Raw genomic sequence first — 204,612 nt, 5'->3', positions numbered from 1 at the left:
AACTTGCTGGATTTTTTTTACATCAGGATCCATGAATTATTCTCTGAGAAATCAAGGAATTCTCTGAAAAATCTTGCAATGCTAAAGAAAGTGAAAAGAAAATTCCTGGATGCACCAACATTTAATGGGTTCTTTCTTGACCCCTACTGCATCCTTTTCCTAAGTTGTGTGGTGATCCTTCCAGTAGTTTTCGTGTAATCATGCTAATTTATAGTCATACAAACACATACATGAAACACAACTTCCTTGGTGGAGGTAAAACAAATTTCATTTTGAATGTCCTCACAAAGGTCCATCTCCAAAGTGCCACGTGTTATTGTTTGGTTTCAGAATCTCCCGGCTGGTGACATGGGGGTATCTCTGACCAAGGCAGCCCAGTGGACCAGCTCTGGTTCTGGCAAACTGGAGCTGACGCCAATGAATGAGTCCCTGCTGAAAGAAGTGCTGCGCTCTGTGGAGCAGCTAGTCTCCAGACACCCACAGGAGGCCGAGCATGTGTTCCAGGAGCCCCTCCAGTGGAGTACCACTTTAGTGGCATCTGATTTCAAAACAGACTATGACATCAGGTCAGTCTAATCATGAGGCTTGCAGCTGGCTGGCCACTGCTTTCAGTATTACGTGTCTGTGCAGGATATGCTGTCACCATGGTGTCCAAATGGATTTTACCTTTGCTATACTCAAAGCAGTAGGCTATAATTAATGTGTTTTTCAGCTTCAGTAAGACTGAGGACATTCCATTTGATTTCATCAGAAATCCTGGCCTCCTTTCAGTGTGTGGTTAGCTTTATATCCTGTAGCTGGAAAGTAGAGAAGTACAAAAACACTAATACAGACTCTGATGTGCCTTAATTATGTTGGCATTTATAATCTAATATAAAACACATGATGGTAGCGATAAACTTTAGGGATATACATTTTTGTTTTCTTCTCCCCCTAGTGAATTCAATGTACAGTCCCATGAGAAAGACAGTGAGGGGCAACCACTGCTCCGGCTGTCTCCTCCGACTGTTTATGTGCGGACCTTCAGCCAGCTCTCTAAACTGGTTCATCTGGCAGCTGATAAGAAGCTGGAGGAAGCTCAAACGTGTCTAGAAGGTAAGCACAATGACCACAAGATGAGCTTTGAGTAGGTTTTGCATCCTAAGCAGTCTAGCCACGAGCATACCTCACACAACCCACATACTTCATTTGTTTGTCCTACTTGTTATTCTCTACAACCATCTGATATAGTGCCATAGGTAATTCCTTACAGATATGTATTTACTTTAAGACCACTGCTAACTGGAGATATCGGTATATTTGTCCCTACAGGGGAATACATGATTAATATTTGTAAAGTGCATTTTCAATGCTTAATAGAGAGTGAATGTTGAAAAGTGATTTGTTACTGAACCGGATGACGTTTTAAGAAACGCTGAACAGAATCTGGTACTGAAAATTTCTGAAGTTATAACAAATCTGTTATTGTTCAGAAAACAGAGACGCCGTGGTTAAAATTCTTGGTCCACGCTTTGCTGAATTCTTGGAGAGAGAAGACACCCAAACCGATCCGGTAGATGAAGACACAGCAAAGGACTCAGAGGTCAAGGTCAAGCTGTTTCGTTTGCTCCAAAATATGGACCAACAGCTCCTCAGCCGGCTGCTTGAAGAAATATCAGAGTAGGTTCTCTCACTCCTTTAGAATTCATTCAGATTTCCAACCCATCCTTAACAGCTATCCTCTGTCTGTTAGATCCATTCAGATATGTGGTCGTTTCTGATTGGAAGAAGCAACAGGTTTATATAACTAACCATGAATGAATGCGATGAATCAAATTATTGTTTTGTTTTTCTACATTTTTGTCACAGACAAGTCAGGCCCGACCCGGCCGCAGCCAACAGTGGCGTAGAGTCGCTGAAACGATTCTGCCGTGGAGGGGACAAGAGGGTGTTGAAGTCGGTTCGATACACATCAGGTTGGAATTATCTACATATGTCACTGGGTTGCAGAGCAAAGCATTTGCCATTAACACTCATGCTGGATATTCCAAAGCATGGAAAGCCTGTGTTCTGCCGCCACGAAGGACATGGAAGTCATTATATCTGTCAGATTACAGTTTACTAAGTCATTAGTCAGGACAGGTTTTTTTGCCTAATTGCAGTGTATTTATCATTCTCCAACAAAGCATTCACTGGCATATGCACAGTAAGTGATAAATGCTGCCTGTGTCCCCTGTTTCCCAGCTTGAAGGACACATTCCTTAAAAATACTCTTAAAACCAGATTTGAAATATGACGGTGGCTGTTTGCTAAGTGGTTTTTAGTGGTTGAACTTAATTGCAAGTTAAACCGTTGCTCTTCTGGGAAAATGCTGCTCGAGTGCTGTCATCCTCTTTGTGATTGTGACTTGATGCCATGATACGATACATATTATAAAGTCTGGCGCAGTTTTGGGATTTTCACATTCCTTTCATCCTTGTTTTTTTTTCTAGATTATGAATTTTCTAATGGCTGCCGCGCCCCCCCTTGGAGACAGGTGCATGGTGAGATTTGTTACCTCATAATTGAGCCTTGTGACACTGAGGAACTCAACATCACCTGCAGCACCGCTGGAGTTTATCTCAACGCGGTAAGACAAGCACTGTGACCTGCAACAGTCTATGTGATGCTGTTTCCTTTTTCTGTGTTAGAGAATTTTCACATATCAAGAGGTAAACCAACTTTAATAATAATAATAATTTCCTAATAGACCAAAAACTACTGCACTGTCATTAAATCGGTCTCGATGGTTTTGGTGCTCCTGCCATTCTGAGAAGAGCGTGTACATGTTGTTCACCATGAGCAATTGCTTGTGACAATATAAGGTCCCCTGTACATTCTTCCATTTGGAAGGAGCAGCACATTTTAATTAAATTTAAGTCTTTATTTAATCAGTCAGTCTCAGTGAGATTAAGATCTCTTTTCCAAGAGAGCCCCGAGAACATTAAAAAGCTTTTTTTGTGCCCAACTTTGTCCCAACCCGAAGAGATGACATCTGTTTCCAGGCATTAATGCTGTTCCCAGGTGAAAACTCTACCTAAAGTGACCAGTGGTAAATAGTTAGCAAGTAAGGTAATATGAAAGCTGTGGACACATTTAAATTTAGATGATTAACTTTTGACCTTGTTACAATAGTTAATTAAAAATTGTCAGAGAGCTGTGGATTCAACTTTGTGCTAGCGGCAGAAGAAAGCAACACAAAATGTGAAAATGTTTAAACAACATATCGGCTGCAGCTGACAAACACAGACAGGTTTTGATGCTCTCCACTCTACACTGAGTTAGAGCATCAGTTGCATTCAACCTTTTTGTTTTTAATCTCGGCAGACGTTACGCAAATTTGAACCAATGACACATAATGACACCGTCGCCGACAGCATTCATTTTATATTCTCTGTTCACATACAAACATAACTTGTGCTCCCAGCCCAGCACTGATTGGCTGTGGTGAATGTTATGCTGCCTCTAACATCATTATCATAGTGAGGCTTATCCTTCGAGGGTCGCACAGATCTCCATATCATAGCCTGACTGCTGTTCGGTACCAGGATGAAACCCTCAGAGCGATGGTCAGACCTCACGCTGCTGCAGTGGGCCCTGGGTTCCTCCTGGTGCAGGACAATGCTCGGCCCTCACATTCCCCTGACCTATGGGACGTGATGTATCAGTGTATCAGACGCCATCAAGTATCACTGCAGACTGTCCATCAGCTGGCCATACACAGTACTGAGTAACATTATGAGTTACAGTGATGAAGAACGTTGGATCAGCCTGTCTTCAATTTTTTTTATTTCTTATTTTCGGTGTGGTTTTTAATCCTGCCCTCAATGGGTTGATGATGTTGGTTTCCATTGACCTTTGTTATGTCATGATGTCACAATTAAATGAATTAAATGCATAGTAAAAGGAGAATGTATGCAAGTAAGAGTGAGAATATTTGTGTGTAGGTTTGGAATATATTATGTCCTGTGTGGCCCCTCCGAGTATCAAACAGGTGTGTGGTGATAAAGAGCAAATTGACATTATTATTATCAAAAAGGTCATAAAAATAGCCAGTGATACTTAAGAACATGTGAACTGTCAAGAGACAGTTCAAGTTTTTAATATATTGTTAATATACCCTTATTAATATTGGTATCAACAGTATAACATTAAGATGTATCCACATTTAAACAAACAGGTTGTCCCTTCAAACATTCCAAACATGTCAGTAATCTTTCTTCAAGTGTGTGCAATCATTTCATCACATGAGGTTGTACACGTTTCAACACCTTTCACTTTTCACTGACTTTGCTGACAAGCCTTCGGTTTCCTGTCTCTGTTTCTCCACCTGGAAATAGTTCGTCCAAGTAAAAAAAAAACACACAACCTAAAACCGAAATGGGGACATTGATGCAAGAGACACCTCAAAGAGCAGTAGTGTCTTAAACTTAATTTAGCGGTTTACATGGGTTTACACTTCCTCTCTGAGGTCGGCTGGCATGTGGGTCACATTATGATTGTGGTTTTTGGAAATAATGAGGCTGTTTTTCACTTTGTTTTCACAGGGCATAAAACAGGAGGGGGCGGAGAGTGGCTACAAGCGAACAAGTGATACGTACACAGACCTGCTAACACTCCTGAAGAGCAGATCTCCATATTTCGCTGAGCACATAAACAAGCAGGTACAGCAGAATACAGGCAGATGCAATTATCATCATCAACACATTAAAACCTTTTTCTTGTGGCGTTGAATTTCAACAATGTGTGGGCGTTGAAGAGCCTCTTTGTCCTATGAAACGGGTCAGTCTGTCACGGGTATGGTGAGGACCCAAATGCAGCACAGGCAGACGAGATCTTAATTGGTAATGAACTTTATTTGTCACTGCAGTCTTAAACAGTTCTTAACAGTGGCAGGGTGAAAAGTCTTTGTTCCCAGTGATCTTCAGCGAGATCTGGCAAGGAGTGAGTCTGGTGTTGCTGAGTGGAGGCAAGGTCCACAGCAGGAGGATTACCTAGATGCAGACAGGATCAGTGGTGAGCTGTGTAGCAGGCCGGAGCAGGTAGCAAGCAGGTAGCAAGCAGGTAGCAGGCAGATAGCAGGCAGATAGCAGGTAGCAGGCCGGAGCAGGTAGCAGGCAGGTAGCAGGCAGATAACAGGTAGCAGGCCGGAGCAGGTAGCAGGCAGGTAGCAGGCAGGTAGCAGGCAGATAACAGGTAGCAGGCCGGAGAGAGAAATGCTGGAGGTCAGGCATTTACGCAAGACAATCTGGCACTGAAGCAGAGACAGGAGCAGGCTTATATGCAGCCAGGGCTGTCACAGGTGTGGAGAGTTGGCCTGATGAGGGGGCGTGGCTAACAGGTAGAGTGGAGCAGAGACAGAGGAGTGGAAAAATACCAGCAGACAGGAGATGAGCAGACTGTGACAGAACCCCCCCCTCAAGGGACGGCTCTCGACGTCCCAAGACGAATGGACCAAACCGGGTGGGAGGCGGGGGCCTGGAGGAGGGCTAATACTCGTCCGAGAGCCCAGCGTCCATCTCCAAGACCCTGGTCCCGGGGAGACTGTCGTCGCTGTCGTTTGGGGACTCCGACGGAGGATGTGGTCTGGGAGGTGGCCTGGTTCTGGACGTCTGGGTGGGGTTGCGTCGATGGAAATCCCTGATGATGGTGCGGTCCAAGATGTTCCTCCCAGGAACCCAGAACCTTTCTTCAGGGCCGTAACCCTCCCAGTCCACCAAGTACTGGAATCCCCTCCCACGCCGGCGAGACTGCAGGATACGACGGACAGTGTAGGCGGGACCTCCATCGATGAGGCGAGGAGGCGGTGGAGGTGGTGTGGCAGGAACCAGGGCGCTCTCTTGGACCGGTTTAACCTTGGAGACATGAAACGTGGGATGAACCCGCATGGATCTAGGGAGTTTGAGCCTCACTGCCACTGGGTTGACGATCTCCTGGATCTCGAATGGGCCGATGAAGCGAGGAGCCAGTTTCTTGGATTCCACCCGGAGGGGAAGATCACGGGTGGAAAGCCAAACTTTCTGACCCGGCTGGTAGTCTGGGGCCTTGGAGCGGTGGCGATTGGCGGCCGCGGTGTAGCGGTCAGCGGCCCGGAGTAGAGCCGCCCTGGCTCGGGTCCAAGTCCTGCGACAACGGCGGATGAAGTCCTGGACAGAGGGGCAGGATGTTTCTTTCTCAAGTGCCGGAAAAAGCGGTGGTTGGAACCCATAGGTGCACTCAAAGGGGGAGAGACCGGTGGCGGAGCTGGTCAAGGTGTTGTGGGCGTATTCTACCCATAGGAGCTGTTCGGACCAAGAAGTAGGGTCTTGAGAAGTCATGCAACGTAGTGCCGTTTCCATCTCCTGATTCTTGCGTTCGGTCTGGCCGTTGGACTGGGGGTGGTACCCCGAGGACAGGCTGACGGTGGCTCCCAGGAGCGAGCAGAACTCCCTCCAGAATACTGAGGCGAACTGGGGACCCCGATCAGAGACCACGTCCACTGGGATGCCATGGAGACGGACGACGTGGAGGAGGAGTAGTTTAGCCGTCTCTTTGGCAGATGGGAGTTTGGGCAGGGGCACGAAATGTGCCATCTTGCTGAACCTATCTACCACCGTCAGGATAGTAGTGTTGCCGCTGGATGGTGGTAGACCGGTGACAAAGTCCAAAGAAATGTGCGACCAGGGACGATGAGGCACAGGCAGAGGATGTAGAAGACCGGCAGGGGCATGATGAGCCGGCTTGTGCTGGTTGCAGGTGGGACAGGCATTGACGAACCCCCGAATGTCCTCATCCAGTGACGTCCACCAGAACCGGCGCCGCACCACGTCCTTGGTCCGTTGGATCCCTGGATGACAGGTAAGTTGAGTGCTGTGGGCCCATTGTAGAACCTCAGACCGGAGGTCAGGCGGGACGAACAGACAGTTGGGAGGGCAAGCACTAGGTCCGGGCTGGTCTTGGGCGGCGACCCTGACCTTCTCCTCTATCTCCCAGGTGAGTGTGGCCACCAGACGGGAAGAAGGCAGGATAGTGTCTGGGTCGGTCCTGTCCCCCTCCTTTTCCGAGAACTGACGGGACAGGGCATCGGGCTTGACGTTGCGGGACCCCGGTCGATAGGAGAGGGAAAAGTTGAAGCGGGTCAGGAAGAGTGCCCATCGAGCCTGGCGGGAGTTCAGTCTTTTGGCGGACTGGAGGTACTCAAGGTTTTTATGGTCAGTCCATACCAGAAACGGCAGTTTAGTCCCCTCGAGCCAGTGTCGCCACTCTTCTAAAGCCAACTTGACGGCGAGGAGCTCTCGGTTTCCAATGTCATAATTCCTCTCTGCCGGGGTCAAACGTCGGGAATAGAATGCGCAGGGGTGCAACCTCTGGTCGGAGGCTGCTCTCTGGGACAAGACAGCCCCCACTCCCGAGTCGGAAGCGTCCACCTCGACCACGAACTGCCGTTCAGGGTCCGGTATTTGGAGGATGGGGGCCGAGGTGAATCGTGTCTTCAGGGCCAGAAAAGAGTCATTGGCGGCCGTGGACCAGAGAAACGGAACCTTGGAGGAGGTAAGAGCTGTGAGGGGGGCCGCCACCGAACTGTAGCCCCTGATGAACTTCCGGTAGAAGTTGGCGAAGCCCAGGAAACGTTGCAGCTGCTTGCGGGAATCAGGGGCGGGCCAAGTGGTGACGGCAGAAACCTTGGCTGAGTCCATCTCCACGGTCCCTCTCCCTACGACGTACCCCAGGAAGGAGACAGACGAGACGTGAAACTCACACTTCTCGGCCTTGATGAACAGCGAGTTTTCCAGCAGACGTTGGAGGACCTTCTGGACGTGATGTACATGTTCCTCTCTGGAGCGGGAGAAGATCAGAATGTCATCAAGGTACACAAAGACGACCCTGTTGAGCATGTCTCTGAGCACGTCGTTGACCAGAGCCTGGAAGACAGCAGGAGCGTTGGTGAGGCCGAAGGGCATCACCAGGTACTCGTAGTGACCAGTGGGGGTATTGAACGCCGTCTTCCACTCGTCCCCCTCGCGGATCCGGACCAGGTGGTAGGCGTTGCGCAGGTCAAGCTTGGTAAATATGGTGGCCCCCTCTAGGAGCTCGAAAGCTGAGGAGATGAGAGGCAGGGGGTACCGGTTCTTGATGGTAATGTCATTCAATCCACGATAATCAATGCAGGGGCGGAGTGTCTTGTCTTTCTTCTCCACGAAGAAGAAACCTGCTCCAGCCGGAGACGAGGAAGGGCGGATGATGCCTGCCGCTAGACCGTCATTGATATATGTCTCCATCGCCCCCCTCTCAGGAACGGACAGGGAATACAGGCGTCCTCTGGGGGGCGTGGCACCGGGCTGGAGGTTGATGGCGCAGTCATAGGGCCGATGTGGGGGCAGGGAGGTTGCCTTGGCCTTACTGAAGACCTCCCTGAAGTCCAGATACTCAGCCGGGACCCCCAGCACATCGGTAGAAGAACTGGTCGTGGCAGAAGGTCGTGGTGTGGCGGCTTGCTTGAGGCAGACCTGGTGACACGATGAACTCCACCCCAGGATCGCCCCTGTGGTCCAATCAAGGTGTGGATTGTGACGTCGGAGCCATGGGAACCCCAGAAGGAGAGGATGACGAGGAGAGTGCAGGATGTGAAACTGGAGTGTTTCATGGTGGTTCCCGGAAATTAACATCTGTATAGGCACTGTCAGGTGGGTCACAGTTCCCAGAAGTCGGCCATCCAGAGCGTTGGTGGAAACTGGAGCTGGCAGGGGAATCTGACCGACACCCAGCTGCAGAGCTAGGTTAGAGTCCATAATGTTGGCATCAGAGCCAGAGTCAATGAGGGTGGCGAGGGTCTGGGATCCCTCAGGCAGTAGCAGGCGGACCTGGCACAGGGATCGTGGGCTGGAGGAGGAGCTAGATGTATGACTCACCAGGAACTCCTTCCTTCCTGATGAGCCCGACCTTTTAGCGGGCACCTGGAAATAAAGTGTCCCGCTTGGCCACAATACAGGCAGAGGCTCCCCTCGCGGCGTCTCCTCCTCTCTTCTGGCGTTAGACTGGCCCGACCCACCTGCATGGGTTCAGGCTCCCCTGAATACCGGCAGCCAGAAAGCATCGATACGTCGGAAGCCGCTGGTGAAGGGGCGGGCTGGCGTCGTCCTGCGAGGCCCTGATGTTTCTCCCGCTGTCTCGCTTGAATGCGACGGTCAATGCGGGACGCCAGCTCGATGATGCCGTCGACAGTGGTGGGAAGGTCGTACGAAATCAGTTCGTCTTTAATGTAGTCAGCGAGCCCCATCAGGAATGCGTCGCACTGGGCAGCCTGGTTCCACTCACTGGAGCTAGCCTGGGTGCGGAAGTGGATGGAGTAATCGGCCACTGAACGAGACCCTTGCTTCAGACCTAGAAGCCCTCCAGAAGCGTCCGGACCTCGGGAAGCTTCTCCGAACACTTTGCGGAGCTCAGCGGCGAAGGCTTGGAAAGTGGAGCACGCTGGAGTGCGACGCTCCCACTCGGCTGTTCCCCACAGCCGAGCGCGCCCCGTCAGATGATTCACGGTGAACGCCACCCTGGCGTCTTCCGAAGCGAAGGTGTGGGGCTGGAGGGCAAACAGGATGGAACAGTTTGTGAGGAACGGGCGGCAGCCCTCCGCGTCCCCGGCGTAGCGTTCAGGAACCCCCACACGAGGCTCCGAGGCGGAAGCAGAGGCAGCCGGGACTGGTAGAGGCTGGACTGGTTCTGGAGGCAGAGGGACAGCTTGAGCAAAAGCTGCGGCGAGTTGTTGGACCTGCGAGGCTAGCAAGGTAACCGCCTGCTCCTGCTTAGTCACCGCCAGTTGAACATCTGCTGAGTTCGAAAGCAGCAGCGCCTCGTGGTGCTGGAGCATCGCCTCTACCTTCTCCAGGCGATCCATCGGCGTGTGCGCTGGGTCCATGTCTGGCCAGATTGTACTGTCACGGGTATGGTGAGGACCCAAATGCAGCACAGGCAGACGAGATCTTAATTGGTAATGAACTTTATTTGTCACTGCAGTCTTAAACAGTTCTTAACAGTGGCAGGGTGAAAAGTCTTTGTTCCCAGTGATCTTCAGCGAGATCTGGCAAGGAGTGAGTCTGGTGTTGCTGAGTGGAGGCAAGGTCCACAGCAGGAGGATTACCTAGATGCAGACAGGATCAGTGGTGAGCTGTGTAGCAGGCCGGAGCAGGTAGCAAGCAGGTAGCAAGCAGGTAGCAGGCAGATAGCAGGCAGATAGCAGGTAGCAGGCCGGAGCAGGTAGCAGGCAGGTAGCAGGCAGATAACAGGTAGCAGGCCGGAGCAGGTAGCAGGCAGGTAGCAGGCAGGTAGCAGGCAGATAACAGGTAGCAGGCCGGAGAGAGAAATGCTGGAGGTCAGGCATTTACGCAAGACAATCTGGCACTGAAGCAGAGACAGGAGCAGGCTTATATGCAGCCAGGGCTGTCACAGGTGTGGAGAGTTGGCCTGATGAGGGGGCGTGGCTAACAGGTAGAGTGGAGCAGAGACAGAGGAGTGGAAAAATACCAGCAGACAGGAGATGAGCAGACTGTGACACAGTCCCTCTAAACCTCTGATTTGATCACTGATGCCGTGTGACTCACGTTCATAAACAGAGTAAGGATTGTGTAATCAGTGTCTGTGCTGTTCCACGCTAGTGAGCTAGTGTCTGGTTGTCACTATGTTGAAAAATGTCTGAGTCAACCTCCTCTTTGTTCCAACATCAAAAAGATTGAGCCCCTATACCACCCACCCCCTCTACAGACACGCACACATAGACATTGAAATCCTTTATATATAGTGTATGGTCCAGCTTTACAGTATATAGAGTCTATGATTGAAATATGCGTGATTTAATATGTCTGCCTGAAACATACTATTCGGCATACTTATTATCATTATGTGTGCCTGGTGAACATAGTCAAACAGTTTGCTTGAAAATCGCAAAGAAATGCGACAAAATTGACCATGCATTTTATATGGGACGCAATCATTACAGCATGAGCAGGTCTGAAATTCTTCTAAAACGTTTTTCTTAAAATTGTTCTCAAACTCACAAATGTAGTTCTTCATACAGTATTTGTATTGTTGTACAATGTACTCTTCTGCAACTGCTGCAGCACTTCGGCCCAAGACAAATTTCCCTGTATGTTAACAGGACACCTGCTCTGATGGCAGTCCTTTGATGTCAGTCATTTTACAAATTTCCTTCAAACGCTTTTTCTCCTTCTTATTTTTCTTCTTCTAATACGATTTATTAGCAGGTGGTAACCAAGGTACATTACCACCATCTGCTGTGTTTTTCTTCTTCTTTGTGGTTTATTGGCTGGTGGCAACCAACGCCAAGGTGCATTTACACCACCTACTGAGTTGGTGCACCATTCCTAGAGGTACTGCAGTTGCCCTCAAAGGCATTCCTTTACATTCCATTTGTCCTTTACTTTGAAGCCATTATTATTATTTTTATGTTTTTGATGTAGACACATCGGATGGTGGTAATATACCTTGAGTTGGATTCCACTCAGCAATAACCCACCAATAAACCAAACGAAGAAGAAGAAGAAGAAGTATAGTATAACGTTTCTATACGGTTTTGTTACAAGGTTTTTGACCCACAAATTGTTTCCAAGATGCCAAAAACAGACAGCACCACGAAATCTGTTCAAATTAAGGACCAAGGCCCATCCGTGAAGTCTCAACCTGGCGAGAAGAATTATGAACCATCTTCAAGATGGGGTAATCAAGGTCTCGGCTCTCCAAGTGGGTAAGTTATAGTTCCCATCCTGAAATATTTGCAGGCTCCCTCTTGCTGAAGAGAGGAGCTTCAGATGGAGTTGATTCCAGGTCTTTGCCACATGTGTTCACTGTGCCAGCAGCCACATATCATAAAGACCTGCTTATATGTTTTGTAAATTTTAGGACAAGTGAAAATATTTCCACTTACAATAATCAGAGTTAATAAATACGTTCACAGTGGGGATCCCTACTTGCCCCATTACAGAGAGAAAGCTTGGAAAACGGTCTTTGAAAAAATCCCCAGAGGATCCATCACATATGGTCTTTGATTGATAAATAGATCTAGCCAGGACTGAGCTGTTGCAGCTGTATCTTGTGATATCCGTACCCATTTGAGAAGAAACTGGCTCAAGATAAAAGTACCTCAGTTGCTTAAAATGAAACCTGTAGAACTCTAGTCTCAAGTTGTTATATAATGATTGTATCAGAAAAATATCAATTTTCAAAATAAGAGCCGGCATAATGGTATCTTATTTCACATCGTTACAGAAAAGCGGAGGAAAACAGCCCTGGACGGGAGAAGTCTGGAAAGAAAAAGCAGTCACCTGGACGCATGACTCCCCAGAAAAGGTATCCTGAGTTAGTTCTGCTTTGTTTTAATCTATAAGGGTTCTTTCTTTCTCTGTAGATGGAGGTACATAAAGATTAACTAAAAACTGTTTTACTAGTGGTTAAAGTTCTGAAATGTATGTATACGTACAAGCATTTTCCTTCTCCAGCTCTTTTGTCATTTGTCGGACAATCTATACTCTTTATCAGAAATTGATGCAGCGGATTCTAGCCTCTGTCACCATTTATTTCTTGCATGCAAAAAATGACCTCAGGGTGCATTTCCTCAGTTTTCCCCATTCACCACGCAGGGCCATGTGTAGGCCTGGCAAATCCATGAAGCTCTTGTTCAGGGTTTATCGTGTTGCTTCCTGGAAAACACTCCCTCATATCAGCTGGCTCCGTCCAATAATGTGCTCCCCTGGAAATTCTATTTCGATGTACACAGGAACTGTCCCTCAGTGGCCCCATATGAACGTGTACCAAATTTCATTACTCCGCAGTGCCCAGTTTTCATGATACTGTTATCCAAGCGGCCGGAGCAGCTTTAAAAAGCCATCTGCATTTCTGTTTGCATCAACAGCCGAGCAAGAGTCTTTTGTCTGTATATGAGGACGAGTCCAGTTTTCACATAACATTATTCCACTCTTTATTTTCCTGCTGCTTAGATTTTGAGGAAGTTCAAATTTGACACTTAAATTTAATAATCCTTAATCGGTCTTCTTGTGTGGGATGAACAAGCTGTTTTTACATTTAAACAAAGCCAGACAGAAGGATAGAATATAATAACATGATTTTCCGTTGTGTTATCCAGTTATTACACTATCCCACACCTTGTAGATCGTTATCTGTGTTAAAAATTGCATTGTTATCTGTTGGTCAGTAGGGCAGGAGCCATGGATCTGTCCAGTGACAGTTCAACTGAGGATGAGGATGACGAGGAGCTGTCAGAACGTCGTCTACAGATCCAGATAGAACAGTCCCCTGACTACTGGCTTATCTACAAACTAGTAAAGTTCTTAAAGGTATGAGATTGTCACCCTCAGTACTTTTTTCTACTATTTCTAATGGATTCAAAGCCCCAAAATCCGATGTGTACAGACTGGAGGTAAAGGGGGGGCCACAACTGATAGGAAAGTCCAAGCACCTTTCCTGAGAATTTCGATGCAAACCTAAATCAATCTTTACATTTCAAAACCCTCGTGTGAACTGCAGACTGGGAAAATAATATTTAGTCATGGACGTGTGGAGGAACTTAGAATTTATGGTATGACAAAAAGTTATGTTCCAATCACATAATCCCACCTGTCTCTTTTACCTCAGTCATACCAAGGTGCCACTCATTAAAAAAAGACGTTAAGTTCGATGAAATTAAGTATTCGTTCCTCCAATTTAAAGTGGTGCTTTGCAGGAAGATGCCTATTGAAGTGGTTGGCTTGGCTCGGAGATTCTGGGTTTCTGACACAAGCCTGTTTGGTTACACATGAGCCAAGGCACAGGGGAAAGTAATGTCTGACGGCAGCAGCTGTACGCGCTGTTTGCCCACACCGCAAAAAGCATAAAAATGATGCACGCCTGTGATAGGTCTGACAGGACATATGGTGAATATTAATGTGTCAAAACATGGGAAGGAAAGAAAGGAGGAGAGAAAGGAGGACAGAAATGCCACTAACCCAGACTGGCTGGGAATACCTATGACCTGCCTCACTCAGTGGTCCTTATTATCTGTTAATCTGGACAATATCATTGAGGCAGATTATATTAGAACAAACAGCTTTTACTTTATTTTGACAGGAATCTGTTTTGTTGCAAGTTGCACATCCATCCCTTGTGTACAGCAGTAAAATACCTTAAATGCTGCCTCAGTTTATAGGCATTTAAATGGTGTTTTTAATGTATAGCTATGGTGAACGTAACATATTTTCATAAAGTATAGGATTTCTCTACTTTAAGAACAGATTTGTGCTCTGACTTATGTGGCTTGCTGCTAAATACAATTGTTCGCAGTGCAACGGAGTAAATCTTTTATAGAAAATGCTGCTGTAAAGCTCCATTTAAGGCAGATATTTTTAGCAAAGCTAAACAGAATATAATGGAAGGAAATTCCCATTCTAAAACCAGGCTGCTGCTCTTTTCCAGAAAAGCAAAAAGGATGATGTAAACGATATGAAAGAGGCAAATTTAGTTGGAAAAGAAAACATCACTGGTTTGTATGTTTTATAGTTTTTTAGCAGGATTGTGAGCTTTAGGCTTGTGTGTATTCCTGCTTCAGCTCAACGCAGCACTGCAGCAACCAACATGTCCCGGCTTTCTATCTCTTTGGAAACCACACAGTTCAGTTATTTATGGGGTTTGTCCAGTAGTCATTTTATAATATCATTACCATCAGACGCTGAAACTTACCATGAGCCAAGTTAAATATCTGTTTTATTTTAGGAGGAGATCTTTTTTTCCCCCTTCTCCCTTGCGCTATAGACAGCTGTTTGTACTCTAGGAAGTTTAACACTTTCAGAAAGCGACACATGGATGTTCTGTTTTGTGTTTTAATGATATTTATGCAGGAGTATTTGCCCAGGGTTCCGACATGTTTGTTTTAATGCCTGTGTGACTGGAGATCTGCGACTATGAAATGGTTACATGGTCTCTCGCAAAATCCAGCATGCAGATTTAAGTCTATGGGTTTATGTTCGCGTGATTGTGTGGGTGTAGTGTATGTGTTTTAGGAGAGAAACTGAAATGAATGGGTTTAAACATAACTCACCCTTCTTATTCTAGCGTTTAATGCATCATTGCCACAGTATAAGCAGGCATTTTATCATACTCCCTTTTTAAGCATTTATTTTTATAGTCCGAGTTCTGTATATATGATATAAGTACAGCATATAGATCCGAGAAAATCAATCTAATAACTTTACGAAGAGATCGGTTAAAATGAGAATGAGGGTCGTTTACTGAGTACGTCAGAGCCAAAAATCATAATTTGAATGTTTTGTCTCAGTTTAAATAAAAAACAAAACTCCCCAGCTGCTATCAGTTAGGTTGGCTGCTGGCTTTCCCAACACCAAACAATTTTCATATTTTCAAAAAATATATAAATATTGTGTCTGATATACAATATGTTTCCAGTTAACAGGTAAACATCTCAATATTGGCTCTTGTTAACATTTTCATTACTGATCTCTTTTTAATTTATATAATTTATTTGTTCTTTCTGAGCAGATGGTTTTTTGATTATCTCCTCTTTTTTTAAATAGTTACAGCAAAAGAAAGAATTATGAAACAGCTTTCAAAAGAGGGCAGTATCTCTCAATGCATTTTAAAATGATGCTTCTGTTGCCATCAATAAAAATCATAGAGATTAAAAGGGGTGATCTGGGTCCTGACACGTTGTTGTGTTCCGGCCTCCCTAAGGTTGCTCCCCCTCTGCTGGGCAGTCACAGTACTGCTGCCCCTCTCTTCTCAAATGAGAAACTTTCTACTGGTCGCGACTCAAAATCCTGTCTCCAGTACCAGCAGCCAATATCAGCTCATTTTCTCAAAATAATTTTATTTCTAGATATTTATGCTCAAAAATACTGAGCAGTCAGTTGATACATTTGATTTAAACAGTTTATAATCCATTTACTACCTTCCTAATCTGGAGGATTTACTCACAGGAATAATTAAATCATTTAATTCCTAAATTAAGCACATTTTTCAACTAAAAAAAGTTGAGTAGACATTTTCTCAGGATGCACTATGCTCATTTTTTAGGATAAGGCCTATTAAGTGATCAAGTAATAGGATATCTAATGTCAAATATGAAGTAATAAAACAGAAGTAATCAATCATTTTTTGTGTTCAGTACCTCTCCTGAGTGGAGCAGGAGGTTGGGTTTGTTCTTGTCGTTAGCGGCCTTCCCTCTGCTGTCTGCTGTAGACTGCAGAAACCTCATGCATCCTCTGTGGCTCAACCTCTGCCAAGACCCAGTTCAATGAAGCACTGGCAGTGGCGCGAGTCTACACTGTTAGGTATCTGAACACTATTGCTCAATATACACGTCCACCCCCTGTTGACAGGACATCCAAGCCAACAATGTGCAAAATACACACAGCACCACTTTATTAAAAAAGAGGCCTAAGGTCAACAGGGTATCATTTTACAGCCCTATTAACCTTATCCCTGCTCCCATCTGCTTAGTGCGGTGATTTATAGGCGTGGAGTAGCTCAGGCAGGGCAATCCGTGTCTGGAGAATCTAGTCTGTTGCTGCAGACGAACCAAACTAGAGTAAGACCTCCATTCATACAGCTCAGTCCGAGACACCTGCAGCAAAGGGAGATAAAAAATGCGTGAAGCGTCTTTGAGTGGCTGTTGTAGAGTTCAGGGGGTCTTTTTTCCTTTTCTCCCACTCTTGCCTCTCATATTCATTCATTGATCTTTGGCATTATTTTTTTCAGAGAGGCGACCAGACCGCCACCGTGCTCTGCCTGTGTGCCATGTTGGACTTAAATCTGATGCAGGAGGGCTGCCAACTGGACATCTGGGACATAGGTGGCGTTGAAGTCCTCCTTAACTTGCTGGATTCAGATGAAGTCAAATGCCAAGTAAGTAGCTGTGCCAAAAGCTGGACCTGGATGGCGTGCAGGCATGAACAGAGCCCTGTGTGTGTGCCAGCCTGTGTTTTAGTGACAGAAACACTAGTACTGGGCAGAGAACGTTCCTGTAAAGACACAGGGTAACAATTTCTCTCCAGTATGCCTAATGACATGTGTTCTTGTTTTTTAACCTGATTTTACTCCTATTATTTTTTACTATTGGATTGAGGCCTCCGGTTGGCATAGTCACAACAGTTTCCATCAAACTAAGGTATTGGTCTTACTGTTAATGTTTGCTGTGTGTGTGTTTTTGATTAGATTGGATCTCTGAAAGTCCTACGAAAGATTAGTCACAGTATGCTAATCTGTCAGACCATTCTTGACATGGACGGTCTGCAGAGCATCGTGAAAATTCTGGACAGACCATACAAGGATCTCAAGGCCTTAGCTGCTGAGACAATCGCCAACGTGGCCAGGTTCCGCAAGGCGAGGACAACCGTCAGGCGATGTGGTGGAATCAAGAAACTGGTGAGTATTAGAACAGAAAAATGTAAATTCAGGTTTGTGAAACATGATTCTTGTACAGCAGAGAAAACTACAAACCAGAACCTGATCTTTCTTTATTGGCATTATTGGAAAAACATTCTGTCCCACATTGGCAGTTTTTCCATTAACACACTTGTCAGTGTATGTCTGTGTCAGCTAGTATGTGATTTAACTGAAACACTTTGTACTGAACCACAGACATCTTGGAAACTGTGGACGCACGGGATGGTGATCCACACATTATGATTACTATTTGCTTTTAATTCCGAGTGTAAAACACATATCCAAACTAGGCTGAACTATTTTGATGCACAGAAAATCAATCATCCTCTCCTTCCGTTTTCACTCTGTACAGCAGATGCCAGGTAGTGCGCCATCCATTTAAAAAAACAACCCAGAATGGGTGTTGTGGTAAAACAGATAGAATGTCCCTCACATCCTCTGACCTGTATTCATGTTTGTTGACAAAGGGACCTGTGATTAAAGCCTGCATGCCTTGTATATTTTCCTCAGCCCCAGATCGGATGTTCTCCTGTGCGAGTCACTCATGTAGGCAGATTAATTTCATGCTTTGCTATGGGACCACCTTTGAACTGTGCTGTGGGTAATAGCTTTGCCTACTCTGTCTCACTGGTCAGGAACGATGGATTAGCACATTGAATGACGGCCATAAACCGTCACACTGGGCTTTTCGGTTTTCCACTGCTAAAATCTCTGGCTTTTTCGTCCTTGCAGACTCAGTAGTAATATAATTTTAATCACACCCTTAATCACAGCCAAAAAGTTGCTATTCCCATCTGACACCGTCCATTATCCCCCCCAATCCTGCAAGCAAACTTTTCAGAGTCTTCGAATTTATGTCAAGTTCACCAAGTTTGTGTAAATGTGTGTATGGAGGTTTGTCTGCCTAAACATGTGTGGTCGGCCTGCATGTCTGCACACGTTTCTGTGTTTGTGTTTATCCACATGTGCGTCTGTGTACCTTGTCTCTGTGCTCAGGTAAAGCTGCTGGACTGTTTGCCGACTTTAGCCAACTTGACTCCAAACCAGAAGAGGGATGTGGAGGTGGCCCACTGCGGGGTTTTAGCGCTCTGGAGCTGCAGCAAGTGCAACAGGAATAAGGAGGCCATCCGCGTGGCCGGCGGCATCCCGCTGCTGGGACGACTGCTCAAGTCGCCGGATGTGAACATGCTCATCCCTGTGGTGGGCACCCTGCAGGAGTGTGCAACACAGGTGTGAGAGGGGGGGCGTAGGATTATACATTCTGTGGCCCAAGGTTGCCTGTTTTAACCCCATACATTGTCCATTAAACTATGATTGATAAATAAGAAATATTGTAGAAGGTTTTGTAGAATAACACAAGATAAAAATATGTATATATATATAAGGGGGAAAATTGATTTTGATTTAGGTAACTCGTGTTTACGTGGATGTTAAATTTGTGTATCTACACAGGAATGCTACAGGATTGCCATTAAGAATGAGGACATGATCAAGGATTTGGTCGAAAACCTGAACAGTGACAACAATGAGCTACAAATGCATTGTGCAAATGCCATCTTCAAGGTACCTGTTTTCCCCACTTCTACACTGTGAAATATTATAATGAACTGGAAGAAAGGACAAAAATAATGATCTGCTAAGTATTTTTCCTCCTACTGTTTAGGAACTGTTAAAGCTCTTGACATCGTTATTCTTTTGCGTTGCAGTGTGCAGAGGACAAGGAGACCAGGGAACTGGTGCGTAAGTACAATGGTCTGGAGCCACTGGTCTTGCTGCTGGGCAAGGCCGACGACAAGAAGCTCCTGGCTGCCGCCACTGGGGCCATCTGGAAGTGTTCCATCTGCAAGAAGAACGTGGCTAAGTATGACTTGACTCACTCTCTCACCATATTACCTCTCAGTAAAACACATGCACTCTCTCTCTCTCTCAAACACATGCACAGTAAGATGCACCCGGACTTAACGTACCACAGATACAGAAACCAATTCTAGCCATACCTTTTTTTAATGTATGCCTCTGTGTTCGGAATTAGTAGCAACAGATTAGTGTGACTTTGACAGATGACTTACTGTAAGTACAGCAATCTCATGAGGCTTGATGTAGACATGGGGTTAATAGTGATTCGGCATTTCAGCAGCCTGTTAGTGTTTGGAAGCATTAATGGCAGCAGTGGATATAGAACTGACGGGGTTCAGCGTTTCTCTTTTATTAAGCAGAATGATATGAAAAACTACTGGACAGATAACCACACATTTTGGTGAATGGATGCGGTATCGGTTTGGAAAGACCCCATAACAATCTGGTGCGGATACAGGACTCTTTTTTCTTTTTCTTAAAAATTGTGAGATTTTAGATTAATTCATGGATCTTGATTAAATGTATCAGGCCTGTTTATGGGACTAATAGTTATGATTGTGCAGCAGTTCCAAATAAGAAATTTGAATGAAGTGAAAGTGGTGAAAATGTGGTTTCATAAGGGGACTGTTGATGTCATGTCCTTCTTTCCTACACGTCTGTGTGAAGGGATTATTTGAATGAACTGGATTTTGTTAGGTTCCTTATTAGCTCTGATGTTTAATGAGTTTTTGCCTTTAGAGTTAAATCCCTTTCACCACTAACAAAGGTTGATTTTGTAAAATGATATGTGAGTCCAGGGCTGTTAGCACTGAACCAATCAGGCATGCTGACAGTCGGCCTTGATATGACAGACTCTTTTAATAATTTGTCATGTAAAACAGAAGTTTATTTAAGTGTCATTTAGCCTGGTTATTCTGTAGTGACATTTCTGGAGAGTTTCTGAGTTGCACTTTTAAGTGTTTAAATGCTAGACAAGTCCGTAATTTTCCCTTTAAAATTAATAATGCCCTGAGACTGTGCCCTGGCAGCCCCATACATTTCCTCCATACATCCTCCAGTTTGCTCTTGAAAGAATGATTTGCTGTGTTTATTTTCTTATTCACTGTGAGGCTGGGGACATAATGTAGAAAGCACATGCAGTTATTTTATACCTTGGTAAGACATTTATTCGACTCAAACGGTTTCTCTCCACTGGAGCCAAGACAGTGATAAGACATTGTGTTTTAAATTTGCATGATGAAGAATTTAAGAACTTTTGCTGAGGTGAGAGTGTGTAAATGCTTCTCTTCTGACTCAGAAACTCTGTACAGTTTAAACTGCAGTGGACCTCTAAAAATAACAAGAAAAACGGCTTAGCAGCACTCACACAGATCTTTCTGCACTTCATATATCACAAACGACAGAATGATATCCTGCATTTAAAGTCTAAGTTAAGTCCTCCCAACTGGAGCGGAGTGTCTGCTGCCACATCCAGTTAAGTGAGGATTCCTTTGCAGAGGCAGAAACATGACGGTAACATTCTTTTAAAGCAAGACGGACAGATCGCTGTCCATTCAACCATGAAAGAAAATAATTTGGGGGAATTCATTTAGACGATTATTTAAAGGTAATAGCAGCATCTGCTTAGACAGACAGTTCTATTTTTCTAATTTCATGGTTCAAAACAGAGCTTTTCAGATGGCTTTCTAATAAATATTTTACCCCCAAAACAAACGTTGGCACAGTTTGGGAGCCCTTCTGACTTCAGCTTGGCATGACGATGAAACAAGTTAACTGCACTGGCCATGAGTAATGTGGCAGTTTAATACACTTGCTGCCAGTGCAGGCCTTGTGCCATACGTAATGACTTGTCACACTGCAGCGATGTAAAACAGTTCTACTACTACTGAATATAACAATAATAGAAATAATTATAATCACATGTGAACCACATTTAGTGACATTAACCAACACGAGATATCAGAGCCTTCACTCCAAATTTAGCACGTCACAGAGTTGCCTTAGCGAGCTTACCACAGGCGGTGAGGTGACTAGGGCTCCACTTTTGTGTTTCTGTGTGTGTGTTATGTTTTATTTTGTACTTTTGGATGATGTGGCCAGTTGGGTGTGAGTGAAGGTGAAATGTGGCCTCCTCCTCAGCAGGAAACTAGCGTGATGCACAGAGAAATGATTTAATGCACACTTGAATGCGTAAGTGGATCTGTTTTTTCATAGTCCTTCGGGCTTATTTGAATCACTTAAATTGTCTGGGTCGGGGCAAAAGCTTGGAATGGAGTGACCGAGCCATTACTGTCAAAAAGGAAACGCTGCTAATGGTGACAGGGTTTTCGGGGCATGCGCTCATTTCAGAATCAATCATAAGCTGAGTGGTGTACTGAAATGAAAATCATTTTGGAATGTAGCTTGCTCGCAGAAATAGACAGAGATTTGGATTTCCCCTACCCTCTTTTCTTTCAATAAGTATACGCTCAAATGAAACCAGAGCAACAACATGATTTTTACTTTTATGTGACTGATGATTTGCATGGTGCATGGACAGTATACTGGCTAGGGGGCAACCTCCAGTGAAGACAAGTAGCAGCCATGTGTTATCCATTTTCCTGATTAATGATGCATCAAAATGAAAGATGATTGATGCCCTAAAATATAATTACATTGATAACTTCAGTGTCTTTGTTAAAACACCACATAAGCTTGTGGTTATCGTTTCCATTTCGTGCCAGTGCTGCAGAGATGGCTACACCTGAACCAAGGTTATTTGCACTAGGAAAATCCTTTTGTAAAAGTCTTGCTGGGAAACACTGAAACATAATTTTGTGCAGATTTATGGATGCATCAATATGTGGCCATGAGAGCCTCTGTATAATAGGTGTTATGGACACAGACAAATGCTGTAAAAAGCCTTAACAAAAGGGTGACGGAATAACTTTGCAATGGAAAGTCACAACTGCCAAGTTTTAGACTGTATTTGCCAGTGCAGTAATGTTTGGGGTCAAGATTGTGGGGTTCGCTTCCAATTACCAACTACCCCTCCATCTTACCTCTGTTCTAGCCCTGTGATGAGCAGACCATAATTACCATTCCGAATGATTCTTCTCCTTCCCTCACAGAACTTCTCTGCTCACCCGAGTTATTCTGATCTGTTGCTTTCTTTCACGTAGATCCAGCTGTCTGATACATTTCAGCTTCTTATCTTCCTTTGTGATTGATAAGCGACTCGGTCTCCCTGAAATGTCTCACTTTCACTTGGGCCCGGCATTAAAAAACCCTTGTTAGTATTTAAGCGTTCTGCACTTATAGTTGAATGTATGACTGGTGCAGATGAATGAGGAAAGGAAAAGGCAGACATTCAATCATAAAAGTCTGCTGCACAGAAGCCCCACTGTGGTTCCTGTGTCTTCGCACAGGCCTTAAGAGAGCTCCCGGTTGCGTGGAGCCCAGTGTTTCCAGTGGAAGCTGCTCCGGGCTTCTTTGTGTAATGTTACTCTTGCCATCACGTAATTACTTCAGTTGGGACTGGCCTAACAAAACAGACATGACTTACTGTTCATTTATCAAAAGTTATGTCTGTGATTACAAGATAATTCTACTGTAGTCAGCTGCAGATGACACTTCAGTGATGGCATAGGGAAACCATTGTTTTTCTTATGGTGAACTTCACTAAAGTTAACATTGGCAGCTCCTCTGTTCATTAGCAGTGTTTTCACTTGCAAGAATAGGCTGTCTGTCGGTGGACCCTGACCAAAACCAAATGACCTTGGCCATCTACAATAGCTACGGTCCATGATGCCAGCAACCGTAACTGTGAATAAAAACAGTCATAGAACTTAACTGTACATCAGAGGTTTGTTGAGGTTTTTCGCGACCACATTATATCCCTTTTAAATGTTTACTATAGTTTACCACTCTATAGCACTGGCAAACAAGGCAAAATCACAGCAAAAGAGGGAGGGAGAGTTTCCAAGCCGCAGCAAAACTTGGGTTATGCAAAATACATACAAGGGACAACTGTGAGCAGTCGTGGGAAAACGGTCTGTGCCACTGGGTTGCAGTAAGCACTGCAGCTACTGTTTGTCACTTGGACTATCGGTCCCATAACAGTTGTGTTGCTCCCGTGATATCAATAATAATCTGTCTGCTGATCGCAACATGATAAACGGTCCAATATGGAGACATTATCATAAAATCTGTGGTCCACAAGGGGTTAAATCATAATGAGTTTGATCATCCCCTGGCTTAAAGTTTAGTTCAAAATTTGGGACCTGCATTCATGGTCTACCAGGTGATGTATGTGCTGAAACTGCAGCTGTGCAAAAGCCCTCCGTCTCGGGGCCTGTAGATTCTTCAATTTGTAATTAATCAATGTTATCTCTCCCTCCTTTTCCTTGGAAGGTTTCAGGAACACAAAGCCCTGGAGTCCCTGATTAGCCTGCTGACTGATCAGCCTATAGATGTGCTGATAAACGTTGTTGGAGCAATGGGAGAATTTGCCAAGGCGGCTGCTAACAGGGGAATCATCCGCAAGTGTAAAGGCATCAATCCACTAATTAATCTGCTCACTGAGACAAACCAGGCAAGTTCAATCTTCTTTTGCATAAAAGGTCCTCTCATATTTAAAGTTGAATATTTCTATACTGATTCATACATGCACATTCTATTTTTGTCATTTGCTCATGTACATGTTATTTTTGTCATTTACCCATGTACATGTTATTTGTGTAATTTCCCCATGTACATGTTATTTTTGCCATTTACCCGTGTACATGTTGTTTGTGTGATTTACCCCTGTACATTCTGTTTGTGTCGCAGGCGCTGCTCGTGAATGTGACAAAGACAGTTGGTGCTTGTGCCATAGACAAGGAAAACATGGCGTAAGTCTCTGTCTCTTCCAGTGTCTTCAACAAGCTAACATGGTCTTTATTGGAATTTGCATTACTGTTTACACAAGGCAAACAGCCCTGTGTGAGGTGTCTCCTACAATGTGATCAGTGGCGTAGTCACTGACATGTCTGCATTAGCTTCAAACACGTATTTTTCGGACATGTATTGATGTCATATGTTTAAAGAAGGGAATGACACACACACACACACACAACTCCTGTATAATTAACCTGTCACGGGCTGATGCTTGAAGACATTTAATTTGTTATTACCCTGGTAGGTTTCTCCTTCATCCCAAGCCTAATCACAGATGTTAAAAGCTTTGTTTATTGTACCTGCTGTGTTAAATACGGTTGTGGTTTAATTCCCGGTGTTTTACTATAGCTCTGCGGTCACTGTCAAGACTTGAGCTGGTCAGACGAACATACCTAAAGCCCCGCCCTGTCCAAGACTACATTGCTGGGAAAACACCGCGAACCACAGTCCAGCAAAGTCTTTGTTCTGTGCTCATTTAACCTCACCCTCAACACTGCACAGCATTGTCTTTCATCTGTGCCTAGTGGTTTTACAAGGCTGTTATGAAATACAAGACCCTCCTTAGTTAGCACTGGACACAAATACAACCTCGTGTCTGAACTCACATTGTTCGTTAGCTGTTAATGCTATAAAACGAGCCTGTTAGATTTGTTGGGAGGCGAAAACCAAGAGTTCATTAAAAAGTGAAGCATGTCAAATGAAAGCCACCAACTGTGGTAAACTTCACACAAGAGGAGACGTGTTTTGCATAGGTTCATCATGTTCTCCATATTTTCTCACGGCATATATATTTAGGCCAGACCTTGTAAACTCTCAGGCTTAACACGTGGCTGTAAACAGAGAGGTCTTATTTCGATGGCAGATTTCTGTATGTTTTGTGGTGATGGCTTATTTTGGGGAATGTATGTGTACAGTCATGAGCTGAGCAATCAACGAAGCTCACATTTGATTATCCTGTGCTCCAACCTGGCATGGCTGTAGCAGTATTCCTGGAGATGCCCAGTGATTAGACAGTGTACAGCCTGCTAGCAAATATTATGATGACGTATATGCATGATACCACACAGTCAGCTAGTGTTAATTTCACCTTATTTTTACCATCAAAAACTTCTGGTGATCAGTGCAATCATTCTCTCATCATAATTGTGACTCAGGCCGTCCGTGACTACTGAAAGCCCCAAAAAAAGCATCGATCACTTTCAGGCTTTCCATGAAATTCTCAACCAGTAAGCGGTGTGTGCTTAATGACGTAGCGCTTCCTCCAGTAAATCCTGTGTAGCTACAAGAGTGAACACACGTCGTTTAATGCCTCCAGGGTTTGTGGTGCCCTCCTCTAATCCATCACTGTCAGATGCCGTTTCATTGCTAATCTGTTTCATACCTGCTTCATGCTAAGACAGAGCTGTTTTGGCGGATGATATGACGCTTCACTTTTGTCTTTGGTCCGGATTTAAGGGGCCCCGCCGACTGGATCTGATGCTATGATCCCTCTAGACTGATTTATGTGCAAACGGAAGACAGATGGTGTAAGGGACGTCCCTGATGAGTGTTCGCTCGTTGCCAGTCACGGAGATACTGTGATTAGGGAGTGTTTAAGTAATTATGACAGCATTCAATGTCGGCCTTGTTGGTGGAAGCACACATGGGGAACACGTTACATGTTATTTATACCAGACAACGGTTGCACTGTGGCGTAATTCTTCGGGTTCCCAGACCCCAGACTACAGTCATGTATATGACAAGAAATATAGCTCATGCTTAAGTAAACTTCACTCAAAATCCTATGAAATACAGAGTGGCCTGTCTCTGTTTGATTTGGAAAGAGGTCCTCTTTTTGGCTCGGCTTGAAAAACAAGTCACCAACATAAAGTGTAAGGTTGTTTCACAATCTATTTATAGATGCATGTATGAAGCACTATACCCAGGTTGGAGCGGGTTAACCTCTGTCCATAGCATAGCCAAGCTTTCCACGGAGAGTGATCCTAGCAAGCAGACAGTGGGTGGGTTCTGGGCCTGGAGAGGAAATGAGCAGGACCGAAGGTAAGTTTGCGATGAAAGCCAATGCTGAAATCGATCGATGCTCTAATCCTGCTTGGCTGTAGTGGTGTTAAGGCTGATGCAGCAGGAGCTATTACTTCTTAGTTGTGCACAGAAATTTCAAGCATGAATCAGTCTTTATTGATTTAATATAGCTCTTATCCTTAAAAAAATTATTTTTGTTTTGCTCATCCTGTTTGTTAATCCCTTTCTCTCTCACACTGTTTCTCCGTCTCTGCAGAGTCATTAGCCAGCTTGACGGGGTCCGCTTCGTGTGGTCCTTACTGAAAAACTCCAGCACAGAGGTTCAGTCCAGCGCTGCCTGGGCCCTTTGTCCATGCATTGAGAATGCCAAGGTACCGTACAGTGAGGCACAATATCTTTTCCCTTCGCCCACAACAGTTTTGTCCTCTTCTTCTTTTCTATGTCTGCACACGTGAAGCACACAATGTGCACATATGCTGCCTGTAAATCAAAGACTTCTGCAGAGTTTGTGCTGTTTCAGAGTGAAGAGTTATCCCACACTCGCTAAACAAGCTCATATGCTGCCGCTGCTGCTGCTTGGAAGTGAGCAGGGGTAGAGCTGTATCAGCGGAGGCTTACATGAACCTTAGGCTAATATGAAGCAGAGAGGACTCCTTCGCACACAGGGATTGGTGAATTGGGAAGAACGCAGTGAGACTGAGTAATATCCTGTGACATGGCTTCTGATTTCCTAGCTGAAAATCTTCTCTCAACGTGCTAATAGTTACGGAGGCATTGGATCCACGGATAGAGCACAGGGTAGCTGGTGGTTTCTGTAAACCCAACTCTCTATTGAAAACAGTGCACAAATGGCTTCCAAAAGAATTCACAACCTACCTTTGAATTCTGCTTACCTCATCAACTCAAATATTTTGATACACAATTGGCAGATTTGCTCTGTAGCCCGCTGCTTAAAACTCTGGGATAAATTCGCACTACTTTTATAACACATCCAAATCACCCACCGAACTGTTGGCAATCCAGTTACATTATGAGGGTTTGACACTGGAGAAGGATATGTGGAAAAACATATATTTTTTTAAATGTCCATTCTGCGTCTGACATTATTATAGGTGCAATTCCAACTCAGTGGTGGGCTCTTTTAAAAAAAGACTTGAGCTTTGGCATGCCATCATCACAGACCTTTCGCCTTTTAATCGAAGCTCTGTTGTCAACCAACTCTAATTTCAGTTACACATCGGCAGCTCTTTGATCTCCACGGCACTTGTATGGCTTCCAACCACACACGTAATGTTGTTCTATTAGATTATCGCTGTGATTAAGGTAAACAGCTTGTCAGTGGGACAATCTGGTTAAGTTTAAACCTATATTGAGCCCGGGCAGGTGTCTTGGGGGTGAAGCCCTTTTGCTGGCTGGAATTTCTCTGGCCCAGAAGTGTAGCAAAAGTGATGCATGGCAACCATATGGAGGGAGCAGGGGGGGACTGCGGACCCACTATTGAGCTCTAACAAAGTTTGACAATGTTTGTCTGGACGTCAGCACACCAATTTAGTGGGAAATTCATGGACATGCTCTTTGGGTGATTTTTTTTTTTGAGTTGGGGCAACGAAAAGAGCTAAATAGTGCTCTTTACCCATTGAATTGAGGAACCTGATACAGCTGCTTCGGTGCAGTCGTTATTTAGATAAAAAATCCATGTGCTTTGAGTTACCAGTTCCATAGTGGATTTATGAAAGAGCTGTGGTATATATGCATCTGGTGGATGCTCCATACCGTGAGGCTGCCTCTCCACAGACAGACACTGTGCCCTATGCCCACAGGTCCACAACCTAAACTCCCTCCGTATCATACACGTGGACTTAGTAGTGAATCATTCAATTATCTTTGTTCTCCAATCAAGGAAGTACAGGCGCAAGTAATGGGGTGTATCATTAATTCACCTGGATGCAGAGGCAGAGTGAGATGCTTGATTTATTTTTCCTATACATAGCAGTCATGTATGTCACAGAAGCCTGATTGCTCCAGAGAAAGGGTCAGAGCATGCTTCTACCATTCTGAGCTTGGCTTGCTCCCCTCAGCCTTAAATCACGCACAGCAGATAATGTGGTTTCTATTTCATTTCATCCTGGGCAAGAGGATGGGGGAGAGAGAGAGAGAGAGTAGTGAGAAAGGCCTTTCCGTGTGCAGCCTCATAATGCTGCAGTTTTCAGATGTGGGGGCCCGTCCAGGCCATGAAAGAGATCTGGCTAGTCTATCGCAGCTGGTGGCTTGAGAGAGCTTCCTCTGTCGCAGGGACTCCCGGCCAGGCATCATCAGTATTCCTGAGGAAGGGCTTCCTGTGTGTCGGGGGGTCAGCTCCTGGCCCCGGCACAGCCCTCCCTGCCTTGCACTGCACACGTTGCTCATCCTCTGGCACAGCATCACAGGCTCCTTGCAACGCACCCTGACCTGATCTTAGCTGTGAGCTCTGAGTTAGAGAGGAGAACACAGCAGTACATCACCCATCTCCCCCGATATAAATTGAATACTCCAACTATAAATCAGCTTACTACTGAATTTGGTGAATAACTTTAAAATGCACATAATGAATCCTGTGATTAATGTACTCTATGTTTCTGTGACATACATCGGCTCTGGACATTGGATTTGAAATGGACTCAAATTAAGCATGCTTTGTGACTTGCATCCAGGGATCCATGATTGTAAGCTTTTTGGGGAAAATTCGGTTCTATTTTCAAAGCACTGAACATTACAGACTCCGCCACCTTGATCTATTCTTCTGTGGCCAGCAATACGGTGAGTTGTGATTTTAAACAGCGGCCTGATGTGCCAAGCCATACTAAGGCCAGTGTCTCTGCCCGCTCTTCCGCTGTGGTTCACTCAGCACTCCCTACCAGCCTCTTGGTTTGGTAGGCATTGCCCCATAAGTGGCTCAGAGGCCTGTGGTACCAGCTGGTGCCGTGAATTCAAACCATGAACTATTGAGTCTACACTGTGTTAGCCCCAGGCGAAAGGTTTAAATGTTACTTCTGAGCTCTAAATTCTATGTTTCGTCTTCATTTTGACATGCTAGGGTGAGAGGAGAGGTTTACAACAATGTCAGATTTATTGCTTGCTCATGCAAAACACAGATGTACCGTAGAAGAGGGTGTTTTTATTTTGAAAGCACAGACAAAGATAGTCCTTCCAGTTTGGTTTGCACTGATGGGACCATGATTGTGATGCCTGACCTGCCAAAAATACTTTGTTTGTCCTCATGTAGTTTTCTTTGTTTTGTCTGCCTTGCTTAAATGTCCCTGCTTGCCTCCCCTCTTTCCCCATCCATTAACTCCCTCCTTGTTCATTTTAGAGAACCAACTAATAACAGACTCTTTCACTATAGGATGCAGGGGAAATTGTGCGCTCTCTTGTCGGTGGATTGGAACTGATTGTTAATTTGCTGAGGTCAACAAACAACGAAGTGCTGGCCAGCATTTGCGCCGCCATCTCCAAAATAGCCAAAAACAAGGAGAACCTGGCAGTCCTCACTGATCACGATGTTGTCCCGCTGCTGGCCAAGTTGACTAACACAGTAAGTACAGCTCACCGCTGGAGACAAACAACATGGTTTTACTATTCAAGAACACTGCAGTGATTGTAAATGTACAAATAACTGTCTTTACAGTGGATTTGAGTTAGTGTTTTCCTACTCAATGGAGAATAAGTCCAACTAATGAGAAGAACATTTGTAGATATTGCCAAGACTCTCCTGCAGAGCTTGTTGTTCTCTGCATCGTAAAGACTGGGACTATTCACAAAGGACCAATAGCATCTTGTTCTCTTCTCCACAGACTGACGAAAGACTCCGTCTGCACCTGGCCGAGGCCATCAGCCACTGCTGTATGTGGGACGGCAACAAGGCATCCTTCGGTGAAGCTGGTGTCGTGGCCCCCTTGGTAGACTACCTCAATTTCGGCAACAGCTCAATCCAATATCACACAACCATGGCCTTGTATCAGCTGTCCAAAGACCCCACTAACTGCATCGCCATGAATGAGAGGGGAGTGGTCAAGGTGAGTTGCAGAACTATTGTGGCTGGATTTCTGAATGCTCACATCTTTTTCTCTGTAGATGATTAACACCCTTAATTATTCATCTAGTTATTTGTTGCTTTGAGACTAAATCTGGCATAAACACATTGAGGAGAATGTGCTTCGGCCTCCCACTGCTGCTGTTTTAGTGATGTGTGAAAAGCTCTGAGTAATTAACTTTGAAAAGCTGTGACTGTATTCAGAGCCTTTGACCGATGGAGCAGAAACAAAGTGGGTTTTATTTGGTGGCGGAAACATGAGTCCACTTTCTAGCTGTCATGGGAATTCAGAAAAGCAAACAGCTCAGTGTGTGCAAAGTGCCTTTTCTCCGGTAGACCCTAGATGCCATCACAGCACAAGTCAAAGGGCTGTAACTGGGGGTAACTGTTGCTAAGGGCTGTTCCTGGACATCAGGGTAGAATGCAACAGCGATATGGCTCAGGCTAGGGAGCAGGGTAAGAGCTGGTCAAGTTTTTTTTCTTCTACATCCGCCAGCTTTCTTTATCGTGGTGGTTGTGCAGCACTCTTCCAAAGAGAAAGGAGTCTTGCTTTGCTGCACGTTGTCGCCTCACGCTGTTTCCACGTTCCACTCAAGAGACTGTTTATGTTTGTCACTCACAGTGATGAAGAGATTTTATGTTCAGATTGGGCTGTAATTGATGTCTTGTCACAGATGGTCCTGTCCCCATATTTCAGAATTTGGGGAAAACATTGCTATCACTCCTTAATTCAATCATGTTTCACAAAGAGAGATTTTCTCATGAGAAATCTTTTTGCGGCCACTGTGACTTTAAATGTTTTTTTCCCTCTAAATAACAACTGCAGTATAAATTATGAAGTGGTTATGCTTTTGCAGCCAGATATTTTTTTCCCATGTTCGTAAAATGGCATACTTTAGCTTGATCTCTTGCTACAGTGAATGTGGTTCAGCACTTGCCATAGCTGGACTGAACATTGGGTGTTCTGAAAGAGTTATGAAAGAGTTATGTCCACTTTGCAGAAGTCATTTAGATAATTGTACAACTTCTACTTTTTGTAGTTAGAACCAAAAAACTTGACAACTCTTACTGTTTCTTAGTGTGTGTGTGCGTTTGTGCAAATGCAAGACATACCACCCTTTTTAATCTGTCTGTGTTTGCCCTTATTAATGTACCAGTTAAGGGTTGCAACACTACTCCATAATGTATTTTTAGACTTTTAAAGAGCTTAATCACCAAAGGCCACGTAACTGCACCAGCGTTGCGTTTGTTCGTAATCTCAGACATGGAAACAACACAGGCAGCCTCATTGTTCGGTTTGGTCTGAGTCTCAGTCAGTCTGGACAGGGAGGCTGATATACTTACCTGCCTGACCCGGAGGAAGCATTACAGTGTGGGAGCTGCCTTTTCTCCACCAATTTGTGTGCACTACAGTGCTCAGCTACATGATATACAAGCAGCTGGTGGGGAGAATGTGTTAGAACAATGTCCAATAGTTCTGAATGGGTTGGACGGTTATCGAGTATTGATACCAGGCCCTGTGTCTTATTTATGACCCTCTGCAAAGTTTTGGACCGCTCCTTGTATTATTACAACCATATTTCAAAGAGTTTTTGGAGGTGCCGTTGAGAAACTCTCAAAACATGCTCGGCCACATGTAGTGTATGATTACGAATGAGCTCTCTTACTCTGACGTTCCTTTAGCACACATAAGGGTGTCTGACCCAGTCCCGTACATCAGGAATTGAAAATAACCAATATTTGTTTTATTTTTATCTCTACTTTCAAAAACCTATTAAAAAAAACAGTTTAAGTTCATGTTTTGGGATAAAGCCTTCTGTGGAATGTTTTGGATCATATCAGGCCTTGTTCGAGAAAAGGAACTTTCTTGCTCACTCTCACAGGAAATGCATACCGGGGATAAGAGAATTGTTAAGCTTAGAGATTAATCGTCCCGGCAATTTGATTTGACGTTAACTCTTGGTATCTCGCAGTTTTATACGGATGTGCTTCATTCTGTGTCACGTACAAAATAAAAATTCCTTCCCTCTGTGCTTTACATTGCTTCCAAAGGACTGGGGATTGTTTGCTGAAACCATAAATCCTTGTAGACAGCTTTCGGCCAGCTATTTGTATTTAAGAGGCTCTTTCATAAGAAGCTTTGTGAAGTAAATTGATGAAAATTGCAAAATACGAATGGTAATTATTGGTAATTTTCCACTGAGGGTATTCCAGAGCGTGGCTTTTGCCAGGTCCTGGTATGTATTTTGGGCTTTAACTAATCTCAAAGAGAAAAAAATGTTTGCTGCCTTTGTTGCCACAAGCACACGTCTGCTGCAGCGCGATCAGTGTTTGTTTTAATGTCTTTCTCTCTTACACGCTCAGGCTGCAGCAGCGAAAGTGCAGCGACACTGTGGGGGGCAATAATTACACAAACGTAAAGGGAGGGAATAAAAACCAACCAGAACATCATAGGTTTACATCTGAAGGTTTGTGTGTAACATGACTTCAGGTTGTGTGCGGTGAGAAGAGGATACAGCCGTTGTGCGTTGTTCCGCTATAACTAACGTGTTATTGAGATCCCTGGACCGTAATGTTTTAGAGCCTTTAACTTAAGCCTCTCTCCCTCGCACCCTGACCAGAAATACCGAGCCATATTCCTCAGGTTGAACAGGCTCAGGGTTCAGACTGAACTGCCTTCCCTTCCTCTTCCTCTAAAGAGACACAGAAAAAGCAGCAACTCTCCTGCTCACTGGAGGCTGCAGGGAATGTTGTTTACCTTGACTTCCCTCGCCAACTTCCCCTCGGCCCAGCTAAACACTGCTGTCTGTTTGTGCTGTTTGCCTCGACAGTGAAGTCTTGAACATGGGAACTCTGGGATTAGGGGGGGGGCCACGGGGTGGTGGAGCCATAAAGGCTGTCAGACCCGGCACTGGGGAATTTCAGCTTGAACTCCTGCGAGCAGAAGCGGTCCAACAGAGCGCACTTAACACCATGACACCTCCATGTGCAATAAGATGTGTGTGCACGTGTGTGTGTGTGTGTGTGGGTGTACACATGCAACAATAATGTGCAGCCCTCCCAGACTCTTCCTCCCTCCCCCCCATTGGCTGGGGAGGGAGGGGGGCTTGCTCGCCGTCTCCCTTCTCGGAGGTCAGTTCTCTCTGGAGCTCTCTGAAGTGCAGAAACCTCAAAAACTCACGATCCAGTTTTCAAACGTGGGGCAAGTGTTCATGTTACCACAGTCAGGGAATATCCAACAAGCGGCGTATTATATTCATTCGAGCTCCCAGCTGGGAGGGAAAGAGCAACCTTGAAAAAAAGCTAGCATAGAAAGACACGCTTATCGTAGCCTAGCTGTGCGCTTCGGGAGACCTTATTTGGCGACGCCTGAATAACATGCTATGAGGTTGGCAAAAAAATGCTGCCCCTGGCACTTCTCAGGCATCCTCTCTTTTCACAAAAGAGACTTGTCTAGCGAGCTGCATGTATTCTGCAGCCTGAGGATGTGAGTTTGCTTTTGGAGGTGTTTTGGAGGCTATTTAAAAATCATATAAAACCTGAGGGCGAACGCTTCATATAGCCTCCTCCACACTGGCGCATTGAGAGGAGCTAACATCTTGCACTGCTGCGTGCCTTATCCCCACAAAATGATGTGATTGTAATCAGCAGGAAGGATATTATTTTCTCAGTTTTCTGACTGGACTTATACTGCAGCTTCACAGAGATTCCGTGCCCGTGCACAAGCCGGCTCAGCCCGTCTTTCATCTGTTTTCCTTTCACTGTTTATCTTTGTGCTGAAAACCCTGGGAATGTCCTCTCACCGGCTGTTTGCTAACCACACAAATGTGCAGGGCGAAGTTTTAAGTTTGCATGTAACACGGAGAGGGGTCGGGGTCAACCTCAGCGCAGACATGCATCACGATCGCAGTGATAACCTGAGACAGAGGCAGACTCTGCTTTGCTTTGAGAGCTGATCAGCTGGACAGACGCTGGGGAAATGCAGATGATGTTGAATCTTATCGACAGTGACATTTCATTTGTGTGAAACAGACAAAGGAATCTCATCACTTCCTATGTTGATATTTGGAGCCTGTGCTGAGCAGGATGACAGTTTTGAATAATGAGACAGGACAGACGTTTCGAAAAATGGAGATTCACAAGAAGTTGTCAGAGTCAATCTGCCGCCGTGAACTAAATCTAAATTAGCAGATGGATGTAAGTTTTGAAGAGGCTTAGTCACTAAGTCTTTTTGACGGCGACGGTGTAGATATTGCCATTTGGGTTGCTCAGCAGGATCAACAGAGATGTGACATTGCTGCAGTGAAACCAGGGAAACCATCCAGATGGTGTTCCAACACCACATGTAAGCCTGCTGCAGCATGCTCATCATTAGGGAGATCTTTCTCAAAAATCCCCTCTCATTCAGCAGGGAACAAAGCCCTTATACACATACTGGGGCTTAAAAGTGCCTCAGACGTCTCGGCGGTGACTGTATTTATCAAAGCTTCATTATGTGCAGGAGCGGGGAGCCCTTGTGTGCTGAGCTGAAGGATGTGATGTTGCTGTTGCAGCTTCATTATGGATGTAAACAAGCCTCCCCTAAATAATTGAAAGTGTGGCTTGGGAACCCTCAGTGGCGCACCATTGTGATTTTACCACACGGCACACATTGAACAAATTTAGATTCATCCCTTGCACCAGGGTATTTATGCTTACATTTAGTTTTATTTTGATTCAGCCCCTTAAACCGCCCACAAACATAACGTAGTGATTTTGCTTCAGATAAAACAGAGGGGGGAAAAAGCTCACTTTATAAAAACACATGCCACTCAGCAGTAATTCCATTTATCCAGCGTGTTCCCTTTTACATCACTCAAAGCTCTTTGAACGTTAGAAAATCTTTTTTTAATGTTCAATTTTATGTAACCAAAAAATAAACTTGCAGAGCTTGAGATTTCTGGAAAGCAAAAGGCCCTGTTCTGCAATAAGATCTAACGAGATCCATTACACCAGCCACTAATAGACGGATACAATCTGACCTTTGGAGCAGCGGAAAGGCTGTCGAGTGGTGTGGTTCATGCTCAGGTTTTTAATGTTGAGCTCGCCCTGCATGCCTTTCATCTGAACAAACTTACAGAAGCATGTGTGCTCGCAGCTGTAACCCGTTTGCTGAGGCACGGTTTGGAAGTCGGACGCACACACATGCGCGCACACAGAGGGGTCACGTGACTGCGCAGCTTGAAACTGTCACCGCACAGCCACTGTGTATCTTTGCAGCCATCGACCAGTGGTGCCGTGCAGTGGCTGAAGCTGCAAGGCTGTACAGTGGCCTACTCATTCAGGCGCTGGATGTTTTCCCCCTAAAGTTGTGTTTGTCCACTGTCGGAAAATAATAATTTAGTTGGAATCTGTTCCTCCTGCCGACTGTGACCTTTGTCTCTTTCTCCCGCAGCCCCTCATCCTCATCATGGGCTCTGAAGACCAGACGCTCCAGGAAGCAGCTGCTGGCTGTGTGCGCAACATCCGACTCCAGGCTCTGGCAGGGAAGATCACAGCACCCCAGAAAGTTTCGATTGGGACTACAAAATGTTGTTTGAAACTCTGAGCTTTATTTTTGACTTGTTAAAATAGTGCACCCCCCGCGGGTTATTAAAATTTGCTTTTGGACCCTCCCCTTGACTTGAAAACATTTCGACAGCTCAACTCAATTCCACACATTAGGAACGGAATCAGCATTCGCCAAAATAATCGTAAACATACCAAATGCTGCAAATTTCCTGCATCCGAGGGTTTTTCCTGGGGGTGTTACTGTTTCTTCAAACGATACAGATAATCCTAGAATTTAAAGGGAAAGGTAAAGTGGGTGTATGATAAGGACGATATCGCTCTCTCTCCCTACACTGGTTGCCTGTTCATTTTCGTATTGATGTTAATGTCCTGTTGAGTCTGGCTTTCATGTAGTGCTTTATAATTTTCTGGCTTTTTAAAATTTCAATTTGATTTGTTATCAATTATTATTTGTATTTTTTTCTATTCTCTACTTTTCTACTGTTTTATTATCATTTACTTTATCTTTTTCAATACATGAGCTCAATCCTTTTTCTTAACATTGCTTGTAAAGCACTTTGAACTGCAATTGATTTGTTTCAAAGGTGCTATATAAATAAAGTTTGACTGATTGATTGATTGACTATTTTATATCATATTACTGATCACGGTGACCTTACGTTATCTCAAGGACATTGCTGAAATCTTCCCCAGACTCAGGCCATGACCCATAGTTGTTTGGGACTTCCAACACGCAGCTGTGTTGTTTGTTTTGTTTGCTATTAACATGCATGTTATACATGTAATACATGCATGTTTATACAAACATATATACATACATGTTTATAGCTAATTGACATCTTTTCACAAGAAAAGGTGATCATGAAAAGTTTGTTATAAAAATGACTATGTTCAATTCTATGCATGTATGTGCACATGCATGTGTAGACTAAGGCTCAATCCCATTTCACCCCTCCTACCTCTTAGCCCTACCCCTCCGCTTTGTGTGTTCTTGTTGGGATGGAGGGGTAGGGGCAAGTTGCACATTTCCCATAATGTCTTTTGAATCACACTCACATGTAGTATTTTCTCCATTAAGAATATATATATATATATATATATAAATATTTATATATTTAAAGTTACTATAATTATAATATCTTAGTTTAATATCGTTTCAATGTATTATGGTCATTGGTTTTAACAACAACCCTAAAAGAAATCACTACCATTACACCTGCCAATGTCTCGGTTTGCTGATTTATGCACAATAACTTCTGTATATTGACATAATTTCACGTCGCATGTTGTATTAGCAACAAAAGTATCGGTGTATTTAAGATCTATAATGTTATAACAATGACATCCCCGGCAAAACTTTTTGTCTGTTTACATTGACAACTTCTGACGACGTGTCGGGTTCCTGCGACGACCACTAATGACATAACAGTTTTTTGCAACGACTCTTGATGATGTAACGGCTTCTTGAAGGGCTGTCCCAGTTCATGGGGGAAGATTTCAACCACTACCTCTTGTAAATCCATTTAAATGGGCAAGATAAACCTTGAAAACAAGGGGTAGGGAGATGGGAGGGAGCCTTGGTGACTTCACTTGGTTTATTTGGTGGATAGCAGATGGATGAAATGGGGGCTATGACGGACTAGCCCAATTTAAAGAATTTCAACATGTTTTGAATACTTTATGGCGTGTTTACTGAGGCATGATGCATGCACACGGAACCCACCAAAACAATTGGAAACTCTAAATGGTCTGACACTTTGTTGAGAAAGCTAAGCTGCTTCTCTGCTAGCCTCAAACTGAAACTGTTGGGTTCGAGTGAGCTCACTAACTTCGACCTCACACGATTAAAAAACTGAAAAGTCCGTTGCAGAATACAATACAATGTCAAATCTATATAATATTAGATCTATATCACTAATAATCTATTATATCAAATCTAAAACTGTATTTACGAGGCGGATGCTCTGGCCTCCCTGGAGAAGGACCTTGACGCTCAGTGTACAAATCTGTGGGCACAGATTACAAAACTGTGGGCAGAGTTTTGTAATGCGTGGACACAGTATACTTTCTTTTCTTCCACCTGACACTGGGGAGGCTCCTTACTTTTCTGCCCCTTCCCAAAAAACATTTTTTGTACAGTCCCCTGCCAGTACAAAGGGGCAGCCTGTGACAGCCCAATATTTACATCAGCATCAATCTTGGTCTACTCTCACTGAATGTGTTTCAAATCAAATGTATGAGAAAAGTGCAGAACCGCAAGCGTTTCTAACATGCTGTATCAAAATATGTCTGAGGTTTCAAATAAAAATGTTTTGTCTTGATTGATGAGTGTGTATTTATTTGCCCCCTTGCTTCCGTTTCGTCCTGAGCTCCTAATTTACATCAATTACCTCATCAAGGGTTCGTCCAAACATTGTAGGAAGCCTTCTTCTCGCTCCCTGACTTAGAAAGCGTGTTGATAAAAATAAATGCGTCTTTCTCCAGTTTGTTCTTTTGCCAAATGCCCCATACGTTGATCGGTGTGAGACAGCATGAAGCTGCGTCCTCTGCAGGAATATTCCTTGAGTAATCCACACGTGACCACAATATGTAAACAAGACCCACATCTGTTTAGGTTGCTCAACCTCTTCTTATACAGTTTGAAAAATCTGTAGTTGTAACACGTCCAAACTCAGAAAACACACCATCTAGAAAAATACAATAACCTACTGTTCGCACCAGTGTGGAATACAGAGCATCTACACAAATCTGTATAAATGTCACATGATATTATGAACACAAAAATTCCAGGTCTGGTGTTTTAAGGAGCAATTTGGAATACAACAGTGTCTTCATCCCAGATATGTATAAGAATTAATTTTAATTGTGATTTTACACATTACTACCAGTTTGGTCAGTGGCTTCACATTTTGTAGGGGTATTTATGATAAATGATAAAAACTTTACTTTATAAACAAGCTCATTATTTTTGTCAGTAAAAACTAAAATGTTGTATTTATTTGTCCAGTTGTAAATATCTGGGGAGCCAAACACTCGCATGGCCTTCAGTCAACACCAACTATAAAACAATCGAAATAAGGAGTTTTGAAATGATATTCCCCCGATGAGGATCCTGTCTTTTTCTTTACAGATTCAGACCCAGCAGTAGTAAGTGAAAGCAGCCCTCTGCTGCTGATCGTGGATTGTCTGATCCCTTTGTCTTCTGTTCTTGTTTATGATAAACAGGCCATGTCAGGGTTGACAGCCTGTTGCACAGCACATTTCAGTGAAAGCCTCCACCGCCCCCCCTCTGCATGTCTGTGGGCCTATCTGCTTCTGATCCCACTGTCCTGGTCCCAGTTAGCTGAGATGCTCAGCACTAACCACAGACGCTGCCACAAGATCTCATGGGACTTTCATCATTACTATTGGCCACGTGCTAAAATCAAAAATTAGCAAAACACTGAAAATATGTGGTTGAAAATCTTCGTCACTCTTTGAAGTTTAAACACTACCAGCTGCACGTGGGGGTCACTAGAGGAGCACGGACGGAGGAGAGTACGCTGGTGAACTTATTACTCCGGAGAAGCAACTTCCTCCAAAAAAAACGAACGGGGAGCTGAAGGAAGCCACTGTCTCCAAACTATTCAGAGCAAATAAATTCACTATGATTAATGGCTCCCTAATTCCAAGCAGCACTCTTTATGGCCTCTGCAGCATGCCCAATGTCAAAACTGATTCTGAAGAAATGTTAAAAAGGAAAAACATTTAGTCAGTTGAACAAATAAAGAAGGAAACATATTGTTTTCTTCTTGTGCGGCTGCTTATAGGCTTTCCTTTTTTACACTTTCAAATCTGACTCTCTAATTTCTTTTAATTTTGGCTTCTGGTTTGACTTTTACAACTTAGAGCAATAGTTTAACATCTTGGGGACTAGATCATTTGTTTTCTTTCGAAAATTTAGGTAAGAAGATTGTATCAATGTCATGCCTGTGTGTAAAGTCGAGAGCTGGAGTCAGGATGTGGTTAGCTTAGCTTAACATGAAGACTAAAAGCAGAGGGGAAACAACGAGTCTGGCTCCTTCTCTGCCTGGCTTCCTAATAAAGCATTTACAAAAGTTCTAAATACTTGCACTGTTTACATCCATGTTCCCTTACTGACAGGTTTCTTTTTCTTTGCCTGCAGTGGCACATCTCCTGTACAGCCATGAACTGTTGATCTGTGGCTCAAACAAACGCTTAGACAGCACTTTCTTGTATGCCTACAGAAATGGGAACACAAAAACAAAAACTTGGGAACCCTATCAAAATAGTAAAGAAAAGGTGGTTCACTCTCCTCTCCGTGCCAAATGTTGAACCTTGCACAGCCCAGAGCAGGGGCCGAGAGGAAGTAGTAAGTCGCTTTCAGGATCTTGGCCCTCGGGCCCATTGGTCATAAAGCCACAGTTGAGTGTATTAGTTGAGCCACAAACCCTCTGAGAAAAGAAACTGCCACTTTCTTTGGCTTGCCGTCTGACACAGGGACATTATTCACAGGAAATTAGAGGTTCTGCCTCCACGCCTCGGCAGAGGCAGCAATTACGTCCGGCTCTGGCCTTTCTGTTTACCATGCAAGATCCAATGCTTCTCATTTCTTCACGAAGGGGATTGAAATAGTGCAGGGATATCCCTGATGTTGTTTCCCCTGTTTTGAGGTACATGTGGGCCCGGCATCTGCCACACCCCTGCATGTCAACTGGTATGTCTCACCAATGGCCTGACCTTCACCCTGTCCAGACTGAGCCAGACATTTCCCATAGGTCGGGTTGATGGATGCAACCACACTTGAGGACTTTATTACATATTGCACGAGACTGTTGCGTCGGAATATCCTTCCTGCAGTCGTGACATTAGTCTGTCCACATTTTGAGTGGATGGAGTAATAAATATATATCGCTTATTTTTACGGTCAGGCCGGCCCTCAGAGCGTGAGCTGTGTGTTGTGATATTAGCACAGTTGTTGGAACTAACCTTTTGAAGTCCTTTTAAAGATCCCACATCTCCCCAGGCGTCCTGCAGCAATATTTCATAAAAGTAACTAATGAACAGTAAAAGTCCTTTCCAAATATTAGAAGTGGCTTTTCGTCCCCTTCAGTGTCTAAGGGCCAGTTTTTATATAAAATGACAAACTGTTGCACAGCAGTGGCAGCAGCGTGGTGTGCTTGTGCCGCAGCCATTAAAAACATGCATGTACACAACGGCCTCTCAGAGCTCCGTCCAAACACGGAGCAGCGCTCTCTGAAGGCCGAGGGACCAGGGCGAGAACACTTCCTCTGTTCTCAGTCTGTAAATTAGCTTTTATATCATTACAGCATGCTCCCACCACCAGCTCTTCTAGTTCGAGCTACGCTTGTTGCGCTCACTCGCTGTTTGCTCTGCCTGCATCTCTGCATCCGTGGTTCCATTCCTCACAATATCTCAGGATTCTATACTCTCTGGCTACTTAAAGTGCTGTCCTGTGATGCACATGCATTTCCCAGTGGACTTCCTTTTCAAAAAACATTTTTAGGAGAGTTTTCACGGCACTAATGAATCCTTCCATAAAGAGTAAATAACAAGCTGGCATGACAATAAATAAACAGAGAAATGAGTGGGTAAATACCACAGCGTCTGGGTCACATTTCAAGGCTGCAAGACTAACGCCTCCATAAAGGTCTCAGAGAGATTCATAATACCTTCATTGGTCATGACAGCTGTGGGTTTTAGTAATATATGTTAATTACAAGTATTAGGCTTTTTAAGTCTCAGTGCGCGTATGAACCATGTATAGATGCATAAAGTTTTACGTCTGTTCTGAATGGCCACACTTTAGGACTGTGTCACACTTCGTGTTATGTAACAGGACATTTTTATGACAAAACATTTTCTTGCAGTGTCATATGTACTGCTTGAAAACATTAAGGGAACACTTGATCGTAACAGTATTACACCAAGTCATATAAAAGGATTCAGGGGTATCAATCTGTACATTTAAGAAGCACAACTGCTCTCTCATTTTCCTTCCTTCCTGACTGACTCATCTCTAGTTTTGTGTTCCACTAGTGTCCTTGTCACTTCTGGTAGCATGTGAGTGTACCTGCAGCCCAATCAGGTTGCACCTCCAAGCTGGCTCATTTATACTTGCGGTCGCCAAAGGGTTTGCTATGTCTAATTTTTTCCGTGGTAATTATTTCTCCACAAAATTAATGTGCTGGCAAAAGTGCTTAACGCCACAGACATGGCATCACAGGCAAGAAGTGAAATCGTGGTAGCTTTAGTCAGTCTATGATTTATGGCATATGTAGCAAAAGTACTTCCATTCCTTACTCAAGTAGAAGTACAGGTACTTGTGTCAAAAAGTCTTTTAATACTTTAACTTGAGTACAGAGGTTGACTCAATACATTGAATTCTACTTGGGTCATTTTTGAAAATGTATTGATTCAACCTCTTTACTCAAGTTAAAGTATAAAAGCACAGGCTCTAAAATGAACCCAAAGTATGACATGCCACATTAATAGAGTTTGAAGACTATATAACTTAAATCACTCTTAGTTCAAATAAAATATAAAAAAAACCAATATACTACAAACTTTGACTGGCAAATCTCTGCTGATGGCCATGAAATAGGAAACCATCTCCCTATAGATATACTTTGAGGAAACAGAAAAGTGAATTGGAGCTGTGTTGCACCATAGGGCTTCATTATTAAAGTGCAAGGTGTTCCATGAAAGATAATGGGTTGCAGACCATTAGTAGGCAATGTTGCAAATAAACATTTAAAGAAACTGTTCTAACTCATTCTACCATGAACCTTTTTGCTCCTTTCGGTATCTCTCTTAAATCAAATGGTCAGTAAGCCAGGGAACAGCATCAGTACCCAGCAGTCCAAACGTTCTACCAAGTTTCTATTTCACAAAGAAATATTGAATGCAGCCACAGACATCTGTGAGAATTGCCAGTCAGACTTTGTCTTTAAAAACACTGACGTTTTTATCCCATGAATATAAGAGGCAGATTGGTGGAGGCACTAGGCAGGATTTATGTTAGATTCGTCATCCTGGCTCATCCCGAACTGCTACGGCACTCAACATCTAATGAAAGCGTCTACTGACCGGATCTGTTGTCTGTTGTAGTCAGTGTACGGTGGAAGAGGGAGGGGGGCCCGGGGTTTAGGATATGCTTGTAAACCGCATTAACAGATCTGAGCTTTTTTTCTGTGCCTGACCTTGAAATTGAGGAAATTGTGAAATTTTAGACACCACTACTGATTTGATGAAACTTGGAAGGTACGACTTATAAAAAGAGAATCCCACTGATTAGCCTCCAAAAGGTACGTGCATCTGTTTTAAGCAACAACATGTTTGTGGTTAATTTTTCTTTTCACACTGATTTACTGTCTTTTACATTCCACAGCTTTCCTTGTAATGTGAAACGTGGTAGTTCACTGTACTTTTAAGCTTTGTGTTCACAGAATGTTTTTTTTGCGTGACCTACCGCCTGTCTGCACATTTTCGTTTTGCGTTTACACCAAACTAGAAAGGAGAGGATGCTGATAGCCAACAGGCAGTTTTATTCTCCTGCAGACAAAGGATAATGTCTGGTAAAGATGCTCAGAAAGGCCAAGATCCTCACACAGCAGACAGTGATGAATTGGCACGCACTCCCAGCTGCACAGCTGTGAACCATAAGTCCAGCCAGGTTTCCCCCACTGGATCCTGAACCAACCTGAGAGCTGCATATGGCACCGCACCAACAATTATATTATCCCTGAGTTTCATCAGAATCTTTTCATCAAGCTATCACAACTCTGGACCTGAGGGGAAGACATGCAACTGAGGGGAATAGCACCAAATCAACAAATCATCGGCAAGGCATTATGGAACATCCTATTTAAATCTGTGACTGATTGCACACTTTGAGACATGAGCACAAAGCGCAAACCTGTAGTGGATGCTGTCAGCTTGAGTTCCTTCACAGAATTAAGAATAATATTTGTTAAAGTGGTCAATTAGGCTCACGTTCAAAAGTGCATTTTTCTGCTCTGGTGTGGTGTTGCATCTCTTTTATGTGACATTCTCGTCTTTGACCTCAGAACTCCAATGGTTTCTTTCTTTCTTTCTCTTCTCTACTTGATTTAATTCTGACATTAATAAATGTCCTTTCCCTCTGTGCGATGCATAAATAACCTTGTGTTCCAGACGAGCTCGCTGCTGTCTGTCAGGTTGCCCAAGAACTCCCCAAAATATTTCAGAGCTTTGCAACCATCTGCTCACAAAGAAAAATACCTGGAGACTCAACAATCAAAGATAGTACAACCAGAGCTGTTGAGGCGCTGACACGGGGATAACTGAAAGGCTTCACTGAAGTTTCCGTGCTGGCATTATTAATGACCAAGTCCAATATGCCTTTTTGTTATTCTAGCATGAGTGAGTAGTTTTGGCAAGGCGTAGGTGAGCAAAAAGCACGCTTTGTTTGACTTAATTCTACTTGGATCGACAATACAAGAAAATCAGAGGGTCCAGTTCACAGTGAAGGCACATTACTGGACAGATGTATCCATCGCCTCCTCTACACTGGACACTGAACTGGAATATCCTCCCCTGTGAAGCAGCATGTTCCTATTTAGTAGCCATTTGTGTGTTCTTGGAAAGCCATATTTAGAAAGACAACAGAGGATGGGAAGCTTAAAAGAGCATCGGGTGTTCCAAGTTGCAATTATTCTCCACTGTAATTTTAAGGACCTATCCCAGTGACTAATGGCATTTGGTTTTGACTCCTGATTCCTTTTAGAAGACATGTACAGAGCGCCACACGTTGCAGCTTCCTGATTAGAGTCCTGGATGTTTAAAACCTCCCTGAAAACTGTAATTGGGTCATTTTGAACAACCTGCAAATTTACTCCTCTGTCACATTTTCCACCAAAGCCGGGAAACTATCAAACAAATATGTCTGTGGCTTTACAAGTAGTCTGTGCACCACAGTATATAATTCCAACTTGGTTTACATGACGAAATTAAGTCCCGGCCTGGAGTGAAAACATCACCCTAAATGAGGGCAAGATTATGGGTGGTTTTAAAAAATAATTTCGATTGTAATGGCGTAAGGTGTTGACGTTTAGCTAACACTGATTTCAAGTAATGGCCACCTTTTGTAGCCAGATCCTTTAATACATATTGAATGATGAAGTACCTCAAGGCCAAAAAACAGAGTGTGCCCTGCTGGATCCATGATGTTTAATGAACGTCTGCTTTCACTTTTACTTTCACTGCTTCAAACCAGACGAGCCAGTCCTATATTTGAGGATGTGTTGTGGATCTTTATCCATCAATACAACATTTAATTTATCAAAAGATCAAAAGCTATTTACTTACTTTTGTGTTTTCTGTAGGGATCAGAGTTCATTTGGAAATTTAAGGAGTAAAACAAATGTTTCGAGTGAAAGAAAGTCAAACTTTCACTACAACCGCCCCTCCGATGGCCCAGACCCAAAGCCACATACAAATGAACTGCAGTACACGTGATATAAAACAATGCTATAGTGAGTGACACATGTATATAAAACATGTACGAACGGGGCTACATGATCCCAAAATGACGCTGACATTTAAATTTAATTGGCTTGGATAGAAGAGGTAGGATGACGTTGAACTACGCTTTCCTTCCTCGCCTTAATGAAAAGAAAACCTCAGATGTTGGGATACAGACCATATTATACAAATCAGTATAGAGATATATTGGAATTTGGGTCTTTATCAAAAAGGTTACTCAGTGGTTTATTATTACACTACACAAACATTGGGAAATAGAAAGAGACAGATTCAAAAGAAAAGATTGGTCATAATCGCAGAAGAGGTATTCTGATTTTATAGCCCCACTTTATATCAGATGAATTGAAACAATCAGCGGATTATATTACAGATAAGAGCAGATAGACACAAATCTGTCTCTCAATCCAACTATCTAGTTATTTAAAATATGTGTTTTCCCAACTTGCAGTCTAGGGAACAAAATGTAAATATTCAAATGTGTTAACTCATTCTGCAGCTAGCAACTAAGCTAACAAGCTCCATGACGGAGAATTCTGTTGTTTTGAATGAATGAAACCACACTTTTATTAGCTGCAGGGTCGTGTTTGGGGTTGATGGTGCATGGGCAGTCAGACGTGCATGACTGTCACACCAGCGACTGAGGTTCAAGTCCACAGTCCTGTCTGTGTTTAGGTTTAAGGAAAAGCACACGTTGGGGGAGGATTGTGGTTTTGGTTAAGCCTTAACCAAGAGTCATAAGAGTCTAAACCTAATGCTAGAGTCCCTACAAGTTAATATTGAACTGCAGGATAGGCTATTTTGGTGGTATAAACAAATGTGTTTCTAATTTTTTTGAAGGTTCAGTTTCAAGATATTTGCAATTTGTCAAATATATAAATTAACAACATATTACTATGATTACAACAAAACGTGATCCAGACACAAATCTGCTTCCTACAATATATATTTGCTTTTGCACTTTAGTTGTGTATAAATGCCATATTGTGACTGACTTGTGTGTCAACGAAACTCTAACACCACCTATTTCATGATGAACTCAGCTGTGTAATTTCTTGGTGTGAACAGCCCTTGTGAGGCCTTACTATGGACAACACTTGGTATGGGTTAAAAATTACTGGATCCCTCACTTCCCATAATGATATTCAATAGCATCTTTCATCAGACACATGTTGCCTGTAAACACCAGTTTGTTCAAACTCCACTCACCTAATTTGTGTTAGAATTTGTAGTCAATTGACTTTGGTCTGTAAAATGTGCGTTGTGTCCCCATAAGTAAAATCTTTTTTATATGAATAATCATGGTTTTACTATTCATTTATTTATGGTTTAACTTATTTTATGGATTTTACTTCTATTGTATCCCTGGAAATAGAGTAGGAGCCTCGGGTGTCACGGGAAAGTTTTTAAACTAATACATGAATCACTTACTAAGCTCCTGTATCATTTGAGCCCAACAATTGCCAGTATCTGCACAATGTCTCAGCTGTGTCTTACTTAATCTAAAATACAAGTGTTGGTGCCAGGCCTCTGAAAACCATTATTAGTCAAATGCAAATGACCAGTGGAGCTACAGAGATTAGAGGACAACGAAAACAGATGCCAGTTTAATTCATGAACTCCAGCCTGAGATGAAACAGAGCCGTGCACAGGGTTTTCCTAAAGAGTCCCTGCCACCAACCCCGACCAAGCAGGACATCATGATTAATGTGGTGCTCCTACCTGTTGAATCATTTCATACGCCCATACTAGACAACAAGCAGGAGTCTGAAACACAGATATGTTGAGTTATAGCAGAGGCTCTGGAAGAGGTGCATTAAGATTAAAGAGATGCTCATGACGAGCTTATGTATTTTCACATCCCTAGAGAAGCTTGTTGTGACCCGCAGGTTCAAATAACACAGACGAGGTCATGAGAGGTAACATAAGTTCACTTCAGGCGAGAAGGAAAACTTACATATTGTGTATAACCAGAGCAAATAAACCCTCTGTGACCTTAATTTACGTGATTACATGAAAGGGCCATTCATTGCATGTTTGCACGAACTGTTAGTAAAAGTTAGTGTAGCGGCTCTTGTCTCAAGCGGTGGGAACAACTGAGATGTTAACATCTACCCAGGTTTAGAGGTTCAGTTTGCCTTCAACAACCCACTAGAGGAGTTTATTTGATGCTGAACAGCTGACAGTTTTATTGCTTGACACCAACAGCTTAACAGGCCGAGCGCTGTAAGTTTTATACAAAAGGGTAGAAAACTAAAATAGAGCCCTTTTGAAAAGGTCATCAAAATAAAATAAAGTAATTAATTAAACAACAAAAGGAGTCCCCTTGGAGCTAACCTCCAACTTCCGTCCTCCAAGTCAAGGAGAGTGAGATCAAATAGTTCAGTGTTTGTCCTTGTGAATATGTTCAATGTTTTTCTGCCTGGGTAGATATAATAGTGTACACTTCTCTGCTAGATGAATCAAGCAGGTCGGGTGTCTTATATGGGCTTGTCTAACGGTAACATAAAACACAGTCAATATATTGCACGTAACATGAACTATCACAACCTAAAACATTTTTATAGCATTAAAATAATACAACAAGCACCAAATTAAGTTGAAAACATTAGAAAACATTCTCATTAACTCTGATTGTTTTTTCATGGGAAGTATCTGACTTAACTAGCAAGTTTAGTGTATTCTTTCTCCACAGTAACTATAGCAACAAGCTAACAGAGACATGAGTGCTTTAGCTCACAGCAGTTCCAACGGCTAACACCACAAAAGATGTCTACCTCTTGTTCTCGGTTAAGTTTCTGATGAATGAACAACTTATTAGCATTGACACATAGAATAATCAAGATTTTTAATTACTTGCTGATATAATTTATCTTTAATTATTCACCTACATCATGTTTTAAGTGCTTTCATGCGGGGGTCTCAAACCTTAGGTGCAAAGACTGCCCCCTGCACTTTTTGCAGAACCTGTACAACAGTGTTTCACACTCCTTTTGGGGGCAGCACAAACTATCTCTCTAAATTACATGAATAGTTTTAGTAACCATATGTTTCACATGGGTTACATTGACTTCCCCTGTTAGGTTAAAATAAGTACAAATAAACAATAATTACACAGACCTAACCGTGCATATGGCTCTTGCTGCTTAGTCACGTCCTTCGAATCACTACCTTGAATAAACCCCAGCTGAGCACCACAGGACCTATGACTCATGAGCTCATACTGTGACAGCTTTTATAATGGTATAAAGTCAATGACAGGGTACATCAGGAGTAATGAACAGTGGCACGGCTAAATAGTACGATCCTTTTTCTCGATGTCACTAGAACGAGCCTGGATTATGTTGGGTTTTATTCTGATGAAATAGTTGTTGTTGCAACAAAAGCAGTGGGTCTGTGTTTGATGCCCATGTCCGATTCAGACAACTTGAAGATAATGTTCCACTGGACAGAGGATGGACGGTTTGCTCAGGTGAGGAATGCAAAGGAATTTAAGGTGTACAAGGAAAAATGTGATAAGACCACAGGACCAATTAAGACCAATGTTTGGTCTCACTGTTTAGGTTCCTGTACATTCGTAGGGTTTTGAATTCGATTTCATTTAAATCCAATACCACTTCTTCAAACTCTCATGTGATGTCATCCAAATGATCGTAAGCCCCGATATTTAAATTGAACTCGAAGCGACGTCATTTACACAATGTGTTTGGCCTAAACGTCCTCTGATATCTTCCTACTACTGCAGTTATCGCAAGTTATCGTAATACTCATGTACGTATAAACAACAATTTTATACAACTCATCAAGTGGGTTTTGATACCAGCTGTTAACGGCTAAGCTAAACCAACCGTGAACTAACCAAAATACAACCGTGGTATTGACCTGCTTATCTAATCCATATATCGTGTTTTATGCAATGGTTTGTAACTGATCTAGATGAGTTACTACTTTGAGTTACTACTTTGCTAACTATTAATAACCCATTAATTCCAGACTCATTAAACTAATAATGTGTTATTAAGAAGTGGTAATGAGACCTTTAGGCATAGAGAATAAAAGTTGTGTCAAGAGGCTGAATGAAGAAAAGTTCTCTCAAGTCAGTTTGATGAACTTGTTTTAAAGGTTCAGTGTGTAGAATTTAGTGACATCTAGTGGTAAAGTTGCATGTTGCAGCTGAATAACCCTCACCTCCCCATCTCCTTTCAAACATGAAAGAGAACCTGTGGTAGCCTTCAGTTTAGTTTGTCCAGTCTGGGCTACTGTAAAAAATATGGCAGCCTCCTTAGAAAGGACCCGCTATTTAAATAGTATTTAAATATAAAGGGCCAATTTTAGGGTAAAGAAAACAACAATTTGTAGAATTTAGATGAAACACACTAGTGAAAACAAAACTATGATTATTTTATATTCAATTTCAGCCAAAAGATCCCTTTCACCTAAGTCTTACACACTGAACCTTTAAGAAAAGCAAGATATTCAAAGTAGCCTGGCTTCAGTGATCTCAGACAGCCCACTTTGTGCAGCGTGCTGTCCTCCCTCCCTCCCTCCCTCTCCGCCCCTGTGCTGGCCTCGGCCCCAGAACCGGCGTAAACCATCAACAATATGTTCGCAGGCTCGGCCTGTGTGCGAGGAAACATGAGCAGGGTGGGATATTCAGAGTCCCGGGCGGGGAGGCGCAGGCCGCTGGATAAAGCGGAGGAGGAGACGGCGGTCCGTGTGGTTTGAGCTCCGGATCTCAGGACAGGAACATGTGAGCAGGGAATGGGCGACTGGGAACAGGATTATTGTTACACACAGCAGAGAGACGCAGGAGGGGCCCGGGACAGGTACCTGACACACACTCTCACACACACCGAGTATTGATCAGCAAAGGACCGATACATTCTTATTTTTATTTTCAGGTTATTTATTGCAGCGAGGATGTAGTGGAGGATAAACTGATCTAAAGTCAGTTTAACAGACTTTGAATGGAATGAGATTACACTGCGTTCTATCCGGACACTAGTCTGTATGACTTTCATATAGATGCATATACAATATAATATAGATAGAGATACTAAATAGGAGGTTTTTATTTGTTTCATTGGACATCATGGTGCTCCACATGTTTGGCATCAGGCTGCTGCCCAGTGGCACCACATCACGGTGCCGCACCGTTTGCACAGATTCAATATTTTACATTTTACAGATAAATTAAAAAGGCAAAAACAAAAGGAGCAAGTTTCTGCTCCTGCAGGTTTGTTCGTGGTGCATTTAAAAAAACCGGAGCGCACCAACCAAAATAAACCATTCAGGGTTTATAGCGATGCGCGACGGCGATGGAGAGGAGGAGACGCAGGGATATTCACTCCTGAATTTAACACAACTTTTATTTTTGTATCCAAGTCAAGTGTTTAGTGTCCAAACCACCGACACTGTTCTGCAGATTGGAGTAAATTCTCCTCCGGGCAGGGAAATAAATCAATGTGTTTTATTCTCATTGGAATTATGTCACTTAGATTTTATTCAGCCTCAAACCTGATTTTTCTCCTGACTTGTGAATGAGCTTCTGCTGCAGCGCGGAATCCTTTGCGCACGACCAAAGTTAAACGCATTTACCCCAAATTACACATAATGGATTTAATGGACCTGCGCCGATTCTTCTGGGCTTTAATCTGCGTTGGTTTCCAAAAATGTCTATTTGACGAAACAAGTAGAAACCTTTAAACGCGACTCTTTTTTTGGAGGTGGAAACGTAGATGCAAATGTTGCACAAAGAGCCACCTTCTACTGACACATCACAGCAGCGCAGTTACGCGTGGTCCGCTTTCACTGGAGATGGTCTGCAGACAGTTTAATGCGGTGTAGTATTATTGTAGCAGCAGGTAGAGTGACAAGTACCCTAGTCAGACACATCGGAGTGAAGGTATCTAATAAGAATTAATGCTTAACGTGTGTTTTGTCAGGGACTAATATAAATTCTGTTCTGTTTATTATTTCCCTGATATCAAAGTTTTATTTCCCTATAATCATTTAGTTCACGACCACTTACACGTCTTGTAAAATATCTTCCCTTGTTCCACAGGAGAGACGCGGGGCCACTGTGACAAAACCTAGGAGATCTGTATTTTTTTTCTTCCTTTTTTAAAACATTTTTGCGCACCAGAGAAATCGGGTGGACTATCTGACCCAAGATGAACACCATTGTGTTTAACAAGCTGAGCAGCCAGGTCCTGTTCGAGGAGAAGGCGAAGGAGGTGGAGATGAGCAGCAGAAATTATCTCGAAGTCATCGACGGCCAGCATCCAGACCTGCTGTCCAGCAACCAGAGCATCAGAGACAACCAGGCCATCCGACACAGACGGAGCGGGTATGTGTGCGCGCCCCTGCGCTGCTGTGTTTAACGCTGCTGCTGCCCGGCATGTGTGTGGCTTGTATTAACATGAGGATTAACTGGAGTGCCGGAAGCCCCGCGAGGAATACCTCTATTTCACGGTTGTTTCGCTCAGCACAAAGTTGTGTGAACAAAAGCGCTGGCTTCGCTTGGAGAGCTCTGAGATCGTATCTCCACCCAGTGCGCGTGATAAGACAGATTCAGAAATATCAAGCTCACGCCGGGCGTCGTGCGTCATATCACTGTAAAGATGTATCGCTGATATTTATATGAGCACAAGCCCCATTGGGTTTTGTAACAATTCTTTACATTTCAAACAGATCAATTCGTTTCTGTGGCTGCGTAAAAAGTAACCGTTTACCCCAGAAATCCAACGATTACGCACAGATAAAATAACCACATTGGATGAGATTTACATGTGGAAAACCACTCATGCTTTACCTTAAGACTTAAACACTAATCTGATGTTCCAGTCTGTTTTTTCCCACTTGGCTTTAGTGCAATAAGAGATCAGGAAATTATACCCTTCGTCTTCATTTGGGTGTTAATGTGGACACCTAATCTTAAAATTAATAAGTAGGTCAACCTTGTTCGGTAGCGTGTCTCATAGAAGTCTCCATCTGTGTCTAATAAAGAAGTTCGTCCTTCAACTCGCTGTGTGGTCTAGTCGACCACATCTTAAGTTTATATTTTATTTTGTTTTGTTTTTCAGTGACAGGGAGCAGGTGTAAGTGAAGGTCATGTCCTGATATTACATGTTTGTTTGAATGTGCAGTGGCCAAGATAGGAGACAACTGAGGGGAAGCAGTGCCCTTAAGACGCCTATGAACCTGTAATCATAAAGTGTGACGTCTCACCTCAGGGGACACATCAGGACTAATGAGAAAAATTAAATTATTTTTAAAAAGAAGTGTGTGAGAGTTTGTGTGGGTGTTTATGTGCACGAGAAGTTCAGAACACCGAGTAAAATGTCCTTTAGGATGTTCATACCGATCTAGATTACAAGGAAAATATTTGTAGAACATGGACCTCGGGCAGACTTGAGGTTAGACTAAAATATGTTACATCTGCAGTCAGTGGAGCTTTTTTTTTCTGGTGAGATAAAAGAAGAAGCAGAGCACAGCACCACACTGACATCTACAGGTTCATAAAACCTGGAGCTACAGGTGAGGATCCCTCACAGCTCGGGAAAGACGATGGACGGCTTTAGATACAGTTTAAATGTTCCTTTAGGGACTCAGTAATGAATTTCAGGTTAGTTTGTGGTGGTTTTTTTTGCAACCCCACTACAGACTTCTTCTAACAGCTGAACCCTAAAAGCCCACTGGCTGTATTTCCAACCCACGGCAGATTTCTGATGTGATGTTTTTTGTGTATGCATCCTCTGGACATGTGTCACAGCTCTTTTCTTCAGAAGTATAATTTTTGTTTTTGGGTCACTCCCCTGTGTGATGGCTTGGCTGCGTTCGTGACCCAGCTACATTGTTCTTGATCCACTTCGCCCACGTGTAAAATGTTAATCTGGCAAAAAATGTTTTTGTTTGTTTCATTGCAACGTGTTGGTGGTTTGTGGGACCCACAATGAAAAGAAAACTGCGAGCAGCCGTCTGCTTCTCTCTCTCTCTCTGCCTGCTTCAGTCTCTCTCCCTCTCTGTCTCCCCTCCTCCAATGTGTCCTTGCTTAATTTGCAGTGCTTTGGGTGAGAAAATTGCACACTGTATAGAGAGTGTTCACTTTACGTGTCATGACTGGCCAGCTCAGACTACATGCAGAGTACTTGCAGCTGTGTTACATTGTTTGGTTCACTTCGATAAACAACACTGGTTCTGGTTGATGAGTTTAAGGCCACATTTTAATTTCCATTTGAAAAAGGAGAAATAAATTTAAATTCTGTCATGAAGTGTAGTATGCATAAAGCAAACTTGTCAAAATGTTTATCTTGGACACAAAGAACAACCACATCCTGCACGTGCTTTAGGCTGACGTGTCTGATTGTTAGTTTAAAAAGAGAAATCAATACTACTTAATATAATAACTGAACAACAAGGAATGATTTAGCCTTATACTGTATATTCTATCTAATATCTGGCTAAATACTAAGCCAACTTATTTTCCACAGGGGTCGTCCCGGTGGCGGCAAAGTCCGACACAAGCGCCAGGCCCTGCAGGACATGGCGCGGCCGCTCAAGCAGTGGCTCTACAAGCACAGAGACAACCCCTACCCCACCAAGACGGAGAAAATCCTGCTGGCCCTCGGCTCACAAATGACCCTGGTCCAGGTGAGTCTATTGTTGTCGACTCTGTCAAGCTGCCAGACAGCTAATAATAATGATAGTAATCACAAAAATGTAATGCTGCATAAGTGAAAAAAGTGAGAGGGAGTTTATGGACCATTCATGAGTGTGATCGGTGAGGGGGGAGAAGGGAGATTTGATCCCTTTGGTTTAGTGTCTGTCTAATTAGGTCTGAAAAGCTGGATTTGAACTTGCATTTGCAATTAGGAGCGTTTGGGTCCAAAGTGTTTTTACATCTTGAACTGTTTATTTTACAGCTCTCATGCAGCGGTGAATTGTTAATTCAGCTTTTCTTCCAAATGCTACGGTTGGCAGTTACATTGGTTCCTTCTTATTCCAAAGCAGTGTGAAGCTTGTAGTCATAAATTCAAATTGTAGTCGTGTTCTGTGTCTTTGGCTGTGACCTTTGTAGAATTATGACCCATTAAGAAAGTAATTTAGACTTATCAACTCTTGTCACATTGCATTATAAGCAAAAAGTCATTTTATTTTCTCATCTCATTCAAATCTAATACATTTCGGAGGTCGTTAGGTCTGCACTATGTTGTATTGTAGTTCTGTTGCACCGTTGATGTTTATTTCTATTTCTTCCTAATGCTACAGTTCTATTATCTTCATTCATTTGTAATTTCACACTTATTGGTAAAAGCTGCTGTCGTCCTAAATGAAAGTTGGAGTTGTCTAAGTCAGTGATTCTTGATTTAAAATCGCTCAAACAAACTGCTCAGTTTCTTATTTCTTTTGGTTGTTTTTAAAATTTTTATTTTAAATCTTGAAAAATAGCTTTACATAAGTATTTCCTTATTTCTCGTTCTTTTATTTCTTACATGATCCATTTTATTTCTCAGCAGACCCCAAAAAGCCCCTGACCCACACTGCTGATCCACACTGGATACACTGCATTAATGAATACAGGATTTTCTTTATGCCTTAAGTTCTATTGCACCCTCTACTGATAATACCAGAGCAACGTGGAAGAGCTGACAAACACACCACTTAGAGGAAAACCCAGTGGTGAATACGAGTGTATATTGTGTCTGGTGCATCCAGCTGTGTATGTACAGTATCATCTGGTTGACAAGGTCACTGATACGGCCTCAGAACGTCTGCAGCAGTTTTTTCGGGCCGCCGGCCACGTCGCTTAATCTGGTTCTCATTTTGGGGGCCTGATGGAGCTGTTTGTTTTGGTGAGCGCGAGCAGAGTGCAGAGGAATGCTTTGTGTTGGACAGTGGGATGCCGTGCTGTGAACACACACACACACACACACACACACACACACACACACACACACACACACACACACACACACACACACACACGAGCAATCCCAAACACGCATTCATTTAAGCTGACACCTAAATAGCAGCAGCGGTGGTGTCAAAGGTCAGTGGAAGATTTTGTGAATCTGAGCGAGAGAGGTGACACGAAGGTAAATTATTTCCATCACATTTTCCACCATGAAAGAGGTCCTCAGGGGGATCTGTGGATTATCTAAGCAAGTTATTATTTGTCGTCGTCTTTTTTAATTTGTGGCGCTGAGCTGATCAAGAGAAAATCAATTGCCAATAATTGTTGCAATCAATTAATCATTGTCATTCATCAGGTTTAAATATCTGATATCTGTTTCTACTTTCTTAGCTGTAAAAACATGCAGCTTGTGTCCGTTTTTTCTTCGTTGATGACAAAAGAATTAGATTATTTTTGGTTTTACGACTTCCGTTTGGCCACAACAAGCAACTTTAAGATGTCCCCTTGAGATCTGGGAACATGTGACAGATGTTTTTCACTCTTGTCTCTCTTTCTCTAACAATGAATCAATTATTCTAAAAAAAACATTTTTTATTTTTATTGAATATTAAAATAGCTGCAGCCCTAAGGTGGCAGCTCTTTTTCCCTCCCCATCCGTTCATGGAGGCTAAGAACGACCCACTTCTTCCACTATTTGGTCCAAAGGTCTCCGCTGCCAGTATTGTAGAACGCATCACTCCCTGTGCAGTTTTCCCAGCGTGCTCCCACCTGGTGTCCGAAGCAACTAAATCTGTCACGTCGGAGCGTAACAGCTCCTTTTTTCCATGTAAATGTTGTGAACTGTTTCTTCACAAGCCGGTGCCATCTCTCCACCACCGCTGAAATCCCTCGCCGTGCCTGCATGCCGTCTCCTCCACGGTTCACCCAGTGCAGACAGGCCGTGGGGGAAAGAGCTGGTTTGGCTGCTCAGTCCCACCCCCCCCCCCCCCGTTCTCTCTGCCGGTGTCATTTGAGCAAGTGTGGCATCATCCTCCTCCTCCTCCCCCCCTCTCTGTTTTCTCTCACCCCCAGTGACAGCCATCTTTCCTCCAGTCCTCATTAGCGAGCAGGCCCGTGCCTTGCCTGGTCTCACCTCGCCTCCCCTCAGCCCGAGCCACATGTACTGGATGCCGCCTTCCCCGTGGAGTGCCACAGCGCTGCAGGGCTCGAGACAAAGGGATGTGGGATGGTCCTAGTTAACGAGAAACACGAAACTGAATGAGAGGATCAGAAAAAATAAGTACTCTAGCATAAGGCCCCTGTCCCAGCCCCTTCATAAGCTGCTTGAAATCTATTGAGCATGAAAAGTTATTCTAGTATAACATCTAATGGTCTCCCTTCCCAGTGAAAGGACGGGTGCCAGCTCAAGTGTCTTTTTTATTGCCTCTTGAAGACAGTGTTGGGAAAAATTTGTGCGAGTCCAGAATAAGCATGGGGGTGGGGGGTGGGGGGGGGGAGACGTACATCTCGGTCGGAACATTGGTTAATGAAACGTTGCGTTCACTGTCTGTCCGGTACTTGGAGTGTGTCAAATGTTTCTGAATGGTGTTGATACAGAAAAGATGCGTCTCTCCGGAGCGTCTGGGATGTTTCTCAAAGCTCAGTTTCAGAGAGCTGCACCGCAACCTGACTCTGATCCTCTCCTCAGCCTCAGCCCCTCTCGGCTCGTCTGAATCAGACCGGTGGCGGGCCGAGAGCAGACATTTTCATAAAGTATAGTCTTTGTTTTGATACGGATGTGGAAGTGTTTGGAATCCAAACAATAATGCTCCTATTTGCCGTTTGCTCCCACTTTCTCCTATCCTTCTCTCTCTCTCAGGTGTCCAACTGGTTTGCTAATGCCAGGAGGCGGCTGAAGAACACGGTGAGGCAGCCAGACCTCAGCTGGGCGCTCAGGATCAAACTCTACAACAAATACGTTCAGGGCAACGCAGAGAGGCTCAGCGTCAGCAGTGACGACAGCTGCTCGGAAGGTACGTCCTCTTACAACAATACAGCGTCAGTTTCACTCTTACGGTCCAAGTTACACAAGGTGTGTGTTGCAAAAGTGGAGAATTCACCGATATCACAGCTTGACTGCTGAGATGTAGGCAGCTGCCCCCGAGGTCTGAGGACCCCAGGTTCACAGTGTAACAGGAGGTTTATAGGTTATTTAATCAAACATTTCACAGGGAATTGCACCAACTGACAGAGGTTACACTGTATGAATTTACTGTGTGATGGATGGGCTATAGCCTGTGATGCATAGGAATAATCACGGAACATTAATCTCAAAGGGGACTCCAGGGTACACCCTCTTGCCGATGAAATGCCACATGTAGTCATACTGAAAAATAGTCTTTTAATAATCCTGATGTCACTTTCCCCATTTTAAATATCATGTTCCCTAATATAATTCTTTAAATATCATATAATATAGTCGTTGGACTGAGGTTAGCGCAGTGGTGCCAACTAACATCTAGTTAAACAGGAATTAATATGTTTCACAAGGCCGGGCAAGTTTTAAAGTTCTGCAACTGGCGGAGGAAGAAATGTTATTGATTGTTCTCAAATCTTGAACATGCCCTGCTGCCTGCTGCAGAATATTACTGAATAATACTTTACTCGTATGGACTTCTACTCAGTTGTAAAAGCACTTGTATAATATGCTCTGTGGCTCTCGAGGAGCTCTGTCAAGTCTGAGAAAACAGCCCTTACGTCAGAAGGGTATCATGAAAGATGCTCTACAGTTGCAGAAGGAGAGTTGGATCCAGTGGTTTAGGACACAAGAGATTCAAAGTCATAAAATCAAATGTGATCTGTCCCTCGACACAGGAGCTGTAACTTTATGATTTATAATTGATGGAGATAACATTACGGAGCACTCTTCTCTCTCTCTCTCGCTTTCCCTCTCTCTCTCACTCTCTCTCTCTCTCTCTCGCTCTCTCTCTCTCTTTCTCTCTCATTTTCCTCAATGCTGCAGTCTTTTCTACAATTTAATATTAAACTTACACCATTCTGCATCCAATGATGATGCTCTCTTTAATTTGTAACTTTCCTCTTACTGTATACTGGGACCTATGGTATCAGATTAATCCACAGTTGTAGAGCTGGCTGTTGTCCTTCTCTTTCTATGACTATGACTGGCTCTGAGGTGTGATGCAGATTCAGGGCAACAGAAAACGTTAAAAAGTATCCAAGACAATTGGGTCTTTAATATTTCAGTTACAGTTACACTTTAGATATTACCTATGTCTGCATACATTTACGTCAGTTTATTTTTTTCTTATGGCCGGGGTATGTTTTCCATCTTTACTTAATCTATATAACTGAAAATAATGTTAAAATCATTATATATTTTGCAATTCCCCCTCACAGCTGTGTTAGTCATCAGAATTGTGTCCGTGACACTTTATCTCCTTGGTTATGGTTCCATGTTATGATGACCAAGCAAGTTTGGGGTTATTCTACAGTTCACTTCTATAAATACCTGCACTATACGAATGCTAAATCTAAAGTAATATTCTAGAATGTCAAATTTGAAAATCATTGAATTTCTTTGATTGGCATATACAGCGTATTAAAGTAATGCGGAAAACTTTTCCATTTGCGTAACTGCTCCATCCATCAAAGTGATGGATGATCATTTCAAAGATAAGACGTCCTAATGCCTCAGACGTCCATTATAAATTGGCCCCACTCTGTTGTGAACCTGGTGCTCTTTGTACAGAATGACCAGTGAAGGCTCCTTACATCATACTTGTTTTGCCCCCAAAATTCAAATCTAGCATTATGACATGAAACAAGGCCTAAGGCCAGACCATCTTCCTGTGCGCCTGGGTTAAAGTGGGCTGATGCTATGCAGAGTCATGTTCTGGGTGTATATAAATGGCGAGCGTGTGACCGGGCCAAGAGGCGCCGAGGCCAGCGGGCTGCACCACGCTGTCATTAAGACACCCCGCTGAGCCAACCCCTGTCTCCCAGCCTGCAATTGGAAACGAGCGGCTCGCTGTCAACCGTGTATTTATGGCAGACACATGCTGATTTCCAACGGAGCGGGTGGCGTTCTCAACTCACTTGACAGCTTAGAAAACATGGTTCAGGAAACATTTAAAAAAAAAAAAATGAAAGAATAAATGAAACGTACATGCTCACGCAGCTTAAAGAATTTACAGAAAGGAAGAGCGCTGTGGTGTCGGTGATCTCTAATTAGATTTTTGGAGGAGTGGAGGCTGAGCGTGCGGCCGACAGAGGAATGTGTGCATGGTGTTTGCATTGTGTGCGCCACAGGCCACCGTACCACCGGAGGCTCGGTATATCTCCCTGACTCTTCTCCCTGTCACGTTATGGTTATGAAGCTCTCCGCAGCTTGCTCCTACTTCGGACCCATGCACTGAAAAGCCCTACATTATGTTTTTTATGCCTATGCTTTTGTTCCAGAGGCTATTTTCGGGGCCAGACCTGACCCCACTGACCCGCTATACATTCCTCTTACTGTCCTGAAATGGTCTGGCTTGTTTTGTACAGTAGCAAGTCCAAGAGAGGAACTGTTATTTTCTGCAATGGATATGTAGAGAACGTGCTGTCATGGAGGTGTGAAAAGAGACTTTTTTCTTTTAAAGATGGCAGACATAAATTGTTAAGGACCCTGTCATGGGATTATAATGACAATTCCATTATGGCTCATGTGGTTTCAGAGGAGACTGCTGAGCGTTCACCAAGTTCTACCTCAGTCAGCGCAGGGGAAGAAGGGCAAGTACGATACCTCCATGTGTTTCTGATATGTGGGAGCTATAATTTTCATTTGGCCCGCACTGAATCGAATGTCCAACCTGCCCAAATTACTAAATTACAGTCTTGGCAGGGACAGTATCTACAGTGAACTTCTCCCTGATTTCACTGTTGCCAGAGGATATCTGGTTTTTCAGTGCAGTGTTTTATCTTTCTCCCCCCCCTCTCAGTTTCTTTTCATCGGGAAGGGACCCGTGCTCTAATTCAATCACTTCAGCTGCAGATCGTCCTGGAAATTATTTATTTCTGCAGGGGAACAGCGGGGCTACGAGCTTCTGACGTGGAGGAAGTCTCGGCTATAGGCTTTCTGCTCTTGAGACAATGCCAACAAGAGGGGCAGGGGCGCCGGGTTGAAATCCCCCGGCTCCCGCACTTAGAGTGAGGGGACGTCAAACTAATCTTGAATCTGACTCAGTGGGGGTGAACATGCGATGCACAGAAGTTACACAATGTAAATCAGTGAAACATTTATTAAAGAAAATGTTGATGCTGGGAGCATTGATACTGATAATGTTTTGAAGTAATATTTTTATATTTGAATAGAGAATGTTACATAAATCATGATATGAAATAGAAAGTTTGTTGTTAGTATTGTGTTTATGTGTGGGGGGAGCTATTAATGAAACTTACAAAAAAACATTATAAACAAGATAAATCATACACTTATATCAAATCTCGTGAAGGTCTTTGCAGATATCGGTGACAATTGTTGTTGTGGCATTAAATCTGTAAGAGGAGAGAAATCAAAAGTGTGAAGAAATTGAAAACTAATGACAAACTAAACTACATGTTTAATTTATTTAAATTTGACAAGGCAGGAATAAACAGCATCATAGAACGTTTTTAGCTGTGAATCCTGAACTGCATCAAAACTAACAGAACTCCTAATAATTACCAAAAAATTAACATTTAATCCAAAACTAAAACCTTATACAACAACTGATAATAGTGATAAGAAGGAGGATAGATTCAGTATGCAGGAAACTATATAAATTACTACTATACGTAGTATAAATGCTTTTCAGTTGCAGGTGAAAGAAAAATACATTAAAACAACAATAAAATAATAGTATTAGTATTAGTAAAAAATACTGGAAAAATATGCCCTTTGCTTTGGAGATGATAAGTATACTATTTTTTTTTCTGCACGAGTGAAAAAACTAAAAATCTGAATCTTTTTTTGTCTGATTTTCCCTTTGTTATTGTAGATGGTGACAACCCTCAGAGGACACAGAGCGGCCCAGAGGAGCTCACCAAGCCCATGTACCAGAGTGTCATCAAGAAGGAGGGCTCCTCCATGGTGGGCATGGGCATGGCCATGGGCATGGGCATGAGTATGGGCATGGGCATGAGTATGGGCATGGGCATGGGCATGGGCATGGGCATGGGTATGGGCGCAGGGCTGCGCTCAGCCGCCGAAGCCGCCTCACTGGCCGAGGACTACGTGTCTCCACCCAAGTACAAGAGCAGCCTGTTGCACCGCTACCTGAACGACTCCCTGCGCCACGTCATGGTGGCCAACGCCGTCATGGACGCTCGCAAGAGGAACCACTCCGGCTCCTTCAGCTCCAACGAGTATGACGACGAGCTGCTCTCGCCGTCCTCCTCCGAGGCCGAGGCGAACTTTGTTTATCGGGCTGGTAAGGAGCCACATTTCTCACATTCTTTCCCCTTCAAGAGTCTCCCTCTCACACACGACATCCTTCACTTTTGTTCTCTTTCTGTCCCCCACCATCTGCACATTTTGTTTTAATTCCTGCAGCTGCTCCATTATTTCCAAACGCCTGCCTTCTCTCTGTATCACACTGCGGCTCCATTATCACACCTCCATACTTTTATTCAAAACAGGCCTTATGCAGCTCAAGGTGATTATTGTCACTACTGACTAAAGATGCTGTTAAAAAGGACCCTGAGCCTTAAAAATAGTGCTCCTTCATGTGTCAAACACACATACACACACTCATGTATTGCCACTTTTAACACACGCACACAATTTAGCACAGTGGCCCTTTCTCCCCCTCCTCACTCCAGCCGAGCATAGAAGGAATTCCTCCCATCCAGCTCTCCTGACCAGGCTCTAACAGGCCAGACACAACAGAGCCATATGGAACATGCTCACCCTCAGACTACTGTTTGGCATGTCTTTGATCCTACTCGAGGTCCTGCTGAGAGAGCAGCGACTAGGAAGTCAAGCTGGGTTTGTGTGTCAGCAGCATGTGATACGGAAAGATTTTTACATTTCACCTCGGCTTTAAAAAAAACAACATGAAGTTACGCAGAACTGTCCACATTTTTTTTGATTAAAATGATTGATGAGTGTTTCCTGCAAATGCATTATAACATTAAAAAGTCCCATTTGCATTAGATTATTATTGCAGATAATATTATCGCAGATGTTCAACAGAGCTGAGGGTATCAGCTTAGTTTTCCATCCAGAGGGAGGTGAAGCCTGAGGTTTTATTCTTTTCTTTCTGGCCGTTTTCATATTGTTTTCATGAAGGTAACACAAAACAAATGTGGAGAAATTAGTGACTAAAAGGCAATAATCCCATAAACCTTGCACACTATGTTACTTCCATGTGTTTAATAGGACATCTTTGCTAGGCAGCTCTTCAGTTTAGCACATTTTAACACATTATTTTCAAATTGAATTAAAAAAAACAAATGTGAATAGAGAAGTAAAGAAACTAAATATAAATCAAGCATTCATTGCAAAATGTATATCTATCTATAATCTATAATCACGGTAAAAATTCCTACAGGAATTAAACATAATCCACATATAATTTATCATTAACATAATGTAATTAACTTTTGTTAAAGTTTCATATTAAAATGTATAATTTTCTGTTTTAAATATCATTCAATTTCAGAATATTAAAATAGAAGTTTTGTGACTTTGGAACAATTTGTTTGGTGAATGATCTACAGTGTTCACTTTAAAAAATAATTTTCTAAAGAAAGAAAATTTGCAGAATTCTTGCTGCTGACTTCATATGACAGATTTGTAGTTTTTTTTAAAATGTTACATTAAACCTTCCATTGGTCTCACTTTGAGCCAATTACTAATGTTGAGTTTGGCTAACTCATGTATTCAGGGCAGCAGGGAAACTTAGTTTAACTTAATTGAGGTGAAAAAATCTCAGAGTGTTTCTCATTGACGCTCATGTTCTGCTGTGAATCTGCGAATCTGCTGTCAGGCTCTTGCCAATCACAAAACTCAGGCTTTATCAACGTGTCGGTTCACAGCTCAGCTGAGCCGTGAACAATCACGGTCAGATCTTTCTTCTTCATTGTGAGAACACTGCCCCTTTGTTCAGACAGACTTCATAGCCGACCGACAGTGATGTTTTCGTTCTCTGTTGAGTGAGGTCGGGGCCCAGAGGGGGCGGATCTGAAGGTGGAGGTGATGGAGTGACGGAGGACGTGGGCTTTGTGTGGAGAAGAGCAGGTTTTATTGTGCTTCATTCAAAGCTCCTCTTATGGACAAATGTGTTTTAGATTATCGGAGCATGATGCAGGGTGGAGTGTGTGTCTATGTGTGTGTGTGTGTGTGTGTGTGTGTGTGTGTGTGTGTGTGTGTGTGTGTGTGTGTGTGAGCAGACTTTGTATAAAATGCATCAGCGACTGCGACTGCTACAGTCCTCCTGATCAAAAAAACTCAAAACCCTGTGACCTGAACGAACATCAGGCTTTTTCACAGCAAAGCACCTGCTGGGACTCACAGATGGAGAAGGAAGAAAAAGATGGATAGACCAAGTGAGACTTATAACGCCCTCTCTACCAGATTTTAATAAGAGAAATCCCAGAAAGAGGATTAATTCACCTGGCCGGCCTGCTGTTTTTAATAGAGAATAACTATTTTATCTCTATGGTTAATATAATTTCTTGGCCCTGGCGTCTCCCTCTTGGATTTCTCATGCTTTGGCACATTCACAGAAGTGTTACTCTGTTACATGCAAGAGAAGCTTTTTGAGTCCGCACATGGAAAATTCTCTGAAGCAGTGTTGACTCATGGGATCGAACACCTGCTGGGGCCCTCGTGGTCCGATCGCCCAGCTGAAGACATGAAACAAAGAAAAGTCGAGAGAATGAAATTTTAGTTCCACATCTGATCTCGCCGACGCAGACAGAGCAATTGAAAGCGGGAGTCAGAGAAATAATTTTAAGCTCGGGTTTGCATCATTTCCTCTGCCGTGTTTTTTTTTTCCCCTGTGGTTTGCACATTCCAGATATTTTTGTAGTGAACACATTTCTCTTTGCAAATTGTTTTATTGTGTTTTCATAATAGGAGAAAAATCCTTCCCTGAGCTGCGGATTTCACATAAATCTGTACTTACAGCAGGTAAACTGAGGAAAAACAGACAGAATAAATAAGACTTAAGCTCTCTGAATGTTCCCCTGGTTTCTTTTTGACAGTGACAAAATGTCGCTCAGGCAGCAAGGAGGAAAAGAATTTGAACTTGAAAGAAAGAGCTCGAACGATGTCTCTTGGCACATTCTTTTGCTGAATTCCATGCCTGTAAAACAATTGTGATTGGTCCAAGCAGAAGTGGCGTGCCTGGCAACCATCATACCATTGGCCAAAAGTCCATTAGCGGGCCAGTTGGCTGTTGTGGCCGCGGCCTGAGCCCACAGTGTTATCTGTGACTACAGAGGGCAGTCAGACGTGGCAGGAGATGGAGAGTGTAGATTTACCCCAGTGGAAAACTAAACTTCTGCTGGCTTGAAAGGACACACACACACACACACACACTCGTGTTCAATTCACGGGCCTCATACAAGCACAGGCGCACACATCCAGTATAAACACCCACATGCACATACACCTACAGGCAAAAGCCTTTGGGGAATTTCATTGAACACAAGGAGCAGTAGAATTCCATCACACATGCCAGGGGTTTCATGCCAAATTACCCTTTAATGGGATATTAAATGGCAGGAATCTGGCTGAATGTTTTTCTTCTTGCTCAGTACCAGATTGCGCCCCGTCCGATATCATATGGATCATTATACGCCAAATAACTCCCAACGTTTCTGCGGACGGGGACCCAGCGATCTCGGTCAGACATTTTACACAAGGCTGACAGTGGTACATTTTCTCAGGTTCTCTCCTTTATGGTCTCTGATTTCAGCCGAGCACAGTAGCCTGATGGTGAATGTGCCAATGTCTCTATTGATGTGGAAAAGTACATATAGTTGAAAGCAAGGCAGTGGCCTCTAATGAGTTTCCAAAAATTCAATTTTAATGTGCATCTTTCAAAAGCGCATGTAATAAATTAAGATAATGAAAAAAAAATAAGATTTTCTGATGAGGGATCTTCTTAATGGTACAGCCATAAAACTGCTGATGTGTTGAGGGGGCTATTTGCCCCCTCAGTTTAAAGTGTAAGAATGATCGTATTTGTTAATTAGACCTAAAAACACAAAGTACGGAGGAAACAGAAGGGAGCGTCTCGAGGTCTTTGCTTGTCGTAGTGTTGGAACTTCTTTGATCCCATGATGGTTTCTTTTATTTATGAAGCACATAAATACACAATTTCATGGCAGTCCATCCAAAAGTCACAACCACAAATGTCAAGTGTCAGGGCATCACCAAAGTTGTTTGAGTTCATCCTGAAAGCACTAATGATTTTTGCACAAATTTCTTTGTCAGTTTCTTTGAAACAGATATTTCAATCAACTACTGGCATGAAGAAAAAAAATAGTTCAGCAAGCATCTTTATTATTTGTCTGAATACTCTCCATTTCCCTGCTACTTTCCTTCTAGAATAAGTCTACCCTTTTTCATAGCCCTACACCTATAGTGGTACTAATCAAATGTGTGTAAAAACACACATTAATCTGTTCAATGAAAACAGTTCGGCAGCAGCTGAGATCCCAGGGGCCTTTCATATTAGGCCACAGTGTGACTGCCAGACAGTTATTGAATCCTGGAGAGTTTAGTGTCACAGGACGCGTCCAGGTGAATGGAAGAAATGTCGTCTTAATGTGGAAAAGTTCAAGAATGTTTGGATTTCTTTTCTTGAGGTATAAAAGGCAGGAAGATGTGATGGTTGTTCGTGATAGAAAGAGATTATCATCTTGGCTGTTTTAATATTTTGACTAACAGGATATAATTAACTGGGTTTTCTCCACTGTTATTGTCTCTCTTGTTTCCTCTGAGAAGCCCAACTGTGATGATTTATACAGCAGCGTTGTTGAGCGTTTGTGGCTGTTGTGGCTGATTTAAGAGTCGTCAGTGTTTGCTGGTGAGCGGTGGTGTAATTCAAAGTGGGCCACAGAGCAACAGACAGACAATGCTCAGCACGCGGCCGCTCGGAGACAATGAGCCACTCCCGGACAGTGATGGCTCAGGACTCCTCATCTGGAATCCAAAGATGTGGATAAACTGGCTTCAACTTGCTCTTTCCACAGTTTCATAGGAAAGGAGAGAGCGAGAGTGACAGAGAGAAGGAGAGAGAGAGAGAGAGAGAGAGAGAGAGAGAGAGAGAGAGAGAGAGAGAGAGAGAGAGAGAGAGAGAGAGAGAGAGAGAGAGAGAGAGAGAGAGAGAGAGAGGCGAGGATGTTGGGGATGTTGTTCCAAGACAGAAGTTTTTGCCAAGAGTCACTGGATTCAGGTTGGGCTTTAGGACTCAGTGTGGAAGGGATGAGAAGAGGAGAGGGAGGTACTTGTTCCATCAAGATGGAGAGTGGAGCTTTTTTTTAAGCATTGGCCTGTCAGGAGAAGAAAGACAGGATGATGAGATACAGAGAATGGTTGCTGGTTCAGGCATTGAACTTGGATTTGGGAATAAGGTGACACATACAATTAAACCACAGTGAAGGTTAAGTTCCCCAAAACAAAAAACAGAGCTTTTCTTGCACTTATTCCTTGTGTTGTCTGGACATGAAGATAGTTTAAAAAACCTCTCACTGAAACACCTGCCAGTGCAGTGGAGATAATGATAATGTTTTTATTATAGACTATTGAAAAAATTTCCCTTTTAAAAGCAAGACGTGTCTGGAGAATCCTTGTCCAATGGTTAGTGCTGGATGGTGGGAGGAAGAGGAAAAGGATAGGTGTCCATATTTATATACAATATCTGGAATCTTTCAGTCCTTGTTGATCTGGTGATACTTACTGGTGGCTGAGGGCAGCAACACAAACTAATGTACTTTTATTTAAGGAGTCAGGCAATGATTTGCATTCTCTGTAAGCGACCATGGTCTGATTTAATGTTGGAGGATGAAATGTACAGTCTGTTGTCTGCAGCTCGTCTGTGGCGGCTCCTAACTCTTATTCTTGTGATATTTTTTTTGTAATCCATCATCAGAAAGGAACCAAAATAATCGTTGTCATGTTTTGCTGATGCATTTGATGCACTTTGTTTGCATCTCCACAGAAACCCAGTTCCACATACCGCAAATAGCCCGCAAAAAAACTGCAAAATGTTCCCCTGTGAGCCATAGACACAATCACAGATAGTGACTTAAATGCCAATGAAACATGGCCTCTTTTTTTATTAGGTGAACGTTATTTAAAATGTATCAAATGGAAGAAACAGAAACCAATGTGTCAGTTTTCACAAAGTTGTGGGGTTTGGGTGGATTGACACTTTAATGTCAGTTTAGAGGACTTGGATGAGGATAGTGGTGGTGTACTTTACTGTATGTGTCAGAGTAAGAGCTTTATTCCTCATTTATACAAATAGAAGGACTATCGTTGTACAATCATATGAAAAAATGTGTTCTTGAAATCCAACTGAAGCTCCTGTGACGCAGAATTTAAACAAGAGTCACTGACCTCTATGTTCAGAGTTATGCTCTTGTACTCCACCATTAGCTTTAGAAAAAGGCAGCGTTCATTGTTTTCCTTTTTACTGGATGGATGGATGATTATATAAAAGGAAAATAAACTATTCGTAGAGCTTGGGAAGGGAGATTTCTTAAATTTACTTTTTACAGCTGCAACAATAGCTGGTGTCATATAATCCCATGTGAGCTGGGTGCTTGTATGTGCATGACACAATAGATAATATAACTAACTTTATAACATAAGCTATTTTTCACACTCTACGCACAATGACGAGTCTTCAGAGATGGACAGGATATGAAAACGTGTGAGGTGTCCTTCATGGTGTGTCTGGTCTGATGGTGGGAACGACTGGGAGTTGGCAGAGGTGAGGTATAATCCTGGCATTAAACTGGGATGCAGCTCCATGCCAATGGAAAGGTGGATAGAAGATACAGAGATAGTGAAAGAGCATTGAGAGAAAAAAAACCTGATGGGGAATCTCTGTCACTGGAAGATGGGATATTGGCTTCAGACCAGTGAGTGGAGGCTGGGTGTGAGGTAAACAGAGGAGACACCAGCAGACTGAGGCGGCGTTCATTGTGGCCGTCATCCTGTGGGGAAGTGTTCACAGACAAACATCGACGCAGACACTGTTTATGTGCAACTCCCTAACATAGAACTGGAAAAGTGCAGAATAATGAGCCCTCACAATCTGATCGCTTTAAAATCAGCAGCAGGCTAAAGCTTTCGGGGACGTACGCACACACACACACACACACACATAATAAGGTCATCAGATACAGAGAGCACAGCTGCCTGCCTAGTCAGGGAAACCGAGCCGCACTGCCCTGGTCTGTATAAAACACAAATTGTTTCCATTTTAAAAACTGAGCCATGTCTAGAACAATAGTCTTCCATTGTGTTCCCACGGGACGGAGCGGAGCAGAGAGTAGAGGGCGAGGTTTAATGAGAGAGCAGAGGTGTGACCTAGCAGGGACACAGAACACACACACACACAGAAATCCCCCAAGAGTGTGAGAGGGCAATTCAATCTACCACTGAGAAGAATTGCAACATAATGATGCAGTGAGTGCTGGCCAAACATATCATTTGGCCTCAGGCGCCCGAAAAAAGGATATTTTGGGGCACATGAAAACACTTAAAAATCTAAATAATGTTTACGCGTGGTTTTAGTTTTTTTTCTGATGCATCCTGTGTGTGAGTGTGTGAGTGTGTCTTCTGTGCACCGCAAACAACGCTGAGGAGATGAGTCGACCCTGTTGTGTCAGCTTTGTACCTGTCCTATCAAAGCGATGAACAGTCTCATCTGTTTGTCATCAGCGATGAGTTGAAGTCAGTCATTTAAGTACGAACCCTCTGATTCACACGCTACATCAATACTACCTTTTAGTTTGAAAAAGTTGCTTTTAAACCTTCTTCCAGACAAGGTTTTGTTCCCCTAATCAGTTTTAATCTCCGTACGTACTAACATGTCTGACAATGCATATCATGTGACCACTGACGTACAGTTGGCATGCGCATGTGTCAACATGAAAGCATTCACGTCCAGCTTGACACAGGAATTGACCCCGGATTGCTTAAATAATAGCTCCTCTTGTACATATGTAGACAGTTGTATTATTGTAAAATGCAGAATTCACCAACAACAACAGCTGTTGGCAATGACAACATGGTAAACTACGCTTGTAATTGATTATCCGCGTCGTGCTCTTATATGGAAGCCGAGGCTAACACTAGTTGTTATCTTCTGAATAGGTCTGTGTGATAGGTGCTTGAGGAATTAGCGATGGCTACATCCTGATGAAAAGACCCAATCAGCAAGTGGTTTTAAGTGGTTATCATAATTTGTAAGAATCTCAGTTTCTCCCCGTCCGGACTCAAACGGGGCCAGCAGCAATTCCAAACCTCTCAGTCTTAGCAGCTCTAGATCTCATGACTAGTGTGGACGGAAAGTGTATCTGTTGCAAGATTGATGCATTTTCAAATGAAAACGTTCTAGTGTGGATGTCGCTTCAGTCACTTCACTGTCTCCTCTTCAGTGCTTCTGTGATGTTGATTTTCATGCGGTCATCCGCTGTCGTGCCATAACCCAAACCCTGACCTTTTCTTGATGCCACCCTTGATTTTTGTGTTTGTTTATCTGTTTGTTTGTCCATGACACCCTCGCGGTCCACACGCACGCATCCACACAAGCACATAAAGGAGACGCTTTCACACACTTGCCATGACAACGTATTTACTTCTCTGTCGAGACGCTCCTCTCATTTTGGCTGATTTACTGGGGCCCTGATTACACTCTGTTTACTGGCACTCGTAAACACAATGACGACCTGGCAGCATTTAGACTTCTGAAACACTGTTATTATTTCTCCATCTAGCGAGAACACACAAGGCAATCCTCGTTGCTGGATCCGGGTTATCTGTCCCGGCCGCAGCCACACCAGTGTGTCATCTGCCGCACAGACACGGAAAAAGAGCAACACAGAAAAAGAAATGCCGCGGATGGGGGGAGTTTTTTTGGGCAGCGGCTCAGTTTCTGTCTGGCTGTGTCACCGTGTGTATGTTCGATTTAATAGTGTAAGAGCTAATTATTCAATATGATTTTTTAAGTGATGAAGGCATTGTCGGGGCAAACGGAGAAGGTATTAAATTCATGCCGTGTATGATGTCTTTGGCTAACTGAATGGAATTGACAGTTTGGTTCCTTGGAGTCTCAGACTTGGACTTTTTCACCACCCGTAGAGACAGACACTGGGAGGGGTGATATAAAAGTAACGTTGGCAGAACGCAAGGCAGCACAGCGCCAAGGCATCTCTAACTTCATTTACAGACCCTCCTTCACTTTATAAAAAGCACAGATCATTAAAGAAACCTATAAAGGATGAATAAGGAAGCCCAAAAATGTGAAGGACCGCGCAGCATCGCACCTCACGCTGAGGACTGTGGCTTGGGTTAGTGTCAAATCAAAGATAGCATCGATAGACGTCGCCATGTATCGCCTGAGGCGCTAGTCATTTCCTTTTTGGTCAGAGGATTTGGCTAAAAGTAGCCTAACTGGTCCATGCAATCACATGTCTGCACATTCACTCACTTGAATGAGACGGTACATTCAGTATAATCTCGATGACACACACGATAAGGCATTTTAAGTCCAGAGTGGCGTTATGACTCACTTCGTGGTGACAGTAACTGCTGACTCATCCGCAGACCTTGACCATCTGTGTTATATAACCAAGAGGCTGCATAATGACGCTGACCTGTGCTGCGGCTTCACAGGTCAGCGGCGAGCAGATCGTCAAGTCTGCAAGACCACTCTGGTTCTCATCAGGTGCTTAAGAGGAAATCAGCTGAGATCATTTCCTTGCTTTAGCAATTGAGATTTGGATTTGTGCGTGTGAGTGTGTGTGTGTGTGAGTGTGTGTGTGTGTTTGAATCTAACTTTAAGTCTTTTTCAGAGATAGAATAATGTGCTCATTACTGTCAAAGTAAACTCATATCATCATCTGTCTGGTATCATTCAGGGGTTTTAACCCCAAAAAGCGTATAAAGGGTCCATTTGTTAACATGAATGTGTTGGCTTATTGACAGATCGCTTGTTTAAGATATTTCTGATAATGACTATTTGCCACGTTGTTATGAAAACCCTCCCAAGGTTGTTTATCCTCCTCCAGCTCTAGAATTTCAATTTTTTTTTACACTGCTTTCTAGTGTTTACGTACAATAACATCCGCAGACTTGTCGTATTTTATCAACGGCCTTTTAACATTTATGATGGTTGATGACTATTAAAGTTTTTCTTACGTTGTTTTAGAAGCTGAGAAACTTTCAGACCTGATATTCTCTTTACTAATGACTTATTAACAGGTTGTAAACTTGATGGTTTGATAGAAATAATAATAAAACAAATGATTCACAACCTGGCAACCCATAAGTCATTAGAACTCATCTACACAGCATAAATAAAGGATTAGCCTAATGAACTATTAATGAAGCCATATGTTAAAACTTATAAAATCATTAAAGGGTATGGTACGAAAAAGACATTTTCATCTTTATTCTTATAAAGAAGTGTTCTGAAAGTGGTAAAACTTAGGGAAAAAACTGGTTAGTGTGTTTTTATTCATTTTACAGGAAGTTATGCGCCTAAACCTCTAAATGTAGCTGTGCCGTTAGGAAAATAGAGCCAGGTTAGCTAGCATCATGCTACGCTAAGGAAATTAACTCCGTACATTCTAAATGCACAGACATGACAGTGGTATCTTCTCATCTAACTCTCAGTAAGAAAGTACATTTTAGACTATTTACCTAACAATACCTCTTACCTGTTTTCTCCGTTGTCTTTTATGGACGTGCAGATATTTCGTTTGACAGCTAGAATCGACAATTATCAGTCACTTTGGATAAAAACACCAAATAGAAGCCTGCAATGTAAATCTCATATAAAACGTGTGAATGTGTGTTTATTTGTCGGCCTAATTCAGCCCAGCCCTTGGTTTTTGTAGCGGGGCCGGCCTTGTTTATTGTTGTATGTTGCTAACAACAGCACCAGATGGTAATGATGATAGTCGACCGCTCTCCTCCTCAGTCGTCTTAACAGGTGTAACCTCACTCCCTCTCTAATTTGTCAGCCCCTGCTTGTTTTCCCTCATTCTTACCAAGTTTTGTTAAAGCTTGTCAGTTTTTTTCTTCTTCTTTTTTTGCCCCCTTCTTGCTCTCCCTCCATTACCCCGCGGTGATGCTAAGTGAGCGAGTATTTTGGGATTTCCAGCGCGACGCCAGAAACCATCAGACTTCTTAGCTTTCCCCTTTGGCGGTCCGTGAAACCCTACTGTTGGTGAAGCCCAAAGGCAACAGCAAAGTGGACCTGAGTGCTCAGTAGCAGAGTAGTAAAGATAGAAAAAAGAAAAAAATAACAGAGAGGGAAGAATGAGAGAATAATAAAATGTCCTGTGTGATTTATTGGGGATTTATTGAGTCTTTGGCACTGCGCTTGTTTTAAAAAATCTGAGTTTTAGATGTTTTAGGCACAGGGCTTTGGAAACAGAGTTTTTGAATGCTGTGGTGCATTTTCAGATCCTGGTATCGGGGGTTCCCGTGGGCACAGACTGATACTCAGTTTAAGAAGGGTTGGGGGGGTTGGCATAATTCAACTTTGCATTCACAACCTCTCCATGCGGTCTTTTAAAAACACGGTCTGTATGTTCTGAATGCAGCATCTGGACAGTGCCTGCCTCACACACACACCGACACTGACACTGGAAACACTTAACGCTGTGGATGGAAAGACTCACACACTGCACTTCACAGCCCAAAGTGACTTCACAACACACAAAAAGGCACTTTCGTCTTTCTTCTGCTTATCGTTTTGCCTTTGATGTCACTGAGATTACCTTTTTGGTGCTGTCACCCGACAATTTATACACATGAGCAGTAAACACTGAGCTAATATTTCTTGGGAACATGAACAACACATGAAAATAGTGTAATTGGCCCTGCAATTACAGCGCTGTGATTATGGGGAATTGTGCACATTTTTAATCAGGAGCTATCTGCTTCGGAGCACTGGCAACAATCAAGAGAGTAGATGGAGATAGAGTGCAGAAAGGATACCTTTTGCTTCCTGATATTCACAATTTGGGCTAAGATAATAAGTGGCTGAAAAATGGTTGAAATAGAGCCTCAGAAAAAATAGGAGATTAAGAAGAGAATGGATAAAATCAAAGGCTTTCCAAAACAGCTTTTGAAAATGTGGAAGACGTGCTTATTCTTGACATAGCACAGTCACCCGTTATTAAAACACAGACGGGAAATATTGCATTTGTTTTGGCTGGACTGCACGGGCATGGTCAGTCTTGAGCACCTGGATCAGAGGGGTGTTACAGCAAATCACTGCAGCAAGAGTTGAAATAGATGAGGACAGAGGATGAAGGAAAAAGAGGAATATCAATAAAAAAGGGAAAAGGACTCGCTGCTAAAGCAAGATAAAGACCGAGGGAATGATAGGACCACGGGGAATTGTGGCCAGACGAGTATGTGTGAGGATTTTGTTGGAACTCTAAAACCTAAAATCTCATTCTGTGGTTTGGACTTCTGGGTTATCCTGTCCTCATCTCTGTCTCACACGTGCGCACACATTTCTCTCTTCTTTCTGTCTAAGAACGGTCAACGGAAGAAAACTGCAGAGAGCGAAGTCTATCTCGCTCTCTGTGGAATACACCTATTACAGAAGAAACAGGAAAACTGCAGGAAATTTCATAATCAGGCCCACATCAGCCAGGGACCTTACAAACACGGTACTGTCAGTGTTGGGTCACGCTTCACGGGAACGCTCTTGGAAAACAAGGGAGGAACAGAGGAAGGCTTTGGGAATAATTAGGCACTTATGGCAGCTTGCAAAATCCTGAACACCGGATCCAAATCTTTGGGAAGTCCATGGAGGGCTCTGGTTAGGTTAGAGGTGACAAAGCAGAACAGTAAAATCTTTTGTGTGCATTCTCCCCGAGCCCAGAGGAGTTTTGTCTCTCCGTCTTTGGCCGTCTGCGACAACGCTAAATCCTTAACAGTGTCCTCGTGCAAACCCTTCAATCTCGTCTAACAATCATAGGAATGAAATCCAAGCTCAGGAACAGCGGTCCACTGTTGTGTAGTGGTTGATGGTGGTGTGTTGAAATGTCTGCTCAGGTTTAGACATTTCCTTTGTGCAAAAGACTGAGCGTACCTGGAACGTGTGTTGGACATGTTATGGGATGAATGGTAATTGGTGTGAATTTACATGGTGCTTTTCTAGCCTTGTGACCACTCAAAGCAGAGCAGTTTTGCTATTCAACCATTCTCATACACATTCAAAGAAGTGCATCTACATTTATCTGCTGGACTTTCTCCATCATACATCATTATTACCACAGCCACCCCAAAAGAGTCACATTCAAGAGAGCAAGAAGTCATTGTTGAGACAAGGACCTGTAGATATAACAAAGACTTTGCTTGCACTAAATGGAGATTGGAAGGGAATTTTCCCTCTTTTGAACATTCTTTAGTCAGTCAGTCAGCTCTACCTGATCAAGACTAAACTTCTTAAAAGCTCACAGGAGCCTTAGCTGCGTGTTTAGTTGACTTTAGGAGAGCGCCTGCAGGCAGCCCAGCTAGGAAATCCAGATGCTCTGTTCTCTTTTAATGCCTCATGAAATGCCAAGGCACTGTCATTGTATTCATTGCTGGGCAAAACCTACCTGGACCCAAAAGAGGAGACAGGTTCAGAGCAGACACACACAGACGTGCACACGATCTGAGTGAGCATCACTGAAATAAACACACTCTGTTGCCCCGAAGAAAATTTCAGTTTCATTGTTTAATGACTTTGCTATTCCCTGCTAATGCTTTACATATGAGATAGAAAAAGGAGGTAAGGCCTCCATCTTTCTCTCACTGACTCATTTGCTGCTGCTCATTCCCACTCAAATCGTCTACGCTCAGTCATTTTCAATCTGATTTCCTCAGACAACTCAATTACACTGGCTTGGGCCCATTTGTTTTTGAACAAAATATTAGCGAATGGAGTTTATGAGTCATAAGAAACATCTTTCAACTTGATTCTATTAGTCACCTTGTTTCCTGACGGCTTCTTGCAAAAAGGTCATTTTTGTCCGAGATCTAAGTAGAGAGAGAGAGAAAACAGAGCAACACATGTTTGCACAGGCCAGGGTGTACGCATGCAGACCTCACACACACACACACACACAACTCCTGAACCAGTATTTTTCCCTAAATTTCAATAAATCTTCATTGACCCCAAAGAACTCTGCAAAATTAACCATTTTTTTCTTCTTTTTGTGCTTTCAGAAACCACAGACCATGGATTAAGTAAATATGACAAGTGAGTTGACTTTCTTTTCCCCTGACCTCAAGTTTAAATCCTTTTTTATGTCATTCATCACAAGCTCAACTTGACCTCTAATGCTCTACCCTGTTTTGTTCTTCTGTGCTTGTGTTGTACCGATCATCAGTGTCAGCGGTGGTGTTGGAGCTGTGCAGAAGGAAAAGGTGAAGGGCAAAGACGAGACGTACTGGAAGGAGATCAACGCCGCCATGGCCTTGACCAACTTGGCGCAGGGGAAGGACAGCGCCTCTGGGACCACCAGCTGCATCATCCAGAAGTCGTCTCATATAGCAGAGATCAAGACTGTTAAAGTGCCGCTGCTGCAGAAATATTAGCCCCGACGTCATGCTCTCATCTCTCTATGCAAACCAGCAAACATTTCTGTGTCAGCAAACTCGCCAGAGTCTAAATAAACTCTCCCTGACATGAATAGAGGACTGTTGTTTGAGGAAAGGGGGTTTTTGAGGCAAGGAAGTGTGGAACAAAAAGAGAACTTTCAATCTTTTTGGGTTGTTATCGGTGTCCAAAAAAGTGCAAAAGAGGCTTTTACCATCCTTTCCATTGCTTGGTTAAAGTGTGACAGACAAGTATTGGTGATAGTTTCGATCCAGTATTTCCTAAAACAAGACACTTTTGTAATGTTAACTTATTTTTGGAAGAGTCAGATTTTTTTTTTACGTTAAAAAATGTGTATTTTTGCCAAAAGTGCCTTTGTTATTCAGACAAATAACTCACCGACTGTGGTCAATGCAAAGAACAGCTCCTGAGGTGCCTGTTGAGAATTTGTGAAGAATTTTTTTTATACTTTAGTCGTGATTGTGAATGGAAACGCACCATAACAGCATGTGCCTTAAGTGAATGAGCTCACCAACTGAGGCGCTGATGAACTCAAATAATACACGCACACACGCTCTCCCAGTTAATGCCCAGCATCAATTCTCTGTTCTTGTTTAGACTGGAGTCTTCATTTTGACTGTAAACTGAACCCTGTTTTGTCTCCGTCAGCCTCTTGTTTCTGGCACGCCAACAATACTGTTGGATACATACAGTAGATAAGTTGCTCGAACGTGAGCAGGGCGTCGATAAGCAGCCAACATTCTCTACCCTGTCCACATCTCAGCCTTGGGTTTCATTAACCAGCAAAGCCAGCCTTTCTTATCTGAGGCTTTAAATTGCTGAAATGTGCACAAATGACACGCATGGACCCAAGTGACATCACAATCACCGTGCAGTGACACAGTTCTACGTAGATCCACGGACATGCTCTGTACAGTATTTGTACTAAATGGAAGAAGGCCATGACCTAAAAGGGATGTTTTTGCCTTGGCATATCAGTGTTATTTGTCGACAGTGTGGCCTTTTCACTTTTTTTGTGTGTGCTAGGAACACGATAGTCCGGAGTGAATAAACAAAAAAAGAATCCTTCACCAGCTCCCCCAGCCTTCTGAACCTCAGCCCTCTCAGCTGTTAAGCATTACATTCAAATTGCAGTTTACAAGAAGCCTGAGGACTTAAAAGTTTGACTTTCTCCCCCTCGCTTTTCTTTTTCTTGTCAAAAATACACATCAGTATTATCTTTGTCGCCCAGGCAAGTGTGCAAAGTATTTCTTTTGTCTGTATATGAGTGGTCATTTTGTTTTCAATCAAACTTTGTACCTTTTCTTAACGATATAACAATCAGATCTGTTTAGTCATCTGATGGAAAGAATCTTTTTTATTTTTTATAGAAAGTACTTATGTACGGTGCATATGGTATACACGTTTGCGGCGAGGGATGCCAAGTTCACTAACTGTTGGGCTTATGGGAGAAACTGAAGTTGGCTCTCTATGCTGACTTTTTAATTTTATGTATATCTTCAAGGTACTGTTTATGCGTGTCAAAATGTACACTCCTTCATAATTTGTGCAGGTTCCATATTTTATTTTCGACAACCCAGACTGTGCTTATGGTCAAGGACTTTTGGGGAGAGGGAGTTAAACTGCACAGTGACATTTTGACCTTTTTTATGTGTCTTGAATGTGCAAACTGTTTTTTTTTTTTAAAAGGTGCACTTCCATTTTTCTGGTTGGTTGGCTCGTGGATGGATGTGATTTTACATGAAGGTGATGAGAAGTAAAAGAAATAAAAGGACAATGGCATATTATTCCTGTTAGTGTGCCTATGGAATAATAGTGAAATGAATCGCACTAGCCAATCCCCAGGCATTATTTGCTTATGCAGTGGGGGTTGTGGGCTCCCACATGTGTTTTTTATCCAGGAAGGGTAGCTGCGGGGTAGTGCCGGGCCCACTCCGTGTGTTTCTAATCGCACCTCTGAACCTCTGGACCACTTGCGACCCTCACACCTCACACGATACTCGCTCACTGGGAAGAGACAGAGCAAGAGAAAGGAGGCTCCAGAGACGACAGAGGAGCCTTTGTTGTTCCTATACCTGCAGTCGCTCAGCAACAAAGACACTATGAGCACCAACAAATTGGTTCCTACAGGCAAACTTCTGTACAATGCATTTCTACAGCACAAACCCTGCTTTCACAACCAGGCTAACAAATTGAAAGCGACGGTGTGTAATAAAGCCTATAAATTATTATTACAGACTTTGTAAAAACAAAGAAAGTGGTGACCACAGTTTGTTTTTTATTGTTAAGTTATATAAATTCAGATTTTTTTTTTGTTTGTTTTGATAGAGACTGGATTTTCGATCCAATGACCAAATGCATATCTCCTTGTATTGTCCAATTTGCTCTCATGTAAAGTTTCTTTTATAAAAAGTTGTTACTTGGTCAAGGCAATGAATAAACCTTGAAATTAAATGAAAGGCATCTCATTTTTTTCTTGTTCATTTTAATTGTCAAAAGGCTAAGGCTTGCAAAACACACTTATTTGCCAATAGGGGTCAGTGACAGAACCATATAAATGGCAAATGTGTTCTCAAATGTATTCCTTATTTTTATACATCCAGTAGATATAAAAACAACCATTTATGTGGAGTTGTTTAATAACATTTACTCCTTACCTCTGCCAAGAACATTGCTTTCCCCTGTGTTTGTTTTTTAGTTTGTTTTTTAAGCAAAATTACACACACAAAAAAAAAGAATGGGTATGGGTCACAGAATAACCCATTCAATTAAGCATTGGATCCAGAATTTAATTTCAGGACGATTTTAAAATGTTCACCCTTTTTCCCGGGAAATAATTCACGCATCTTGATGAAAAAAATCTGGCCTATTTAGGAGAGTCTGGGACTGGTACCTATAAGTAGTGCAGCTTGATTGAATTTAAAAGGCTATTGGGCCTTGGCGTAGGTATGTCCTCTAATGCGTGCCATTTTATTTTTAGGTATGTTTTTGTCTCCGTGTCTGGCTCTTTTTTGCTATTGCTACATAGCATTAGCATTACCAGCTGTTACTGATCTAGCAGAAATGTTGTGAGTTCCGCATCCAACTTCATTCCATTATTTTCCAAGAGCAGTCTCCAAAAGTGTGAAGCTTTGCTTTTATTTCTGTCACTACTTTCCTTCTCCCGAAATTAGTATGCTAACCGGCTAGCCCTGGCCCAGCTGGCCCATCCTATATCGTTGTAGTGTACGATAACGTCTTGTGTAGCAAACACAGTGATGGATGAGGCTCCTATAGCAAACAACACCACGACCTGCTCCCAGCAAGAAACCATGTTCTGCAGCAGAGAAAACTAACTTAGGTTGTAACACTTTTAAGCTGCTAAAGTTACAAATTTTCTAGAGCGAAGTGGAACTACGCACTTTGGCAATAAATCTATTTTTAATCACTTTGAATAATTCCCTCTCAATTAACACTAGTTTTTGGTTCAATTGTAATACAAAAATATAAAATATTGCAACTTGAAAGATGCCTGTAGATAATTAATCTACTCTAAATAGCCACAGATTACATGTTTGTCTCAGTGTTTTTTTGTGTGTTTATCATTTGAAAGCCGCATTTTTTTTCTGAGGAAAAAACAAATCAAACACAAATTGTAGCCTGTAAACTGCTACTTTAGGCAATTTTAGGTTTCTTTTGTTGATGTCACCAGGCAAAAGTCTTAATTCTAACCATGGGCCACGGCTCGACACTGAACGCAATGTGGGAGATGTTTGTTTATGACACACAAGTCGGCGTGGTTTTTAAGAGCTAAACAAACTAATCATGACAAACCATTGGAAGAGCTGAATGTATACAGCAGTGAGCTGCTTCAACCACATACAACACATTAGTGGTTCTGGCCCCATCGTTTGCTGTCTCTTGTGTATTTTTGCTACCTTTAGAAGGATGTTGGGCATTTCACTTTATTTGCCTGACCTGGGATCAGATCAAAATCTGTCTCTCAGGAGTTCTAGAGGGCAGGAGAAGAAATATATAAATGTCTTTAAATAAAGATTTTATGAAGTTGGGTTTTTTAGTGTTCCGTGATGTGGATACCTTAGGAAGTCCCTACGTATGATTCGAAAGCTTGTGGTATTGTGCATCCTGTATGATAGCGTCAATAGACAACTGAGCCTTTGTGCAGTGTCTGGCATCTCTGGGAGGCCAGGGGAAGACTGCATTTATGTCTTGCACTTCCTAGGTGTGTCTTTTTCCTCAGGGCTCAGTCTCACATGTCTTTCCTGTATATTAATGGCTCTACCATGCCACCGCCTGAACCTGTGCAGTGCCATGGAGCTGAGGCCAATACCACTCTCACGTCAGGGAAGCCAGAATGAGAGAGATACTGAAGAAGAAAATAAAAATACAAGAAGCAATTCTAGAGACTGGAATAAAGTTGATGACAGCAGCTGCTCCCAAGCCAGTCGCAGCAAATGCCACAATCTGCGAATGCTGCCCAGTTTTGGACAGTACTGTATCCTGTGGTTCCATTGTCAGTCAGAACCAATCAGGGAACAGCCCATAAAGAAGCCAAAACACCCAACAAGTTGCCCCATTTGTTTTCCTGTGGATCAGCTGCCTGGAGACCTCAGCGTGGCCCCGTGAGATGGCTCACCCCGAAACTTCCTCAAATAATCCTATCAAGTTTTCTGACCTCTCATCTCTCACTGCACTGAGCCGGCCAAACCCCGCCTCCCCTGAGCCACATTTTCCATTGAAAAACTAAGTGATATTCCATGCTGCCTATAGCTTCTCCCTTCGTTTCTTTTTTTCATCCGTGCCTCTTCTCTGTGCTGCTGAAAGATTTGAAGGGAGTCGTGGAACTGCATGGTTATCTCGGCACACGAGACAGACAAGTGGAGATTCTCGCTTGGCTCTCCCCACGACTTGACAGACTCCAGACTTCACCTTGGCCATTTAGTCCGCCAGAGACTCGACTTCACCGGCAGCGGGCGAAACCACACGGAATGAAATCCAAGAACACAGACGTTCTGAAAATCATTTCCCATTTGATGAGGAAATATGACTCCCGTGGCATGCTGAAATAATTAGTTACCTTGCTGTGAAGGATGCTCCGAGGAGCCCCTGTTCATTAGAGCCAGAACTTTGTCTTTTGCTTGCTCCTGGACCTTGGACACAAATATGAGAGAAATTGCTGCCTAATTGTCAGATTCCTGAAAGAATTGACTGATTAAAAACTTGTTCCAGCCTCGCAATCACTTCAGGACCGGGGCTGTTTTGGATCAGCTCAAACTTCATGGGTGTTTGAGGAGGTGATGCACGCAGGCCACTGCTCAGATCCTGCACACTGTGTGAACCAGACATAATCACACAGGAGACAAAAGGGTCAGGTACTTTACAAATTAGCATTTTTCCCCAAAGGGCACGTCTGTTAATGAGTGCAGTCTGAGCTTGCATGATACTGGCAACTTCCACTGGATGATACAAGGAAACATTAACAGGGAAGAGGAATTAGACGGCGCAGTGCTTACATAGATTACTGACTAACTTAATTACTTCCGTGAAGGCCGTATGCATTGGATCAGTATGTTTCTTTCCCGAATGAATTCTGATTTTTGGATGTCCTGCAAAAAACATTTTAATTACTCCCTAAAGCATTTGTTCAGAATGAAGAAATCCTTTTTGTTCCAAGCTGTTCACACCCAAGTGGATTCCTTTGTCCTGGATTATAATTTTTGACGAGACAATTTTCATTCATGTCCAACTAATTGATATTTCGTGTGCTTGTCCATAACTGTATCAAAGCCATATTTTTCCAGGTCTTCTACTAGATTCAGCTTTTCAAGGCGGTTTCTGAGTCTTCTCCTTGTTGAGCTAACCTAAGGCAGTTGAAAAATATTTCCTGTCTTCATTTCTCATAATAAACTTCTTTAAAAACCACGAGAAACGAGAGGGAGAGGGCTGTGCTTACATGGAACCGCAAGCAAACGCTGTGTTTTGGCCAATTGAGGACATGTGTTATTCCAGGTGGACATCATCTCCTTTTTTTGTTTTGTGAGAGGGTCTCGGTTTGAAACGGGGGGAAAAAGTGACACTGCCAGTTTCAAACAAAAAGGGTCAATTGCCTTTGTAAGAGCAGACTGTGGCGGCAGTGCACGTTGTTCTGACCCGAGTACACTAGGAAATGGATAAATGTAGGTGGTTGAGTTGCCAGAGTAAACTGCTCTCAGAGAAAGGGAGACACACTTTTCATGAAATGGAACAGGAATGGGTCTTTGGGGGGGCGAGGGAATGCAGGAAATCTCTGCTTTGATACCTGGTGTCGAGTTTTCATTCACACGATTTCGCCGACCGCAGTTGCTCGTACATGCACCGTGCTGTGTTGTCGGTGAAACAACGCTTACACCAACTCCAACCACGCAAAACATTTCTTCCGCTTTGCTGTAAACTCACATAATCCCAGTTATAGTCTCACCGCAAAGCCCTGGTCTCATGTTCAGAGCTAGTGTTCAAAGGTTAGTCTGACCCATTTCCATTTTCCTCCTGCTTCCAAACAGGCCCACCATGCACACACAGCCACATGCACTGGTTCTCCCTGTTTTGTTTATTGGAGGATAATGCCTGTGAATTTCCTCCCAGGATCCCACAACTCAGTCCATCAAGAGTCACTTGCACTCACACGATAACAGTAACAGGGCTCGACAAGCTGGCGGTTTAGCTGCCTGCACCTCAGCTGTTTCCTAACAGCCTAAATCCTGGTAATTGGCCATCGTCTGAGCTCCTGAGAGAGGCCGACTAAACAGCTGCTACAAACAATGAGACCCAATCCACGGGTGCTGTGGGCCCGAGCAGGCACATGTCTGCCAACATGGGATCAAGGAGAAGCAGAGCAACCTGTGGAGAGCAGAATGACATACAAGCTAGGGGTGAGAACTGGTACTTCCACTTCTGATGGTGCAAACAAATGCCAAGATGATTCATCTAAATTCATACACATGAGATTTCCCAGTGATCGCATCTCAGTTATATGATTTCACTGCTGTTTTTTGGATCTTGCAAACCACATGTAGACTCTGAAATAGAATCCCACTGACGTTAAACTTCAAAGTTTGTTTAAAGGTGTTGGGGAGATTCTCCTTAATATGTGAGAAAACGCTGTATAAAAACCACAAGGCTACAAGTTTGATGAAAAGTTTTGAGTAAGTCAAATAAAACCTACAAGACTACAAGTTAATAAAAGAAAAAAGAAAAATCTGGTGTTGTGGAGAAGTGAGTTCACCGGACCTGTCTCCTTCTCTCTGCTTGAGGCCAGATGTTTCAGGCTACAGTAACTGTTGCCATAGGCTGTTACCAGCATAACACAACCGAATGACAAAAATGTTAGTGGTCAAGTTGCATATTGGGTAACGTAGTAGCCAGAAGAATGTTTGAATGTTCTGAAGCATGGACTTCAATCCTTTTCAAAGTTTGTTCATTGTGAGTCTGACATCAAAGGAGTCCACTGCTAAAGCTTGGCGGAGTAGCATCCCCAGCAAGTAAATAATTTCTTAGCAAGAAATACAATACAATTCTGATCTGTGAACAGCAATTTGACAAAACAAAGAATTTCATGGTCCACTTTTTAGCTTTTTTTGACATTTCTGTCTTTGATCACAGGCATTTCAGGGGTTTTTTCAGACTTGTGATATAATGGATTCACAAACTCTTGTGGGTTTCTAACTATTTCCACACTAATGGTGCAAGTAGACAATGCTTTGTTTGAAGGTGTAACAAGCCAAAAAGCTTGGGAGCCACTGGTCTGGGCGTTAGCATCGCTCAGGTCAGGATCTACTCTGGTAGAAGGTTTGGTGCACAGTCAAAAGTCGCAGTAATGATGTTTAGAATATTTCAGTACAAAGAGTCATTATTTTGTGTTAGAAGAAACCTCTCATTGCAGTCTAATTTCAGCTCCTGTGAACACTATGGGTGCTGTTTGTCGCTGGGGCAGCAACATTCAGAAATAACTGTCATGGCAGCACCATATGCCATGATTGCATGATTGCTATTTTCGCATTCTGTGGTGTCACCAGCAGGGCCACTTTACTCTTCAAGTGTTCATCCTCCAGAGCAAATAAGACTGCCTGGTTCTCTGTGGGGTTTTGCCCTCAACAAGGCACTGAAATGTTGGTTTTAGCCTGATGGATTGCCCTTTTTAAGAAAAGTAGTATCTTTGCGAGGTCAGGGTTAGACAGTGACTCACAGAGGTGGGTGCATCATACTTCAATGTAGAAGGACAAGTTTCTTTAACATCCCTATATGAGGCATTAAAATTGTAAAACACAGACAGACACACACACACACACACAAACACGTAAATAATACATACTAGACATGATGTGAAGTGCTTTGAGTGGTCAACAAGACCATTTTTCATTTCCCGTCAATGTGCAGCACTATAATTCATAATGGGGTAGATTGGGATCAAATCGCCCTATAAGTGATGTATCACCAGTCAATGATTACTTTATAACACCAGGAACATACCTGAGAATAGAAACTCGTTTTTTTCATCCTCAGCTAACATGTGTAAGAAAACCATCCATATGAATAATAACACCTGATAATGTCAATGTTATCCCTTGAGAGGCTGTGAAAACATTGATAAATGACTGTTAAGTCTAAATTATATTAAAAAGCTAAATATTTTAGAATATTTATTTAATGTAAATAATCGGGTAGACATACACGAAGGAGGATTTACCTATTACAATATTAAAATTCAATACCAATTTGAAAAAAATGTTTTACTTGTTTTTCTTTAAAATACATTCGTTATTTTGCTCACTTGGGAGCATCATAAAATGCTGTTAACCCAACTGACAGTTTATCACCATATCTACTATAATGGCAAATGCAAACATTTATTCATCCAGCAGCCACAGAGCAGCTTTCGCCTTCATTTGGAGTCGTGTTTCTGGCTCCCTGACCAATGTGGGTTCAATACAACACAACTCCTGAAAAAGCAATCTGTTTTTCAGCTTCCACATCCTACACTACTGTTTGTTCACTGTATAGCTTCATTGCAGCGGTTTTATCGGAGCTTTTTGGCTGAACAGCTCTCTAGAGCTGAGGGGAAGTGAAGAGTTGAGCAATCAGTCTCTGTAGGATCATTGTTAGGAATGAACCACGTTCACGTTCCACATCATCGTTTCTTTCCACTGTTATTACCTCTGCCAAGGAGGGTATGTTTTCCTCTGTGCTCTTTTGTTGGTTTGCAGGATTACGCAAAAACAAATCAACTGATTTCCATAAAATGTTGTGGAGGGGTGTTGAATGACCCAAGAAAGATCCCATCACATTTTGTGTGGCTTTCTTTAACATTGTGAAATAGGATGTTTTCAAACATTTTCATTGATTTTCCAGAGATTTAATGGATCTTAATGAAAAGGAACTGATATTTAGGGAACTGATATTTACGATTGTGAGCAATTTGGTACATGTCCAATCAAAAATGTCATAAGGTGACTGTCGGCCTTAGCGAAGGTAAATGCTCTTTGTGCAGGTTTGACCGTTTTTGCTATTTTGCCTTTCTTTGTTTCTCTTATCACTCCCCCACCTCTTTGACAAAGTATTTTATTGGGATTTTTCTTCTTTCTGACGGACTGCTTTTAAATTCTGTTTATCCACCTGTAAATGCCGAGGGTAGAGGTTAAAGTGTACAGTTTCATTTTTCTCGGGCCTTCCTGATTTATCTACTTTCAGTATTAAGGACCCTGACATCCACATTACGATGTTTGAGCCCTGTGAGGGCAGAGCGTGTTTCCACCACATGCTGGGAGTTTTAGCAGCAGCAGCAACAGCGCCGGGCAAATGCGGAGTAAAACAGAAGCCACAACCACTCACAACATAACGACAGCCGGGGGATCACAAATAAGACGTAGTGGAGAGCAGGGCCTGGTGTCTCTGTGTAATATTTCATCACAGAAAAGCTAAATAAATTCCTCACTACAGTCAAGTGAAACCACGTCAATGCAGCAGATGTAAGAAATGGCAGCCGACGGTGGAATGTGGTTTGGCAGCGAGCGAGGCCTGGAGAGAGACTGAAAGGTCCTCTCACGTTAACACTTTGTGTTTGGGAGCAAAAAGATACATTGTTGATGGACTGCAGCGGGATTCAAACACACGTCTGCTGGGTGACGTGCGTGAGTTACTGTGTGAAAAAGGAACAGGGTGGTGGGTCAAACCTTCTTGATTGTCACATGGATAAATCCCTCACTAAGCAGGCCTCCATGTGACCAGTGAAACGCCCAGGACATATTTTTACAAGGATGGTATTACAGAACAGTCTGAATGTAAAAAAAAAAGAAGGTATTAAACACAGATGTACACACACGCACACATTTGACCATTTCATAAGAGCATATTGTGATATTGAAACACACAGGGAGGTGGAGGCAGAAAGACCCGGAGTGAGAGGCTGGACCTGGCAAGCAGCGTGGCATGAGTGTGGCAGCCAGTTTTGAAGGCGAGCAAATAAATAGGCCCGCGTTGCTTTTGCAAAGCCGGAGCCAAAACTGTAATGTTACCATAAATCTGGAATCGAATGGGCGCACTCTGCCAATGCAGGAGCCCACTACTCCAGATGTTACTTATGGAACCCTTATTTTTATTTTTCACCCTCCTCCCCCTGGTCAGATAAATATATACACATGTTTGGTGTAAAACTGCAGAGCTGTCTGGATTCACGATCTCGTCACGGGTGATTCGTGATTTGATGAAGCCCAATTACGACTTCACTCACCGCAACCATTTTTGCTTTAGTGGGCCAAAAAAAAACTACATCTAATCCTGTCCAGGGAGTGTGGGTACGTGTGTTGTGTGGTCGGGTTGACGACCTGCTGCATCAAACACTCATTAATCTTTCAACACATTTAGCCCAATAATGTTAGCTTGTCTCAGATTATGCTTCTTCTGGAATTGAACATTTAAAATATGATCAGCATTTGTTTCCTGCATGTTTATGATGCTGTCATACAAACTATTAGTTGTTATTCTCTGGCTATCATTGCAAAAAGTGTTATTCAGTCAGTTGGTACTTCATTTCTTACACTTCACTTTTAAATTCAATTAGTAAGGCCGTCTGGAACAAGAGCAGTTCTGTATTTTTATGGCATAGAAAACATAATGGAAAAAAAAAAGTGAATATCTAATGACGACCAGAGTAGAGACGTCCTGCTGGACTGTTTGCGGCTGCGGATGTTCATGCTGTCCACTCTCATGTTCCCAGATCGGATTTGGGCACTTGAACATGTATCATTATTCACAAAAAGCTACAGTGACTCAGTGAGTATGATTAGACCCGCCCTCTCCCTTGGCATCTAAAGATCATAACTTGCTTCACAACACCCTGATCTGAAGTCTGATTCTAATGAGGTTTGATTCAGAGTCTAAATACTCAATGTAATTGTGACAATGAGAAGTTTGTAAACTTCTTTAAATTATGTAATTTTACCATTTATGCAAGTTAATAGTTGTTTATCCTTTTTGAAAAAATACTTCATAATACCCGGTCTTTCTAAGAAGACATATTTTGTCCATATTCATAGATTATGTTACTTGAAGAGGTTCACACTCTCATGATCAAAAAACATCACTTTCCAGATACTGTCTATTACTGCAGCTCCTCTTTTCAGCCTCTGTCTGAAATGCTTGGTTTTACTGTCCCCCCCCCCCCCCCATGAAGCTATACTGTTGGCCTATATGCTTTCGCTTTAACTGGCTCAGTTAGGGGGCATGCCAGACTAGGTGCTAGTTGTGCTAAATGTGGGAAATCATGATGTCATATGGTAACTATTGGGTGGAATTATTGGTTATTGACAGCGTTTTCTTTTGGTGAGAGGAGCTACCGTTATCGTGGACTTCGGGCTTTTTAACTTTGCGGAGCTTTTACATATGCACACACACAAAAAAAGCACCTAACACACTAGAGGAAAAAGACTAAAAAAAGCATAATATGTCTCCTTTAATGTAACTGGAATTTACTTTGAGAGCTAAAATCCAAAACACAGAAAGTTAACGGTGCGTAAAATCACACTAAAGGGGGGCTGGAAAATGAGGGAAGTGGAAAGTGAGACCTACAATAACTAGAATTTTAATACTTTAATGTTTTTATTAACATAAATTGAAGTCAGAGTGCACAAATCCTAGGTATACACTGGAAGGAAAACCAGACTAGGAATTATTGACACTGTCGTTACAGGTCTCTTGATTTATCTGGACTTAAGTTTCATTTTTTATTTGATGTTTTGCGGTGAAATTGAATCAGTTCGTGCCATATGCTGAAACTAAATGATGCCCATAGATGGATGCCTGCACTGGCTAGAGCGGACACATCAATTCTATTCTGTGTACAGTAGCCGTTTAGAGTGAACTGTGTGATATAAGTCCCCCCATGGCCTTTGGCAAATATGGCCTTTTCATTGCCTACAGAGCGCACGCTGTGCAACACTCTGAATTCTTCCTCTAAGCTCATTCATTACGCCTTATCCCATTTCTTGGTGTAGATGGCTACACTCTCGTGACAGTAGCAGGTTAATGAAGCATCCAAATCAAAACTTGTCAGTGTTGTCATGACAAAGTATTTTCTCTAGCTTGAGCTTCATTTCTAGTTGCTCTAAGCCCAAATCGCTAACAGGATCAATGCCACCCTCCTCGGTATCTGTCTCTTCACCCACACTTTCTGATTTAGCCTCAGAACCATAGATGAGGATCTGTTTTCAAACAACAGTGACTAAAACCAGTTTCATTGAATCTTTTCTGCTACCTGATGCCACAGTAATGCCAAACTGGTGATCACTTTGCATGAAGTATTCCTTTTTGCATTAATTCAATGCCTCCCAAGTCATATTCTCCATAAATGCCCCCAAATGAACTCTTTCACTTAAGAGTGACCAATAAAATACATGCAAATACAGGTTTATTTCATTCATATCCCGGACGAGCCCCCCCACAAAACGGGTCCTTGGGTTCTGAAAGGTAACACTGGGAATACAGTCCCCAACCATCACCCACTAAATGTAGTAAACAGATAGGATATAAAAGAACAATTTAACCTAGGCCCAAAAATGCTGGGTGGTGGAAATAAAAATGAAAAATTCTTAGGACAAGCAAAACCACAGACTAGGAGAACCAACTGAAGGTGTTAACCCTCCTACAACAAAACAACCAACTGAACAAGGAAACCAAACCTCCTGATAAACCCTCCCAGCCTCAGCTGATGTCACCGGGAGAGGGAGGTTCCAGGTGCATGTCATTGCTCCGGATGAGCTGGGGAACCTGTGACCTGGATTCTGATCCATAGGACCTCTATGGTCATGACACTAGTTTAGCTTGAAAATGACAATAGTCTCTATCTTCTCATCAAAAACTCATCAAATGGTAAATTCTGTCTTTATCTTAAGCAATGTTAGTTTCGGACACGGGAAGAAGACACAGATAACGGCGAGAAACATCCATCCATCTAGCCTAGTCCTTCACTGTGGAGGTGGTAATGGATGGCAGCACATGACATCACTGAAACAAATATGTGCTACTGTCTGCTGCTTGATGGGATGAATGTAAATATTTGAGCTCGGCACCGCTGCCTGCTGGGAAGCCGAGCCCAGGCATCCAACACCATAAGTGAATTTTGGGAGCCACTCCGGGCCCCACGAACATGAAGCCAAGGTTTGAACTGTGTGGAAGCAGAACCATGCTACACACACACACTGTTGTTACACTATCTGTTCACAGCCCCAGGAGGGCACGAGGCAAAAGCACGGTGGAGGAAGGGGGAGTTGGTCTTTCATTACAAGCCTGCTCTGGGCACGATGTTTGTGAAAACTGGCGTAAAGAGAGAAAAGGGAGAAGAGAGCTCTGCAGCGTTTAGACAAGCTGTAGCTCAGCAGGGTAATAATGTGAGCCATATTGCAACTGGAGGTGGTGAGGTGTAGACAAAATAGCCGCCCCCAGTACTGTAGCTACCATTACACCCCACACACAAACACGGTCAAAGTCAATGCATGCAGGACGGCATTAAAAGAATGACCACATGCATGCACAGCTGGTTAGCAAGTCTACGGCATCTGAAGGTATCAGTTTCCTCATTCTGAAACAAACAATAAAAACAGTGCTTCTCTGAATTCCATGAACAGCATTGGCCTACAAAAAACAAAATGTAGTAAGATTTAGATTTACCTCACCGCAGATTTAGCGGTGAGGTAAGGTGAGTTGAGCCCAGAATCGTTTTTCTTCTACCAAATGAAAAATCTATATACATTAACAAACAAAATAAGTGATACATATGTCAACCACACTTTACCTTGAGAGGCAGCTGGTTACTCACAAGCGAGAATCCATCTTTCCAGACTCCAGAAGTTATTTGCTCACGGCCGTACAACAGTGCTTTAAATCAATCAGCGTCCTGGCAGCTGGCAGCCACAGACATATCTTAGGTGTGACAAGAAGTGAATGTTCGCCAACAACAATGACGTCTCCTGAAGAGGTTATCAGATAGGATCAGTTATATCAGAACTGAAGAGTATTAATTCATTTAAAGAAAAGCAAAGAATGGAGGTTTTTCTCATTGGGAAACATGTTTTCACTCTTCTTCACTGGCTTCGCCAACCGTAGTAGATGTTGATAGTCAGATAGTTCTTGTGATCACTTGCCAAATATCGGCATTTGATTGAAAGGCACTTTACCAAACCGTTTCCAATGACGTCTCCCCTGACGTTTCTGAGTTACAAACCATCTGGTATGTCAACTTAACACTTGCCACACTCAGTTCTTAACAGACACGCTACAAGTGAACAACTGTAGTAGGTTAAAGGGATGGTTCACCCAAAAATGAAAATTCACTCCATATCTACTCACCACTGTGCCAATTGAGGGGTGGGTGAAGTGTTTGAGTCCACAAAACAGTGTTGCAGCCAAATCCAACACACTTGAAGTAAATGGTGACCCATTCTTCAAACGTAAAAAACGCTTCTATGGCGTAAGCCAAGCTCCGACATTCAATTTTGACTCGAAACAAGCTAATTTACACCATGTTTTGAGCTAATTGTCCACTGATATCCGGAGCTACCTTCGCCATGGATCACAGTGAACATTAAGTTTAAGTTGTATGTTTTCTATTCATCCATTAGGCCATATTTGTAGTTTATTTGTGATTGAACCATTTGTATTTTGCTCTCAAGGCCTTCCCTGACAAATCACTTCATAAAGACCTACTTCCTAATTTCTTGATCCGTGAGTAGCTTTGAGATCAAACATCGTCTTCTCCCATGTCATAAGACAGACAGAAGTACCTGTGGGTGAACCCCACTAAATGACTCCTGCAAGCTATGTGGTTACAAAACACTTGTCACGCCTCTGTTATTCCTCATAATCTGATTGAAAGGAAATCCTGCGACAAAGTGGATAGAGGATACGCACAGACTGAATTAAAAGAACCTAATGTACATATGAAGTGTCTTGTGTTTTTGTGACCTGGGTACGATTTCCTTGGAGAGTGCTTTATTTGACTTTTGCTTGCTAGTGGGAGGGTGGGAGAGGTAGAGGTTGGCTTTGTGTTTTCAAATTCAATTGTCCACTATACAATCAGAGAGTCTGAGTTTCCTGTGGTTTGCAGTAATAAACCTTAACTTGGGTTACATCCAAGGCACAAAGGACTGAAAATGGTCAGGAAAGAAAACAGTGATGGGGAGCTGTAACTAGGTTGACGCCTCAAGCAACAAGACCCCACAAGACATGAGGAAAATGGCAAAAAGTTAAACCTATGAACCCGGTCCCTAAACTCTGCACGGCTCAGGTCTGACCTGGTGGAAAAAACAGCTTCCATGGCCTTGCAGACCTCCTTGTCTCTTCAAAGACAGTGAAATGGGGAGTCTTTTAGTCTTGGTGGTTTACAACAAATTCTCTGGTCCGACCCCAAAAATCCAGATCAGCTTGGCAAAGAAAAATAAGCAGTGCAATTACAACATAGGGGCCAGATTATTTATACAAAATAATGAATTTGTTTCTATACATGCCAATCATCTCACCCAAAAGGGAGTTTATTAACGTGGATTTTTTTTCACTAGGAACAAAGCTCTTCAGTAGAAGCATGTGTCTATTCCATGAAAATGTTTGACGCATGTGGAAAGCTTACACCCGACCCTTGTTGATACAAAGTGATTAGTTTATTATAGAAGCCGATGGCCTGAGTACATGCGTATTTGCTTCCATGTTGTAGCGGTAGCATGAGTAAGATCCGGACTGGTGTCCTGATACACCGGATGACGACACGGTCACAGAATCAGTGTGTGGCCAGAGGTATGCCACACGGGACAGGAGCACCATGGACAAGGGGAATTATGGGTTGTGGAATGATGAATGAAATTACTCATCCTTCTATTTTGTTTCTACAAGGCAGCTGTGCCCCTGCTGCCTGCCTGTCCTGAGCCTGTTTGCTTATTTCCCCAGTAACCTGAGGCCGGGATGAAAGCAACCCCCACGGCGAGAGGAGTTTTCTCTTCAAGGATGAGGCGTCCCCTTCTCCTGCTTTCTTTAGGGCCTGTGCACAGGGTGCCGTGTTTTTGAAAATAACACGTGTGGGTTACAATACAATCATTTAGGTTTAAATTAGATTGACAGAGTATCAAATATGATGAAACTCAATTACAGCCCTGTTATAGCTGAATTGACTTACATGGATCCAATGCCAGAGGTTCACACCAAACAAGTGCAGAGGTTTTCCTGTCCGTTCTTATTAAGTTATGGGAGGCCCCGTGTGATTGATGGGTACACATACAGGCGTGCTGCTTCTGAGGATGTGGCTAAGCCTCTGTGTTGACAGAACCCATGGCATTTCCTGATGGGACTTCTTCCTTAAAATGGTTTTACTCTGACCGTTCATGTAGTCACATCAGCTGAAATATTAAATATATTATTTCTATTTGGCCATATTGGTAGTTTATTTGCTCTCAAGGCCTTCCCTGACATATCCCCTCTTAAAGACCTACTTCCTAATTGCTTGATCTGTGAGTTGCTTTGAGTAACCAGAGATCAAATACTTGTTTAAGGCTACACAAGATTCAAGATTTGATATCGGGCACTCTATCTCAGAAAGTGGAGGGAGTCGTCCATCGGAGGGTAAGTCCTCATGTCAAGACACTGGACTACAAATTGACCCAGGTGTACCATTGGTTTCTGTGTGTGTGTGTTCGTGAAGAGCTGTGTTCAAAAGACAAGCGCTGTATGAATGTGTGTGGATGAGACCTGTAAGAGCTTTGGGTGGTCAATAAGAAGGAGGTCGACTGGCTTTTCTCCTACCAAGAGGACACTGAGCCCCACAGCAGGTCACACAGCTCAAAACAGATCAGGGCTCTGAAACGGGACGCTCCCGTTGCTTGATGAAATGTCAAAGGGTCTAAATGTAAACGGGTGCAACAATGTAAACACAAGGTCTCACATAATCAAAGTGTTTCCACCTGCAGTGACAGAGCCATCAGTTCTGGGCATGCCGGTCATTACCTCACGGTCCTCTGGTGCGCAGAGGGTAACCTAAGAGAGGCCAGAGCTCGACTTTGGCTGATTCTAGAAAGGAAAGTGCAGGAGCAAAGGGGTATTTTCCTCTACCTCAACTCTGAACGTAAACAGTCAAACAGTCCGCAGACCTACAGGTGCCTTCGAGTCTTTTTGTTCAGAACAAGGAAAGTTGTCTGAAGAAAACAAATGGACTGGTCTTGTTTATAAAATGATTTACACCCAAAACCGTAAGGCCCTGAACTCTTGTTCAGCGCCTTAAGGTTGCACCTGGCCGCCCTACAACGAAGCAAAGCCGACCTTATGGCGAACATATTAGTTCCTCGAAACAATTCAGAATTCAGGTTGTGGCGAAGGATGATCTTTCCAATGATCCTCTCACTCTTCCTTACTCTTAAAAGTCACTATGGCAAAACAATTACCTGATAGCAAACCGTGAATGAGCCTGACAAACTGAGTGACGTCTTGGAACCCAACACCTTATGAAACAATGCCCGACGTCTCGTAACATTTTTACACATGACAGCATGACTGCTCTCATGAGGGGCTCATCTGAGTGCTAATCCATACAGCCCGCCGCCACGGCAGGCGGAGGAAGAGCAGAGAGACAAGACTGTGTTAACGAGAGCCAGATCCGCTCTGTTAGCTTAGCGCCTGGCTGCATGCTCGGGACAGACAGCAGAGCAGAAAGCAGTCCATCAAACCCTCCCTGCAGGTCTGCTCTCAGACTTCTGGGGCAACAAGGTGGAGCAGGACAAGATGGTTCTGGGGGTCTGGCATGTTACTAAGTGTGGATGTGCCAAAGAAAGTAAGGCTCTCCACCTCCACAACGGCCTCACTTCGTTGAAGTCTTTTCGAGTTGCTGTGCAACAATGAAAGTCTATGGCCCAGAAAGCACGGGTCAGTGAAGCACACCGAGCTGGTGATCTCTGACTTTTCACCATGACGTTTGAGGTTCTCATCTGGGCAGCTATTGAATGGATTTTCATTGCATCTGGTGACTTTTATAATGTCCCCTGAATTGCAATGATATTGCAATCACTTTCGATCACATTTCCATTGGCCTCATCTGTGCTGTGGGTGTATTGATAATCAGCAAACGGCAACTGTCTGTTATTGTCATTGTAGGCATGGTAGCATCCAGATATGAGATTATGTGCTTTACTTTAAAAAATAAAATAATTAATCTGAAACTACTTTACACAACATTTCAATTAATCATCTAACTTGATTAAATAACATTTCCAATGTAATGTTATAAGCTTTGTTGAGTTTTCAGTAGTGAGGTATTACTATACAGGGATAAGAGAAAGTCTTCTCCACACTGCACTACTTCTATCATGATGTGACAATGAAAGGAATGTGGAGCAACCACCTCTATAAGTTATTCTCAAAAAATATATAAACTGTCAGCTCAGCCTCTAGGATATCTGATGTTTTTCCAGTGAAGGCACGAGGAAACAGCAGCGCTACAGCTCAGCACATGGTTGGACCACATGAAGGCATTATTATGCTGTATGCCTCCAATGTTGTTTGACTGAGACATATTTCCAGACGGCTGCCTGGACTGTGGCAACAGATGAGGGATATGCTACAAGGGGAGAGTCCTCGCTCCGGCTGCCAGGCCCGACCCTTTCATAATCGCCCAGGAATTATGCACATCTCAGTTAAAGCATTGCTAGTGTGAGTTATGGCAGTGGTGGTGTTTCCTGAGAAGACTGCCAAAAAGATGATTTAGATAGATCACACGTCTGGGGTCTGGTGGTTCCTCGGACACTGTTTAAACACAAGTCTTTATTCTGAGGACAGAGGAATGTGAAGGGCGTTGAGTGAAAAACCCATCACCTAACAGTGACATTTCCAACATGGCAACAGAGTTATTGGTGATTCTGTCATGAAAAACTTGGACATTAAAGCAATTACTAGAAAAGAGAAATCCCTCATTGTTAGTCAAAGAGCCCATTCAAGTTGTACACATCTCTGGCTTCACAGCAAAACTCAGTATGCAACACATCCATTTTGAATTAAAAAAGATTTTTTTTTTTTTTTTAATACACAGGGCGGTTTGTAGTGACATTTGCATACATTCAGCTTTACAATTCATACAGGAATTATCCCACCAAATTCCTAAAATACACACAATTTATAACTTTACATATTTAAATGTGTTTTCGAACACAAAAAAGACAGCGATAGCAGTTTAATAAGTAAAAGCTTACTTCAGTTTTTGTCCGATATTATTGTACCATTAAATCTAAATGGTAAACCTGTATGCAAAGTTATATTTTCAGCTAAATATAAGTTAAGGTATTTGTAGCAAACAGCATTTGAAGGTCATACACTGGACAAACAAACGTAAAAAATATGGCACACAGAATTTCCCATGCAATTAAAAACATTTAAAAAATAAGTTCCAAAGTGTGATAAGACATATTCTCCATGTCTTTTTCACCATCCCTGTTGCACCATTTAACTCTCTGAACTAAATTTCCCAGCCTGTATACCAGCACTCAAATACCACAAACATAATCAGAGGTACAGTACATTTATAACTGCTGCTCAGATACAAACACAGAGATAGGAGTACTGTGAAATCCATTAGCAATGTGGAGCGCATGGCTCTTTCTTTGATTTTCCAACTTCTATGGAAACACCCCCATGACTCACTGCCCTGTTTAATATTGAACACTTTTCCTTTGTCTCTGTACAGACAAAGGAATCCATATCAAAGACTGCTGCAATGCCAGTGATATTACTGATATTATCTGTCTGAGTGAGGGGTGCCAGTCGGTCACACTCCATTAAAGCAACTCATTACAAAAAAGCTGTGCAATTTTAAGTGGTTCCCTCGTATTCTGCACCCAGTGGAACGCTCGCTGGTGCCAATCTATTTGATTTACGCACTCTTCAAAACAGACCAATGGTTTTGAAGTGCAAGTCAATAAAAGCAGTGAAACGTCATTCCCAACACTGGGTAACTCTATTATATTCTGAAGAAATGAGGCAGTTGTGTGGACAACAGAGACAGCTGATCCGAGCTTTCAACTGAGAGTGGTGAGATGGAACACAAGATCGGTTGGCTTGATGAGTTTCACTATACGAAGCATTAAGTTCATAGAGTCTGTGCTGGGAGGGGGTTGGGATCAAGCACAGGACAGAGCAGGGGAAAGACAAACACTGGAGAAAAGTCAGGTCAGTCCTGCACTTATACAGATGTGCTTGCTAAGGCAAGATGCTCTGAGAACAAAAAGCATGCTGAGATGAGAAAGGACCTCGGTCAAATACGTTTTTCTTCTATTCTCATAATGCCATCCAGACATTTAATCTTTTGTCTGACAAACTTTGGTTTACACGTTTGGAGCCGAGTGTCCTGTTAAATTTAACCCCAAAGCAGAATGAGAAACTGAAAAGTATTTGTATTTTTGACCGAGGTCCTTAAACTGCACAAAATTGTAACACAAAAAAAAAAAACAGAGGCGGTCAACTCACTCAATTCCGTTGAGAGGAAGGCTGAGCTGCATATTGCATTTTTAGCGCAGCATTGTTATTATAAAGTGTGCAAAAAGTAGTGTCTGTGTGGACACAGGTAGAGTGTGTGGACGGTCGACCACGAGCTCAGCGGAGCAGAGACAGTCAGACCTCCACTGCCTTCATGTCAGAGCAGGGAGCTCAACTCAGGGCAGCACACAGCGGGAAGAAGAGTGTTCTTTCAAGTGTGTTTATGTTATTGTTCAGAGTGTTGTATTCACACGTGTATGTCTGTACATGTGTGTGTGTGTGTGTGAGAGAGAGAATGTGTTTGTGTTCTTTATGTATGTGCTGTCTAGACTAGGGAGCAGTAGCCGCCGCAGCTTCCTCCTCCTGCGTCCTCGTCGGTGAGCTGCACTCCTCGGCCGTGGATCTCGCTCTGCCACAGGCCGGGAGTCTGGATGATCTTCTCCACCAGCTCTTCAAACGCACACTGAACACCGTCCCTGGTCTTGGCACTAGCCTCTGGAAGCACAGAGTGTAAGGAGGAGGGGGAGAAGTGGAGTGGCAGGAGCAGACAGAGAAAAAAGTAGTGAGACAACAAAAAATAACCAGGGCGGGAAAAATGAGAAATGGGCGTGTGGAGAATGGAAATGGTGCAGAAGGGAAGATGAGATACAGATACAACAACTATTAATGTCTGCATCTTGATGTCATCATCTGGTGGTGGAAGGAAAATGTCTCAACAATAACTGTCACCTCCAGACACTAATTTAAGGGATAAAGTCAACACAAGCTCCACAGTATGATTATATCCAGACACATAATAGTTACAACCAGAGAATAAGGACATCAATCGCATTTAGAAAGCCACACACAATATATAAAGAATTGCCTTTGACAGAGGAGATTGAAATCTTTCCATTTCACCACACGTTTTTAAAACGACATTCTTCAGTACTTACTGGAGATAAAAGTGTAATTTCAACTCTTCTACGTAGTCCTTTACTGACAAATGTGAAAAGTAAAATGCACAGGGGAAAAAACAAGAACACATGGAAGATGATATACGAATCCTGTTTTATAAATAGAACCACGCAAGCATTTCTCAGCAAGTATGGGAGTTATTTGTAAAGCTGCTTCCCCTGTGCAACGGTCAGCTGTAACTCATGCCCAGCAGGTCTTTGCGGAGCAGGGAATCCTCCTGACTTACCTATAAAAAGCATGGAATGTTTTCTCGCAAACTTCAGCCCTTCAGCCCGGTCTAGCTCATGGTTTTCCTAAAACAAAAGAGAGGTAATGGCTTATTTGAGGTCTGCCGGGCGAAGCTGACAGCTACTGTGGTCTTCGCCGGGCAGAGAGGAAAAGCGATTTTCACGGACAAAGAACAGGACACAATAAATTCATAATGCTCTACTTAGTGGGCATGTTTATCCCCACTGACTGGTTCTGGTGTCCTGGTAAAGCACCAGCTGACAGAAATATCAGCCATGGTCATTTAGTTCTGTCATTTGTCAAATGGGAGTAAGCTGATGGTTTTTTTTTTTAAAGATTGTTATTTCTGTATGAGAAATATGAAAATTAAGGAGAAACAGGATGAAAATGCATCCATCTACAGGGCAAAAAGGGTCACAGCATGGTCTGATAAAATATAAATGAGGTCACTCATAAAATATGGCCTCTGCAGTCCCCAGATTTCAACCCAATCATCAGCTGTGGGAGAGTTTGGACTGACATTGCTCTTCACCATCATCAAAACACTACAATTTGAGTATTTGTGGTCCTCGATGTTCTAGTCAAGTCCATAGTAGGGTTTGGCAATACAAAATTATTAATAAATATTGTTATTTAAGTTTCATCAAAAGTAAAAAGTCTAATATATCGATATAATGCTTATGCAAGGTGTAAGCTCAGTGAGGAGGTATTACACATTGTTTATCTACATCAGATTTGTAAAATGTTTTTGTGTTGATGAAGTGTGTCAGTTTCATTTTCTGCCCATACTCAGGAGCCAAAATCAGTCTTAGAACTATTTTTGTGATAATTAGTCATTCCTTTTCTTTATATAATTTTTCACTGTATCACCCAGCCCTCGTCAAGAGACTTGTAGAATAGATGCTGCCGTCTTCAGACCTTACGACACTTGATCATGTTTTTCTTAATTTCTTAAATGTGTCACCCGTCCGTGTGTTTGTACAACGTCAGCAAATATCAATTGTTTTCCATCTCATGATGCAAAAGGTACTGAAGATGAATTCAAAAGTCTTGATGAGATGCTGATATCTAATCAAAGAACCTTGTGAGACAGAGCAGGAACACAGACACTTGATGCTCATCCATTCACAAACCCAATCACCTTATCAATCTTGTTTCCAACAAGCATTTTCACGAGGTCATTCCTTGTACAGTACGTCTCCAGCTCGTTGAGCCAGTTATCGAGCTTGGCAAAGGTTTCTCGTCGTGTGACATCATACACTGTGAAGGAGACATGCTCAGAGTGAAGTCATTCATATACACACACGTCGTACATGACAAGTTGACCACGCTCTAGGTCATAGAAAAAAGGACTTTATTTAATCTTGAAATACTTGATACAGCAACAGAACAATACGGCAGATTGGGAATGTATTGAATATCAATGTGGTGCTGTTTATCTAATGGAATTATGTAGGTGTTTACAGGGAGAATGCATCACATTTAAAACGTTTCCTTTATGAGTTATTAAATCTAACAGACCGTGAATTTTAAATGATGTTTTCCTGTTATTTTAACTGAAAAGCCGAGACTTTGTTAAGTCTAACTCAAGTTATTTCAACTTTTGAAAAACAAGCAAAACCTGATTGAACAAAAAAATAATAAAACTACAATAATAGAGTGTTAACTAAAAACAGATGGTTAATAAAAACTAAAAGGGATGGAAGTTTTTACACAGCATCACGTGGGGAGCTCTCACAATCCCAGTTCTATAGCAAGGCACCTTCCGTTTCTGAAGTTGTCATTAGAATGGTTAGAAACCGCAGGTTGTGGAGGAAGTCTGTTTAAGAGGTTGAACTAAAGATCCTGTGTGTGAGTATTCATGCTGTACATGCATGTCCATATGAGGAGGGTATAAACTAACTTCCAGAGAGACAGGCAGGAGGGTGTGCGTGTGTGTGGGTCACAGGATGGAAAGACATCACTCTTTTTACAACCAGCAGTCCGACTCTGGAGTAAAGAGGGCGACAATCTCCCTGTACACACACATACACACACACCCACACTAAGCTTACCCAAGATGACTCCCTGGGCACCACGGTAGTAACTAGGCGTCAGGGTTCGGAAGCGCTCCTGTCCTGCAGTGTCCTGCGAAACACGACCAGGTCAGCCCAACTGGACACAGTCACCAGAAAAATAACTGGTGGCTCAAACAGAAGGGAAACCAGGGCAGACGGACATAAACAACAAGTCGGACTCTGACTCTGAGTCCCTGGCAGAGCGTGGAGGCAGAAATGGTGTTACAAAACCGCCATCTACTGGGAAATTGAGAGAATAGCCTGACCGCAGCCATGGAGGAGCTTTAAAAATGAGCCTCTGCTCTTTAACTGACAAAAGCCACATGTTTGCTGTTATTGAAGTACGTCTGTCACTTACCCATATGGCCAGCTTTGCCTTGTTGCCGTCCACAGAAATGGTCTTCACTTTAAAGTCAACACCTAGACAATGAGAGGAGAGTCGATCATTCATACTTTCATGATTACCTCATCCTGCCTCAGTACTAATATGATGACTCTTACAGGTTCGGCAAATTACTGCCAAGAATATTACAATGGCGACAGACTGTGATTATCAATGATGAATTGTCAAAACACACTCACCACACTCACTGAACTTCTGTTAACCCCGGCTTTTTCAGACTGGCATTATGCCCATCCCATGTTCTGTATTTAAATTATGGCGTGACTTTGTATTCATATAAACCATGAGTGGATGGTGTGGTTTAATGTCCTAGAACGAAATCAATACAGGTCTGTATGAAAAAATGAAAAAAATAAAAATCCACCACCTGTGAAATGGCTCAGACAGCAATGATTCAACCCTAAATCCCTGCCAGGTCCCAGAGGAGCAGACATTTACATGAAAATAACAATGCTGTCCCCTTTCCCCTCAACAAGTAAATCTCCTCAATTGCCTTTGTGCAGTGTCTGGGTGAGCAGAGCGTGCAGTGTCTGGATGACAAATGGGCCAGAGTTTTAGCATCCAGTGACAGATTTACCAGGGAAATGTACACTTGTGATGGGCTTGTTTTTACATCTGGGACGGGGGGAGGAAGTTCAGCCCAGAGCCAAAGAAGGGACACAGAGACAAGGCGAGGATATATGACACACGGTGTGTGTACCACACACACACGCACATTCACACAGTCAATCACAACAACTTGCTCCCCCCTCAGGTCCTGCAGGGTTGCTCAGATACTGTTGCCAGATGCACGTTGAGAGGAGTTTACACTAAACATTTCCCTAAACCTGGACCAGTAGATCTCCTGCTTATGCTAATTTACTACAAATTCAGACAGGCCATTCCCAGAGAGAGTGTACACTCAAGCATCTGTTGGTAATATCACAATACAACAAGATGCCACTACCACTACAAGTCAAGGCCGGGCTGAACCCTGCAGGCCAAGTCGTTCACAGTGGACTTTTGAACAGCCCATTGTCGTATCTTGTAAATGCAGTGACAACATCACAACACATCCTATCATATTCAAAGCAATTAGTGCTGATGTCAGCAGATGACTTCCCCTGCAAGTGTACCCAGAAACTACTACATTTAAAATTTCAATACAAGCGCCATGACAGCTGCTTATCTGTCTGCTGCTCATCTTCAGTTTCATTAACACCAAATGATGACTGGGTGTTACAGTGATTATATTCTGCTTAAGAAGTATCTCAATCCAATATGAAATGGGATGATTTACCATGAAAACTTTATCTGAAGGGAGAAAAGCAACCTCATAGAAAGTGGTTTGTATGATGACGATGGAAACACTTAAATTAAGATGGAGTGACACTGGATTAAAAGTGATTTTTGTTTGAACCTGAAGAGATTCTAGTCAGTGATAGAAAGTTTATGTCCAATGAAGACATCTGTTTGGAAAGAGTCACAGCTGGCAAAGTAACACAGAAGCCATTCATGCTGTGACCTTGAAGAAAATATGCTTTTACTGTTTCAAACAATTGTTTGAACAAAGACAGTGCTTTGAGCAACTCGTTTTTCAAAAAGAAAAACTAATTTAATATCCAAACTTATCAAAACAGGATGACAAACCTTGAGTTGTTTAATGCTTTCATGAAAATAAACCCATTAAGGTAGTAGGAAGCCTTAAAACCACTTATAGCAGGTGTCTCTTAAACTCATTGAAAGATTCATACCATTAAACGAAGCTATCATTTGCAGATCCACCAGAATTAAAAATCTGCTTGAAAAAAAAATTGTCTGCAGATAATCCAGAGCCTCTCACTCTGACTTTTACATTCACACATGCACCTCCTCTGGAGAAGAATTCAGTGAATGTCTGAAAGCAGCTCAAATGGAAGACGGAAAATATTACAAATAACTCCTTAAACCAGTTCAACACCAGTGCATAGTACAACCTCAACCTTGGCTGTGTGTTTATTGCAGTTAAAGATTTTGGCTGATGACCGTCTTGCAGTTGCCACCATCAAACATTATTTTCATTTTTCTCTGGTGTTACTCACCTATTGTGGCCGACTGTTCTGGATCAAACATGTCATCTGTGAATCTTAAGAGGAGACTGTTGAAAGGAAGAAGGAAACAAGAGCATTAAGACTCTGATTATTAATCAACAAACACAACAGCTGGATGGCATTTTGCAGTAATTCTATTCAACAAAGGGTGAGCAAAGCTTTTGGTCTGTGATCATGTTTCCATTAGCCTGGCTCACCCAACATAGCCCCGAGGCTCCAGACTTATCTAATTCTGTATCTCTTTCTATTGATCACTTGGTCCATCACTGGCATTACACACACAAGGTCTGGATGACATCACCACTAGAGTGTAGTCAGCAGGACAGGGTTCATTCCTCAACTATGACTAATCAAGTGCAAATGGCTTAATCACAGCACTGATGATGGGGATAAGCTCACGCTTTCCCTTTGACCCGAACATAATTTTCGTATTTTCTCCGAATGGGTCATCAGGAAGGATGCAAGGAGTGTTTAATATTTAAGTTCCATACAGCCAATGAGCTGTGCTTGTAGAAAGGGAAGATATAAATATAGTCTGTAGAAGTCATTTGTTCAGGTAAAATGAAACATGTGTGTATTCTTTGCCAGGCAAACATCTCTTTGTTGATTAGAAGATCTCTATAGATTGCAGAGAAACTATTTAAATATATGTATGCTATTCAAAAGTCAGTTCCTTTTTACAGACCCTGGCCTTTAGGGCCTTCAGGGCCTTGCTTAAATTGTGGGAATCTATGGAACAGCGTAATGAGCGTATAGAGAGGTCGGGCTCTGCCTTTTTGACAAAAGCATAACTGGTTCATAGGGATTCCAACAATGAAATTGGAACCTAATCATAGTCTAATTTAGTTTAGCAAAATCCTATTTAATAATTAAACAAAATTGCTCTCTGGAAACCCTGCCCTTGGCTGGATTGTTGCACACGCAGGAAGCGTACAGTACAGCTGGACAGGTCTATGTTATAGTGTTGACATAAACTCTGTCCCCTTCACTCCAGAGCTGTCATCACAGTAAGAAAACCAGCAGCACAAGTGAATAAAATGTAAGAGAAAACTAAAAAGGAAAAAGCAAAGCACATTAATACAGGAAGAACAAACTGTCTGCGTTGTTTTGATTGCTACCACCACTGTGATCTAAACAGCATGATTTAGTACAAACACTTGAGACCTTCTGGGCTAATGTGTGGCTCATCCCAAAATAAAGATATTCCCCATTTCCCTTTTATTGACAGCCGCTTGCTGATCATGCTACAGATCGTGGTCCTGGAGATCTGTGACAACAGCTTGTTACTGACACAACTTTTAAGATCACTTGTTAGAAGGCTTACATCAGCTCTGAGCAGCTCATCATCTATGTAGCATGCGATGGCTCTGCTGTGTGCACTCAATACCATAGTTTGCAATGTGATGGTTGATGGCTCGGGCTGCCTATCCGGATTCTTTCATGCAGTCTGGACCACAGTCATGGAGACCAGAGGACCTGAGCGAGCTCCCTGTTGGCACACTGCGCTGAATAACCTGCCAGACTAATGTTACTCAAAGAAAAACCTGCTGTGTAGTCTGCTCTGAATAATAAGCTGATTTGCGGTGGCTAACGACCTGTGATTAGAATGTAATCGCTAAATCAACCGTGTGGTTTAAAACAGAGGGCAAGCTTTAAAATGAGCAAATCCGTGTAGAGATCTGCTGTTAATAATGATGCGAGGTATTTACATCTTGAAGATGCTACTGCTACAAATACAGTCTAACTAAATACAGGGAAAAGCCATTACATGATCTATAACTAAACAATGATTCTGACTATGCATCATATCTGTGGTGGCTCATATTATGCATATCTATGTCATGTGTCAGCGAAGATGATGTCACTCACAGGACCTGAGGCTAGCTTGAAAGCTAACACACTGGTAGCCTTATGTAAGCGTCACACAACCAAACACTGTGACCTATTGTCTATTTAAACAAAGAACACACACACAGCTCAGTGTTCTACAGACTGTTCAAACCCTGCGGAACCCCCGGAGCATCGCATTGTTTTGATCCAGCTGCTAAGCTAGCCCCAGCAGCTAGCTGACGTTACCACAGAGCCACGCCATCGCTTTTCTGGGGAGATAACTTGATGTTACCTGGACTTCCCAACGCCACTTTCTCCTATAATCAGTATCTTCAGCGTGGTCACGACGTCGTCCTCCATCGTGTGGTCACGCTGAGCCGTGTCACCCTCGGTAATCTGCCGCGACCCGGTTTTTAACGCCGTGTCTGAGAGTGTCTTGTTTACAGCTTCTCAGCAGAGATGGTTCGTCTTCGTAAAGACGCCTCACTCCAACCATTTCCGGTGGAACCTACTGGAACTTCCGGTTGACTTTATACTTTTGTTTATTGTGATTAGATAACCATAGACTGTGCATTATAAGGACATCATAAAACAGACAGTATGTAGAAAGTTAAATATAAGTTTTGATATTACACATGATTGTTTAAGTCAAATGTTTGTTTTGGCCTATGTAACATAATATCTGTGCAGTACACATGACTGGCATTGCTCCATTTACATTTTTTTTGTAAAATAAGTTTTCAATTACGTATTTTCCCTGATTATAAGCTCACTTATTCATTTAATTTTCCCTATTTATTTATCTATTCACCTATTTATTCCTTCACTTGAGGAATGCCCGTTTTAATTTAGGTGCTTTCATTGAAAACCTAATTTGAACTGTCTTCGTTTATGATCTATGTAAAACAATAATAAGTACTGTTAAAATGCCTTTTATTTTTTCTAGGACATATTAGTTATAATTGTTATCAGATAATGACAGTAAATAATGATTGATGTGACTATAATTACTTGTGTCTTGTTACGATTCTATTTGAAAACAAATATTAAATACTTACTCAAAAGGACAAGTGTTTACACCTCCTCACTGTGTTGACAAAATTCTTTGAACAGGATGTGGACAGCCCAGCTCAACACTCAGGCCCTGAATAAATATTTTGTTGAGAAATTGGAGATCCACACCTGAAAATAGACCCCAAAAAAATACATGTACATTTTCAGAATACAATGATATTTTAGCTATACAGAAAAAGGCACACAGCTTTTGTACTTTATTTTAATAAATAAGTAATTAACAGCAGAGAGAGAGAACGTGGTATTGAAATAAAAGGCACTTTGAAAAGAATACTGTGAAGGCCTGTGGGCCGTACCTCAGAGGCATTTGGGTGTAAAAGCATTTCAGAGGTGATTCATGTGACAGCTGAACAAATACTCGAGATTAATGCTTACAATTTTCAGATACATAACTAATAAAACTGACCAACACAAGTTCACCAGTTCACCGGACGAGCGGACAGAAAACATACTTTTGGCGTTCTAGACAAGAACACAGGAGGGGACCTGAGAGTGGCTAATTACTGCAGTTAGCAAATAAAAGAATACTATATTCGCTTATTGCAACTTGTATCATAACTTTACAAAATCCTTTGATTGTTCAACGTCGCCACAATTTTATAATTTCACCAAGTGGTATACAATCCCTTTGTGATAGTATATCAACAATACAAATAACAATAGCTGATATTGATATTCATCTTGTGTATTTAGTCTTTCAAGACAGACAACAGAACACAATAAGAGCGCAACAGACCTTTTAACATTGGATGTTTTTCATCTGCAGTTTAAAACTACATTTACAACAGTTGTTTTTTTTATTATGATTCAATGCAATTGTCTGGTCTGTATATATATATATGTATATGAATATTGCATGTTGTAGTCGTTTTCTATATATATATATATATTCACACACACTCACACACACTGACATAATGTGCTACTATGGCTGACAACTTACGTATGAAACCAAGGTCTTGTCTTGAACACACAGAAACACACAGGAAGTCAGTGCACAGAGAAAGACAACAGACAGACTGTAAGGAACTGAGGAATCATTGTACATATACTGTTTTGTATTGTCAATGTATTTTTTAAAAAAAAGCTAAATTGTCTGCCCATACCAGTCCTGTGGCAGGAAAAACACACAACCATCATATCATCCACCTCTGCAGCTTTAAAGTATATACACATTGTTTACTGTACACCTAAAATAAAAACCAATGCAGATGAAGTGTTAGTAAAAATAAAGATGCAGTGGCTGAATGGTACAAAATAAATGATAAGGTGACAAGAAGAAGGGACATAAGTTCTGCTCAGAACACAAACAAACTGAATACTGCAGATTTAAAATACTCGATAAAAGAGTTCATTGAAAACACGACGCCATCTTCATTTCCCCTCATATTTGGGGTTGACCACAGTCGTGACAGCACTTTTGTAGATGGGATTTTCACCCTGGAAACAAACATAAAAAGGATCAGTTACAACATTGTACTCAAAATATAAGATAGCTTTATTAGTTCATGGCATTTTCTGTACAACTCACCAAACCACACAGGGAAAAACACAGGGTTGTCATTAAACAGACAAATAGAACATTTTATTTTTACTTATAATTTGCCATCATTCATTTAGATCACACTCAGCACACAAACATGCCTTTTTTATATAACATACACCAAATACTCACCTTTACAAATCTTGCCTAATGTCTTTAAATTGTATCACTTATCAGAAAGGGTATTTGTAATTGTAGCCTTAGGAAGTTTTATATCTTCAAACATTGAACATGTTTTGTGCACACTCATGCAGTTTTTCCCAACTATAAAGGCAACATTACTGTTCTTATTCTCAACCTAAGACGGGTGTACAATAAAGAGAATGTTATAAAAACAACAACCTGAGACTGTGTGAAAGCAAGGAAGTGCAGACAATAACAGTCCATGCAGGGAAATCAGGTGGAAAGGAAAATAAATACAAACTCAAAGGGCAGCAGCTTTACGTCCATAGCTCGGATTCTGGAACTGATTGATAGGACTCTTGTAAATTGGGTTTTCTTGCTACAGGCAGAGGATGAGGACAGAATACAGAGTTGAGCGGGGAAAAAGTACAACAGCACAGATAAAAAGAATAAGAGGAAAAATAAAGCACAAAGTTGGAATGGTAGAGGCAAGAAGATGTGAATAACAGTGGAAAAGAGACAATGATAAAATAAATAGAATATGGTATGATCTATGGAACAGGGTAGGTCTCTCAATAGAAGATTTAAATCAATTTATCCTCATTAGTTTCATCACTTCTGGTATGCTCAACCTTACACAGGTGGTATGAATTTGACTACTTATTTGCCTTAAAATGTTTAATCTTGAAAGGAAGAAATTCTTTGTTTAGCTTTGTTCAGAAATATATTTATTCAGGATCAAGTTATTGAAATGTGGATCTTTATGCCCTTTTCTGCACTTTGTAATTATTATCTTTTCCTATTGGGAGCTCATGGACAGATTACATGACAGAAGAGCTCATGTTAAGGCCCACCCCACATTTTCTATCCTGACTGTGGATCTGTATAATGTCATTATTATTTTGCTGATAAAACTGAAAACTTGAGTTCTGCTGAAAGGTTCCCCACAGATAAAGTACAATGTGTAAATATAAAACACATGAACCAAGTAAACCATATATGTAGGTTATAGTATATTTTGTTAGGCAGTAGTAAAATATTTGTCAAATATATCCAAAAATGCTGAACTCATTTCCACTTTTACTGAAACCAAAGTAGCTGCTGTTGCTTATGAAGAGGAATATGAAGAAGAATGAATATGAAATGGTAAGTGAGTTACCCGATTGGAACATTGCTCCTCATGAATGAGCTCTGTAATAACAATAAATTCAAACAGAAGCTGTGGTTTTAGGATCCCATGAATGTTTGGTCTGATCCATCTTTGTAATCCATTCATTCATGGAGACCCTACACTCATGCAGAAAGTTTGAAGTATAACTTGTTGTATAGTCTCTGCTCTGCGAAGAACTGTGGATATAGAAATACTCACCTTTCTTATGAGAGATAAAGAATTATTGCTGCACTTAATTAAACAAGGGTCAACTCGCCCCAAATGTCTGAAATCCTAATCTATATTTATTTAAATTCACTAATAACAATATTTCCATTGCGGCTAAAGATAAAGAAGGGATGGCTGCAGCAGTAAGTGAGGATAGAAAGGAGCTCATGGAGGGGGAAATCCCTTATGGTTGCTTCGCCCTGTTATCTTGTCAGCCACCCCTGGTCCGTCTGATTTTAAAAAGCAGCTTCTAATTTCTCAAAATGAAAGTGAGTAGGAACCACAGACTGCCCTGCCCATGGTAGTAAGAAAGAATCCAACATGCGCAGTGATCAGAAACATCTGCATCACCATGGCAAAATACACTGAGGGTATGACACAGTTCCACCACTAGGTGGAGGCACATGACAGCACACTAGGTCCTGCTGACATGACGCTTTCTGTCATATCGATGTTGGCTGGAGGATGCTACAGAGGGGAGGAAGTATGGAGGGGAGGAGCTGTGGCCACTCCTCAGAAAAATCCAGCTCCGCATAACATTCCCAAAAAAGTCCACAGGGTTTCAGACATTTTCCCATTTTATTCTGAGCGTCATTCATTCTGTTGCCGCTGCTGAGAGACGGCACAAAGTGTCAGTGAGACGCTTCGTAATCATAACAATAAGTCTGTGAATCTCATCTGCTGCTAGGAACAACATCTAATCCTCACAACTTAATTCCCCAACGCCGACTGGCTTTGCAGGTTCGGCCAAACAACACCTGCTTTCCACATTTAAATGATTCAAACAAAGACATCAGCCAAAACTCAAAAATATTTATCGGGCTCATCTTTCACAGAGCGGCTTATGGTTCCAGGCACTCACCGTGTCCCATTTGGCGTTCATCTTCTCCTTCTCAAACTTGGCGAACTCTCTCCTGTCATGGATGATCATCAGCAGCTTCCAGATGAGCAGCAGGGCTAAGCCAATCAGGACGATGCCGGCGACCACACCCGCCACGATCGGGATGATGTCAGGGCCGGCGGGGCAGTCTGGACAACATGGCAGACTGTTTAGGCATTTTAAATCAACAGTGCAAAAATAACAATACCATGGCAAAAACACGTCATCACACGACTATCCAAGAATAAACAAATGATCTATTTTTACAACCCAAGCACCACAACCCCTGTAATTAGCTTCCTCTGTAACAGAAACCCTCCACACCCTGGTGCAGCCCGGCCTTCTGCTTACCCAGCGAGTCGACCACATGGACCTCCTTCTCGGTGTTGTTGTTGACAGCGTAGGTGTAGTAGAACCAGCAGTCGTTGGCGTCCCTCTCCTTGCAGTGCATCACGGGGTAGGAGGCGTCGTTGGGCTGGGGCAGCTTGTCCCTGTCTTTCACTTTAAACAGGTTGAAGTAGGTGCAGTCGCGCTCGCATGTGTCCTTCTTCTCACCGGTGCCGAACGCCCGGCACTGGATACACTCTCTGGAGGGAACAGAGTTATTACTCATTATGGACACTGACTTATTCAATCTGCTGTCTCACTTGTGTCTAGTTGTGTGCGATCATTTGTTTTTTTACGGTCTTGGTCTTTCTACATAAATTGTACGCACCCACAATCTATACAACCACATATGCCTTTTCAGAATGGTAGACACAGTAGAGCAGGATCTCTGTATCTTAACCCTTTGCAACAAAAGCATGATAGTCTTTGCCAATTTCCAGGCCAAGACACTTGTACTGTTAAAAAGGAAATAAAAAGACTTCCTCCAACTTTGAATGAATGGATTAGAGATTGTATGTGTCATCTGAGCAAAAGGAAAATTCGATAAGGACTGTGACTGTTCGCTTTAACACTATTTGGCAGCCCGTCAGCTTTAGATCAGGTATTTCAGACATAATATATTTTTAATACACGCCCTTCCTTCTTTCCTCCTTTATTTCTTTCTAAGAACTCTCTTGCTTTCTCTCTTTCACTTGTGTTCTTTGCGTCTCTAAAATCACATGTCATACTCAACATTGATTCAATTCTCTGAAATGTCATTTACTAATTGCTAATGGTAAAGTAGCTATATAGTTTTTACTTTGTGAGTATTTTGCTAAAGTTATCAAACCATACATCAAACTGTATATATAAACAGATAAAAAAATACAAGTCTAATGATAATAATAAGCGTATATTCCATTTAGTATATGGTATGAAAGCATAAAGTGTATCATAATAGAACAACTGTAAAATGTTGTTGTTGAAAGCATTGAAGTCTCCATAATGACCAAGAAGTGATACCATCATATGGATGATGACACCACTAGAGATAAGGGGAGATACTCTGCACTCCTAGTTCTGTAAAAATACATTCTAAAGTTCAGTCCAAGCTAATATGAGGCTCCAGCTGTCCAGAATTAGCCAAACCTGGCAGTCATGTGTAGCTTTTATTACTGGTATTGTGTCCTGGCATCGGACCGACTGTTCATATGACTGCAGGGAAATAATCCCTCTAGGCCAGGAGGAATCAGTGTCCAGGGAAACAATATATGAAAATGAAAGACATAATTTACCAATTGGGTCAATTCAGAATTCTGCAGCTTTATATTATTCTATATATTCTATTTTCCCCTCCATTTTAGCTGCCCAATGAGATGTATCACCCCCTGGCCATTAAAGAGAGGAGGAGCAATTTGATCTAGCCATAACTTTCCCATCATATATGTACAGTGACCCCTCATCCTTCCGGACTTACTTGTGTTCAGTACAGACTCCTGGACAGGTAGGGCAGGTCTCACAAGTGGGACCCTGGAATTTGGGGTCAGTGCACTTACAGGTGCCACATTCACACGTTCCCCTGCCGTTACAGATCTGCTTGTTGCTGGCCATGCATGTGCTGTTGTCCAGAGAGCAGTCACAGGCGCTGCCCGTCCACATGGGGTCACAGACACACACTCTGCACTCACAGCGACCATGCCCTAAAGAAAAACATTAGCAGGAAAGCTTTAATTTACTTAATTTGCTTTAATTAACTCGATAAAACATCATCCTAGTTCCTTTAAACAGCCTTAACCGCTCTATGTAAAGCTTTCTCTGTTGTACTGACAAACTTACCTCCACACAGTTTGTTTCCAGAGCGGTCACAGTTGAAGTTGTCGCACTCGCAGTACTGTCCGCTGTACCTCTCCTCTGGGTTTTCTCTCGTCTTGCACTCACATGTGCCGCACACACATTCTCCGTTGTTGCTGCAGATGTCCGTGCCGTTGTCTTTACGGCAGGTCCGGTCCATGTCCTCCGTGGCCACGTCGTTACTGCTGCATTCGCACTTTCTGCCCACTCGCCCTTCATTACACCTGTGGAAAAAGGACAGGTTGGCATTCGAAATCGTTCATTTAACACTAAAACAAAACAGAAATCTACAGACTGATTATAAGTCTATTTTTCTGTTTGATGTGTCAAGTGCAAGTTGACAGACTTACTTGCAGGCTCCACACTCGTAGGTCCCGTTACCAAAGTGGCAGCTTGGACTGTTCTTAATGGCGTCCTTGTGGCAGTCACATTCACAGATGAAGTTCAGGGTAATCTCCACTTCCTCTGTGAAGCCCAGGGGCTTTATCTTAATGGTCTCAGGCTTGCCTTGTTTCGGACAGCCCTTTGAAGTCACACTAATGCTGAACATGACCTGTCAACGCAGCAGTGAAGGAAAAATTTAAACCTTTTAAGGCTGCTGCAAAGTAACCTGGAACTTATTTCATGACAAATGTAAAAAACTAAATAATTAAAAAAAAAAAAATTAAGCAGCAAACCGTGATATATGATTTAACTTAAGTTTAACATTTTTAAAGGTCAGTAAAAACAAGGCTGCTTGACTTTGACTGAATAGTGTTCAAAGAGAACAAGCTGTGCTTAACAATCTAAGTTTGTCAATATTAGTTTACAGTAGCTTACATAACTTTCCTGTTTTTACAGACTTAGTAAGACTGTAGCAGCAAAAACTTTGAGAATATTGAATGTTGAGTTTGTTTTATCGTACTATAGACGTCTGCCAAGCTAATTATTAGCTACTCATCTGACTAATAAAAAAAAAGTTATTGTCTCACGCTCACCTGATCTCCGATGGAGATATTGGAGCACTTGCGTCCATTTTCGCCCTCACTGACCACGCCGTTCTTACAGCGGGATGTGTAGGCTATGGTCACTCCCTCTGGAAGTTTGCTGTTCTCCAGAATAACCTCTGACGAGAGAGACTGCCAAAACCAAAAGATAACGACAGGAATGTTGTTTTTTTTTCACTGTAAATTCATCAGATAGATTTGTTTGGACTGCGTGCATTAAACAAGGGCTTGGCTGAGTGATAAATGAATACGTGTTTGGACAAAACTTCTGACTGCTCCAACTCAGTCAAAATACTCAACACTTTAATGTAGTTCATATGGATAAATGATCATTTGACCAAAGTTTTCTAAAAGTCAACAATCTCAGTGTACTTACATTGTAAGCGTCTATAATAAGGTTGATTACATTGCTGGAGTTGGCAGACAGAGTGCCCACTGCAGACTTTGGTATCAGATTTTTCAGTTCCTGAGGAGAGAAGAGAAGTTTAGAGTAAAGCTCTGTTAATCTTGTTCATGTTCTTAATCTCAATTAGCAATGACAAAAGATCAAGAATACCATACTGTTCACGTTTTGATGTAAAACACAAATGCATCGTACTGGAATCCAAAAATAAACCTTTACTTACCATTTCATTCCATATTAAGATGGAATCAAATTTATTTAATCTGCCTACATGAGATTATTATACATTAGCTCTAGAGCATTGAAGCTACTGTGTGCACACATAATAAAAGAGCTTTGATCAGACTCAGATGGAACTGGGTTGAACTGGCCTGAAAAACAACACTGAGGCACAAGGAAATACTCAGAGATTGAATGAGTTGCTGCAGCTTAACTCACAGCAGATGTAGTGCATCAACCAAGGTGGATATTTATACGCACTGGGCATCTTCCAAAAACAACTCGAAAAGAATGGGACAGCTTAGGAGGTATGCATAACAAATACATTATCAGAATGAGACTCAAAATGGGGACTAACTTGATAAACGGGCTGGAACTCCTCAGTGACTGCAAAGATAGTCTGAATGTTGTTGTCGCTCAGTTTTTGCACCAGGTGAGCAATGGAGGGATAGTCCTGGAGAAAGATGGAGGAGAAAAGTCACATTTACTACACAGAGTCAGAAATCTCTAAAAATCAGTCACAACAACATTGCTCTACTCACATAGTAGTGGCTCATTGTGTAAACGCCGTTCTCCATGTGACATTTTCCGTCATTCGGCAGCACGATGCCGCCCAGTTTACCATCTCCAGCAAAGTGGAAGCCAGCGTCCGTGGAGAAGACCAGCAGACGAGTCACGTTCCTCCAGCCAATCAGCTCCTAATAAACCAGGAAGAAATGCATTATTAGTCAAAGTGTGTAATTCCTCTCTAATAACTAAGCAGGTATGTGAGCAGCTCAGAATGGGACACATTAACTTTTGATTATCGCTGCATCAAAATATCCCCTTGTTAACACAGAGAAGCCATAAAATACTTCTACTTTCACTCATCATCACATAAACACATTTATTGGTGCAGTGTGCCTCCGAGCAAGTGGTATAATTGTGGGAAAATTGCATTAAATAGTGAACCTGAGCGTAATTATTTCTACAGGATCACTGAATGGCAACAGAGCTGTTGTTTTGTTGTTGTTGTGGCTTACCCCACACACAGCCACTTGCATGATGGCATCGAAGCCCCCCTCCGGTGAGTCCAGGTTTCCAGAGATGTGTTGCTTGCCCACCAGGTCGTTGAACTTCTTGCCGTTGCTGGTCAGCTTCAGGACGTTCTTGTAGCTGAAGGGGCTGGTGCAGTTCTGATCGCCCGTGCATGGGTTCAGCAGCTTGGCCGGGGTGGTGCTGATGTACGGCATCACTGTTTTCTCCACAAAGGAACCGAAACCTTTTGGAGGACAAGATGGATACAGGATTTAGCACTGGCTGAAAGGTTTAAAGGTTAGTTGTTTATGAAACACTTTTTATCTTATTTGTTGAAATCGTTGTAACTTCTTGATAGCAAACAAATAAAGATGTGAGAGGGAAAAAAAAGAAAAATGTCTGGGGCCCTGGCAGAAATGTAGTAAACATGACCATATTATTAAATTTGGACAGACTGGAGTTGTATTTTGCATTTTGTAGCCTGCTCTTGCTTTTAACTTTTCCAGGATTACCAACTCTAGCTTTAACCAGATGCTTGGTTTGGGAGCAGAAGTGTAATCTGACACCGGATGAATTTCGTAGCAGGTCAACAAAATCTCAAATGTTTACTTCTTTGGTTTGTTTATGCAGGTCACACCAAGGTCCTTCAAACCTGGGTGGCACTAAATATCTACAATGGGACACCTGAAAATACAAGTCAGTCAATCCACCGTCTGAAGAGTTTTTGAAGGCTGAGATGACATCCCCCCCAGACAATAGTGTCAAAACTGCATCCAGACTGCAAACTGCCAAACCCCACCCACCACTCACCACCTGACTGCCAATCTTCACCACCCCCCGTGTATTTTGTTCTGTTTGTACCCATGGTTTTCAACATAAATATCTGAGACTGAGAAATTATAAAACTAAAATGGCTCTTAGTAAAGTGCATACCTCCACCAAGACACAACTGTCCCTTACATTCCATCAAGCAGCACTAAATTGCAGTCACTCATAAATATCAGTCCCTTATAGATGAATGTTTTTTTTCATCAAGATCTCTGAATCATTTTGATGAAGATCCTCACCTATCCGGAAGTCAGAGGTGATCTTTGACATCTCCACCATCAGACTGGTTCCCAGGTTCTTGACGTTCTCCAGATCGTCCTTCATGGAGTAGGACAGGTCCATCAAGTAGTACATATCGATGGGATAATCCTCGGCTCGTTTGAACTTCAAGTCAAACGACTGGGGCTCACCTACAGGAAGTAAACATAATTGAAAAACCCTGGAGTGTCTTTGTGGTAAATATCTAATAAAAAACAAATGAGGGTAAGAGCTAATAGAAAATGTGTCCTCACCGGATCGGAGGGTGAGGCTGAGTTTCTGGGGCTGAATCTGAGTGATGTCCTCCGGCTTCAGCTTATCTTCTCCCTTTCTGCGATGTGTCACTGCTTTGTTTTTCAGGATCCTCTGCACGCCATGCGGGTTCTCAATCATCGCCTCATCGCAGCCCCTTTTCAACAGAGACTGCAGCTCGTCACAGCGGGTCGACACAGTTTCTCCCTGTTTCAGGAAGTCCTGAGAGCGGCAGCACAGGGGGAATTAAAGGGGAAATCCATCAGTTTATCATGAAGAGTAATACTGTGTCTGTGAAAGCTGTAATAATGTATTTTGTAACTCTAAAGGAGCCTTTTTCACTCTGAGGTCTTGACTTACATTTAGAACAAAAGTTCAACTCAAAGTACAACATTTCAATGAAAAAACGTAAATTTTACTACTTTTTAAGCTATAAAACAAGGTAAAACGTCATGATTGACAGCTGAGACTGACTCTTGATTGGTTGAGCACATGTGAAGGTGACTAGATCTGCCTGAAATAACTATGACATTTTACTGTTTTACTGTTCCGTAGGCTAGTTCTGAAAGAATTATCCAATTTATCAATTACTCCAACCTCGTAAAATTAATTGACAGCAATTGGACCTAATATTTAATTGATTCAGCCTCTAAAATGTGAAAAGGTTTTGGGTTTATTTCTCTCCTCAGTTTTATAGTTATGGAGGGAGCGAACAAAAAATGTTGGGCTGTTAGTCAGACAAAATGACCTAATCTGAAGATCTCTGCTTTAGGAAATTATAATGTTTCTTTATTTGTCTCTGATACTTCAAATATGATTAGCTTATTCTAAAAAAATAAGGTTAATAAATAATTGTAAAAGCTACATAAAGCACGATTCCACACCACTTGCTCCCTATCGCTATAATCTTAATGGCGTCAGCAATACTGTAGCGAATAGAGCTGACAGCTCTGATTCACGTACTGGGTCTTTACACCAGCCACATTTGGCTCCGGCCTGGATGCAGTCCCCGCAGTATTTGGCATTGGCATTGATGCACTCGTTCCCCTCTGGATGGAAACAAAGGGAGAGAAGGCAGAGTCAGAGTGAGCAGTCGTACATCACAGTCCCTGCAAAGTAAGCAGGCTGTTAAACCCCGTAGTGTTTACGCATTAGATCATGTGGAACACTGTGTGGCTCTACAGTAATAGGAGACTGAGACAGAATATTCAGTCTTTTCCATTATCCTCTACGCTCCGTGATGCTGGGGTGCAGCTCTACTGCTCAGGGACATCATTTAGCTAAAGTAGCTGCTCTCGCTCTCTAGGGAAGGAGCCGTCATTATGAGTAATATGTGAAAATATATCATTTGACAGAACAATGATGTAACAGCAATACGCAGGGTAATACCGATTCATAAAATGAGATCTGACAGAGGAATCTTACCTTTCTGAGCATCACTGTAACAAATGACTCCTAACAATGTGGATATCAAGAGTAGCTTCAGGTCCATCTGAAAACACACACAAAGAAGAGATTATTTGAACATGCTGTGGTATGAAAACTAAAAGAGCAGCTGTCTATGTGTCCGTGTCTCTAACAATAACCGTCAGCAGAGGGCTTGGTGGCCTGAACACTTTAAATCCAAATTTCCTGGACACCAGAGCAAGAGAGAGGAGAGATTGTATCCGAAAATGGCTTGGTTATAATTGGAGGTCATAAATAATCCAGCAACGGGGGGGTTTGGCTATTCTCAGTAGGCTAATTCAATTCAGACCACTCTCACACACACACATGTACGCTCAGACACTCACACACACACACGGTCACATCAACTTGCCCCTAGCTTAGGCTGCAGGCTCCTTTTTCCCACAACCCCTTTTATTGTAAATAGCACTGTCTCCCTTGAGTCCCTCCCCCTCTTATGTCCTGTATATTGATCCCAGGCCTCTGCTCAGCCATATCGATGCATCTTGTCCTGCAGCTAATGCAGCACTCATGACTTACTAATGATGAGGGGACTGAAGGACATTACTCTGAACTTAACAACTGAATTGGGAACAGTGAAGATCCAATGCTGACTGCTCTGAGACTATACTTTTACAGAGTAGTGTATATACATGTCATATATATATATAATGTTTATTATAATCAACAATCTTAAGCTAACATTTGCTATTTACCACCGAACCTAAAATACAATTTGAAGGTGGATTTATTTGACCATAAACCAATCAAAAGGACAAAAGAATAGTAGCCTTTAACTCTGAGATTTGTGTTCACACATGCACCTCTTGAGAAAATACAGAGGATCTGTTGAGTTCAGTGCATGTCTGAAAACAGTATAATAGTTTTGTCCGAGACCAAAGTTGCAGACCAACCACCCATCTTGTTCAAGTGATTCACTCAAAACTACAGAACAAGTATGGTGATCAAACTCTGGGAGCCCTGAATGTAGCAAATCATTCCAAATATTTTGCAAGAGAAACAAAAACTTGGACCTGCAAGTGCTGCTAGATAAAACCCACTACCTCAACCTCATTATACTATTTGGAGCTACTGAGGGTTAATTTCCAATCTATTTCATTTCATTGAACAGTTCCAGAGAGAGTTGAGTTGACCAAAGGCCGACCAACCGAGCACACTGCCAGCATGGCTTAAACATGCCTGAGAAGAGGATGAGGTTACAGCTTTATCCGCAATAAATAATCATAGCTAAAGAGCTATGTTTATATTTACACTACGTCCTACAAGTGTAAATTACCACTGCTGCCTTCATTAAGTGAGCACTGAGGTGCTTGTGGGATTCTCACCACCTCTTACTGACAGATCTAATGAGTTGCAGCTCAGATGGCTACTACACAGTAGTTAATCTCTTAATAATATAATGTTCAACAGTATAAAGCTTCACTGTCCATCAAGGGCTCATCTAATTATCGTGTGGAATGTAGAGCCAATAACCCACCTGACCATAAGCCACAAAGTGGATCTCCACAGTAGCCAACAACACTGGATCTCAAAGCTTCAGGTTCCAATTAGAAGCAGACAGTGATAAAGTGACAAAAAACCTTTCCCTTCTGTTCTTACTTTTTTAGGCCGGCGGCTGTGGCTTCTCATAGAGGTCACATTAAAAGACTGCGTTCCCTTACACTGGGGTAGAGGACGCTCTGACGTTCAGTGTGCACGGTGTTGAGTGAGGCATTCCTGAGTGTGTGTGTGTGTGTGTGTGTGTGTGTGTGTGTGTGTGTGTGTGTGTGTGTGTGTGTGGCAGTGTCTGTTTATATAGACAGAGAGGGGTAGACGGCCTGTCTGCAGTCTACCCCCCCCCAGATTAGATCAGCTGGCTTGAATCTCCACTGCTCTACATGGATGCGGTGTGTCAGTGTGTGTTGGTGGTGATTTCCAGTGAGACGGATACCTCATCTAACCTTGATCTGCCTCATCACCGCTGCCTCACTGAAGCCAATGCGACTTTAACAATAAATCTGTCAAAAAATGTTTATATGATGACCTAAAATGAAAGGAAGATATTTTGAGTTTGATGTATGTGAAGCAGGTGTAAGTATTGTGAAAGAGTATGATAAAGTACAGTCGGTATGCGAGTGACTTAAGTGAACACAGAGCCTGAAATAAAGGAATTCAGGTTCACATTCCTCTTTTAAGAAAAACCACAGAGATATTTTCCTTTTCTCTCTTGCTGAGGTTTTTGACTTCAGCTCTATTTTGCAGTTCCAAAGAATCATTCAAATGCAAACTACGTCTATAAAGTCCAGCGAGGTGTCGGGTTAGAAAAACAACCATGTTGCCTTTACACCGTGGAGCTTAGCAGCTGCAAAGAGGAATGAGAGAAAAAAGGTCGACGGTGAATTATGGAGCTGAGGACAGAGAGCAGGCTGAGAGAGGTCAGGACCAGGATGTTAAATTGCCTCCAAGAGCACCTTTAAATCTCAGACTAAGAAAGTCGTAAATACAATATGGAATGGTTGACACAGACAATATAACACGGGCACTTTTTCTATTCTAGCAGTTTAGTAGAAGGAAGAAGATAAAAAATGTGGGTTTGGCCTAAACTATTATTGTGTTTTACTTGCTTTGATTTGTCTATAATTTATTTTCGGCACATGCTGTAACTTCAGCTCTTCACCTCATACAAATGTGCAGGAGTCGTGTTTAGTGTTACACAATCTCACCAGAAGCTTAATGACTTTCAGTACAACTTTGCGTCCTCCCATCTGCACATGTTTTCTGATGGATGCAGTTATGGGATGTGTCAGCGCAGGAGGCCGAGACTTGGTGGAACGCTATGTGGCGTGGGAATAACATCTGCTCTTGAATGAGGGCACAACCATGAAGACAGTTGTGAACTTCAGTAGAACCATGTTAAATTCCATTTCCATTCTTGGAGAGGAGGTGGTGGAGGTGGAGGTAGTACAGATACCTTGGAGTCCATCTCTACTTTAATGTCATGAGTACATGATAGTTTAACAGTGGGGAAAAAAGGTTGCTTCAGTAGGAGCATTATTCAAATTTGTCATACTCGGTTTCTTAATCTGATATGGGTATGTTTAGGGCGTAAAATGCATTATATTCCATTATATTCCATGTTTCAAAACAAAAATATATCATCAGGTTAAAAGGAAGCTACTAATCCTCACGTGTAGTGAGTACAAAAACAGGTGTGATTTAGTTAATTACTACCTTGATCAATTTTGTGAGGAAAAAATTATTCAGCCACATCTTTGCTACAATGTGCTCATGATTAGAGAGAAAATGTCTAATCGTGCACCTAATGATGCTTTCTATCAGATGTTATCAGCCTTATGTTGTAGGTTGAAGTTTTATGGACACTTTTATGCAGTGAATTTAGACGATGCAGATGTAAGATGTTTCCAGGCAGATAAACATGGTTTGAAACAGGGTTTTTATTGTCTGATAATGATGTGGATGGTTATCTAGCTCCTTAAAAGGCCATTCATTCAGGTTTTTAAAGGCTTTTGTGATTTCTCAAGTAAATCTGTAAATGTATCCGTCATGACCACAACATGCGATTTGAATTATGGTGCTATAATCCACTCCGGTTTAATGTACTGCTAAAAGTGAAATAAAACGGTCCACTAAGACTTTAAACTAAAAGAAAATATATTAAATACCCTGAGCAGTGGCATTGACCATGTTTTAAGTTTTTCCATTGGAGCTTAGCTGGGAAGACGAGATCTTGCAAAACTCCCTGACACCAGTCTTAAGCTTCACTCCCCCATAAAAAAGCCTCAACAAACCATGGTGCTCAGAAATCAAACCCACATACCATTGTGAACAAGCAAGATAAAGCCAAGAAGGCACTATCTTGTATGACTGCGTGACGTCTGGAATGAATCTACGTGCTCAACAAGGTGAACTTTTATACACAACCTTTTGATAAAGATAAATTCCAGGTGGTTTACTGTGAACAGCAGGACAGAGCTGTGCTGCTCATTCTCTTACAGGAAAGTTGTTTATTCAGCTCCCATGCTCTTACTATGTCTCTCTGCCAGACACCAGCATGCATGTCCACTTGTCACACACACACAAACAGACACACACACCTGAGGTGTGACTGATAGCAGCCCAGTGTTTTATGGGCTTTGCGACGCTCTATCAGTTGGCAGGCGAAAGCGATGCGTGACTAAAATGGGCCAAGCCTCTCAGGCATTCCTGAGGGGCTGAACGCTGCCTGACCAGGATAGTAACCTGCAATACTGTTACAGCACTTTGGGGAAATGTGAGCCATGATACAAGGATGCTGTATTTATACCACCCTGGTTGATTCCCACATCCTTTTTCCTCCAGCTTTTTGCTATTTAGTCAGCACCAGTTTGGAATCATTTGTTTGTCCTGTGGTAATGCTGGTTGCAGCTTTCACTCTGAAACTGTGAAAGTGACCTGCAGACATTGAACCTCTGACCCGCTGCTGTACTTGATAATTCAATGTTTGGTGGAGAATCAGTTGTTGTTGCCACTGTCATGAACGCACTGGGATCGTGATCAAAAACCTCACTTTCATTGATTAGTTGAAGCTGCTACAGAGCGCTGGTCGCCTGTTTATTCAAAGTTTATTAATATTGAACATATTGTCTGTGAAATCTCACCAAATTTGACACCGTTCTTCCTTGGGCTGTTAACAATACACACTTCTCAAGATATGTGTTCAACATGCAGACAGAAAAAGATTTCTGGAATAAAATAGATTTAAATAGAGCTAGTCAATCAAACACAAAATGCAAAAATGCCAAGATTCAGATGTGTATGCATTTGCTGTCTTTAAATGTTTAATTTAAACCATTTATAAATAATTAAGTCAGTATAAAAGGAACAACAGCAACAGAACCAACACAAACCAGGAACTCGGATCAGTCTGCCATTGTTGTCGATTTGAACATTACATTTACGACAAACTAGCCAACTGCATTTGCAAGTGCTTAGGATTGACTTACTAACTTCCAAGCACAGTCATGAATAATGACCAGCAGAGTCAGGAGCAAGGCAGCGAGGGAAACAGTTCAACACAGCAGAGCGTACACTGCAGCAGTGGAGAACCGGTGCTGCATCAGAGTCACAGTGCTCTTTGTGGAAGGAAAGCCTGGACTTCCCTCCCTCCGAATGGCTGTGTTCTTCAGCCGCGAAACGAAGGAATGGAAAAGAAGGGAAAACAGGAAAGGGCGGTGCAGAACTCCGAGAGAAAGGAGTTGCCTCGTGTCCAAAGGAAAGGATCTTACAGACTCTCCTTGCTTCTGCTGAGTTAGCCTTCTTACTCTGTTCTTATTCTCCGCCTCCATTCGAACAGTATTTTGTAATTTCAGCCAAATATTCATGTGTTAACTTTGAAAAAGAACAGCGTCAGTATGGCTAAAGTATCTAAGAATTAAAAAATGTCGGTCTTGAGTTTAATACATATTTCCTTAAAAGTGCCAAGATGCATTCAGTCAGTCTCCGTGGCATATCTCTGGCATCCTATACTCCCATCCTCCCTCTCTCTTTCACCCATTTCCTTTCTCTCTCTTCCCTTCCCTCGTTTCCCTCAAACCACCCACACAACTGCTCAGTTAACTCCCTCCACAGCGAGCTGAGCTGAACCAGCGGCCCCTTGACTTCACATACCCTTCAAACCACGCAGAGAGGAGAACATGTCTGGGCTCCGAGACGTACAAGCCGCCCCACGGAACAGAAGCGGAATACCAAACAGTGTCCGTCTGTGTCTCGTTCCACTGCCGGCCCCCCTCCCACCACCACCACCCAGAGGACCCTCTCACAAGAGACAAAAGCAATGAATCAGGCTGCCCGCTGAGACCATGACAGACGGTCTGATCTTTAAAGTGTTCCCACTCACCGTCCCCTCCTTCCCAAAAGAGCCACTAGAAGATAAATAATCTTAATGAGAAACATGGCGATGTCTTTCAATACAGGCAGGGAATCCAAAGTGGTTTCCAATGTGATCTTTATACAGAGGAAAAAACATAAAACTACTTCTAAATGAGAGGGATGAACGCCCGAAATGAGGAGAAATTTCATCACAGTTTCCACATTACATGAGCAGTCCAGGAGTCAAACTATTCCTCAATAGAAGATACTTTGTCCGATAGAAAAAAAGGAGAGTGGAAGTAACTTTGAACGTGTGGAAAATTGTGATCGAGCAAAAGCAGAGCCAATGATTTTCCATCACGTCTGATTCAGCCTGTGTTTCTTATTGTTGGCCTCAAGAAATAAAATGAGAAGAGGTTCAGTGGGCAGAAGAATGTTACAAAATACCCTGAACACCTTAAGCACACTCTATGGACCCAAGTTATATTCCCAAGGTAGCCTTAACTGGTATTTACATTCCTTTCCAACTGAAACTGGCTTTGCTGCAAACACATGCCAACACAGGCAATTACAGGATAAGAGCAAAGTGGATTTCAATAAGTCTATTTGATAAATTGAATAAGTGAATTTAAATGATTATCGGTATGTTGTTTTCACTACAGCTTTGCAACTTGATGAACAGAAAACCAAATGCTCTTCATGTATATAATATTTTTTAAATATTAGATTAAAAGTACAACTTTTAATTGAATTTAAATTATTTGATTACGTCATTGCCTCTGTAGTGTTTACAAGGAGGATGAAAATACATACAGAAAGGCATGTGGGCGGATTCCACCACCTTCCTCAAAAAGATGAAATGATGATTTGCACTTATAAGGTGTGAAAAGTTGTTCCAAAAAGAGAAAGTTTATCAACAGAACTTGTCACAAAGGGAACACATCCCCTCACTTAGCAACACAGAGCAAACGTACAAAAGTCTGTTTCAGTTGTACTGTAAAGATAAAAAGTCCATCTCATCAAGCTATTTATCTCAGTGGCTAACAAATCAAGAATGGTACTTAGAGCACATACCTCCACCCAACAGTCCCCTTATGAACCAGATTTAAATTCAAAAGATCTGGATTTTGATTTGATTCAGACCATATTGCACAAACACGGCAGTCAGAGGTCATGCCTGAAAACGCCTTAGGTGATAGTCACAAATCTTTGTCTATCAGGTATCTGAGAGCAGTTCCAGGGATAGTCGAGTAAATCCGAAGTGAGAGCCTCTTCAGCACTCTAATGGTTTATTGAAACAATTCATCAGAGGTTTGCTGCTGGTCTTGAAAAATGTGCTCTGCTATTCAAACAAAACACTTAGCCACATATGTTGGCCTGACGCCTGCCAACATTCCCCTTGTGTGACAGGGGCTAAAGATATACCGTACTTCTGAGGCAGATACTGCTTGGAAGGACTGTCCAACTTTTCCAGTCAGTGAATCAATAACACTTGGGCAGATCTGGGTTGTATTCTGTGAACCAAAACACATTAATATTGAATTGGTTTGACATCTCATCATATCTTGTCTTGCGGAAACAGTCAGGGCAAAACCACAACCTTTGGGGGAAGGCCAAGTCCGTGTCCTTATTCACGGCTCCATCTCTGTGTTGAAAATAGCTGTGCAGTTATTTCTGACTTGTCTTCCCCCACCTGGCCTCTGCAATCACTCCAAAAGGTGGACTATCAACCCCATGGAGACACACAACTAACCCCGTTTGACAGAATTCACATCTCATACAACCAACGTACAGTGAATCACATAAATTAATTCATTTTCCTGTGTTCCAAAGTTCTGCTGCTGTTATACAGTTGCATTTATTAGGAAAGAAAAAGTGACCTGACAGAAACATGGTTTGCGCAAGCATCTGTAAAATAAGACATTTGCAGGGCGCCATCTGTTTTACCATTTATGGAGATCCTCAAAAAGCAGATCTAGAGAGGGGAAGAGTATCTGATTCTCACCACCAACAACCAGGCGAAAATGAGGCTACATTTGAGGGTCTTGTGGGGTTTGCCTGGCTGTGACAGTGTGATCCTAGGGCTCAGCCATGTGGAGCTGGGATCTGCTGTACAGAAAACCTCACCAAACGCCCTGTGTTTGCTGAGTCGGCTCTTCCTTTGCTGAAACACAGGAAGCTCAACTGGATCACGCAGGAAGCCTGCATCACTGTGGCTGGAAACGAGCCACATCTCCCTCTTGAAGCCACGCAGATAACCCAGTTGGCACTCAACCGAGTACGGAAGGAAATGCCGGGAGAGAGGGGACCAGACTGCCTCATTACAGAGTTGAAAATGTTGCGAGCTGCCAAACAGCAGCACATTGTCTTTGAGCGTGTGTGATTTCTAAACCTAAACCAGGCCATCACAGTAATCTAAACTCTCTCAAAAACCAAACAAGCAGGCAAACTGATTCAGATAGTCTGAGGACTTCACTGCTAATCAACAAACAACCGCCGTGTATTAATTCTCCGGGACAATCTACAAACATCAGAGCAGCATCTGTGTTGCAGAGGCAGCGAGAGGAATAAATCAGAAACATGACAGCAGGCTGAAGTCTCCCACAAATATTTACAGCAGTGAAATGGGATGAGTGAATAGTGTGTTAGGATGGAGAGAAAAATAGAAAAAATGTCTCCAGATCTGAAAAGACACAGTGAAAGTTTGTTTAAACAAACGTAAACAGCTACACTAACAGCTCTAAAAGCTGGTTTATACTCACAGATCACGTCCTTGTGAGGACAACTGATGTCATGTTCACTGACGCGTGCTGTTGCACGGCATCGTTCCGGCTGGTCGCACACATCCCCACAGTTTTAACATGGGGCCCTAAACACACTAGCCAATTCACATGGAGATTCTCAGATGGCTCCTGGAGAACTTTGGGTTAAGTTTACTGTTGGTCAAGATGAGACATTCTGGAGGAAACTATGAAAAAACCCCTCTGGAACTGGTTTGTCAAAGCAAATAAGTGAGAAGGAGCTTTAGGCAAGCCGGTCCCCAAACTGTTTTGTTTCCTCCTCTTCTTCTTCTTTGCCATTTTCTGGTAGTGGCATAACAACAGCTTAAGAGGCTGTACCTCGCCAGTTCTTCAAGTGAAATACTAACATGCTCACAATGACAAAGCTAACAGATGTATGCTTTGAAGATCTTTACAATTATTCACCTTTAGAATGCCACCATTTACTAATTAGCCCCACATGCAGAAAACTGCTGAGGTCAAGTATTCTGCTGAAAAACGAAGGGATCAACGAGTTATTCAAATTCATCCTGAGAAGAAGATGAATGACTGCAGCACACATCATGCCAAGACATTCAAAGTTTGTTCGAGATATTTCATGCAAGACTACAAATGTCAACCTCACAGTGACTCTAAAGGCAAAGTCAGGACAAAGCAGCCACACAACTGTTCATGAGAACAGTAGCACACGTGCAAGCTGCTCAACAGAAGCTGAAAGTCACAGCGACTACGTGGAAACTACATTAAATCCGAGACAGTTCTGCTTTCGCTGGATAGATCTGTCAATGCCTGGTCCTTTAATTGGATTTTCACTCTGCAGCGGGCTGGCTGTAGACACCTTTACAGCACTGCTTTTAGCTGAGGCCCTAATGCTCCGGGACTGGCACATTAATGACACTCAGATGTCTTTCATTAGGCCCCAGACTTGACACTTGAACCAGAGGGCCTCCATTTCCGCTACCACGGGAGAGTGAGACTCTGCAGAGCTAGACAGTGAGCGCTGCGTGGCTTGGATTCCCTCCTGGGAGCACTGGAGAGAAATCTGTAATGTTCAATTCTTAAGACTTTCTCAGGGGCCTGTGACTGGACATCATGTTCTATAACTATGTGAGACTGACTCTGCTAAATCCAAACGAAAGACTGTGAGGAAAAAAATGTGTACTCTGGAGAATCTTCCCTGCTACACAGCTTCCAGACAAGATGTCCCTGATCCAACAAACTTAAATACATGAACAGATCTGAATAGTTTTGAGTTTGACCGACTTAAGCTAGCATTTTCTTAAGTTGACACAAGAGATACAAACGCAAATCTCAGAGCTCCAGAGTTTCTGTGGAATTTCTCCGCCTGGCCCCCTAGTATTTAGTCTGCAGAGAGTCCACAGAGGTTGATATGAGCCTATTCCCCACTGGATTCACTGCGAGCGAGTCTGGGAGCTGATGACACTTCTAACACGCGACACACACAAATATCCCCGGGTTAAAAAGCAGCGCCACACACGTAGAAGACACGTAAAATGCTGATGCTGGTGTCGATGTGCTGTTAATAAAATCACGTGCTCACCGCAGCAGAATTAATAGGCTACTTCCTGCCTCAGCTTTGCTGCTGTTGTGAACGTGTCTGAGTGGAGAATCTCGCACTGCGTTGTATCTGATAGGCAGACTGCTGAGAAAGTCCAGATTCAATTCTCTGAAGTTCCTCCACAGGACATGTCTGAAAACTGCTAAGGTTACTTGTAAGCTGTAATCAGGTAATTCGATTACTTTACTCATAACTCAGCAGCGAAAGTTACATTACTCTGCTCTTTACTTTTATTACTCAGCTGTCCGCCTCTCAAAAGTGTCTTTAAAACAAACCCAAAGCCGAGACACGAGACACTTTAACACGCACGCAAACCTATATTTACTGACCACACGCAGTTCTCCAGTCCTGACCTCAGAGGTGCTGACCATCCGACTCCAAAACAGAGAGGACTCTCCTGAATGTGTAGCTGAGGATGAGATCTTCCCCATCAATGAGCCAAAAACACAAGCAAGACCACCTGGGAATTACCTGAAGATGCAATCGGCCCCTGCCCAGCACCTGCACCCTCCGTCAAACTCCCAGTGATGTAGTGAAAAAGTCTCATAAATTCCAAAATGATAAAAGCAACTATAATGTAATTACTGCATTTCCAATTTCAATCTCTTAAGCCCCTTTTCCACTGCTCAAAAAACCCACCAACACCCACTAACGTCTGGCTTTTGTCTGCACGCTTCTAAACTCTGACTCTGCAATCTCATGCAGGACTGGCGAGACAGCAAGGTGAGAGAGCAGGAGACGTTCCGGACGTCGAACATGACTCACAAGTCTAAACAACAGAAAGACACAAACTCCTCTACAGACAATGACTTATATTCACCTTCAAATGTCTATTCTGCCCTGAAAGTGAAAATATTACACATTTGGACTTGAAATAGACTGTCTGTCATCTTCCTTATCCATGAACATGTCTTCCTAAGAAAACATGATGTAAATTCTTAACCACTAATCCATATCCATCCTTTATGGGGCAGGATTATATTCTAAGACGTATGGACTTTTGGAGTACAGTGTAAAAAGGTCAACTTTTCTGTATTGTCCGCTACAGTTATTCCTGGGTGTTATTGCATTGCCTAAATATATAGAAGGAATTTCCCAGTGTTGACGAGTGACTTTAAAAGAAGCCCTCGGAGTATGGAGTTACAGGACTACAAGGAGGTCCTGTCTGTGAACTGGCAGCCTTCTGCTGACTCACTTAACACCCCTGAGACGTCAGCAGCGAACAGACGATATTCACAAAGACAGAGAACAGTGTTTGCATTGTGCTGCCTCTATGTGTCCATGTATAGGCCACTGAAGGCAGCCGGCACATAGGGAGTGGTCGATGCAAATTTTATTTTGAAAGATAGAATTACTTCCTACCAATTATTACTCAACACCAGCAAAGTTAAGATGTTTGATACTTTTCCGATTAAGTGTCAAAACCGTCTGCTACTGTTTACCAACCCCATGTCAAACCCTGTTCTGTCAGCAGACCTTGGCTGATCCGAGGTCAGCTTTAAACCACCATGCCATTCCTCCCTGGTGTTTTAGAGGCTGTTTTTAGAAGCAGGAGGAGACCCTGTCTGGGGCAGAGCGCAGAGCAAAGGCAAAGGTTTTGGGCTAAAAGCAGCAACAGAGGTCACAAACCAAAACCGAGAGTGTGGCCCACCCCATAATCTAGCGTCAAAAATGTACAAACGTTCCAAAAATGATGTTCAGGAGAATAAAAACAACAGAGGGAGTTATTGTGTTGCACAGAACAGTCTCAGGCTACGTCCATAAGACAATGTTTTCCTTAACGCAGCAACTCGCATCTGGCGTCCACACCCCTCCCGACTTTCAGAGCTGTTAAACTGGAGAAGCTTGGAAACGCTGGTGGCCCATTTTAATTTGAAAGCTCCGGGTCTGTAGACACGTACAACAGCTGAAGGGTCTCTTCGGTCCCGACGTAGCCTTTAGTGGTTCAGAGGAAAACCTCCGACATTAGCCTCGACTAAAGGCCAATTTATGCTTGTACGTCTTTTCTAAAACGGACAGATAAGACCGCCCTATCCGTCGTGGAACGCCCTCTCCGAGCGCCTCGGAGAGCTTTTCGTGCACCTCTGATTTTTCTAACTGTCCGTGTTTATGTCGGAGAGCCTACGGACCGACCTTGGCAGTGATTGGTCCGCGAATGACATCATTTCCCTACGACGTAATTTCAAAACGGCGCTAGCGGGCTAGCCACCATGCTAACTGCGGTGGTAACGGTGCAAAAACCCGCCATCACGACTTTAATTCCACTTCTATCATGACACTGTTTCTATAATACCGTCAGGTTAGAAGCAAACACTGGGTAGTAGTAGTTAGTGCCGGGAGTCCCTGCTGACTGTGTGTGGAAGCTGGGAGGGGAGCTAGCTTCAAGCTACACGGAGCTTCAAGCTGTGGAATCAGCAACACAGTTCGGAAACAAGACCGGGGAACCGCAGTGCTAAGAAACGATTACATCAGCATTTTGACCCGCTGGGTGTCACTTTATTTAGTTCTGTTAGTTGTTAGTTCTGGTTCGGTGTGTGGGAGACAAGCTAACAGAGGTAAACAGACACACGTGGACTTCTTCTTCCCAGAAATGGGGTAGGCTTCTCTGAGCTCGTCTTCCGTTGCGCCACCTATGGGTTTGGCGGTGAATTGTTTTCAACATACAGTGGTCGGAGAGGTAAAAATCAAAAAGACTCTCTGCTCTCCGTGCAACCCTCTCCGAGAAACGGATACGTAGAAGCATAATGGAACCTTAACAGTGCATAACGCAACATTTATAATTGATTACAAGCCCCTGTTACTTTTCGCCATTGCTGCTTCTCGTTTGTAGTCTTGCTCTTTCTGCAACTACCAACCAAGTACTTCCTGTTTACAGCAGGAAGCGAGTGTACGTGAGATATCCCGTGATGTGTGGGTTTTCAGACCTGTTCGTCTGGACGGGGATTAAGAGCAAGAAGGATTCTGTGGTTTGTGTATTTGTTGGTCAGACACGTGATTAAGAACCTAACAAATCACAGTAACAGCTCTTCGGGGATCAGTGTGGACCGGCGCTCGAGCTTGCAGTGAAAGTGTGTGTGTCATTTAGTGTGTGTCATTTAGTGTGTGTGTGTGTGTGTGGTGGGAGTAAATAGCTATAACAGGCGATTATTTGTCCTGCTTTACACCTCTGAGCCAGTGATCCCCTCCTCTGGCACAAAGCAGGTGTCATGGAGGGCAACCCTTCACATACATCACTTCCTTCCCACAGGACCACGGCAGCACACAGGGCACATTCATCATTTCCGCCCCCAGGGGGACACCTTCACACATAAGGTGTGTGTCGCTCACTGACAAAGCAACCGAAACACACACGACGACCACCAGAAATGTCACTTGTTTGGTAGAAAGGCCTGGGTGTGGTCCAGCGAGAGTGTGTGTGTGTGTGTGTGTGTGTGTGTGTGTGCAGGGAATCGTAAATCAGGTGAGAGCCCGCCCCCCGGTAGCAGCTGCTCCCTGAGGGGGGGCCCCCAGGGGTCACATCCATTTAGCTGGTGGCTACCGGCTCCTCCACGGTCTTTCAAACCCCCTCCCCCCCTCCTCGCACATGTCCTACATTTAACCCTCATCCTCAATTAGCCTTCCTCCCCCTTCTTCCCTTCTCACTGTCCTTCCACCCCCCCTTGACATCCATATCTCCTTGTTCCCTCCGTCCTCGCCTCCCTTCCAGCCTCCATCTCCCTGATTAAACTGATGTCAGGGCTCTGCGGTGGCGGCTGCACTGTGGAGTCAGCTCCGTCAGCTGGATTTATTAGGCCGTCCTCCTGCTGCTCTCCTTCAGACTGAGTGGAACGCGGTGGGGGGGGGCTTGATCCAATCAGAGGATCCTGTGCGGCCTCTCAGTCATGCACTGCAGCAGCACAATCAGCTGCTGTGTACTTCCTGATGTCTTTGTTGTACATCTGATCCTCACACTGACGTCCTGCTCATCATCAGGTCCCTCCACTGCTCCTTCCGGCCCTGGGACGTCCCTAACTCGCCCCGTCTCTCTCTCTCTCTCTCCCTCCCACAGCGGCTCATGTGAACTGAGCAGTTTTTAAATAGATCATGTGAGATCACTTGCTGAGGCGTCTGTCATATGACGACCCACATGAAAGGAGAAGAGCAGCCTGTTGCATGATGGATGGATGATGGAGCAGGAGATCACTGTGTCCACAGTGCAGATGAACTGAAGAAATGATACTGAAGTGCAAACCCCCCCCAATACGACCACGCCCTCCACTTTAATAACCACCACTTTTGAAAACAGCAATAAGCCTCTTATATGACTGGGCAATAACAATATAGATCCATCTACTATATCTATAATTATCCAATTATAATGTCCACAATAACGTTTTTTATCAAGTATCAAGAGGTCATCTGATATTTACTTAAATGTAGTTATAATATTAAGATGGAAAAAAACTGGAAAATAAATGAAATTAAATGAAAATAGAATTTTTAGTACCATGTGATTCCAATTTATGTACTAGATTGAAGGCTGACCGTTCCATGAATGCAGATACCATTTGGATTCATAAGAATATCTTCCTTTTGAAGTAATTTCAAGGACTTTTTTGGTTTATAAGTAATGTGTGAGGATAATTGTTTGTATTATGGTCTATATGATCCTGGCAACCTGGTAATTCCTGTTTGTCATGAAGAAGAAACCACAACCTTCACTCAGGAGAACTGTAGAATTAAAAGATATAATATCTTGACATTTGTCATGATAATTATCGATATCAGATGAGAAGGTCCAGCCTTAACACCCCCCAACAATCACTTTGAACAGACCAGTCCACATCTGTGTTAACTCTGCATCTCTACATGTGTGGCAGCCATTTCATTCCAGTGTCTATTGAATCTGTTGTGAGCAGAAACATGTTCAACACGTTCCTTAAATAGTAAAAACAGACACCCAGTGGTTCCTCTTCATTTCAACCAGAGCTGTATACACACAGTCATCATAGTGACAGGACGTATTGAAAGTAAAAGCACTGTGAGGTCATTTCTGACTATTGTAGACAACCGTGAATCTTAACATTCAAATTAGAAAGTGACTAACATGATCATCCACCTTAACATCACATGCACACTTTGGATGAAGTATTGCAAACATAGAATTTTATGTAACCATAGCAACAACAGAGATAATGTTAGTTACAGGATAAAAAGAGGACAATGTGTGTAATGTTTACCTTGTCAGTGTGGTTATATCTCTGGTGTCATAGAGCAGCAGCAGCACTCTCTCTCTCCCTCTCTCTCTCCCTCTCTCTCTCTCTCTGCCCTGTTGGCACCGGGGCCACTTGTCTCCTCCGGGGAAAGTCACCGTAGATTTCTCCCTCTGCTCATTCCCTCCACCTCCTCCTCACAGGACACTGCTCAGTGTTTCCTGCAGATCAGACCTGACAGCAGCTAGAGACGGAACCACATCCAGCAGCAGCAGCAGCGAGGCTCCTGGTTCCTGCTGCTCAGTCTGAGTCCAGGAGAAACTGCGGCTCTGCTCGTCCTGCTCCTCCTGCTCCGTGGACTCAGAGTCAAGATACACAAAGTGACATACAGAGTGTCCGGGGAGGACTTTCAAAATAAAACATGCACAATTTTAGTGGATCAAAACATAAATACTTAAGGAATTATCAGATTTCATTCAGCCATGTTTATTATCACTGAACTAAAATTATTCTCTGACTTTTAACATTTCAAATCCTTACTTTGGTTTTTACATGCCGGTATTATGGAGGCCCTGAAGTGCAACTCACAACCTGAAATCACAAACCACCACAACAAATCACAACGACACTCATTCCAATCAGGAAAGCATCAGTAAAAAGAAAGTGAGGTCGCTGATCAGACAGACGCACTGTTAAACAGAATTCCTTCAAATGTTATAAGATAAATACCTTATTTCAGTATAAACCTATTGGATTCCACAGCCTATTAATATACCTACTTATTCTTGACTAAAGATATACACGACTATGTTAAAATTATATCATACAGCCTAGTTTGTTACTACAATCTGACTTTACAACCCTCATCTGATAGTCACAGCAGCTCCTCAGTGCCTGTTTCAGACATGCTTCAATGATCACAATTTAGCTTTTTTTATTTTGAAGGCAGATGCTTCTGTTTCCCTGTTTGATTTTGGATTAATATCTGTAACTTACTGAAGCTCAGTGGCCCTCCTACCGGCGTCACTGCTGGAAGACACCCCCACTCCCATCACATCACCGCCTGTTGATCCACATGCTGCCAGCGTCTCTATTCACTGTAACATCAATCGGACATCATCATCATCATCATCATCATCATCATCATCATCATCATCATCATCATCATCATCATCATCATCATCATCATCATCATCATCATCATCATCATCATCATCATGTCCAGCTCTTTTATGTATATATTTAGTACAACATGTAATGAAAGAGTATATATATAAATGTATTTTTGTTGACAAATTATGGTCAGACTGTGTTTATTCCTATTGATTATCCTCAAGAAATAAAAACATTAGAAAACCCCATCCAGTTAGCGTTTACAGCGTTTGCAGTCAGTGTAAACGCTGACTATACTTCTTTTTTTTTAACAAATAGGTTTGATTAGTCAATCAATTTAATTGCTAATCATAGAAGTTGAGGCTTTTAATTTAGAGATTGATTCTTCCTTTCCTCTTGGGGTTCAGTAAATAGTTTTTCTTTTTAATACAGTCCACTTAAGTTAAAGGGATAGTTCTCCCCAAAAAATTAATTATCTACTCACCTCTATGCCGATGGAGGGGTGGGTGACGTGTTTGAGTGCACAAAACCCTTTAGAAGTTTCAGGGGGAAAACATCTTTGCAGACAAATCCAATACAAGCGAGATAAATGGTGACCGATTCATCAAACATGAAAAAAACAATAGGAATAAACATAAAATGCCTCCATGCTGCTGCTGTGGTGTCACACGAGTGTCTGTAAGCCCCGACATTCAAATTCAACTCAAAAAAAGGTCACACCATGTTTTAGCCTCGATGTCCTTTGTGATCCTCCTACTAGTTACAACTGCATTGTCTCAAGAACTTGTGAGTATCACGAGGACTCACGAGAGGTGCAGTTATTGAGGATAACAGCAGGAGAAAGAAAGTAGGATAGTATAAAAAAGTAAGAAATAACTATTCATTAACTGAGATAAATGCCTAATAATCACTCAACAATAAACACCTGTTTTTTCTTAGATGCCATAAAATGAATAAGAACCAACAAGGTTTTCTGGATCAGTTTCAGTCAAAATAATCAACCCAGCCAGTTATTTATTTGCTTTAAACTCAGTGGAAAGTAATTTCTGCCTCAGCTATGTGGACACAGTGGAAAAATGTTCGAGAAAACAAACTATCTGCTCCGGAAGATCCTTAGATCCTGTTTAGTCCCCAGAGAGTGTGTAGAGGGGAATGTGTGTCTGTGTGTCCCTGTGCTCCAGCACTGAGTTCTCTGGACGGACTACACTCAACTTTTCTATACAGCTAATGTCTCTGGGACAAGGTGGGTAGGCTTTTATCATTCAGGCAGGCTTATGGGCAAAAGCAATGTATGTTCAAATAATGAAGCAGTGACTATAGTCAATAGCACTGGCAACACCAAGGGAGTAAGTGGCCCCCATATCGATTCTGTTAGGGCCTCATAAAGGAGTCACGCTGGCACTGAGGACTTATTTAATCCCAGAGAATCTACAGTCAGGTCAAGCAGCAATTTCATGAATCATGCTGAAGAATGAACAGAATGGAGACCTGCCTGCAGATCTATGAATCATATCAGAGTGAACAAATATGACCAAAAAAGGCAGAGAGAGTTTTCTCCTGGTAACAGGAAGTGGTGACGAGGTTCAGTGGAAGCTCAGTGAGTCCAACAGGCAGACAAACACTGACAGAACAGACGAGGAGCTCAGACTGTCTGTGCTGCAGATGTGACAGAAATAAACCTCCTCTGGTTGAATGTCTCCAATGTTATCCAAAGAATTCTCCGGCTGGTTACAGTTAAAAACCAACAGCAACATCCTATCAGCCGTCATCGATACGGCTTCTCGTGTGAGGGTAGCAGGAGGAGCAACAGAAATCAAGCAAAAAACCCAGCAAAATGGTTCAGGTTATAGATTTCTGTCTTCTGAAGGTCAAACATAGGATATAAGTAAATGTTATTCACTACAATATTCTGTCAGTATAATAAAACTTAACTTTATGCACAGTAGATTATTCTTTAGTATTCAAACTCTGTGTAGAGATTTCCATGTAATGCATTAAGGGATTAATGGATGCTTTGACAGAAATCTATTAAAAAATGACTTTTTATAAACACCTATATACATGTCAGCACTTTTCTGAGTTCTGGAGCCTCCCTGTGGCCTGTTTTGGTCACTGCAAGGAACCAGGGCTAAATGCCTAAAAAAACATGTCGTTTACACTTTCTTGTTATTATAGTTTCCAGCGTCACTGCAGAGCAAGCTAGAACAGCAGCAGTAACAACAGGACTTTTATCGGAGCAAATATTTAGATTTATCTAGTTAGGAATAAAATATAATAAACCCAAACATGGCTCTTTTCTCTGAGGGTGCTGCAGTGCATCGTGATAGTGGGGCAGCATTTACATAACAGCACCATGTTAATCTAATGGGATTCATTCAATCAACATTCATGATTATTTATAACTGTGTGTTTCCTACAGTGCAAGGTCAAATATCTCCAGTAAAACCTTTTTCCTTTTCACAATGAGGTCTACTCATTTTTCCTGTTATATATTCATGTGATATTTATATGGATTATATAAAGATGAAAAATAAATGAGTCGTCCTCAACTGCACTGATCAACTTCACCGTTTTCCATGATATTATAAGGAAACTGTGAGATTTTCTCTCGTGCGATATACTGGAATCACGTTTCATGTTGTGTCTATGACACGTTTGTTTTGAGAGTGTCTGCTCCACTGACCCACCTGGTGGTAAAGGTAGAAAACTACAGATGCATTTTACTGCTGCATTCGCTGCTGTTTGAGTCACACACATCATTTTTTCTGCTGCCTGTAAGTGAACCTTTATAACTTGGTTTATACGTTGTAAATAATGACTTTATCATTGTTTATAGATCAGTTATGAGTCATTAATAAGAACAAACTTGACAGGTTGTGAAAACCATTGTAATTAAACTGGACTGTTTGAACTCGAACTCCAGAATCAATATGTTCATGACTGAATAATATTCATAAGTTCAGACCTGATGTTATGAAGTGATGATGTCCCTTTATTAATTGTTTATAGAAATGTATCATACCTGCAGGTATGGTGTATGGCAGATAAGTGAATTCAACTTGGAGTGGTAAGTTGCCCTGCTGCCTTGAGTAAGTTGTCTGAACTTATGATCAGTGAAGTTAAAGAGTTGTTCATTGATTTATAATTGAGCTAAGTTCACTGAACCTAACAAAACACAGAAATGTTATGTTGAATAAGTTGCTCTTTGTTGTTACTGTGCCCAATTTCCACACAAACATGCATCCTCCTGTTGAATCCACTTATTGTAAGACGCTTTAAATAAAAAGCATTGGCTTAATGATATGTAATGTAATGTAATCCTCAACTTGTGTTTAAAGTTTAATAGTCTCATTCTGTTTCCACTGTACCTCTGGTTCCTGCTTTCATCAACTCTCCTCTATGCAGAAATTCAGGCTTGTATACACAGGTATCAATCAGGTGTGTGTGTGTGTGTGTGTGTGTATGTGTGTGTGTGTGATAATCACAGCCGAGCTTCAACCCTTGTTGCATTAGAGAAAAACTTACAGCAATTTACAGACCATATTAACTTTCTCAAATAAAGCCTCTATCACAGGGGACCTATGATAAAGTGTTACAGCTAAATGAAAATGTTTGATACAAGTATCACAAACTGAGCAGGTTATTAAAACTGTGCATCTTTGACTGTACGAGTGTAATTGTTTGTGGCTGTCGATCGTTTTTAGCTCCACAGGGAAATGATTGATGAAGCTTCGTCTGTTGTTTGCTCGACTGATGAACTCATTGAAGCGAGATTATTGATTTAAGTCCTTTTGAGTGAGATAAAAAGGATGAAGCCGTGGTTGCTGGGTTACAGCGGCTAATTGTCTGTGAAGGATACGCAGCCAAATGACTTTACAGGTCTAATTTGCTTGTTTACGATAATGGAGACTAAGCACTGTTGCTATTTATCTCACACGATTAAAGACAAATATCATCACAAACAAGTGCTAATATTATGAGCTGCAATTATTTCAAACTATAAATAAAAGCATCCTTCGCCGCACACTGGTATTATCAGGCCTCCTGTCAGTTTAGGAGTTGGCCCAGAATCAATGGAGTGGAAGCCCTGGCTAATGATAGGCCGACATGAAGACCAGCTGAGCGACGGGCTGAAGCTCACAGCAGCTTCTCATTAGTGGTCAGTACCCGCCCTTCCCTCTACGCCATTATTCTACCACCAATAGGTGGAGCGTCCACACATTAGAAGTTTGCATCTGCTTTAACATGTGGGCATGAATACCCACAATTCATTGCTCTGTAATTAATAAATAATCAAATAAACGATTAAACCTCCTTGTCATTAAGATGCAGTTTATTTGTATCTTTGGAGAGCGATGGCTGTGAGACAGAGAGTGGACACTGTGCTGCTGCAAAACGCTATTACACGATAAAGAAAACAGATTCAGTTTCTGCTGGTTTGACCCTCCGTCCGTCAGAGTGGAAACAAAGAGGCTTCAGATCCTAACACAACCAATATCCTCTTCTCCTTTTAAGGCCTTGCTGTTTATTCATTTTTTTATCCTACAACAGCAAATTACAGAAGCAGTATTGAAAATAAAAGTCTTTTTTTCTTATTCTCGTAAAAAGAAGTTCTGCACAAAATTTGAAAGACAGTACAAAACGAAGCGTTTATATGTAAATGAAGGGTCAGGGTCGTTACTGTTGGAAAAATCTATTATGCCTTTTTCAAGAATGAAAACATCTGGATATCTTTACATTTCAGAATTATATCACATAATCTGAAACTATATATATAAAAAAGATGAAAGAAATGAAACCCTTTTTTTGACTTTCTTCAGTTTTTTTTTCCTGGAAAATGAATGCTATAAACACATAAACCTCTTAAATATATTTATCAGTGCAACATCGTTTCTTTTGACTCCACACTACAGTATCCTTGTTCTCTAGCACACATGGCTACAGTCCTTCTAGAGCTGAAAGCACAGACGGACGGTGGAGAGGCTGCAACTGAGATGGGACGAGCTGAGGATGCGTTCACCACGGCAACAAGTACAGCGCACACAGGATTGAGAAGACGTCACCGTTCTCAGGATCAAGTTTTTGATTGTTTGATTGAGTTGCAGGTCCCTGTTGCCCATGTGTCCCCTCAGAGGTCCCTCCCCTCCTGTGGGGGATGGTTGGACTGTCCCAGCCATCGGCAAACAAGAGTCCACACTGAGGTGACGTCTGCACCTCTTAAGCTTAAAAAGACATGAAGAAAAAACAGAAACATATCTTTTCACTACAATTCCCAACATCCCCCATGTTTCTCTCCAGGGGCTTGGACAGGTTGAATCAGTTCTCTTGAGAGCGATGCCCACTGGTGAACTGAGCAGCTGTGAGTAGGTGTGACCCCCCCTCTCCCCAGCGAACAGAACAACCATCCTTTGGTAAAGCCATGGAGGAGGAGGAGGAGGAGGAGGAGGAGGAGGAGGAGGAGGAGGAGGAGGAGGAGGAGGAGGAGGAGGAGGAGGAGGAGGAGGAGGAGGAGGAGGACAGGTGACCTGATTCAGGGGATGCCACTCGACCCTCCGCTGCACCAGCGACCCGTCCCCATGACATCAGCTCTGACATCACAATGGTATGGCTGCTACACGTGAACACATGTACAACTCTGGTTGCGGCCCGAGCGGCCGTGAAGCTACAGTACAGCATGTGAAGGATACAAACAGGGGTTCTATCACAAGACACGCTTGTCTGGCTAAAGTAATGAGAGCACCATTCTTCAGTTAGTGTAGTGACCCCCCCGGGTTGATAGGCTCCTATCACGAGGGGGGTCAGAAACAAGGTGCATTCAAGCTGCATCGTCCAGACAGAACTCAAACCACAGTGATGTTGGGAGAGTTAGTGTTGGTCTGAGATGAAACCAAAGGATGAGGACTTGTTTTGGTTTGCTGGCAGATGAATAATTGACCAGCCGCTGTGCCATCGACATGAGTGTGTTTGAGGCTTAATCTGAAAGATTCTGGTGACTCATGAAGAAATGAGGGATTATTTTAAAGAGAGAAGGTGCCAAGAGTTCAGTATGTCAGCTTTTTCTTTTGTGACCTTCTTCTGTTTTTATTTTTTGTGCAGTGGTTTGGATGACAGATGCTTGAATGCACATTGAAACTGCTGCAACATCAGCATCACATGAATCTGGCTCGTCCGAGCAACTAAATCTGAAAGAGAAGTAACACTGCACCTTCCACAAAACAGTGAGAGGATTGTATTTACACACGCACACACAAACCCATGAAAAAAGGGATACTGCAGCTTTTTTCCTTTTGACTTTCTTTAAAAAGGGCAATAAAATATATTAAAACTTATTTACAGTGTGTGGTTTTTTTGGGACAGAAAACGACGACAACAAGAAGAAAAAGAAAATAAAGCGCAGTGGTAGATTGTTATCCTGGTTTGTAGATATTTATAAGATAATGTGCCCCTGTTTCCTGTAATTATAACTTAAGCCATATACAGTAAAAAATCAACAGAGGAGAGCAACCAAAATGTACTAAAGGCACTGTTAGAACCATACATTGCCATGAATGGAACCCTCACTTTAAAGTGATCTGGGTCAAAGAGGAAAGAGGACAAGTGTCAGGGTCCTACGGACTCACCCTGTTTACCACAACATGGGGCAAATCCACAGCTTCGCCAGATAAGGTTCGTTTGAAGTTTTTTTGATACGTCTCTTTCAAAAGTTGAAAATATACAACAGCCTTCATGAACTGATGACGAAACAAACATTTCTCTCCCAGAAAACGATAAATACTTTAAACATTATTAATAAATTGGTCTCAACACCAGCATCCGATTGTAAAAATGAATGAAAATCAAAATAGAAAATTAAAATATCATCTAAATCATCTGTACATATTCTTTTCTGTATTTTATTTGTACACAGTGTCCCCTACAGGTAGGTTCTTTTTTTTTTTTACTGCAGCTCCTGAGAAAAGCGTGGATCAGTCCAAACCTCCCCACTGGATCCTGAACCTGTCCCTCATCCAGCGAGGTGAGGGCGTTGGCAGTCCGTTGAGCGCACCTGCTCGCGGAGACACGAGAGGATACGCCTACAGCCAGTCTAGTGCACGCTCTGGGAGCCGTGCACGTCACACAGTTTCATTGATGTGCTCAGTCCCATCTCAAGCCTCTGAGTATGAGCTCTGTACATTGAGTTTGTCCTTCTTTAGCTTGACGCCGTCCACAAGCTCAAAGTTATAGTTCTCCAGGGCTGATAAGTTCCTGTCCGACATGCCCCCGTGTGAGCAGGCGCAGTACAGCACCACGCCGCAGATGGCGCCCAGGAAGACCCCCAGGGCGGACATGGCGATGATAGTGATGAGGATGGGGTCGAGGGTCTTTAGCATGTTGCCTGCTCCGCTGATCTGGTTTGTCTCCACGAACACCGGGTATTCAGTGATCTCTTCCACTGCAGAGGAGACGGAGGCAGAGGAGAAGAATGAGATGTGAGAACATAAACTCCTAAGGATTCCTGAAAGAGGAGTATTGGAAAACAACTCTTGTGTGGGGTGACTTACGGATTTCATTGAAGCCATCCTCTGGTAGCATGGCCTCAGTGGGTACGTCAGGGTCTGTTTGAAAAGAAATGATAAATAAATACGGTTCCTGAAGATGACAAGCTGCAGTTATTACTTATGAAGAACTGAGTGGATATGTAGAATAAAAGCTTCACCTTTACAGTCCGCCATACTGAGCCCATTGAGAACAGTAATGTCGTCCACAGCAATGTCTCCCCAGCTCTTTCTCTCCACCAGCCCTTCGATCACCACCTTAACAAAAAAAGAAAGAAGCACTGAGTTACTTTTCATGAACGCCACAGTGGGACACGGGTATAATGGTACAAGCATAAACAAGTCACCGAAAGAAGAAAAGGCCAGTTTCAGCTGAAAAATTCATCCAAACCACTATTTACCTGATAGGGTTTGTTGGTGCGCGGCACAAAGACGCGACCTTCTCTCCAGCGGTTGCCCTGGTGACCGCTGACCGTCCACAGCAGGATGTCTGCGGGCCCTTCCTCCGTCTGCTTGCGCTGTTTGATGTGCAGTGTGCCGATGTGCGACCCGAACATGTGGTACCAAAAGGACACGCAGAGGTCCGAGTCTGGGGAGCTGACCACGGGGCTGACGAGCCGAGCCACCTCCGTCTCCTGGGGACCAGCCGCCAACGTGTAGATGAAGTTGCCTGATCCGCCTGTTGGACAAAGAGACACTTGTATAAATGACATGAAAAAGCTCTGAGGCTGCAAGGAAATGTGACTTCAGCAGGTACTGTGTCAGGAGAGTGGCAGGTTTTTATAGCAAGTAGGATTTGAGGAATCACGTGCAGGGCTCTCACCTGTGTGATCCATGTTGGGTCCAGTGTTCAGGGTGGGGGTGCCGCTGGACTGGATCTGCCACTTGGAGCCGGTGTCCTCGGATGTCCAGCTGCAGAACGACGGGTCATTGGCCCAGCCGAAGTCACAGGCAAACCACAGGAAAGCTGCAAAGACAAGAAGAAGGCGGAGATCAGATTTCATGCTCAAAATGACTTAAGAATATTTCATGGTGCGACAGCAGGCTCCACTTGGGCTAACAGTGACCAAGTAGAAGCAGTAGAGGGCAGCAAAGATCCATAGGACCTGAGCTCAGAGTCCACAGCTGGGGGACATTAAAACAACTACAGTCACTCAGGAGGGGACTGGAATGGAAGACACATTATGATATGACATGAGGAAGAACAGTCAGCGTAGACCTCATGTTGACATTATACCATCGTCTGTAGTGAATGATCTCTTTAATGAATGTAACAGGCGATATAAAGAAAGGTATGTGGGGACATTAAGGCCAGAGGAGAAAGATGGGGTCTGGACACGGCGTCCAGTCGAGAAAGCGAATCCCGTAGCAACCTGCGGAGAGCTCAGGATTTTAATGAGCGCGGGGACTTGAGGTTTGAAGACAGCTATGGTAACAGTGCCAGGGCCCCATTCCAACAATGCAACTCCCTGTGGACACACGCGGCGCTGAAGAAGTCTCCATGGAGGCAAGGAAATGTGTGGGAGCTCAGGCTTTCGTGCTTTTCAAATTGGATAAAGAAAGTCTTCCAAAGAACACACGGGAGGGAGATGTTTGGGATGTTAGCCACGGCCTTTAACTACAGCAAGAGGATGCCTTTAGAGATAAAATGGGTTGACTCTCCAAAAGACACACTATACAAACCAATACTCTCTGTTTTAACTGGTTTCCACAGGCAACGACTCTATTTATCCATTAAACACAAAGGATGGAATTCCCACGTGGAGCCGTAATTCAGACGCCAGACACTTTTTTCATCAAGAAATCCCGTTCCCAATTAAAATAGCTATGGCCCTTTTTTTTTTGTTTGTTCCATTCTTGGGATGCTTTGACTGAGGCGACCAACCAGCTCTGGATAATATGATCAGCCCCATGACTCACGTGGCTGTTTAAAGACGAGAAGAAGATAATTTTTCTTGCCGAATGCCAACGGTAACTACATCCTCTGAGATTAGGGTACTTGGCACGCACACCGCCACTCAGACATTAACACACAAACAAACACGCACACACACACACGTACATATGAACAGCACTGATTAGCATGCATGTTTTGAGACTCTTGAAACTAAAACTCAGAAGGACAAGTGTTTATCCACACACACTTGGTTGTGTTCATATACTCACAATATATGCATGCGACAGACAGACACACACACACACACACACACACACACACACACACACACACACACACACACACCTGCACTCCAGCTCTCATCAATTATAGTAGCAGACAGACCACAGAGCAGGCTGATGGAGTGACGGGGGGGCTGGGTGGAGCCTATGGACCATTAGCCAAGGTCAGACTGGGGCTCAGCCTCTCAGCTGGCTGCTGCCTCAACACCATGCTATAGGAGACACAGCCATGTGTGTGTGTGTGTCCATGCACTGGGCCCAGAGGACACTTAATTTCCTGTGGTCATTTTGCATTGTGCTTTCCCGTTTTGTGTGTGTGTGTGTGTGTGTGTGTGTGTGTGTGTGTGTGTGTGTGTGTGTGTGTGTGTGTGTGTGTGTCAGTGCCGGCCCAGTGATTAGTGATTATGCTGAGGAGGCAGCAGCAGAGCACCAGTGCTAATCATCAGCTCGCCCCGCATCACACAACCTCCCTCACCATGTCAGCGGGAGCTTCTCAGGGCCACATCATCAGCTTTAATAACAGACACACATCAGAGGAGAGAGGCCGCCTTCAACTGGCAACCATTAACTAAAGGTGTGCTTCTTGATAAATATATGGAAATTAATTCAAAGAAACTGTGAGCAGTTGAATATTTACTCGATTTTTCAAAGTTCTGGGCGTGTGATATGGAATAAGATAGAACAAATGCTCTGCTCACCTGGGATGGTATCCACGTCAACAGTAGTGGTCTCTGGCATGATGGTGACACCTGACACAACAAAAGACCATGGTTAGCATTGCCTCGCATCCAGAAAAGTCTATTTCTCTATTAACAACCATCAACTACATGTATCCATTCTAATTAGCTTGTCAATCGTCTACCCCGAAGCAGTAATGTAATATTTTTCAAATACATGGACTGAAACGGTGCCGTGCTCATCACTGGAGACTGCTGGTTAATAGGGAGGGCAGGCAGCAGTGTGGGCTCAGAGTCACTGGGTTAGTGGGGAATGAGGCCAAGAAGAGGAAGTGGAAAAGAGGGTGCAGGAGGAAAAGAGAGCGGCGCAGATCTCGCTGCTGGTAGGCTTAGAAACAGGTGTCTGTAAGGTGTGCACGTGTGTTGATGTGCACAGACAGCTGTTCTCTGTTACATGTGCTATCTACTGCAGCCTCTCTCTGATGTTTCTGTGTTTCTCTTCCCCTGTTGAAAGGTATTTTCAGGAAGTTATTCCTCAGTCTAGTTGAGAGTTTAGTGATTTGTGAATATGGACAATATAAATAAAATTTGATTGACTGATTAACTGGTGCAAGCATGATAATGGTCTCCTGTCAGATCCGTGCACATGCCCAGGTGCTCATGCGTGCATGCATGTGTGCTTGTGAATGTGCTCAGTATGGCAGCTTAGCTGTGGCAGTATCAGATCTATCTGTGTCAGAGAGCGGTGAAGCTGGGAAGTGGTGGTGGCGTTTAAGCAGAAGGAGGAGCAGGGAGTTGGGGGTTGGGGGTGTGGGTGGTGGTGGTGGGGAGGGGGGTTGCAGTCTCATGAGGGCGATGTTAGCACCTGTCACGTCGTAGTCATCACCTGTGCCGCTGTGGCAGCTCGCCTGGTCGTCGTCACACTCGTCTGACGGAGTGGTGCGCGGGACGATGGTGGTCGGCGGCAGCGTGGGGGCTGTGGAGGGGAAGGAGCGAGAGAGCAGAGAGCTTTGATTAGATTTCAGGTTAAACACAAACAATAATGGAGGGGCTGGAGGGGACGAGCTGAACAAGCACTTACTGGTTTGTGCTTTCTGATCTTGTTCTTACCATAAATAACACACTGAGATTTAGATGGAAAAACATGTCAGACCATTCATTTGCCAGACACGTTTGTCTAAAGAATAAAAGTAGATGAACAGGATGTCATCCTAAAAGTGCGATCAATGCCAGATACAAAGAGTTTTAGGGAGGGTTATCATGGGGTGTAGATTCAGTCTGAAAGGCTGAGTTGGATTTAAGTTGAAAATAAAAACAAAAAAATCGAAGAAAAAAAAAAAGTGTATAAATACATTAACACACTGTTTTTAATGGAGGCCTGAACTATTAGCATCCCTCATTTTATCAGGTTGTGGAGATGTGGGTGTATAAATAGAGCTCAAGCAAAGGCTTGGTGCTTGAGGCTTGGGCGGCTGAAACTGAATGACGCAGAAACAAGGCTCGGGATTGGCTGTAGGCAGGGCCCCTGGCTGCCATAGTGGCCTATCATTATGGCTATGTTACACTTGGATGTGGCCATGGCCCTAGATGCATGCCACACTCCGCTGCCGCACAGCCGTCCTGCGGTGTGTGTGTGTATTTGTGTGTGTTTACACTGACTGAGTAATGAACGGGCTGCCCAGTGCAGAGGGAGGAAAGAGGAAAAGGAAAGAGGTGGAATAAAGAGAAAGGCAGAGATAGACAGATAGAGGCAAACTGCCAAGAAAATGTATTTTTACAGTATCTGTGTGTGCGAGAGATTGTGAGTGTGTGTGTCTGTGTGTGTGCCAGGGGAGAGTCTCGCTCACTCCCTCTGCAAGATGAAATATGGGGCAGATCAGCCCCTGTCAGAGTCAGGGTAGGGAAGGTCAGGGATGGGGTCAGCGTTGCGTCAGGGGAGCCTCTCACAGAAATGAGGATTTAGCCCTTTTACTATGACTCCTTCCACACACACACACACAGACACACACACTTGTACACACGAGTGAAAGCACCTGTGTGTGTGTGTGTGTGATTGTGTATACATGCCTGTAACCACATGCTTGGCAAGGTGATTGCGGTTGCTCTCTGTGTATATGTCTGTTTGAGTATGTGTGTGTTTGGTATTAACACTGAAAACAAGCATTATCATCGGACTAAAGCTCCCTGTGGGAGTCCGTGAGGCTTACGAAGGAACGGGCCTCCCTGAAATCCAATATGTAAATCCACTTAGGGCTATAGTGCGCTCTGCATCTCTGAGCTGTTTTTGTGCGCTACATCAGCTTTCAGAGAGACAGATAAAGAGCTAGGGGAAAAATAGGGGTCATTGTAAAGATAGGAAAGTGTGTGCGGTCCTTTGAACGAAGAAAGACATGTACGGGTTGGGAAGAGTGCGATGGGGGCCAGGCTGCAATAATCCTACTGGGCGAGGTGGGCTTTCATTTGATCCCCTCTGGATGTGGCGAGCTATATGGGCAGCTTTGATGTAACGTGGAGACAAGACAAGTGTCCCTTAGAGATAAAGAGCACGAGCTGGACAGCTGTGGGCTCAACACAGGGAGCCCTTACACACATCTTTAAATAACCTGAACTGTGGCGAAGACATGCAGCGCAAGGCACCTACAGGCATGTCATTAAGCTCGGATGATATATGGTTCACCTGTATGTGTGTCATGACATGTGAACATACATGTTGTGTGTGAATAGATGTACTTTTTTGGCATTACTCTGACTGAATATGTAAAAAACGTAAGCACCAATGCTGGTAATGTCAAATTAAAAACTCCAGGGCCCCATTAAAGTATGAGGGTTAGAGATAACGGATGGATAGATGTTCTTAAAAGCATCTTCACCAGTTGAAAAAGTTTTTACTATCGATGCACTTTGCCTCCATTGGTAGAAACATAATTTCAGCTTTACGAGAAATCAGTTCGACGGGAAGGAATTGCTTCTTGCATATCATTTGCATATAACATACAGCATGCAACAGATTACTGTACATATGCTAACTGGGGTTCCACCTTACCTTCAATCTCACAGCCCAGGAGCTCGAGTCGCAGGCCCATGCCAGCAGGAGTGGCCCTCTCTGGGTATATTCTGATGAAACGCGTCAGCAGGGACTCCACTGTCCTCAGCTCAGGAGTGTCGTAGTTACTATTTCCTTCAAATATCTGGAGGTGGAAGGAAGAAGGACAAAGATGGAGAGGAAAGTGTGATTAAAAAAGACATTAAGAGTAATTCTTTTGATAGCATCAGCGCTGGGGGTTTGATCGATACAGCTTTCTAAATGCAGATCCCCTGAAGCAGCCTTATTCCTGGCTTCTGAAAGCTATGGGTGGATGGGTGGCATGTGCTCTGTTGCTGGAAATAAGGGAAAGAACAGAGGATGACCAGATCGCTCTCATCTTGCTGACATCTAAAGCGCAGCTTAGGCGACTCGCGCAGGGGGCCCGTGGCTGAGGCAGCGTGGCCCACTCCTCTGTCAAAGGCAACTTTCAGTTTCTTCAACTCTGCCTCAGATCCTCTTCGAGCAGCGGAATAAATGAGTCGAAAAGAGGAGAACGTGGGGTGTGAGAGAAGAAAGCCAAGGAGGAGATAGAGGATTGATGGAAGTGGATTAATGGGTGTGATCACGTGAAGGGGCCTGGTGTGCCTCAGATGCTGGGAACCTCTCAGGCGAGGGGAGAGAGGCGGCTAACTAGGACAGGGGGATATGGATCCCCTTGACTCCCTTCATAAATCAACAATCAGCCCATCTGGATCAGATTTATGCCCTGTCAGGGACGCTTGTAATTGGGGACAGGCTGTTGTAGCTCTTCTCGGGGTTGTGCGCATGCTTCTGTGTATGAGCCTGTGTATACAGTTTCTGTGTGAAAAGTGTTGGCATGCGCCCTCGGAGCATGCAGTGTCACCCGCAGATAAATCTTGGATCACTTCTCCATGTTGCACACTCTTTCCTCCCTCGCTCTTGTCTTTCCTTTCGTCTTTCCCCTTCCCTCTCTTCACCCCCCCCATCCTGGAGAGGTTTCACTATCCACGGAAAGGGTTGAACGATGTGTTAGTCGCACAGAATACAAAGCAGGAGGAGAGAACGGGGAAAGGACTCTGCGAGACTTGAGATGCTTATCCTAATGTGATTCAAAGCGCTGCTGAAATTGACTCAGAACGACTGCTGAATGAGTCACAACAGCCAGGCGCAACGCTCCACTGGAAATTGACTACATGCGTCAAAATCGGAATTGATGTTCTGAAGTTTCTGAGAACCAGTTTTAGAAGTATGTATTCAAACCATTTCCCTACAGCCAGAAGGTAAAGCGATATCCTATCAAACCATCAATCCCAACCCATTCCCATTAAAGAACCATTGAATACACATAAAAAAGTCTTTGAGGATTCTTGTCGACATCCTTCAGTATTTTACAAGGTTGTTGTAGCACCAACGACAAGCAAAGAAGAAACCCCTACCTTTGGCTTATTCCCACTGGTGTCGAGCACCATCATCCACTCAGAGCCGTTGTTGCTGTAGCCGAGACGGAACTTCTTCATGAAGACTTTGTTCTCACGGTGCTTGCCCCCCTGGATGATTAACCCCTTCACGATCTTCTCCTCCCCGAGATCCACCTGCAGCCATTCGTTGGTGAAGGGCTGGGGCTGGGGCAGCAGAGTCCAGCCCGTCCGGCTCGTCAGCAGGCGAGAGTTCTCTGGCACCCAGTTCCGGTCTGTGTGGGAGGACGCTGTGATCTGGTTGTCGGTGATCAAGCCTGACACCATGCCCAGCATGCCCGCGCACGGGTACTCTGAAACACAAAGGGAAAGCCAGAGGTGCTTAGCATTTTGATAGAAACCAATGAAAACCTGCTGAGATGAGAGGTACATGCGACTGCAGACTTCATCTATATCCAAGGGCTTGATGAGCATAAATTACCAAGCTACAAGTCAAGTTTGGTGAATTTGAGGTTTATGTAGTAGCAAGTGGGACAGTGAAAGTGAGGAGAACAATTTCCAAAACTCATTGTGATTTTACTGTGATCTCTACCTCCTTACTCTTTCTCCCTCTCTCTGCAGATCTCATGCATACTAATTCCTCCGCCTGAAGCGCTTGTCTCCAGGCAGCCAATTAAAACCCTCCTCTCGGTTGGTGCTTCCACCTCATGCATTCTGGGAGCGCCTTTTCTTTTCATCTCCCTCATCCACCCCCTCCTCCCTCTATGGACTCACATATACTCACACACACAAAAACACATTCTCTTTGTGTTTTATCTGCAGCTGCAGTCATCTACCTTCCACGCCGCAGCTGTCAGCATCTGTGCGACTGCCTTTTAACACCTTGTTGTTTTCTGTCCACTTTCATCTCCTCCTTTTGTTCCATGTCTCTGATCTTATATATATTAACCCTCTATAGGTTTTAGCGTCTTAAGATCAATTCGGATTTGATTCCTGCGGGAAAAGGCAATTTTTTCCTTTTTTCCTCACCCTTTACTGTTCATGGACATCACTTCGTACAAAGCGGTGAACAGAATAACAACCTGTTGATACAGACTGTAGCTATTTGCATGCTTAAACATGAGATTTGTTTTGCACTCCATAGAAGATGGGGGAGATACGACTACAATATGTTTCATCCTGGACAACAACTCAACACTACAATTAAGATTTCTTTGCACCAGAGCTAGTTTAAATAAAACAAAAACTTAAATTCAAGGATTTTAAGTGACTGCCAGACTGCTTGAGAGGTAGTGAGGAACAATAATAAAGGTTTCAGTTATACAGGCTACACTGTTGTGTATTGTAACTGGATTAATTATGTGAAAACACATGAAGACATTCATGTAAACACTAGCAGGCTTTGAATATTCTTCATAGTTTTGGAGTCCCATGGGTGTAGCAGTGAGTAGTAAAACTTGAATATGAATCTCAATAAAACAATGTAATTCTGAAACACCTCCAGGAGTAAAGTATTCCAGCATTCGTGGACTGGTTGCAATGTTTTTCTGCTTATATCCTAATTGAAAATAGTGGAGTTTACAAATGTTTGTGTGTTGTAACTACGACCAGACGCCGGACACTTGACAGTTTGTGTTAGGGCTAAAACCCCCTTCCCTCTTTTATTAACTTTTCTCGTGCACTCAATCCCAGTCCCAAGACAGTGAGTCAGAGACCTCGGGTAAGCAATAATATATTTACTATCTGGCTCCCACAGAGGGATAAATCTGGGCATTATTACATCCTCTGTGTCTCTATGAGACAAAGTGTGCACTGTAGCACTGATGGGACTCAATTTTGTTGCTGCATCTGGGAAAAGATTTGGCGAACAAGGCTTTATTCAGACTTGTCTTTCTCGCTCGCTGGTTATCTAGCTGCTCGTATGCAGACCCGTGGGACCCTCTGGACCTTCATTCTTGAAAATCAGAACTCGAGGAACAAACAAAGTCAGTGCAGCCCCTCCACTGTTTTCAGGGTTTTTCTCTCCTTTTCTTCTTCTGTTTTTGGCCCAGGTCTGTTTGGGAGCGATCACAGGAGCTGGCCTCTGGGAGAGTAGAGCTAACTGCACGCTGACTGTCTTTGAACAAGGAATAAATGAGAGAAAGGTGCGTGTGTGTGTGTGTGTGTGTGTGTGTGTGTGTGTGTGTGCGTGTGTGCATGGGTGCTGATCTGAGTTGAGGCACTGTGGTGAACTCCCTGGGTCAGATGGGGCTGTTAATCGACTTCAGCTGCGATCACAGCAGCTTCCGAGATGGCACGCATGTAGTGACACACCCAGAAGAACAAACACATGTGTGTTTTTGTGGACTGCAAGCACGGATGTTGATCCATGGCTATGTGGGCTGCATTAAGGGTTTGGGTGGAGCATCAGTGGTTCATCACAGATATTTATACACCAAGGCTTATTAACAAACATCAGGGCTGTTGATCTTTATTATTAATGTGTGGCTGTGTGTATCAACAAGGGGAATGGGACCATGGTGATTTTGGGAAAAACATCTTGCAACAGTCTTGGTTAAACTCCTCCCATTCTCTGAGGCCTTAATCGTGGTCTTAACATTTAAAAATAATGCAACTTTGAATTGCTATATATAGAGGGCTCCCTCTGCTACCAAGGCAGCAGTTTCAAGAAAAAAGTTTGTCATTAAAGTTCTGATATTAGAGATTCATAACCTAAGGTAGGAATGACTGAGTCAATGAGTTCACGAAGCCTTCAAGAGCCTCCCAGTTGCTCTCCCTCCCACTGTGCTGGTACCATGCAGTGGAGCTGGCAGTGTCTTCAGAGCACCCAGGGGTGCTGACGTCAGCATGGAGGCCCTGTGGTGACTTCGATCCTGTGATGTGTTTATGATCTGCGCAGCGGTCTGGTCGTGTGCCTGAAACACACGCCCCAGCTGTACCCGCAGTGCCCTGCGCTCCGGCATGAAAAGATACATCCGCAGTATGTAATGCACAACTACACACACAAGGAGATAACACAACAAACTTGACGAATGAGCACATTTGGCTGACTATGTCTAATCCTGACCCTCATGTTAATCCAAGGCTTCATCCTGAACTAACCACATTTGAAAAGAATACTTCCTGTGTTTTCTGTCCTCTTTTGACGTCCAGAAGTATTCAGGCACGCACAAATTCAATACACATGCTCATGGAGCCATAAAGATGCAGTCAGATGTGCTGAAACCATATGAAAGTGAGCCACACGCACACATATATGCACAAACACACACCACACTCAATTAATAACAACAACAAAAAGGCAAAGATGAGAAAAGATTCGCCAAAAACAACGCACTGCTTGCAAGCGACAGACTGTGGCTAAAGATGAGGCTGAGACCAGATCAGCAGGAGAAATGGGACCACATAGAGCCCACCCGGCTCCAGCACTCCCTGCCTGCCAGCTGTTGGCTCCATTTATATTGAATGAGCTACATCTAAACATGGGGTAGCATAAATAGGTAATCCTCCCTCATGTGCCGCTGCTCTATTATGCAGCAGCCTGCCTCAGCCTTGGAGGAGGACTGGCACAGAAATAGAGCTCCGTCCTATAAGAAGAGAGGTGTTTGTGCAACTGGGGGTAGGATGGGACATACCAACTAAGCTAGAACGTGAGCAGAGCTGAACGAACATATATCATAAACATAGTCAGTGGTATCGTCTGACTATTGCATTTGAAACAGTTCTGTATCTAATCAGAGTTTGTTTTCCACGGCTGCTTTATGCAAACATAGAGCTGAGATCTGCGTGTGTTTGTACGTGTGTGAATGCATGTGGATCAGCAGGAATCGCAGCAACACCAACCTGATATTTTACATCCGTACACCTCGAAGCGCAGCGCGATGCCTGTTTCCCAGGTAACCGGACGGATCCGAATGAAGCGTGTCAGCGTGGGTTTAGGCAGCATTGTCTTGGCAACGTCTTTTGGGTTGGTGTTGCCTTGGAAAACCTGTGATAGAGGCAGAGAAAAAGAAAGTTGTTGACAGAACATGTTGAGTTGAGATGAAGGGTGGAAATTTGTGTGAGACCTTGGCACAGAATAAAGAACCGAAAAAGATTCACATTCATGTTCAAGTGTTGAGATTTATAACTGGAGCTGAGTGATTGGCCTTAATCTTCGTTTAGACAACGTACTGACATATGGAACGAGAAGTGACAAACTTAATAATACTTTAAAAGGGATAATTGTTTCTATACTGGTGCAAGACTGTGTAAGAAAACCCTTTCTATAACAGACAGATATCCCATAAAGCCGTCTGAAGGTTGGTTTCGCTGACTGATAAATAGCTTCCCTGTCACTCCTGACATTTCCGGCACTTCCTCTTGCACCACATGCAGCAGCACAAACACGCCACGGTGTGTGACTGTGAAACCCGAGGCAGTTAAATGTAACATTGACGAGACCAGATTGGCTCAAGATGCCCTCTCTGTGTCCTCACGGTTCCAGTTCTGGCGGACATTTTACTGCAAGCGTCTTGTTTAAAGGTCAGAGATGCCGCTGTTCACCCCTGGGGTCAGTTGACAGTTTACTAGCACCATACGAAGAGGCTGGCCACCCAGCTAAGCAACTCCCTGCAGTCCATCACGGTTCATTCTGGGTAATTGAATAACACCGGTGACCATGTGACCTCCTGACCTTGCTAGGGGCAAGAGAGGAATCCAGCGGAGAGTAGCACAATGGAGAGGAAGATAAAAAGATAGAGGTTTGGCTAATCTAGGATGAACTTAAAAAACCACAGGGCTGACCCTTTGGTCTTTACAACTAGTTTATCCCTCTGTAACCTTGAGCAATACTTGTAGAGCATGTAACGCTGGATCTCTTCTCCTCTCACTAACTGTAAAGTGGCTTTTTCTCAGAGCTGCGCTAAGACGCCAAACTGCAGACTCAGCATGTAGCAAATGGTGCCCCTACGCACAAAAGCACTTTAGAGTCCGGAAAACACTGGCTGGGCTTACCATGGCACCTTAAAGCCACCACTTTACAGAAGCAACTTGTGTACTTTGGAGGGACCATAAAAGAATCAGGCCTTGGGTATGTGTACACTGCAGCACAAAGACGCTTGTTTGGAGGTTCTGTTGCCGTTGGGAACTTTTTTTTGTTCCACATGCGGCCTGGCACTCAAAAAACACCTTGTGGTATTTACATGTCACACAACCTGAGGACCGTCAGACACACACATTGCCTCCCTGACCCCCGCGGACACCCACAGTGGAGGGTGTGTTTACCTCCAGATGGACAAAACCCGGTCTGTTTGACAGGCTGATCAGCAATCGATGGTTATAGCCTGTCACGCTCCAGTCAAGCATGCCATCCCTCCCGTCCTTTCTCCCCTTTCCCCTCCTGGACCCACCTCTACCAGCTGCTCAAACATGACAGACTCTCCTGTTTCTCCCTCTCCCTCTCCCCTTTAACCCTTGTTTGTCAAGTCTTTTGTCAACCTTGAGTTTTTTACAAGTTGACGGGAGCCTGACATAAAACGGTGGCTACATTCTTTACACAATCCTCCCTGCGCCTACTGCAGAGCCGTATGAGCGCCGCAGTCTTTGCTGTAAATACTATTTACTTACACAGATGGTGTGTATATTACCATACCGAGCAAAGCATATAATTGCATGTTGGGAGACAGAGACAAGTACATAACGCCGAGTATTTTCCCTTTTGTTGCCTTCAAAGGCAACTTGGAGGAGACAGCAATTCAATTCAGCTGGCTGCTACACTGGGATAGGATATTCTAAGTGCATAACACGTGTAGATTTGTTTTATGACATAGTTAATGCTCAGGTATAAACAAAAATTAAGTATTTTTATCATCTAGGCTGCTCTGATTGTCTCCCATAGAGCTAAAGGCTGCAAACCGTACACAAACGTATGTGTCCAAATAATCTATCTTTTTTCACATTTAATGGTTGAAATGCTAGGTCGCCTACCTTTTGTTTGGAGCCTTCCTTCAAAGTGATCCAGTCCTCTCCGTTCGAGCTGACATCCACCTTGTACGACTTGACAAAGTAAACCCTCTGGGTCTCCTGGGAAATGGCGCCCTCGGTACCGATGGCCGCGACAAACCGCAAGAACCCAAGATCCACCTGTGGAGGGCAAAGGAAAAGACACATAAGCTGGGCAAATGCTGCGAAAATGACTTTGCATATAATCTATTGTTAGAAAAATTCCACAGTAGCTGTAAGGAAGCCAAGATTCCCCTTCAGCGTGACACACTGGAGCATATACCGCTGAAATAAAAAGTTCCTTTCCGGCTCAGATAGATGAATAATTTTTGGAGAAGAGGCTTTCAGTGCAGTTTGTATTAATAATGCACTGACAAGCTGGAGAGGTATAAATATAACCCCCTCCCTATTAGAATCACCTCTGGCCATAGTCTGCTACCTGGAATTTAATAAACAGCTATGAAATGATAGTCACATTAATGAAAGAGACACAGGATGACAATCTAATTTCCTGAGATGGGAGACAAGAGCTTATTGGATAAAAGTGAATGTTGAATAAAACGGGTTCTGCGATCACATTATCAAAATCGGCCAGGAGGAAAGAGAGATACACACTGAATATCAAATGTTGTGCTTTTTAAACATGCAGGGCTTTATAAAGTAATCATGAACTGCGCAGCATTAATGGAGGGCTTTTGTATTTTCACAAGGAGGCAGCCGGAGGCGGTGGGGTCACAGAGGCACGTGAATGAGAGTCGGTTCTGTCGTGGCATGCATATATTTTAATGTGTGTGTGTGTTAAGCATTCAGAGACGATGCTGACCAGAGAGATGTATTGATTAGCATTAGACCTGCTGGAGCAGCATAGTGTATTTTAACCATCGTACTTTGTTCATGTCCATCACTGCCAAAGAAAACAAAAACACACACTTCGTCTGCATATCACTTTTCTTTGCTGTCTACGGCTTGTCTGACCACACTGCGACTTTAAGGGCGTGGCTCTGAGCATGGAGGAGCGGTCAGTTAATGACAACAAATCGTCTTCCTCCTGACCTCTGTGGAGGCTACTTAACCCCCCCGTACCATCCCTTCATCCATAACTGAGGGGGGGAAAAAGAGGGTGTGATGTGAAACTTAAAGCCCGTCAAAGAATGCTAACTCCTCAGCATATGAAGCAGTGTGCTTAATTTTAACAAGCATTAACGCTGCCTCTGACAGGCTGAGCTGACATTAATGAGGTGTAATGGTGTTGCATGCAGGCTCCGCTAAAACGGCGAATCACGAAAGCCGGGGTGTCGGTGGAGCAGGTTTCCAAGATCATGATGAGAGACAAGGCCTTTGATGTTGACGTGAGATGGGCTCAGGCCGTGATGGATGGCGACCAGAGTCTTGAGTAGATTACTGAATCGACTCAGTGGGATACCATCGGTATGTGCGTCTGCAAGGGTGTGTAACGACAGCGACAACAGTGAAATCCTTCATGCGGGTGCGAGCAGACAGAGCCAGTAGCGTGCACATAATTGACAAAATCAAAGCCAGGTTGATCTGCCTCCAATGCAGCTCTGGCATGTTAAAACCATACAGTCGGCGGCGCTAGCTTCGTCTGCCAACCTTATATACAGCACTTTACCACACTTAATGACTCGGAGCAAAGAGCAGGGAAGGAACATCTGCATGCCACAGAGCGCTGGTCATTCCTGCTCCTCAAATCCACTTCCACACGTAAAAAGAGATAAACAGATGGTAGCAATAAATGAGGTTCCCCCATGCTTTTCTCTCACTGTCTCTTGGCTACTCCAAGGATGTGGATGGAAGGAGACTCACAAAGACTGTCTCATATAAAGACAGAATACTTTTGTTCCTGACTACAGGCTCAATGGGCTTAACAGTAAGTCCCAGATTTCTTTTGGGTCCACAAATAGAGACAAAATCAAATCCCGTCAGCTTCAGATGGTTCCCATTTAATAACACACGAGCTGAATTCCTCTCTGTTGGGTAAATGTCTGTACAGTATGTGCCCGCACTGGAAGGGGAAAGCACAGCGGATGGCAGTGAGACCTCTGCTTGCTTATATTAGCGCAGACAGGTCTTTCACATCTGCGATCAGAGAGCCAGTGTAACCAATTTCCAATCTGGACCAATGGTGATGTGGCTTACTAAAAAGTATCACCTAATAGAAAGATTTGGCCTTGGGATGTTTTTCCGAAAGGATCTCATTAGATGTAATGGAGAGGAGGAACCTCTGGGGATGAAATGAGTGGCGGGACTAATTGGGAACACTCATGGGTGCTCAGACCGAAACAATCTCAGGACATGAGCGTTCTGAAATATGGCTGATTTGAAGAGGGTTAGAGAAATGTCAGACTTTAATCAATATTTCTAGCCGAAAGGATTTCATCTGAAGAGTAGTAACTTTCTTTTTAGACTTCTTTTTTAGATGCACTCATACACATCACTTTGTAGTCAGGAGTTTTAAGGTCCTGCGAATCAAAGAGATGCTGAAGGAAAACTGAATTATTAGAATTTTTGAAAATCTTTTACACAAGTCCAAAAGTGGCATCAGGTTCGCCTGTGACACGAGGACAAAGGTTTCCATCGAGGGATGGAAAGACGGAAGAGGGTTGGAAGGGGAAGCTGGCCGTTGACATTGATGGAAAGAACAGTGGGGTCTCCAGTGAAGGAGTGTACATACGAGATCCATTTCATAGACAAGGGCTGCTAACAGGGCATGTGTAACGGGCAAAGCATGATTTATTAATGGCTGCTTGTTAGAGGCAGAGGAACGAGGCAGAGGCTGCGCTAACAGACTGAGGTTACGCGGGTCAGGGAGAGAAGACGTGCTGCCAGGATGCTTGGATGTAAAGCGCAGTCCATCCCACACCGCAGAGACCGCAGTCAAAAACAAACAGGACCAGATAATGATTACTGGCGGGACTCCTTTTTTATCCTGCAGTCATGAACAGCACAACATGACCTATATACATAAACCAATAACCAACAATTAGAAATTGCACACAGCGAGCAGCGGGTCTTGGGTAAATATATGCCGCTCAGATGATAAACTATCAAGCCCTGAAAGGCTGAATCATGCTTAATGGGTGATGTAATCACTGCACTGAAAGGTTGGATTTATGACTCCTAATCTAGCATCTGCAGGGACATGTTGCATTTCCAGACTTTGCTGATCCAACAGAATGAATCCACATTCACTATATTGTTATTCTCCTACAAGCGTGTTTGGACTCAATCCCACCTATAGAGAGATATTATATAAATTATACATTTTGGGTATGCTGGTGCATGGTAACTCATACCTGGAGGGACACAAACAAACACACTCTTGGAGCCATAGACCTTCCAGACAGGGTAAGAAATCATAAAGCAGTGGCATGCTGATATGTGGGCACGACTTCAACGTGTTTTTGTCTCCTGCTCCAGCTCAGTCCAAAATATGTTTGACTGTGTCAGTGTGTGTGTGTGCTTGTTGGGTGTTCTCTGCTTTCCTGTTGTGAGGCAAACTGATGACTCAAAGTCTCTTGCCTCACACCAGCCACTGTACATGGCTCCAGTTGTTTTCACAGACTAATGAAACCAGAAAAGCAGAAAAAGAATTAGTCGAGCTCAGGCTTGTAATGTCAGGTGTGCTTGCAATTATCAGCTAACTGAAATCCACCTCAGGCATTCGACTGAGCCATCAGTAAGTGTGTAAATATGGGGTAACATTATGAAGAGAGACAGACAGACAATGTCTTTCCATTGTTTGTACACATTTTAAAATATGCTTATTCCTGCACCAGTGGCATTTGTGGGAGTGATCATTACGTCAGTCTGGTGCTTAGTGTATTGTCTCTCTGCTGTATGACTCAGATGTGCAGCAAAGGCCAAATTATATGTATTTGAGGTTAAAGCCTAGTCATTGTTATGTGGGTGTAGAGAGGAGACATATGGCTGTGGGGGGGATAGCAAAGGCTCAAGGGCTCTATCTCTCACTGCTTGATTGCCTTATAATTGAGTTGCCAAGAAGTTGTATGCAGCAGCGAATCGTTCTCAGAGAGAAAGAAATTTACCAAATACTTTTTTTTTCTCCATCCATTTCTCTGCTTCTAACTGAGGTGAGAGAGAGAGAGAGAGAGAGAGAGAGAGAGAGAGAGATAGAGAGAGAGAGAGAGAGAGAGAGAGAGAGAGAGAGAGAGAGAGAGAGAGAGAGAGAGAGAGAGAGAGAGTGTGTGGGCTGCTGAGTGAATAACCAAGGCCTCTGGGGAATGGATGTATTAGTTTTCCCTCACCAAAAACAACAGCGAGAGAAATGCTGAGGGTGAGAAAGGATGGAGCGCTCCTCTGTGTTCTAAAGTCAAAGAGCAGCTGGTGGGAGACTGACAGGCTGGGATCATCCCGGGCCATCACATAGATGCAAAGACCTTTATCCACCTGTTGTTTTACAAATAAAATCTGATTAAAATGTAATTTGTATGGTAATAAGGGGAAGCCCATTTCTTTCTGAGCTGACAATAGCCGTGTTCAGACATGCACTCCAGAGAATCTCCGCAGAAGATTGCAGCAGACGATTCTCCGGTCACACGTGTTCATAACAGCACAGAGATCTCCGGAGCATTCTGGTCAGGAGTACCAGCATGCAGATGCAGGACATAATGTATCAATTGGGGCTCATTTGGAGTTTTTACTAAGGGGGTGGCCAGAGAAAATCTGGAGCCGCTCACTCGGACATTTATATTCTCACGTACATCCCCTCATAAGAATGCCAGGAGATTGTCTAGAATTCAGTGCGTGCCAGAAGGCAACTATAAACACAACTACTTTACAATGCAGTTCGAGAGTCATTCAGAACTCACTCTACTACCTCGTTGTTGGTAGTTTGAGCGTTTTAGGAAGAGCTCCATTACCTGAGAGTGTAATTAATTCTCCTTTCATGAAAATTCTATTACTCTGATGCTGCAGGACCTATGAGCTCCACTCCGACCCTCCATTTATCACAATATTCACCTGACGCAATTACACTTTATTTTTAGCCCCTCGACACCTCTTTGGTGGCATTAAATTATGCATGCCTTCCTATGCGCTGATCACCTCTTTTCCTGACAAAGAGGGACATATAGTTAGGGTGAAAGATATAATAAAATAAAAGATCCGGTTTGCCACGAGTGAAGTGCTCCCCCGGTTGGGTAGGTACTGTTGCATGATTAATCGCTTAAGTCCCAGCTTTTAAAAGCAAGGGTTCCTAACAGTGGTGTTACAGTTCCCTTCTGTGTGAATCACCTTAAAGACTCTTAACTCAGTTAAGATGGGATCATTCCCATCCTTACCCCACACACATGACTAACACTCTGAGTAATGATTATGAAACCATGAGACGGGGATCAGGAGGGAAACTAGGTTGACCTGTAGGTATGTCACGTCTGGAAGCTGCATGATGACCCCATCCCTGGATATGAAGCTAAAGAGCTCCATTTAATGATGACGAGCGACTCGCAGGCTTTCAGGCATTTTCCCTGTCTCCAGCGCAGACACTGAAAATGACACTGATTACGGCTGAGCTGAGTTTGTGTCTAGGGGTACTTATGCAGCACTGTTTCATTTCATTACATCATGCCATCCCTCATGCTTCGATTTCTAGTCCCACTTTTGGGCTACTCCACTCAACTGTGGATCTCTATCCTCACATTGATTTTCCAATTGAGAGCGAGGCCTGTGAGCGGCGAGGCACAGACAGCATCCATTGTTTCCAGTTGTGCGGCACGGTGATGATCTCACCGGCAGCCGCATGCCAGCCTCCGCTCCTCACTTCTTGCACTTCATCAACTGAGAAGCTGCTGTTAATTACTGGTTCATATCACAATTACTCATCAACTCGGCACGGCGGGAACCCCTGGACTTGGGACAGAAAGTGAAGACAGAGACAATGGCAGTAAAGCGGGTATTTCTGAAGCGCTTTGACCCTGGGGTAATTGAAAGCACATTTGGATGAGAAGGGAAAACAGGATATAGAAGCCTGTGCCGTTTTATAATCCAAACTTTGCCTCGCCACTTGCGGCTGCAGAAAAGGGAAACGCTGCTGTTGCCAGACTGGTGATTTTGTCGAGGAAGTGTACAATTAGTGGTTGTTTGTTTGGTCGGGCGGTGGAAGTCAACTTGTTATCTTTGCTAAGTGACCCAGGTTTCACAGTGTTGTTTACCTTACAGATTCAGAGGAAATATGGTTAAAGTGGGACATGCCCCCCCACCCCCAACCCCCAACCCCTAATGCAAGATTGCAAGAGTAAAGGAGCTCACTGTGTCTACTCATGATTAAACACTTTATGTTATAGGGACTGACAAATACTGATGAAGTTGTCGGGGACAATTCATCATGGCAAGAAGATTAGATATAATGGCAGGAGCCATTGCAACTATATCATAGAAATTGAGAGCACAAATGAAGTGAAGCCTATTAGGATAAAAAACTATAACCTAGTCCTGGTGTATGAGATATATGAACCGTACCATGATGTGATGCACAATAAAGAGGCTTTCAGGTATTGACAGTCTGGTTCTCTCCAAGAGAGTGTAAATTATTCATGTTTTGTATATGTGCAATCAATGGAAGCTTCCTGACTGAGATCCAGTCTTGCTTTTATTGGTTCATCGGTGCTGCTGTGGCTCACGGCGGCCATCAGGTCCTTCCACTGACATATTTGACAAAGCCGTTCTACACTGTGTCAGCTTCTGAGCAATTTGCCCTGTCACGGTCAAAGAGGAACTGTAAGTTCTCCGGCTGTGATGTGCCAGTCTGATATCATAAACCTTCCTCTTAGAGACAAACATATTGTGCAGACTAAGGTTTTTCCTCAGCAATATAATGCGTTGCTCAGGTATCCTTGTGGAACCAGCCTAAGTTCATAAAGCAAGGATCAGTCCATAAACTGGGTAGTCTGGGAGGGCGCTGTAACCTCATTTATTTTCGCTATAACCCCACTGTTCATCCTCTTATGCTTCAAAGAAAGCCATGGCTCATGCAGCCAGATAATATGCACAAATCTCCCTTCGCCTTGATGTCGATCTGTAAACCCAAATTTTCAAGAGGACTCAGGAAAACAAGGGCAGAAAAGAGGAGTGAAAATGAGCAGATCTGAAAGGAACAAGGGAAAAAATGAAATCCTGTTTTGAAGGATTACAGCCTCTTTTTATTACTCCCTGCTCAACGCCCTCAAAGGACATCTGTCTATCTCAGTGTTCACCAAAGGGCCGATTAATGACCTGGCTAACCCAGCACTCATTGCTGAGCCACACCACACCAATCTAATTACCCAGAGAAGAGTGCACACACTCTGGTATCTCGCCCTCCTCCTCTGCATGCATCAGAATAAGGCAGCAGTAAAATGGATGGCAAATCTGGATTATGTTCAGCATAAAAAAGAAGAAAAAGCCGAGCGAAGAGAAATGCCCAGGAATCAAAAGGCCACCTGTCATGAATAATAAAACTGTGGGCCTCATACTGCAGACGGGGAATGATAATGAAATAAATAATGAATTGATTACTATGCATGTAACAGCAGACTGAGAAGATTTGTACGTGCCGTGAGGGGGCCAGCGCTTGTTGCACCACGGACAAGCATGATGAAAGAGGAATGAAGAATTCGCCTCTTTTAATACCACTTGTGATAATTGGCTTCTCAGAGTGCTCTGCGCAAGTGCATCACACTCCTTGGAAAACATAAATTATGCGGCGAACACAGGCTTGGCTCTTTTTCTGCGTTTGAATAAAAAAAGAGTCCAGTTCAGTATTTTGAACTGATTAGTATTGAGGGATCAGCATGCCCATTATTGCACGACCCCTTTAAAATCCAAATGTCACTACCAAATCGAATTCTCAATATGATCAATACTACAGCAGGGAGAGTCCTGAGTGGCAACAAATCATTGTGATCACTTGTAATTGCCACTGACAAAAGGACGAGTGGAGACTGAAAGTATGAACATGGACTTTGCTTTCAGAGAGACAAATGCTTTCATGTAAGTGTACGAGACAACTACTGGAGAAGTGTTTAGGGAGGCCATGAATCCTGATCCACTCAGACACATGCTGGGTTCCTCTCCAGGACAATAAGGACCCAGCCAGACCTTCTTACTCACCCACAAAGTCAGGAACGCACACGAGCACGGGAGAGTGCATGTGAACCCACACACACTGATTAAATTAGTCCAAAGGAGCAATGGGGGGCCCCAAGGACAATATTTTCATTACTATAATAAAAGGAAAAGCTTGCTTATGGCCCTCCCCAAGCAAATATTTGGCTTTGGGTCAGCTCTATTATTCATCCCTTGAGGAATATGCAGGGGCCAGAACTTTTCAACGATGGAGCAAAAACTGTGGAACAACAGTAGAAAAAGAAAAACAGTCTGGGCATTTACAAGGCCTGGAGGCTTTCTGCTAATAAATCAAACATTGTGCAAACTCTTGCGTAGAGCTATGGTGGTTGTGTCACTGGAGGTGGCGGTTGGGGGGATGCACTGTTGGTGGACTTGGAATATGGGACTTATCCCCATCTGAGGAAGAACTAAATCCTTAATCTTCCCAAAGTTTCCCTGGAGGGTGATGATGAGATAAGCTGAAAGAAAGACGGTAACATATGACACAACTGATGTGTGTGTGCATGCGTGTGTGTGGCTAGGCAGGACGCCTGGACTCAATCCCAGCCTCCCTGGAGGTGGACTCCGTTATCAAGGAAAGGGAAAGTTGTCAGGTATGACAGGAAGACAGAGGAGAGACACACACAGACAGGCAGACAATGACAGAGAGAGTGGACACTGGCAATTTCTGTGAGGAGTGAACTCTGACCACCCAGAGGTCCATCAGTGCGGCTGACATTCATCATCCACATTGTTGGGTTCTCGTCAAAGCGTTGTGGAGAGACAACAGCTCCGGAGACTGAAGGACAAACACGAACACTCCTACTGTGCATACACCCTCAGTTTGTGACTCACCTCCAAAAAACATACTGCAAGCAGCTGCCACGGTGGACTGTTCAAATATGTTCTACCTTTCCTCAGTGGTAGTTGATTAAGCTTGAAAACAAATCTATAATTAATCAATCCTGCAAAGTAAGGTTGTACCTGTATCCACTCTTTGTTTGAGTCTTCAGCCGGTGTCCATGCGTTTTCATAGTAGTGGAGTCTGGAGCGCTCTGGGGACCAGCTGGGGTTGTACTGGGATGAAGCCATGATTTGGTCCGATGTTATCTCCCCCGATTCCATTCCCAGAGGGTCGCTGCAGTCAAAGTCTGAAGGGTGAGAGAGGGGGGAGGCAGATAGAAGGTGGAAGAAAAGGATAAAAAGGGAGTGAGCAAAAGATGTTTAGTGGAGTTGTAAGGCGCTGAAAGCACCAGAATGTACCCAGCATGTGCTTTCAGTGTCCTCCTGATTCAGAGCTCGTCTCTGGGGAGGATGACACCACACGACAGGCACTCAGCGCTGCTGGCCAGAAAAGAACAGCGTATCAGCGATGCCTCAGTAAATCCTTTCTGTTTCTCTCCCTCTACTTTTTTAATGGAAGAAGGATGGAAGTGTTTCCGCATTAAGATGTAAAAGTGTCTTCATAAAACATTCAGTGTGGGCTAAGTTTACGCCGGTATTAGGCGTTAAAGTGACTTTCCCTGTGCTTATTTCTTCCACTGACTGGACCTATTTGCCTCACCTCCCTGTGGGAAATTTATCTTTTTTTCTACACGGTGACTATTTCCCCCTACTTGCTCTCTTGGGGGAGTTTAAGTGAGCTGTGTATCTGTATTTTGGGGCCATATTTTACACTCAATGGCCCAACCAGCCATGGTAGGCGGTGGCTCCCCTTGTTTGTGTTGACATGGCTAAGTCATTTTGAGGCATCCCAGGCTCCGTGGCTAAAGCGAGAGCTGGGTCAGGTTGGGGTCAGCCTCTCTTTCCCCTGGAGGTCAGACATGCTGACACCAACATGGACGGAGCGGCAGCAACGGGCTGAACGAACGACATGACCTTTTGATCTGGGAAGGATTTGAATAATGTCACCACAACAACACAGTGGTATGTGACAGCACATTTACGCAAAGAAATGGGCAATTCTTCTTCCTATTGTTTATTTACTTCTTTTTCACCTGGTGATGAAGCTGGATATAAAGCACATTAACAGTGTTTTAAGATGTTGACCTTCAGAAGCCATACATTCACCTTTGCCAAAAATGCAATAGTGGGGATTACGTAATCAGATTGCAAACCTAAGAAATTTAAAATCAACTCAGATTAAGTTTTAATGAATTAATCTCGACTGTTGTCGCATCTTTAAAATATGTCAGTTTTTAATCTGGAATTATTCGGCGAAGTAATCTGATCCAATTCTGTTTGTTCACACACGCACACACACACACATAGTCAGAAAGCACAGTATGAGGAGCAGTGTGGAACTGCTATGTGGCTGCTGCCTATGAGCTAACACAGATGGTCTCCCCATCTGCCACACTGCAAACACACCTCAGTCACTGGGTCAGTGTGTGTGTCTGTGCTCGACAGTGTCAGTGGGCGGTTGCATATGTATGTGCTCATGCACGAGTCTTTGTGTGAGGCTGAGGAAATTGTCTCACACCTTTCCACCCGCTTCGTTGGCTCCTTCTTTCAGGAGACTGCTCGCTCTAGTCTTAACGTTTGTACGCAAAAACCCACATCATCTGGATCACTGGGTCACGATCCACAAAAACAAAATCAAGACTTTGTTTACAGCAAAGGACAATATCTGATCATGTGGATTACTGGCCAAAGGAGGATTGTTAGGGGAGAAGATGAGGTGAAAGTGAGGGTGAGGAGGGTGCCTGAAGGGACTGACAGCAAGAGAAGCAGGATAAGGGCAAAAGACCAGGCTTCCTTTCATCACCTTATCATCTCTCAACAGTAGCTTTCAGCCAGAGTGTACTCTTCCACTTGCCACGCAGAAGCGAGAAAATCCACTGTGTATTATGCATAAGGGGATTATGAATGATTTAAGTGGTGCAAGTCTGGAAAACCAAAGTTTGGAGTTTTTTTTATCTTATCTTGGATACCTCTTAGCTGGTGATGTAAGAGCAAGCAATTCCAGTGAATTAAGGTATTTACTGATCATGGGTCAGATATTTCACCATGCCACTTAATGCTGAAGGTGAAAACTTGATTTGCGTAATCTGATCTTATGATGTGTGATTAACGCAACTCAGCTCAGGGGAAACTAAGGAGAAAATGACATCAGCACTCATCGCTGCTCTCATTAGTGTGAGACAGGGTTGTGTGTGTGTGTTTGTGTTTGCGTGTGTACTCTGCGCCCATCTTCCCTTTGGGCAAAACAAAATCCTCTTGATGATGATTAGTAGATTTGTTGAATGTCATCCATCTCTATTGCTATTCAAAGACTGACATTGTGTGTGTGTGTGTGTGTGTGTGTGAGTGTGTGAGTGTGTGCCCGGGGTGGTCTGTCCTATAGACAGATTTATGACTCCTTCCAGTCCTCGTCTTCCTTAATGAAATGTTTAGTCGGAGCGTTTTGCAAAATGGGGTTGGAGGTCAAACTCTGTGACGACGGCGTAGCATGTAAAAAGAAACCCTGAGGTTGTGTGTTAGTGTGTGTCCAGAGTGGTTACTGGTGGGGAGGCTGCCTTTTGAAGCCTGTCTGAGACCACAGTGTGTAAACGTAGCTTCTTGTAAACCCCGGGAGGCAGTTTACAAGTCTTCTCAAATGTAACACATTTCTCAAATGAAGCAGGAAGAGGTGTTTATTTAATAACTTCTAAGCCTTGTTTAAACGACGTCTAGCTGGAAATTTGTCACAATAGGACCATGAGTAGCTTCGGTAGCAGTCAACATCTGTTTCTTACTTTTAGTAATATTCCTCTGGTGGTTACTTTATTGCCCCCTAATTCTTATTCAACTACACAGCTTTAATTCACTATCCTCACAACCCAAATCTTCTTCCACTGAAAAGATCTCCCTGGATTCCGATTTAATTTGGATTTCTACCTCAATTATATAGATTTTTTTTCCTGTCTGCATTCCTTGGCTCGCTCTGCCTCCCTAACAATCCCATCAGTCTGATTTTCAGTGGTTTTTATGCCGGCTCACCCTCTGGAACGGTCCTTTCAATGACGGTGAAGTTGGCAGAGAAGCCCTCCTTAGCGATGGCACTGTCAGTGTTGATTGTTAGCGCCAGGATGCCTGTGTAGGAGATGATTCTGCCAGGAGTGTTCTGCCCACAGTACCTCCCGACGTATGGGCCGACTGGGGGGAGAAAAGAGAGAAAAGCACAAATGTCGTTACTCTGTGAGACTCGACTTAGGTTAATATTTGTTTGTTTGCCACGGCCTTGTCACACATGGGTTTTTACTAGCAGCTCCCCCCTGTAGAGGTGTAAAAACTAGTGTGTCAGTGATGCATGGCACCGGCTGCATTTTTTTGACTTGACCGCGTAACGATGCGTGAGAAAAGACTCCCAACATTCCATGGCTGCTTGCTGGTCAAACACAAAAAGAGAAAAGCGGAAGAGGGACCTGTGGTGTGGACAGGTCACGGTCTCTGTCTATTTGGTGGCTGTAAATACTTCAGACATCCCGTCCTTCCTCTATCCAAACCCTTTTTTTTTGTCATTTCCGTGCAGACTTGAGGCAGACACAGCCATGGCTGAGTGAGTTTTGTGAAAGAGACAAAAACACGTAAAGGCCGGACAGATAGACTAGAGGCCAAATTAAAGAGCAATACAAGCATGAGAGGGACATGTTCCATTGAGCAGACTGAGAAGAATGGAAAAACAGGAGGAATGGGAAAAAAAGGGGTTGAAGGTGAGAGACAGGGGAGGCAGAGGGGAGGGGAAGCATCGGGAAGGAGCGATGTGGTAACAAGGGAGAGCAAGAGAGCACAATGACCTTGCGCTATGCCTCTGATGTACGCTGCGATCCGTGCACATTTGTTAGCGTGTGCTCCTTGTTGGTGTGCAGGGAGCTGCGGCTTATCTGTGATTAGTAATGCTGTGATCAGCGGCCAGTGACAGTCCTGCCTCCCTGCGGCTTCCTGTCATCCAAAACATGCTTCTTCCAGCCCAGCTCCTCCGGGAACGGCCTCGGAGAGGTACAGGGCAGAGACTCGATGGCTGAGATTAATCTTAATAACCCAGGTGTTTGTGAGAATCCATGTGCGCCTTTAAGCCTGCCAAGAACTGGGCAGAACAAGAAAAAACACTATCTCTTGGATTATCTGCATGACTCCCCAGAAGTATGAAATGTTTAAGACCCTTGCTATGAACTCCTGTTTGTCTTTCTGGTCCTCGGGGAAGAGGGATGAGGGAGTGGAGGTTCTTCCTCCACAGAGCCTGACCAGCAGGGTGTGTTTGAGTGGTAGCGGTACAGGGAGGTGTGACTCCCCCCTGGTGCTTTGTGGAGGCTTGCCTTTGCCCGGACATCTCCTGGCTCCGCACACCCTGACAAATAACACGGCTCCAGCCTTCTGTGACAATGTTCTATCGATCCAGCAGGCACCACAGGAACCGCCTGGCAAAAGCCAACACACTTATTTTCCACCTGTGGCTTATTTTTACACAAGGCTGTCTGTCACAACACATGAAGGGTGCGATGCCACTTCAGTCCAAAGCGGTGGTGTCAGGTTTCTGCTCTGAACAGACTCAGTGTTGGGTAAAAGAGATTCTGGTCGACTGGTTCTGGTACTTTTGTGTCGCATTTTCACCTGAATCCACTGAGACATCGCAGAAATCATCGAAGTAGCACAGGGTATGTATCTCTCCCCATCCCCAAAGGTGTTTTTTTTGTAAAAACACCTTTATAATAGTGATAATAATGTGAGATATTCTCTGCTCTACAATCATTAATCAACACTAATCTTGAAAATTCAACATGTCCCACTTCCTGGGAAGATCATACAAATGAGTCACGGAACAAAGGGTCAGCTGCTGCACAGTTCCCATCTACAGAGAAGACAGAACTTTGAGTAAACTCGCTTGAAAAGGCACCTAGATTTACACTTCAACCCCATCACTTGGAGCATTGATACGCACCAGGTTGAACGCCACTCGATAAAATCCTTTCAATTTTCAGCCAGTGACGGATGAGAGAAGCTTTCATCTTGTCTGCACCCAGCGTTGGAATAGCCAGAAGAGAAGCCGAAAACTTCAAGAGGTGATTTTTCTCGCTGAGTTCAAAGCCTCATCTTGGGCTATGGGAGCATTTCTTTGAACATTGCTCCTCCGCTCCTCTCGCTCTCACCTGCTGATTTTTAGATGGATTTGAGAAATACTATATTTTATTATGTGTCTGAATCTTTCGTTGCTTTGCCCTGTTACCGGGAGAGGCTGGCTCTTATCAGGACAAAACTGGCTCAGTTCAAATTCAATAAGACTTTTTTTTCTCCTCTCCGTAGTGGGAAACACAGGGACATTTCCAGAGGAAATTCCTTTTAGAGTTATTTCCTGCAAGATCGGCCTGTGAATCAGGACGCGGAGAGGCAACAACTTAAATATCACAGCTTACATTAGACCCCGAATTCCCAAACGTACTGACACGAACAAATCCTCCGACACATTGCAGCCTGTGAAAGAGAAAAGGAAGGGCGGGAGGCCCTTGTAATCAGGAAGTGTCTGGCACTGAGCAATGACGAAGCATTACGCTCATGACGACAGACTCTTGGAGCTCGGCCAAGTCTGGCGTAGGCAGTGAGCCCACTGGCCCGGGTAATGCCATCATATAGTGTAAAGCTGTTCATTCCTTCTGGAGAGATGAACTGCTTCCCAGTGCAGGACAGACAATTTCTAAGCAGCAGGACAATGCAGCTTTTTACATCTTTCCTGTTCCACTATTGAGACAATCCCTCTTCTGTGTCTAAATTGGTGAAGTGAAGTTTGTTAATAAGTCATACCAGACCAAGTGAGGCTGTGGCAGCAAATGCCCCGAGTGGATTAATTCAACAAGGGATGGGTTCTGTTGGGTCAGATTTTTTTAAATTTTTAAATTTGGAAAATCATCTAATTTCCTCTTTCATTACAATTAGTGCTGTGCCTGTTCTAAACATGTCTGTTTGGAAAGGCTTGTTTACTTGGTCTGTGATAATGCTGGTTGCAGCTTTCTTTCGGAAACTATAACAGTGATCTGCCGTAATTTAGCCGCGGCAAGTAAAGACTGACTAGTGGAAGCTGCTGCCGCACAAAGAGCTGTTCATTTGTTTATTCAAAGCTCGGTAAAGCTCAGCTCAGTACGGAGAACCGAGTACAGGAGAATCAGGTGTTCTTGCCATTGGTGGGAAGTGCTGTTGTAATCTACAGAGCGCTAATCACCTCTTTATTAAAATGTCATTAATATTTAACGTATCACGTGTCCACATCGCACCAAATTACACTCTGCACTTCCGTGGGCAGAGTGAAGCAGATAATATGAATGGTTCTTGAGATATGCAAGCCACATACAGACAGACCGAGATAGTAGATGGAAGATAAATACATATTCATGGTTTAAATTACAAGTAAAACAATTTACTGGCACTGTTCTCTCACCTCCGGGGAAGCCGTCCCAAATCTCCAGTCTGTCATAGCGGCAGAACACACCAGTAGGGGGCGTCGGGTCCGGCTCAAGCTCAAAGCTCTCGAACTCCAAGATGATCTCGGACATCTTTGGGGCGAAGATCATGAAAGTGCAGTCCAGGTTGTTGGGGTACTTCTCCGGGAAACCGGGGGATTTTATGACGCCGCTGTTGGAGGTGAAGTTCCTGGAGCATTCGGGACCTGCAGGAAGAATGAAGGGAAGAGATGAGAGAGTGGCGGAGATGATTCTCTTGTACGGCTATTGGTTAGGTGATCTGTTGTGGGTGACTTTGTGTGGTGGTTACTAAGCAGCGCTGCCTCCCATCTGGTCTTTTGAGTGGAGGACAGTTTACGGTCCACAGAAGGACCACCTTGATGGCTTCATCTTTTCACGGGAGTCAACATCTGTGTCTCAACTCCTCTCACTGTGGTTTTGAACATTTTCCCCCTCCCTTTTCACAAACATCAGACTGTTTCCTCACTGTTTCTGTTGTGTGTGCGTGTGTGTGTGTGTGTGTGTTAAATCTGTTACTCCTGGAACATCTGGAACACGAGCGTAAACATTAGTGAAAGGCCTCAATCACCAGGAGCAGGGAACAATAAGTAAACAGTTTGATTTACGGTGGAAAAACTTTTCTCTCTCTCCCTCCCTCTCTCTTTCTCTCTCTCACACAGACACACACACACACACACACACACACACACACACACACACACACACACACACACACACACACACACACACACACACACACACACACACACACACACACACACACACACACACACATTCAACAGGACCAGTCTGTGAAACATATGAGTGGTGCTCAGGCGAAATTACAGTGTCAGTGATGGAAGGCAAGGGCAATGACTTTGCATCAACATACATACGCACACTTAAACACACAATTTCACACGAGGGAAAGTCAAAATATTTATTCACAGCTCTCCAGGGAGCTGCCTTTTAGCTGATGAGGAGCATTAACACATTTCCCACGTTAGCCACTTGTCAGAGCATCATCAGCGCAAGATTATGATTTGAGAATGAGTGACACATGAGGAGGGAAAAAAACTGATGCTAGCAGCTGCAGGGAATGACACATAAGACGTGTTCACTATGCAGACTCCAGCACTGGTCCAGAGTGTTAGGAAGCCAGGCTTTACACAAACACACATACATACAATGACAGGAAGGGAAAAAAAACAAAACAGGAAGGCAATTATTTGGAGCCATTAGTGGCAGAAATGTGCCCAGCATAATGTCATAATGACATTTTTATGCTACTCTGACAGCCGGCATTATGAGTGCAGATGGTGCCGATCAAGCAAAAATTGCAGGGAGTTATCGCCAGATAGAGCTGCTGTTCTACAGTCATTGCTGCATAAATGAATGTGGCAAACTGCTTTTTCCACTGTCATTCAAGTATCTCGCTGGGCCCCTAATTCAAGACCATCAGGCCCACTTCAGCCTGTCCACCAGTGGAGTGAGTGGAGTGAGTGAAAGGAGCGAGAGCCATTTGATTTTCTTTCTTCCCAAGTTGAAAGCCACAGCGAGCGGCATTTTTGACTCAAAAGAGAATTGACATTTAGTGCAGCGGCTAAAGTGTGGTTTTTTAGAACAGTGGGCACCATTAATTTTGCCGCTTCCCCATGTATTTACCCCTGGAAAATAAAGAGGCTCTGCTCAGAGAGAGAAAGCACGAGAGAGAGAGAGAGCGTTCCCTTGGATTAGCGGGTGGACGGACGCTGCAGCTCTGCACTTCATCCTCGCCATTTTTGGGAGAAATGTCAGCCAGCTTTAGGGGGGAAAACAACTACAGATGCAAGAAGCTTCTTTGAAAAAGGCGCCCGTGGTTCTTAAGTGCTCGAGACAGCCACGCTATCCAAAATGCAATTTAGTTCAGAGTGTTGAATTTCCTGTGGCTATTGGCTCACAACTCCGCTCTCCGTCCATTTCATCAGCCCCCACCTTGACCCTTATCTCAGCGCAGCAGCTGACCAGAACAGATTTGGTCTTGAGAAACTGTTCCACTGTGAAAACCTGTGAAAATCCAAGCACAAGACTGGCCCGAATACTAATATTCCATCAGTATTACCTGCAGTATTTTATAAGATTTTGTAGTTGGCAAGGATAGGATAGAGTTGAAAGTATGCACAACTTAATTCAAAGTTAACTTTACATGTCTAACCATTACTGTTACGCCTCTGAATGCTTACGACCGAGGCCGAGCCAAGGATACACTCCACTATTGTCAAATTTCGTGTGTCTCTATTAATACTCCGCCACCCCGAGAAAACGACAGAGCGAAGACATCAGAACAAAATAGAGTGGCAAGAGAAGACAGAGCGCTCTGGTCATTCCCACCGGCGAGATAATCATCCGACAGATCTCTTTTATCTGGCGTCTCAACACGGGAGGGCTTTCGTCCCCGGCTCCCCTCGCTACAACCCGGATGCTTTGTGCTGATGTCTGTGTGAGAGGCATTCAGTGATAGCGGTCACGCTTTTCAGTGGTGGGGTCTTGTGTGCTTGCATCTTTGTTGGGACAAATATGTCCCGGTTGTCAGCCAAATGCCTACTCCTCGCCCCTCACTCAGTCTCTGTCGCTGTTCTGGCGGATTCATCACCTCGACAGCGAGACAGGGTTTCAAATAGAAAAAGGGTTTTGTTACAATGACAGGTCGGACTTCACACACACAAACACTGGCATGTGCCCACTGGTCCATGCACTGCTTTTAAACAAACAGCAGCATTTACGACGGGAGAGAAAAAGAAGTAACCTTGAACGCACAGCATTTACCGTCAACCTCCAAGCAGGCGCTCTAACGTTAACTTCTGGCCGTAATGGATTCTTTTAACTCGCATTTATGTCGAGACCTTCTGCTCAGGCGGGGGGGGGGGGGGGGGATAAACAAATGTCAGTCCCTCCCGCTCTCTGACTGATTAGAGTTTGTTTAACAGGACAAGTTGTAGCCGGTAAAATGGTATTTAATGGAGATCTGATTTCAGTCTTTCCAAGTGTTGGATATTTATTATGCATTTTAAATAAATATGGTTTTGGCATTAAGGGAAAACGGCGCCTTTCAACTGTTAGTCTCCTAGATGACTTGTCCTCTATGTCTCTATTAAGCTGTTGCTCTAAGTGCTGAGAGCAGAGACCGGACGTTCATCATTAGAACAACACAGCGCCAAGGAGCAGGCGTTAAATGTGACAGCCTCTCGCTATTTTCATTTTTAAAACTCTCCCTCTTGCACTGCTTTTCCACATATTCTCTCTATTTTTTCATCTATTCATCCCTCTCTCTCTCTCCACAGTCGGGGGTTATTAGGGGCCGGAGCCATAGGGACTGAAGGTGTTGTTATTGGACTCCTAAGTAAATCACCACTGTTTATATTCCATGATGCTCTCTGGCTGATCATTAGCCCAGTTCACCCCCCTTTGCCCTCTGGCATTCACCCCCTGTTACCACACCACTTCTCCTCCGCCCTGTACTCATGCCACGCTAACGGGGGGGATTAATCGCCGGTGAAGAATTAACTCTTTCAACACTAAATCAAACATTAACCTGAAGCCTTTGGGTTGTCGGCCATTCACACAGATTGGAAGGTCGGTTTACGTTTATCCCCTCACACACCCTGAGGCTTCTGACATGGTATTTAGTGCATTGACTGCGCCGGGAACGTCACCCACCCCCCCACCCCATCAAATAAGGGATGACACAGTGCTGTTGGGATTCTGGGGCAGGGGAAGGGGGCTGCAGTCTCCCTCCGGCTCCCCTTAAAGAGATTTGTTGTCTTGGGTTTCCATAAGGGCTGCGTGTGTGATGACAGTACTTCTCCATGCCAGATGTGACCTATGCCATCAGGGCGTGCCGTCCATGAAAGCAGAATGTACCCTCTTAGGCCCCACCAAACACACACACACACGCATAAATATACACACACACGCACCTTGACAGTGTTTTCACAGGTGTGTGCTCACAGTAAATGTGCCCGCATCACGATGACATAATAAACAGCGCTCCTGTGTGAAAGATTGTGTTTTTTAGTGCAAGGAGAAACACGATAGCTCTGCCACCAGCAGTCATGCTGAGTAATAGTGAGGAGACGAAGATGAGCCTCAGTGTGTGGAAGTGGGAGGAAGGGGGGCTCCCAGTGGCACTATCTCTGCCTGGTCGCCCACTTCAATGGGCCCTCTGATGTGGCTCTGAGCTCACTGCAGGGCTGTAAAAGAAAACATGTGCTGTGTATGCATGAGTATACTGGAGAGGATGAATGTGTCCAGAAACATTTCAAGTGAAATCCTTTCAGATGATAAGATAAATAGAAGGACCATGATTTTGATGGGAAGCAGCCATATTGCTGGTTGTTGTTATGTTCTTACCAAGAAGGTAGAGTTTTCAACCCATGTCCATTTGTTCATTGGTTGTTTGGTTTGTTTGTAAGCAAGATTACACAAAAACTACTGAATGGTTATGGGTCAGAAAATAACCAATTTTGGTGTAGATATGCATCATAGGGCAGATCCAGGAATTCATCATTTATCCTTGATATATATCCTTGATTTCTTAAAGAAGAATAATTCATGGATCTTGATTAAAAAATATTTTGGTGCACATCCATAACAAAAATCTGGATCTAGTGAATTTAAATGTGGCTTCTTATGGGGACTGTCGGCCCTTGGTGGAGATATGTGAGTGCCATTCTAGTTCCTAATGTTTTGTTTACATTTTTAAATCAACAATTTATTATTAATTGGAGGTGGTATGCCAAAAAGAAACACAAACACGGCTTCAAATATCCCTCACTCTCCGACCCATCCCTTTTCCCCATCTCTTCCTCCTCTCCCATAATCTCCCTCCTTCCCATCTCTTGCCAGACTTCAGCCAGTGGAGCGAGGCTGCCAATTTGCAGGCTATAAAATAAATAGCCCATGCTAATTAAGATGGTTGGATGGGATTGAGGAGTGGAGTGGGGTAGAGACTGATGTGGAAGTGGCCATAGAGAGCCGCAAAACAACCTGTTCTCTCCCAATTAGACACTTTGCAGACTACCGCTGATGAAAGCCAGGGCTACGAACGCCAGCATGTTGAAGTGTACGTGTGTTTTAAAGTGTGTTTACATAGTTTACAGCTTGCAAACATTGGCGTGTGATCCCCGATTTGAGTTCTTACATATGTTTGCTTTGTGCATATATCCATCTTCCACATGACCTTTGCTTGTCTCAAACCCAGGATGGAAGGTACTAGCAGTGCCTGAGGTTGATCTCCAGGCCTATAATCACAGTGATAAACAGCCTGCATCTTTTCTTTCTTTTTTGTTGTTTTGCTTGGAATGCATGAGCGCGCGCCTCCCGTTCCTCCATCCGTTATCAGGCCATCTGTGTGCCATCATTAACGTAACATGTGTTAGCCAACACAATGTTTTCCCCGACTAATACACTGCTTGTTGATAAGCTGTGCTAATAAACTAGCTTTGTATCTCTCTTTTTGCCTGGTACTCGCTCTCTATGCCTTATTCAAACAGAGCTTTTAGCTGATCTCTAAGACCAGCTCTCTTCAAGGCAGCAGTTAGAAAACAGAGTGAATTCAAAGCATAATGAATGTCTAGATCAACTAAGGAAGCAAAAGAAGTGGGAAAAAACTTTGTTCCAGGGTTCAATCTCCTGCAGCCCCAATTTCCCATTGGATTCAATCAGCAAAAAAAAGCTGATTCTTATAGATTTAACTCTCTTGTCCTGACTTTCTATCTTCTATCCACACGTACGTTCATATTTAATGCCAGATCTGTATTTCCTCATATCTACACATCCGACAACTGTGTTTTTTTTATTGCTACTGGGCCCTTACATGCCTCACTTATGAACAGCTTTGACTAATAGATGAGAAAGGGAAATACCAATGCTAAAAATTAGGGAAGAATGTGGTAGATTTAACCGGACTATCAAGGGGAACGAGGCAGCGTTGATGAGTTTGTGTGCGTCAGGGGTGGAGTGTCACTTTGATCTCGTAAATGGACCCACACTCCACCAGCTGCCCTGCCGCGATGGAGACACACACGAGCCCAGACACACAAACACACGGCAAGGCAGACGCATGCGAGCCCAGATTAAAAGGAAGGAGGGACCTTGCAGAGTCATTCATCTTGTCTCCGAGGTCACAGGGGCCGTCTTATGGAGCGCTGCCGAGGTTAATTAATGAAAGTGGAGTCTGTGGCACCTGTCTGCCTGCTAGTCACTCTCCAGATATGTGTTGTCCTCCTCCCGCTTCGTTTAGTCCAAACAAAGCAGGCAGCCAACCAACAGGGTACTCCCTCGTGTTATGCTGTGTTCTGATAAGATAGACTTCCCCTGAGGAAATGTGTTCTTAATTATACACGATTCCCAACTAGAAGAACCCAGAGGTCTTATTTTTAGGATTAGGATGAAGGAAGGAACCTCAGGCTACGTACATACTTCTATATTTATGTCTTGGCAATGGCATCCTCATCCATACAAACACACCTAAAAAACGCACATTACATGACAACTGGCGGCATGTGTGGGTGTAAACAGGAAATGATGGAATAATAGCTCATCTCCTACACATGTAACCTTAGGGTTGTTTTCTTTCAAAAGGTGGTTTTGTGATAAGATGCCGCCGAATCAGTGAAGCCTACGTCATGACCGAAAAGACCCGATCAGCAAGTGGGTGTGAGTGTCTACGTCATCGTTTCTAAACATCTCAGTTTCTGTTCGTCCAGACTAACACAAAGTTTTCAAACTAAAACGGATTCTTCTCTGTTTTAGCGGCTAAACACATTTTGGAGTAGTTTGGATGCCAGGCGTGTCTAGAGTTGATATGTTTTCTCAATTCCATAGCAGAACTCAGAAAACAAGTGTATTGCTGAGTCCACTGATCTCACTTTCTCCAGAACCAGCTGGTCATTAGTTATGGTGACAGGTTCATGTCCTTGCTGTGTGAGTCCTAACCTGCCATCTGACGATAAACCAACACTCCACACAACATTAGTTGGATCACAGCTTAGTGAATTATGTCCTTGCTTATTGTGCAATAATTCACACAAAATACAAACTGCTACATATTGTCTGCCATATTGCGAGCGCATAATTTGATGCTCTGGTGCCTTGACTAAATCACAAACAAACCATAAAAACCCATTATCAGAACTTCATATTGTATCCTGCTCTGTTTGTATGATGGATTCACCTAAAGTCAAATCATACTAATATTCAAGAGAATGTAATATTTTGTTTTTGACCATCACCCGTCTCTTTCTGTCTCTGTACCGTGTAACATAGGATTCTTCAAGTAGAAATAAGGAAAGCTATTTTCTGTCCCATGGAGTTATGATGCTGTATGTACTGTACTGTATATGTATTAGATAGCTGGGATTGAGTGAAACTTCATCCGTATGAATCCACCCACCTGTCTTGAAGATCTCATATCGGATGGAGAAACCTGCTCCATGGGTCTCGTAGTCCGACACAAACTTGATGAAGAGCTGGTTTCCCGAGGAGACGACCGGAGATGGGGCGATCTTCCCGCAGTACTTTCCCACCAGCTGGCCGCTCTCGTCCACGCCATCTCGCACCTCGATGTAATCATATCTGAAGAAGAGGAAGAGAGGCAACGTCAGTCCCAGGGTGCTTTCCACAGCATATTCTCTTTGTTTTCCTGTCCTCTTGAAAAGTTACATTAGTTGGGAATTAGAACATGACTCGTATGTTGTGTATACTGTGCAGGTATGTCACTCACACACACCCACACACATGCATTCATATATGCAGGAGCACACACACACAGAGCAACATAACATATTGTGCAGGTAATGTAGTGGAAATAAAACACTGTGTACTAATGAGGTCTCAGGTTAAAACTGTGAGAACAGGTGGGCGGTTTTGATTTCATCGACTTGACACACACACACACATACGCACATACACACACACACACATAGGTCTTGTACTCCCGACAGTGCTGAGGTCAGGTTTATGTAACAGCTTTAACTACTGAACTTCAGTTGAACAGTTGTTTATGTGTTACTTAACCTCAGGACAACTCTGACAGTGTGTGTGCGACTGTTCTTGAAGAGACTATGAGAGAATCGAGAGTGATTATATTTTGGCCTTTGGCTTAGGATGGTGGTGTATAGACAGAGCAGGTGGTAAAGCTATTTAAACACACACACACACACCCACACAGAAACATCACATTCAAATGGAATGTCAGACCTACGGCTATTGGAGGGAGCAGCCGCCTAATTGAGTTGTCGCAGAGTTTGGGAGCAGAAGAGGAAAACAGCTCTGAAATGAGACCGGGAACGGGAACTGACGCACGCACTCAAGCACACGCAGACAGAATCTAGCACGCCAACCAAGATTGCAGAGGAGAAATGAGAGTGACTATCAGTGAGGGTGGTCCAAACAGCCTCTGGTTATCACTGTATATGTTTTCAGGCAGTTATTAAGAGGGAACATAAAGTGCAGGACTTGGTTGTACTCCAGCGCCTGCCCGTGTGTGTGGGTGTTTGCACGATGATTTAGATGACTTTTCCGTGCTGTGTTTTGACTGGGAGTGACGAGGCGAGCGCCCCTCTCACAGCAGATTCTGGTTCAGGTTTCCATGGATCCTAATTGCCCATAGCGTCTGTTCACGCCAAGTTTTCAGCTATGCACGCTACCTATCAAACAATTTCCTGCCCAAACCCTGATGACCTGCTGCCGCCCACCTCCATCTTCACCAGAATTCAGTTGAAGAAAAAAAGAATATGCAATCCACACATAGTACTACATTAATACATTTTAATGTATGTTAAGTATAATGTGCAACAGGTGAGCAGGCACATTTAGTCGTACAAATGCGCCTTCTGTTTTCTCCGAAAATATGTGCCCTATGGGCAAAGGGGCCTATTTTCACAGTTTTACTTGATTCCTAAATTACCATCAAAACATTGCGCCTCCTTAACGATTCTGAACTCACTTAATTCACAGGATTTTCCACAAAAAAGGCGATTTACACTTTGAATGATGGCTCAGGGTGGGTGAGGTCCCTGAGGTGGGCCTCGACATGTCTCCACATGCACCAATTTGGACTTTTTTCGTATGAAAATGGTTTCCTTCACCTGCTTCAAATTCAGTGAACAGAAACTAAATTGCCAGAGGGGATTTGGGGAGGTGGGGAATTATTACGGCCTGTGGTGGGAGTCAGCAAAACCGGGGGAAAGACAGAGTGTAACTAAATGTGGAGTTGGACATAAGAGACAAATGTTGCAAAGAAGAACGGGTGGATGGATGACTTCTCTCATCTTTCTGTACAGTGATCTGAGGTGATATGAAGCTGTCAACTTGCAACATGAGTCTCCTCTTATTCGTTGTCTCTTTAAATATCAGCGCCTCAGGTTGAAGGATTGGTTCTGTATGTGGCAGGAGAACTGCAGTCTGTAAATCCAATCCAACGACTGCCTGTGTGCCCTGATATATCCAGATCCAGTCCGCTCATACAGATATTCAAGCTGCATTACAACTTTCATCACAAACTGGAAATATATAGCTCCCTCCACTTCAGTTCAAACTGCTTAAAATCCTTTAGGAGCCCAGTCCTTTCATTTCTGTTGCTTGCTCTGTGAAATCCCCTGCTTGAGTTATTTGGCTTTTCCCTCGTTGCTCTTTGCTGGGATTTCAGAAGCACGGCCTTCACAAGTACCACTTTGTTTCAGCTTCTTTATCAGCTGCAGCTCTGTGAAAAATGTACTAGTTTCACATGGTGTTTACAATGTTATCCTCCTCCACGGCTTCACGGCTTAACGGCCAGGGAGGTTCTCATTATTTAGTTTAAAGGCCTCCCCTGAAGCAGGGATCGTGTTTCTGCTCTAATGTTGTCATTGTCGAGTTAAGTCACCAGTTAAGTTTTTTACAGTCAAAATTGAATTAAAGGTATTTTTGCATGTCTTATGTTACTGTCTGCAATAAATGGGCCAGCATTTATTAAAAAAGATTCCAAAGAGATGCAGCAGTAAGTTTTCTTCCCCAAATTGTTTCTGTTGGTGAAATCAATTCCCTCTATGCTCCTCCTCTCAATCTTCTACTCTTCCTCTGCTCTCCTCCTCTCCCTCTTCTACTCTTCCTCTCCTCTCCTCTCATCTCCTACTCTTTGTCTTCCTCTTCCTCTCCTCCACCTCTCCTCTCCTTCTCTCGGTTCACAGCTCACAACAGAGAGCATCAATCTTTCTGCGGGTCTGCTCTGCTCTATCAGCAGACTTATAATTCACCTCAGAGCCTCGGTCTCTGCAGCTATCTGAGTCCTCCCCTGCAACTGCCAAAAGCTGAGCATTGCCAGACGACTAAAAAATTGATGCTAAGATCCAGCGCTGAGATGAAGAGGGAGAGAAGAGCAAGCTGCAGTACAGCTGAAGGAGCTGAGCAAATGTTTATGTGATTCTGTTGTTTCTGTGCACATATGCATGATATATGTGCAAACGAGTGTGTGAACAGCTCCTAATCATATGTGTGCATGTGGACAGAAGCCAATCGGCTCATGCTTTCATTTAGCCGGTCTTCACAGAATCTTTGTTCACCATCCAAACGAGAGAAATAGTCTCATTGTTGCCTCTGTCAACTCGTCACACCTCCAGAAAAGCTGTTTATTGCATTTTCACCCTGGTGCGTTATCAGCACGCATGGTCCTCGTAAAGGCGGCACCGGAGGAGACAGGATGCAGATGGAAGAGAGAATATGCCCTGGAGAGGGGGGGGGGGGGCGGTCGTTGCAGCGCTCTAAGAAAGACGACACCTCTAAAACATCTCTATTTGTGACTAAATGACTGGTGTGTGGGACAGAACTCCCGTGGTTCTGCACCAGTAGGTCCACACACTTTATCCAGGCCCTTATCATCTGGAAGACATTATGGGAAACGCTTGGCGTGGCAGTTTGACGCCTATGAAAAGCTCCCCTGTTGCCAGTTGTGTTAAATGTAGCTCTAATCCTTTTCTCTTATCACCTGTGGGGACTTGCTTCTAGGGTTGGGAGTCTTTGGGGGAAGACGGAAGATAGTTAACAATCTCCAAAAGAAGTACAAGAACACGGCCTACTTGTAAGCCCCGCATGGTCCCAAACTTTTGGGTTTCTGCGTCTTAACTATGTCCTCCTGTCCTGTCAAGTTAAACTAAGATTCTCAGGGGCCTGTGTGGTGATTTTTTTTATGCTGCCGTTGTTGTTCTTATACCTCATGACAATAGAATCCAGTTAAGCCATGCACATATTTATCTGTCTCGTCTGCTTTGGGTGTGGGTGGGCCTGTCAGCACACCACAACACACATGCACAGATGATTACACACACATACAGTGAGCCACCTAACACACTGCTAATAGTCAAAACGGTTTGCCAATCCAGTGGGGAAATTAAGAGGGAAAAAAAAAGAGAGCGGGGTTGGGGGTGATGCAGGGCGGGGGGGCGGCGGCGAATGTAATTCTCTACGACCTTCGCTTCACCGATTCAAATGTATTAGCTCGCCGTCTTTCTTCAGGCACAGAGAGAAAGCAATCCGCCAGTGTCAAACGAGAACATTAGCCCTCATTGCGAAGCCAAAGAGAAGGCGACAAACCACTGGCCTAACAATATAACAGTTATATTGCCTGAAGCTTTCCCATGGAAATAATCTGTCCTCCCTCTATAAATGTCTGCTTGATATGGTTCTACAAAAGAAATACAATCTGAGGCAATGGAATAACGCTATGACAGACTGTATAAGCCTCAAACAGTTGGTTAGATTTCTTAATCAGACCATTTATAAGCTCAAGCATTCTGTGGAAAGCCCCAGAACAAGAGCTCTTTCTGTGTCATTACTCTCTTGCAGCGCTGAGCAGTGTGTAGAACAAATGCCTCACGCATTTCTCTGGCATTCTGTGTTTTCTGTGGCTGTCACGGTTTAATATTGCTGTTGCATGAAAACATGTCACCTGCAACACGTCAAAACATCTCCAAGTAACAAAGGTGGAAAGGCCTGAACAACATGCTTGGGATGGCTGTGGGAGGCCCATGGAGGCTTAGCAGGATAAAAGGACCTTGTTGTCAGCTGTCAGAAAACTCCAGCCGGAGACTTCAGGTGCTAATGAGTTCCCGCTAACAAACTGTCATTGGGGCTCCAGGAAAATATCATTAATGCTTGTACAATGGGGCCCGAGACAAGCTGATCTGCGACTTACTTTTTCCAAGCCTGGAGGGGACATATCACTGGAATAAAATGGTCTCTCTTTCTCCGCTTTCCCTCCCATACTGCCCCCTCCCCTTCTTGCATGTGACATTCATTAACCCGAACTAGAATAACAAGTCCCCTCTTCCTCCCCAGAGCCAGTCCAGTTGTAATGACCCAAACGTCGGCTTGCCTGGACAGACGAGGAAGAGCTAAATAAACGGGGTAGTTATCCAGGTCCAAGCTAAAAACATTAACCCCAGTGGTAACCCTTGTTAAGTTTTTTTATTGAAGGGAGAGACCTCGTCATAAACCCGCTTGACCATAAGGCGTGACAAATTTGGGAGCTTTTTTAAGCTATCAATCTCTGCACTGATCTCTACTTCTGAATCCGCAAAAAAGAAGGCCACAGAACGTGCCAACCCACCGAGCAGGATAAACCACCAACCAATCAGAGCTGATGGGTTCAGAAGTGGTTCCTTGTCAGTGAGGGGAGAGGTTCATGATTGCTTTGCTCACCGCCTCCCTGCCACATGGATGGATTGAAGTTAAAAAAGAAGGATGAAAAGATGTAGATTACACGCCCAGACGGCCCAGCTGCACCCGCTCAACGTGCCTCTTTGGGTGTCACCCCCACACGGCGAGAGTCAGATCTGTCATATTTTTAGATATCGTGGCTGGTTCTGATTTTGTGGCGGCCTCGGCCACACGTTTGTGGAGCAGTGTCGCTTTCCCAAACAGCAATTATCATTAGCATTGATGGATTTAACATGCCTCCATCCATTAGCTTTCCTAATTACACTGTCGAGAGGTCTGCTGTCGCCAACAATCAAATTAATGAATTTGGCTATTTAGGCTCAAGTATTGCATCCCTCTCCCTCTGCAACATGCACCATACTCATTTATTCAGAAATATAAGGACAGATAGACAGAGGGAGGTTTCTACCCTGCGGGGGGGATTTTCTGCAAGTCGTGACAAATAGGTCACAATAATGGGATTATAGAAGTGAGAGTAAAAGATAAAAGTCGGGATCAAAAATGCTCTCTGTTACTTAGCCATGTGTCTTATGTGGCCCAACACAGCTGACTTGAAGATAATCAAAGGTCTCATTATTTTCTTTTAAGTGGTTGACTGGGTTGAAACAAGACTGTTTGTTGTGAAGCTTCCAAAATGTGTGATTCCTGCTCCCAGATAACTACCTCGACTGCATTTATCAGAAAGATCTTTTTGCTGAAGCAGGAAAAATCGTATTAACCCCCAGATGACAAGAACAATAAATGGTTATAAAGCTGCACAGGGTATTTCTAAATTACATTCTTTTTAAGAAATGTTCAACACACGGAATGTTAGTTTCTTTATAGAATACCTCTAAAGTAAATATAAGACCTCAGCATGTATTTATGTGTTGATGAATGCAGTACAAAATGACAAGCTCCCATTTTGATTATATTATTATTATTATATTCTTCTTTTGGATTTTTAGGTAAAAAATACTTCACTGCTGATGTAAAAAGTTCAACAGACTGGAAAGCTGTTTATAATAGCTACAATGGTAAGCAGGGTTGGGAATATCCCAAGTAGCCACAAATTCCTCTCCTATCGCACATCTTCTTATCATGAATACAGCGAGAATAAGTACAATAAATTTGAAAACTGCCTTTGGCAAAATGGAAATACACTTTTATTTTTTCTCTGCTCAGTGAGTTTCAGAAATTAAATTGCGTGGCATACAGCAGCGCTCCATATGTATCTATCTTAGTGTGCAGATATGAATATTCAGGCTGGGAATGTAGGATTTTTCAAATGAAACCACAAATCCTTGGGCTAAATTTCTAGAAACACTTCTTAGAAGTTAAGCCACAGTGACGAAATGGCCTTATTATATGTGATTTTGAGTGAAAGCCGTTATGCAATATGTCAGTGCTACACCCAGTTCTAAAAAGCTTTAACATATTAAAACAACAGAGCCAGAAACTCTGATTCAACTTACAAAAGGCCAAAAAAGAAAAGCAGGAAATTGCCATGAGAAAAGTACAAAGAAAGAAAGCAACGCAATAAGATAGAAAGGGATGAAAAGGCCTGTGTGTTTTCTGAAAGAGGAAAGAGACAAAGAGAGGGAGGAAAAGAGAAACACTCCAGCCCATTTCTGGGGCCATTACAGGAGGGAATGGCTCCCATTTGTCCCACCTTGACATTTGAGAGGATCTTAGATTACACAGGAGAGGAGGGCAGGCAGAGGTGAGAGAAGAGAGACTCCTCCACAGTGGTCTGCAGCACGGCTCAAATGATGCTTCGTCGTCACAACAATCAGAGGTCAAGGATAAAAATAACAGGGCACTGGTAGAAAAGGGGACAATGTGGTATATCGGACCTGATACTGTCTTTTAAACAAACTGTCCCCTCCCCGCTCTCGTCACTTACTTCCTCTCCGAGGCTCCTGTGGGACTCAGTTGCAGGGATACATGCACGGCCTGCACAGAGGGAGCACAAGGCAGCCTCTACCAGACGGACTGTATAATGAAGACTCAGAGCACCCATAGCCTACATCGCAGTTCACAATATATACGTATGAGAACTTCTCATAATATTACACCCTCGCCCAGGAGTGGCAGTCGTGATATTATTTGGCACAGCTCCCATGTGAATCACCTCTGAGAAACAAACCATATACATACTCTGATGGCACAAATCATCATGACGCAACCGGTGTAAACCAGCGAGCACTACCTGGAGATAACAATGCAAAAATCTTCATTTAAGTGCTATTATCAACACAGTTGGGACAAATTAGTTGCCTTGTGCATATAAATCCATTCTGCCTGTAGCAAATCAAACACAGCTATATTCATTCATTCCCATTACAAACTAAATGAAAGTTGTGAAACAAATAAATCCCTGTTTAAAGCTCAGTTAATCATCACATGAGCTGCTTTCAGAATGTTCGCACAATGGAGTCCATAAATTCTCCGGAGTTTGCCTTTCGAATATGAACAACACAGGCAGGGGATTCTCTGGTCAGTCGATGCACCCACTCACTGCGCAGTGAATCTTCAGGAGATGGGCTGGCAAGGGGGCTGGCAGAAGAAACTCCAGAGAATGTCCAGAGCAACTGCCTCCAACATTTTGCGATGTCACATACGACTATCTTGAAATTATCTGGAGTTACCTTTTAGAAAAGACCTGAATCATGACGCTGATCGTCCAAGAGCAATATCACATTTATTTTGAGTCAAGCATAAAAATGAAGGTTCTTTCAGGTTATCACAGGATATCCTGTTCATGACTACATGTGTAGGATGCACATGATTATGCTTCATTGCACTGGATCCATGTGACAAGAGGGAACATGAGGAAACATGTGCATGGCCATAAACAACCTTGAGCCAGTGACCCAATGAACTTGGCATGGGACTTGGATTAGCCGAGTGAACGCTAAGTGACTTCACATTATGTGGGCTGACGAGAAAAAAACAACAACAACGACAATGTGCACCCCCCCCCCCCCCCCACCACATCCACACAGCCCATATGTGTGTGCGTGTGCGAGAGGAGCAGGGCACGTTCAATGAAAGCAGGAGCAAAGGAGGAGAAGAGAGGAGAGGAGGAAGGGAAGGGAGGAGCAGAGTTGAGCGAGGGGTCAGTTGGAGGTAAAGCTTTGGGTGCCATTCAAAACAGTCTCTCCTCTCCACAATGGGCAGGAAGTGAGTAAGACTGACTGCTGAGGGAGATAGACAAAATAAGAAAGAGTGTGAAGGCATGTGAGTTGATAGAAGCGGTGAAGGAATAAAAACAAAAGAAATAAATGGTGCAAACAGCTGATAGAGGTGGTTGGCAAACATTTGTCAACACTGCAAGGTCCAGTGGTGTGATGCATATGCTTCCTGTAAGATTCTTTTAGAAGGCTCCGCAAAGGATAGAAGGCTCTAGGGCGATAATGGTAATAACTGCACTGGGAATTATTCAATTAAACAACCCATCTGGCCCCACCAGGCGTCCCCTCCTCTTTCTTCTCTTTGTCATCCCTGCAGCCTGTGGAGGCGGCCGGGGGTTGAGGGGTGAGAGAGCAGTCTGGGCTGAGTGCTCGGTGACCCGGTCATCTGGCTGGACATGCAGCCACTTGGCTGGGAGCAGGGGAGAGGGAGCCGGCCCTGAGAAAAGCCTTGTAGAGGACTGGGATTGTCCCCCTCGGTGTGTACAACATGCACAAACATCCAGCAGCAAACACATGTGACCTTAAACCACACAATAACCTTGAGACTAGACAAGCTTTTCCTGATTCTTAACAGGAAGAGGAAAGGGGATGATGTTAAAAATACACTTTTTTTCTTTCTTTTTTTACAAGGGACACATATTTTCATGAACATTTGATCGTTTGTTGCCAGATTTCCTTTCATTGCCGATCAGCCGTTGGTTGCAATATCTACTGTTTAAAACCACATCCTACATTTCACTCTGATGGCCGCGTTGTTCTCATTTCGAACAAAGAACTCAGATTTTCCAATGATGCAGCACTTTGAAAGCCAAACATTCCGCGCTGTGAGGGCCACATGCCAAGCAGTGCATCTCCTCTGTGGTGTCGGGCAGAGGGACGGAATGCTTGGCATCACGGGGCTGATCTAAGTGCTGATGGCCAGCCAGCCCTGGCCAGCATAGAGCAAGGTGACTCTTCCAACGACAGGCCCCACGATCAAAGTTTCCCGTCAACTTGGGAGGAAGTCAGTCTTAGTAGTATCATTTCCTTCTGCTTCCTGGTGAGATTGTGTAAGTAAGTATGCGGAGCCTTCTTGTCACTGGGGTCATTCTGGTAGAGGCCGGCCGGGCACAGAGCCAGACATGAAGGCTACTAATAACTATTTCAGGATTACCCTGCTGTGATAATGCCATTAACGGTTGCCTTGGGGGCTAAATTTACACTCCTTTTTTACAATTACTGTCATCGAACAAAAGAATTAGAGCCGTGAGAAAAAAAAAAAAGGAACGGTGGCTGCGGTGTAAAAGAAAGACCAAAACTAGTGTAGCCAATTTAGTGAGGAGAGATCAAGCGAAGGACAAACAAAGCGAGGGATTGTGAGTGCTCTGACTCAATCAGAGAGCGGTGGGGTACCGCCCCATCAATCACTGTCTGCTTGCCACCCCGACCGAATCAGGCCGAATTGAGTGGTGGAGGAACACCAGCAGGCCACGAGAGCCTGCTGAGCGCAAACACAGTCACCGAAAATGACCCCAGGGATCTGGCGCTGAGACAGGAGAGTCCATGGCTTTACTTCCTATACCTACCTACCCTCTTACCCATTGCAAACAAACTTTACTTCGCCCTGAGGCCCTTCAGGGACTCACTTGATTGTTTGAGTAAAGAACGCTGTGGTTGTTGTGCCCCCCCCCCCCCCCGCCGGTCACCCCTCGTGAATCTGTAAGCACCGGGGTGTTAGGGGGGAAGAAACAGGCTGCGTAGGAGCACAGCCCCATCAATCTAAATCATGAGCCCCATTCAAGGTTAGACCACTGAAGGAAACATGTCTGACAAGCCTGGACACAATGTATAAAAGCATCCAGAACTCCTTCATCAATTCAACCAAGGAGTCTCCTTTTTTATTTCTCCTGTGGACGATTGAGACATAGGAGATGGTGTTTGAAAGTAATCTACGACCTGCAACTCTCTCTGTAACCTACATATCATCAATTCAAGTTATTATGAATCCACTCACCCTCTGTATCACTTCTTGTGTTTACCCATGCAGACTCATAAACTGAGAAATCAGCAATTGATGGATAGGAAAAAACAAGGCGAGAGAGGAAAACCTGTTGCTAATTATATTATATGAGGCAGAGAGAGGGGGAGATGGTGCTTATTGCCAACTGTCCTTTGGAAACAGAAACGCGTAATTGAATTGCAGCCCCAGTGTTTAATGCTTTTTCATCGGCGCAGGAAGGGAGTATGAATTTTCTTACAGTCAATAAATGCGTGTCCAGATAGAGAGCTGAGATTACCAAATGTTGTCCTCTAATCACCAGCCTCTCCATACGGCTCCTTTTCTAGCAATCTGTTTTGGATAAAAAAGTAAAAGAGCATACGCCTGACATCTCTAAGATGTGTGGGCCGCGACTCCATTCCACAAGAAACTTCCATATAGGGAGACTTGTGTCGGTTTGGGCTTGGAAAGAAAAATAAGTCGTTGAAGAAAAAGAAAAATCACCAGCCGTTTGCCAGAAACAGCTTAGTGACACTCAATCCCTGGCAAACACAAGCTGTTAACTCTCCTACATCGAGATGAAAAACAAAACGACAGACACATGAGACTGTATGATGCTTTTGTGCTGCTTCAGATATGTGTCTGAGTATCCAGCAGGTTATGTATGAGCACGGGCCTTGTCTTGTCTCTGTCTCTCTTCCTCTCCCTCCCTTCCTCACTCGCTCCTTTTCCCCTACTCCTCAACTGTGAAGTGGACCTCCCTCCCGCTGTGAGGTAGAGTGGCTCGCCTCCCGGTTGTGGTCAGGTTGTGCATGAATCAAAGTGGTGACAGAGCAGTGGGGAGGATGGCAGATGCCACAGCCAGAAAGCTTTTCAATCAGGCTGCCCTTCCAAGCCACAGCCAAGGTGAAACACTTCACTGGCAGATGAAGAAGGAGAAAAAAAAAAGACCCTCAACCTGACGGTCACTTGCACACACACACGTACTGCATGCGTGCAAGCACACATGTGCACAGACCTACTTTAATCCTGCTCATTAGCCAGGGAGTAACCCTTTATGTTTCAAAGAGACGAAGGAGAAGAGAGAGAGAGTAATGACAGTGAAGGTCAACGGCTTTCTGATGCAACATCTCTGTCTGCTGTCCTGTCTTTTCTGCCCTCTGGTTAATTAACAAGGTCAAGCGTTACATTTATCAGCTCTGCAGCTCTCATTCTCTTTAAATGGCTCGCTTGCATCATGAACGGTCATGTTCCCAGATGGGAAATAGAATAGAAGTATTGCATACAGAAATTTAATAGAAGAAGTAATTTTGTAAGTTTTACCCTGCTGACAAAACAAGGGTTTGGAGTAATTGCTGTGGAGTTCAAACAAGATAAATTCAAAGTGGCTTGCTCTTTGAGACGCTTTTGACGAGCAATTTTTTCTCAAGCGCAATGTAATTTCAGGTGTAATTTGATTTCCATTGTTGTGAGCTGTGGGAGTCTATCGCTGTGGAAAATGCAAGGTGCATAATTTCAGCTGCTTTTGTCAAAGCTGGTAGTTAAAAGAAGTGGTGTCGCCGTAGGCACTCTTTGTTTTGCTGTGCCTATTTCGCGGCGACGCTTTCAACTCCCCCAGCGTGTATGGGCTCTGACACGCACTTTGAAGAGAAGCACACATCAACAACAGAAATAAACGTCCGCTAACAGGCCATAAGTATCTCCAACAATCTGTGTCACTCGGAGGCCTCGTCCCCTCAGCCCCTGCGGGTCACAGCACTTCCCCTCTTTAAAAGCCTCCAGCCTTGTTAAAAAAAAAAAGGTTCTCTTTGCGTTCCTGCCATATTTATTTTCCTCCATGACAACGGCTGATAAATGGTCACACGGCCCACTTCTCCTTATTTGCCCATGGTTGCCTTGCAGAGGAGCGTGAGAGAGCAGTGTGTGGGGAGAAGCCGCTGTTTTCAGATGCAGGGAGGAGTCACAGCTCCTTACTCCCCAGCTGTGAAGCTCCACTACGCTTTATCTGGCCACTGTGCTATTCAGGTGGAAGGGGGAACAGGGGAATTAAGGAAAGTGACCACTAGGATCCTTTCCCTAAAGCCTCCTCTGTCCACTCTCACTTAGGGAACAGGTGGCCCTCTTTGTTCTGCACTATGAACATATGCGAGGAGCGGGATGCCACATGAGAAAGAAAGAGCCAACTATAGATATAGAACAGGGTTAATACTCTGCACCCCCCCTTCCCAAGCTCCTGTTAGTCATCTCTGGAGTCCAGGCCTGGTCAGGAATCCCAGGGCCGGCAGGATGTCTATTGTAGAGGGTGCACAGCAGAGACTGTTTGCCCTCCACAGGGGCTGCTCAGCAGGAGAGCGGAGTGGAAGGGACAGAGAAAGGAGACAATCAAAAAAAAGAAGAGAAATGTGCTTTTCGAGCAGACTTTTGATGCATGGCCAGGCAGGAGACTTTTGCTGACTTTCTCCCATAATCTCCCCCACAAAAGGGTGTTTGAGAAGACATTCCTCAAATATCTCCACTGCTTAGTACCACTCCGCCATGCATCTCCAAAACCCCCCCACCGCCCACTGCACGGACTGTCACATCGGAATTTCGGTGAGGTCCAAAAAATACCATCCAGACAGAGGAGAAGGAGACACTATCTCACTGTTTTTTTAACCCCTCTCGTCTGCTCCTCCCAAACAACACAATGCCGCCTTGACTGACTCGCTGGCTTCCAGAGGCTGTGCCAGAGAAGTGCGGGAACTGGTTTTCGGTCTGGTCAGCATATCCAATGCCATCAATGATTCATGATGTTGTCAGGAGTACATCATATCTTCAGAAAGCAGGTTCACCTCTTCATGTCAGCAGGAGAGAAGGAGGGTGGAGAAAACAGCCTGCAGCTCAGGATGAAACACTCTCTGCGGTTCTCTAGGTTTAAGTGAGTTCCAAACTCTAGAAGCTCTAACTTTATCAGACTATAAGAAAATATTTGTGTAAAAATTGGATATATTGCCCTTCAGTCTGCCCCATGTGAAATCTGTCTGTCACTTGTTCACACTCAAATCCACTGAAACCCCAATTTTTCCTTCAGTTGACAAGAGCTGCCACAGCCAGATGAGCCTGACCGACCTGATCAGATGCTGGAGAGAAAGAGAATGGGTTCATGGGGTGTGAGCGGATCGAAAGCAGATCTATTTACCTGAGTTTTTCACCTCAGCTCAGATGCTCATCCCACGGATTTTCAGGGCTAATTGACTCCAAATATTTGCTTTGATGCCGGCTACGCTTCTATCTCATTGGCTATGAGAAAGTGGAGCGGGTGGCCCCTGAAACTCTGCTCTGTGAAAGTCTACAGCGGCGCGTGAAAGGTAAACACGTTCTGCATTCAGAATCACAGGGCTCACTTAGTGTCCTTATCTCTGTGATGAAGTGTTTTCCTCCTCCAGCTCTCAGGATACAGGCCTCTGCACTCCCCCAAACAAACCTGTCCAGGGCCGTGCACACGTGCAACAACACGGCCGCGGCAGGACTCCACTCAGAGAAGGTTGTTTTTCTTTTCACGAGCACCACTTTGAGTGCTTCTTGTTTGGTTTGCTGATAACAGCCATGTTGGGGGACATGTGGTACATGTGTGTTCCATTTGCCCACTAATTAGATTGCAAGGCAGTGCACTGAAGCATGCATTGTCGCACCCCCACCCCTCCTGCGCCTCCACCCACTATGCCAGTCCATCAGATAAGGAAGCCATTCTGGATCTCATCAGTTTCCATTATGTAAGGGCAGATTTGGTGAGTGGAGCTGCGACAGGGAGTCTGATGGCTCCAAAACAAATCATACCCTACTGTCTGCAGATGTATAAGTGACTATTCTCTTGCTTATAATCGAGTTACCAGTGACACGCCTTGTCAGCGGTTATCACAATAACCTATACCCTCATGTTACACGTCCCATAATTTGAAATTAGGGAAGAAAACAGAGTAAAATAGAGAAGGCGCACAAGGTGGAATGTATTGTGACGTGAGACTGAAGTTCCGTGAAAACCACTCTATTAAAACATTAAAAATGAAAAGGCGCGCCCGTGTTAAAAATAGGAAAAAGCTGTAGGTCAGGATGACCCCGTTTTGCGGTGCAATCTCTTGAGTGGCCCACATGAATCGGAGACTTACTTAAGTTTCACAGCCCGGGCCGTTTGTTAGCTCCTCAAGGCAGGAAGGTCCTCTGGACATACTATTGTTATTACAGAGGCTGCTCCAAATGTAATTAATATGCAAATAGGAAATATGCAAATAAAAGGAAAAAAAGGGATGAGTGAGAAGGAGTGATACAAACACATATGCAAACACATAGACTACACAAACTTCATCTGCTAACAAATGTACGGAACTGGCAATACACAACACGGCTGCTAAATAAAAGAGAAGAGCTAATTGTAAAAGATACATGATTGGATCGCAGAACTCAAAGCCCGCCCTCCTTTCAGCCTGGAAAAAAGCTGCCTTCCTCCAGCCTGCGGGGCTAAATTCTTTTTACTGTGTGTGTTTAGACACAGGAAATTCATTCCCGACTAATTTGATTAGCACAAGCATTGTTACTGCAACCCCCCCTTCCTCCTGTCCCTTCCTCGCTCTCCGTTTCTAACTCAGTATCTCGGCCAGTTTAAGGGTCCCTCTGGTGCTGAAATCGGACCCAAAAAAGGCATGAAGGAGCAGCCTGCCTCGAAAAGACAGCGGCATTCAATCTGCCATAAATCTCTGACAGCAGTGAAGGAAGGTTAAAGTGGGAATGAAATCTGGGATTAAAAAGGGAAAATAACCAAACCCTGCAAACCAATCCAGGAGCCATTCAAGGAGCACAAAAGAAGCGCAAGGTCCAGGTTTTGGGTGGAACGGGGATTCAGTAACAAGATCCAGCAAAGCCCTGTACTCTCCCGAGCCCTGCAGCGTAAACAAACAGCTGAGACGGAGCGGGGCTGAGGCACCGACACACGCACAAAAAACCACACACAATCACAGACACACAGACAGGCAATCAGAGGGAGGCGGTCTGCCCAGGCAAGGCTCACCTCGGGGCACCCACACTGACACAGGCTCATCACATTACTGTCTTTCTCCGGTTTCATCTGCTTAAACGATCTATCTGACAGCAGGTTAGCTGCTTAGCCTTTCACTAGGTGACAGTTTGTGGCTACAAGTCAAATACGGATCGGTAGTAACTAATACATCTAACTTAAAAGGGGCTAATTTGTCCTCCATTTGAGTTAATATCGAAGTAAAAACAAATCTAAGGGAGGGCAGATCATTTTCCTTCTTTCCAACTCTGACATTAACAGAATGAGTGCTGATTTAAAAAGAGCTTTGTTCTTTAATGTCACCAATTCTTGGAATGTCTCACTTGTTTGGAGAATAATGGGATTTTAAGAGGGAAAATGAAAGTGAATGGCCATTCTTTTTTCCCGGCAGCATAAAGAATAGCGACAGTTAATGGCCTCTGGTGGTTTTCTTAGCCACACGCTCTCTCCCCGGTGCCTTCTGCATAAGCACTGCACTTCAAATCAATATTATGCCCCAATGACTTCACTCTACCAGGAGGAGAAGCGAGGACATTCCAAAACCAAATGGTAGGGGTGAGACATTCCTGGCGCCCTAAGTGGTGCCAGAGCCGGATCACATTAACACACTTTCAGAGAGGCTGTGAACACTAGATGGCGCAGTTTCATGTGCAATAGGCATGTGGGAAAGGGAGGCGCGAGAGCCACACACGCACGTAAATGCAATAAACCTCGCATGTACATGAGACAAACTCACATGTAAACAACCCAGCACACATACAGAAATCTTATGTTATCGTGTGTTTTGGATAATTCTCGTGTTGTGGTTCCCGAAATAAAGCAAGAGTTTAATGCTATGTACTTTTAAACAATGGATTTTAGATGGTTGTTCAACTGCTAATACGGTTAGATTGTTTATCCAATTGTTGAGAAATAAAATAAAGTAAGATTAAGTATGTTTATAAGAGGCTTCACTCTACCCCTCATTAAACCAACTTCAAAATGAGACTGAGGACCCAGGGATTGAATGAATGAATTAGTTTTAGGGGCCAAAAAGCACATCTGCTTTGCATATTCAAGAAGTGGTCCTGCTCTTACTTGCACTCCCGGTCCTCCAGATCGAAATGCGGATTGAAGTTGATGAGGATCCGCTGGTGAGGGCCAGGCGCCGAGATCACCCACACGCACCTCTGAGAGGGGGGGTAGGACATGGGGTATCCGGGCGACGTGAGGTAGTTGGCGTTTGAGATTCGGATGTTGCCGCCACATTTATCTGCAGAGCGGAGTGGGGGGGAATAAAAAGAAACTCTTTCAAAAACAGAAGGAGGAGAAAACAACACTTTCACCACAACATTAATGAACGGAAATCTTGTTCAGCTTAGTGCTAAACGCAAACACACAAACACCGATATCTAACTATCTAAGAATGTCTCAAAATATCCCAGAGTCGATTCACTTTGTTATTCTCTATTGTTATTATTATATTTAAAGTATATATGTTACAATTCATTCACAATCATTTTAATAAAAATAGAATATAACACTGAGCCCATGAATTATAGACACTGGTTTTATTGAGGCACTGACACGCAGTAATAAAATGAGAAGCTTTTATTATTGTTTAGAAATTGCTGTAAATTAAAAAACTTCAAGGGAACTTTAGTTCTGCTGAAGCCAGAAGTCACAAAGTCCTACGGGCGATTGCTTTAAATCTCTTTAAACAGTGCATGTCTCCATCAAAAGGAATAATCCTTTGTTTTCCAGAGGCCCGCTGCTGCCGCTGCTCGCATACATCTTCATTTGCGCTTCTATTCATCATTTCATTATAAAAGTCTCCAGCATCTGCTGCTCCAGCCTGACCTGCTCTGACGGAATTAAGCGAGTAACGAGGAGGGACAACGCGAGGTTGAAACGAAATTGATGCTGCGAGATTAGAGAAGTTGGGGAAGTTCAGAAATTGGCCTGACTCTCTGAACACCAGAGTTTGGAAACTACCGCTGGTCACTACTGCTGAACGAAAACCGATTCGTAATTCTTTTTAAAACTTTTTAAAAGATCTCACAAATTATCAGAAATTAATATTGAGTAAATAAAAGTAAACTCATTTAAGATGTAAGTGGTATTATAGGAGATAAACACAGCCTTTGCTATAAACTCCACCACAGCCTATTCCAAGAAAATTTAACGGAATATTTTAAATAAATAATAAAAAGTCAAACAATGACAAATATAAAAACACACTGTTAAAAGAGAGAGAGAGACAATGCAATCTCTAAAAACGCAAGAAGTCTACAGAACTAACAGAGACTAAGATTTATTTCCCCGTGTTGGCAGACTGGGCAGGTGAGCGACTTGCGGGTTTGCCAGGAGATCAGTGGGGATCAGGCCGAGCTTATCTTTTAAAAAAATATCGGGATTAGTAGCCTTGCAGAGTACATACAAGATTTACTTGAATACATATCAGATGTCACACTTACCGTTTTTGAAAGCCTTGACCACCAAGAGGATTCCCGTGAACAGGATCAAGACTAATCCACAATGCATCCTTGTTTTTAATCACCCCAAAAATAAAATGACTCATACAAAAAAACTTTAAAAATTAAACTCCTCAAAAAGCGTCTCTTTTTTTGGGGGGGTTGGTAAGTATTCTTCTTCTTGTTCTGCTCTTAACTCGTCAAAGAAAAGCAGAAAGTGTGTCTTTTAGCGCAGTCGGGAGTGATCTGAGTGCGGGCTCAGGTCGCTGGCATCCTGTCATTCAGCTCCGGTTTCCTCTCGCCTGTGCCGGCTGCGCTGCCCTCTCCAGTGCCGGCCGTGCCATATCCTCTCCAAAGACGCCAAAGCGCACGAAGAAACGACAGAGAAATTACACCGCTCCTGATTCGTGTCCTTTAGTCCGTCAGACGATGGCCGGGCTGGGGGTAATCCTTGGCTGCGGAGGTGGAGGAAACAGATGCAGAGCAGGTTAGGAATGCTTGCCGCTGCCGTGCGTAACGGACATTCCCGGATCTGGTTTTAACCGATATGAACACGAGTGTAAAGGCGCAGAGACACCGCTTCCCCAGCACTGAGACCACTCCACCTCTGTAGAATGAGAGTGGTGGCGCTGGAGGAGGTGTGTGTATGACTTGATAACAAACAGCTCGAACCTATAGTGGGTAGAAGCCGCGCGTCTTTATATGAACGCGGAGCAGCACACTGAGTCACAGAGCGCCAGCAGTCCGTTAAGTGACATGACTCTCTGTCTCCCTCTCTCTCTCTCTCTCTCTCTCTCTTTTACTCACTCACTCTCTCTTCCCCTTCCATCCTCCCTCCCTCCTCCCCCTGTCCTCCCTTACAAAAAGGAGCTGCACATAAATGGCAGATGTAGTAACACAACCGGACTCCCTCTAGGAATATTTCCCCCCAAATATTGAGGATTTTCGGGATGTTTGGAGAAAATGCGAAGCGTTAAAGCATATCTAGTTTTAGGAATTGCAAGGGGGCGATTATGACTAATACTGTAGGGGTATTTCCTCTGGATGTCCTCCTCCGCTTCTATCTGGGACTCATCATTACATGTGACAAACTGAAGTAGTGCCTATAAAAAGAAGTTCCTGCGCCTCCTAATCCATCGGTCCCCCACACGAATGATTCCCCAGCTTAGATAGAAACATATCCATAGGCTGTGTATTTTTAGCACAATAGGTTTTACTCAGGATCTAAACAATAGAAAAAGAACAATAATTTAAACAGTTCTTTATTGCTCCTGGTCGTTTCCATGTATGCGCAAGAAGCTTCCAGAGATGCGCCGACGGTTAAACCCCCGCTCCACAGCAGTGACACCATTAAAAGTGGCACTTTGTAATTTAGGGAAAATCAATTAAAGCGTAAATTAAAGGAGCGTGGGGGTCTTTGGCTTCAGGCTGCCCTTACGGTCATGGTGCACAGAAAGAAAAATAACCCCGAGAGAAGCCGTCTTGTGTTCAGAAGCCTCCATCAGTAACACAGTGTACATGATATATGTTCTGAAGAAAATTACTTTTAATAGCATATGTACGGTTTAATTTTCACATTTTAGAACTAAGATATAAGGCAGCTTGAAACAATAGTGGGATCATATCAGGTGGATAAAAATATAGGCTACCTGATAAAATGATGAAAATAAATGTATTCTAAGATGGATTTTTTTCCATTTTACGCATAAGTAAAAAAAAAAAAAAGCTGCATTCACCTGCGCCTTGAGGACTCGCAGACCCGCAGGCATCCAGCCCTCCTCTCTCCACTTCCAACATGCGTGGAGCAGAGTGTGCGACCCGACAGGCTCCCTCCGATGCTGCTGGACAAATGTCACCACAATCGTCCCCTCAAAACCAAGTCCAAGCTATTCCTCGAACACCCCTTTTAAAAAAAGCCTTGGAACCACCACAGCGCCCGGTTCCAACCCGGTCCTGCGGGTCCCTACCATATACAGTCTATGGTCCCTACAGCGCAGAGACGCACAGCCGCAGCCCGGAGACTCGCTCTCCTCCCGGCGTGCAGACCGCTCTCCTCCCCGCTGATCTCTCCGGCTCTCCTCGGTTTCGCTGGTTCCTATTCAGCGCAGCCACAATAAGTGACACCCCGGTCAGTGTTGACCAAGTAGACGGTTTCCAAACAAAATGCCAAGGAGAGGACAAACAAGAACAGATTACAAAAAAGGGGAAAAGTCGTCTCGGATCTATTGTAAGTTTCCCCCCCCCCGCGTCCGTGTGTCCGCGCGCCCCGGCTCCTCCGCTGATGCTGGCAGCGCCACACGCCCCTTTACGAGGGATGAGTACGAGGGCGCGCGTGCTTGTGCGCCTGCGTGCGTGCGTGTGCGTGTGTGCTGGTAAGCGGAGGGGGTGTCTCCGCGATCAAGATGCAGATCCCCCCCCCAGCTGCCTCCACCGGTCTGTCTGCCGGACGAGTCAGAAAGTCACACAGACATAAAGTGCGCTATAACCCGATGACGTGTCTGCATCTGCCCTGTGAGTGAATCCGTCTTTTTACCCTGAGTCACTCGCTCACTCTTTCTCATCTGCCCTTGTGTGGAAGTGTAGACACCCGATAGAACACAGACCTCCACTAGACCTGTAAGTACATACACGAGTGGCTATAAGATAGGATGATTAAAGTGATCTCAATAAAACACAATAAGTGCATAGAGTTCTGCTGAGCATCACTTCAAGTCACAGCAGTATCATAAGGATACTGTAGAGGGCCTATATGGGCTGATGCACTGGTTTCTGGGAGCCTTTAGGGGCCCACGGGACTCACTGAGTGCACAGAGCTGTTTCCATGAACAAAGAAGCTGCTCTCCTCTCTCTCTCTCTCTCTCTCTCTGTGTGTCACCCATCTCAGCCTGCACTAAAAATACACACAGATGCATGAATGACAGCATGTCTTTCTGTACACGATCTGGGATTCATTGACGTTATTGATGTCAGTGAGTGGATCCACACAATAAGTAAACCATGGAAACAATGATTAAAATAAAGTTCCCGTTTAAAGCCCATTATTTGTGATTCAAAAAGCACTGATAAGAATCAAATCAAAACTTTTGGAGGACATATCAACTCTTGGGGTGACACCATGGACTCTATGGATATAAAAGGGTGACACAGAAGGATTCCAGAGGTCTAAAAAAGAGGAGGAACTATGTTAGTGCAGGAGTCGCCAAAGTTTCGAAGATGAATGACCCTCTCAAATAGTGCATTCATTTGAAACCCCTTCTTTAAGAGAAGGCCTTGATATATCATACATATATATTATAAAAGTGGATGTTTCTTTAGAGTTCACATTAGAGACAGCGAAACTTCCAGTGAAAACACCCATTCATATTTTGTTTCCCATTGTGCAACTCTCCTGTGAGAGGAACTGAAACAGGATTCGGCTTATTTTAGCTGATAGTTCCCCAATCCTGTTTCTCTAACCTCTGTCACCAGGCCTTGAGGATTCAGCCTGTAGCACACGGGCTGCGTGACTTCTCTGCTGCTGGAGCACAATCGCCTGATAACTGGAGGCTTCAAGCTCCAGCTGCAGGTCTCTGTGGTTAGGAGCCTTCTGCCCTGTAGGGGGCATCAGAGCTGGTGAGCAGCACGGAGAAGGTTTCCTTCAAGACTTCAAGAAAAAAGCCTTTGCATGTGGGTAAAGTTTTGAAAGGGTCGGTTTAACCCCCCAAACCATGAACTTTTCTCAAACATAACACGGTAGTTCTGTTGCTTTAACTAAACCAAACTGTTAAAAGCTGTTGTTTCTCCAACTTTTTCTGGCAGAAAGCCCTGAAGCCAAACTCCTCCCAACACTGAGAAAACCAGACGTTTCTCCACAGACTCACCTCACTCTTTGCCTTTGAGAGTCCACAGCTGGGTTTACAAACAGGTGACAGATGACAGGTTTCTGTGGATATTATCATTATATAAATAATTTTTCTAGCCAGTCTTCCCATGCATCAGCCTTAACACTTCTCGTTTTCTTTTCGGTGTAACAATAATTTGAACTGTGTGTTACATGTTATCATCTCCCTGTTCTAAAATGTAGCAAATCACTGAGTTGCCCTCTTGCAAGCAGCTCTTCAATTCAGGGGGATGACATGTTTTATGCACATCATGTATTGAGATGTCTCTTTGAAAAGTTTTTGGGGTACAATAGAGCAAGATAAGCCTACAATCTCGGCGCATTATTATTTTTCATTCCTAGAGAGAGGGAGACCGAGGATCGAGTGGCTTTATTCCCATACCAGCCCTGACAATTCTCTGCCTCGCTGATAACACAAATGTTAAAATGGTGGCGGGCATCTCTATCAAAGGCAGCACTAACTAGCCTTTCGTGTCTTCAGGATAACACGGGAACAATGGCTTAGAGTCATTTCACAAGGGTGCCTGCCTGTGCCATATCTAAAATGAGGGGGGGATTGTAGGGGAACAATAAAAGAGCCATTTAAAGGATTTGCTTCTTCATATTTATCCGCACTAATCTTTAGTAAAGCCCCGATGAATAATTAGCTCTGGTACAAAAGCAGACATTTTATGGCTCCTGTGAGCAGCGGACTTGATTTCATTAGCTTGCCCTTTATTCACCAAAGTGAGTGAGTCAGAGTGAAATGTTCAGGTTCAGACCGTTTGGCAGAAAGTCAGAGTGATCATTGTACCTGCGGCTCTGCTCGAAGGTCAATTTCTGGAGTTAATGGTCGAGAATTCAGACATGATTAAACACTTGTTTGTATTATTTTGGATTGGACATTATTGACAGGTGACAAATTGAATTAAGACACAGAATAAATTATGTTTCCATTCAGAGCAAGAAGGCCTTCCTGAACAGTTCATGAGTGAATTGTACATTATGGCCTTCAGAATCCAAAGAACGAGAGAAAGAAAATCTTCACCATCGAGGATAAAGCACTGAATGGGGGAATATATTCCGAAAAGTGGTGTCCATCTCTCCAGTGCAATTCAAGAGATTGTCCAATGTAGATGCCAAAGAGCACTGAAAACGTTTGGGAGGCTCTTGATAGCCCAACACCTTACAATAGCAACCCCACCACTCAAAAGAAAAGTGGGCAATTCTCAATAACCTCTGATTACACCAATATTTGTCTCATCCAGTGTCAATATCTTTAAAACAAACGAGTTTCTAAATATTCTCAGCTAAGGCAGAAAGTTGTCAATGACATGGTTGATAGTAATGTAAATGTTAGTTGCAGGTCTATAACAGAAGGTAAGCTTTGGTCTACATGAAAGTGCTGCCTTCCCTTAAAACTCCCTTTGGTCTATCAGTAAGATTTAATGTGACATATACAAGTTTCTGAAAAAACCCTTTGTTTAGCTCAGTTGAATTTTGTTTGCTTAGATGTGAGCACGTCATACTCTGGTGTGGACTAAAACAAGTTCAGAGAAACCCTTAGATGGTCGTTCACAAAATAATTCTGATGCAAAACAAATCAGCAGAACAGTTTTTAACAGGTAACAGAATAATAAAATCAAATATGGACTACAATGAAATACAGCTGGTCTTTGTATTTGGGCATATATCTTCTTCTGGACCTTCTTCCTGTGTAAACTTTCTCACTTCAGCCCTGAATAAGAAGGGAGCACACAACAAGTTTCTAAACCCCTCCACTGACTTCAACCAGAGCTAACAAAACGCCCCAAAGCTATATTACGTCCCACCAAAACTATTCAGATCACACATTACCCCAAACAGTTCACTACTGTGGAGAATAAACCCACTTGCAACTTCTGAGGAATAAGCAGAGCCACCCATTCAGAGATTTGTCCATTTTCCGTTTGCAGCTGCACAGCAAAGGCCTGATATTTTCAGGTCCGCTGCCTCAAATGACGGGGTGCAGGTTGCCAGTCCTGATGTCAAATCAACCAACATGTGTCTGATTTTGGTCAGACTCTGGGTTTTGCCTGCTGCTGTCATATAGACCATTTAAGCTTTTGGATTTATGCGCTACAAAACCCCAACCTTTGATATGCACTATCCAAATCCATCTTGGCAGTGATTCTTCTGTAAAAACAGCTAGTTTCTGACTGTCAGAGAGTGCATCAGGGACCTCACCGCAGATATTTAAGTTCAGTGTGAGGTGGCAAATAACTTTAACCCTTACCGTCCCATCCCACTGCATTACAAAGTGGATTAGAGGTGTAAACCATGAACATTTTAAAAGACTGTGTCCCCTTTTGTCATGCTATGTTCCAGTGTCTCCTCCACGACAACCAAAAAAGAAGTTATTCTGCATGTGAACCGGGCGATAGAGCTCTCACTGTACAGAAGCTGCCGTACTGTACCTCTTTGACAATTTTCGGCGGCTGTGTAAATTACTAGCCCCAGAATATTTCACTCACTCTTGAGCAGGCTTGCTGGCACAAAGGACACTCCTCCAAACTCTGTCGTTGTGTTGTAATCCTTTTTTGTTCGGAGGAATGTGGAATGCACATGTGTAAGTGTTTGTGTGAGACAGGAGGTGGAGAAGCAGGGAGAGAGAGAGAGAGAGAGAGAGAGAGAGAGAGAGAGAGAGAGAGAGAGAGAGAGAGAGAGAGAGAGAGAGAGAGAGAGAGAGAGAGAGAGAGAGAGAGAGAGAGAGAGAGGTGAATGGATCAGAAAACAAAGGGGGAAAAGATAAACAGGGGATGAAGTGAGCTGGCTCCCGTACAGTCCCTTTCTGAGGCTCTGGGTGAAGACATAGGAAACAGAGGAGACTGCAATCCCCGCAACACTGACTCTTGAAAGGCGGGGTGGTGGCAGAGGTGGTGGGAGGGGAGGCTCAGTCAGATCAAGGTCTGGAGTAATTGCTACAAAGGCAGCGTTTCTCCTCTGAGGCGTTTGGGCGAGGTGAAACTAAGTGTGAATGGAATTAGCAGAGGGCTGAATAAAGAGCTTCTGAAGTTTGGAGACATTATGGTAATAAAGAAAGAACAACCGACCTGAAACGTTTTCAGGGATATTCCTCAATTCAAACAGAGGCATGGGGAAACACAGAGGAAGAGGAGGAGGAAGGCGGGGTAAAAAAAAGAACAAAAACATAAAGAAATGGTGTCATTAGACGTAGAAACATTTACAGTGACATTTAGTGAAGCGGGAAGCTGTATGAATAAATATGCATAATGTTGCTGGGAAGCACCGAGAGTTTCTCAGGGGCAGAAGGAGGGTGAGAGTGATGGCTCCTGAATTAATGATGAGGGAGCCTACTGTCTGTCTCTGGGTGTGCATGTGGGTCTGTACGAGTGTCTGCACATGTGACAGGGTTTAGCTGCAAATGGATGGGTGCGTGTTTGTGCGTGTGTGTTTGTGAGTGTGAGTGTGTTTGTGTGTGTGTGTGTGTGTTGCCCACACACCTCTTGCAGCACCCCAATTTCACATCATCACGGATGTAAATTACCCAATCTTCGATACCTAATCAAGCGATCATTTTTTGGAGACTCACAGATTTGCGATTGTCTTTGATGCTTAATTACATTTCTGGAAAGCCACCGCCCAAACTGCCTCACAAATTCCAATTTGGGGAGCAGATATGTGCGTTTTTTTTTAAATATATATTTTTTTGCAGGTGGGTTTATGTTCCATTCTCCACTTGGTCTTTTTTTTACGCCACTTTGGAGGTTGAGATGATGAGTCCTGTGCTGCTCATCATGAAATGCACAAGGAGAAGCCCCCGAGATCAGGGCAAAGCAGTGGAGGGAGGGAGGTGTGGAGGGGGAAGGAACTGTCAGGGAGAAATGCTATGTAGGTCAATGAAGAATTGCGCTGGGATATTGCCTCCTCAGCTCACAGTCTGGGAAGCTGATTTGATTTCGGGTGAATCCATCCGACTTGAATTATGAGAGATTACCCTCCCCGAAATCACCTTGGTGACTGCTGTGGAAACCCTCTATTCTCCGGGGAATCTACGAATAGAGATCTATACAGAATGTTGGCTAATATTTATATATTTAATGTCTTTCCAGGGTTTTGAAAGAAACCTTCATCACACAGTGTCTATATTGTGCAGGTGCAGCCTATACAAGATGAGGTGTATTGGGTAGAACATTCTCTCCATTTATCCTGACATTTAGAGCTCACATGACATAGGTTCCTTCTTTGTGTGTATTTAATAGCAATTCATAGTAAATGCAAACCTATAGAAAGACAGGAACATTGGATGACTCTCACAATCCTGAGAGAATGTTCAATGATACGGTTTTTAACTTTCACTGCCAGCATCTTAAAATTATTCCTTCTCCAATCAGAGCAAGGAACCAAAGACTGTTGTTATAGATGTGAAAAAAAGCACAAACGTACGTGTATAGTAATGTTCACCACATATAAACGAAGTGACATCTGTATGATTTAAACTGCTGTCTGAGATTAGGCTTCACTTAGTATGGCTGAAGAAAACCATGTGATGCATAGTGTCACACACTGTCACACAGTTTGACAGATATCAAAACCCTTTGGGATGCACTTAGGTGCTCTTGAGGAGGGACTTTCATCTTTAAAATGATGGAAAAGAAAAAACAAACACATTAAAAGTGCTTGCACATAATTGAGCAATTGTTACAATAATGAGTCTTTACTAGTTGCATAGATTGTTAACAGGAAAACATGAAGACATACCAATTTCATAATCGATACATAGCAATTTCTTCTGTGATATTTATCAAGGTTTAAAGAAAAGAGAAACCACACATGCTTGAAAAACAAAAAATTCTGTCATTCAAAAAGTTCATTGCCAACTTCGCCAAGAACTATAGTAAATATATAATTGAAGATCAATCATCATTATTTATATTCCGTACCGCATTGATGTCCTACCATAAGTAACTTTCAGATGGTTCCTGATCATGAATCAAAAAACATTCACTGCACACTCTTTATCTCAAACCTCTCAGATTGATTTAATCCCCCTTTTCAAAGCACTTGCTCTGTGTTGTTTACGTA

At 43.5% G+C, this 204,612-nt stretch overlaps 5 protein-coding genes across 6 annotated transcripts; 2 read left to right on the top strand and 3 right to left on the bottom strand.

Annotated features, from left to right (window-relative positions):
* Positions 1 to 348: 348 nt before the first annotated feature.
* Positions 349 to 35,909, top strand: odad2 (outer dynein arm docking complex subunit 2). Its single transcript, XM_061094325.1, is given in 20 exon segments — positions 349 to 566; positions 938 to 1,095; positions 1,473 to 1,659; positions 1,849 to 1,955; positions 2,472 to 2,608; positions 4,566 to 4,682; positions 11,619 to 11,768; positions 11,844 to 11,896; positions 13,217 to 13,358; positions 16,771 to 16,917; positions 17,227 to 17,436; positions 18,454 to 18,687; positions 18,910 to 19,020; positions 19,164 to 19,318; positions 23,707 to 23,887; positions 24,124 to 24,185; positions 26,510 to 26,624; positions 29,636 to 29,824; positions 30,084 to 30,305; positions 35,757 to 35,909. Coding segments are annotated over 20 exon segments (3,048 nt in total).
* Positions 35,910 to 51,588: 15,679 nt separating this feature from the next.
* Positions 51,589 to 76,149, top strand: mkxa (mohawk homeobox a). The gene is made up of 8 exons (XM_061094208.1): positions 51,589 to 51,764; positions 53,908 to 54,067; positions 57,190 to 57,343; positions 61,349 to 61,433; positions 61,527 to 61,780; positions 66,746 to 66,780; positions 74,880 to 74,900; positions 75,985 to 76,149. Exons 1-8 carry the CDS (start codon positions 51,589 to 51,591, stop codon positions 76,147 to 76,149), a joined length of 1,050 nt encoding a protein of 349 aa, XP_060950191.1.
* A 19,310-nt stretch (positions 76,150 to 95,459) lies between these two features.
* On the bottom strand, positions 95,460 to 105,220 carry rab18a (RAB18A, member RAS oncogene family). The gene is made up of 7 exons (XM_061093976.1): positions 105,032 to 105,220; positions 102,901 to 102,956; positions 100,796 to 100,857; positions 100,435 to 100,507; positions 99,522 to 99,640; positions 98,379 to 98,445; positions 95,460 to 97,690 (listed from the first exon to the last, which is right to left on the bottom strand). Exons 1-7 carry the CDS (start codon positions 105,097 to 105,099, stop codon positions 97,521 to 97,523), a joined length of 615 nt encoding a protein of 204 aa, XP_060949959.1. The 5' UTR covers positions 105,100 to 105,220; the 3' UTR covers positions 95,460 to 97,520.
* A 775-nt stretch (positions 105,221 to 105,995) lies between these two features.
* itgb1a (integrin, beta 1a) lies at positions 105,996 to 133,084 on the bottom strand. Its single transcript, XM_061094050.1, has 16 exons — positions 132,810 to 133,084; positions 117,343 to 117,409; positions 116,881 to 116,966; positions 115,920 to 116,139; positions 115,647 to 115,817; positions 114,585 to 114,823; positions 114,105 to 114,260; positions 113,921 to 114,016; positions 113,317 to 113,406; positions 112,932 to 113,072; positions 112,305 to 112,507; positions 111,940 to 112,178; positions 111,581 to 111,803; positions 110,089 to 110,324; positions 109,720 to 109,886; positions 105,996 to 107,253 (listed from the first exon to the last, which is right to left on the bottom strand). Exons 2-16 carry the CDS (start codon positions 117,407 to 117,409, stop codon positions 107,188 to 107,190), a joined length of 2,400 nt encoding a protein of 799 aa, XP_060950033.1. The 5' UTR covers positions 132,810 to 133,084; the 3' UTR covers positions 105,996 to 107,187.
* Positions 133,085 to 139,387: 6,303 nt separating this feature from the next.
* Positions 139,388 to 197,848, bottom strand: nrp1a (neuropilin 1a). 2 transcript variants are annotated; one of them, XM_061093701.1, is made up of 18 exons: positions 197,405 to 197,848; positions 195,672 to 196,123; positions 194,293 to 194,467; positions 177,715 to 177,896; positions 170,261 to 170,488; positions 166,834 to 166,989; positions 163,837 to 164,003; positions 154,714 to 154,869; positions 152,590 to 152,734; positions 148,768 to 149,099; positions 147,329 to 147,473; positions 145,151 to 145,261; positions 144,307 to 144,357; positions 142,254 to 142,397; positions 141,832 to 142,109; positions 141,592 to 141,688; positions 141,437 to 141,490; positions 139,388 to 141,327 (listed from the first exon to the last, which is right to left on the bottom strand). In XM_061093701.1, the coding sequence occupies exons 2-18, from the start codon at positions 195,736 to 195,738 to the stop codon at positions 141,041 to 141,043; spliced, it is 2,775 nt and encodes a 924-aa protein (XP_060949684.1). In that variant the 5' UTR covers positions 195,739 to 196,123; positions 197,405 to 197,848; the 3' UTR covers positions 139,388 to 141,040. The 2 variants fall into 2 exon arrangements, with proteins under 2 accessions (XP_060949684.1, XP_060949685.1); XM_061093702.1 differs by lacking the exon at positions 197,405 to 197,848 and having other exon boundaries at positions 145,172 to 145,261; positions 195,672 to 196,429.
* Between the last annotated feature and the right edge of the window lie 6,764 nt (positions 197,849 to 204,612).

The sequence above is a fragment of the Limanda limanda genome, chromosome 20 (genome assembly GCF_963576545.1).
Source record: "Limanda limanda chromosome 20, fLimLim1.1, whole genome shotgun sequence".
In the NCBI taxonomy this organism is placed as follows: domain Eukaryota; kingdom Metazoa; phylum Chordata; class Actinopteri; order Pleuronectiformes; family Pleuronectidae; genus Limanda; species Limanda limanda.
This window is presented reverse-complemented; position numbering and strand designations above follow the sequence as displayed.

Excerpts from the sequence above, each read along its gene's own strand:
- mkxa (XM_061094208.1), top strand. The coding sequence starts at position 51,589 with ATGAACACCATTGTGTTTAACAAGCTGAGCAGCCAGGTCCTGTTCGAG. Across the intron at positions 51,765-53,907 it reads ATCCGACACAGACGGAGCGG|GGGTCGTCCCGGTGGCGGCA; the intron begins GTATGTGTGCGC and ends TATTTTCCACAG. Across the intron at positions 57,344-61,348 it reads TGACGACAGCTGCTCGGAAG|ATGGTGACAACCCTCAGAGG; the intron begins GTACGTCCTCTT and ends TTGTTATTGTAG.
- rab18a (XM_061093976.1), bottom strand. The coding sequence starts at position 105,099 with ATGGAGGACGACGTCGTGACCACGCTGAAGATACTGATTATAGGAGAA. Across the intron at positions 100,858-102,900 it reads AGAACAGTCGGCCACAATAG|GTGTTGACTTTAAAGTGAAG; the intron begins GTGAGTAACACC and ends CTCATTGTCTAG. Across the intron at positions 97,691-98,378 it reads ACATTCCATGCTTTTTATAG|AGGCTAGTGCCAAGACCAGG; the intron begins GTAAGTCAGGAG and ends CTGTGCTTCCAG.
- itgb1a (XM_061094050.1), bottom strand. The coding sequence starts at position 117,409 with ATGGACCTGAAGCTACTCTTGATATCCACATTGTTAGGAGTCATTTGT. Across the intron at positions 116,140-116,880 it reads GTGGCTGGTGTAAAGACCCA|GACTTCCTGAAACAGGGAGA; the intron begins GTACGTGAATCA and ends TGCCGCTCTCAG. Across the intron at positions 114,824-115,646 it reads CACCTCTGACTTCCGGATAG|GTTTCGGTTCCTTTGTGGAG; the intron begins GTGAGGATCTTC and ends GTCCTCCAAAAG.
- nrp1a (XM_061093701.1), bottom strand. The coding sequence starts at position 195,738 with ATGCATTGTGGATTAGTCTTGATCCTGTTCACGGGAATCCTCTTGGTG. Across the intron at positions 142,398-144,306 it reads TGACGTGGATACCATCCCAG|CTTTCCTGTGGTTTGCCTGT; the intron begins GTGAGCAGAGCA and ends TTGTCTTTGCAG. Across the intron at positions 141,491-141,591 it reads CAGTATGGCGGACTGTAAAG|ACCCTGACGTACCCACTGAG; the intron begins GTGAAGCTTTTA and ends CTTTTCAAACAG.